Source organism: Struthio camelus, chromosome 1, assembly GCF_040807025.1.
Source record: "Struthio camelus isolate bStrCam1 chromosome 1, bStrCam1.hap1, whole genome shotgun sequence".
In the NCBI taxonomy this organism is placed as follows: Eukaryota; Metazoa; Chordata; class Aves; order Struthioniformes; family Struthionidae; genus Struthio; species Struthio camelus.
Genome location: NC_090942.1, coordinates 225,076,517 through 225,351,122, shown reverse-complemented (window position 1 = coordinate 225,351,122; position 274,606 = coordinate 225,076,517). Strand labels below are relative to the sequence as shown.

Below are 274,606 nucleotides of genomic sequence, written 5' to 3'. Positions count from 1 at the left end.
CCCCGGCCGCGCCGGGGAGGAACCGGGGCCCTGAGGGCGACACACGGCAAACGGACGGTCAAACCCGCGCTCCCGGCAGACCCTGGGCCGCGCTGCCGGCGCGGCGCGGCGCCAGGCCCGAGCCCCCTCGCCAAATCTCGCCCCGCACCTCCGCCTCCACGCAGCGACGGCCCCCGCGGGCAGGAACCGCCCGACGCCCGCGGCCGCCCGAAGGGACGCGCTCACCTCACCGGGGCCCCCAGATCCCCGACTCCGGGCGACCTCGGCCCTCACCTGCCGCCGTCCCAGCGAAAACTCCGTCCCCGCGCGCCGCCATGCTGCTCCTCGCCGCCGCGCATGCGCCGCCCGCCGCGCATGCGCCGATTGCGAACGGGGCGCGGCAGCGCCGGGGGCCCGGCTCTCGAGCACCGCGCATGCGCCGGCTCCGCCCCGAGCGGGAGGGGAGGGGAGGGGCGAGGAGGGGAGTGGGAGGGACGGAGGGAAGGGGAGGGGGCGAGAGGGGGAGCGGGAGGGGGGCCAGGCGGGGAACGGCGCCCCCGCGTGTTCCCGGCGCGGGGCTGCAGCCCGCCGCCCCCGCCGCGGCCCCGCGGGGCTCGCGCTCAGCGGCGGGCGCCTCGGGGCTGCTCGGTCCGTGCCCGAGAGCCCGGCGGGGATCAGCGAGCGGGCTCCGGTGCTGCACCGGTGTGAGGGCACCGCGGAGCAGCGCCGAGGCGGCACTGCCCGTCCCCGCGACAACAGGAAGGAAGCACCAGTACGGAAAAGCACTCTGCGCTGCGGGTCTGTGAGCACGGGGAAGGGGCGAGGAGCGCGGCCCCTTCGCTTACCCGTTACCCAAACACGGCGGAGTAGGGGCGAACACGGCGACCGGCACTGCGCGGGTGCGCGCCGGCTGGCTGCAGTATTCTCCGTACGCCGGCGAGGGCAGCGGCGGCTGCAGAACTGGCGTGTCGACACCGGAGGGCAGCAGGGAGCACAGGGAAACCAGTGCGCAGGCGGGCGCCTTACCGGTGCAGTACTGGTTCGTCGACACGCGAGGGCAGCAGGGAGCACGGCGGGATCACCGCGCATGCGCTCGCTCCCTGGCTGCAGTACTGCGCTGTCGACACCCGAGGGCAGCAGGGAGCACGGCGGGATCACCGCGCATGCGCTCGCTCCCTGGGTGCAGTACTGCGTTGTCGACACGCGAGGGCAGCAGGGAGCACGGCGGGATCACCGCGCATGCGCTCGCTCCCTGGCTGCAGTACTGCGCTGTCGACACGCGAGGGCAGCAGGGAGCACGGCGGGATCAACGCGCATGCGCTCGCTCCCTGGCTGCAGTACTGCGCTGTCGACACCCGGGGGCAGCAGGGAGCACGGCGGGATCACCGCGCATGCGCTCGCTCCCTCGCTGCAGTACTGCGTTGTCGACACGCGAGGGCAGCAGGGAGCACGGCGGGATCACCGCGCATGCGCTCGCTCCCTGGCTGCAGTACTGCGCTGTCGACACCCGGGGGCAGCAGGGAGCACGGTGGGATCACCGCGCATGCGCTCGCTCCCTGGCTGCAGTACTGCGCTGTCGACACGCGAGGGCAGCAGGGAGCACGGCGGGATCACCGCGCATGCGCTCGCTCCCTGGCTGCAGTACTGCGCTGTCGACACCCGAGGGCAGCAGGGAGCACGGCGGGATCACCGCGCATGCGCTCGCTCCCTCGCTGCAGTACTGCGCTGTCGACACCCGAGGGCAGCAGGGCGCACAGGGAAGCCCGGTTCGCCCTCGCTGGCTGCAGTACTGCGTTGTCATCGCCCGAGGACTGCAGGGGACGCGTCAGGGGCAGTGCTCATGCGTTTTTTCGCTTGGCTGCAGTACTGGGCTGTAATCAGGCTATGGCAGCAGCGAGCAGTGCGGCGGCACTGCGCAGGCGTGAGCCGTCTTGCTGCAGCGGTGGACTTTCATCTCCTGAGGGCAGCTCTGCGCAGCTCTGCTCCAGTTCGCAGTCGTTTCTCGGCTGTCTGCAGTATTGGGGTGTCACCACCCGAGGGCAGCACTGAGCACAGTGCAGCACTGTGCCTGCGTTAATCGCCGGGCTGCAGTACTGTTCGTCGTCACCTGGGGGCAGCAGGGAGCAGAGCGGGGCTGCTGCGCCCGCCTGAGCTGACCGGATGCAGTAATGGGGTGTCACCGCCCGAGGGCAGCAAGGAGTTCGTCGGCCTCAGTGCGCATGCGCGACCCCGCTGGCTGCAGTGTAAGACTGCCCCCGCCCCAGGGCAGCAGTGAGCAGCTCAACGCAGTGCGCATGCGTCAGCCTGCTGGCGGCTACGTACCGCTCCCTGCACCCCGGCCCATCGCTTTGTGCCTTCCCGACGCTTTGGCACCCTCCCCGCTGGACACCTCTGTCCTGCAGAAGGAGACGATGGTGGGGACCTCACAAGCACACCGTGTCTCGGCGGCGGTGCAGCACCGGGGCACAGCAGCGCCGAGGGACGGCAGCAGCACCTGGGGCCCAGCGCCCCACGTAGGGCCAGGGTGCCCCATTGAGCAGGCAGAGCAGGCCTCGGGTGGCAGGTGAGGTCCCCAACTAAGGCTTGCCTCGTCCCATCTCGTTAGGGAAAACAACACCATATCCCTTGTTCCAGCTGTGCTCCTGACTCCTTTCCAGTAACTCCCATTGTGGTCTGCTGTTACCAGAAAGTTACACAGATATGCTGCTATAAGAATTGCAGCCTTCTCACTCGGGCTGTATGGGAAGGATCCTTTATTTCACACAAAGCTTTAAAGCTTTAACCTTTCTTTTGTCAGCTATTTTCCCAATTACAGTACCTGTATAACAATCCTGGGTGTTAGAGAAGGGAACTGTAGCCAACTTGGCTTCAGTTTAGCATAAGTGCCTAAAGTAGGTGAAGTCTGCAGGCCGCAGGACTGAACTGTAACCTGAAGAGCACTGCCTCCCAGCACTGTAACCTGCTGACCACACAACTGCAAAATCTGCTAGAATCAGCCCTCAAGGATACCGAACAGAGTGACCAGAATGAACAGAGGTAACGGCTGACCTTTGGATAAGATATGGTACTGTGGAGCAGGAACATTGCAACCGTCTAGCAACTGGCCTGGGGATGTAGATGTCAACAAATCAGAGAGAAAGAGACCACTGACTCAGTAAAGAAGACTGGAAGAGACTTTCACTGGCACGTGGGGAAATAAGACTGTAAAAATTATAATTACTTAAGAATTCTTTTGTTCTGGGTCCCTCCCCAGAGGCACCCTGCTTGAGCTGTTACTCTGTCGTACTGTCATTTAAATAAATAAATAATTTAGCTGTTGTACGTGCGTAGGACTCTGCTCCTCGGAAACCTAGGGTCGAACTATTTCTAGAACACCAGACCCTCTCACCCCAAGCACAAGTAACAACAAATCTGCATGCAAGACCCCTCCACAGCCCCCAGCAACCCCCAACATCCCACTCAACAACCTCCCCAGGTAACTCTGCTCACTCCCCTTTGCCCCTTAAAGCCCCCATCCTTCCTCTCATCCTGCCCACTCCTCCCATGCCCTGCCGGGTACCCCATTAAGAGCAGATATGACACTTGAACAGAGCTGACTGGGAATCCAGAAGCTGCTGTTGCTTTCAATGCACTTTTTTTTTTAAAACTCTTTTCCGTCCCAGGCCAGAGCAAGCGCTCCCAGCAGCGATGACTGACCCCGGCCAAAGGTAGCCACAGTGAGTCCTTAGCAAGCATGCCAGGCCAGGAGAAACCACCCTGTGCAGAGAAGCAAGGAAGTAAACTCTGCTCCCCTCTGACAGCCCCATGCTCATCCAACAAAACACTACTGTGTGACAGTGCTAGGGGACCATGGCCCTCATGGAGCTCAGTTGGGCAGAGAAAGCAAAGCAGAAAAAAAGTAGTCCATAGCATCCCCCGTCTTCAGCTCAGAGAGACTGGACTACAGCAGAAGCAGTGCAACTCAGGATGCACCCAGGGATGGCACAAAAGCAGATTCCAGATAGCAAAGCACTGCAAATCCAGTAGACATTTACAGGTGACTGGAAACAACAACTGAATTGGTAAGTTTCATATCCTGCAGGTATGTAAAGATGTACACCCCTTCCAGAATCTCAGCTTTGCAAAGCCACTACCTCTACTCTTTCTCTGTAAAACTACTGCTATGAAGAACCCATACCCTGTACGCCTTCAGACCCTCCTCCCATTCCCTTCCCTCCATATTTGCCCCAGACTAGCCCTTGCCATGCTCACCTCTCATCCTCATCTCTCCCAGCACGCTGGGCTGTCTCTCCTTTGACATGCCCTGGCTCAGCCTGGAGACCACATGCCAAAAGGCCACTTGCAGGACTGCATGCTTACAACTCCAGAGGTATGTCTCCATCCCCAAAAGAGAGGGTGCACGCAGCAGCCCTGACTGGGTAGAAACTTTGGGTTCAGCCATGGTATTTTACCATTCCTTGTCCATTACCTCCTCTCAAACCCTCATATACACACACTCAACCCCAATTCTCTCAGCTTTTAATAGTTTAAGTACCAGTGGTGCTCAACTAGCATTTCCTCTGTTTTGAGCCTTCCTTGCTCTTTCCTTTCTTATTTGCTACCCCTCTTAGGCCCCTGCTATACTTACATGCTTCCTTTGAAAAACATCACTGAAATGAACAAATTGGGTCACACTGCTTCTCTTCAAGTTGTTGGTCCTCAAAGGCTTACCCTGCAAAAGTGGCTTAGGGGCCCTAATCATGTGGCTTTTTCATAGAACTGTACTCTTTTCCTGCTCCTCAAGGATACATCAAGAAAATCAATGCTGTATGTTGCCTTCAAGTCATTCTTTGCAGAATGCTGGTTAGATGAGTCTTAAAGTATCCCTTGGGCTTCTAGCATTGAGTCTGTCTTGGGACTCCCATTCAGCAGCCTCAGCAATTTGTATACTGCAATAGCATTAGAAATCTCCCTTTTTAATTTTCTAGTTCATACCCTGAGGAATTCTCCTCCAGTAGTTTTCTACAGGGCTTTCCCCCAAACAAAAAACATCCCTGAACTAATTTTGTTGTCCTGTATAAAATATGTACAGATATAACCATGTGCCTCTTGAAAAATATCACCTGCTTTGTTCCAAGCCCAGTCCCCTCCCCATGGCACCTGCAGCTCCCCTGCAACTCCCCAGGCACATAAGAAGAGATCAAGTGTTAGTGATGAGGCTTAGTCATGATTTCATGTAGCATGTCCTCCCCCCCCCCCCATTCATATATCATCATCATCCCAGGAAACAAGCAAGGGCTACAGCTAGCAGGGTTTGAGCTGCTAGCAAGGAGAATCAGAGGAACATGAAATTTGCCAGATCTTAACTAGATATTACCTTGTTTCAAACATTCTCTTCTGCTTCTTAGTTATGCTTGACTGAACAGTTTTGATTGCTTTTGACGGCTCTTTACCTCCAAATCAGCATTGTGCAGGCTCGTGTCCCTTTTGAACACAGCACTGCTCCTCATTTCATCTCTAAGGGCTACTGCTTCCACCACAGAGCTACTTTTGGGATACTTTATTTACACCAACACAAACAGCAGTACAAAAATAAAAGACAGATGAGGAATGCAACTCTTTGTCTTAACTGTCCCTCCTAATCCCCTCTCCTCATCCCACCTTTACAGAAGCTTTGGAAACATGTTGCTGCTCTTGGACCTAGAAGTGAATGTGAATGTCTCACCACAGTGCAGCAGCATGGTTCAGTCCTGTTTCGGTTCCTGTCAGTGGCTGGTCAGGATGTTGCTGAAGCTCAAGGAGACAGGCTCTGGGTTGAGGTGTGTCCCAAAGGAGAAGCAGTTCCCACCACCACCAATAAGCAACAACTCTTTCTCATTCGGCAGAAAGACGCTACTATGATTATGCAGCATTAACGGCCACTCCAGATGCTCCTGAAAAAGGACAGAGAAATTTGAGTCCTACATTAAGAAAGAGAAGCCTGTGTGGTCCAGGGGACACCAGCCAATCACATACTGGAGAGGTGCACAGAGGCCAAGATGGGGAACTGGATGTAGTGGAATAGGATGTTTGGACAAAGTGCTCAAAGTCCAGAAAGTGCATGAGAGCTAGTGGTTTGTCTAAATGTTTCAGAAGTCCAACATCTTATGGTGGGACTTTTTATCAGAGAGCAAAGGGAAGTGGAGTAACCAGTCAGACACCTGTTAAATCTGTTTCAGTTACTGCTTCTAGTCCAGCTGGGTCACACTTAGGGAATAATCCTTGAACACACAGGCCTTCAATAATTTGCACCGTTGTTGGATCTCTCAGGATTAAACGCCTATCTCATATACTGCTGTAGAGATATTCTATATGATACTTTAATCATTAAAGAGTTAATAAGAGCCACATCTAAGGCCCACTATCCCAGCCACAAATGTGGGCAAAAATAGGTATCTAGAGAAATGCATAAGAACAAGGAAACCATCATATATTCCTCTAGTATTCTCCAGCTACATAATAACGTACAGTTCAGAGATTTCAAACCAGGGAGAATGTCTTTGCATTCCCTAGGCCTTAACATTTTTTTTTCCCCTCCCAAAAACATGCCCAGTCACTTTCTGAATCCATGTAAACCTTGGCATTCATGTCCTCCGGTAAGGAATTCCACAATTCATATGATGAAGCACTTTTTTCAAATGTGCTACCATGCCAGCTGCTTTTGAGGTCTCCTAGTTCTTATACCAAAGAAGCAAACAGTCATCCCCTATTCACTTTTTCTGTGACACTCATAATTTCATAGATTTCCATCGTGCCTCTTTTCCAGTTATGTTATGTCTCATGGTACAATGGAAATTGTTCATATATCCTAATGTTGTTTCCCATGAGGCCACTTACATTTACTTAACAGCCTAGTATTTAGTTGCCCTGATCATTCAGCTACTTGAAACAATGCATCTTCTGCCCAAGAAGATTTGCTCTTTTTCTTTTGTGTCTCTATAAATAAGCTTCAGCAATGCCGAGTCTTTCATTTGTTATTTATAACAAACAAGCCTGATCTGGGAAGAAAAAAAAGTACCTCAGTGTGCGGGTATGTTCAAAGCCTACAGACTATTCCCTTCCACGTTGAAGAAAAAATTGATCCTGCTGCAGGCTATAGATCTTTAGTCAGGCCTACTTAATGGCATGGCAGAATGACTCTGGATACTATCGAAAGATTACAAAAAGTTAACAGCATTTTTTTCCATGTCAACTCCACAGGAATCTAGAAGGTTTTATTCCAGTATCAAGGACACGGAGACTGTCTCATCAATTTGAGTACTTCCTGTTCATCAGTTAAAGTGTGCTAGGATCAGAATCATAGAAATTTAGCAGATTGAATGCACATGGAGAAGTCTGGCTCTTGCTTTTATATAAGAAACATCAGTGGGAATTGGTCTACAGAAGTCACTGAAGAGACAGCTAGAAAATATACATTTATAGATCTGAAGTCCAAGAAGCATCTGATACATGGCCTGTGTATCTGACAATCAGAAGAGAAGCTCTTTCGTGATGACCCCTGATATTCAAAAGCTCAGGAAAGTGAAACTTGGAGAAACATACTCCTTGTAGGCAATGGAGACTGTAATAGTAACAGAACTGCTAGGATGGCAGTTCAGTAATTGTTGGGGTCACTCGAACCCGAAGAGGGCAGGGCACAGAGGTTTCCCTTCTAACAGCGTGAGATAGAAGGCAATTTTCATGAGGGTACCCTAGTCTCTGGTCTTGGAGAAAGGTCCAGAAATGGCGATTATCAGATATATCTGCCAGTGCTGACTCTGTTCTATGGCTATTTCAAGCTCAGATAAAGTTGCCAGCCAATGGTTTTCACAGAATCACAGAACGGCCGAGATCGGAAGGGACCTCTGGAGATTGTCCAACCCCCCTGCTCAAGCAGGGTCATCTAGAACAGGTTGCCCAGGACCGTGTCCAGATGGCTTTTGAATATCTCTGAGGATGGAGACTCCACAGCCTCTTTGGGCAACATGTTCCAGTGCACAGTCACTCTCATAGTAAAGAAGTTTTTCCTTATATTCAGATGGAGCCTCCTATGTTTCAGTTTGTGCCCTTGCCCTTGTCCTGTCACTGGGCACCACGGAGAAGAGTCTGGCTCTGTCTTCTTTACAGCCTCCATTCAGGTATTTATATGCATTGATAAGATCCCTGCCCAAGCCTTTTCTTCTCTAGGCTAAACAATCCCAGCTCTCTCAGCCTTTTCTCATAGCAGAGATGCTCTAGTCCCTTAGTCATCTTTACTGGCCCTTCTCTGGGCTCTTGTACTGCAGAGCCCATGGACATAGTATTCCAGATGTGGCCTCACCAGTGTGAAATACAGGGGAATCACAGAATCACAGAATCGTTTAGGTTGGAAGGGACCTCTGGAGATCATCTCGTCCAACCTCCCTGTTCAAGCAGGGTCACCTAGAGCATATTGCCCAGGATCACATCCAGACGGGTTCTGAATATCTCCAGCGAAGGAGAATCCACTACCTCTCTGGGCAACCTGTTCCAATGCTCTGTCACCCTCACAGTGAAGAAGTTTTTTCTCAGCTTCAGATGGAACTTCCTGTGGTTCAGTTTCTGCCCGTTGCCTCTTGTCCTGTCGCTGGGCACCACGGAGAAGAGGCTGGCCTCATCCTCTTGACACTCCCCCTTCAGATACTTGTACACATTGATGAGATCCCCTCTCAGTCTTCTCTTCTCCAGGCTGAACAGGCCCAGCTCCCTCAGCCTTTCTTCAGAGGAGAGGTGCTCCAGCCCTCTAATCATCTTGGTAGCCCTCCGCTGGACTCTCTCCAGTAGCGCCATGTCTCTCTTGTACTGGGGAGCCCAGAACTGGACACAGTACTCCAGGGGAGGCCTCCCCAGGGCTGAGGACAGGGGCAGGATCACCTCCTTTGACCTGCTGGCAACACCCTGCCTAATGCAGCCCAGGATCCCATTGGCCTTCTTGGCCACAAGGGCACACTGCTGGCTCATGTTTAACTTGTTGTCCACCAGCACTCCCAGGTCCTTCTCGGCAGAGCTACTTTCCAGCAGGTCAACCCCCAGCCTGTACTGGTGCATGGGATTATTCCTTCCTAGGTGCAGGACCTTGCACTTGCCTTTGTTGAACTGCAGCAGGTTCCTCTCCGCCCAGCTCTCCAGCCTGTCCACGTCCCTCTGAATGGCAGCACAGTCTTCCGGTGTGTTAGCCTCTCCCCCCAGTTTTGGGTCATCAGCAAACTTGCTGCGGGTGCACTCTGTCCCTTCCTCCAGGTCATGGATGAATATATTGAACAAGACTGGACCCAGGACTCACCCCTGGGGGACACCACTAGCCACAGGCCTCCAACTTGACTCTGCACCACTGACCACAACCCTCTGAGCTCGGCCATCCAGCCAGTTCTCAATCCACCTCACTGTCCACTCATCCAACCCACACTTCCTGAGTTTCCCTACGAGGATGTGATGGGAGACAGTGTCAAAAGCCTTGCTGAAGGCCAGGGAGACACCATCCACTGCTCTCCCCTCGTCTACCCAGCCAGTCATTCCATCAGAGAAGGCTATCAGGTTGGTGAAGCATGATTTCCCTTTGCTGAATCCATGCTGACTCCTCCTGATCACCTTCTTGTCCTCCACATGCTTAGTGATGACCTCCAGGAGGAGCTGCTCCATCACCTTTCCAGGGATGGAGGTGAGGCTGACAGGCCTGTAGTTTCCTGGCTCCTCCTTCCGGCCCTTTTGGAAGACTGGGGTGACATGGGCTTTCTTCCAGTCCTCAGGCACCTCTCCTGTTCTCCAGGACCTTTCCAAGGTGATGGAGAGTGGCCTAGCGATAACATCCGCCAGCTCCCTCAGCACTCGTGGGTGCATCCCATCGGGGCCCATGGATTTATGGATGTCCAGTTTGGACAAAAGATCTCTAACCTGATCCTCCTCAACCAAGGGAGAGTCTTCCTTTCTCCAGACTCTCTCTCTTGTCCCCAGGGTCTGGAATCCCTGAGGACTGGCCTTAGCAGTGAAGACGGAAGCAAAGAAGGCATTCAATAACTCTGCCTTCTCTGCATCCTTTGTCACCAGGGCACCTGCCCCATTCAGCAGCGGGCCCACATTTTCCCTAGTCTCCCTTTTGCTATTGATGTATTTGAAGAAGGCCTTCTTGTTGTCCTTGACATCCCTTGCCAGATTGAATTCCAACTGGGCCTTGGCCTTCCTTGTCGCAGCCCTGCACACTCTGACAACGTCCCTGTATTCCTCCCAAGTCGCCTGTCCCCTTTTCCACATTCTGTAGACTTCCTTCTTCTGTTGGAGTTTTGCCAGGAGTTCCTTGCTCATCCATGCAGGTCTCCTGCCCGCTTTGCTCGACTTCTTACTCAGGGGGATGCACTGCTCTTGAGCCTGGAGGAAGTGACGCTTGAATATTAACCAGCTTTCTTGGACCCCTCTTCCTTCTAGGGCCCTACCCCATGAGATTCCCCTAAGTAGGTCCCTCAAGAGGCCAAAGTCAGCTCTCCTGAAGTCCAGCGTTGCAATCCTACTCATTGCCCTGCTCCCTCCTCGTAGGATCCTCAACTCCACCATCTCATGGTCACTGCAGCCAAGGCTGCCCCCAACCTTCACCTCTCCAACCAGACCTTCTTTGTTCGTTAGTACAAGGTCTAGCATTGCACCTCTCCTCGTTGGCGTCTCCACCACCTGGGTCAAGAAATTATCATCAATGCTTTGCAGGAACCTCTTTGATTGTTTGTGCCTAGCTGTGCTGTCTTCCCAACAGATGTCAGGGTGGTTGAAGTCTCCCATGAGAACCAAGGTCTGTGATCGTGAGGCTACTTCCAGCTGTCGGTAGAAGGCCTCATCGACGACTTCCTCCTGATCAGGGGGCCTGTAGTAGACCCCCACAACAGTGTCAACCATGTTACCCTGCCCTTTAATCCTTACCCATAGGCTCTCAACTTGCTCTTCATCCACCCCGAGGCAGAGCGCCATACATTCTAGTTGCTCCCTCACATAAAGAGCAACTCCACCACCTCGCCTTCCTGGCCTGTCTTTCCTAAAAAGCACGTAGCCATCCATGACAGCATCCCAGTCACGTGAACTATCCCACCATGTCTCTGTAACCGCAATGAGATCATGGCCCTGTGACCGCACACAGATCTCTAACTCTTCCTGCTTATTCCCCATGCTGCGCACATTGGTATACAGGCATTTCAGAGAGCCAGTCAAGCATGCAAGCTTCCCAGGAGAGGTGCAAGAGGAGCCTCCATAGCCATGTTCCATGCTGTCTCCCCTGGTTGTATGCACCCGCTGGAGGCATCCTGACTTGAGCGGTGTTTTAGTGACTCCCCTGCCACTATACCACTCCCCTTCCCCCATCTTGCCTAGTTTAAAGCCCTCCGTACCAGGCTGGCCAATCTGTTGGCAAAGACACGCGTGCCTCGCTTGGTAAGGTGGATCCCATCGCTCCCCACCAGGAGGGAAGAATTCCCCATCAGGAGGGAAGGGAGGGAAGGATCACCTCCCTCAACCTGCTGGCAACACTCTTCATAATACAGCCCACAATACAGTTAGCCTTCTTTGCCAGGAGGGCACATTGCTGGCTTATGTCCAACTTACAGAAAAAGACCTGGGCAGCCTGGTCAACAGCAACGTTTTGGTGCTATCATCTTCTAACACATGCACTAGAGCAGTATACTAGTAGTATCATGTAATGCACAGAAAGTCATTGGCATCTCCAGTCTTCCAAAACTTGTAATCAATTCACATACACCGAACAGTACGATCAATACTTCATTACAGTACTGGCAGGTTCTAAAGCCGAAAGAGTTCTGCCTAAGTCAAAGCAGGTAATTCACGAGCAAAGGCAGCTACCAATCCATCTGCATCCATTTACTCAATTTAAATAAAGTTAGTTTTATTCTTTTATATAGAAGGGCATTACCACAGTACCCATCCTCACAGCTATCCAAGAGTAGCCTATTGTAGCTAAAGGACATTAACTCCTCCTAACTTCTGCTACAGAGAGTATGAAGAAACAGAACTGCTTTTAAGCATGCTTTATGCCCTCAGGAGAATTTGGCAAGGTCAGCCTGAGGCACACAGTATCTATTATAAAAAACAGATCATTCATAAACTCCAACTTTCACCAAGAATAGGATCCACATGTACAGATAACGCCCCAAAATTAGAAATTTATGCAAAAGGCAAATAAAAACATTTCAAGCAACAGAAGCTTTGCCTAGGCAGTAGTATCCTAGATGAGGGCTATTCACACAACAGACAGATTCAGATTTAGACTAAGTTTTGCCCCAACCATGCAAAAATCCTGCTACGTGACATCCCCTGTATGATTGCTCTTTTTAGAACCACAGAAGAGAATCACAGAATAGTTGGGGATGGAAGGGACCACTGGATATCCTCTAGTCCAACCCCCCTCCTCAAAGCAGGGGTCAACTAGAGCAGGTTGCTCAGGACCTTGCCCAGGCAGGTTTTGACTATCTCCAAGGATGGAGACTCCACAACCTCTCTGAGCTACTTGTTTCAGTGTTCAATCACTCTTACAGCAAGAGAGTTTTAAGTGGAATTTCCTTTATTTCCTTGCTATAATCTTGCTGTTCTTCAGGCATCAGCTACAACACACAGCAGTTTCCACCATGAAGTACTGAGTAGATTATACTGCAGATTGTCATAAAGATTAACTGATGCTCTGGTTGGATTGATTCTCTTCATCCACAGACATTCTGAAATTGCTATGCTTATGTTCTGCTCCCCTTCCCTCAAATAGAGCACCTCTCTGCCCTCCAGTTTTTGTATTCTTGGACTCTCCCTCTGTTAAAACAATATTAGGTTCTCTGGGCAGGTCAAAGCACTTCAAAATTAGATTTTACCTCAAAACAGAAGTCATAAATGACCCCTTTGCATTCTCTATTCCCTTTCAGGGAATAGCCCAGAAGTTGCCACTTTCCTTCCCACAACATCATTTACCCCAAAAAGAACACTATTTCTGTACTTACCACACTAATTGTATAGTCCATGCAGAGACCAGTCATTAAGTCAATGATAGTGATGCCTGGCACAGAGGAAGAGTGAAACCACACTCCACCAACAAGTAGGAGTTTTTCATCATACACATGTGCTGTATGTGAATACCTTCAAGTTCAAAATGAGATTGAACTCTGTTAGTAAGGAGACGTAGTTAGAGGCAGGCCAAGAGTTCACTTGCTGAATGCCCTCCACTTACCTTGGGATGAGGGGAGGGTGCGTCTCTACTGTCTGCCACTGAAAGCCATGTTCAATCTCTCTCAGAAAGAAAACTGAACCTAAGGGCTGCTCAGCTGCTCCCAGACCTCCTGCAATAAGCACTCCTCCTCTCCAGCTACAGGCACTGTGAGAGTGACGGCTTTCTGGTACTGGGCCCTCAACAGGAATCTAAAAACAGAAGTCCAAGGCTTAAGTTTGCAAAGATAAGGATCATCTTCCTGTCCAGGCTCTTAAATCACCTCTTCCTGTTTCATCTCCTGTGGCATATAATGTTCTTTCTTGCCACAGGACAGGGACAATTGGTAAGGAGGACATATTGAGTAAGCATGATAGGAATGGAGGCCTCTCCCCCCCCCAAACAAAAAACAAACAAACAACAATAACAAACATGAACAAACCATGGGTGATTCCTCTAAGGAGGCTGGAAGCCTCCAGGAAGGCTAGGTAAAACTGTTTCCATCTGGGCTATTTTCAATACTTCTCTGGTCCTCAGTATGTTCAGTATCTGTCAGTCATTAGAGGGTTTTATTTTTGCACATTTATTCAAAGTACCTTTACTTTCATTCTTGCATGCTGCTCTTTGTTCAAGACATCCAACTGAAAACCACAAGTTCAAATACATGGACTAACGTAATGACTAGCAAAGCAGATTAGTGGTTCAAACCCAAGCAAGACAAAACGCTGAACTGTAGGACTAACGTGCAGAACAAAAACCTTTAGTGCAAGCAGGAAAGATTAAAAAAAAAAAAAAAAAGATGAGAGGTTTAAAGGAAAATGAAAGTGAACAAGCTGTGGAGAAAGTTTCAGAGGCCGTTTCATCCATCCCTTTCTCCTAAGGCAATTCAACTCCATTACCACCTAGAAAGATGGTTGTCTAATAGTTGCTGAATGAATCCAATGACAGGAATTTCTGGCTTCTCTAGGCAATCTATTGTGGTACTCACTATCTTCACAATTAAAAGCCTTTCTTAGTATCTAACTGAAGTTGCCCTTTTCATAGGCTTCTTGTCCTATCCAAAATAAATATGGAGAATCATTTTTTTGTCCTATTTGAAGATTTATTTCTATATTGAATCTTCTCCAAATCCTCTCTAGATCTGTTTTTATGTTGAATCTCCAGTCTCAACAGCTCCAACTCCTTCAGTCTTCTCCTCTAAGTTATACTTTCTGTTCGTTCTTGCTGCACACCTCTCTAGAGCTGCATTGCAACTGGTATACACCTATCAATGTGTATAAATGACTGATGGGAGAGAGTAAAGAAGATGGAGCCAGACTCTTCTCAGTGATATCCAGTGACAGGATAAATTGAAATACACAAAATTCGACTAAAACACAAGGTTTTTCATTTGTTTGTTTACGGTGAGGGTAGCCAAACACTGAAACAGATTGCCCAGAGAGGGTTGTGGAGTCTCTGTCTTTGGAGACATCCAAAATCTGATTGGACAATGTCCTCAGCAACCTGCTCTAGCTGACCTTGCTTTGAGCAGGAGAGTTAGACTAGGTGATCTCCAGGTGTCCCTTCCAACTTCAACTATTACTGATTCTGTGAAGACTGTATTCCAGTAAAAATCAAGGCAGCTAGAAGTTAGCTAGAACCCTAATCACCATCAAGTGCCACCATACACTGCTAATGCCATCCAATTTAATATGGTAATACGTGTGATTTAGTTGGGATTCCAATACTGCAGCACACACTATGGAGTGAGGCAAGTTCTACTCTCCAGGGCCTCCTGGATTTCTTACCGCAGTGCAGGAAAGTTCTTCAGTATGCAGGAAATACCAGTCCCCTAGCACAGGCTGCATAGCTGAACGGCCCCCATATAGAAACAGGTACTTCTCACCTACAGAAAAATACAACCAAGTGAACATAAAAGTTTGGATTTGTCATGTCACAAAAACAAAAGCTTTTTTTTTTTGCATTTAAGGGAAGCTGACCAGAGATATAAATCAATGCATTCAGTCAGAAGTTTTATGTACTGTCTCTATTAAGACATCCTGCAACCTGATAAGCATTTCCAAACTCCAGCAATACAGGCAAGAAATTGTTTCATAGATATAAAAGATTTAGATAGAAGAGTAACGATTGTAACACACAGAACGCTAAAAAAAAGTTTTATTCACAAGCTATATTTTTCATATTTGTGATTATTCAGAAGACCCCCCAACATCAACTAATGTTATATATTGACTGAATGTTTAAGGACTGAATGGAAATCTCACGCTACAGTTGCATTAGATTTCCTTTTCTTTTAAGCATCTATTTATTATTACAGAGTCTCACTCACTAGTAGCAATAGCTTAAAGCCGTCACTGTGTGAATGAAGTTGGGATTATTTTATCCCCTATATGTACCATTTCAGTTGCACTAAGTCTCCTCTGGGCATTTTAGTACTCATTCATTCAGAACTGTGATATCATTGTTTTCCCAGGTAAATATATCGTTAGCAAACTCCCACTACTGGCTTCGTTTTCCAGATCATTAAAGACAATGCCGAAGAGCAAAAGCTTTAGAACAAACGTTTGGGAGATGTTGGGGAGCGCACTCCACTGAAAACTGCCTGCTTATTCTTAGTACAGGTCTTCTACTTAGCTACACGTTTTTCCATGCAAGGCTCTGTCCCTTTAACCTGCAGCTGCATAGCTTTTATAACCTTTGATGAAGAACCTCGTTGAACTTTTTGGAAACCTAGGACAATTGTGCTAACTGGATCTCCCTTTTGCTACAGGGAGCAAATGCTATATACCAGAGGACGAGTACATGAACACATTGCTGCCTGTATCCTTTATAATAGTTTTGCCCAGTTCAGACCTCAAGCATACTGACTGTCAGCTCCCTGCATCTCCTCGAGGATCCTTTACAACAGAGAAAACTGGTATCACCCTGAACACCTTCTGGTCCTTGGTAGTTTCAGTTCTAAGGGAGAATCTACACATCAGAGTTAGTACTTCAGCTATTCAATCCCTCAGCTTGCATTACAGTTATTATATGTTATTATATTATAGGGGTGAGTCCTGGGTCCAGTCTTGTTCAATGAATTCATTGATGGCCTGGAGGAAGGGACAGAGCGCACCCGCAGCAAGTTGGCTGATGATACTAAACTGGGAGGAGTGGCTGACACACCAGAAGACTGTGCTGCCATTCAGAGGGACGTGGACAGGCTGGAGAGGTGGGCGGAGAGGAACCTGCTGCAGTTCAACCAAGGCAAGTGCAGGGTCCTGCCCCTAGGGAGGAATAAGCCCATGCAGGCACCAGTACAGGCTGGGGGTTGACCTGCTGGAAAGCAGCTCTACAGAGAAGGACCTGGGAGTGTTGGTGGACAACAAGTGAAGCATGAGTCAGCAATGTGCCCTTGTGGCCAAGAAGGCCAATGGTCTCCTGGGGTGCATTAGGCAGAGTGTTGCCAGCAGGTCGAGGGAGGTGATCCTGCCCCTGTCCTCAGCCCTGGGGAGGCCTCACCTGGGGTACTGTGTCCAATTCTGGGCCCCCCAGCACAAGAGAGACATGGCGCTACTGGAGAGAGTCCAGCGGAGGGCTACAAAGAGGATGAGGGGACTGGAGCATCTCTCCTCTGAAGAAAGGCTGAGAGAGCTAGGCCTGTTCAGCCTGGAGAAGAGAAGACTGAGAGGGGATCTCATCAATGTGTACAAGTATCTGGAGGGAGGGTGTCGAGAGGATGGGGCCAGACTCTTCTCCGTGGTGCCCAGCGACAGGACAAGAGGCAATGGGCACAAACTGAAACACAGGAAGTTCCATCTGAACCTGAGGAAAAACTTCTTTGCTGTGAGGGTGACAGAGCCCTGGCACAGGTTGCCCAGAGAGGCAGTGGAGTCTCCTTTGCTGGAGATCTTCAAAACCCGCCTGGACGCGATCCTGGGCAATGTGCTCTAGGGGACCCTGCTTGAGCAGGGAGGTTGGACTAGCTGATCTCCAGAGGTCCCTTCCAACCTCAACCATTCTGTGATTCTGTAATATCTTCAGATCTCACAATTTGTCACTTCCTTTAGTACCATAAAGCCTTCTACCAGTGTTTCAGAATACTTCAGCATAAGATAGGCTCCTGCATAGGGCATTCCATGAACTTACTTGAGAATAACACTTTTAATGTTAACCAGAAACAGCTGAAAATGTGAATCCTCATTTGTGGGTGGGTATGCTTATGAGAGCTGAGCCATCCAAATTGCAGTTGCAAGCATACACTGCAGCATTTTCCAAAGCACATTATGATCTTTTCAGCACTATCCAGCTGTTTATTTTTTGATTCCAGTCCTACATCTAAAAAGCATAACAAGCTTGCAGCTCATGTGTAATAAAACTCATTATTATAAAGGCATCTCCTGCATAGTTGTTGTAATGATTGCACCATGTATTAATGGCATACATAATTGACTTGACCCTGCTCAATTGTTGGGTCAACTGCTCAGCTGAGTAAACTCAACTGAGGCTTCTCAGTCTCTCCATTTTGTCAGATTTAGTAGATTCGGTCACTTTTGGCCTCGACTAACGAAAAAGGCACAATAAGAACTGGGTAGATACTATAATATAAAATACATTCAAATGAATTTTCAGTTTAATTTCTTTAAGCAGGCGTGGAGGAACGCCACCGGAACAAAGTCTCTAGAAAGTGTAATACATTCATTTGGATTCCCTACAACGAGAGGATATCTCATCTCTTCCCAAAATGTTCATCCAAAAGCTACTGTTTAAGACAATGGAATACAGTATACCCACATTAAATGTATAGCATGCACTACATAAAAAGTAATACTAGATAATGACAATTTTCCTTTTAAACCTCAAAATGTATAGACAAACTAGATATATATATTATTCCTGCATTTTTATACCTCCACATACCCTACAGCCATTTCCACTCTTTCCAGGCTTTTTACCTCTGAACATTACTTCAGTTGCAGTGTGTCTCCAACGCAAAGCAGCTGGTTCAGCAACAGGCTGCAGGTCTACAAGCTCCACTGTAATGCCATCTGAGTCCAAGGCATTACAGCTTTCAGGGAACTTTAGCCACAACATTCCCAAAGCTGCACTTGACGGGGATGTTCGTCCTCCTACCACCAGGGCCAGGTTGTTCGAGAGACATGACACAGTATGGTATAACCGCCCACCTGCAGAAATATAAGACATCATGGTTCAGACTGATCTTTCTCCCATGAAATTCAGAACCTTCGGGTCTCTGACTGCCAGTCTAATTGCACAGTGACATCACTTTCCACTAGACATTGCTTCATTACAAGCATAGAAATCTGCCTTACACTTGCCATCAGTACAGGAACTCACCCCATCTTTTACCATGATTTTCTTTTTTCACACCGCCAGCTTTCCAGCAGCCTTCATGCTTAATTAGGACGTGGAAATTTCTCATACGACAGTGTTGTCCATCTTCCTCCCCAAAACCTCCAGTTGTGAGAATGATATCGGGTTTTATAAGAGCAGAGTGGTGACCATAACGTCTCAGGCCAGCAACTTCAGAGTGTATTCCACACACCGATGCAGTGATACTTCCAGCCACTTTGACAGGACCATCACCATAAGGAACTGCAGGCCAGAAGGAACCAGAGAATGTTAAGTTTCACACAAGCAAGAATAGAGGACTACATTTAAATGGACTGAGTATACAATAAAACAACTCTGTTTAGCTTTCCAAAGGAGCTGGATTTCTAAGTTTCTCACTGGAATTTTGAGTCCGCCTTCACAAAAGCATTGAAATAAAGTTCTGAAGCAAAAAGAATAACGTGCTAATGTCTGATGGTCCTATTACAAGAGAATATTTTTAGTCACATCTTCTAAAAGCTATACCCCTTAATATGACACACAACATGATGTCGTGGTGCCCAGCGACAGGACAAGAGGCAATGGGCACAAACTGAAACACAGGAAGTTCCATCTGATCACGAGGAAGAGCTTCTTTGCTGTGAGGGTGACAGAGCCCTGGCACAGGTTGCCCAGAGAGGTAGTGGAGTCTCCTTTGCTGGAGATCTTCAAAACCCGCCTGGACGCGATCCTGGGCAATGTGCTCTAGGGGACCCTGCTGGAGCAGGGAGGTTGGACTAGCTGATCTCCAGAGGTCCAGATCTCGACACCCTCCCTCCAGATACTTGTACACATTGATGAGATCGCCTCTCAGTCTTCTCTTTTCCAAGCTAAACAGGCCTAGCTCTCTCAGCCTTTCTTCAGAGGAGAGATGCTCCAGTCCCCTCATCCTCTTTGTAGCCCTCCGCTGGACTCTCTCCAGCAGTGCCATAATGGACTATGGACTGCAGAACCATCATTAAAAGGATGGAGGAATCTACTCAGATGGTAGCATCCTGTGTGTTCCTTCCTGGGGTTTACTGTCTCCTAAAACTCTCTCAGAGAAGCCTGCATGAGATAAACAAATGAATACTACGATAGCTAGTCAGTATTCACCTGTCATGTTCGATAACAAAGGAGTCCAGGAAGACTTCATCCCCTTTGCTGCAGTCAAGACAAAATAATGAGAACATTTCAGATGCCATTCCTGTAGCAAGCCAAAAGAAAAAATTTAGAATCTTAGAACAAATGGTGGAAAACATAAGAATGACCACAGCGATCAAATCAAAGGTGAGTCTAGTCTAGCACTGTTTGCAACAATGGCCAAAATCAGAAGCCTGAAGAAGAATCGGAGAACAGTGCAAATGCACAGTAATACCTCCCCCTCTCTCAGCCCTCAAAAATTAAAAGTTCAGGATTTTTTAAGCAAGAAGCTGTATCTTTGTATTAACAGCCCTGCTGTTCCATGACTGCTCTTCCATGAACCTGTCCCATTTGTCTCTTGAACTGACATAAACTTTTAGCAACTGTGATATATTGCAGCAAGGAGTTCCATAGCTTATATTGCATGAAGAACATCCCTCTTTTTTTTTTGAACCTGCTTCCTTTCATGCTTCCCAATTCCGATCTTAGAAAAGGGTGCAGGCCATGCAGCAGAGGAATTAAGATTTCTTAAGGGTCCTGGAACGTAAGTGATCTCAAAGAAGCCCACAACGCTCCACGGAGCAACATGATCTCTGCTGGTCCTGTAACACCTAAATATGATTTCCAGGTGGTCTTTAGAATCACTCAGAGGCAGGAGCAGAGTCCTGTACAGGAAGGAAGTCAGCAGCAATACTAGAGTCCACCCTGGCTTTTGTGGACATTAGGGAATAGAGTATGTTTATTCCCATGGGATGGAAAATATTCAGTCAATTATGTTACTAGAAGACAGAAACATGAATTAAAACGCACAAGAAACCACAATATTATGTTGCTTGGCATTATTGCCCCATCTTCTACCTGAAGTAAAGCATATATTTTGAGAAGTGATATCCAAAATTAACGTAAGCACTGAAAATGGAAGAATCCACTATGTCCCTAGCCAAGCTATTCTAAAACTTAGTCACCCTCAGCAGTAAAACGTATTGCATGTTTCTATCCAGCTTGTTTCCAGTAAGACCTTGATCTTATTTTCTCTCTATCTGGAAGGCTAATTCCAGAGTCCTCTGCTGTCATTTGTCTTATTCCTATGCACATTTGCGAACTTGGACTTTGTTAACCTCCTCTGTAAGCAAAATGAAGAGTCTTTACTGTCTCACTGTACGGGTGATTGCCCTGATTTACAATAATTCTTGTAGACATGTCTATACCCTTTTGCAAATTTGTCAGCACCCTTCAGTCAACGTTTTTGGTATTCATGTAGCAGAGCAGATCCTTCACGGTGGCAAAATAAATACAGCACATTAAATTGTTTTTGAAACTGCAGGCTGTTAAATTTCTAGATAGAGCTATAAACATTGAATCACAAGATCCAAAGGGAAACTTCTAAGTGGGAGCCTATAGGATCTTCAGGGTCTTATCTTTTCTTCTAGACTGTTGATAGCTGCAAGTTTTGCCAACACAAAAGCAGCAAAAAGTCATAACTAAATTTCCAGTCATCAATATAACAATGGCTGAAGTGAGTCAGATCAAAGATATCTGAAGTCAGTAACCTGTCTCCAACAATGACAAAAAGCAAACGCCTAGGGAAAAGCTAGAGAGCAGGGCAGGAAGTATGCTTCCAAGCATTTGCAGGTCAAGAACCTTGACCTAGGTGTGGCTTTTATGTATACAATAATCTTCAATGGATTTCTCTTTCATTAAGAGAATTGCCACTTGAAACCATGCAAACTTGCAGCACCTGAAACATCCTTCATAGCATAGCAAACTAGCTGGTAGTAAGACTAGTCTCCCTGAGAGAACACTCACTGAGGAAGGAGAAAAAAAGATCTGCTAACAGAGGTGGGAGTCTTCTTTCATTGCTACTTGCCCCAGCTTCATAACGCAGAGCTCACAGGAAGCTGCGTAACTGACCGATTCAAGATCCTTTCTGCCAATATGCAACATGTATGGCTCCAACAGCTCTTGTACAAAACTACGACCATAAGAAGTTGCAGGCCTTTTATGCTGTCAGAGCCAGCTCACCAGCAGAATAAAGGAGAGTTACCTCATATTCATCAAAAGGCTCTAGAGCCTGCACTCTTCGCTGCTCGTCTTCAGGAGTACAGAAGGTAAAAAACTCATTCATATCCATGACGCTGCACTCAGTCCAGCCCTAAAACAAAAATCTCCCCAGATTATCACTTCTGGAAGGATAGAGACTCACTTTTCACAAAAAAACAGTGGCCCTACATGAAGCATTTGCATAAGCCTTTAAGGCTCTCTGGCTGCAACAGTGGCAGTCCAGACTCTGGGGTGAGGATAGATCTCTCACCTGTGAAGCTCTGAAGAACTCAGAGCTACATTTATTATTTTAAAAGTCTCAGAGGAAACCATCTGACCTTAACCCATACCAGAAAGTAGGTTGCAAGTTGGTAGAGGGTTGTTCAAACGACTGGTCACGCTATTAGAGAAGGCAGTGTCTCAGCCCCGGCCCTGTTTGTTTCAACACATAAGCGGTCCAGCTCGTGACTGCCAAGATATTTAAAGTTACTCTTTCCCAGGTGAATCAGGTTTCATGCATGCGCTAGAGCTGCAGGCACTTACCTTTTGAAGAAAGCGCCTCCGCTGTGCCTCATGGTCAGGGTACTGCGCTAAAGATTGAAGTGTAGAATTCAGTTGGCTAAAATGCTGCTGCATGACACGTCCAAAGGGGTCCTCGGGGTGCATCTGCTCATACAGCACAAAACATGCCTGAGAAAAATGCTCTGCTGCCCACTGTATCAAGGCATCTGACCTGTGTATAAGAAATAAAATAACTGTAGGCCCAGCTACCACATGGACAGATGTAAAGCATCTTCCTCCAACACCAGAAAGCATGCTATTAAGTCATCCTGACAGAAATATATGCAAAACAATATAGTGTTGGGGACCTGTGAACATCTCCCCCAGCTTTCGAGAGAATTCAGAGAATAAAAAGACAAAAGACTAAAAAAAAAAAAAAAACCCTCAACCAACCAACCAAACAAAAAAAACAACCTAACCAACCAACCCCCAAACAAAAACACAAACAAACCACCCCCCACTATCCTGAGATTTTTTTTTTCTTTATAGGATGCGATGTGGAAATCAATTACCCCTTCACAAGTATGTTGTAAAGAGCTGCTTAGGACTTCCACAGTATTCATGAGGCTTTAGTTATAAAAAGGCAGGTCTCCCAGCCCTAGATGACTTCCATACAATGAAGCTTGTTCTCATGTTACCACCTAGACAACAGAGGATAACCCAACTGACCTGCTATTTTCCATGTAGGTGAGCACCACTTCTGCTAAGAAAAGGGTGGGGACTTCACTGTCCAATCCTGCTTCTTCCAGTGCTTTCTGCAGTTTAGACAGCTCTGACAAATCCACTCCCAGTAATTTATAATCCTCTCCAGAAAAGGTAGTGGCTCCTGGGTGAAAAAATGGTACAATCTTACTACAGTGTTGACGCTACACCAAGAGCAAGACTGACAAACAGAAGAATCAGCCCCACAGGCAATTCTTCACAAGGCTGTGCCCATCCTTTCCTCAACTCAATTTCTTTGAATAAGAAAATGCTCATCACTAAATGAACCATAAAGGGATAGGACCAAGAAGGATCAGTTAGAGACCCATTAAATTTAAAACTCAAATTCCATTATTCCTAATGGAAATTTCACCTATAGATTTTTCAGAGAATTATTTACTATAACAACAATACTTTACTATATTTCTTTTAATAACAATTTCATAACACCACTATAATTCAGAATAGAATCTTCAGAGTTCTCACTTTTAGTTCTCTCAGCTCAGGCAAAGGAAAGTACTATTGCTTTGATAGCATTTGAATGATTTCCTTCACCACAAAAACATTCTCAAGTCCTTAATTTTCTTTAAAACAGATTTCTGTAAATGGTATTGGATCCTGAATCCACTCTCTGTGAACACCAGGATTAGTCGTATAGGTCACCGTTCTCAGAAATAAGCTCCAACTTATGCCATGATAGTGTTTGCAAATCATACTTCTGTACTCCACAAGAATAAATCATAAACTATATTCTGGATGACCTGTTTCAACCAAAAAACAAATCAAACAAATAAGGTTGGAAAGCACCTTTAGAAATAACCTACTCTATGTCTCCACATCAGTGCGATTCTATCAGACCTGAGAACTGTTACCCTACACTGTCCTCAAAACGTCCACTATGAGAGGCTAATGGAAGAGACCGCAAAAGGTCACCTAGTCCAACCCCTTGCTCACAGCAGGGTCATCTGTATCCAGTTGCTCAAGGCTTTGTCCACTCAAGCTCTGACCACCTCCAAGGTTGGAGGTTCTGCTGCCTTTTTGGACAACCTGCTCATGTTTTTAAACTATCCGCATGGTGGAAGAAAAAGTTTTGTACATATAATTGGCATTTCCTTTCTTGCAACTTGCAGCCATTGCCCCTTGGCCGTTTGCTGCACGCCTCCAAGAAGAATATGGCTCCACCTTCTCCACACACTCCCATTAAGGAGTTGAGGATTGCAGTAACACCCCCCCACAACCTTCTTAAGGCTGAACAAACCTAGATAGACCTCTCACCCTTCCCTTGTATGTCATGCACTCCAACCCCTAAATCATTCTTGTGACCTTTCACTGAATATGCTGCAGTCTGTCACTGTCTTTCTTGTACTAGGAAGCCCAAAACGGGACACAGTACTTCAAAAACAGTCACCAAAAGAAATTAAGCTTAGTTTGATATAATCTGATCCTGACAAACCTATGCTGGCAGCTACACATCCTCTTGTTTTCTATCAAATGCTTACAAATGGTTTGCATTCCAAGTTTTTTCAGAAGCTGAAGCTGTCTTGCGAACAAATCTAGTTCCTCTGCTCATCACGTCCCACTTTTTAAAAGCTGAAGCTCTCTTTGCTTTTTCCAAACATTTGGTACCTAAAACACCCTCCACAAACAGCATACCTATCCTTTCTCCTTCAGCATCTCCCACCAGTGCCGACAACTCTTTTATTCCTTTGATCAGAGTAGCTTTTTGGCAGACCACATTTGGAAAATCCACCTCATATACCACAGTGTGACTCAGAAGACCCATGTCCTTCAAACGGAAGTATAAAGAGTCAAAGCCAGCACCTAAAGACAGGATCTGCAGAGAAAGTACAAGAAAAAAATTACGTTCAACTCCAGCAACCGTCTAAGCGTCCGTGAAGAATATTCAAGTTCAAGGACATCATCTTTAAACTGACAGCATCAGGCAGTCTCCTTAAAGAGGTGAAAAGGATTTTGTATACATATTGTCCCCTTCCTGATACTTCTGTCTGACAAATGACAGATTCTCTGTACTCTTCCGGAAAAGGGTCACAACACATTCATTAAAAAATATGATAATACAGAGCCAAGATGTCAAGAAGATTTTCCATACATATAGTGGAAACAGCCTGTGCACCCAGACAAAGAAAATGCACCTGTGTCCTAGGATGGCTTTGGGTCTTGAGCAGGAAGTCTTGAACGCAGTGATCCACAGCTCGGGTCCGGACATAATAACCCCTGTGGAATGAAATTCAGCTGTAATATAATCACTCTCCAAGAACCCTGTTTCTCTAACACAGACATCCTCTTAAAATATAACGAATATAGATCTCCTGTATTTAATAAGTGCAGTAACCATCAAACTACAGATGTCCTGGACAAAACATTTGTAACTATCTTAACTAGACCTGTTCCATTCTGCATAGGTAAACATGCACTAGATGAAAAAGTATGAATCCAAACAGTTAGGATGCCCTGCCTCCATCCCTGCAATATGAGGGGACAACATCTGAGTCCCTGCTCTAAATCAGATGCCAGAACTATATTAAATTAAGTCCTTTACTTAGGGGGTGATGTGCTAAGGAAGTGGCTATTGGGTATAACAAAATGAGTAAGTGTGTGTAAAGGCAGTGAAAGGGGAACAAAAGAGGGAAGACAAGGAAAGTTAGGAAGGGAATTTAATTCTCCATTTTTTACATGTCAATGGAGCTAGGAGTAAGTCCTAACTCCTGGATAGCGTTTAGCGTTTGCCTACTTTGTGTGGGTTGGTGACTCTTTTCCTTGGAATTCTCTTATAGTTAGTTCCAGCATGCCCCTACCAGGCTTACCAGCTCCTATCAGTCCCTTTAATAGGCATGTTACTGTCCCCAAACCTCAGACACTAAAGGTTTCACTAGATATTCTAGAAGATGTCCAAAAGCTCTGGATTACAGCGCTGACAATGGCAATGCACACCTTTTTCTATGCATTTAGTTTGACATGCCAATGCCATGTGATAAGTAGACACAAGTTTGGCTTCCAGACCTGATCAGCAACACTTACATTCAGAGGACTGCAAGCTTCTGCTTGAATATCACTAATTTTTTTCTTGAGTGAAACTTCTTTGACAATTACTTCAAGGTAATTTTGACTGCATTAAACAATTAACAATCAATCATATTAACCTAAAATCCACGACCTAAAAAAAAAAAACCAAACCCTCATATGTAAAAGCATTCATGCTTGTGTCCTGCAGATCTCCAGAAGACCTATACTCACACCATTAATTCAAAGATAATCTCTTTTTCCCAGTCACCAAATATGTTACTAAAATTGAAAGGTATTTTGGAAACAGGAAAACTGCAGATGCACTAACACTCTTTGTATATTGGCTTTCAAACCTTGTCTAAAGTAGTTTTCAACAGCACTGAATGTCTAAGCTGGGAATCAGTCTGATGACATTTTATCAGGGCAAAGCTTATTATTTTGCCACTGAACCATGTAGAGTTAGAACAAAAATTTTAAGCTGTAATATTATTGATAGTGCTTTTTAGATAGCCACTCTCTCATTACGTATGCTTTCTTCAAGATGCATTTAAAAAGCTGCTCCTTAAAAAAGTGACAGTTCCAGGGGAGCCTGGGGAAGCACTAAGACTCTTCTGCAATCCGAGATGAAGGAGGCTGCGAGCCCCGCACGTGCCCAGACATGACCTGCCGGCGTCGAGCACGGGGGACTGCAGCCTCAGAACCAAAGAAGCCGCGCAGTGCCCTCTTCTCACCGGTGGACGAGCGGGGCTCGCCGCCGCCGCCGCCGCCCCACCAGGAGCTCCAGGAACCGGTCCCGGACGTAGCCCCGCGCCGCCGCCGAGCACTTGCTGACGGCGCTGCTGCCGCCGGTGCCCTGAACCTGCCGGGACAAGGAGACAGCGCTGGCACAAACCCGCAGAGCCGGCCCGCCTGACCGACACCGCCGAGACCGAGAAGCACCCGGGGCCTACCCGGCGCGAGAACGGCGGGAGCCATACGGGGGGACGCGCAGCACCAGGCGGAGCCCAGGGCCTCCCGGTGACGAGGAGTCCCGCCTCCGCCCCGCCCCGCCCCACTGCACTCCACTCCCTTCGCCCCGGAGCCCCGTCCCGTGACCCCACCCGGGCCCTGCCACACCGCCTGCGCAAAGACATCCCGCAGGTCCCCCAACCAGAAAGGGCAGCAGCTGGGCCGGGGTTCACTCACGGCGACATCGCGTGGGGCGCCCGGCCGCCCGCGGCCCATCCCGCGCGCGCGCCGGCAGTGATTGCACTCGAGCAGCGGACACGCGACCACTTCCGGGGCGGGCCCGTCCAATCAGAACGCCCTGCTCGCTCGAGAACATAGACACTCCCTCCACAGCGCACAGACCGACCACTCTGCGCGCTCCGTTGTCGATGATACCTCGAGGGCGGGGCCAAAACGCCAGGGGTGGGGAGACGGGATTGGAGCGCGCCTCGTGGCGGGCCCGCCCCGCCCCTGCCCGCCCCCGCGATCCCGGTCCGCCCCTCGGTCCCGCCCCCAGAAAGCGGTCTGGCTCGGCCGGCCCCTCCCCCGGGATCCCGGCCCGGGACCCCCGCCGGGATCGCTGCCCCGGGATCGCGCCCCGGCCGCCTCACCGCCCCGCGCTGCCGCCGCGGCGCTCGCCGGACCCGCGAGCGCAGTCCGGTACCTGGGCCGGCTGGCGCGGGAGGCCGGGAGCGCGCAGCCATGGCAACGGGCAGCCTCCGCGCGGTAAGGGCGGGGCAGGGGCCGCAGCGCCGCGCCGCGGGCACCGCTCGCTGCCGGGCTGCGGGCCAGTCCGCAGCTGCGCCGAGCGGAGCTCCCCGGCGGGGAGCGGAGATTTCTATGGAGGGCGCGGAGCATCCCGGCGGGGCGGGGAGATTTCCGTGGAGGGCGCGGAGCTCCCCGTGCAGGGCGCGGAGCATCCCGGCAGGGCGCGGAGCATCCCGGCGGGGCGCGGAGATTTCCGTGGAGGACGCGGCGCTCCCCGTGCAGGGCGCGGAGCATCCCGGCGGGGCGCGGAGATTTCCGTGGAGGACGCGGCGCTCCCCGTGCAAGGCGCGGAGCATCCCGGCGGGGCGCGGAGATTTCCGTGGAGGACGCGGCGCTCCCCGTGCAAGGCGCGGAGCATCCCGGCGGGGCTCGGAGATTTCCGTGGAGGGCGCGGCGCTCCCTGGAGGGGAGCAGAACTCTCTGTGTAGGGTGTGGAGCTACCTGGCAGGGTTCAGAGCTCCCTGTGGCAGGGTGCAGAGTCAGTTCTGCCCATATCCTGTTCCTGGTGCTGCAGATTAGAGTAGAGCTGACACTGGGGACAGTATGTGTTTTGGGACACAGCTTCTTGGAGGTTCACAAGCTAGCAATGGAGCAATGGCATGGGAATTTCTGTGGTAGAGCAGGTGATTGTTTCATGTCGTTTCTCTTGAAGAAACAGCCTGAGCTATGTCATGTCATTTTGTGAGCGCTATGTTTGCTTCCTATTCAGTTTCTCTACAGATCTTGCACTCTACAAATCAATATATTATGTATTAAATAGGTTAGAATCTCAAAATATCACTTTCATAGGGAATGGTCAACATCCACATTTCTAACTGGTACCCATGCGGCTCAGTCTTCAGCCCAATGCTAGCATTTTATCAACAAGCACAGGATTTTTTTTTCTCTGAGGTGTATTTTACTCCAGAGTTGCCTTTCAGGTGATTCCTAACATCTCTGCAGTAGCTAGTCCTAGCTGTTGTGGCTATAGTGGAGGATACAGTACATTATGGTAGTTCCTATATTCCTGTTTGTATTCTAGATGTGTGCATAGTTTCTGTAGAGAAGAAAGCTTCCTTTTCCTCCAGGTTCCCTTTTGCCAGCTGTTCATCATTTGTCGATCTTATCACATCTGTGGGATCTGGAGATGATGCTGGGATTTAGTTACAGTTAATACTTACTGGGGATACAAGCTCATTCTGCTGGCACTTCAGTTCCTGCAGTATTTCCAATTCTATCAGCATCCTGAGAGTGCCAATGGAAGGAAACATTTGGCAACAAGTGGGGATGATCGCTGCGTCTAGCTGTCCAAGGAAGTCCTTTCCAGTTCTAGGTTTCTATATCCATAGCACTCTCCTGTGCAAACTCTGTGAGAAGACACTGAAACATGAACTGGGCATCTTGGATTTAGCACAAGACAGACCCACATTGTTTTGATGGAAAGAGGAACAGGAGGTTAGTTTCCCCTCCCTAGTACAAGGCACCACATTGCTCCATGAGGAAAGATTCTATATCAAATTTCCTTAGTGAAGGAAGAGAGGATGGTGTGCATCCATTCTTGGGCCTACATGTCCAGTTCCTAGCTGTCACAGGCATAAAGTCCTGTAATCACTCATACTTCTGTCAAGCTCTGGTTTAGAAGCAGCTAGGATTTTTGTCTCTGTGTCTTTCTTTCTTTGGAAGGCTGTTTTGGAGCCTGATTGCTGTAATGGTTAGGAATCTTCTCCAGATTCCTTGTTGCATGTATTAATGGCCAGTTTGTGAATCAAGAATAAAGGGACATAATTAGTCTTAATCTGAAAATGTTCCTTTACTTTTCAGGCACTCACTCCAAATGTATGAACAGACAGTGGTTTTATCCCCTGTTGGTCTGTGTTTTGCCAGACTAAGCCTAGCTAAGCATGTTCTTCTCGTGGGAAACAGAAAGCATTTACATGCATTTCTGAGAGGGAGTGGATGCTGCGTGCAGAGGGTATGTTGTTATGAAACTGGCACTTCTCTCTGGTTTGGCCATCTTCACAGGCTGACGTGGGGGAGGGGGCTGCCTCTTCCCTGATGTGCACAGGCAACCTTCCCCTGGCTGGACTCTCCTCCCACTCTTCTGAGGATTCCCCTGGGGCTCTGCATGACATTCAAAGCTTGTGAGGAATGCACAACTCACCCCAAATAACAGAAAACACATAGCGGAGCAGGATAGGCAGCTAAGGGCCCCATACTGCTCCCACTCCCAACTGGGCGGGCGGTCTGGGGAGAGGGGGGTACATAATGAAAAGCATTTGCTGCAGCAGCTATCTATAGTCTTTTGTGTTTGGGAGCAGGCAAGAGAAGGCGTGGTCCTGCCTGCCTAACCTCAGAGTTGACGTCAGAGAACCCCAAATGCATAACAGGGAGTGCTCAAGAGAGAGAAGTGCAGCAAGGCTACCCAGCATGGAAGGTGTGAGACACCAGCACCACTCAGTGAGAGAAGGAATAAAATGGGAGGTGTTTCCCACAAAAGGGTACACTGTATCCACAGTATCAAGACTATGGCTTCAATTGAAGGTGAGCCAAATATGTTTGGTTCTTTCTATGGGCTGACTCAGCAACAGAAAATTTGTGCTCCTGATCTACACCTTAACCGCGTAGAAGCATTTCACAGGTATCAATTGCACTACAGTCGCCATATCAGTTTGCATTTGGGAAATGGTTTTAGGAATGACAGAAAGGTTACACATCTGTCTTGTGCTATGCAAAAGAACTGTGCCTTCATGATAAGAAGCTGGTCAAAATACTTGATTCCTATTGCTCCCAGCAACTGCAACAGTGGAGGGCTGGACTTCTTTGCCCAGTCAACTGTTACTGGACCTGAATCTGCCAATCTAGCACAACGTGGTGAGAATTGCATCCTGGGGAACATACTGCATGAATCTCAGATCCCAGTCATTTTATTGTATTGTGATACCACAGAGAGGCCTCAGTAACAGGTCAAGGCCTTATCAGGCTAAGGCCATTGTGTAGGTATGGCAAAACTACCTCTGGGTAGACAACACAACTTTAAGTCTTACACGCACATACAACTCTGAGTGTACAAGCTAAATACTTCATAAAATACAAGCGGCTCAACAAAAAGATTGTGATTGACAGGGCAAGTCACAATCATAGGAACCAATTTCCTAGTCATTGCTGAGTATCTTGAGTCTATCACTAAACACCTCAAAAAAATTCTTCTGGGTAAGGGAAGATACTGTGATTTTCTGATTCTTTAGTGTTCAGTGGGATTTTTTCTCCTCTTCTTCAAAAAAGAATGATAGAAAGGATGTTTAGAAGATAGATACTAAAGGCAGCATTGCTGGAAGCGGAGAGAAGAAGTAATGGTCCTCTGTCTTGTGCCAGAGGTTAGGAAGTAAAGGAAACAGTTGAGAGGGCTTTTAAAAGATAAGTGGCTTGTTGTATTGCCTTGTAGAAATGGGGGAACTGAGATGGGGATATGGCTAAAGTACTAGCCTTGAGAGATAATATATGCATCAGCATTATGAATATACTTAGACTTGTGAATTAACAGGGAAAATGAAAAAGCACTGGCTGAGAAGATATGAGAACAAAGAATGCTGAGGTGGGATTTTGTTTTGTTTTTTCGTTTTGCACAGATCTTGAGCCAATGGGTCTTAAGGAATTAAAAGTGCATTGGTATTTATAGTATGAAAATGGAATGTCTTGTGAAATTGTTGGACGCTTAATTCAGCATCAGCCCTCGGCAAAATAGTGGAAGGGTTGATGTGGCACACAAATCTTTAAGAAATAGTAATAATTGGCCTTGATTTTACAAGCAATGTATATTTCTGAGCAAGATTCTGATATATTTTTTGGTAATACCAGTGGAGGTATACTGATGTCCTAGGAGGTTTGCTTCACTGTTTTATCCCCATGTAACACTGTCGGGTTTTTTTTAAATTTCCTTATTAATAAATCAGAACTTCATTAAATGATGTTGTCCATTCTGTATTGAAGGAGAAGAGCTTGATCTTAGGCAGTGCTATGATTACCTCTTTTTTAAAAACTACTAAAAGTTTGTAAGATGTCTTGAAATCTTCTCCTTGAAGGAGGATGCTCATGTGCTTCACATCTAGAGATACCAGTCTCTACTCTGGCTTTCAACTGCCTGGTGGGGAACACTCCTTATCTCCTTACTCTTCACAGAGTTCCTGGTCTACCCACTGCCCTCTCCATTTTAAGTAACATTCCCAAACCTATCTGCTGCATTTACATTCAGGGATTCTCTGGACATTTTATGAATAAGTATAGATTGTGGCAAAACACCCATGGTACTTCTGATAAACTAATATGGCATTTTATGCTGTATTCCACTTTGCTCCTACTATTTAAAGACATTATCACACCTTCTGCATCTGCGTTATCTTTCTGAGCAGCTCAGGCTTTAATATTAAGAGAGGCCTCACACAGTCTCTTTGTTTTCAAATGGTTGTAAAGGTATCTGATCTGGTTGTACAAGAGGGCTTGCAAAAAATGGAGTTCAATCTGGATTTGGACCGTATTTAAATTTTGTCGGGGTCCCAGGTATGCCTTCTGTATTCCTCTGGCAGGTGACATTATTTCTTATCAATCTCCTGAGTTTCAGGGAGCACTAGCATTACATTGCCATGTTTGCCAGCAGACATGGTGTTGATTTCCCAGAACTAGAACTCTCCATCCACATGGTGTTAAACCAGAATCACATACACCAATTTCTTCTTAAGAGACTTAGAATTCCTCAACTTTGCATTTTCTCTGCTTCACCCTGCTATTATCTCTGCTCCCAGGAACTTATATCCTAACGTAGACCTCTACCCAGTCTCCAGGGAGTCTTTGGTCCCATGAATTTGGCCTTGTTTATAGCATCTGAGTCAGGATGTCATTGCAATGGGGCCCCACACATGGATAGTAAGGGAGGAAACAATATAAATTATGTTGGGCCCTGCTTTCTTGTGGCGAGATCTCTATTTGCTAGAAACTTCTGGCCTTTGTTCTGGGCTGGGAACGGGTTTCATAATGCGGAGGGAGGCACTTTCTATTCTGAGTGGAGAAAGCAGTACCAGGGAAGGTTTTAATTATCTCTCATCAGTGCAGAGCAGCCAGGCTGCTGTATAGTTGCAGGAGTGGATGAACAGTGCTGTCCCAGTCCAGTCTATTGCAGCAAGAAGGGCTGCAGGAGTGGGGCGTGTTCTCACCGTGTGTGAAGGAGTCCTTGCTGGAGGATGAGACTGGTTCATGATAAGATCCAGAATGGAGCTTTTCCCAAGAGGAAAGGAGTCCCTCTGCAAGGCTTATAGCAATAGAATAAAGCAAAAACCAAATAGAAATGAAGGGGAAGCACAACAGGCTTTTCTTACCTTTATCCCATCTCAGTCCTGCTGAGGCAATGTTATACTGTGGAGCATGGCACTTGGCTTGTCCTTCTAGCCTGTCTTAAGGACTAACATAGAGCTTGGGCTACAGTTGTTAATAACCCGGCAGGGAAATCTGCAAGCATGTGGAAAATGTACTTGTCTTCATTTTTACACTTTGCCTTGCCATCATCCTTCCGTTTTCCTCTAGGTATTCTGGTACACTCCAGTGCTTTGGGGAGCTGTTACAAATATTATTTTCTCAGCATTTTTCAAATGCTTTGGGAAAGGGTTCTTGTTTATGTGCTATGCATACTTTTCATTTCCCCTATCTTGCTGAGGCTTGGTGATGCCGCACCTGGAGTACTGTGTCCAGTTCTGGGCTCCACAGTACGACAGAGACATAGAGCTCTTGGAGCGAGTCCAGCAGAGGGCTACTAAGATGATGAAGGGACTGGAGCATCTCTCATATGAAGAGAGGCTGAGAGAGCTGGGCCTGTTCAGCCTGGAGAAGAGAAGACTTAGGGGGGATCTTATCAATGTGTATAAATACCTGATTGGGTGTAAAGAAGACAGAGTCAGACTCTTCTCAGTGGTGCCTGGTGACAGGATAAGGGCAATGGGCAGAAAGTGAAACACAGGAAGGTCTGTCCGAACATCAGGAAAAACTTATTTCCTGTGAGGGTAACAGAGCACTGGCACAGGTTGCCCAGAGAGGTTGTGGCGTCTCCTTCTCTGGAGATATTCAAAAGCTGTCTGCACAGGGTCCTGGGCAAGCTGCTGTAGGTGATCCTGCTTGAGTCAGGGGGACTGCTTGAGCAGTCCTGCTTGAGCGCAGCCAACAGAGGCAGCGAACAGACGCAGCAGTTTGTGCAGCAGGGCGCAAGAAGACACCCCTCCATTTTGCACAGTGGTGTATCCTTCCCCAGGGCATGGTCATGACACGCCACAGAGCACGTTCCCCAGTGGCTGCTGGAGGTGCTGCATCGGCTGTGTCTGAGGCTTCAACCCAGACAGACCCTCAGACAGCAGATGCAGCTCTGCAGGTGTCAGGCTGCAGGGAGTGCCTGGGGCCTCTCCGTGAGGCCTGGGCTGACAGTCAGCTCTCCTGCATGAGGTGTGCTGTGGTTGACCAGTTGCGTCACCAGATAAAGGAGTTACGGGAGGAAGTTAGTAGGCTGCATAGCATCCGAGAGGATGAGCAGGAGATTGACAGGGCGTTCTCGGAGACTGTGCAGCTCCAGGAGCCCCCACCCTCCACTGCAGCGAAGTTGTCGGAGGGCTCTGTACCGTGTGTAAAGGTGCATCCTAACGCTGTTGAAGAGGGCTGGAAGCTGGTGACCTCTCGTAGAAGGAGAAAGGCTCTTGCTCCTCCTCAAGACTTACTCTTGAAGAACAAGTTTAGCGCCCTCCAAGCCGAGGAGGAGCTGGGCATGGCTCCAAGGGAGGTAACTGGCCTGGCAGACCCTGTGCTGTGCAGGAACCCCCGGAAGAAGTGGCAAGTGATTGTTGTGGGTGACTGCCTGCTGCAGGGGACAGAGGCACCTCTCTGCCGACCTGACCTCTTGTCCAGAGAGGTTTGCTGCCTGCCGGGGGCTCGAATAAGAGATGTCATGGAAAGACTGCCAAGGCTTGTCCATGCATCAGACTACTACCCTCTGCTGATCTTCCATGTGGGCGCTAACAACACAAAAGACAAACTGGAAACCATCAAACGGGACTTCAGAGCCCTGGAAATGGTGGTTAAAGGTCTGGGAGCCCAGGTCATTTTCTCCTCAATCTTGCCTGTGAGGGGAAAGGACGGGAGGAGGAGTAGACGAGTTTTCCAAGTTAACAGCTGGCTGCACCGCTGGTGTTGGCAACAGGGCTTTGGTTTCTATGACCATGGGACCCTGTTTGAAGATCAACAGCTGATGGGGAGCGATGGGATCCACCTTACCAGTGGGGCACGCGCGTCTTTGCCAACAGATTGGCCAGCCTGGTAAGGAGGGCTTTAAACTAGGCAAGATGGGGGAAGGGGAGTGGTATAGTGGCAGGGGAGTCACCAAAACACCGCTCAAGTCAGGATGCCTCCAGCGGGTGCATACAACCAGGGGAGACAGCATGGAACATGGCTATGGAGGCTCCTCTTGCACCTCTCCTGGGAAGCTTGCATGCTTGACTGGCTCTCTGAAATGCCTGTATACCAATGCGCGCAGCATGGGGAATAAGCAGGAAGAGTTAGAGATCTGTGTGCGGTCGCAGGGCCATGATCTCATTGCGGTTACAGAGACATGGTGGGATAGTTCACATGACTGGGATGCTGTCATGGATGGCTATGTGCTTTTTAGGAAAGACAGGCCAGGAAGGCGAGGTGGTGGAGTTGCTCTTTATGTGAGGGAGCAACTAGAATGTATGGAGCTCTGCCTCGGGGTGGATGAAGAGCAAGTTGAGAGCCTATGGGTAAGGATTAAAGGGCAGGGTAACATGGCTGACACTGTTGTGGGGGTCTACTACAGGCCCCCTGATCAGGAGGAAGTCGTCGATGAGGCCTTCTACCGACAGCTGGAAGTAGCCTCACGATCACAGGCCCTGGTTCTCATGGGAGACTTCAACCACCCTGACATCTGTTGGGAAGACAGCACAGCTAGGCACAAACAGTCAAAGAGGTTCCTGCAAAGCATTGATGATAATTTCTTGACCCAGGTGATGGAGATGCCAACGAGGAGAGGTGCAATGCTAGACCTTGTACTAACGAACAAAGAAGGTCTGGTTGGAGAGGTGAAGGTTGGGGGCAGCCTTGGCTGCAGTGACCATGAGATGGTGGAGTTGAGGCTCCTACGAGGAGGGAGCAGGGCAATGAGTAGGATTGCAACGCTGGACTTGAGGAGAGCTGACTTTGGCCTCTTGAGGGACCTACTTAGGGGAATCTCATGGGGTAGGGCCCTAGAAGGAAGAGGGGTCCAAGAAAGCTGGTTAATAGTCCAGCGTCACCTCCTCCAGGCTCAAGAGCAGTGCATCCCCCTGAGTAAGAAGTCGAGCAAAGAGGGCAGGAGACCTGCATGGATGAGCAAGGAACTCCTGGCAAAACTCCAACAGAAGAAGGAAGTCTACAGAATGTGGAAAAGGGGACAGGCCGCTTGGGAGGAATACAGGGACGTTGTCAGAGCGTGCAGGGATGCGACAAGGAAGGCTAAGGCATTCAATCTGGCAAGGGATGTCAAGGACAACAAGAAGGGCTTCTTCAAATACATCAATAGCAAAAGGGAGACTAGGGAAAATGTGGGCCCGCTGCTGAATGGGGTGGGTGCCCTGGTAACAAAGGATATAGAGAAGGCAGAGTTATTGAATGCTGCCTTTGCTTCAGTCTTCACTGCTAAGGCCAGTCCTCAGGGATTCCAGACCCTGGGGACAAGAGAGAGAGTCTGGAGAAAGGAAGACTCTCTCTTGGTTGAGGAGGATCAGGTTAGAGATCTTTTGTCCAAACTTGACATCCATAAATCCATGGGCCCCGATGGGATGCACCCACGAGTGCTGAGGGAGCTGGCGGATGTTATCGCTAGGCCACTCTCCATCACCTTGGAAAGGTCCTGGAGAACAGGAGAGGTGCCTGAGGACTGGAAGAAAGCCCATGTCACCCCAGTCTTCCAAAAGGGCCGGAAGGAGGAGCCAGGAAACTACAGGCCTGTCAGCCTCACCTCCATCCCTGGAAAGGTGATGGAGCAGCTCCTCCTGGAGGTCATCACTAAGCATGTGGAGGACAAGAAGGTGATCAGGAGTAGTCAGCATGGATCCACCAAAGGGAAATCATGCTTCACCAACCTGATAGCCTTCTCTGATGGAATGACTGGCTGGGTAGACGAGGGCAGAGCAGTGGATGGTGTCTCCCTGGCCTTCAGCAAGGCTTTTGACACTGTCTCCCATCCCATCCGTAGATGAGTGGACGGTGAGGTGGACTGAGAACTGGCTGGATGGCCGAGCTCAGAGGGTTGTGGTCAGTGGTGCAGAGTCTAGTTGGAGGCCTGTAGCTAGCGGTGTCCCCCAGGGGTGAGTCCTGGGTCCAGTCTTGTTCAAGGTATTCATCCATGACCTGGAGGAAGGGACAGAGTGCACCCTCAGGAAGTTGGCTGATGATACTAAACTGGGAGGAGTGGCTGACACACCAGAAGACTGTGCTGCCATTCAGAGGGACGTGGACAGGCTGGAGAGGTGGGCGGAGAGGAACCTGCTGCAGTTCAACCAAGGCAAGTGCAGGGTCCTGCCCCTAGGGAGGAATAAGCCCATGCAGGCACCAGTACAGGCTGGGGGTTGACCTGCTGGAAAGCAGCTCTACAGAGAAGGACCTGGGAGTGTTGGTGGACAACAAGTGAAGCATGAGTCAGCAGTGTGCCCTTGTGGCCAAGAAGGCCAATGGTCTCCTGGGGTGCATTAGGCAGAGTGTTGCCAGCAGGTTGAGGGAGGTGATCCTGCCCCTGTCCTCAGCCCTGGGGAGGCCTCACCTGGGGTACTGTGTCCAATTCTGGGCCCCCCAGCACAAGAGAGACATGGCCCTACTGGAGAGAGTCCAGCGGAGGGCTACCAAGAAGATGAGGGGACTGGAGCATCTCTCCTCTGAAGAAAGGCTGAGAGAGCTAGGCCTGTTTAGCTTGGAGAAGAGAAGACTGAGAGGGGATCTCATCAATGTGTACAAGTATCTGGAGGGAGGGTGTCGAGAGGATGGGGCCAGACTCTTCTCCGTGGTGCCCAGCGACAGGACAAGAGGCAATGGGCACAAACTGAAACACAGGAAGTTCCATCTGATCACGAGGAAGAGCGTCTTTGCTGTGAGGGTGACAGAGCCCTGGCACAGGTTGCCCAGAGAGGCAGTGGAGTCTCCTTTGCTGGAGATCTTCAAAACCCGCCTGGACGCGATCCTGGGCAATGTGCTCCAGGGGACCCTGCTTGAGCAGGGAGGTTGGACTAGGTGATCTCCAGAGGTTCCTTCCAACCTCAGCCATTCTGTGATGCTGTGATATTTCTCCATCTTGTTACCCTTATCTCTTAGTGACTCTTGTTATCTTTGCTAGATCCTGTTTCTGTCTTGTTTTTGCTTTCCCATTGCAAGCACAAATCTAAATCCCACATCCCTATTGCAACAGCTGCTGCTTCCTTTCCCTCCCCCTGAGCTTGACATTTGCTTCCATCTTCTCTGTTTGCATCTCACCATCCCCTGTTACTGATTTTAACATCACCTAGCCTTCTCCTGCTGTTTTTGAAATGCCTTCTCTAAAAACCACATGTGCCCATGCCGTTCTCATGGCTTCCCTATCTATCTTCTGACTCTTTCAGATACTTGAATCCCATTGTCTGACGTTGGTCAAGATTTGAATTCCTGATGGATCTTGTTGTCTGAACTGGGGTAGAGCTGGGCTGCTGCTTTTCCATTGCTGCCTCTTCCCCTATACTGCTTCCTTCCTGCTTTCTCTCTTCTGAGCAGTGCACTGTTCAACTTTTCTCTTCTGCGTTGCTCTCACCAGGTCGACTCTGCCAGTCTTTCTCTCTTCTTTCAATGTCTGTCTCCTTCCCTTCCTTTTTTCACAGTCATCCTTTACACTTCTCCACTGCCTGATTCTCCTCATGCTCTGCTGTCCTCTGTCCTTGATTCATCTTCCCCTTCTCTTCCATTGCAAGCTCAATGTGGAAGGTACTCAGCCCTTCCACACTCCACAGACCTCTTTCACCCCCTGCTCTGCTGTTGTCAAGCTCCCATAAACAGTCTGGATTTTGCCATTTCACTGCTTTCCCTTCAACTCCTGTTTTGCCATTTCCTAGTTTAAAATGGGAAGGTTCAAAGTTTTACTTACTCCTCACCTACTTTTTTTCTGTTATTATCCCAGCTAACACTTTTGAGGAGTTCAGGTGCAGCATTTCAAAGATTGTATGTGACTCCATCATTTGCTCTAGAATGGGAGATGACGTTTGTAGGTGGTATTTTTACAATGAACAGTGAGTTTGGGGCATAGTGGGAGCTGGACTTCAGCCTCTGAGACTACAGAATACAGTGTGAGTGAGACATAAAACCTGTGATGCACAAAGTAAGTGCTGTCAGACATGTTAGTTTTCTGTAAATAACACTTAAACCTTATATTTTGTTTCTTTATTTAAGAAATAATTTTCAATAATAAGCATAAAGCTGAAAAGCTGTAGTTGTGTGGAATGTAGGTCAGGGTCAATGTTTCTCAAAATTACAAGCTTCTAAAAGCTACATATTGTTCATTCTGTCTACATTACTGCAACAGAGGATGCTAAAGCCTTTGTGAGTCCCAGTGTTTTGTAGGTGATGTGAGTTTGGATATGTTGTCTCTCTAAGTGTGGATCTGGACACCAGATGGGAAAAAAACAGGGTAAGTACCAAGAAGTCTTTCTCCTTTAACAGAAAGGAAACCAGAAAACATTACTTCTCATATTCTGTGTGTCCTTTTTCAGTGTTAGAGGTGATTGGTGTAGCAAACATGCATCTAGAACAGGAGAGAAAAGTGCTGAAAACTTCAGTCTAGCCTCAGTTGTCTTCTGATGTGTATGGAAGAAAGAAGTAGAGGGTACCAGGACCAGCTGAGCTCAGGGAGTGTCAGCTTGCACAGCATACTTTGGGACATAAAAGCATTAGCAAGCTGTTTTCCTGAGCGTCTAAGCCCTGAGAGAGATGACTCAAACAGAAGTGTATCCCAAATGGACAGTGACAGCCATCCACCACACTACCCTCTTACTACTCGCCCATTTTCTGAGTAGGTGTATTCTCCCCTCACCCCACTTTAGATCAAGAGCCTCACCTTTGTAACGGTGGTACATAATAATATGGAAGTCCGCTGCACTTGTCAGCATTAATGAGAAGGGCAGTAGGAGAGTTCCTAAGTGACCTGCCTCCTAGTAGATCCATCTCTGAGCATATAGGAATTAATCCTGCTCTGAAACAAGTTAAGAAACAACTTTTGGAGAGTTGCTTTTCTAAGAAAAAAAGAAATCCTAAACAGTTAAAATTCACAGTGGAATTATAACGAGGAATTAGGACACAAGAATAGAGACCTAAGGAGTTTAAGAGAATAGCCTCTTGTGAAGGGAAGGACTCAGGAAAATTAGAAGGTGACTTGCTATAGGCGTCTATGATGCAGCTCAAAAGCACCTCAAGGGGCAATAGCAGGGAGCTCTGTGTTAAAGGTAGCAGTAATTTGCTGGCTAACATGCATTTTTCTGTCTCTAACAAATGTTTCTGTAAACTGCTGCCAAGAAGCTTTCTTATTACCTGCAGTGTCCCTACAGTTTAGCTAAGTTTCCTTCAGGGATGATCAGGATATACCCACAAAATTAAAACTTGCTCTCCCTCTGAACAGTACCAGCACAAAGCCTCCAGATCAAGGATAGACTGATTATGCTTCACGTTTTGGGCTGACATCTTCATTCATGAGATGTGCATTTCACACCCTTATACACATACACAAGGTGGGCACTTCTTAAGCTGATACTGACAAAAAGAATGAAAGAGAAGCTATTATTGTGAGAACGTTTATGACCAAATCCTCAGTAATTTGGTTATTCCAAAAATTAATAGAATGAAACTATGTTTCACTTTCCTCTCTCATAAAAACAAGAAAAGATGTTCTATTTAATGTACAAAGCAGACAGTGGCATTCTAGGGAAGTACTATGACATGCTTCCTCATTTCATGTGTTTTTCTAGGTACATGTTGTCAGAGAGAGGATACTAGACTGAACGGCTCTCTGGTCTAGTTAGCATGATTATTCTAATGTATGTGTGTGTGTGTGTGTATTTACACACATATGTATACGTATATACAAACACACAGCTATACATGCACATACACATCACCTTCTGTATACCCTCTTAGCTTTGTCAGTACTTTTTCTAAGGTATTTGTTCTCTTTTGGATGCTGTTGGGGAACATGACAGCTATTTTGAGGGTATTGTTGGTTTACTGGAGGAGTTTTTGTCTACTATTTTAGGACTGAATAGATAGATATAAGAGCTTACAACACTCCGTTTGCCAGCTCTCCCTTTTGTATAACACAAACACATAAGCTCCTGAAAAATGCTGTGAAGTTTTTTTCTATAAGACATCTCATCTTCCAGCCGAGAAGCAAAAAGTTGTGTTGATGTCACAAAAAGATGCCTAGTATGTTAACATAGGCCTAGACTGTTGAAGTAATACTGATTACTTTGAGGAAAAAAAAGATCCCCTGAAAGTTAAGTTTTAGCCATTTCTTGGACAAATAGTTTGTTTTAATGAAATAAGTGCAGCTTCACTGAGTTACACTTGTGGTAAGACACTTCTGCAGTGTTGAGGACAATATTCAAACTGCCAATGGAATTACGGGGATGCGTAGTCATCTACCAGAGTCACAAAAATCTGGGTTTTTCTGATTCCTCCAGTATTGCTGACCTTGTTCACGTGATTATACTTTGAATACTATTTCAGGTTTGTCTGATGCATGACAAATGGAGAATGTTTAAGTTGTTTAAGACCATGCTTTGTCTCCAGAAGCATCAGGGAACAAAAGATCTCGTTAGTGAGCTTTTTTAGACTCATGGGTGCAGATCAATGTGTCCTGTTATTTTAAAAAAATGTTTATTATTACTAGACTACTGTTTATCATTGTCTAATGTTTTCGCCTTTTATCTCACACATACAAAAGAGAAATTTGACCAACTCTTCCCTCTTGGCATCATTAACAGTTTTACTCTCTCCATATAACCGGCTGCCCTGTTGCAGGATTGCTTTTGTTCCTAGTTTACTTCAAAAACAGAAGTGGGCCATTTTTATTATCTTTAGCCCTGTTGGAGATATTTTCTTCTTTCTTTTTCCCTTGACTTCAATTTTACACGATCTAGGGATTACGACACGTAGAAATTACCTATTTCCCCTTCCCCATTGCCTCCTTTTCTATTTGCCAGATACAGATTTGATTTATGCCAAAGGCAGACATGTTCCCTGTCTCAAGGCTTTTTTGTGCCGCTGATATAAACCCGAACATTCTTATCCTTTAAAACCTCCAATCTTGGAAACTTGTTGACCCTTTGCTTAATTATGCCTTGCAATTGTAAGACCTACAGTCTGATTTCATCTATAACAGTGGGTTTTATCTTCAGAACAGTAGGATTAAAATTAATCCAGAACACAGTTACTAATATTCATAAATCATAAAACCACAGAGAGCTTACTGTGAACTAGACTGACATCTTGTAGAATATATACCGTAGAACCTCCCTGAATTATCTTTTCTTTGACTTATTAGCATACATTTGGCAAAAACCCAAAACAAAGCAAAACCACATACACATTTTGATTCAGGAGTTACCCATGATCAGGAATTCACAACCTCATTTACTAAGCTGTTCATATATGGTTAATTACTTGGGTTGTTAAAAGTTTGTATCCTGCTTTTGAACTGAATTGATCCATTTCATAACATTCCATCCAGGAAAACTTTGCAGTCATGAGCAAGCTAACAAACCTGTAATTGTCCAAAATACTTTTTAAAAATCTCTTCCTCAATATTCGTTTTGCATTTGGTATTTACCAAATATATCACCCCTAATTTGGTAAGACCAATTAAAAATTGCTTCCATTGTCAGTTGCTGCGTTTCATATGCCCGTTCCATTCTGGGATGCAGAGTAGATACAAGAACCAAATTAACATGAAATTCTAATTGTTTCCATCTGAGAAGTGATCACTTCCATGTCCTTATTTATATTAGCAATTCGACTTCTGATACCATGCTTTTCAGGTTTTATTAATGGTAGAAAGTTTAGTGCTTTCTTAGAAAGTTCTTAGAAAGTTCTTAGAAATCTTAGAAAGTTTAGTGCTGTATCAGAATGGTCCTTAATCTCTAGGCTGTTCTCACTGCACTGTGGCTTCACTTTCTCTCTCCTTTTATTTGTATATCTAAAGAATCTTCTACTATTTAATTCCCTTTGCAGTGTCTAACATGACTGGACTTCAGGCAGTTCACTTTACTCTGCAATCTTTTCAACCTTCAAACCGTAGAAATTGGTCTCTTTCTTCCATTCCTAAGGATTCTTGATTTCTCTCTACTATCTTTTTCAAGTAGTTATTCATCCGGGGAAGTCTGGTGCCTTAGCCAATGCAAGCATGATATTGGGCCTTAGTTCAACAGGAAAAAAACCTATGCTTGAAATTTTAAACTGTAACAGTATGAAACAGGATTCAGAGTGCTAAAATACTGTAACATTGCATTAAAGAGTGCTGGAGCTTGAAAGGGAATACCAAGAGACACCTTAGTCAACAAGCTAGAAACCAGCAAGAATGCGAAAACCTGCAATGTTTCAGAGGGTGGTATTGGCTGTAAGATGGTTTACTATGTAGCAACTGATGAGAAAATGTAATTTTATTCGTAAATGCTGTGGGGATATTTTGGTGAATCTGGATGTGGGATGAAGGTTCATCCAGAGGCAGCTGGAAATCAAAAACAAGTGAGGTGGCAAATTTGGGTGATGAGGTTTACGTGGGAAGCTCTTTCTGTTACCTATCCCCTGGAGTAACAGAGAGCTTGTCTGTGATTTCTGAGAGAGCTCTTCATGCATGAGTACCAGTTCAAGCTAGTATTACTGTCTTGCAGTACTGTGGGGTGGAAATTGAAACACATATGCTGTAGATCTTTGGGGTTTCAAATCTATCCAAGTTGTCTATATACTCTACTTTATATTGATCCATTGGCTCAGGAGAGTCATTTCCGTTTTGGTGGGTTGGTTGACCCATATTCAGTTTTGTTCTCAATATTCAGTTATCACAATAGAGCCAAAAAAGCCCAACTGGAAAATACACCACATAAATATAGCAAGAGTTCATCTTAGACTGCAGAGTAAAAGTTGCAAGAAAGTTAACAGAGAGAAAAAAAGGTGATCCTGTCTGCCTTCATCTCCAGGATACCTTTGCAGCTGCTCTGTGATGTCTCATTTGCAGCATATTCATTGAAATGCCAGACAACTTTGTGGGCCATATTATGACTGTCAAGTACAGATGCTACACTCCAAGTACTACATTATATCTGGATATTTTTTCTGTTTTTATTCTAGAAATAATATCTTCAATTTCCTGCTTTCACTCACAGCAAAAATGATCAACAGCATTTTTAAAGGCCAGTGGGAATGGCTGTTACCTCTGCTATTTAAAGTCCGTAATAAATTTCAGTAGCTTCCTTTTTTTACTCACAATTTTCTTGCAGGAAGCCTTTGAATCTTGGTGCTATCAACTTATTTTCAGACGACATAATACATATGCTCAACCTTTTTTTTTGGATTTATATTATTCATGTAACAACTGTTTAAAAACACTTTATATGTATATATGTTGTGTGTGTGTGTGTGTATTAAAGAATATGGTCATCAGTGTTTCACCAGCTGTCTGTGGCCTGTTTAGATACAGTCGCAACGCTGATAACAGATCCAGTGACAGGGAACTTGTTTTTAAAAAAGATATATTTTTGGGACCAGACCACGCCATAGCTACATTGAATTCCAAGGCAGAGTACAATGGAACATGATGAGAAATGATGAATTAAGTGAGGTGAAATGTCAGTTACTTCTTATTTGGAGGGCACAGAAGCAGTCAGCTACTATCATGGTGGTCCTGTGCTTGAATGATGTCAGTCGCCTGACAGAGAACAACTGACTAGTTCAGAGTATAACAGCGGAGCTATATTTCAGTTTTTGTACAGCATTTGACTGAACACTGCAAGACATTTTCATTAAAAAGTAGGAAGGAGTCAGAAGGAATATGTGAAGCTCAGTGCAGTTTCAATATTTTCAGTGGTTTTAAAGTAAATATAAAGTCAGTGCTAGTAAAGTTTGCAGATGATACTAGTATTAGCAGAGAGATAAGCAGGTAAGTAATAAACAACGGACTAGTAAACTGAATCTTCTCAAACAAAGTACTTGTAAACAGAGCCAAATGCAAAGCGTACCCATGATTATGAGACTGCCCAGGAAAATAAGGGCCAAAATGGTTTACAGTGGTAGTAGACAAACAAGCTAAAACTCAGTACTGTAGCAAAAAGAGCTAAAGCTACCTTTGGATTCATGAAGGGGAAAGGAATGACTAGGGAAGATATATACAAAGACACTAATACTGGAATCTATAGCTTATTCTGGTGTTAATGTTATCTCAAGAGTTGTTAAAGGATTGAAGAAGATAAAGCAAATAGCCGCAGAAGTGATCTGAACCTCTGAAGAAGACACCTTTCAGCTAGAAACCTGGCAGACATGAGGCCTCAAGCATGACTTAGAATGAGGTCTTTTTCTAGAGATCATTCAAAAACAAACTAAAAACTTTTCAATTTAAAGGACAAGTATTCAGAGGTGTATCCCTATGGCCTACTGAAGCCCCATTCACTAACCACCTTTCACTTCCTTGGGAGTGGAAGGTTGACGTGACTCCGGATGCCGCAGGCAGTGTTGCAGGGCACTGGGGGCTGTTCCTTGCAGAGGAGTCATGGCACATCACCTATTTGTTCTTAACTTGCCATTTCTGTTCTTTTACCTATGCGTGGGCAATTACTGCACAAAAAGCGATAGACAAATGTGGGAAGGGAAGGGTTGGATGGATCAAACTTGCAGGCCCCAAATAGCTTGGTTTTAGAAAGCAAAGTCTTAACTTAAGAGAAAACCATGGAAGAATGTGTATTTATGAGTGCCCAAGTACTTTACATCGGGAAAGGGCAAGCCTAGGTATTAACAGTTACATAATCTGGTAAAGTCAGGCAGGACAGCAGTGACCGGAATTTCAAAGACATCACTAGTTGTAATTGGAATTTGGGAAAATTTAACAGGAAGAGTAATTAGCAATTGGAATATAATAACCCAGGGAAGATTTTTCATCTGTCTGTGTCTTCAGGAGTCAATGCCTTTTTGAGATGCTTGATTTAACCACATACACACAGTTGGGCTCATTGCAGGATGAGCTGAAGGTGGTTCTCTGCCTTGTGCTTTCCTGGCAATCAGACTGACCAACCTGACAGTTCCCTCTAGTCTCAGAGACTGACAAAGTAAAGCCCAGATGTGGAAATAAACCATAAGAACTTGTGCCACAGGGAAGTGCTGTGTCAGAAAAGGGGGTGGTGCTTCAGTTTGGCTCAAGAAAAAGAGAAAAAAATGTTGCTGCCTCTTCCACCAAAGGAAGGATATGTTCTTTCCAGAAGAAACTCTGCTAGTCTGGGAAAACTCTGCTTGTCCAGGAAAAACTTTGCTGCAGGAGAGTGTGTATTAGTATATGCAGCCATGCACAGAAATTCCTGAATGAAGCAGGTCACAAAACCCCTAAAAGCACATAAAGTTCATCAAGTCCCCCATTTCTTTCTGCCTTAAACTTGCTTTCAAGCCTTGCTAGACACCCACACCTCTCAGTGTTTGTAGTTTTATTACTGCTCCTCCAGCCCTCTCACAGGGCTGCATACAATTTACACCTCTTCTGAATGCTCCTGTACTACAGGCTCCTTTAGGGCTGAGCTCCCATAGGCCTTCTTCCCACAGAGCCTCCTGCAGGCTCACCTGTTCTTCTGTCATCCTGCCCTGAACTGTGCTGGTCCTCCCTTTTCACCTTTCTGCAGAAGCCTTTTACTTGGCAAAATGTCTTCCTCTGCCACATCCCTCTGGCAACTGTCTCCATTTCCTTCTTTATATCAGGTCATCACTGCCATCGTCTTGGGTCTCAGACAGTCTCTCCAAACAACTGGCAAAACCATTGCAGAGTACCTAAATTAACTCTTTTCATCCGTGTTTGTTGTGGATGAAGTGTGAGGGTTTCCTACACTAGAACTGTGTTTTAGAGGGGGGCTCAACAGAGGGTATGTCTCAGATTGAAATATCCATAGAAGAGACTATGGAACAGACAAAATGAACTTGTATCTGAGAACTGGAAAACTGCAACATTGATGTCAGTTGTTTTAAAGGGTTCCAGGAGAGACTGTTGATGTTCAAGACAGGTAAGCTGGATATCTGTAGCTGACAGATTAGCAGAAACTAAAATAAAGAATATAATTAATGGATTCATGGATAAATGCGATAAGTTGGGAAGAACACAATTTTTGTCAAACAAAGTTTCTCCTTACAAACCCACTGATTTCTGGAGGGATGGAGAGTGACAGCCAGTATGTGGGTAGATAAGATTGTGTTGAGACAGCTTTCTTGGGCTTCTGAAAGGCTTTCAACATGGTCTCTCATCAAAGGTTCTTAATATCACCGGGCAGTGATGGGATAAGTAGGAAAGTAACTGAATGGAAAAATAGTTAGTTAAAAGACTGGAAACAGAGAAAGGGAGTAAATGATCAGGTCTTTCCATGGAGGGAGCTTGCCAGTGCAGATCAACAGGCTCTGTGCTGGGGCATTTGTGTTCGGTATATTTATGTGCAGGCTGTAACGCAGAGTGAGCCGTGATGCAGCATTTTTGGCTGATCCTAAGTGTTCAGGGTGGTGTGGATGAGGGCTTTGTGAAGGAAAACAGAAGAGCCTTAGGAGTTTGAACTCTAGATGATAAAATGGTAGAGGAAATTCAATAGAGATAAATGTAAAGCAGAGCCTAAGAGAAAACAGTCCCAGCTTCACATAACAAAGTATGGGATCTGGCTTGATTACCTCATACAGAATGAGAGCTTTGACTTAATTAACAGTCCTGTGAAAATATCAGCTCAGTGCTCAGCAGAAGTCAAAATATGAAAAGTTTAGAGTTAGGGAAAGAAGCCAAAAACCCCAGACTGAACAGCACTATGGCACTGTACAAACCCTTGATTGGCATGCATCTTGAATATTGTGTGCACTTAGGGTCACCCTCTCTCCGAAAGGTTACAGGAATGTACTTGTAGAAGCCTTTCTTGTTGCCCTTCGTGTTTCTTGCCAAGCTTCAATTCCAGGTGGGCTTCGGCTTTTCTGACCCCATCACTGCATGCATGGACAGTGTCTCTATATTCTTCCTGGATCACCTGTCCCTTCTTCTGCCTCTTGTATGCCTCAAAATGTGTATATTCTTTTTAGATCTTTAAAAATCAGTAAGGTGATTCATAAGCCAAATTTTCTTTCTCCCTCTTTCCTTCAGCTAGGCCAGATATGGTCCCTAAGGGCTGTGTAAAGCAGAATCAGCCAGGTGGTTGTTCATAGCCTGATTCTGCTGTTGGAGGAGAAGGGCAGCTGTGATTCAGCCTAGAGGTCTGAGCATCTTTTTAAAGTAAATGATAGGCTTTTTGGACTGTGAATGATTTGGATACATTAGAATGCTTGAGTCTAATGGATGCAGTAGTAATTTTTGACTTTTATAATTAATTAAAACATGATAAGTTTATGATAAGTTTAGCATAAAGGTGCCTTGGTCTGTATCTGGGACTCATAAGCAATGCTACAATACAAATAACTAATATTCATAATATGAGAAAATTAAGATTGTGTAATGCATAAATTTCCACTAGATGGAGCTGTAGCATACCGGTTCATATGTATGTGTGTGTGCGTGTGTGTACGCACGGGTACAGGTATGCGCGTGTTTGTGTGTCTTCCTCTAGTTTAACTTCCTATGTCTATTTGTAGCAAGTATATTTGGTGCAGCTCAAATGTCATATGTGCATGTGGCATATTTAGCAAGGACTATTTTTGCCAATTTGGCTGATGGCATGTACAGGAGTGTATAGCATTTGTGTGGTATCCTGTTGCATACAGATGTGCACCAGTTGTGGATGATAAACTTCTCTTGTCTGTCCCTGACTTAAGGCAAGAGGAGGTTTGATCATCTGCATTTTTCTTTTTCTCCCCTTCCAAGGGGAATGACCAGATCTTACATGTTTGTTTCAGAACCTGCTTCTCTGTGACACACAAGAGCTTGAACCCAAGGTCCTGGAGACCTCAGGTGTAGATGAGTGATTCCTGGAGAGTAACCTCATCCCTGCAGACTCCTCCCGATTTCCTGCTGCTAGGCAGAAGAGTCCAATGGAGTTGACAGCGTGTGGGTGAGACTTGACTCTGCTGATCTCAGAGCCTTTCCTTCCTGAACAAACATTTTCCATTCTGAAATAATCACCTCACTATATATAGAAAGCACCAGCGACCTCCAAAGCAAAAGTCTTGTTCCTTAGGAAAGGATATTCCTCAAATTGTTTTCTTCCTTTTACAAAACACCAGTGAGCCCCTTGCCATCAGTTTTGTGTCTTCTGTCTGTGAAGAGTGTTGATCAAGGCGCATGTTCTGCTCACAACAAAATAATCCGGATTCCCCATGCTGCTCCTGTGCTCCCCACCCCCATGCCATGGATTTGAGACTATGTCTGTAATCACAATCCACAGTATTTCGGAAACCACCTCCCCATCTCACTTCCTCCCAGCTGATTTTCAAGGGAACAGAAGGAGACTTGTTTGCTACCAGGGAGGAAGTTCAGGCCTTAGTGAGCAGCTAAGAGGCACCTATGAGAACGAGGCGCTTTAGTCTGTATTCTCGCAGAGGCCGCTGCCAAGTGAGGTCACCCTGCTGCAGAAACGTGGATGAAGAGATTCCAGAAGAGGAGGATGGAAGAAGCCAGGACAGGAAGTAGAGCAGTCAGTAGCACGGTGCTCAGCTCAGTCAACTCCCCTCTCTGGAAATGTTGATTTCAGTTTCTCTTGGCTCACGGACTAAAATGTGTTAGATGGTTTCCTTCTTATTCCCTTTTCTCATCATAAAAATCATTCCATGGTTTGACACAGTTCAGCCATGTCTTTTGAGAGAATTTAATGGGAGCAAGCAGTACATAGTTTCAGAGGGCAGCTCAGAGGCTAGGACTGGGCCATACTGTCTGTGACTTTTCTGAGTCATATAGCTTAGAGAACCACAAGGAGAGACTCCACTTTCGAGTCCTGTATCTTTTGCTGAGCTAGCATATCTGTCTAGAAAGATGGACAATCTTGACTGCCAGGAATCCTTTATGAACTTATATTAGTTATTCTAGTGATTAATTCCTCTCTCTGTTGAACAGATGCTCTTTACTTTCAGTTTGTACAACGTCAGTTCCACTCTATTGCTCCTGTCCTGCCTTTGTTTGCTCGACTGCAACATAATATTTACAATTAAACATTTTCTCTCCTTACAGATCGTTAGAGATCAGCTAATTTTTTAATCATCTGAAGTTTTCCATGTTGAAATATGTTCTCTGCATCTTGACTCATTCTTATGACTCTTTTCTGACTGCTCTGAGTTTTGTACAGGCCTTATAAATATTGAACATTCGACTCATATCACTAAAGCTGCAGTAAAGTAATTTCCCTATTGTTCTATGTGCTTCTGTTCAGCCAGTCCTTACTTCCTTGTAGATTATTACAGATACTGAACAGCATTGGGCTATAAAGAGATCCGTGCAAGACCTCATTAGAAGAACTCCTGCTGGAGGAGGTTTTCTCATTTGCAGTTAACTATTTGATATAATATGAACCCAGAGTATACTGTTTAACGCTGCTTTGATCTGCATGTCATGAAGATGTGGGCAAAAACATTAAAGTGATCAGTTATGTCTACATATGCATTTATCAACCAAATTGCACTATCAACAGAACTAATACCAAGCAAACTGATTTTTTTGTTATCATTTCCAATAACCAAAGTCTCTCTGGCTCAGTGGTGCAACAGTTTTTGCAGACAATGGCACATCAGAAAGTATTTTGGCAGCATTACCTTGAGACACATTAGTTTTCCCAGCCTAAATGATCAAAATGTAATCTAAAAGTGGGTCACATTAAAGCATCCTGACTATAACTTAAACTCGTGCTTCTGGATTTGGAATGACATTCCCTATGTGTCTGCCACCATGACATGGTGAACGGACGGACATGTTTTTGATGCACTTTCCAACAAACAGAAAAATTGGGCCTACTTCTGCACTGGTTTATTCATGACAAGCAGTTCCTATACAATACAGCAAAACTATTATAGGAGTTGTTGCAGATTATCCCTGTTCATCCAGTTAGCAGGAATAATCAGCTGTACAGATATAGACTGAGAAACAACTGTATACACAGTAGTTCTCCAGAAAAGATATTGGGCTTATAGTGAACTGTAGGCTGAATGCAATCAACTGTGGGCATACTGTTGCAAAAACATCAAACAAGATGCTGTAAACAGGACTACATCTTGCAAGATGCATGAAGTAACATTTCTGGCTCTACTTTGCTGTGATAAGATCCTTAGCTGCAGTACTGCATCCAATCTTAGTGCCCTTCAAAAAACAGGGAAGAATCTGAGGAAGTCCAGAGGAGATGATTAGAGGCTGAGAAAATATATTATTGAAAAATTAAATGCTCTAGGGTAGTTCAGCTTAAAGAAGAGAAGAATGATGAGATATGATAACAGTCTTGGTTTGTAAAAGACAGTTGCAAAGAGAATAATCTATTTCCAGTGTTTGTGATGGGTAGGACAAGAAATAATGGACTTAAATTATAGCAAAGAAAATTTATCATTGAATAGATTGACTGGCAGGCTTATGAAGTCTCTGTTATGAAAGGGCTTTAAGAACTAGTTACAGTTAGGCACACATCTGCTGAGCATGACGGACTTCTGCGTTCAGCTGAACCCTCTCTGACATATGAGAATGAAGCAGTTTGACAACCCTAAATTTTTCTTCCTACTGTCTAAAATCTGTCTGTGCAATGCTGTTTACAAAGCACCTGTGAAGAATAATCACTATTGTCTCACTTGCAGTCTTTTCCTCCCATGCTCTTTGATGTATCTCCCCACTTGTCTTCACTTATTATTTTGTCTTCTGGGCATGAATTGTCTTGTTGCTGCACTTGAAGCCTTAACCTTTAGATCGTGCTATAACTTAAATAATACCAAATGAGCCATCTGAGAAGTCCTATGTTGAATTACAAGAGAGCTGCTAGTTGGAAATGCAAAGAGCTAGCAGAATTGAGGACAAGTTCAGGTGGACTGGGACAGATAAAACAATGAGCAGTGGGACTCAGAGCCTGCAAGATGCATGATATAAGTTCAAGACAAGGAGGTAGAATAGGGCTACATTTTAAGCCCAGTTATTTCACGAGTTTTTCTGTGCAAGGGAATTTCTCTAAAAGAGGAGGCAAAATTGACAACCAACTGCTCAGGGCCTTTAGGACTGGATAAAGCCCTGGAAAGTAGACTATGGGAATCATATCTAAGATACCATGAGAAAGATGGGAAACAAGGGAAGGTAATGGCTGGGCATCTTTGCTGCAAGCATCATACAGCATGTGTGATGCTGAGACCACTGCTCAAGCCAGCTGCTTCCAGAAGGACTGCCAAAGCTTCACCAAATTTCCAAGATTATGAATATTCTTGTAAACAAATTAACAGAAATCGTGAACTCTCCCTGCTGTATCCTAAAACTATCCATCACAGGCAGCCCAGGGATGGGGTGCTCCAGGCTGCTCATGACCATAACCTCTGGCATGGAAATGTAACAGGGAGCTGCAAGTACTTTATGTGGTAGGAGCTTTGCGTCCATCCAGCCAAGCAGGAGACACAGAAGAACTCACCTACTGTAAGGTCCAAAGCCAGCTAGCTGCATTACATCCTGCATCAGGATGCTAGCAGCATTTCCCTTTAACCAGGTGTTGAATATAGAGCTGCAAAGCTGAGGTACCAGCTCTGTTTGCCAGCTGGGATGACCTTGTGACTCTCTATATTTCATGGAATTTAAGGGCATTCCAAATGGCAGAGGCAGACTTGGGCTCTCACCTGAAAAAACTTATTCTTGTCTTAGGGACAGCTGCCCCCCCACCCCCCGCCCCCATCTCCTAGCAGGTGCCTGATTTATTTTATTTTTAACTTCCATTCTCAATGCAGGAAGCCTTTGCTTGCTGTGAACATCCGGGAATCAGGGCCTAAGCACATCCTAGAAGGATTTCCTGTTTGGGAGTTCTGAGCCAGACCCCATCCTGCAAGAGTAGGATGCTTCTGAACAACTGACTCAGTCCTACTGGGCTATCTGCCAGATTGCTCCTATCCAGTTCAGGAACAAGATGCCATCTAATAGGAAAGTGCTAAGCTGCCAGACCACTCCCCACCTGCTAGTGAAGAGGGTGGAAACATGCAAAGTTCAATCTGGGATGAAGATGTGCATGGCTCCAGGATCAGGGTCATTGCTGAAACGAGTTTGCCATGTGGCACCACCCCCTAACTTAGTTTGATCTCTGAAGTTACCCAAAGCACTCATTAATCCAAATAATGCACCTTCAAAGGTGCATTATCACCTTCAGAAATGAGTGCACCTTCAAATTTGACTCAAAAGGCATGAGAAAGCTGGGAGCCTTGCAGTCCTGTCCCCACTTTAACCACTACTGGTCACCTTCAGTCCGGGATAGTTGAATAACATATTGCCACTCCTTTTTCTGTGTCTTAGTTGCTCTTCCAGGACATAGCTAGACTTCCATTCTCTCATCTGGCCAACTTGAGAGATACTTGCATGTCAGAGCCATTGTCCAATATCTTTCTAAAAGGCCAAGTACATGTTATGGGTCTATTCTCCTTCCCTTGCCAAGGGGTTCCAAGAATATCTAGTAAATCAGATTTTACTCAGAGATCAAAAGCGATCAGCTAATTTCCATCCCTAACTACAGACAGTATTAGTGTACAAATTGCAGGTATGAGAGGTTTAATGATCTGGAGTTGTGCTATGGGGCTGAAGAATAATAAGTGTCACAGATACTGAAGAAAGGAAGACTGAAGTGAAGAATACGGGCGAATGCAGATTTCTTACAGTTGCATACAGGAGTATTTTACAGGAGTAATTCAGAGTAGATTTTAAAGGGAAGTAATAATTTGAAGACATGACAATAAATGGCAAATATGATAAAAGGCAACAAGTTTACCAAATCATGTCAGACTAATACACTAAAGAGCTTTCTTTTTAAGTGGTTTTTTTTTTTTTTTCGTGCAAGGAAAAGAGGTAGTGTATTTGGGAAGAGATTCTGAGAGAACATGCTCCACAAGCTCTCCAGGTACAGAGATGATGCTGACAAGCTGATAGTTCTTTGAGTTCCTCCTTACCTTTCTTAAAGGTGGGTGTAATGTTAGCCTTTTTCCAGTCATCAAAGACCTCTCCAATAGGTACAGTTTTTCATATATGATAGCTAGCAGCCTCACAATCACATCCGCTGGCTCTTTCAGGATCTTCAGTGCCATGGATTTGCTTAATGTAGCACAAGGTAAAAGTTAATGCATTTGCACCCAGACCAATAAAGACATTACCACAAATACCAAGGTATTAGAAACCAATGGATGGTATATACCAAGATCACTTTGTGGATCTCAGTATTAGCAATGTATAGCCAGAAGCTGGAAATGCCTTAGTTAGAAACCACAGAAAACAAAGAGGACCTGTGTGTGAGTTACATGTAAGATGATGCAACTATGAAAAAGCAAATGTCATCCCTCAGTATAGTGAGCAAGCGAAAGGAAGCCTTCCCTTAAGTGCTTTCCTGTAAGGCACAAATGGCACATCCTCAAAATACTGTGAGAATTTTGATCTCCTATGTTGAAGACAGATCAATTTAAATTAGAATACATAAATGTGGAAGAGCAACTAGAATAATAACAGCAGTGGCTAGCTGATCATGAGACGAGTAAGAGCATGTGGTATGCTTAATTTAGAAGAGAGGCCGAATGAAGAGCTTGCTGCTCTTTTTGAAAACATCTGGAAGGGAGTAAGATCTAAAAGAAAAACAATCTTAAAACAAAAATAAAGAGGAATAAACACATGATGGCTAAATCAAGACTGAAAATCTCCTTGTTAAAACTGAGGGGTTTTAGGACATCCAGAAGACCATAAAGACGGTTATTGGGAGTTGTCTCAAGACTCCCTTTAGCCCAGGGCCCATCTCCAACAGCAGCTACAACTGGATGCACCATATCGCCTAAGCACACCTCCAACCCAACCCAACCCAACCCAACCCTTTGTGACTTCCTGGGCTGGAGATGGTTCCTCTATATTCTGGAACTCTCAAAGGTTTTCTCTTCTGTAATCCAGGCACCCCTTGAGCTGATGTAAACTTTGAGCATCCGCAGCAGTCTATGGCAAGGAGTTCCTCGGATCCACCCCCCCCCCCCCCGCCATGTGATGAAGCACCTTCTTCTGTATGTTTTGAACTTGGCTTCTGTTCACCTCATCTGATGCCTCCCTTACTCTTATACTGGAAGAAGCAGTGAACAAAATCAGTCCCTGCTCACCCTCCACACACCACTCATGATTTCTTTGTCCTTTTTCACATTCCTGTGAAACTGTCTCCTTTCCAGAATGGAGACTCGATTTTCCTTGCTTTGAAGCTGATCTGGACCTTTGATCATCCTTGCTGCCCCCCTCTGAACCTTTTCCAGCTTTCCTGTAATCTTCTGGAGATAGGAGTAGAGGGAGAAATGGATTTGTTAGAACATAGAGCTTGGTGAGTTTATAAGAAGAGTTATAACATATGCTGTTCAGGGTCCAAAAGGATTTGATTTCCCCGGAGTACTTTTAAGTCAGTAAAAGTAATCCAGAGTTACTTTTTATTTCTGAATCCAACTCAGCCTCTGTGGTATTCAGGAAGGGGTTGAGACAAGCAAATCTTGGAGGGTTCCCTCTCTGTTAAACTGGTCTGTTGGTTGAAGCTCATGGGTTCTCTTTGAATTAATTGTTACTGATGGAGGGCACCTAGGCAACTTCCTGATGAAGCAGACCAAGCTGTGGCCTTCAGAATACATGATCATAGCAAAAGACTGTCACAGCCAGGAATCAATGACTGTGTCTCTACTGAGAAATAAAAGAGGGTCAAGGACTGATTATTGGCCCCTACACTGAATGGCCCCCAACAGACACACCAAAACTGCTGTGGTCTGGCTCCTCTGGTATAGAGCGTTTGGAGAAAATCAGCTGGCCAAGCTCAGCCAGGGAGCCAGCCACTAATGCAGCAGTCTAGACAGCCATGGGCCAATGTCTGATACTCTTGTCCTGTTTTGTTTCCTAGTATACATTGGTGGGCCCCAATCACTTGCATGGCTGGCACTGCAGATGAGTACCTTCCAGCCCAGGCAGCAGAAGCCCTGATGTGAATCAAGGCATTGGCAGGTCACAGGAGCTTGAACCCTGGGCTCTGCACTTGAGAGAGGAGCTCTGGCAGAGAGCAGAGTGGGCTGTGCCTCTGCAACCACATCTCCGCACCCCTCCAATGCTACCCCAGACCTCCCTCCATCTCCTCCTGCCCAGCCCTCTCCTTGCCCGGTCCCGTCCCACCAACACCCTGCCCCTTGCTCCTGTCTCTCCCTTCTCTCTTCCCCCGCGCTCCTGGCGCCCACTGTCTCCTCCCCATCCCTTTCTACCCCGGCCCAGCCCTTCCCCCCGCTTCCCCAGCCCTCTCCCCGCCGCTGCTCCCTGGCCCCTTCGTGCCCCGCGCCTCGCCGCGCGGTCCACCGCCCCGGACCCACACTCGGACTCGGACCCCAGCCCGGGGCCGCCCCGGGGCCGCGCTCCGACGGCGCGCTCCGGTGGCGGGGCGGGGATGGGGGCGGCGGGGGGAGCGGGGGGCTGAGGGCGGCGCTGGGTCGGGTTTCAGCAGGAGCCTCCGCGCCGAGCCAGCGCCGACCCGCCGCCGAGCACTCCGCGGGGCGGCCGCGGCACCGGGGCGGCCGCGGCACCGGGGCGGCCGCGGCATTGGGGGGCCGCGGCACCGGGAAGCCGGGACACCGGGGCGGCCGCGGCACCGGAGGTCACCAGAGGCCGCCGGGGTACCGGAGCGCCCAGGGCTACCGGAGCGGCTGCGGCACCGGAGCGCCGGGATACCGGAGCACTGGGGTGCCGGAGCGGCTGCGGGCGGCTGCGGGACATCTCGTCGGGGCCGGATCCTGCGGGTTTTGAGCGCCGCCGGCGCGGGACGCACGGTGTAAGTGCCAGCGCCGGGGACCGGCCCGCTCCCGCTGCCCCGCCACTCCCGCCCGGTGCCCCGCACGGCCGCACGGCGGGCCGGGCCGGGCCGAGCCCGAGCCCGGGCCCGGGCGCTTTGTTCTGCCTCCGCTGCGCAGACAATGGGCCGGGGGGGGGGGCACGCCCGCGGCGGCGCAGCACTACGGACCCGCGGCCCGACCGGCCTCGCCCGCGGCAGGAGCTGGGACCGGGTGAGCGGGACGGTGCGGGCGCGGGACCCTCTCCGGGGGTGCCGCCGCCAGGGCAGAGCCGCCGCCGAGGGAGCGGTGCTCAGCGGGGCCGTAGAGGCGGCAGGCGGGGGTTGCGGGCCCGAGTGGAGCTCGGTGGGGGCTGGCACTGCTCCGGCAGGGGGCCGGGGCTGTGCGGGGCCCGCGGGAGGGCCCGGGGGCAGAGCTGTGCACAGGGTGAGGGAGCATCGACGTCCAGGGGGCCCCGACGTCTGCGGAGCCCTGAGGGACAGGGAGTTCCAAGAGCCGGAGTTCTCCAACTGCTGGGGTGTCTGGATGGCTGAGGAGCTCCAAAAGACAGGGTGCCTGGAGGCCCGGAGGGGCCTGATGGCCAGGGAGTCCCAACAGCCTGGAGTCCTGAGGGACAGGGAGCCCTGACAGACAGGGAGCAGGGCCACCTCTGTGATGGGCATCCAGCGTGGCAGCAGTTGGCTCTGCACTGAGGTGCTTGTGGGCCAGTACTCTGGGAGCTAGATAATGAATTAAGAGCTTTTATTAGTGCTTCTTTTGTGGGGGAAGTATTTTCAGAGACAGGGCAGCCTGCAGGAAGCCCTGGTGTGGCACAGAAATGGGATGCAGTGGAGCTTGACCATGTCGCCATGAAAGGATGGCTTTCGCTGCTCAGGGCTGATATTGGAGGGAAATGAGACTGTGTGGCTAGGCTAGGAGGGAGCAGAAGGGGATGTGATTTTGGTGCTGGTCCTGGAGAGCCAGGCAGGTGATAGTAGGAGGACCAGGAGGCAGGGAGATGATTGTAGGTCTGGGCAGACTGAGTAGAGGTTGACAGTGAGTGATAGAGCTGCACTGAGGGCAGGACTGGGCTGCGTCTGGCTCTGAGGGCAGACAATCTGAAACTCTTGAGAAAGAGGAAATCTCTGTGAATGTAGAAGAGAAGAGCATATTCCAGGACAGTAACTGCTGCTCAACAAAGTTGAAATGGGCTTCTGCATTCTTCCTGACCTGGACTGGAGTCTCAAAAACATCATTACATGAGTCATGGCCTCTCACGTGAGGCTCTGGGTATGGCATCAGCGGCAACTGTAGCTTTGGTGAAGCTTTTGTGTAGCAAGGACTCTGACATCTGGCTGTGGCATGCACAGTCAGTGCCATCTTTCCAGCTTCTCTGTTGGGGCCAGTGTGGGCCTGCTTCCCCTTCCTCATGGCAGACATGAAATGGGAGGTTGGGAGGTGCCATTGCCAGGCAGGCATGGAGGCATGCAGTGGTCCTTCCATAATTCCTTATCTTATTTACTAAATGTGATTTCTCTCCTAATCATAGGCCTGGCTCTCCTGGAGCCCTAGCATATCAGCCCCAGGCTAGGAGACACTTCTGTGTGTGTCAGGCCACTCCATTTTATCCACCTTTCCTATCAACCTCCTTGCTGTGGCTCTGGACCCCAACCTCATCTCCAGTCAGATTCTCATGCTAACAATTTTCTGCAGAGGCTTCTGCTGCCATTTGTTACTAGGAAACTCAGTGCCCAGTGGTGGGAGGGACAGAGAGGGAGCAGGGCAGTCTGTCTCACATTACACGGGCTGGGCCTGGACCAGCCGCGCCAGCCCCTAGCACTGAGCTATCTGCTAATTGGAAGCAGCTGTTCGGATTTGGTGACTCTGCATCTACTGAGGTCACTGCTGTCTTCCCTGCCGACTCAAGCCCGCAAAGCTCATAGGAACAGAGGGCTGCTAGCACCATGGATGGCCTTCTGTCCATCCTGGACGGGCGCAATCTGGCAGTCTGGCAGTCAAATCTCTTACCCATGAGGTAGCTAGGCTCTGAACCTACCCACTTGCAGCCAGGGAGGATGGAAAGGGAGAAGTTTATGCAGACTTACCACCAGTTCCCCAGCCCAAAGGGAATGTTCCCCAGTGTCTGTTCCCCAGTTGCTCCAGTGGTCTCAGCTGCTCTTCATGCTCCCCAGATTCACTTTACCAACTTTTTTTTCTTCCCATAAGCAGCCCACAACACCCTACTGCACTGCCTTCAGCTTCCCAAAAAGCTCACCACTAATCAAACAATTTTTTTTTCTCATATCTATGCGCTGATCTGTGGCAAGCACTACCCAAGACCTTTCAGCTTCGTGTTGTCCCCTGAGCCATTGAGACTGCCACAGGAAGTCTTGTTCCTTTACTGTTTTTTGGATCCTCCTTTTCCTTTTGACTGCACTCCTTTCCCTGGGTTTTGGTCTACTCACCTGGCAAGGCTTAAAACCCTCTGCACTGTATCTTCCTGTACCTGAGCAGGTGGATCACAGTTAGGATGGTTTTCATCACAGAAACAGACTTGAACCCCACTTCCCCAGCACTGCATGCTTTTGTGGAAGTTGAACTAAGTACAGTAGAGAGAGAGAGTGGAGAGCGGGGCCTGTCCAGGACCACTGAGTTAGTGCAAATCCCCAGCTAGCAGCCCACAGAGATATGAATATCTTCTTTTGACTTCTGCTCCTGAGAGATAATGAGGATTCAGGTGTGCTAGCTAGGTGTAGGAACAGTGTGTGGATTTACATACCTTAGACCTCAGGCACTGGCTGTGTACATGTTTCTAGTTTCTATAGCTCACTGAAGTAAATAAACATTTCTTTACATGTAGGAAATGCTTCTTTAGGATTGTTCTTCCTGTCACTAACCTGGGATTTCCACTGGCAAATGTCCACCCTAAACAGCTGTTCTGAGTGGGAAGCAGGACCCAGAAATAATCATTCTGTGCTCTCTGGAAAGAGTTAATACTGCTGTAGGCCTCTTTAGACCAAGGGCTGCCATTCTTAGTCCCCAAACTAGGCAATGGAAGCCACCTCCAACCCCCAAGACAAGGAGGTTCCTGCCATCCCATGTTTGACATGAACGGCTCCTGAGTGTGGTTATGGGACCAGCAGCAAATGCTTTCAAGAGAGTCCAAGTGTGAGCTCATGCTGCCGCCATCCCTGCAGACCACTAAGCCTCGTTTACCGGGGGCTGAAAGCAGCGCTGGGACTGGTGTGCTTTGCAAGCTCCTTGGCTGCTGACTTGCTCTGGCTACTCATGGGGAGGGCGAGCAGAGCCCTGGGGGCTGGCAGCTTTTGGGCCCTGGGAGAGTGTCCAGCGTGTCCAGTGGTGGTGTTGCTGCAGGGAGCTGCTCCTCCCTGCTCGTCCCTCCCCCACTGCTGCAGTGAAAAGAAGCTACGGCAGGGGGAAATGGAGTGAAGGAGCCAGAATGAGCAAGGAGCAGTGAGAAGGAGACAAAGGAGGAGAGTGAGCAGTGGAGGGTGTGGGACCAGGAAGGAGCCAGAGCAGCTGGCAGTTCAGAGTGAGTTGCTGCGTTCCTGCTGTACTGCCACCACCCTCCATGGTACCGCTTGGGGCATCCACAGATCTCTGTGCCAGGCCGAACAATGAGCCCTAGGAGGATGGGATTTTAGCCTGGGCATTCCCAACTGTGGGTACATCTTTGGCAACAGAGCCATTATGATTTATGGGCCGCTGGATGGAAGCCTGCTCTAGTTCTGCTGCCCCCTCCCAGGAACACTAGATTTGCACTTCATGTTTTTGGCAGCTAAATCCCTGTGGTCCTGAAAGGCATGCTACTGGGGGGTTTCAATGGGTGTCACTTGTTGGGCTCTCTCCCAGTCTGAGACCATTTTTTTTTCAGGGTGGAGAGGTGCTAGGCTACTACTTGTTCAAAGATCTCTGCAGTCTTGCAGACAGCCGCTCTCAGCCTTGCAGGAAACATTCATCTATTAGAGCCATGGGAAGCCTCTGCTCTAGGGCAGCTGGCTCCAGTGCTGCCAGCAGTGGTTAAAATGTGAGGGCTGGTGGTTAAGAAGAACGCTTGGCCTATGTGAGTAGTGTATCAGCCAGTAATCTCAGCACACTGTTTTAGGTGTGCGCTGCTCATCCTACTTTAGGTGCTGTCCCAGGCCTTCCTTACGGGCACACTCTGCTCTAACTCCCTTTCACCTTGGGTCCTTGTGAGGGATAGGTGATGCAGTGCAATCAAGCAACGGGTACCTGGCAGGCCTTCCATCCCCATGTGTTTTTTTTTCTGTCCTTCCTTTGCTGCTCCCTTTTAACCAGCCTCCTCTGATCTGCATTCCTTGCAGGATTAAAGAACACACTGCAAAGGAGACTGAGCCACCCGCTGTTCTGCAAGTCACTAGCAATGCAGCAGATGAAGGGATCAGCCATGCTTCTGCTGGAGCTGCTAATTCTCGGGGGCCTGAGAACAGGGAAGGGCTCTGCTGTCCTGGGCACCTTGGATCTACAAATAGACGAGGAGCAGCCAGCCGGCACCATCATTGGGGACATCAGTGCTGGCCTACCTCCTGGCACCAGCGCCTACATGTATTTTATCTCAGCACAGGAGGGCAGTGGTGTTACCACTGACTTGGGGATAGATGAGAACACAGGTATCATCAAAACAGCCCGTGTCCTGGACCGAGAAACCCGAGACCGATACAGCTTCATTGCTGTTACCCCAGAGGGCATCACGGTAGAAGTGAACATCCAAGTTAATGACATCAATGACCATGCCCCAGCCTTTCCCAAGCAACACAGCACTTTCCAGATCCCAGAGCATACACCTATAGGCAGTAGGTTCCCCTTGGACCCAGCCTTCGATGCTGACAGTGGCCTGCTCAATACCCAAGGCTACGTGATTAAAGGAGAGAACGTAGGGCAGGCCTTCCGCCTGGAAACACGCCGAGGACCCAATGGGGTCCTGTACTTGGACCTGGTGGTCAGCAACATCTTGGATCGGGAGAACCGTTCATCGTACTCCCTACTGCTCGAAGCCTATGATGGTGGCTCTCCTCCCCGGAGCACCCAGATGACACTGGATGTGTCTATCCAGGACATCAATGACAATGCCCCTACCTTCAACCAGAGCCGCTATCACACTCTCATCTCGGAGAATCTGAAGCCCGGCAGCAGCATCCTGCAGGTCTTTGCCTCTGATGCAGATGAAGGTGACAACGGGGACGTGGTTTATGAGATCAACCGGCGGCAGAGTGATCCTGACCAGTACTTCACCATCGACTCCCGGACCGGAGTCATCAAGCTCAACAAGGGTCTGGATTACGAAGTAAGGAAGGTGCATGAGCTGGTGGTGCAGGCACGGGATAAGGCTGTCCATCCTGAGGTTACCACTGCCTTTGTCACCATTCATGTGCGTGACTACAATGACAACCAGCCTACCATGACCATCATCTTCCTGAGCGAAGATGGCTCCCCTCAGATCTCTGAGGGAGCCCAACCAGGCCAGTATGTGGCACGCATCTCTGTTTCAGACCCAGACTATGGCGAGTACTCCAATGTCAATGTCACCCTGGAGGGAGGGGATGGCAAGTTTGCCCTCACTACCAAGGACAACATCATCTACCTGATCTGTGTAGACCAGCTTCTGGATCGGGAAGAAAGAGACTCCTATGATTTGCGGGTGACAGCCACTGACTCAGGAACACCCCCACTCCGGGCAGAATCAGCCTTTGTGCTGCAAGTGATGGATATCAATGACAATCCTCCACTCTTTGACCAGCAGGAATACAAACAGAGCATCCCCGAGGTTGTGTATCCAGGCAGCTTTGTCCTGCAGGTGACAGCTCGTGACAAGGACCAGGGTCCCAATGGGGAAGTGCATTACAGTATCGTGCATGGCCGTGACACCCACTCCAGCTGGTTTGCCATTGACCCAGCCACAGGTATCATCACCACTGCTGCCCCACTGGATTATGAGAAGGATCCTCAGCCCCAGCTGACAGTGCTGGCCATGGATAGGGGAAGCCCTGCCCTCTCTTCCTCAGCTGTGGTGCGTGTGGCACTGCAGGATGTCAATGACAATGAGCCAGTGTTCAAGAGTAACTTCTACAATGTGTCCCTGAAGGAGAACACCCCTGTTGGGACCTGCTTCTTACAGGTGGGTACAACTGCCAGATGAGCTCAGGGAGGGCTATGCTGTGGGAGTGTTGGGGTAGGGAAGCTGCCACTGAAGGACATGTTTAGGGTGCGGTTGCCAGGGCTTAGCTGGGCAATGACTGCAGCAGGAATGCCAGAATAGAGCTCCCCCCTTCCCAGTCAGTGCAAATGGGAGATGGGGCAGAGCACTGTTGCCCACTCTTTGCATGTGAGCACCAGCACATGGTGGTGAGCACTGGGTGATATTAAGTATCTGAAGTGGGGGGTGGGGGGGTGTCAAGAGGATGAGGCCAGTCTCTTCTCCGTGGTGCCCAGCAACAGGACAAGAGGCAATGGGCACAAACTGTACCACAGGAAGTTCCATCTGAACCTGAGAAAAAACTTCTTTCCTGTGAGGGTGATTGGAACAGGTTGCCCAGAGAGGTGTGGAGTCTCCTTCTCTGGAGATATTCAAAACCCGTCTGGATGTGATCCTGGGCAATATGCTCTAGGTGACCCTGCTTGAGCAGGGAGGTTGGACTAGCTGATCTCCAGAGGTCCCTTCCAACCTAAACCATTCTGTGATTCTGTGATATCAATGCTACTACAGGCTCACCTCAAGGCACACCTCCTTTGTGCCAAGCAGTGTGTTGACCTCAGCTGAGACTGGGGTCCACTGTGCTAGGCATTGCTCGCACAAGTGCGGAGCTGCCTTGCAGGCCAGGATACTAGAAATGAGGCTCAAGTGAACAGAGTTGGATTACTAGGCAGTAACTGCTAGCCAGGCTGCTAACTTCTCCCCCTCCCTGTAAGATCATTAGCTTAAGTTCATCAGTGTTTGTAAGGCTGGTTATAAGGTAGGAACATTAGCATTAATTATGCATGATTGGTATTGTTATATTACCTTGGCAGCAGCAGTTTTGCGATATTATGTGCTGCATGAGCCTTCACACAGTGAGAGAGAATAGGTGAGGCCTGGAGAGGTGCTGCCCCTCTGGCAGGCTCGGTGGACCTCCCAGCTGTGCCAGGAATGCTACGTGTGGTGTACTTCATTTGCTTTTGCTCAGCCATAGCATGAGCGCTGGTTGCTGCAGACAGGTGCTGCAGCCTGTCCGAGACTGACTGAGGAGATGTGGCACATGGGGCTGGCAGCGGGACAGTGGCATGGAAGCAGAGTAGGGCACTGCCAACCAAGGCAGTGTTCAGCACGTTGGCCAGGGCAAGCACCTGTGAAGCTGGGGCAAATCTTTGCTGGAGTCATAGGGCGCTAGGCTGGTCGGCCAGGGCTGTGGGGGACTGAGGGGGCAGGTGATGAGCGGTGGCCATGGGGCCAGGAGGAGGGAGTGGGGAAAGAGGAGCTCTGAGGCCTGTGAGATGGGGCAGAAGGAGCCCCTGCCCCATGGGCCCAGCAGCCAGGCCAGGGGAAGGGGCCCCCAAATGGGCTGGGAGGAGAAAGTGGAGGAGAGGAGAAGAGTTGGTTGATGAATGTGCTGCTGGGGCACTGCTGGGCTGTGGGGTTGTGAGGTGGGAAGCATGGGGAAGGGCAGGTATGCAGTGGGTGAGTGTGGGGAGATGGAGGGTGTGGGATGGATGAATGCAGAGGTTGGGGGAGGAATGAGGGTGTGGGGCAAGCAAATGCAGGGGATGAGGGAATGGGGGTGTGGAGGGGTGAATGCAGGGGATGGGGGGAATGGGGGTGTGGAGTGGGTGAATGCAGAGGATGGGGGAAATGGGGGTGTGGGGTGGGTGAATGCAGGGGATGGGGGAAATGGGGGTGTGGGGTGGGTGAATGCAGGGGATGGAGGGTGCGTGTTGGGGGAATGCAGGGAATGGGGGTGGAGGGTGTGGGGGGAAAAAGGCAGGTGTACAACAGGAAAGGGGTGTGGAGCAGGGGCAAGTTTCGGGTGGGGCAGATATGTGATGGGGTAGGGTGGGTCAGAGTGGGAGACAGGGAGGAAGATTTGGGTGAGGGAAGGGCACATCTGCACAGGGCAACACTCCCAGTCTCCCAGATGGATGCGTACTGGTTTGAGGACAGGGACAACGCCGGGGCTGGGGACAGAGCTGGGGATGGCGTCGGGGACAGGATTAGGGTGGAGGAGCCGTGTGCCCCAGGTGAGCACGAGGCCCAGGCGTTGGTGGGGCCATCTCAGCTTCAGAGCCCCCGAAGGGAGGCCTCTCTCTCACTCTCCATGCCTTCCTGTTCGGTGCCGTTTGCTGTGTGGGGAGGCGTTCTGGAAATGCAATCGGAGATGGCGGCTCAGCTCCTGGCTGCGGAGCGGTGGGGACAGGCGGGAGGGAGCGCAGGGACCTGCAGAGGGGCCGGGGCACTGTGGGGGCTGCGGGGATGGTGCGGAGAGGCAGGGCCGGCGCATGGCTGAGTGGCCGCGTGGAGGGCCGGTGCAGTGCAGGGGGCCAGCCCCGGCTCCGCGCCGCGCAGGGGGAGGCACTGGCTGAGCGGCCTGCAGCGGCTGAACGTTTGGCCGGATTTCGATGGTCTTGGCTCAGCCCTCATGTTTCATTTGGAAACGGCGCGTCTGGGCTGAGCGCAGGTAACTCCCGCGTGGCCTCGGCACAAAGCAAACAGCTCACACATCTGCTGCTGCTTCCTCTGAGCCGGGAAACGTGAGAGGATGGGAAAGGAGGCAGGCCAGGCTGCCGGCTCGGCACTGAGCTGCCGCAGGAGCAAGCCAGGCCAAGGAGTTGGGTAGAGCTGGGGCAGGGAGCTGGCCACCCCTCAGGACCTCTGGCTGCAGTTTCCCTCTTGCCCCAAACGAGGGCTTAGGAGATGCTGGGGTGCCTGGTGGCCACCAGCCAGCACCACGTCCTGGGGTTCACCCGTGTCAGATGTGCTGCCCCCATGCCCCGTGTGTGTGTACTTATGCCTGCCTGACCCAGTCTGTCTGTGGCTTCCAGGCATCAGAACACATCCTGCCTTGGGAGGTCAAGCACTGGATTTGGGCCAGATCCCCATATTGCTCACGAGAGCCCAGGCCATGGGCAGCACTGCCAGCACGACATGCAGGAGACAGGGCAGCCTCCGAGCTCACAGAATGAGTTTGATACTTCATCAGACTACTGTGTTTCTAAGCAACAAACCTTGAGAGGGCCAGGTCTGTTTTCCGATGACGACATCTGCTATGGGCAGGACAGAAAGATGGGGGAATTGGGGAGCCCATGTGAGTGACTGGGGGGACTTGAAGCATGGCTGCAAGTCTCCCACTCCCTCCTGTCCCCTCTGCCAGATTGGTCTTTTGTGTATATGAACAGAGCTGAGCAGAGCAGGTTGCTGGCCAGAGCCCCTGAGCACTATAAGGAAAAAAAATCTCTTAACATCTTTATTTTTTACTTGTGTTTATCATGGGCCAGGTCCCACAGTAGCAGATTCTGAACAAGCACAAAGCAGAGAAAATAGCAAACTCACAGTTCAAGAGGGGAACACCAGCAGAGAAGGAGCTGAAGTGGACACCACATCAGCAGAAAGCAGAGCAAGGGATAGTTGCTAGTTGGTTGTTTCCTCACTCTTTGTTTCTCTTTGTGGCCGTGGGTTGATGATGTAGAAGCTTTAGGGCTCCTTGTACCACGTTCAAATGCTATGGTTACATGATGTGAAGCACAGTTCTAGTATAAATTCACCCTGCTGGCTCAGATTTGTTTTAAACATTATATTGGATTGATTTTGTACCAGAAAGCGGTGTGCATGGTCAGATATTGTCTTTCTGGGGCTTTCTAACTTTTCAAACTAAATTGAGTATTGTCTGGCCTCTGGCAGCCAGCATAAAGCATGGCGCTGTGTAAACTCCATATTGTCAGAACTGGCAGATTTGACAGAAATGTGAATGTGATGAGATGGTATTGGTTCTTACATAGCGCCAATATTAATGATCTTGGAACCAGGGCTTCTATATCTGCATTGCACCCATACACATAAACATAATTGCTGGGGAAGAAGAACATCAGCAATCAAAAACTGACCAGGAACATGCCAAATGTATATCCTTATCTTGCAATTTTGAGGGCAAATCTCGTGAGTTTTGAAGTTTGAGTACTGATTTGTGATTCTGTGGGGCTGGCTGTGCTGCATGCACCTTACCTGAGCAGCCTCTTGGGCGGTGCACCGCATAGCGAAGCGCTCTAGACAAGACTAGGCCACGCATACTGTAGCACCGCAAGAGAGTCGTGAGGGGATAATCCTGATGCATGGGGTGGTGCAACTGGAGGGGGCAGCTGTGAGAGGACATGAGGAGTAGCTATGCATGGAGACTGCAACAGCAAGAGGAACAATAATGCTCACTGGCTTTGCAGCTGAAGAGAGTGGCTGGAGGTGGGGAGGGCATTGCTACATGCATTTGTTTTCTTGGGACAAGGGATTTAGCATTAACCTATTTTCAGACCTTTATACAACATAAAACAGGCCTCCCCCTCCTCAGAAATGAGAAGAAAAGCTTCCCAAGACAGGATGAGGAGATGCCTGTGAGCTTGCTGGAAGGGAGGGAGTGCATCATGCTTCAGGGAGGGCAGGCTGTAATGCGGGGGAGCCTGGGGGTACGTGGGGAGCAGGGACATGGGGGAGATGCTGGTACATGGGGAGATTGTGGGGGAGGTGAGTGCTGCTGTTACCGCCAGAAGAGCTGCATTTGTTCCAAATTCCTGTGAAAGTTATTTCCTCGCGCTGCCAGCAGCCTCCTCCTGGGCTTGGCACAGCAGCCAGCGCCATGATTAATTCAAGTAGCATTTCCCCTGGAGCTGCAGCAGCTTTTCCACTGCAGCCGAGAGGCCCCAGCCCCTCGCGCTCCTCTCCCCCCATGCTCTGCTCCTCCCCCAGCCCCAGCCCCCTTGCACTCTCCCTCCTTCCTCTGTGCTGAGCCCCAGCCCCCTCACAGCTGCCCCTCTTCCCGCACCTCTCCTTCGTGTCCCATGCCCCTGATAACGACCCTTCCTCCTCCAAAGCCTTGCTCACACCCTCACTCCTCCCGGCCCCCCTGCCCCACACCTGAGTGCACTGCCTCCCAAAGTGCCAGTCCCTCGCCCCTCTCCTCCCCGAGCCCCAGCTTGCCAGCGGGCTCCCCCTCCCCTTCCCTCAGTTTCTGCTCCCTCTTCTTCTCTTCATACCCCTTGGCTCCTGCTGGTTGCTGTCCTCTGCCCCCAGAGACCCTCGCCATTTTGCCCCCGGGACAGCTCTTGCTGGCGGTGCTCTCCCTTGCCTGCCCCTGGAGGCACTCCAGCCTCTCCCTGCTCCCCATCCCTGCCTGGTGTTCCCTGGTGGCCCTGCCTGGCCCCCCCATCTCCAGATGCCCTGAGCCCCCAGCCTCAGATGCACACCTTGCCCTGCTGCATCTCGTCTGACTGTGCAGACCCACTCCGCGAGTGCCTGAGCTGTGCGTGGCTGCAGCCCAGCCCAGCCCCCTGGTTGGAGTCCCTGCTGGCATCGGCGCCCCCTGCAAACCCTGGCCAGACCCTGTGGTTTCCCACCCTGCACCCTTGCTGCCTCACTCGAGGGCCCCTCTGCGCACTCTTGCATTGTGGAGGCTGGGCCTCCCCGCCCTGCTCAGCTCCAAACTCCTCCGCGCTCTGCTGGGGCTCCTGGTACCCTCTAGCTCCCTGCTGAAGCTCCTGTTTCACCTCCCTGCAGCCCCACCAGCAAGGACAAGGAGGTGCCGGGGTGTGTGTTTTGCTCCTCGCCTCTCTGTGCCTCACCACCCCTGCCTCAGGAGTGCCAGGGCTCCCGGGTGGGTGGTAGGGTGGTGCTTGCCCAGCCTCCTCCAGGACCCTGCACGGTCCTAACTCCCTGCTAATGTCTGTGTTTAGACTACTTACCCTCCTCCTCACACCTGAGGGCTTTGCCCCATCCCAGAGCAGTACTGCAGGCCCCATGCTACCCCTGTTCTCAGCACCTCTCTGTGCGTGGCCGTGACACCCTGCACCGGTCTGTGCCCAGGCTGCAAGCCTGTGTCCATGTGCACAGCGGCCAGGGCTGCAGTGAGCCAGTGCTGCGCGTGGTGCCCGTAGCTGTGCAGATGGCTCCCCCACAGCGGTGCTCCCTGCCGCCTCGGGGCCTGACCCTCGCCTCGGCCGCGCGTGCGGGACAATCTCCGGGGCTGAATGCTGACCTCACACGCTCCCCCGAGGCCTGAGCAGGCTGGAGGCTGAGACATAGTCCGGGAGCCAGAGACGGCTCCTGAAATAGCAGCTGTGGCCGCTCCCTGGCCGCTTTTAGATGGTCAGCAGCTGTGCCAGGGCTGGGGAGGGCAGGACGCCTGGCATATACTCAGGCAAAGGGAGCCGTGCGTGGGATCATTGACCACACTGGCGCCAGCCTCCCCTCCTCTCCCACCAAGAGCCGTCACTCCGAGGGGGCGGGAGCCCAGAGCCAGATGTTTGCCAAAGCCGCAGCGTAACATGTGCGTAGCAGAGATCCAGCCGGGGCAGGGCTCCAGATGAGCTCCCTGCCTGCCAACTGCTCTCGCTGGAGATGGAAAGGATAGCTAGGGAATGGAGGCCCAAGCTGCTGAGAAGCACTCCATCGCTCTCCAACACCATGGACTGTGTAGAGGGAATGCATAGGCCAGCAATGGGGCCGAGAGGGCAATGGTTGGGAGGCTCTGGTGTAGCCCTCCGGTTGGGTCTGTGGGAAGGAGAAGTCTTGACTCCTATAGGTGATGCAGCTGAGAACCCCAGTGTGGGGCTGTGCTGCTCTGTCTGTCTGCCCTGGGAGAATGTAAAAGCCTTGGGGCCCTTCCCTCCTCCCTCTTGCCCTGCCAGGGGACTGGGAGCAGGGGGCAAAATGACAAGGTCTCAAGGCCTTGATGCCTGCCTTTGTCCTCCCACTTCTTCCTGCAGTGAGGAAGGGCACGCCTGCCCAGCGCCTGCCCTCCGTCTTTCACAGTAGTCAGGGCTCCTTGGGATTTTTGCTGGGTCATCTTTCTCCCTAACCCCAAGCCACTTTGCTGCTCTTCTTTGCTTCTGCTCTACTCTGGCCACAGCAGTCCCGTGAGGCGCCCTCAGGCCCAGCTGCAGTGGCTTCATGGTGCACAAGGAAGGTCCCCTGCCAAACCTCAGTGCTGCAGGGAGGAAGGGGCAGGTAGCAGACACTGCTGCGCAATGGTGCCAGACCTGCACACAGGGCTGGGTGTGCAGAGTGGCTCTCCCAGAAGGATTAGAGCTGAAGAGCAGGCTGGGAGGCTCAGCAGGGCCTTTGGCTGGAGGTCAGTGTCAGTTTCAGCATCAGCCAACATAAGCCTGAATGTGTTGGTGAGCGTGGTGCAGCCCCTGTGAGCCTCATGCTCCTATGCATGTCCTGGGCAGGGAGCACAGTACGTGCTCTGGCCGACCACCACACCTGCTCTGATGGTGAGACTCAGAGAACCCAGAAGATATCAGTGAGGAGTCCTTTCTGCCTCCACAGGAGCAAGTCACCTTCCCTTTTGCCAGCTCTTAGGCCTCAGATCCTGCCTGTTCTGCCCAGAGGGATACAGCAGTCGAGTCACAGTGGAACACACGAATACTGACTATAAAAATCATTTACATAGTGGAAACTGTGAGGAGGGAAAAACTTGATTTTGGCCAGAGCATATGGGGCCAATTGTAATGTTCTATGTGAAGAACAATAGCACCATTACTGAGGTGTCTTTGGGAATGGAGTAGGATGGTCTAATGGTTACCCTGTTCTCTAGGTCTTGGGAGACTTACTTCAGTCCCCCTGTAGTGCAGCTTTTTTCCCTCTTGGTGCCCCTCTGCCTGGCTGGGGTAGTAGTCCTGGGGCACAGGCTGGAGAGTGCAGGAAGTTCTTGCTGATGTCTCACAATGCATTACAGTCCCTCCTGGGCCTGTCTGGTGCTCTGTTCTGGCACTGGGTGCTCCAGTATCCCTACTGAGATGCCAACTCTAGGGACTGACTCCTTCACTGGGAATATGGAGGCAGATCTCCTCCCAAGGGAGCCAAGTTTGGTCTGGGAAGAAGGCTATCTGGAATGGAAATGGGGACTCTGCCATGCTGGGAGGCTGCATGGAGAGTAAGGAGAAATGCTGCCCCTTCCTTGCAAACCTAGCTAGTTCTCAGTAATTGATATCTTGCTGGAAATATGTCTTGACATTCCCTGGGGACTTGTGCTCATTCCAGGGATGCACTTTGCCTGTTCTACTGTCCATTTGCTCTTTCCCCACGCACCTATGTATTGCCCCTGTTATCCTCTGCACATTTTGTTGCCTGCAGCAGCACCCCACCAGCAAGCACAGGACTGGTTTGTGAGGGAGCGCAAGACAGGAGTCGAGGGTGACTCCAGCATGGGTGGGTCTGCGCTCTCCCTTACCAGGGTGCAGTCCCACTGCACTCAAGCAGGGCTGGGAGGGACAGTGACAGGCTCCATTGACAGCCCCAGATAGGATGAGGGGATGAATCAGGTCCAGGATCCATCCAGGGAGTCCATTCAAGGACAGCAGGAGACAAGACCAGAGACGAGGCTACAGAATAGGTCCAAGGTCCATCCAACAGACAGGACTGTAGACAAGCTACCTACAGTGTAGGTCCAAGGTACATCAGGACAAGTGAGTCAGCAAGCCAGGACAGCAGAGGACAGGGCTGGACCAGGCGCATTTACAATGTAGCTTAGGCGAGGACTGGAGGCCCAGGCGTGGACTGAAATGTAGCTCCTGGACCCATGGGCAGCTGGTGTAGTTGGAGGCCTGCAGGCTCTAAGCCACAGTTAATTGGCAATGAGTTGACCCCGCTGTAGGGACTGGTGCCAGTAAGAGATACTTATGTTGCTATATAAAGGAGGATCAAGGTGTGAATTTGAGCGTTGGACCCTTGGTTATCTATGCTCTAGCTCCTGTCTTGGCTCTGGCTGGCTGGCTTTGGAAGGGCCAGCCCATAGCAATGCCAACATAGCCATTCAAGGCCACATGGCCTCAGGGCCAGGGAACAGTCTCTGCCTGGTTCTATTCAGTAGCAGACACAACTGTAGTGTTTTTTAGCTCATTTCTGAGGATTGCAGTTTGCAGAATGTGGAGCTGAAATTCCATGTTCTGAGTCAATTTGTGATACTTTATATAGGTCCTGAGGAGGATGGTCCCAGTATGAGCTTTGGGCACACATCACCTTTGCTACTGGCTCCTGCAGGGAGATATTAGGATATTAGGGAGGGACCTGATACCACTGGCATCATTGGTACGGAAACCAACTTTAGCATCAAAGTTGGCATCAGCAGCATTTTCTTCAATGAAGGCAGGAGCAGATAGTCCCTGAGTGCGTTCTCATTGTTTGGCAGAGATCATGCATGGTTTTCTGGACACATTGCTAGAGCAGGCTACAGACCTGGCACCAAAGCATTTCGCCCTGACATGTCCTTGAAGGCAAGTTCCCCTCATCCCTTGGCTATCAGGCATTGGTGCTCCTGAGACACTGCGAATGGTGGAATTTTCTGTGTGGACATCTCCATCTTGACTAGAGCAGTGTCTCAAACAGCCCACACCCATTTCTCTCTGTTCTGGTCTACAGGGGACCCAGGACGTTTGCTTCAGAAGCAGATGCTTGCACTGTGGTCACAGTAGTGTGGTTGTCTAAAGTTGGACATAGTGAATCTCATCCCATGTATCTGAATGTTTCTTTTTGAAGATCAGAGCCTAAGCCTCTCTTTGTACCATATTCTTTTAGGCCTCAAGTGCTCCCATGTGCTTCTGCACTGCTCCTCAGACTTGAAGAGTAGTGCCCATGGTAAAATGGGGTGAAGCTTCAGTTTCAGGAATGAATCCATCCTGCATGTCAGGACTATTCCCACCGCCCAGGCAGCCACAGCTAAGCTTCCAACTTGGCTAGCCCAAGCTCTAGTGCAAATGTGCTAGCTGGACAGAGCATGCAACAGCTTGCAAGACCCAAGGCTAGCCCAGTCACCCATTGGTGTTACTCACTGTCTTTGAGAGGCCACATGCAACGCTTTGAAGGCAGTTAGTGCTGCCACTCCAGCAGTGATTTGATACTGAGAAGGAGGTTAGAAATAATGTGATTGTTTTTAAAGATAGCAAGTTCTCCCTCGGGAAGAGTCACCTTAAAAGGTAGAAGCTGCTCCACATGGGCAGTCAAACATGGAGCACTCACTCGAATCACACAGGTTGGACTCCATCTTCCTTAACCTTCACTGTACTGCAGCACTTGCATCTTGCCCCTCAGCATAGTACTAGTTTCATCACATCTGGCACAGGAATGTCATGGTGCTCTTTTCCACGCATGCCCTGCATGGGACTGTGATGTTGGCCTAAGGCTCACCGTTGTTTGTCACAGCAGCTACATCAACATGGACCACCGGTGAGCTCCTCAGCCATCCTGGCTGAAGAGCCTTAAGAGCCTTCCAGCTGGAAATCAGAGTAAGGTCTGGAGCATCACAAACTGGTTTTAGTTTCAGGCTGGATATTCCCTCAGAAGGAGGAAACCTCCGGAGTTGTGATCCTCTACACAAATAGGACTGTACTTTCAAGCTTCCTGACCTTTTGTTGTGCAGTCTATTTTATCTCAGGCTCAAACTCTCTCTCTCTTTTTTTTTGCAAAGAATTGCTCTGGCCACTTCACAGTGCATCTCCATCTCTTGTCAGCTGGCCTTTGCACCTTTTCTCCAAATGTCAGACTATCTCAGGGGATGGGTGGCAGTGCCCTGCTTTGGGAATATTGCAGTATCAAGAGATTTCGAAGCAACAGCATGGAATTAGTCACTGATTTTTTTCATTCTGATTTTTCATTCTGATTTTTTTTTTTAGTCGTAGTGCTCTTAATATAGCAATAGTGAGGGCAGATCCCAGGTTTGAGTAAGCTGTATTCCAGACTGTTTTACTGGCCTGTCTCATGACTCTTATCGCCCAGGCTGGCCATCTACTGTGGACTCTTAAAAGTGCAGCAAAATCCTGAGAGCAGTGACTTGCCCTTCGGTGCTTCTTCAAGATAAGGTTGTTGCTCTAGCCTTCATTATCAGTGTTTTTGCTGTTTTTGTATCAGCTTACTTCCCACTCACCAGCTGTCAGCATTTGAGTGCCTTTGTCCCCTCTTCCCCATCCTGCTCTGGGACGTGGGTGCAACACTGAATAACAAATGTCTCCGTTGGACATCTTGGCTTCAAAGTCTGCAATGAAAAGCATCTTTTGCCCTAGGGATGCTGTTAGTTTCTGGCCTTGAGCTCCACCTCCTGTCCTCTAGTCTCCAGCTGGATCTCCATGCTGTCTAATTCCTGCACTAGGATGCTGATATCTGGCTCAGGCTGGCCCTTGGTATCAAAGGGGTATATCCTCCCTGCCTCTTCTCCCTCTTTGTCCTCTTGTTTCACTTGTTCAGCAAGCATAATCATAATCCCCCTCTATCAGCTTTTCCTTCACAGCCCTGCTCTTGCTTAATGCTGCTGCACATTGTGCTGTTGAAGGTGCTCTCTCTTGTATTCTCTTCTTATTTCCGTTGTCTGATATAAGGAGGAAACAGGAAACAAAAATCAGGTGTGTAACCTATTTCCAAATAAGCCTTAAAATTGTCAAACTATCTTGTTAGGACTCAAGTGTGAACTAGGATCGAAACATTAGCTAACTAAGGCCATGGCATCCTGCTGACCACTGCTGTCCCGTGCCTTAGATGCACCGTCTTGGCAGAAGAGCCTTAGTAGTATCTGCTACAGAGCAATACAAGGCTTGCATTGTCTGTCCCAAACTAACACCCTCTTGAAAGAGGCAAATGGCGGAGGGTGTCAGGGCCCTGAGGGCACTAATAGATCTTAATGGCCTTGATCAGCCTCACTTGGAACCCCCACCCATCCCCCTCTACCCGTAGGTCCAAGGGCTCCATTTAAGCTCAGGCCTGGGCCCCCAGTCCTGGCTTGAGTGATGTTGTCAGTGTACCCATCTCCAGCCCTATCTCTGGCTATGCCTCCTGGATGGACTGCAAACCTGTGCTCTGGGTAGCTTGCCTCCTGGATGGACCCCCATCAGATGTATGTCGCAGCCTTTTCTCCGGTCCTGTCTCTAGCCCTGTATCCTTTTGCTCCTAACTGGATTCTCTGAATGGACCCAGGGCCTGGTTCATGCCTTGCCTTGTCTGGGACTGTCCATGGATTCTGTTACCAGCACCTGGCTTTGCCTGCCACGTTCAGACCCTGTGGGACTGCAGCTCTCAGTGAGGGTACTGCCTGAGTGCATGTCACCTGTCTTCCCTTATGGAGCAGCCAGACCTTGCTGTTCCCTGACAGAAGGGTGGTTGTGGCCCTTGCCAGCCCTGCAACCTACATCTGACAGCTCCTAACCCAGCAGAGTCTGGTCACCCTGGCAAACCAATTCTGCGTCTTTGCCTCATATAAATTTATTCCAAGCCGAATATATTGGGTGTCCTATGGCCTCCTTGGGAAGGAGGTTCCTGCTTGGAGCAGGCAAAAAGGAAGTTCAGGAGGTGCTGGAGATAGGCTCAGGCTGAGCCTAAGGGATCAGTGAAACCAAGGCAGTGCTGTAGGGGAGAAGCAGCCTGCAGGTGATATTAAGAGGATGGAGAATGAGCAGAGAGGCATATGTAAACCCTGTGACACTGGGGAGTTTGGGGGAATGTGATATATTGAATCACTCATTTGCAAAGGCCATAGTTACGTGTCTGGGAGGTGTAGATTCTGTTGGAAAGACCTCTTGGTTGTCAGTGCCTGTTGCTGTTCTCCACAGCACCCCAATGTGCTGTGACTCTTGATGTGGCATATGGACAGAAATGGGGGTAATTGCTGACCCCCATTGGAGGGATATGCTCTTTGGGGGTGCAAGGGTGCTGTGTGCTTTTGGTTTGATGCAAGGCTCCTTCCCTCTTGTAGGGATGCAGATATGAGGAAAACCCAACTAGTTCTGCAGCCCTCTCCCTGCAGGATTAACAAGGATTCAGGGACTTTTTTGCTGGAACCCTCTTAAATGCCTTGCATTTGCCCAGCCCCCATGGACACAGGGAAGGAGCCCATGGCTTCAGAGGAGGAATTGTGAACTGGTCTGTGTAACAGAAGAGAGCTAGGGAAGCATCTCTTGCTGTGACAGGCTGGAGCAAATCCTGGTCTGCTGTTGAGTGTTCAACAGTTGTAAGCCCTGTGATAGGAACCCTATGCTCTTCAAGATAAGGAACTGTATAGCACAGGCCTATGGTGAGCGCTGGACAAGGAACTGAAGAGTAGCTGTAGTACATCTGCACAAAGTTCCATATAGCCCAGTAACCTGCCTGTAACAGTAGCCAATAGCCTGTGCTGGGGAAAAGGGTGCAACAGCTGGATCACTGAGTCAGAGTAATTCAGGACAGAGGGACCTCAGGGGGTCTCTAGTCCAACCTCTTTACTCAAAGCAGGGGCAGCTCTGGGGTCAGACTAGGCTGCTCATGACTTTATCCAGTTGTGTTGTGAAAACCACCAAGGATGGAGGTTTCTCCGTCTCTGTGGGCAACCTGCTCCAGTGCTGTTCTCATGGGGAGAAACTTTTGCTGGTACCCAACCTGAACCTCTCCTGTTTCAACCTGTACCTACTGTCTCTCTTTCTCCTGCCATGCAGTGCTGCGAAGGGCCTGACTCTGCCTCCTGTCACCTCCATGTAGGTATTGGCAGGCTGCTCTTAGGTCTGAAGTCTTTCCTGCAGGATGAACAAGCCCCAGTCCTTCAGCCTGGCCTCACAAGGCAAGCGCTGCAGGCCCTGACTGTGGCGGTGGCCTCCCTTGAACTCAGTCCAGTTTCTTGAAGCCTGTTCTGTACTGGGGGCCCCAAACCAGTTGCAGTGTCTAGATGTGGCTTAACAAGTGCTGAGCGTGTGTGTGTGGCTAATAATCCCTTCTCTCGATCGCCTGGCTGTGCGTCTGTTCAAATAGCCCAGGATGCTGTTGGGGCTCTTGTTGCTGCCAGGGGGTCCTGTGGCTCATGTCCCACTCGCTGCCCACCGAGACCTCCAGGACCTTTTTCCTGGAGCTGTTTTCCCCAGCCTGTGTCATTGCTGAGGGATCTTCCTTCTCAGGGGCAGGACTTGGCATTTGTTCTTGCTGAATTTTGTGGTGTTCCTGTTGGCCCATTCCTCTAGCCTGTCCAGGGCCTGCTGGATGGAGTTCTGCCCTCGAGCATGACAGCTGCTCTCCCCTGCTGCAGTTTGGTGTTGTCTGTAAACTGTGAGTGTGCACTCTGTGCCTGCATTGAGTCACTGACAAAGGTGTTGCACAGGAGAGGTCCCAGGACAGACCCTTGTGGTGAGCCACTTGTCACCAGGCTTCAGGCAGAGCACAGCCCAAGAACCACTGCCCTCGGACCCCAACAATCCAACACGTTTTGTACCCACCTGGTGATCTACCCGTCCAGACTGTGACACCCTGACATGGATATGAGGATGTTGTGGGAGATGGTGTCAAAAACCTCGTGAAAGTTGAGGAGAATGACATCCACTGCTCTCCCTTCCTCCACAAACCCAGTGACTTTATCCCGAAGGCAATCAGGCTGATCAGGCATGATTTACCCTTGCTCAGTCCTTGCTGTCTGGTCCCATTCCCTTCTCTTCCATGTGGCCAAAAACATCCTCCAAGGGACTTGCTTCATGATTTTCCCAGGGACCAAAGTGAGGCTGACAAGCAGGTAGCTCCTCAGATCATCCTTTTGGCCTGTTTTTGAAGGTGGGGGTGTAACAATTGTTCTCTTCCTGTTGTCAGGGATCTCCCCTGATCTCCATAACCCTTTGAAGAGCAGCCCTACAAGTTTGGTTCTGTCAGCACCCGTGGGTGTAGCTTGTTGAGTTCCATGGACTCATATGGGGCAAGGTTTCTGAAGTAATCCCTAACTCAATCCTCATTCCCAGCCGGTAGCTTTCTTCCTTGAACTCTTTCACTAAGCACAGAGGGCTGGGAGGTCTTGTTGGCAAAGGCTGAGGCAAAGAAGGCATTGAGTGTCTCAGCCTTACCTGTCTCTGTTGTCACTAAATCACCCATCCCATTCGGCAAAGGTCTCACATTTTTCTTATTCAGCCTTTTACTACCAGTGTGGTGGTAGAAGCTCTTCTTATCGCCCTTGATTTTTTTTTTTTTTTTTCTCCTTGCAAGCCCCAACCTCACTTGAGCTTTGGCTTTCCTGATACCATCCCTATATCCCTGGATAATGTTTCTAAATTCCTCCTTTGTAGATCCTCCCTGCTTCCACCTTCTATATGCTGCCATTTTGCACTGGGGCTTAGCCATAAGGTCTCTGCTTAGCCAAGGTGGTCTCCCGACCTCCTACATCTCCTTGTTTTTCTGAGTACTGAGATTGACTGTTCTTGTCCTTGGAAGATGCTGTCTGGAAGGTCTACTGGTTTTCCTGAGCAACTTTGGCCTTCAGAGCTGCCTTCCATAGGATTCTACCTGCCAGTTCCCTATATAAGCTGAAGTCTGCTTGCTTCAACTCTAGCATCTGCTACTCTCCTTCCTTACTCCCTTCAGGATTCTGAACTCCACTACTTCATGGTCATGACAGCCAAGTTACTACTACAGCCTCAATCAATTCTTCCTTTTTAGTGAACAGCAGATCTAGCTGTGTGTCACCCCTGGTTGGCCCATCCAGTGTCTGTATCAAGAAGTTATCCCTGACAACCTCTAGAATTCTCCTTGACTGCTTGCATGCCACCGTGTTGCCCTTTAGTAGATGTTAGGGAGGTTAAAGTTCTTTGTGAGAATGCAAGTTTGTGATCCAGAGACTTCCCTCTGGTACTGCTACCTCCTTGACATGCTGTCCCAGCTTCAGCTCAGAGACTTCCTGGGCCAGCATCGATGCCCTTGTGTTTTAAGTCTTTGGTGGACTTTTTTTTGTGTATGTGGTTGTGGGTAGTTGCTCTCTGAACTTGCACAACTTGGTATCACAGCACCCTGAAGTGAGGAATTCCAGAGCTGAATGTGTTTTATTGAACCCTGCACTGCTGGAAGCAACCATCTGCAGCTAGTCCTGAACCAGGCCCTGCTGGCACACCACCACAGGTTGTGGCCATGCTGCACTGCCTTGCTAGCTGCTTTTCAATGGGAACAGCAGAAGCGGGGAGAGATCAAGAGCGCCTTGAGCCCCGGCTGTACTCTCTGGGCCCCGTCAGATCCTGGCTCTGCACATCCCTGGCAGGACTGTGGGGCACTACTGTAAGGCCAGAGGGGTATCCTGGACAGGGGTTGGAGGAGGGGGCTGGCAATGCAGAGAGATGATGGGGGGGAAGTGTGACAGCAGAAAGTTGCCAGTCCTAGAGTCCATGGGAGCATCTGTATGGGGCTTGGCACATGGTGGGGCTGCATGGGGCACAAGAGGTGGGTAGGGACTGGATGTGCTGTGGGACATGGGAGAGGGCTTGGGGCCTGGATATGGCCATGGCTAGGAGGGTGTGCGGCACTGGGGGACATTGGTGTCCCCTTGGGCTGAGCGGGCTCTGTACAAGGCTGAGAGAAGGCTGGGCTATCCCAGGAGGGTTCCATAGACAGAGAATGAGAGGGAAAGGCATGGAGTGAGAATAACAGAAATAATGCTTTGTGTACTGTGCACAACTGTAGCAGGGTCCAGAGAAATACCATGGTGGCAGCCAAGTGCTCTGTACTGCTCAGAGACCCTGGCTCCATTCTGGGCTAGAGCAGAATGCTCAGCAGGACCTGGGGTCTCAATCTCCCTCTATCTTAAAGACCAAGAAGCTGACTGCTGTCAGAACCATCTCCTGTATACAATAGCAGGATGCATTTATGCAATTGCTATCTCATGGCAAAGGATTTCCCATTGCAACCTTATTCTCTCAATACAGCATTGTAAAGGGGATTTCCTTGTACAGGGTTTACATAAATTAAAATAAACAGAATTCCTTCTGCTGTTAATTCTGATGTGCAGTGTCTTGAGTCCTCTCCTGGCTGCAGGAGAATGGGTCCTACAAGCTAGAACAGGAAGGCTGCGGGCAGGAAAACTCTCTCCCTGTGTGCAACTGGTTGCCTGATCTACCCATCAATATTGATACATGGAGTGTTTCTGAGAACAACCACCCTTTAGTCTTACAAGGGCAGAACTAGACTCAGGGGTAGTAGCAGTAGTTAGAAATAGATCTTTAACTGAGAATGTAATGAACCACAAACAATTCACTGTGGCTTCCTTTTTGCTTCTGATCTGGCTGGGACAGGAGATGGTCAAAGAATGGGAACACCTGGACTCTCGATGTCAGAGCTCCGTAGGTCACCAGGCTCCTTCTCCAACAGAGCACCTATGGAGTCCTAATGTAGGGGGAAAGTGCTGGGCTCTGGCATCACTGCTGTCCCATGAGGCTGCACCAGACCACTTTCATCCAATGTGGAGAGTCTTCCTGCCCTCCCTCCTTCCCATAGCTACAGTGAAGGGGGAGAAAAGCCTCTCCTCCCCCTCCCATGGGAACAGCAGCAACTGCTTCTTGCCTCCCAGAGTGGCCCGACAGGGTCAGACATCCTTGCACAGGCACAGAGGTAGTAGGCTCTGTGCTTTCACCTGCAGATACTCTTGCTTCCTTGCACCAGACCACACATGTTCATGAACACCATCTATTCCTAGCACATGGGCTTGCAGCTGCATGTGCTATAGTCTTGGGCAGAAACACTGCACATGCTTTGCCTCGGCACATTGTGCCTGATGTATCTGTGGTGACCCTGTGAGCTTATGCAGTTGTCTTATACAGGAGGTGACCCCACAGCTTCGTCTGCATCTCATATCTGCGTGCTGACCCTATGAGTTCATGCAGATGTCTTGTATCCACTGGTGATGCACAAATATCTTGGACAAAAGTGCAATAATCCTCTGAGTTTGTGGCGGGGTCTCGTATTGGTGTGGTGGTCTTGCAGCCTGCTTCTTCTCTCCTTGCTCCTCCTGCATACTCCTCCTGGGAACAGCCAGTCTTGGTCCTGTAGTGGTAGGATATTCAAAGACATCAGAGGTGGGGGAGCTGTAGGGGCTTCATTCAGGCTCAGAGCTCTGACTGTTGCTCCCACATGTTTCAATGGCAGGCTTCTCACCATCCTGAATGGAGTGTTTCCTGGGCTGTCCCATAGACATCCTGACCCCATTTCCCTCTTATTTCTCAAACGAAAGTCATGAGCCTCAAAAGCAAATTATGGTAAAATCAGCTGTTGCTCCCAGGTTTGGGGTAGGTGCTAAATACAGGGCCCAGGGATGCCCTGGATTAGCTCTTGGCAACGTCCTGGAAACAAATTCCAGCCTTTGTTTAAAAATTTCCAGAGGTGGTGAATTCACCTTGGTGAGCCACTGTGGTAGTTAATTATCCTTGCAGCTAAAAATGTGTACCACGTCCCAGACTCTGTTCTGCTGTAGTCTGTGGCTGTGGGCTCCTGCTATGCACACCTGCTGGGCTGAGGAATCTACCATCCCTAGCGGTTGATAAAAATGCTGCATTGCCACTCAGAGAAGTTCCCAGATGCACGAGCCCTAGCTGCCACAGGGATCAGCACTGCCTTTGAGAACTGTGTCGGACCCTGCTGAGTGTGGGCTGGCCACGGAGGTGGCAGCTGGCCCTGGTTCCCGTAGAGTGCCTGCCCAGGGCATCAGCTGGCTGCAGGCACTGTCTGCCTGCAGGCAAGGGAACTTGGGCTGCTGGGCACTAGGTACAGCCACGATTCCTCTCTGCAGAGTGATAGAGACACTAGGCAAACTGTCTGGCAGCCCTATGCTTAGCTAATGCATTTAGCCGCACTTTCAGGTCTTCTGTTGTTTCTGTGGTTTTTCTCTGAACACCCTAGCATCACCTTTCCAAGTGAGAGCAGGATCTGACACAAATGGTTGCACCAGTGCTGGTAAAGCAGGGACATGACCTCTCTCAGACACCCTGTGGGCTTGTACACACAGAGTTTGTGTTAGACCATTGGTCCATGGTTGCAGCTATGCTGCCAGTTGCACATTTTTAAAATCCAGTTAATCACTGTCATGTTGATTTTATGTCATTCTGGAAGGGCAATTTCAGCTTTGCAGCAGAGTGTTAGGTCCAGTACGCTCCCTGCTTCTTGAGAGGGCAGCACAACTGGATGGGGAGCCCGTGAATGGGGGACCTCTCTGAGCATGTCTTGCCTGGTTCTGCAGCTAGATCTGGGTACTGGCAAGCAGCCGGTGGGGTGGTGTTGCACTGCTTAGTAGTGAGAGCTCATCTGTTTCTCTCTGTTCCCAAAGCTTGACCTGGCCCCTGTGGGCAGAAAGCTGGATTTCCAGATAGCTGCCACTGTGCGTACCTTTCTTAGCGCGGTGACCATCAGGATGGTTGGAGTGGGGAATCAGGGCTGCTCTGGGAACACCAGAGCCCTTGGCCAGAGGAGCCAAAGGAAAATGTCTTATTCTGCTCTAGAGCTTGCTGTTGTACGTGGCATTAAAGCAGCTGACGTGGACTTTAGAGCACTTTGAGATTCATAAGCAGTTCATTTTGAAGGAAAGGGGTTATTAATTTGCCACACAGTGCCTGTTTCAGCTGCTGTGGCAGCTCATCAGTGTCAGGAGCATTTCTGTTTGCGATGCCTGTGAACATTATCAGTTAAAACCCTGGCACAATAAGCAGCGTGCAGCTCAGCTGCAGTGGTTTAGGTACGTTACCCCAGTACGATACCCAACACGGAGCCAGAATACAGGTAACCTGGCCTTTCCAGTCACCTCTAAAGAGGCCATGTCTGGATTTGGTGTCCAGTTCAGGGGTCAGAAGAGAGGTATAAGAATAATTTCAAGTCTAGAAACTTGTCCTCCTATGAGACTGAGCAGAGCAACCTCCCCCTTTGGCTTCCCTGAAGAAAGGGTTGCAGCACCCATCACCACAGTCCAAATACCAACAGGCAGGAGACTCCCAGAAATACCAACCCCCTTCAATCTGACAAAGTGAGGAGTAGATCTGGAGGCAGCTGCTAAGGTCAGGCAAATGCAAGCTAGAAATAAGATACAGATTTTTAAGAAGGAGGAAATGAACTGTGGAAGCAGCTCATGGAGGAATTTATCAGATTCAGAAGCAGATAATGCCACCTTTTCATGTCCCCCTCCCTTTCCAAATTGGTTCTAAGCAATTATTTCAATTCCAGCTACCTAACTTTTTCCCCCCTTGTTTCAGGAATGCCAGCAAGGTCAGATTTATACTCTCAAATGAGCAGCTCCAACTGCCATCAGTCCTTATCATCAGATCCCTCACTTAATGCCCTCCTGTTGCTCTGCTGACAGCATCAGCTTGATATCAGGGTCTCTGAGTGGATTTTCTGCTCTGAACCATTCAGGTTTATAGTAGTCCCAGCCATACTCAAGGCCTACGTGCCACGCATCACTTGTATTCTTGATACAGCCAGATACTCAGCCTCTGCTGCACATACTAACTCACCCCACGCAGCTGCCGTGGCCCAGCCTGCTGTACGGACTTAGCATCTGCTGCACGCACTCACCCACACCAGGCGCTGCTGTTGTGCAGCCAGCCCCATGAGCCCCCTGAAGCCAGCCAAACCCTGCTGTGATCCCCCCCGAGCTCTAGCTGCCTTGAGCCAGGAGCTCCTGGCCCTTCCAAGCTGCTGCCGCTGCTGAGACCTGGGGCAGGAGGAAACAGGATACACCAAGGGACTCTGCAGTAGGAGGGAGGAGGTTGAAAACAGAGGGGAGACAGGTGGAGCCTATTTCTCCAAGTACTTTGTGGTACTCATGTTTGGGCTGCTCTCATGGCACCTGTGGCTCTGAGTGCTCTGCAGCTGGAACAGGGAAAGGGGATCCTCTTTCATGGTGCTTCTTCCAGCAGCTGCTGTGCAGTCAGGGAGTGAGTCTTTTGTACAGGAAAGTGGTGCTTGTTGGTGTGCTCCTAGCTTCTCCCTTCTTGCATTGCCTTGCAAGGGTATAACAGGCAGCAGGGCAGGAGAGCTGGTAAGGAGATGTTGTAGGTACTGCTTCTCCTTTCTGGGGACTGTGGATTGCCAGGCGGGAGAGATGGCAAGGGGGTATCTCAGGTACTGCCTTACCTCCCTGGGATGCAGAGCGTAAGAAAGAAAATCTGGTGGGGAGGTGATCTCACCTGTACCTGATTCATTTATCCTTCTCCTTCTCCGGCTCAGCCATGCTCTGTACTGTCTCCTGTTGTTCCTGTCTCTCAGGATCTGGTGCATGGCTCAGGTTAGGGGCCCTGCCCGGAGGAAAGTGCTGTTTGCAGCCCCCAGCTGGGCCCTTTCCTTGGCGCGCATGCAACGTTCCTGTGCTTCTCGCTCACGGGAGCCGAGGCCCCAGCGCTGCTGCTGGGAGGAGCTGTGGCTGACGAGGCCTGAACTCCGCTTCACCCGGGCCTGGCCCAGCTGCCTCCCTCCTGGCTCCGTCCTACAGCTTTGTTCTCATTGCAGAGCTCCCAGCTGGTGGATGAGCCATGGACAGTGATGCTGGGGTTGTGGGGAAGGAACTGTTTTCTGCTGACCTGAGCTGCAAGGAGCTGGGCCCTTGCAAGCAGGGAACAGTTTGCATCCTTCTGCTTATCCACAACAGCTATTCATGTGTCCCCAGGGACTGGTGGGCCCTGGCTGTCATGGGCAGTGCCACCCTTGTCATCATCCTTAGAGCCCAGGCCCATGGGGTACAGAGCTTGGAGAACAGGACAGAGCCTGGACTGTAGGGAAAAGGAGCTGTTTTGCTCCCCTCATTGTCTTAGGAGTCCGTGTAGGAGAGAAAGGGCTGAGGGCCAAGGCCAGCTGTTGTGAAAGCATGGGTTGCCCTTAGCTGAACAAGCTAAGTTCAGCGGGGACACTTGGCTGCTATGTCTTTGGCATCTGTGTACGGCTTGGCCTTTCTGCCCTCTGTTGTGGCCTTTGCTGGGGCAGCTCCGTAGGCCTGGGTTGTGGATGCTACCCCAGGGGTGCAAGAAGGGAGGTATCACTGAAACAAGGCACCACTGGTGGTACAGAGACCTGTGGTGGTGCTGTACATAGCAAGTGTGGCGCAGCGCTTGTGAGTTTGCAATGCTGTGCTCACACAACCCTGTGCTCCCTCCTGGGGACCGGAGCCAGCATAGGTTGATCCTGGGGTGCCCCATGGCTGCCTGCAGCACTGCCCAGGGCACTGCCTGCAGCCAGTGAGCCCCCAGGAGGCCCTGTCTTTGTACAGAGAGTACTGCGGAGGAAGTGATGATTTATTCAGGACGAGGATTGCAGAGCTAGAGTGGTAACTATCAGTCTGCTTTATTGTGGCCAGCTCTGAGGGCTGTGCAGCAGTTGTGGGCCACAGAGCAGAGGGCAGCACTGGGCTGTGGAGGGGATGGTGGTCCGGATTTGTCTGCTCAGGCTGGTGGTCTCCATCCAGATGCCACGGGAGGTGTTGCTGGCCCTGCTCATGTAGTGCCTCCTCCCACCCAGGTGACAGCCACAGATGCAGACAGCGGCCCGTTTGGCTCCCTCTCCTACTCCATCGGTTCTGGCATTGGCAGCGTTGTCCCCACGCAGTTCAGCATTGATGAGAACACAGGGCAGCTGTGCACTGTGCAGCCTCTGGACCGTGATGAGGGCACATCTGCCTACGACTTCACTATCACTGCTGTTGACGGGGTGAGTGCTGGCGAGGCCGCAGGGATGTGATGCTACCAACTCAGCCCTATGCAGGGAGTACGATTGTCCTTGTCCCTGCTCTTTGTCCCGTGTCTGATCTGGTCCTTCCCCAGGGCGGTCTGAACTCCATGGTGTATGTGAAGGTTTTCCTGGAGGATGTAAACGACAACCGGCCAGTGTTTTACCCACTGGAGTATGCTGTCAGCATCAGCACACAGAGCATGCCGGGGACAGCTGTGCTGCGTGTCACTGCCCATGACAAGGACGACGGGCTGCATGGGAAAGTGGCCTACCACATTGTCCTGGGGAACACACCTCCTCTGTTCTCCCTCAACAAGGACACGGGTGAGAGCTCAGGGGGCAGCCAGAGCAAAGGGATGTGGGCAGGTGTAAAAGCCAGCCTGAGGGTTACTGCATGGCCACCTCAGCTGTGCAGTTTGCCCCCAGAGTATGTCTATTCCTCTCCCTGACATGTTGCCTCTGCCCCAGCTTCTCTAGTCCCTGTCTGCCCCTTTCCAGACTCACTCTCTGTTCTCTTGTTTCTGCTTCCTGCCCTGTTCTTCATTCGTCCCCCTCCCATCCCTTCCCTCGTTCCCCATCCCTGACTCACTGTACTTTTCTTCCTGCACGCTGCTTGCTTTGTCCCACCTGGCTGTATCCTGCTTGGCTCCTTCTCCCTGCCCAGCTCCCTCCTCTCCCCTGCTTGGTTCCCACTCCTTCCCCAGAGCTCTGTCATACTTGGTCCCACCTTTCTCCCTGGCTTCCCCTGCTCTGCTCTGCCTTGGCTACCAAAGCCAGAGTGGTTTCTGTGGGGTGGGTAAGTCCATGCTGGCATGTGGCACTAGCAGCTCTCGGCAGGACAAGCAGGGTGGTCTGTGCTCAGCACAGACATCAGGCCTTCCCCACACTGGTCCACAAGCTCCCAGAATGAGGCTGGGACAAGGCAGGCCTACTGGCCAACCTAGTGCAGGGCCACCTCCTTTGTAGGGCCTGTCCTGTTAGGTCCTTCTGTCCTACGCTCCCTCCAGGAGCCACCCCACACCCCATATCGCACCAGCTGCTGCTGCACCCCAACCCTCACCCTGCGCCCTGAGCTGGAATTCCCATGCTCTCCCTGCCCTCTCCCTAGAACTGCCCTCTAATTTGTCTCCCTGAGCCCTTACCACTGCTTAGCTCAGGATTGGGCCTCAGGGTGAGGAGGGAGGGTTTGAGGAGCCTTTCCCAGAAGGGTTCTCCTTCTTTGCTCCAGTTCTTCCATGGTAAGTTCCACCTCTGTTTGCTGCCCCTTTAAGTCTTTCTTTTCAGGCCTGTGATTTGGCAAAGCATTGGGGCTGTTCCCTTGATGGAAGGTGACAGGCAGTGGGTGTAGGCATAGTGCTCTCTGAACTGCTTTCTTCCCTAGGTGTCATCTCCCTCTCATGGTCCCTGAGCGGCAAAGCCAACACCCTGGTGCAACTAGTGATCTCTGCACGAGATGGTGGAGGCCTGCAGGCACAGCCAAATGCCCGGGTGAACATCAGCATCGTGGAGGGCACGGTCTCACCCCCTGTCTTTGAGCAGGCTCAGTACTTCTTCACAGTGTCTGAGGACATGCTGCCGGGTGCCAGTGTGGGGGCTGTCCGGGCCCAGAACCCTCCAGGTATGGGCTTGTCCCTTTTGTACACAATCATTTTCCCTGTTTCGGCATCATCTTGAAGGTCCAGTATTGCATCTCCCTAAAGAGCAACCCCCCTTTTGGGAGCCCCACAAGCACTAAGAGGCACACATCTGAATGTGCACCCAAATGATTGTTGCCCAGCTTCCATTGCATACTTGTACACACGTGCTCATGCCCATGCATGCACACAAGGATATGAATGGGTATGTATGTACACACCTGTGTGCACACTTGTGCGTATGCACACATAGACACAGTGCTACTCTACACCCAGCAGCCCAACCCTGCCGTTGTCTGTAGTGGGCTGAGGAGGTACGCAAATCACTCCCCCTGTCTTCATTTCCATGCCCACAGGTCATGCTGAGGACATCTTTTATTCCATCTCTTCGGGGGATCCGCATGGCTATTTTTCCATCGACTCTGGGTCAGGACAGCTCTGCACCAGCCTGCCTCTTGATCATGAATCTCAGGCAGTCCTCATTCTGGATGTCCAGGCCCGAAGTGGTTCACCCCCTGCCTATAGTAACACACGTGTGAAAATCTCTGTGTCAGATGTGAATGACAACGTGCCAGTGTTCCCAGCTCCCTCTGACTCTATTCTGCTGCCAGAGGCCACAGAACCTGGGACCACGGTGTATACTTTGCAGGCTGAGGACCGGGACAGCGGTGCCAATGGTCAGGTGCATTTCGAGCTGGTATCAGGAGGCAATGGCATCTTCAGTGTGGAGCGCTCATCAGGGGCAGTGCGACTGATTGGGGCACTGCAGTATGAAGCCAGCGCTGCCTATGGGTTGGCCATTGTGGCCCGGGATGGAGGCATTCCCCAGCTCAGCTCCACGTTCACGCTGCTGGTGCATGTGCAGGCTGAGCATGACAACGGGCCCATCTTTGACACACTCACCTACCGTGTGGAGGTGCGGGAAGGTGTGCCTGTCTCCACCCGCTTCCTGCAAGTGCGGGCCCTGGCACGTGATGCGGAAGCCACAACCCTTACCTACCACTTGCGTGCAGATGGGGATGCTGCCAGCTTTGGCATTATGCCTGAGAGTGGTTGGCTGTATGTCAAAAGCGCGCTGGACCGGGAGATGCGGGACCTGTATGTGCTCACAGTACTGGCCTCAGCAGGAGGTAGTGGTGCAGGGGGAGAAGCCCGGAAAACAGGCACCAGCACTGTACGGATCAGCATCACTGATGAGAATGACAACAGCCCCCGACTGAGTGAGGATCGCTACTTCTTCACCATTCCCGAGAATCAGGCTCCTGGTAGCAGTGTGGGGAGGGTGATGGCGAGTGACCGGGATGCCGGGCAGAACAGTCGGCTCACCTACCGCCTGCTCCAGCATGATCCCAACTTCCTTATCCACACACAGACAGGTGAGAGACCTGCTGGCTTCCTAGGCTGGGGCCAGCAGGGGAGACATAGGGCTGGTCCAAAGTGATGCAATCCAGGCCGGCACTGCAACAGAATATTCATATGCCAGTGTCCTGGTCCTGGGTTCTCCAGCAATGTACCTGAGTATGGGCCCATTTCTAAAGGGGTCTCTGGGCTGATCTTGTCCCTACTTCTCCCTCACAGGAGAGCTCAGCACCAAACATAGCCTGGACCGGGAGCAGCAGTCCAGCTATCAGCTGTTGGTGATCGTGCAGGATGGGGGAGCACCACCCCGCAGTGCCACAGGAACAATCTATGTCACTGTGCTGGATGAGAATGATAATGCCCCTGCTTTCCTTCATGTGGCCAGTGGTCAGGAGCTGCCTGTGCAGGTAGGGGCAGCAGGCCATAAACCTGGGGAGACAGGGGCGTGAGAGCCCAGTGGGGGAGGGGGTGCTGCAGGAAGAAGGGGAGTGGGCAGGGGGTCCCAGGAGCATTCTGAGGTGGGGGCAAAGCCAGCATGAGTTGCATCCATGCAGCAGCCAGGGCAGTCTGGCAAATCTGAGGAAGATGTGGTAAGAAGGGCGTGTTCTTGGGTGGGAAATGTAGACATCCCTATGCAGGGAGCAGGTGAGGACTGCAAAGGGAGAAAGATAGGAGTGACTGGCAGGCGGAAGCGGTTGGCTCACACATGCCTGCAAGGAGGGAAGGTGAAAGGGAGCCCCAAATCTGACCCAGCGGAGCCAAAGTAAAGCACCTGCAAGCAGGGAGGCACGAGGTGCTGTTATCTTCTGGATCTGAGGACTTTCAGTTTAGCCACTTGACTTTCTGGGAGGACAAGGAAGGGCTGCCCAACTGAGTTTTGCACTCACAAAGGTTTCCTGAAAATCAGAGACTCAGGATGTGCTATGGGCCCCAGCCCAGCTTTTTCCCCTCTGAGCACTGGCTGATGGCAGCAGTCACGCAGGCACAGAGTGTGCTGCAGCCCTAGTTACGTCTGTGCTGCTAAATACAAGTGGGCAGGGACCTACCTCCCACCTCCCTCAGGTGCCCGCATCTGCTCTCCTGTGGGCTGGCCCCTCTGCAGCGGCTGCTTGGTGAGGGCTCCCTGGAGCCAGCCAGGTGGTGCTGGCAGGGTGCCAACAACAGAGCAGGTGAGCAGTGGAGGCCTTGTTCTCGTTGCCTCTGGGGATAAAGCTGCAACTGAAGGGATGGAGCATTACGGCACTTCAGACAGCATGCCTAAAGCCACTTGCACTGTGCTGGCTTTAAAACTTCATAGTGACAGTAGTCTTTCTCTTGGCTCAGGTCCTGCTTGAGCTGCACCCCAGAGGCAGGTCAGAGCAGGCAGAATGGTGCTGGCAGGTCACTGCTGCACCAGGGAAGCCATCAGCACAGGATGCTAGGGACACTGCAGCTCCAGTCAGGCCTACTCTGTTCATTGCTCTTCCCCTTGCAGTTCCAGGTCACAGCTGTCCCTTGTGTAGCCTTTTTCTTACATGTTCAGCTGGCACTCTCTCCTTGCAAAACTGTCTGGCATGGCTTGGCCTGGATGGGGCACCTCTCAGGGCTTGGCAGAAGAAGGCAGACTTGGTCTTGTCCTCTCTCTGAACAACACTCTGGCCTCTGAGTTACTCCTGCAGGCCAGGAACCAGGCAGCCATGTGAAAAGCCTCTGCAGAATGCCACTACTCAGACTGGGTGTCTGCAGCATGTCCTCAGGGACACCCCCAACACACCTGCACAGCAGGCTCTGCAATCGATTCCAATGTATGAGGGGTTGTGAAATGTTGAGGATGCTCTGCTGGACCTGGGCGGGGGAGGGCTCTTCTCATACAAAGGTACCACAAAAGAATATGCATATTCAGGGAGACAGGGCAAGGCTGGGACAGATTTAGAGTCTTGAAGTCAAATAAATGCTACAACAGTCCAAGCAGAACAAATATCTGAACACTTTGGTTTGAAGCTCTCCTGCTAGAAACACTGGCGGAGAAGGGTGAAGCCCATGGAGAAGTCATTGTTAATCATCATCTAGGTATAAAAGAAAGGTTCAGAGGGAAAAGGAAAAACTAAATGTAAATGCAAAGCTCAGTAATGTATGGCAGACATGCTCAGTGAATTATTCATATCAACATTCATTAGACAAAGCAGAGAGAAGTTGCTGTACTAGACCTTTCTTTACGTGTAAACTAAAGGGGTGTCTCCCACTTAATGCTGTGACATGAGCTTGCTCATTGGCAACGAGCTGTCAGGAGCAAGTGGTGTTTGCACAAGAGTTGCAGTGGGCATAGATCCTCCCAGGGATTAATAACTAGGAAAAGGAGAGGGAGCAAAGGGAAGTTAAAAATGGTCTGTTTTCACAGAGGCGGGATGTTGCTGGTGGGGTTGCAGGACCAACATTGGTATCCTTGCTATTCAGTGTTTTCATATATCCTTCAGAAAAGGTGATGGTTTGCTGATGATACTGGTCTATTCAGAGTAACGAAGATGAGGGCTGCCTGTGGAGAACTGCAGAAGGATCCTGTGTTACCGTTTAACTAGTAAAGAGGATGGGCGATGAAATTCGTTGTTGCTAACTGGGGCGTGATATATATACGACAAAAAGTGATCTGAATTTCATTTACACAGTAGTGGGCTCTGAATTGGCTACTGAAGTTTAAGGAGAAGATTGGGGGTATCACTGTGACTTTTGGGAAAATATTTTTGGGAAAATATCAGGTCAGGGCTTGGCAGCAGTCAAAAAGGCAAATAAAATGATAGGTATTATTAGAAAAGGAACAGAGAATGAAAGAGAACATTATTACCTTCCATCTCAAATTCTGCACATACTCTGCCCTGCCTTCATTCCACTAAATCAGCTATAGTGCTAGAAAAGGTTCAGAGAAGGGTGTTAATATGAGCTACAGTAGATAACGGTTTCCATGCAGGAAGAAATTACTTGAACGTTCTTTGGCATGGAAGAGACTGCAGGACAACAGAGGTGTGCAGTAAGTGGCACAGGAAAAATCACAGGAGAATTAGAAGTTGCTCTTCTCACAGTACAAGAGCTAAGCAGCTTCATAGGAAATGACCAGCCTGCAGGTTTAAAATAAACAAAGACAGTACTTTTTCATGCGGAACATAATTAAATTGTGAAATCATTGCCAAAAGTTGCATGGGTTCAAAATTAGATGAATTCATGGAAAGAAAAAAAAAAATCCATCAAAGACTGCTGGACAAAAATATAATCTGTGGCTCAGGAAGTGACTTAGCCACAGGCTGCTGGAAGCTGGGAAGGTTTCACGGGAGGATTACTCTCTACATGTCCTATTTCTTTGCGTCTTCTCTATATGCCCGCTGCTGGCAAAGCTGTGCCACTGGGTGAGATGGCATTTTGATCTTTAGACCGAGCTGGTACTTACTTGCACAACCTTCCTGGAGGGCAGACACCTGACCTGGACAAGCCTGCCTGGTAGCCGTCTTACAAAAGCTGAGTTTTTTGCAGAGGCAAGACCACTTCTACTGCTGTGTGTGCATCAGAAATGGCATTTATACACGAAGCCCATGTGGCTGCTGCTCATGTGACACCTGCACCAAGTCACTACTTTCATGCAACGGAGCTTGAGTCTTTGCAGGAGAGGAGCGTGGCCGTGCATGTGAAGCAGGAGCCCCTTGTGTCCTGGTGAGGGGCGATTAGGGACAGCTGGGGAGGACAGATCCTGCCCCAGCCTTTTATAGGAGAGAGGTTGGAAGGAGCTTAGGAGGCCCCTTAGGAGGCATGGCCCCAGTTGGAGGTGTCTACGCAAACACTCATTTTCATAAAGCAGCCAAGCTATATTTAGAAGGTCCTCTGCCTCCATCACTGCTGTGAAAGGCTGTTCCAGATTTCTTGATCTGGTAGTTAGAAACCGTCTCTTAATTTCCAGCCTAAACTAATTTCTGACCACTTCATACTCATTTGTTCTTGTGCCAATACTGTGTTTTTGCTTAAATAGCTCTTCTCCCTCCTTGGAATTTCCCTCCCCTTCCCCAGTGTTTATAGAGTGCAGTCACATCACTGCTTGGCCTGGCTAAACAAGTCCAGCTCCTCTGGTCTCCTCTCCCGAGCACCACCAGCGTGGAGCTCACGCCAGCAACTTGTGCAATGCATTAACACTTGCCTGCTCTCAGGAGCTTGCAGCGTCTTTCCCTGGATTCTTGCTTGGATTCTGATGTCTTTTTCATGCATGCATCAAAGTGGTAGCCCACAGCAAGAGCCTAGCACAGCTGGATCTGTGAGGATGGTTTGTGCTGTAGGATGTGAATTTGAGGTCTGTGACAGTGTGCGTGGTGGGTAAGGGATCATAGAAGCTGTGCCAGCTGAGCGACCTGCTCTGTTGGTGAGGTGTGGGTAAGTGCAAGGAGTCTGTGCTGAGGTAGGGACTGGTCTGCCAGAAGCTATGGTTTATTTGCCGAGGGTACCCCCAAAAGCTGACAGCTGATGAGGGGTAGTAGTGGGGATACATCTGTTTCCATAAACATCCAGGAAAAGTGCTTGCGTGCAAAGCTGTCATATTGGTCTCTGTCAGGAAGCTGGTAACTCACCTCAGAATGTGGGCTTAGGTGAGCATGTGCATAATTAATGTATTGATTGTCCTATGATGCATTAACATAAATTGGTAATCTTGACTGACTGCAGCTAGTCAGTCAGCAGTGCTAACTGGAAGCAAAGGAGTGAAAGGAAAAGCCCTAAGAATTAGGGTGTCCAGGCCCAGAAAGAGCTGTCACTGCATTTGCAGTTTGCAGACCTCCAGTGGGTTGATTGGTGAGAACGGAGGAAGTCACCCACTGTTGCCAGTGTCTAGCCCCTGAGTGTGTCAGCACAAACATTTGTATTTGCATCTGAAGGGGTCTGACAGAGGTAGAGAGAACCAGGACTCCTGCGGAGCCCTGAATTTTCCCTGGCTATGGTTAAAGGAGGTAGAGGCTTTGAATGTAACACGTGCAAAGTAGTGTTGTCCCGTCACCACACAGCCCACTGCTGCAGCCTGTGCCAGTGCTGCTGAGCTGGTTATTAAACAAGGCAGCATGGGAGGAGGGCTGACGAGGCAGGGACTCATTTTGCCAGCTTTGCTGCCAACTCCTCTGTGTTGTCTAGCCCTAGGCACAGCCTGAGAGTCTTGGCTGGGGAGAATCTGTGCCTTGGGTGAGTGGTGTAGAACCATGCAGATCCCGCACTGTGCTTGGGAGTCTGTGGGGGAAAGTTTGGGGATGTCCAGTGCCATTCAGCTGCTCCCTGTGCTGTACTGCAGGTGCTGGAAGAGAAGCCATCAGGACTTCTAGTTGCCTCCCTGCAGGCCAAAGACCCAGATGAGGGTGAGAATGGGACCATCATCTACTCGCTGACAGGTATGAGCTGCAGAAATGGCTACCTAAAGCTGCGTTCTGCCGTGCAGCTGTGACCCTTGTGGGCAGATGGGTGCTTGCTGCACAAACCGTGCTGTGCCACACTCCCTCCTCCATTGCGACCTGCCCTCTGCCTTCCATCCTCCCTTTGTCTCACTGCAGCATTTCACCTTCTCTCTGCAGGAGCCTGGGCCGAGCGTTTCACATTGCACGTGGCCACTGGAGAGCTGCGTACTGCCACAGTGTTACGCCGACTTGATCGTGCTGAGTATATCTTCACTGTGACAGCCAGTGACCGGGGCACGGTGCCTCGCAGTACATCGGCCGTTGTCCGCATTCAGGTATCCAGCACTCCAGCTCCCCTCATCCCTGTGCATCTGCCCTTCACTCACCTCTCAGAGGGTACTGTCCAGAGGGTACTTGGCAGCCTTCCTCCCCACCTTTTCACCCCCAGCACCCTTGTCCCAGGGCACCCTCTGCTTTTACTCAGCTCCATCACCTGGGTGGAGAACCCAGGGAAGGGATGGGTCTGACTGCCACCATGAGATTTCCCATTTGTAAACCGGTCACCATCAGCATTGACAGTAAACAGTTCTGTCTTTCCTGGACTGGGACGGCCAGCACTGTCCTAGATAGATTGTTTCAGAAAAGGCCTTAGAGGTTCCTTGTACAGAGACATTAATTCTTCCCAGCTTCCACTGGAAATAATGCTCCATACACGTGAGGTTATCTTCATGTCTGCATAACTCTGCATAACTCTGGTGCTCTGTATTGGCTCTGGTGTCTGCTGTACTGGCTCACACAGCCAAGTCCTTATTCTGTTGTTTCTTAGTAATGAGCTTCATCTTACAGCAGAGACTTCAGTTTCTCTCTAACCAATGCACCTTCACGGTATGCTGTTTTGCATTCTCCTGTCCCTGTCCCTGTCCCTGCGGTATCCTTTTCCCAAGGCCACTCAGTTCTCCTCTTTTGATGTTCTGCTGCTTTACTGTGCTGGCAGTGCCTCTAACACTATCAGCAAGCTCATAGCGTACGCGGCCTTCTTTTGCTCTTGCACCTGCCAGTAGGAAACGTCTATGCCAAGAGCTGTCTCTTCTCATCTTGGAGGTCTGCTTGTGACCTTCCTTGAGCCAGTATAGTCTTTTTCTTATGACACGGCAATTCCCGTACTGCTCCTTTCATGGGTTTAATGAGTAATCTCCCGTTTGCTACTGCGTCAGAGTTCAGCTAAAACCCAGGCAAGTTAGGCCTGCTGCATTTCCTTTGTGCTTGAGGAGAGAAGTACTGTGTTAGCCTGGCACATCTGCCTTTAGTCATCCCACAATATGTTTTATTCTTTTTCCTTTATATGTCATGTCTGTAAGTGTTCTTGTCTTCAACATTGTTCTACAGCCTTCAAAGTACTGAGGCCAGGCTGACAGGCTGGTTGTCCCTGAAGTGCTCCTTCACATCCCCATAATGTAGCTACTTGCTTGGCAGTCTGATACCTCTCTGGGTTGACGGTTTTACTGTGTTTTCTTTCTCCATCTCCCTGGCCCGGTTCACTGACACATTTTCCCTTCAAATGACACTATTGCTTTTTGCGCATTTCCAGTCCCATCAGCAGCTGCCCCTCACCCCTGATTTAACTTCAATATCTTTAATAAAAATGGTAATAGTATTTATTTATCTTTGGGTCATACTGAATTATCTTTCTTCTCCACATCTCCCGTCTGGATGAGCCTTTCCTCCCTTCTTACCCTCTCTTGCTTATGTTTTGCAGAATTGTTTCTGCTGGTGTCTGTTTCCTTTGCAGGGTCTAACCCAGCCAGCAGCGCTCTCTCTGTTCTTACAAACCATAGCCCCCCCCCCCCCCCCCAGGTGAAGATTCTTTTTCATCCTGTCAAACCTGTACTTATTCTCAGTATGTCTTTCAGGTTCTTATTCATCTGTTAGGCTGCAAGGCCGGTGACCTTGCCTCCCTCCACCTGCTCTTTGCAGGCCACATGTCCAGCTGGCTCTCCAGCTGGCTCTCCAGTGTGTCCTCCTGTCATGTGGTACCCTCTCACTGCTCTCTCTCCTCACAGGTGCTGCCATCTTCCCGGGTGCTACCACGGCCTGATGCCACTGTGCTGACCCTGCACCCCCTCGAGGGGGTCAAGCCAGGGTCTGTGATCGGCTCAGTGGCCCCCCCAGATGCCCCTGTGCGGGGACAGCTGACCTACACGGTGGTAGGAGGTGGTGGGGATGGCACCTTTGTGGTCGACAGTGTGACAGGGGAGATCTATGCAGCCAGGGAACTGGACTATGAAGCTGGGGCACGGCACACGCTGCAGGTGAGCGCTGAGGACATGCAGTATGGTTATCCCTCCAGCCGGCTGGTGCTGGTACAGATCCACGTGCAGGACTGCAATGACCAGGCACCCACGTTTCCTGAAGACCCCATTACCATCGTGGTGCCTGAGAACACCCAGGCTGGCTCGTCCATCTTCACCTTCCAGGCACTGGACGGGGATGGCGTGGGTCCCAACAGCCAGGTGCGCTATGCCCTGCTGCGCCAGGAGCCACCCGGGGCCCCCTTCCAGCTTGACAGCCGCTCAGGGCTGCTGACCCTACGCGAGGGCCTTGACCGGGAGGCTGCTGCCTCCTTCCTCTTGGTGGTGGAGGCCATGGACCAGGCCCGCAATGTCAGTCAGCGCCGCTCGGCAGCTGTGACAGCCCGCGTGTTTGTGACTGATGAGAACGACAACACGCCTGTGTTCCTCTCGCCTGCTGCTGTCAGCATCATGGAGGACCAGCCGACTGGGTTTGTGGCTCTGCATGTGGTGGCCCAGGATGACGATTTGGGAGAGAACGGGCGTGTGAGCTACTCGTTGCGAGCAGGCAACAGTGACGGCCGCTTCCACCTCAATCCCAGCACTGGTGAGGGGTGCAGGGCAGGGGGACGGAGGGTGGGCGGCAGGGACACTGGGCATGTGGGACCAAGGAGGGTGCAGGGATACGTGGGGATGTGGCACAGCGCACGGGAGGAGACCATGGCCTGGGGAACACGATCACCCAAAGGTAAGAGAGCCTCGCAGGGTGCGGGGAGCCCTGAGCATAGCACCTGGCTGGCATGGTCCTGCCATTTTCTCTCAAGATGAGGCTGTCCCTGCCTCACCCCAGTGCCTGTGGCTTTGCAACTCTTCTGTCCTGGGAGTATTCTGCCCCTATGGGGTGTAGGTCCCAGCTCACCCCTCTCCCTGTGTCTGCAGGTGCACTCTCCATCGTGCGGGCTCTGAACCGGGAGGAGATGGGGCAGCACAACCTGACCGTGGTGGCCACAGACCACGGCTTCCCACGCCGCTCGGCCACACAGCTGCTCTCTGTGCTGGTCCTGGATGTCAACGACGAGGCTCCCATTTTTGAGAGGCCCGAGTACGAGGCACATGTCATGGAGAACTTGCCAGCTGGCAGCCCTGTGCTGCAGGTGCTGGCCACGGACCAGGACCTGGGTGAGGATGCAGGGCAAGGGTGAGCTGCCCAGTTTGGCCAGGGGCCCTTTTGGGGATGCAGCACCCAGGACAGGGTACACTCTGCTCCCCCCTTCCCCACTTCAGAGAGCCTGGGGAACCGGGGCGGGGGGGGGAGGGAATCATCACCTAGGCTGGAGGAGGAAAGAGAGGGGCTGATCCCTGGGGGAAACTGAGAATCAGGACAGGGACTGTGATTCCCTCTGCTCCTCGAGACAGTGGCCTGTTCCTTGTGCTGTTTCAAGGAGGTTTCTTGCCCCATCTTCCCTTCCAGAAACTGTGTTGTGTTGGGGCCTCCCCCCACCCCGCACTGCACATCTCTGCCCCCCGCTTTGCTAGGGGGTGAGATTGTCCTCTCCCACAATGTGTATCACCCCCGAGTGGGAAGCCTAGAAGGAGGGAGATGCAGGGCTCAGCCTAGTGAGAGGCTCTTGGGGGTGCTGCTGGGCTGCCCTCAAATGTACTCGTCCCTGCAGGTGCCAATGGGCAGGTGTCCTATGGGGGTCTCTCTGGAGGGCCATTCTCCATCCACCCACAGACGGGGCTTATTGTTACCACACAAGCACTGGACCGTGAGGAGCAGGAGCAGCATGTGGTGATGGGTACGGCTGTGCTGGTGCATGGGAGGGGTGCAGCAGGCATGGCGGGAGGGGGCAGGTAAGGAGCACGGAGGAGGTAGACGGGTGCTCTCTGCTGCTGGGGTAGGGCAGTATTGTGGGGGGAGAGGCCAGGTCAGGGGAAGTGACAGCATTTGTGGGGCATGCTTGGTTGTTGGGTGGGTGCAGCAGATGGGAAAGCCTGATCCCATGCCTGATGGCCCCTGCAGTTGTCTGGGCATGAGCATGTGGCAGCCTTGGCAATAGCTCTCAGCTAGTGGGGTACCCTGCAGTTCTCTTGCTGTGTCTCTGCAGTCTATGCCCGGGACGGTGGCCTGCCTCCCAACCTCTCCAAGGCAACTGTGCGGATCACAGTAGGGGATGAGAATGACCATGCACCGCACCTGGAGAGTGAGTCCTGCTCCCTTGAGGTTCCTGAGAACCAGAGCTGTGTGGCACTCTACACCCTGCGGGCCACCGATCCTGATGGAGGCGAGAACGGGCGCTTGGAGTACCACGTGGCAGGTGAGGAGCACAAGAACACAGGGAGCTCTGCAACTTCATCCATGGTTGTCAGTGAGGGCTATGCTCCCTGGGGCACCAGCGGCTCTGGGAAGCATCAGCTTCCTGTTCTGCCTCAGCTCTTTCCTGTTCCAAACCACAGGTGGCTGCTCCCTCCTCTCAGCCCTGTAGTTCCTTTGCTCCAATAAAGAGCACCCCAAGGTGTGGACAGGCTGCACTCGATGCTTACCCAGTCTCAGGCTGGTTCCCCAGGCTCAGGCTAGCTCCATACTCCTCTCTTGCCTGCTCTGGCCTGCTAAATTTACAGATTGCAAAGTGAGGTCTCTCTGCTGCTATCATGCCATGCCTTATCTGTGGGCTCCCTGTAGAAGCAGCCCTGACCTGTGAGCTGGTGGAATCAGTTCCTACACAAACCACTGGACCAAGGAGGTTTAATCCCTCTGGGGTCTTATATGGAACAGCTTACACCACCTTCCATGCCAGTTTGTGCTGGGATGAGCTTTGTGCTGTCCTCCCAAGGCAGCATAGGGCAGGTCTCTCCCTCTGCCCACCCCAAGTCATATTATACTTTCTTGCTGCTCCCTCTCTTTTGTCTAGATGGAGACCCTGGGCAGGATTTCAGCCTAGACCCTGTCTCTGGCATCCTCTCCACTGCACGTGCCCTCGACCGGGAACAAGTTGCTTCCTACAGCCTCACAGTGGTGGTGCAAGACCATGGCACGCCACCACGCAGTGCCACCATGTCAGTGAGCGTGCGGGTGCTGGACCTAAATGACAATGCACCTAGTTTTGCTCAGGCCACCTACACAGTGGAGGTGTCAGAGGACCTGCCCGTTGGCACCCTGGTGCTGCAGCTGGTCGCTCAGGATCCTGATGAGGGCACAAACGGGCAAGTCTCCTACTACCTGGGTAATGAGTCGCTGGGCATGTTCCAGGTGGAGCCACAGAGTGGGCGCATCACAAGTGCCCATGCCCTGGACCGGGAACGCCACCCCAGTTACAGCTTCCTGGCCAGGGCTGTGGACTCAGCACCATGGGAGCCCAAGAGCGCAGCCGTGCGTGTCACAGTCACAGTACGGGATGTCAATGACCATGCCCCTGCCTTCCTGCACAGCCCACTCACTGTCAACCTGTCCCGTCACACACCGCTCAAGCAGGTTGTGGCCACCATGAGGGCAGAGGACAGGGACGCAGGTGCCAATGCCTCCATCCTGTATCGCCTTGCCACCCCCAATCCTGCCTTTGCCATCAACTCCTACACGGGGGATATCCAACTGCTGCAGCCCCTTGGCTCGCTCAGCCAACGCCAGCGGACGCTCTTCATCCTGGCCACAGACCTGGGGCAGCCGGCACTCTCCTCCACTGGTGTGGTGGTGATCCACTTGCAGGAAGAGCCCTACCGAGGGCTGCGCTTTCCCCGGAGCACCAGCGAAGTGGCTCTGCCAGAGAACGCTGCCCCAGGTATCAGCTGGGCAGAGTGATCAGCAGGCTCTGGGATGAGACAGGATAGGGTGGCGGGGGAGAGTGGGTGCTGGGCAGCACAGTTGTGGGGAACTCAGGGAGCACTGCATGGTCTCAGGGGGCCCCATCATACCTTGGGGATACCCAGGGGACAACAGAGCCTGACGGTCCAAGATGTTGAGGGTGGTAATCCCTGGGGATTTGCTTTGGGGTGTTCAGGTCACTGTAGATGATCACAGGTGCATGGTGGTTCCTGAAAGGTCTCCAGGGTTCACAGACCGTAGCAGAGCTGTGAACAGACCCCAGGAGTCCTGGCTCCCAGCCCAAAGTTTTCCATGGGATCTCACTTCCCCTGGTGGCAGTGTCCCTGGGCAGAGCCATGTCCTCGTGGTACAGCACAAGCTGCCCACCCACCGCCCCACCTCTCTCTGCTGACTCTCCCGAGGCTCTGCCACCCCTTCACTCTGCTCCCTCCCTTCCAGGCACAGCAGTGGTGAGCATCCAAGCTATGCACACAGGGGGCTCGTCTGGGCGCATCACATACAGCATCGTCAGTGGCAACGAGAAGAATGCTTTCCTTATCCAGCCCAGTTCAGGTACAGCACCGGGACCACTTGGGGAAGCAGTTGGGGGGGGGGGGGGAGTCACTTGTGATCCGCCGATGCCCGCTAAGCTATCACAAAGCGCAGAGCGCAGGGACACAGTGTATACCTCTATACCAAACAATTAAATAGCCCTAGGACTTGGACCTGGGCATTGTCCTGTCATCATCGAGAGGTTGTGAGCAAAGCTCTAAGCACAGTTTTGTTCCCTGCTAACTAGACCTCTCATCAGAAATTCCGGGGCCAGTTCAGGAGTTAGCAGAGGCCAGGTATCATTGCCAAGAGGCAATCTGGGTGCAGCCCTTGCCTTAGATGGCAAGTTCAGCTGTACAACACATCCCATACTGTGGCCTCAGAGTCAGGCACCTGGACTGCCCACCTTCTCATGTGGCAACCATGACAACTTTCTCTGTACAATCCCAAAGGTGACAATAAATGAGGAACTGCTGTCCAGGGGGCATTTCAAAGGAAGCCCTCCCTCTGCGCCAAACTGCTCCCTGAGCAGTGATTGGATGTTGGTGCTTGTGAGCGTCTGATAACCCTGGGAAGACCACTGAGGCAGATCATAGGGTGCTGCCCAGTGATCCTGGACAAGCTGGGGTCACGTGCACCATGAGCTTCAAAAGGAAGCCTTTGAAGGGCTGTGCATCCCTTGACTTCAGGGAAGGCCAGGCTGAGGGTAGGGTGAGGAGTGCCTTGCTGTGAGACTGGTGCTTGTCCTGTAGTTCGGCAGGGACTGGGATATGAAAAAAGTCAGTCCTCAGAACTCAGCGGTCAAGCTGGAATTTTCCTGTGAAAACCTTGTTCTCCTGTGGCCTGCCAGGCAGCTGGGGCTGGGACAGGGTCCCAGGCTATTAGAGCTCATTCAAGTCAGGGCACCTGTGCCCTCTTCAGCCCATGGCCACTGTGCCGGCCCTGCGAGCAATCCATGGCACCGCACGCAACCCTTTGGCTCCCTGATTAACCACTGGCCACTGCAAGTGGCCCATGGGCACAGTGATAAACACTTAGATGTGCACATGTTCCCACAGGAAGCCACAGTCATCATGGCAGCCCACAGCCACCACCCATTCCCTCAGCTTCCGCACAGGCATCCTCAGCACCATGGTGTCACTGCGAGCCACTTGCAGCCCCATGCTGCTGCCACAAGTGAGCCTCAGCATGGGCATTGGGAGCACGGGGGAGAGGCCAGCTGAGGACACCACATCCTGGGGAGGAGATTCCAGCCCCCTGTTGCGACACAGCCCCACTGGGCCCTCAGGAGCCTGACCCACAGCTGCAGACATCCTGCTACAGCCATGAGCAACCCCACAGGGTCTGCCCCACGAGACTGCCTGCATCCCATAGGGCCTAATGCTACCTCAGATTAAGCAATGTCCATGCCCTGACCGTGACTCCTCCATCACCCAGCACCTACTAGCACCTCAACAGAGCCGCCCCTATGGCTGAACTGAACTCAGGAGCCTGCTGATACTCTGCAGTTCCTGAAACCAGAGCCAAATGGCAGCGCAGACAGGCTCACGGGGCACTTTGACCCAGGTCTTGCCCCAGACTGAGCTGTGGAGGGCTGCTATTCCCAGGGCTGATACCTGCCTGCTTTCGATCCCAGGGATTTCTACCCGTGAAGGACCAGCCTTCACACACCACCAGAGGAATGTGTCTGCCTCAAGCTGCTGTTCAGAAGTGAGCGTTTGGTAGCTGTGGAGCTGGCCTGGAGCTGATAGGTCCATGAAGTGCAGGAAGGGCTGACCGGGTAGCACCTTGGCCAATCTTTTCTGGTCCCTGAGCTAGCAGCCACCATGCTCCCACGTGCAGCCAGGCCTCTTGGCTGATGCCTGAATGGCTGCAGTCATGACCCAGGGGTGAAGGCAGCCCCAAGCAATGCCCCGGCTGCCCACAGGGCCACCAGAGCTATGCCTTGTCCCCTGTGCCTGGTTCAGAGGTGGGCTGTGTGACAATAGCAGCTGTTTGGGGGCCCCTGAGCAGACATAGTCCAAAGAGGCTGTTGCAAACACTGTAACCACTGCAGCAGATCAGAGCTAAATCCCTGTGCAGACGACACAGCCAAGACAGACCTGGCAGAGCCCCTCTCCTCTCCCCTTCTTTTCTACTCTGGTCTGCAGTAAGGCCCTGTGCACCAGGATCTTGCATGGGAGGATGAGAGCCGGTGAGGGGAGTCATGCTTGTCTCTGTTGTCCTGGGTAGCATGAGCAGGACTCTGCCACATTGCAGGGCTGTGGCACTGATCTGTGTGGCACGCTGTGAGGCTCTGCTGCAGGGAGGCCTGACCTGGTCACAGAATGGCATCCCCCATGTCCTCGCTGTGATCCCTGTCCCTTCATGTCCTTCCACCCTGTCTCTGCTCAGACTGTGCCTGCCAACAGTTCCCAAGACACCCTGGCCATGTCCTGGCTGCGCCTTGGTTGCTGTGGCAATGTCACTTCATCTCAGTGAGGAGACATTTCCCTCTGGCGGAGTGCCCAGAATACAAGGTTATTCCTTTAAAATGTGTCCTTCCTTGAGTCCCATTTGTCCGTCTGTGAGACACTGCCCTGCTTTCTCCCAAGGTGAAGGGCTGCGTGCTGCGACTGGGTATGGTTCACTGAAGCACTGCAGCAAGGGGGCTGGCACAGCATGGCATGGCACAGAGCAGCTCTCTTGCCCTGCGCCAGCTGCTGGGCAGTGTCACAGTGGGCCCTGTCCCTTTGGCCCTGCTCTGACAGTGGGCCAGTTTGTGACTGTGCTAAGCTGTCTCCAGGCTTGTCTCCTCTCCAGAGAGGACTAGCGGTGGTGCCCACAGGAGCTGTGTGAGAGCTTATCATGGGAAAGGAGCCCTCACCCACTGTGTTGCAGACTGAAGTGTCTGCTGTGGGCAAGGCAAGAGCAGGGAAAGTCTTGGGAGCATCTTCAGCCTCATGCCATTTTGCCTCAGGCTCTGCTGCTCCTGTCCCAGGTAGGAACAGCCCTTCAAAGGGAGGACTGTGTTGACTGCTTTCCTTGTATGTGCTCTGGGCCAAGCCGGCTCTGGAATCAAGGCCTTCTCCAGCAGCCAAATGGTACCAGAGGCACAAGGGACTACAGCCGGCTCCCAGCCCTCAGGTTGCAGGAGGTGAGGACACAGCTGTTCTCCAGAGGAGCTATAATCTGCATTTTTCCATTCCTAGCTGTATGGCCTGGTTTCAGCTGTATTTATCTGCACTTATGTTATCAGGCAAAGCTGGCAGCAGAGCTCTTATGCAGGATCCAAGCTTGTCTGAGGCCACAAAGCTGTTCCACATGCCCAGTACTTGCATCCCTGTTGGCTGACTAGTTCACCTAGCGGTTGCATGTAGAGGCTGAAATGGACTTGAGACTCTGCAGGACCCCCCAAGATAGAGATTTAGCAACAAGAGCACGGTGCCTCCTCATTATGTTTGGATGCATCGCTGTGGGAACGCTGCCAATCATTTTGGTGTACCTTTTTGGATGAGAAAGCAAGACCTTCTTATTATGAGATGCCAGGCACAGGAGGATAACAATAAGATGAATAGCTATCTGTCCGCAGGCTACTAGCAGGCCACAGTGTCTCTACAGGGATTTGACCAAGCCTAGACTAGTAGCTCCAGTTAGATGACTGGCTTGGAGCTTGATAACCTTACTTGGGAATATGGGATTTGACGTGGGACAGTTCTTTTTTAAACTGGCTATACCTCAGATGATGTCTCCAGTGGGAGAACTACTACATACTTTATGTAAGGGGAAGCTGACCGTTCTGGGCAATGCATTGGCTAGTTTGGACAGGACATGAGTCATTCACAAGGCACTAGCATGCAGAACTAAGAATCAAGAGGTCTGTGAGTTCCCCTGGGGTACCCAGGCAAACACTCCCCTTGGGCCTGGGAAAGGGAGTGACTTGTGGTGGTGAGCAGAGCCTGATTCTGAGCAATCTGCTGAGCCTGCATCGGCAGACTAGCTCTTAGCTGCTTTCTGCACATCTCTGTTTTGAACTGCAGGATTTATCATCCAGGGCAGCTTGTTGGGGCTGATCAGAAGGCTATCAACTTGGAAAGAGTTTGGAGGAGCTCAGTATATTTTTCTGTGTATTTGGGAATGGACGGATGAGTGGAGGGATGGACTGAGTGCAGGGGGACAAAAGAGATGAGGGATGGATGTGGTGGTGCATTGCTCACCCCCTCTTCCCCTCCCCCCCCCAAAACATCCTGCTGTTTCCCCGCTCCCAGGTGCCATCTCAGTTCAGGACTCCAGCAGCCTGGATTTCGAGGCCAGCCCCCGGCTGCGCCTTGTGGTTCAGGCAGAGACAACAGCTTCCTTCGGCTTTATGGCCATAAACCTTAACCTGCAAGACGTGAATGACAACCTGCCACGCTTCCAGCTGCAGAACTACGTGGCCTTCATCTGGGAGTCACAGAGCTATGACTCCCCAGTCATCCAGGTAGCACTGGGGGCATAAACAGGGACACCTGGGCCCTCAGCCTGCCCCTTATGAGGTGAAGAGGCGGGGGCTGTGCTGAGGGCCAGGGCTGGGATCTATGGATCTGTAGGTCTAGCCTGCAGTGCTCTGATTTGCGATGCTCCACAACTACTGCTGAATGTGGCTTTGCAGGTCCTGGCAGATGATTTGGATCAGGGGGCGAATGGGCAGGTGACTTATGCCATCAACCAGTCCCTGCCAATGACAGGCTTGTACCACATCGATCCTCAGACCGGCACTATCACTACAGCTGCCATCCTGGACAGGGAGATCTGGTCCCAGACCCGGTGAGTGGGGCCAGACCAACTTGTGCCACAGATATGAGGGGGTCATAGCTATTGAGCAGCATCCCCAAGGCTGCAGAGGATCCTCTGATACTTGCTGCCACCCAAAGCTGTTTCCACCCTATCTGTAAAATGCTTTTGCCAAACAGCAGCGAAAACTAGGGCTTAGTGGAAACATGGGTAGCAAATGGACCCGAGGGCATGACAGATGGCCGTGAGATGAGCCAGTGCTCTGTTCAGCCCAATCTCAGCAAATATGAGACGGTTACGGGGGGGGGCAGTGGACTGCTTTGAATGGCTGCATCCATTCCCTTTCCTGCCTCCTTAATCCAGACCATATATACACAAGTCTCTTCCCACTCCCACACATGGCACCTTCCTACCCTATCATACCTTCCAGGAGCTGCGCACTGTCTTGCAAGTCTTCCTGCATTCAGCCCAGGTCCTCTGGACCCTTCACCACATGCTCTAGGCATCCTGCAGCCATTCCAGCCACATGCATTTAAGATAAGAGCACACACTACATACAGTGAATTCAGGTCCTTCCCCACCCTCTTACACATGCATGGTCCAGATACAGGGCACAACTGCCGCCACTCCACCCCAGGTTATGTTCCCTCCCTCCGCCAAACACTGATGTCTGTACAACTCTTTGCCCTCTTCCCAGGCATGGGGAGGCTTAGGGCAATTATTTCACTCACATGCCCATCACCTTTCCACACATACAGAGCCTCCATGCGCTCCCTAACACCCAGATATGCTCCAAATGCAGTGACCCATCTCCCTGCATCCTCCAAGACGCTCTGTCTGCAGTGCCACACACCCATTCAATACTGCTGCCCCTTGCACAGACTGTAAATGCTATGGGTGTGTCCACAGCCTGCCTCACAAATGCTCCCAACCACACAAGGGTTGTCCCATGTGCATGCACCAGGGGCTGTGCATGCAACCAATACCCACCACATGATCCAGACATGGTGCCCACATCCACTGCCCACTTGCATGTGCCAGGTGCTGGGCACAAACCCACTGCCCTCCAAACATGCTCCAGATGTGCATCTATCTGCTGCCTCTCCACCCTCCCCATGTTGTGCACACATCCATCACTGCCCTACACATGCACTCCAGATGCTGTGCACACATCCATTCCCCCAAACATTATAGATGTTGTGCACACATCTGCTACCACGTGTACACACTTCAGATTCTGCACATGCATGCAATGCCCCCCCCCCCGCAACGTTCCAGATGCTGCGCGTGCATGCATTGCTCCTCACGCTTGCGGACACTCGTCTGTGAACCTTGCGGGCAGATGCCGAGTCCTGCCTGTGCTGATGCTGTGCCCTTGTGCTTGCCCACAGTTTGGTGATAACGGCGATGGACAGAGGGATGCCTCCTCTTGTGGGCTCTGCCACACTGACTGTTGTGGTGATGGACATCAACGACAACAGCCCCACCATCCCCTTGCCCTGGGAGGTGCGGGTTCCAGAGAGTAAGTGCATCTCAGCCCCATGAAATGACGTGGGCTGCATAGTGGAGGAGTGGAGGCCCAACAGAGGCCTATGGGGGGAGGGGGGAGAAACCCCCCAAAGAGGCCTAGCCCTTCCCTTACCAGGGCCTGGCTCATGCTGACCTTACTGGCTGAACTCCCCCTGCCCTTAGGCATTGACCCGTCTGGGGTGGCCTGGGGCTGGGGATGCACAGCCCCTGTGCTGCAGCCATGTCCTGAGGAAGCTTGCTGCAGTTCCCACTCATCTTCAGCTGCTGTCTGTGCTATAGCAGCTCTATCTGCACATGCCTGCTCTCTGCCCACAGCTTACATGTCCTTTCCCCATAATGTCCTCAACCTGCCCTAAGTAGCCCCTGGGAGCCGTCCCTTCACCCCTAACATCTCCCTGTTGTCCTCAGTGCTGCCATCTCTGGGTTGAACTGGTTTCCCCCCGGGGTGAGCCTTGCCTTGTCCTCTTCAAAGAGACAGGGCACTTGCTAATGCCTTGCTTCTTCCTAGACACGCTACTGGGCACCCAGATAGCCCAGCTGACAGGGAATGATGTGGACTCAGGCCCCACGCTCTCCTATACACTTGTGCTGGATGGTGATGCCATGGGCACCTTCAGTGTGCTGCGGTACGGGGGACACATCGCCCTGACAGGACCACTGGACTATGAACAGCGCAGCCACTACACCCTCACCCTGCGTGCCTCTGACACCCGCCACGAGACCGAGGCCAACCTGACCATCGTTGTGGAGGATGTGAACGACAACGCACCAACTTTCAGCCAGGGCTTCTACCAGGTACTGTGCACACATGCACCTGAGCATGCATATGCCAGGCAGTGCAGGCTTTCCTTGCCCAAACCCTTCTGATACTCCTGCAGCACTGCCTGGCATGGCCCACCTGGCCTTACGAGGGCTGCCCGAGCAAAGGTCCCCATGGAGATGGGTCTGAGCCCCTGTCTTCTAGGGCCTCACACCCCCACATCCTACTGCCCCTCATACTGTCTCTGCAGCGCGGACAGGAGGCTGAGGCCAGGCACACAGCACTGCTATCAGCAGCTGCAGGCCTGCACAGCTGCATGCAGACCATCCTTGGAGGAACAATGGGAAAGCCAGAATCAGTGGGAGATGTGTCATGACCTGGACAAGTGTTTCTGGCCTGGGTCCCCCCAGGCCTGTCACTGGGCAAAAGCCAACCAGTGCAATGGGATGCATCTCTGGAGCAGAGATACAGGAAACTGGGAAGCAGGTCTACTTCTGCATTTGGTCTCAGCAAGAAACACTGTTGGCTATCGCTTCCCATTTTGGTGGCCACAGTTTTAAAAAGGATGTTGAAAGCTGTTCAGAAATGAAGCCACTGAAGCACTTGAGGGGTGGGAGAAGACTGAGCAGTGGACTATTGTCTGTTTGCAAGTACTCTCTATCTATCTGGCACACCAAAAAGATAAAGGGTGTTTTGATTTGTGTAAATTACCTTTTGTGGAGAAAATAGCAACTATTAGAGTTCTTTAGTCTAGTAGAGAAAGGTAAAGGATCAGTAACTGGAAGCTGAAGCTGGTCAGAAGTCACACCTGCGAGGCTGGGTGCTGTGCGTGTGGGGCAGGCCCCCTTAGTGTTCCAGGGAGTGCTGACCATGGCTCCATCTTCCTCCAGGTGACGTTGCCAGAACACACACCTGCTGGCAGCACCATTCTCACCATCAGCGCCACCGACCCGGACTCGGGCAGCAATGGGGATGTCACCTACCACTTGGCCATGCCCAGCCCTGACGTCGCCATCGACCCCAGCAACGGTGCGTGGGGTGGGCTGCTGTGCAGGGCCCATGCTATGGGTTGCTCTGATGGTACCTGTGGAGGGAGGTGCTCCTGTGCTGGCCTGGGGTGCAGCTCCTCACTATGCAGCTATCTAGGGCAGCTGGTGAGGCAAACATGGTGGTGGCCAATGAGCCTCCCCACTGCAGCATCCTGGATGCCCATCCCTCCAGCCAATATCCCTGATACCTTGCATAGCTCCCTGCTGGCCCCGTACTGACCCTGGCTCTGTGCCCTCACAGGGACCCTGTTCACCATCCGGCAGATGGAGTTCGATGCCAGCCAGCCCACTTTGGACCTGGTAGTGGAGGCCCGCGACTGTGGCTCACCCAGCCTCTCAGCCTGGGCCACGGTGCAGCTCCAGGTGCTGGATGTAAATGACCACAGCCCCAGCTTCCAGGCGCCACGCTACAACACCAGCATCCCTGAGGACCTGCGCCCAGGAACCACAGTGCTGATGCTGGAGGCAGGCGACGCGGACCTCTCCCGGGAAAATGCTGGCTTTGACTACACCATTGTCAGTGGCAACGGTGGCAATGCTTTCCAGGTGGAGAGCCGGGTGGCCTGGGCTGGGGGGCATCTCCGCACACAGGGTGCCTTGGTGCTTGTGGAGCCCTTGGACTTTGAGGCCATCCCACTCTACAACCTCACCGTGGCGGCCTCCGACCGGGGCCTGCCACAGCGCAGTGCCACAGTGCCTGTGCTCATCACTGTGCAGGACATCAACGACAACCCGCCTGTGTTTGCCCGAGCTGAGTACCGCACAGCAGTGAGTGAGAGCGCACCCCCTGGCACAGAGCTGCTGCGTGTGGTGGCTCAGGATGCTGATTCGGGGCCCCGCGGCCGCGTGCGCTACACCATCAGCTCAGGCGACCAGCATGGGATCTTCCAACTTCATGAGAGCACGGGGGCCCTGTGCCTGGCACGGCCCCTGGATCGAGAGGCCCAGGCGCTGCATGCCCTTGTGGTGCAGGCCACAGATGGGCCGGGGGAGCACTTTGCATTGGTGCCTGTAGCCATTGAGGTGAAGGATGTCAACGATAACAAGCCCTACTTCCCAGTGGAGGTGCTGAGCGCCAGCATGCGGGAGAACCTGCCACCTGGCACGCTGGTCACCACCCTCCGTGCTGTCGATGCGGACACCGGCATCTTTGGGGAGCTGCGGTATGCAGTGCTGGAGCAGCCGGTGGGGGACCCTGGCGTGGCAGAGGGCTGGGATGCGTTCGCCATCAACAGCAGCTCTGGGGAGCTGCGCTCACGCCTCACCTTTGACTATGAACGGGCCAAGGCCTTCCAGCTCCTGGTCAGGGCCACCGATGCTGGCAATGCCTCTGCCACTGTGACTGTGCGGGTGCTGGTGACAGGGGAGGATGAGTATGACCCCATCTTCCTCAGCCCCTCCTTCAGCTTTGAGGTCCCTGAGGGTGCCCGCAAAGGACAGAGCATCGGACGGGTGCTGGCAACGGACGAGGATGAGGGGGCCGATGGTGTCGTGCTGTACTCCCTTGCAAAGCCCTCACCTTACTTTGCTGTCAACCAAACCACAGGCACCATCTACCTGCGCATGGACAGCCAACCCCAGGCCGGGGCTGGGCGTGCCAAGAGGGAGCCACGTGAGATGAGCCTGGAGGTGCAGGCACGCAGCCCCCTGCCCGCCTCCCGCTCGGCCTCCACGCAGGTCACCATCGACGTCACGCACACATCCTTTGGCCTGGCCCCAGACCTCAACCTGCTGCTGGTGGTGGCCGTGGCAGCTTCGCTAGGCGTTGTGGTGGTGCTGGCTGCCGTGGCCATCGTGCTGGCACTGGTCCGCTCCCGCCACCGCCGGGGGCACAAGAAGCCAGAAGGGGATGGGCAGCTGGGCCGCACACAGAGCAGTTCCCTGCAGAAGCTCGGCCGTGAGGAGCCGACGCTGCCCGGGGGCGAGCACATTTACCACCAGGCCCTGCCGGGGTACGGGGGTGAGCCAGCAGGGCCCTACACGCGGGGTGGCTCCCTGGACCCCTCGCACTCCAGCGGCCGAGGCTCTGCTGAGGCTGCTGAGGATGATGAGATCCGGATGATTAATGAGTACCCGCGTGTGGCCAGCATCACAGCCTCCATGCAGGAGCACATCTCCGCCCGTGGCCCTGACTCCGGCATCCAGCAAGATGCTGACCAGCTCTCTGACATCTCCTGCGAGCCGGCCGCCCTGGAAAGCGCCCAGTGGTTCAAGAGCAAGAAGGGCTCAGGGCTGCTGCTGCCAGGGCAGCCCCCGCAGCTGTATCGCGAGGACGGGGGAGGCAGCGCCTTCCTGGGCGTGCGCTGCGGCCTCAGCGTCTCCTCCCAGCCCCAGGACTACGCCTTCCCCGAGGACGGCAAGCCCTCCGTGGAGGGCTCGCTCACCGCTATCGTGGCCAGCGACGAGGAACTCCGCGGCAGCTACAACTGGGATTACCTGCTGAACTGGTGCCCCCAGTTCCAGCCGCTGGCCAGCGTCTTCACAGAGATTGCCCGCCTCAAGGATGAGAGCTCCCTGCGCAAGCCCTTCCCAGCCAAGCCCAAGGCAGAGCCCAAGCCCCGCATCGACCCCCCGCCCCTCATCACCTCGGTGGCCCACCCAGGTGCCAAGTCCGTGCCTCCCAAGCCGCCGGCGGGCAGGACCTTCCCGCACCCATCCTCCCTGCGCCGCTCGCCCATCAGCCACGAAGGCTCCATCTCGTCCTCCGCCATGTCTCCCAGCTTCTCCCCCTCGCTGTCCCCGCTGGCTGCTCGCTCCCCTGTGGTCTCGCCCTTCGGCATCTCGCAGGGGCCCTCTGCCTCCACCATCAGTGCCGAGCACTCGCTGGAGCCCCCTGAGGAGGCTGAGCTCAGGATTTAGCCCTGGGCCCCGTGGACTCCCCCGCCCCTGCGGCCATGGGGCTGGGAGCAGGGCCACAGCCAGGGCTGCTCTGCACAGGTGCTGAGCCCGCTGTCCCAGCACCTTGCCTGGCCCAGGGCCCCCATGGGCCATGGGTTCCCTGGCCTCTGGGGCTGTTGGTTCCCATCGCTCCCTGAGGGCTGGCAGATACAGTGCTAGTTTTGATGCCCTGTGGACTGCTGATCCTAGCACCAGCACCCCAAGGCCGTGGTTCCTTGTACTGTTCATGGTGCCCCAGATCAGCAACAGGTGTGACTTTCCTTCATGGTACTCTGCTCCGAGGAGCTGGGAGCAGCTGGGTGCTCCAGCCTGGCCGACTGCAGACCTTCCTCCTCTCTGGCCCCTGCCCCAGCAGGCAGCAGCCTGGGTGCAGCAGGAGGCTGGGCCGTCCCTGCTGAGCCAGGACCTGGCCCCTTCCCGCAGGGCCTGCGGGCCGGGGAGCCATCCCAGGGCAGGGCAGGGCTACGCTGCCCAGCCAGCACAGCCGCAGCAGCCTGCCCTGCTGCCTGTGGGGCCGTGGATGACGGATCCCGCTTCCTTACGTGGGGCATCCCAACACAGCTGGGGGGTGAGGAAAGGGCCATGTCAACTGTCTGCTTCCCTGTCCACAACTGGGAGAGCAGGGAAGAATCCTCTGGGATCCTCCAAGCCCTTCCACCTCCCACCACTGCACATGCCCCCTGTAAGGGATCTCCCTCCCAGGGCTGCCAGGAAGCCCTGTTCCTCAGGACCCCGCACAGAAGCCCCTTTCCCAGAGAAGCCATGCCCATCAGCCAGGAGCCCATCCCAGCTGCAAGCTGGCTGGGGGCACTGGGGCGATGCAGCTCAGGCAGGCTGGGGTTGTCAAGGAGATGCTTCCTGGGTGGGGTGGGGATGTTGGGGCAATGCTGCCCAGGCAGGCTGGGGATATTGGGGCAATGCAGCCCGGGCAGGCTGGGGATGTTGAGGAGATGCTTCCTGGGTGGGCTGGGGATGTTGGGGAGATGCTGCCTGGGTGCATGGGCTGACTGGGGATGTCAGGGGCAGTGCTGCCCGAGTGTGCAGGCTGGCTGGGGTGTCGGGCTGATGCTGTACAACAGGGCTGGGAGGAGCAGCAGCACAAGGGCTGTATCAGCCAGCCCCAAGCCAGCCTGGCTCCTGGGAAGGCAGCGAGGTGGCTGCTCATCAAAACCAGCCAGCAACCCAGGCGTTGCCACCCACCCTGGCTCTGTCTGCCCCAGACTTGACAGCCAGACTCCGCCACAGGGGAGCAAGCGGCAGGGTGCCTCCAAAAGCCATGTGGCCTCAGGCTGCCACGGTGGGGGCAGCATGGTATCTGGCAGCCACAGCATAAGATGGTGGATGACAAGCCTCCCCCCAGGGCCTTGCAGTGTGATGGGTGCATGAGGACTGGCTGGGACATCCCCAAAATGTAGAGGGTGCCATAGCCCCTGCCCGCAGGCTCCAGGCTGCTGCCTGGGGCTGCTCCACACTGCTCCTTCCCTCTGGGTTGTGAGCATGGGACGGAGCCGCATGTCCCTGGGGCTGGTCCCCATCCCCATGCTAGTGCCGCTCACACAGGCAGCCTCGCACTGGCGCTGCACTGTCTGGGGCTAGCTGGCCCTGCAGCTGGCAAGTACACGTGGTGGAGCTGCACTCATGCATGGCACCACGCCAGGGGGGCCGTCCGGTGCCTGCAGCTGCTGCCTGCAGCTGGGAGGCTTGTGGCCACCGGGACCTGCATGAAGCTGTGGTGCAGGAGCACCACGGCAGCATGTGGTAGCACTGGGGGGCACCGAACTGTCTGAGAAGGGGGGGTTGGGGCTATTCAAGCTGTTTGGGAATTTCCTTCATAGTACACCCTGCTTCCTCCTAGCTTCAGCTGAAATCTGTCAGCACCATAGCTGTCATCCCATCCCCAAATGTTTTATCACAGCAACCAAGACCCACCACTTTTGCCCACTCCCCTCTGTTATTTCCAGCTCAGAGCCATCTGTCACTGCCACCCCATCTCTATCAGCATTTCAGCCCCAAACCTCTCCATGTGCATGCCACAGCCCCCAGCCTAGCCCGTGCCACAGGCATCCCCGTGCCATCGGCATCCCCATGCCGCCAGCGTCCCCTCACCACAGCTGTCCCCACGCCATGGCTGTCCCCTCACCGTCACTGTCTCCATGCTGCTGGTGCATTGCTGTGCCCTGGTCCCGCGGTGCCGGTGGCCACGGGAGCTGCCGGGGCGCAAGGCAGCACTGCGGGATGGGGTCCGCAGGAGCAACGGTGGCGCCGGGGGGCCGTGGCGAGACCGCGCCTGCTGGGGCGCAGCGGAGGGCTGGGGCTGTGCACGGGTGGCCGAGCGGGCCCTGGGCAGGGCGACCGGCCCCTTTCCTGGCCGAGCCCCCACGGGCTGGGCAGCCACGCGGCTCTGCTCCGTACACTTGGGGCAGGGCACCGAAGGGCTGTCCCCATGAGCCCCGTGGGGGGTCGGACGTGTGGGGGCCATGCTCTGGGCCGGTGGACACAGCCACGGGCTGCCCAGCCCAGCCGGGAGCCAAGCCTCCAGTTATTTATTTTTACACATTGTACTACGATTCCTGTTTTCTACTTTGTTTGTACCTTTTGTATCGTGTCTCGCTGAGCTGCATGTATTGGGCGCTGCTCGTCGGCCTGCACGCCGGGCCGTGCCAGCACGGCCTGGACCCAAGTGCCAACTTCTCAAAGAAATGCCTTAATAAACCACACTTGTTTGTACAGAGGTGGGCATCGTCATTGTTGCTGGACGCGCGTGCCGTGCCAACACTGTGGCCTGCCGGTGCTGGGGGAGGCGCTGCTGGAGCAGGGGGCTGGCTCAGGCCCTGTGGGGCTCGCTGGACCGTGATGTGCTCTGCTCGCAGGCCCCCAGGTGGGGTCCACACCTGCACTTGGCTCTGGGCACTTGCCTGGGCAGCAACACAGCCGGCTGACACACGAGATGCAGGTATTTCAGCCTCGAGCACGGTGAAGGACGTGAAGAGCCTGAGCACAGCGTGGCTGGCCCAGCCCAGATACCCCAACTCCTCTGGCAGTGCACGGAGGAGCTGCACGGGGTAGCTGCAGGGGCTGCGCTGCACACACATTGCTGCGCTGCATGTGCATTGCCCTGCATGGCCCTGGCTCGGCCTCTGCCCAGCCACATTTGTGACTGCACCAAACAGGCTGCCCCTGTTCGAGGCGGCTGAATCTGGCAGCCAACAAAGCTGAGGTTGCCCCCACTCTGTGCCCCAGGTCTGCCAGTAGGGTAGCTGAGTGTGTATTCCCAGTGGGCACATACACAAACACACACGTGCAATCCACACACACACATCACAGAATGGCTGAGGTTGGAAGGGACCTCTGGAGATCATCTAGTCCAACCTCCCTGCTCAAGCAGGGTTATCTAGGGCCAGCTGCCCAGAACTCTGTGCAGATAGCTTTTGAATATCTCCAGAGAAGGAGACGCCACAACCTCTCTGGGCAACCTGTGCCAGTGCTCTGTTACCCTCACAAGGAAATAAGTCTTTCCTCATGTTCAGCCAGACCTTCCTGTGTTTCAGTTTGTGCCCGATGCTTCTCTTCCTATCGCTGGGCACCACTGAGAACAGTCTGGCCCCATCCTTTTGACACTCCCCCTTCAGATACTTCTATATGTTGATAAGATCCCTCCTGAGCCTTCTCTTCTCCAGACTGAACAGGCCCAGCTCCCTCAGCCTTTCTTCAGAGGAGAGATGCTCCAGTCCCCTCATCCTCTTTGTAGCCCTCCGCTGGACTCTCTCCAGTAGGGCCATGTCTCTCTTGTGCTGGGGGGCCCAGAATTGGACACAGTACCCCAGGTGAGGCCTCCCCAGGGCTGAGGACAGGGGCAGGATCACCTCCCTCAACCTGCTGGCAACACTCTGCCTAATGCACCCCAGGAGACCATTGGCCTTCTTGGCCACAAGGGCACACTGCTGACTCATGCTTCACTTGTTGTCCACCAACACTCCCAGGTCCTTCTCTGTAGAGCTGCTTTCCAGCAGGTCAACCCCCAGCCTGTACTGGTGCCTGCATGGGCTTATTCCTCCCTAGGGGCAGGACCCTGCACTTGCCTTGGTTGAACTGCAGCAGGTTCCTCTCCGCCCACCTCTCCAGCCTGTCCACGTCCCTCTGAATGGCAGCACAGTCTTCTGGTGTGTCAGCCACTCCTCCCAGTTTAGTATCATCAGCCAACTTCCTGAGGGTGCACTCTGTCCCTTCCTCCAGGTCATGGATGAATACCTTGAACAAGACTGGACCCAGGACTCACCCCTGGGGGACACCGCTAGCTACAGGCCTCCAACTAGACTCTGCACCACTGACCACAACCCTCTGAGCTCGGCCATCCAGCCAGTTCTCAGTCCACCTCACCGTCCACTCATCTACGGATGGGATGGGAGACAGTGTCAAAAGCCTTGCTGAAGGCCAGGGAGACACCATCCACTGCTCTGCCCTCGTCTACCCAGCCAGTCATTCCATCAGAGAAGGCTATCAGGTTGGTGAAGCATGATTTCCCTTTGGTGGATCCATGCTGACTACTCCTGATCACCTTCTTGTCCTCCACATGCTTAGTGATGACCTCCAGGAGGAGCTGCTCCATCACCTTTCCAGGGATGGAGGTGAGGCTGACAGGCCTGTAGTTTCCTGGCTCCTCCTTCCGGCCCTTTTGGAAGACTGGGGTGACATGGGCTTTCTTCCAGTCCTCAGGCACCTCTCCTGTTCTCCAGGACCTTTCCAAGGTGATGGAGAGTGGCCTAGCGATAACATCCGCCAGCTCCCTCAGCACTCGTGGGTGCATCCCATCGGGGCCCATGGATTTATGGATGTCAAGTTTGGACAAAAGATCTCTAACCTGATCCTCCTCAACCAAGAGAGAGTCTTCCTTTCTCCAGACTCTCTCTCTTGTCCCCAGGGTCTGGAATCCCTGAGGACTGGCCTTAGCAGTGAAGACTGAAGCAAAGGCAGCATTCAATAACTCTGCCTTCTCTATATCCTTTGTTACCAGGGCACCCACCCCATTCAGCAGCGGGCCCACATTTTCCCTAGTCTCCCTTTTGCTATTGATGTATTTGAAGAAGCCCTTCTTGTTGTCCTTGACATCCCTTGCCAGATTGAATTCCAAATGGGCCTTAGCCTTCCTTGTCGCATCCCTGCACACTTTGACAACATCCCTGTATTCCTCCCAAGTGGCCTGTCCCCTTTTCCACATTCTGTAGACTTCCTTCTTCTGTTGGAGTTTTGCCAGGAGTTCCTTGCTCATCCATGCAGGTCTCCTGCCCTCTTTGCTCGACTTCTTACTCAGGGGGATGTACCGATCTTGAGCCTGGAGGAGGTGATACTTGAATATTAACCAGCTCTCCTGGATCCCCCTTCCTTCTAGGGCCCTACCCCATGAGATTCCCCTAAGTAGGTCCCCGAAGAGGCCAAAGTTAGCGCTCCTGAAGTCCAGCGTTGCAATCCTACTCATTGCCCTGCTCCCTCCTCGTAGGAGCCTGAACTCCACCATCTCATGGTCACTGCAGCCAAGGCTGCCCCCAACCTTCACATCTCCAACTAGACCTTCTTTGTTCGTTAGTACAAGGTCTAGCATTGCACCTCTCCTCGTTGGCGTCTCCATCACCTGGGTCAAGAAATTATCATCAATGCTTTGCAGGAACCTCTTTGACTGTTTGTGCCTAGCTGTGCTCTCTTTCCAGCAGATGTCAGGGTGGTTGAAGTCTCCCATGAGAACCAAGGTCTGTGATCGTGAGGCTACTTCCAGCTGTCTGTAGAAGGCCTCATCGACAACTTCCTCCTGATCAGGGGGCCTGTAGTAAACCCCCACAACAGTGTCAGCCACGTTAGCCTGCCCTTTAATCCTTACCCATAGGCTCTCAACTTGCTCTTCATCCACTCCGAGGCAGAGCTCCAAATATGCATGTGTGTCAGGGAGTGAGTCAATGGGAGGATTTGGCTACTGAAGGGACCCGGCCAGCTGCTGGCAGGACTGTGGAGTCTGGGGGGGGTTGACTGAAACACCTCTGTGTGTGTGCATGTGGGTGCATGGCAGCCGGAGAGGAGAGGCTCCACAGGCCATTTACTGGGTAGACTGGGTATCACTGAGGCATCTATAGCATGTCTGTGCTTGTGCTGTTGTATAATGGGCAGGGGGGGTGTCTCAGTTCTGGGTCCAGTCTTGTTCAACTTATCGATGGCCTGGATGAAGGAGCAGAATGCACCCTCAGGAAGTTGGCTGATGATACTAAACTGGGAGGAGTGGCTGACACACCAGAAGGCTGTGCTGCCATTCAGAGGGACGTGGACAGGCTGGAGAGGTGGGCGGAGAGGAACCTGCTGCAGTTCAACCAAGGCAAGTGCAGGGTCCTGCCCCTAGGGAGGAATAAGCCCATGCAGGCACCAGTACAGGCTGGGGGTTGACCTGCTGGAAAGCAGCTCTACAGAGAAGGACCTGGGAGTGTTGGTGGACAACAAGTGAAGCATGAGTCAGCAATGTGCCCTTGTGGCCAAGAAGGCCAATGGTCTCCTGGGGTGCATTAGGCAGAGTGTTGCCAGCAGGTCGAGGGAGGTGATCCTGCCCCTGTCCTCAGCCCTGGGGAGGCCTCACCTGGGGTACTGTGTCCAATTCTGGGCCCCCCAGCACAAGAGAGACATGGCCCTACTGGAGAGAGTCCAGCGGAGGGCTACAAAGAGGATGAGGGGACTGGAGCATCTCTCCTCTGAAGAAAGGCTGAGGGAGCTGGGCCTGTTTAGCTTGGAGAAGAGAAGACTGAGAGGGGATCTCATCAATGTGTACAAGTATCTGGAGGGAGGGTGTCGAGAGGATGGGGCCAGCCTCTTCTCCGTGGTGCCCAGCGACAGGACAAGAGGCAACGGGCACAAACTGAACCACAGGAAGTTCCACCTGAAGCTGAGAATAAACTTCTTCCCTGTGAGGGTGACAGAGCCCTGGCACAGGTTGCCCAGAGAGGTAGTGGAGTCTCCTTTGCTGGAGATCTTCAAAACCCATCTGGATGTGATCCTGGGCAGTGTGCTCTAGGTGACCCTGCTTGAGCAGGGAGGTTGGACTAGCTGATCTCCAGAGGTCCCTTCCAACCTAAACCATTATGTGATTCTGTGATTCTGTGATTCCTGGCTCCCAAGGTGCTGAACCTACTTGCTGGCAAATCCAGGATGGTGCTTGCTAGTGATGGCACAGTGACCTGAGCACCCTCACTTCCACCGGTGCTGGCACCCCTGGCTCGCCAGTCCCTGCAACTTGTGGTCCTGCTCCCATTGCTGGCACTACCACACACACGCACACAGCATACAGTCCCCTCACCATGGAAAATAGTTAGAAATAGAGTTTAGTAGAAGACAGGAGAGACCGTGGTGATCAGGGCCGGATGTGGCCAGGCAAGCATACTGACCAACACCCTGCTTACAGGTGACCAGCCTCTGTCATCCCTTCATCCCTCTCTTTTCCCTTTCTTGTTCCTCTCCAAGCCACTTTGATCCCTGCCGTAGTTCCTCCCCTGAATATCCTGTAATAAATCTTGTGCAATCCCCAAATGGTCTGCACTGCATCCCACAGTGTGTCCCACACCCCAAAGCAGTAGCCCCTCGGTCTGCAGGATGCTCTGAGCTGCTTGCATTGACTCATTTTGAAGGTGCCACTGGTGGACCACAGGCTGCTGGCTCTCCTGGGACAGCTGGGGGGGGGGGGCAGGGAAGGGTGTCAAGGGCCCCCTGCCCACCACTGTTCCTCTGTGCTCCTTTATAATGTGACCTGACATTGTCTGTCTCCTGCTTGGCCCAGCGCCAGCTGCGTGTCTGGCGCTCCACAGCTGAGACCAAGAGGGTTCTTGGCCAGCGGAAAGGACCTCACTGACACCATTCTCCTCCACCGGCACAGCCTGAGCCTGGGCAGTCCTGGCTGCCTCAAGGAGGTGGGTAGGTCCTGGGGCACACTTGCAGGAGCAGCACCCGAGAAAGCCCAGGGCGTGCAGGGTGCCAGGGAGCTGGGCCAGGAGGTCCCGCTCCACCCAGGATACCCTGACGGCTTCACTAGATGCTCCAGCTCTCTGCTCCCTGCCTGCTGCAAACCAGCCCAGCAGACTAACAGCAGATGCTTGTTAGAGTAATTAGCTCTGTCAGAGCACCCTAATCTTTGCTGGCCAGACAGATCCAGGAAATAATCTCCTGCAAATCTCATCCCACTTAAAATCCTGCCCAAAGCTGTAACCAGCTGGACAGCTGGGTGGGCTGCAGCTCTCCAGCAGCACACCCTGCCCAGCACCCTGGCCAACGCGCGTCGTGGCTGAGCAGCAGTAAGTCCCCTTGGCCCGCAGCTGCAGCCACTGGGCCGACGCCATATGGAGACGGGGCCTGGCTGGGGCGTGGGATGGTGGGGGTGTGGGAGTGGGGGTCTGGGACACCGCATACACGGCGAGGTGGCGGCAGGCCGGGGTGAGAGCTGGGACGCGGCGAGGATCTGGCAGCTGGGTGTGGGGCTGGGGAGCAGTGAGCGCTGTGTGTCTGGGGTTGCAGCGCGGCCAGGCAGGGCATGGGTGTAGGGATGGCATGCTGCCCAGCAGCTGCTCGGGCCCCACACACCTCCCCACACATCCTGAGCGCCTCTGTCCCTTTCCTTTAGGGCAGTGGGAAGGGACAGCCCACAGGACCAGCTCCAGCTGGGCAGAGCCCTGCTTTGGACCACCCGTGTGCATTAGGACAGGGCGACTTCCAGCCCCGACAGACAGCTGCCGCCACATAGCTCAGGAGCCCTCCCATGGCACAGTGAAAAGCTCTTTGCACCAAGGTGGAGGGACAAGGCTCGGATGGGGGCTGGGGGATGCCAGGTTGTTCCTCTGAAGCCTCTCAGCAGCACTGGGTCTCGCCCCCTACAAGGCTGCCCTGCACCTCCCATGCTCTGCACACCCAGCCCCTCCCCTGCATTCCCAGCTGCCGTCTCCCCGCATAGCTCCCCTGCGAGCACCCCTGGCCCTGCAGAGCTCAACTGCGCAGCTTCAGGCGGGCAACCAGCTCCAGCTGCTGCAAACCACACAGCGCCGCATGCATGGAAACTCTGCGTGGCCCACATGTGCTTCCAATTGCGGGGACCAGAAATGCCCTGGGGCTCTGCTCAGGCACTCACGCTATGAGTAGCACCCGAATGGGAGTGCTGGCATCCCACAAGAAAGGGGAACGGGATGGGGGGGGGGGGTCCTAGAGGACAGCAGAGTTGGCCTTGGTGCAGGGGAGAGGGAGCCAATGGAATGCACCTTGGAGACTGGACAGGGGCTTGGGGAGCCCAGGGAGTATGGGCTGAAGTCCCAGGGTCAGCGAGACGCCGATAGTGGCTCTATAAACAGGGAAGATGCCAGGTGTGCCCCACCGGGTCTCCTGGCTGCCTCCCTGCACCCACAGGGAGCAGGGCTGAAGGTCTGCAACAGGCGCTGCCTGCCTGAGCACACGCCACCATCACCTCACACTGCTCCAGCCCTGGCCTTTCCCAGCAAGGATCTCCACCTACTCAGCAATCCAAGCATCAGCCCACTTCTCCAGCAATGCCCTGTGCTGCTTCTGAGGCTCCTCTGGGCCCCTCTCCCCCAGCAGCTGCTGCACTGGATGTGGCTCTGGTGTTGGAGAGATGGCAGCCTGGCTAGGCAGGTGGTTTTCCCATTCTCCTTCTCTTCCTGACTTGGACTCTGCTCTGCAGAAGTAGGAAAACAACTGGGAGCTCCTGAAGCCACAGTATGCAGCACATCTGCTAAAGCCACCAGGGCTGGGACAAGGACTACACAGGCTGAGCCAAACTGGCCTAGGGGCCTCCCCCGCCTGCCCAGCCACCTTCAAAACACCCCCTCCCAGTATCGCCCTTGGGCTCACCTGCCCAGAGATGCAACAATCTTTCGGGTGCCTGAGGCACTGCTGCCACAGCTCACCCTCGTGACAGGAAATGCTCCTTAAACCTTCCACAACACCAAGAGCTGTGAGTATCGTGACGCCACATTCGTGATATTATTAGGAGGGCTCCTATTGTGGGACAAGCACAGGTAGCTGAGAGCTGCCGCTCAGTGGCTTTAGAGCCAAAGGGCTGCCTGTGACGGTGCCAGCCAGGCTGCCGGCTGCACAGTCACCCTGCGGCACAGCACAAAGACGACTCCGGGTGCACGGCCTGTCGCTGCCTTGCCCCCCGCTCCCACAGCGCTCCCAGCTCGCTGGGCCTCCTGGCTCCCCGGCCCCCGTGCAACCCAAGCGTGCCGCGCTCCCCACTCCCCGACGACCCTGCGCCCCGGCTTCCCCCACGCAGCCCCAGGCGGTTGCAGCATGAAGGCCCATGGGGGAGGCCACCGCAGCCCCAGACGTGCGGGTGCCTCGCAGCTCCTGCAAGTCCGGGGGTGACACCAGCTCCCAGCGCAGGGGGTGGCCGTGCTCCGGCTCGGCTGCAGCCTGCGAGGGGCTGCCCAGCACCGGGGGAGGCCCGGGGGAGCAGCCCCGAGGGGAGCAGCCCACCGGGCCCGGCAGGGCCCTGCAGCCCCCACCGCCTGCCCCCGGGCCCCACCCGGGGCCGCGGACTCGCCTCCTCCTCCGACCCCGATCGCCGCCCCGGCGCCGGTAGCTGCCGCTGCCCCTCCTCCGGCCCGGCCGCCGCTGTAGCGGCAGCGGGAGGCTCGGGAGGGCCGGGGCGGCGGCGGGCGGGCGCCGTGCCCGGGCTGCGGCTACTGCCGACCAGCCAGGCCGGGCCGGGGCCGGGGCCGGGGCCGGGGCCGGGGCCGGGGCGGATCCTGCCCGCGCCGCGGAGCTCGGCGCCCGGGCAGGCCGCAGACCGCAGGCCCCAGGCCCCGGCCGCCGCCCCCCCGCCCTCCACGTGACCGCGGCGGCAGGCTCGTCACGTGACGGGACTCCTGCTCCCCCGCACGTGACCGGGGCGCTGCGGCGGCGGGATGGCGCGGGGGTAACGGGGCGGCGGGGGGCGCGGGGCGCGCTGTCCGGCTCGGCGGCCGGGGGCGGCCCGGGGGGGCGGGGCCCCGGGGGGGCAGACGGGGCGGCCCGGGGCGGCCCGGGGGGGCGGGGCCCCGGGGGGGCAGACGGGGCGGCCCGGCCCGGCCCGGCCCGGGGTAGCGGGGCCCCGGGGGGGGGCAGACGGGGTGGCCCGGCCCGGCCCGGGGTAGCGGGGCCCCGGGGGGGGGCAGACGGGGCGGCCCGGCCCGGGGTAGCGGGGCCCCGGGGGGGCAGACGGGGTGGCCCGGCCCGGCCCGGGGTAGCGGGGCCCCGGGGGGGGGCAGACGGGGCGGCCCGGCCCGGCCCAGGGTAGCGGGGCCCCGGGGGGGCAGACGGGGCGGCCCGGCCCGGCCCGGGGTAGCGGGGCCCCGGGGGGGGGGGGCAGACGGGGCGGCCTGGCCCGGCCTGGCCCGGGGTAGTGGGGCCCCGGGGGGCAGATGGGGCGGCCCGGCCCGGCCCGGGGTAGCGGGGCCCCGGGGGCAGACGGGGCGGCCCGGCCCGGGGTAGCGGGGCCCCGGGGGGGGGCAGACGGGGCGGCCTGGCCTGGCCCAGGGTAGCGGGGCCCCGGGGGGGCAGACGGGGCGACCTGGCCCAGCCCGGGGTATCAGGACCCCTGGGGGCCTGGCGGCCACCCTGTCCATCCCAGGGCTGTGGGCCAGTGCCTGCTCTGTGTGATGTGTGCTCTCCCCTGACCACCCGGCGTGCAGGTGCGGGGCGATCCCGGCCATGCTGGTCCTGTGTGCAGCCGCCTGGAGCTGCGCCACGGGCCTGGCCCTGGAGCAGGATCAGCTGTTCCGGTAGGTGCTGTGGGCGGGCGGGACAGGACAGTGCTGCTTGTCCACGACTCACAGCCTCCACGCAGGATTCCCCCCGGCTGGGCCCCCGCTGGCCGCGTCAGCCCTGGCCACGAAGTGCAGCTGACCTTCGCCCTCCGGCAGCAAGGCACGGAGCGCCTCGCCCAGGTTGTCGACGCCGTCTCGGACCCCCGCTCACCACGCTATGGTACTGGCTACGCACCTGCACTCTGCCATCCCACCAGGCCTCGTGCACAGGGCACTCATGGCCCTCTTTGTGCCCCACAGGCAGGTACTTGTCCCTGGAGCAGGTGCGGGACCTCATCCAGCCATCCCCAGCCACACTCATGTCTGTGCTGAAGTGGCTGCAGGGCCATGGCGTGGGGAGCTGCAGGAGCGTTAGCACCCTTGATTTCCTGGAGTGCCGCATGCCTGTGAGGTGAGCATGCTGGGCCCTGCTGTGGCAGCCGTGCCATTGCCATGAGGAGCTAGCTTCACATGTCCCTGGTCCTAGTTGCTGGGGGAGCTGCAGCCTGGTGCTCTTGAGTGCTGAACACAAGCTATCTGTATGCGTTAGGTGCTTGGCCCAGGTAAACACCTCCTCTTTCCTCTTTTGGAGCCACTCAGTGCCTGCTGGGGCACTGGGGAGAGGGTTGCAGGTGACCCTGCAGCACTAGTGCTCTGATTCAATTTTGTGGAGTCCAGCCCTGATGGGAATTGGTCGAGTGTTGAAGATGCTCTTTGCTTTACAAGGTCTTCTGTGCTGGTGGGAGCTCATCCCTGAATCCTCCCAGCAGCAAACAGGAGTAAAAAGGGTGTGGAAGGCAGTACAGAGCATGGGCATGTTGCTGGCACAGCAGCCAGGCTTGGACATGCCTGCGCAGACTCTGCGCCCACAGCCCTGACATCCCAGATGCCCCACACTGTGTTGCAGCACGGCTGAGCAACTCCTACCAGGGGCCGAGTTCCACCGCTACGTGAAAGGCCGACGCAGCGTTGTGCGCTCCCCGCTCCCCTACACTATCCCCAAGGAGCTGGCTGAGCACATTGACTTTGGTATGACAGGGCTGTCCAGAACAAGCGAGCTGTCAGCCTTGGGTGCGGGTGGGAGGTTAAGACTGACCAGCTGGGACTGGCCTGTCTCAGTGCCCCAGAGGAAGGTGTGGCAGGACTGCAGACTCTCCAGCCATGGTACTGGCTGTGTCTACACCCATCTGAGGAGCTTTGTCTCTGCATAGGATTTAGACAGTGTCCACAGTAAGTGTTTCTTACTGGTGCTCTCAGGCCTGGATGATCAGGTGAGAATCTAGGTACAGCCTGAACAAAGTTTCTGTGGACGTGCAGCTGCTTCTGAGATGGGAAAACTCCCACATGTGAGGAAACCTGGGGTCCCATGGCCATTCCACAAGGAGAGCGAAGGGTGTCAAACTGGTGATAATGGCCTAGCAGTGGGGAGATTGAGATGTGTAGCCAGGCAACGCCTATGAGGATTGTTGAGGAACCCAAAGGAAGCAGCCCCCTGCCTTCTGCCCAGTTCTGGGTGAGTTGCTGCAGGAGATGCGCTCACCCAAGCCCTGCTGCAGGCCAACTCTCTTTAGTGTGAAGGCCCAGTGAGGATGGTGAAGGGGAAGCAGAGGGGCTATAATACTACCTGGCCAAAGCTTTGGGCCCTAATGCCTGCTTCTTGTCCTGTTTGCTTCCATGCCAGTGGGAGGTCTGCACCGGTTCCCTGCAGAGAGGAAGGTGATCAGCAGAGCCTGGACCAAGAAGGACAAGGAGTCAAGGCAGCACCACAGAGGAGGAAGAGTGGCTTTCCATCTGGGCGTGACACCCTTCATCATTCGTAAAAGATACAACATGACGGGAGGAGACATTGGGTTACTGCCAAACAACAGCCAGGCCTGTGCCCAGGTAACTGGTTACAGCTCTGATCCAGGCCCAAGGCTCATAGGCCATGGGAATTCTGCACATTGGTGCTTCTCCAGCACTTTTGCTCTGGGACAGCTGTGGGCAGAGTCCTCAGCAGCTGATGGGAGTGCAGGGTCAGCCAGCAATTCACAGACCCACACTGGGCCAGCTTTCCAAGTCAGGAGAACAAATTCTCACTGTCTGCTCCTTGTCCCCCCAGTTTCTGGAGCAGTATTTCCACCAGGCGGACGTGGCTGAGTTTATGCAGCTCTTTGGCAGCAGCTTTGGCCATCGCTCTCAGGTTGACCAGGTGGTTGGGCACCAGGGCTGGGGCAAGGCTGGGCTGGAGGCCAGTCTGGATGTGGAATACCTCATGAGCACAGGAGCCAACATCTCCACGTGGGTCTTCAGCAATGCAGGTACTGATACCTCCTCTGGTGTTGGTCTGGTTTGCTCTGCCCTGTGATCTTTTCCGTGCTCCCCTTCCTTGCCATTGTAGCACTACCACATCTGCCTCCTGTTTAGGGAGTCACTTGCTCTCTGTCAGGAGCATGAAAAAGGATGTACTGAGTCTGTCTCTGATAAGAGACAGAGGTAAATGGCTGGAGATGTGTTCACAAATGGCAAGCTGGCTATGGTGTCTCCCCAGAATACTTTCCCAGCTGCTCAGGACATGTACCTTGTAGGCTTCCAAAGATGAAGGTGATGCCATTTTCTAATAGGTATTAGAAGATTTATCTTCCGTTGATTGGTATAGTTGCTTTTTGAACCCATGCAAATTTTCAGCATCTAGAGTATCCTGCAGCAAAGTTCCACAGCTTGATTACATAGTATAAAGCAGTGATCCCACTCTGCTGCCTTTTCATGGAGAGAGATCACAGCAAGTGTCTCTTTTTTTTTTTCTTGCCCTCTTTCTATGTGTTTGAAGCTGATCTCTTTCCCCTGAATCTGCCAGTATAGATAAAGGAGACTAAGGCGATGTGAGGAAACTACACTGTAAACCAGACTGCACAGTAATGGCTACAGTGCTGGGGGACAAAGGGTGATGTGTCGCACATCAGAAATTGGCTGACCAGGAGACAGAGCACGTTTAGGACTACCATCTCCTTCATAGTGGAAGGCAAGCAGTGCACACACAGCTTCCACCTCCTGGATGTGGAAAGGGGACAGAGAAGGTGCAAAATGACAGCAACATCTGCAGGCAGGCAGAAATCAAATGGCTGTGAAAAATCAAATGGGTTAGGCAGGACCCCAGACAATGTGGAGACATGTCACAGAGACCCAGCCAAGCCACAAGGATGGGCAGCATGAGGGCAAACAGCAACTCAGTGTGAAAACAGGCAAAGAGCTGCCCTTTGAAGGGAACATATTCAACTCCCCCTCAGCAAGGGGCAGGGACAGGGACAGGACAGCCATCCCTGTGGGCAGTGCACTGGAGAGCTCTGCTCACGGTGGGTGCAGAGGCCACAGTCTTCGGGGCCTCAGGAAGGGGTCGCAAACGCTGCACTGCTTCCTGGACGACAAGGGTAGTTACAGCCCTGCAACGGATGCTTGGTGATGGTGAACGACAGTAAATCCCCTGCTCTGAGGTTCAGGGTGACCCTTTCACCAGGGCCTCTGGTGGAGCTGGAGCCCAGTGCCATCCACTGTGGCACAGAATCACAGAACGGTTGAGGCTGGAAGGAACCTCTGGAGATCATCTAGTCCAACCTCCGATCAAGTGGAGTCATCTAGAGCAGGCTATCTAGGACCGTGTCCAAACGGCTTCTGAATATCTCCAGCGAAGGAGACTCCACAACCTCTCTGGGCAACCTGTGCCAGTGCTCAATCACCCTCACAGGAAAGAATTTTTTCCTGATTGTTCAGACGGACTTTCCTGTGTTTCAGTTTGTGCCCATTGCCTCTCTTATTGCTAGGCACCACTAAGAAGAGTCTGGCTCCGTCTTTTTTACACCCCCGTCAGGTATTTATACACACTGATCAGACCCCCCCTCAGTCTTCTCTTCTCTAGGCTGAACAGGCCCAGCTCCCTCAGCCTTTCCTAATAGCAGAGATGCTCCAGTCCCTTCATCATCTTAGTAGCCCTTCGCTGGACTCACTCCAGGAGCTCCATGTCTCTCTTGAACTGTGGAGCCCAGAACCGGATGCTACTCCAGGTGTGAGGCAATCCTTGAGATGAGCCATGCTGCCAGCTAGAGCCCATGGGAAAGCTACAAATGAGCTGTGCTATGGATCCACTTGCTGCAGGAAGAGACAGGAGCTGTCAGGACCTCCAGCTCCTTCTGTGGTGCTGCTAGGGCATGCCATCCGCTCTCTGCTACCCCCAATCACGCTCTTCCCAAGACTCCATGTCCCAGGAGGAGCTGAACCTGTCACCCTTATCTGTCTCTGCAGGGAGGCATGAGAGCCAGGAGCCTTTCCTGGCCTGGCTGCTGCTGCTCAGCAACATGTCATCGCTGCCCTGGGTGCACTCCGTGAGCTATGGGGATGATGAGGACAGCCTGTCACTAGCCTACCTGCAGCGCGTGAATGTGGAGTTCATGAAGGCAGCTGCTCGGGGCCTGACTATACTCTTTGCATCAGGTGCGTGCTGTTGTCGGCATGGTGCAGGTGTGTCTGAGGGCCCCAGACAGTGGGGAACCTCTGGGCTGGATGATGAACAAGTACAAAGCAAGAAGGCGAACTTGGCCCCAGAAAATTATCCTCTGGAATAAGCAGGAGCAGGGCACGCTGTTATGCTGCTGCTAGCCCAGGTTGACCCAACCCTGGGCTGCTCCTGATATTTCTGCCACAGCGGAGAGCCTCTGGGCTCTGCCTCCCAGCCAAGGTCCCCTGTGTGGGAATCCCAGCCTGGCAGAGTGTAGAGAGCCCTTCCTCCAGGTCACTCCTGGAAGCATTTAGTGGAAGAGGGACAGCTCAGACACTGCCAAATAACCCCTGTCTCTACTGGCAGGTGATGATGGTGCTGGCTGCAGAAGGGTGTCCAGTGGGAACCACACTTTCCGGCCCAGCTTTCCAGCCTCAAGGTAACTGGTGGGAGGTGGACCTGGGCCCCTGTGGAGGCGTCAGGCTCTGCACAGACCTGGCTGCTGCAGGTAGTCCGTACCTGTAGCTGGCTGGAAGCTGCTGCTTGCACTTCAACCCCCGGCCCATGGCTGGGCTGCTCCCTTGAGCTGGTTTTGACCCAGGAAGGGCTACTCCTGAGGGCCAGCAGCGCTGCCAGGACTGGAGGAGGCTCATGGACTTCAGAGACCTCAGGGAGCCTGCACAGCTATGCAGGGGTGGGGAATAGGGGAGGAGGCTGTGGTGTGTGTGTGGGCGAAGCAGAGGCTGAAGGTGGTCACACACACTCCTGTCCCCACAGCCCCTATGTGACCACTGTAGGGGGCACGTCCTTCAAGAATCCCTTCCTGGTGACTGCAGAAGTGACAGACTACATTAGTGGAGGGGGCTTCAGCAATGTTTTCCCCATGCCTGATTACCAGGTGAGGCAGCATTTGCTCTGCTGAACCCAGGGGCTTAACTGCCTGGGATCACCAGGTTGCATGGGACAGGGCAGGAGCTGATGCTGGGGCGGTGGTTGGCATAAGCAGCTCCAGAGCTAGGCTGGGGGGGTCGAGGAAGTGGGGGTGCTGGTGAACAAGGGCAGGACCGGGGTCTTGCTGCAAGCATCACGCTCTTCCTCTTGATGCTTCCTTCCAGGCTGCTGCAGTGAAGCGTTTCCTGCACTCAGCCTCAAAGCTGCCTCCCAGTTCCTACTACAACAGCAGTGGCCGTGCCTACCCTGACCTGTCTGCTCTCTCCGACAACTACTGGGTGGTGATAAACCGCATCCCGCTGCCCTGGGTGTCAGGCACGTCGGTAAGGAGTGCACCCCTGTGCTGGTCCGTGCTGGCTGTGCTGCCCTGGCTCTGATGCACTCGCATTTTCCATAGGCATCCACACCAGTGGTGGGCGGCATGGTGGCACTCATAAATGACCGGCGCCTGCAGCAAGGGCTCTCACCACTGGGCTTCCTGAATCCTGTGCTCTACCAGCTGCAGGAGAAGGGGCACAATGATGCATTTTATGATGTGAGTTAGGCAGAGGGTCGGGGCTCCCCTCCTAGGTGCCCTGGTGCAGCTGGGCTGGTGCGGGGTTGTTTGGTGTGGGACTCCTGGGTCTCCTGTTTCTGAGGCTGTGCCTGGGGCAGGACAGGGACCCCCATCCTGCTGAGGGAGGGAGGGAGTGTCACACTGCTTTCCTGGGGGATGTGGGCATGGGGGACCCTACTGCTCTGCAGGGTTGTATTCTGGAGGGCAACTGCATTGCCTTCCTGTGGGGTGTGTTGGGGGGTCCTGTTCCTCTCCCAGGGGGGCTGGTCCCAGGCCCTCTAGGGGTGCGGCCCAGAGGTCCCCATGCCCTCCCAGGTTGTGAGTAGCAGGGTGGCTCCCTGGTCCCTCCTGGCAGTGTGGGTCGTGGAGGTTCCTGTGCCTTCCTTGATGTGGGTCACAGGGGTCCCTGTGCACTCCTGGGATGCATCGCAGGGGTCCCCCTGCCCTCCCAGGGTGTGGGTTGTGAGGGGTCCCCCTGCCTTCTAGGATGCGAGCTGTGAGGGGTCCCCCTGCCCCCCCAGGACGTGGCTCATGGGGGTCTTCTGCCCTCCCAGGTCGTGGGTCGTGGGGGTCCCTCTGCCCTCTGGGGTGTGGGGTACAGAGGATCCCCCTGTCCTCCCAGGACGTGGGTCACAGGGGTGACCTCTGCCCTCTGGGGTGTGGGTCGAGGAGGTCCCTGTGTCCTCCAGGATGTGAGTCACAGGGGGTCCCTCTGCCCTCTGGGGTGTGGGTTGAGGAGGTCCCTGTGTCCTCGAGGATGTGGCTCACAGGGGTCCCTCTGCCCTCTGGGGTGTGGGTCGAGGGGGTCCCTGTGTCCTCGAGGATGTGGCTCACAGGGGTCCCTCTGCCCTCTGGGGTGTGGGTCGAGGGGGTCCCTGTGTCCTCGAGGATGTGGCTCACAGGGGTCCCTCTGCCCTCTGGGGTGTGGGTCGAGGGGGTCCCTGTGTCCTCCAGGATGTGAGTCACGGGGGTCCCTCTGCCCTCTGGGGTGTGGGTTGAGGAGGTCCCTGTGTCCTCGAGGATGTGGATCACGGAGGTCCCTCTGCCCTCTGGGGTGTGGGTCGAGGGGGTCCCTGTGTCCTCCAGGATGTGGCTCACGGGGGTCCCTCTGCCCTCTGGGGTGTGGGTCGAGGGGGTCCCTGTGTCCTCCAGGATGTGGCTCACGGGGGTCCCTCTGCCCTCTGGGGTGTGGGTCGAGGAGGTCCCTGTGTCCTCCAGGATGTGGCTCACGGGGGTCCCTCTGCCCTCTGGGGTGTGGGTCGAGGAGGTCCCTGTGTCCTCCAGGATGTGAGTCACGGGGGTCCCTCTGCCCTCTGGGGTGTGGGTCGAGGAGGTCCCTGTGTCCTCGAGGATGTGGATCACGGGGGTCCCTGTGTCCTCCGGGGTGTGGGTCGAGGGGGTCCCTGTGTCCTCCAGGATGTGAGTCACGGGGGTCCCTCTGCCCTCTGGGGTGTGGGTCGAGGAGGTCCCTGTGTCCTCGAGGATGTGGCTCACAGGGGTCCCTCTGCCCTCTGGGGTGTGGGTCGAGGGGGTCCCTGTGTCCTCCAGGATGTGAGTCACGGGGGTCCCTCTGCCCTCTGGGGTGTGGGTTGAGGAGGTCCCTGTGTCCTCGAGGATGTGGATCACGGAGGTCCCTCTGCCCTCTGGGGTGTGGGTCGAGGGGGTCCCTGTGTCCTCCAGGATGTGGCTCACGGGGGTCCCTCTGCCCTCTGGGGTGTGGGTCGAGGAGGTCCCTGTGTCCTCGAGGATGTGAGTCACGGGGGTCCCTCTGCCCTCTGGGGTGTGGGTCGAGGAGGTCCCTGTGTCCTCGAGGATGTGGATCACGGGGGTCCCTCTGCCCTCTGGGGTGTGGGTCGAGGGGGTCCCTGTGTCCTCCAGGATGTGAGTCACGGGGGTCCCTCTGCCCTCTGGGGTGTGGGTTGAGGAGGTCCCTGTGTCCTCGAGGATGTGGGTCACGGGGGTCCCTCTGCCCTCTGGGGTGTGGGTCGAGGGGGTCCCTGTGTCCTCGAGGATGTGGCTCACGGGGGTCCCTCTGCCCTCTGGGGTGTGGGTCGAGGGGGTCCCTCTGCCCTCTGGGGTGTGGGTCGAGGGGGTCCCTGTGTCCTCGAGGATGTGGCTCACGGGGGTCCCTCTGCCCTCTGGGGTGTGGGTCGAGGGGGTCCCTGTGTCCACCAGGGCGTGGGTCACGGAGGTCCCCCTGCCCTCTGGGGCGCGGGCCCCCCGGGCCCGGCGCGGACGGCCGTGCTGAGGCCCTGTCCCGTCCCCGCAGGTGACGCAGGGCTGCCACCTCTCCTGCCTGGACGGCACCGTGCAGGGACAGGGCTTCTGCGCCGGCCCCGCCTGGGACCCGGTCACCGGCTGGGGCACCCCCAACTTCCCGCGCCTCCTGCGCGCCCTGCTGGCGCCCTGACCGGGCCCCGGCGCGGGCCGCCCGCGCCCGTTCGTCCCGGGAAGCCGCGGCGGCGGCACCAATAAAGCCCGGCCCGGCGCGGCGCGGCCCGCGTCCGCCTCCGTCTGTGCTGCGCGGCGCCGCCGGGGGAGGCGGGGGCGGGTTTGGGGCCGCGGCGGCCAATGGCGGGCGGCGCGCGGCGGGCTGGCGGGCGGCGCGCGGCGGGCTGGCGGGCGGCGGGGCCAATGGGCGCGGCGCGGCGGCGCAGGCGCGGGCCGGGCGGGGCGGGGCGGGGCGGCGGCGCCTGGAGTCGCGGCGCGGCGGGCGGATGAGCGGCAGCGCCGAGCCCGACCCCGCGCCCGCGGCGCCCGCCGCCCCGGCGCCGCCCGCGCCCGCCCCCGCGCCCGCCGCCGACAACAAGCCCAGCCCGGCCGCCGGCGGCAGCGGCGTCCCCGGGGCGCCCCCGGGCGCGGCGGGCGGCGCGGCGCGGGGGGCCGAGGGCGGCGCGGCGGCCGGGAGGGGCCCCGGTGAGCTTGCGGCGGGCCGGGCCGGGGGGCGGAGCGGGGCCGGGGTTGGAGTCTGCAGCGGGGGGCGCCCTGGGGTGCGGGGCCTTGTGAGCACGGGGTGTCCCGGGGCTGGGGCTGGTGTGCACCGGGGCCCCCTGGGGTGCGGGGTCCTATGTGCTGGGATCCGCTCCGGTGTGGGGCTCATGAGCGTGGGGGGGTGTGGGGACAGGGCCCCATGTGCTGGGATCCCCTCTGGTGTGGGGCCTGGGAGCAATGGGTGGGTGTGGGGACAGGACCCTATGTGCTGGGTGCCCCCCCTGGTGTGGGACCTGGGAGCAATGGGTGGGTGTGGGGACAGGGCCCCATGTGCTGGGTGCCCCCCCTGGTATGGGGCCCATGAACATGGGGGGGGATATGGGGTACAGGGCCCTATGTGCTGGGATCCCCTCCAGGTGTGGGGCCTGGGAGCAATGGGTGGGTGTGGGGACAGGACCCTATGTGCTGGGTGCCCCCCCTGGTGTGGGACCTGGGAGCAATGGGTGGGTGTGGGGACAGGGCCCTATGTGCTGGGTGCCCCCCCTGGTGTGGGGCCCATGAACATGGGGGGGGATATGGGGTACAGGGCCCCATGTGCTGGGATCCCCTCCAGGTGTGGGGCCTGGGAGCAATGGGTGGGTGTGGGGACAGGGCCCTATGTGCTGGGGGCCCCCGCTGGTGTGGGGCCCATGAGCATGGGGGGGATATGGGGGACAGGGCCCTATGTGCTGGCATCCCCGCCTGGTGTGGGGCCCATGAGCATGGTGGGGATATGGGGTACAGGGCCCTATGTGCTGGGATCCCCTCCAGTTGTGGGGCTCATGAGCATGGCGGGTGTGGGGGACAGGGCCCCTTGTGCTGGGATCCCCCCGGTGTGTGGCCCATGAGCATGGTGGGGTGTGGGGGACAGGGCCCCATGTGCTGGGATCTCCTCTGGTGTGGGGCTTATGAGCATGGGGGGGGTGTATGTGCTGGGATCCCCGCCTGGTGTGGGGCCCATGAGCATAGGGGGGATATGGGGTACAGGGCCCTAGGTGCTGGGATCCCCTCCAGTTGTGGGGTTCATGAGCATGGTGGGGTGTGGGGGACAGGGCCCCATGTGCTGGGATCCCCCCCGGTGTGGGGCCCATGAGCATGGGGGAGGTATGGGGGACAGGGCCCCATGTGCTGGGATCCCTTCCAGTTATGGGGCTCATGAGCATGGGGGGGATATGGGGTACAGGGCCCTAGGTGCTGGGATCCCCTCCAGTTGTGGGGCTCATGAACATGGCGGGGGTATGGGGGACAGGGCCCCATGTGCTGGGATCCCCCCCGGTGTGGGGCCCATGAGCATGGGTGGGTATGGGGGACAGGGCCCCATGTGCTGGGATCCCCTCCAGTTGTGGGGCCCATGAGCATGGGGGGGGGTGTGGGGGACAGGGCCCCATGTGCTGGGATCCCCTCCAGGTGTGGGGCTCATGAGCATGGGGGGTGTGGGGTACAGGGCCCTATGTGCTGAGATCCCCTCCAGTTGTGGGGCCCATGAGCATGGGAGGGTGTGGGGGACAGGGCCCTATGTACTGGGATCCCGTCCAGGTGTGGGGCTCATGAACATGGCGGGGGTATGGGGGACAGGGCCCCATGTGCTGGGATCCCCTCCAGGTGTGGGGCCCATGAGCATGGTGGGGTGTGGGGGACAGGGCCCTAGGTGCTGGGATTCCCTGCCATTGTGGGGTTCATGAGCATGGGGGGGTGTGCGGGACAGGGCCCCATGTGCTGGGTGTCCCCCCCTGGTATGGGGCCCATGAACATGGCGGGGTGTGGGGGACAGGGCCCCATGTGCTGGGATCCCCTCCGGTGTGGGGCTTACGAGCATGGGGGGGGTGTAAGTGCTGGGATCCCCTCTGGTGTGGGGCCTGGGAGCAATGGGTGGGTGTGGGGACAGGGCCCTATGTGCTGGGTGCCTCCCCTGGTGTGGGGCCCATGAGCATGGGGGGGGTATGGGGGACAGGGCCCTATGTGCTGGGATCCCCTCCAGGTGTGGGGTTCATGAGCATGGCGGGTGTGCGGGACAGGGCCCCTTGTGCTGGGATCCCCCTGGTGTGTGGCCCATGAGCATGGCGGGGTGTGGGGGACAGAGCACCATGTGCTGGGATCCCCTCCAGGTGTGGGGCTTATGAGCATGGCGGGGTGTATGTGCTGGGATCCCCGCCTGGTGTGGGGCCCATGAGCATGGGGGCGGGTATGGGGGATAGGGCCCTAGGTGCTGGGATCCCCTGCCATTGTGGGGTTCATGAGCATGGTGGGGTGTGGGGGACAGGGCCCCATGTGCTGGGTGCCCCCCCCGGTGTGGGGCGCATGAACATGGCAGGGTGTGGGGTACAGGGCCCCATGTGCTGGGATCCCCTCCGGTGTGGGGCCCATGAGCATGGTGGGGTGTGGGGGACAGGGCCCTAGGTGCTGGGATCTCCTCCAGTTGTGGGGCCCATGAGCATGGCGGGGGTATGGGGGACAGGGCCCATGTGCTGGGATCCCCCCGGTGTGTGGCCCATGAGCATGGGGGGGATATGGGGGACAGGGCCCCATGTGCTGGGATCCCCTCTGGTGTGGGGCTTATGAGCATGGCGGGGTGTATGTGCTGGGATCCCCTCTGGTGTGGGGCCCATGAGCATGGGGGCGGGATATGGGGTACAGGGCCCTAGGTGCTGGGATCCCCTCCAGTTGTGGGGTTCATGAGCATGGTGGGGTGTGGGGGACAGGGCCCCATGTGCTGGGATCCCCCCCGGTGTGGGGCCCATGAGCATGGGGGGGGTATGGGGGACAGGGCCCCATGTGCTGGGATCCCCTCCAGTTGTGGGGCTCATGAGCATGGTGGGGTGTGGGGGACAGGGCCCCATGTGCTGGGATCCCCTCTGGTGTGGGGCCTGGGAGCAATGGGTGGGTGTGGGGACAGGACCCTATGTGCTGGGTGTCCCCCCCTGGTGTGGGGCCCATGAGCATGGTGGGGTGTGGGGGACAGGGCCCTATGTGCTGGGATCCCCTCCAGGTGTGGGGCTCATGAGCATGGTGGGGTGTGGGGTACAGGGCCCCATGTGCTGGGATCCCCTCTGGTGTGGGGCCCATGAGCATGGTGGGGTGTGGGGTACAGGGCCCTATGTGCTGAGATCCCCTCCAGTTGTGGGGCCCATGAGCATGGGAGGGTGTGGGGGATAGGGCCCTATGTGCCGGGATCCCCTCCGGTGTGGGGCCCATGAGCATGGGGGGGATATGGGGGACAGGGCCCCATGTGCTGGGATCCCCTCCAGTTGTGGGGCACATGAGCGTGTCCATCTGCATGATTACTGGGTGCCTGTGGGGCACAGGGCCCTGTAGGTGATTGGGGTCCTGGGAAGCAGGTGGCCATGAAAGACCGGGCAGGGCTGAGGGCTGCAGCTGGGGACAGCTGCCCACTGAATGCCCTGTGCCTGCAGTACCCGTCTCTGCTGCAGTGGCTGCAGCTCCCTCCGAAGGGGCTATGTCCAATGGGGTCTACGTGCCTCCTAACGCGGCCAATGGGGACGTGAAGCCGGTGGTTTCCACAACGCCGCTGGTGGACTTTCTCATGCAGTTGGAGGATTACACACCTACGGTAATGGGATGGACTGGTAGGCAGCCTGAGTGCTGGTGACAAGGGATGCCTTTGCTCCCTGCAAGCCACAAAAAGGAAACAGTTACTGTAACTTTTCTCTTCTGCAGATCCCAGATGCTGTCACAGGCTATTACCTGAACAGAGCAGGATTTGAAGCCTCTGATCCACGCATGTAAGTGGCAGCTGGTATAGCAGGGAACGTACAAGGATCGTGTACAGGTTCTGATAGCTTGGGACCCCAAGAAATAATTATTTTAACCTCAGTCATGTTCAGTGCTTTCTGTCTTAAGTTATCCTTTGCCTTTCTCTGCTGGACAGCATTCGTTTGATCTCTCTGGCTGCACAGAAGTTTATTTCTGACATTGCCAATGATGCGCTGCAGCACTGCAAGATGAAGGGAACAGCCTCTGGCAGCTCCCGCAACAAGAGCAAGGTGAGAAAAGGATGGAACTGCTGCTCTGATGGGGGAAGATGCTGCAGCCCCAGGGGAGAACAAGTTAAACTTGCTGTCACTGAATGCAGGGATGTGTGTTGTGGAAAGTCGTCTTAAATCTATTGTGCTGCTGAAAGGCTCTTGAACAACTGCCTGACACCCTTGCTGATAGACAAAGGCTCTGCCAGGGGAAAAGGGATACTCGTGAGAAAATGAAATGGGCAGTAGAGTTCAAGGAGTATGCCTTGGCTTCACAGGAACGTTTGAGTAGCTGCACTTGATTGGACTAGGGGCCATGTAGTCCTGCATCCTCTTGATGCTTAACGAAAAATATAAACAGGCAGCAAGTGTGTAGAAACAGTTTCTGGGAATTCTCCCAGTCACCATCTATTTGCGGTTCAGGAGCTTTATGACAGAAATGTAATTTATAGCTTTGAGCAACACTCAGTGCGGTTCTGTGCTTGTTGCGCAGCTGAGGGTAGAGAGCAAATGAAATGCTCAGTACTTAAGGACTGGTTAATGCCCAAGATGCTGATCTGCAGCTTTTTCTGGGAATTGTGGGTGTACGGATCACCACAGCTTCTAGAGGGAAAAAAAACCCCACAAGGTTTCTGAGGAATGTCCAGCAGTTCAGATTGTCCTTGCTGTAACTGACCATACTCCCTGTCCCTGCAGGATAAGAAGTACACGCTGACTATGGAGGACCTGACACCAGCACTTGCAGAATACGGCATCAATGTGAAAAAGCCACATTACTTCACATAAAGACTGAGGGATGTCGCTGGGAACTTTTGTTGGGTTGTTTCTGTGCCTTTTTTTTTTTTTTTTTTGGTGCAGAGGCAGCTTGTCTCCAGCCCATGTGCTAATAATGCCTTGTCTGCCATGAGTAAAATAGCATGTCAGCTGGCTTACAAGGGCCTCTGTTTTTGCTACATAAGTGAAAAGTTGGTCCTCTGCCTTTGAAAGTCCAGTGCAGAGAGGAGTTTGGTGTAGGGCTCACAACCAGTGGATTCTAGTTACAGCTTTCAGTAGTTCTGGGCAGCTCAGCCCTGCCCCAAGTAGCTGAAGGAAAGCAGGCAAAGTGGGATTAGAACTGCCCAGCCTTCTTCAGATCTTCCTCCCAAACATACCTGCTGTTTTTCCAGAGGAATGCTCTGGTCCTTGCACAGCTACTACTGGAGATGTAAGTTGGGCCCTTCTCTCAAAAGATAATGGTGCTATGAGCCCCAGCTGCTTTCCTTGCTCCCACTTACTGGAGGAGTTTTGGTACAGGCAAAGGATCAGAGCCTGGGCTCTGAGTTTTGAGCAGGCCTCACATCAGCCTTGCCCCTTTACAGGACAACATTCTGTGCAAGTACACAGCCCTCCACCAGCAGCCAGCTTTCATAACAAATGTTTATTTCAGATGCTGGCGGCTTTTCCACATGGCCTGGATGGAAACAATAAAAAGTGAAGCGCGAAGCTGGGGTGGTGCTGGGCGCAAACAGGCAAGCCTCACCCCACTGCCCCTAAGTAGGGAAGAGCACCAGGACTGGGATTTGTCTAACATGAGACTGTTGAGTGGGTGAGCTGCTCTGGGCCTGGGGATGAGGAGAGAAAGGTGGCTCCACAGCCCAGCTCCAGCCTCATGCAGAGCCCAGCCATGCTCAGTGTCCTGGGCCAGGCTTCCTGCTCAGTCTGTGCCCATAGCTGCCAGGGAGGATGGAGGTGCTGCTGTAGATTTGGCACTACAGTGCCTGAAGCCTGCAGAGCAGCTCCAAAGAAGGCAGCATTATCTGTACCGTGTGTCCGTGGCTGGCTCAGGGTGAGGGGGCATTCCCTGCTCCCCCTTGGCTCTGGGGTTAAGAAGGCACTTGGGGGTGGTGGGGAGGGAAGCATGGCAGCAGCAGGTGGCTGGGAGGCACCTCCCTCTCTACTTTTCCTGCATCTTCTCCAGGATGGGCACGATCATGTCAAACTTTGGACGCTTGGCTGGGTCCTCATTCATGCAGATCTTCATCAGTTTGCAGATGTGTGGAGATATGCCAGGTGGGATAGTTGGACGTAGTCCCTCTAGTGCCACCTGGGAGCAAAGGAAAAGTTGAGCAGTATCAGAAATCTGGAGCAGCCCTCTCTAGGTGAAAGGCGCAGCAGATACAGCTGGAAGGTGTAGGTGCGCTATCCTTCGTTGGGCCCTGCCTCCCCTCCCTGCAGGCTGCTGCAAACCCAATTATGTCCTGGCTGATCTGGTTTGAATGGTGTGTTTTCCCCAGCCTGCTCCTCACCTTCATGCCTATCTCCATATTGGACAAGTCTGCAAATGGCACCTCACGGGTCACCAGCTCCCACAGCAGTACTGCAAAGCTCCACATGTCAGCTGAGCGCCTGTTAATTTCCTCTGGCTTCTTCTGCAAGGCTGTAAGGGATCCAGCATGGGGAACTGAATTGGGCTGAGGACAAGGAAGGGGGCAAGGAGCAGGACAGCCCTGGCTGCCTGCAGCTCACCTTCTGGTGCTACCCAGGCTGGCGCATACATTCTCCCTGGGCACTGGAAGGAGAATTTCACATCAGCCATGCTGATCCGTGCTGTCATGTCCTCATCGATCTGGGGAAGAGAGGGGTGGTCACAGGGGAGCCTGTCCTATACCAGACTGCAAGAGGAAGGGCTGGGCCAAACAGCACTGACACTCACCATGATACTGCGGCTGTTGAGGTGGTGGCGCGGAATGAGGGGCTCTAATGTATGCAGGAAGGCCATGCCCCGTGCAATGTCTAAGGCAAATTTCACTGCCTGCATCTGGTCCACCACGAAATCTACAGGGAGGGAAATGGCATGAGGATAGTGAGAAGGGGGTGCCATGTCACTTGTAGGAAGCGTGTTGTACTAGTGTTTGTACTATGGGTGTGGTGAAGGCATGGGGCCTGGAGCCCAAGCTCACCCCAGGGCCAGTGAGGATTGCAGCCAGAGAGCCTCCCCCTCCCCCAAATCATGGAAAAATAAGTTCCCATGGGTGGGAGACACCAGCCTCTGCCCCCAGCTCCGTCATCCCCACCAGCACTCACTTGTCCCCTCATGTAACACATTGTAGAGGGAGCCATAGGGCATCCAGTGGCTGATGATGATGGGGTGGGGTGCAGGAGGGGACTGGCAGGCACCCAGCACTGGTAGCACGTTGGGATGTGAGAAGATCCTGCAAGAGAAGTGACAGCCCTGAGAACAGTGAGTGCTGCCTACGCCTCCTGCCCAGCACATTGCACAACCTGTGGTGTACTACCCTCCCAGGGCATCCTCCTGTCCCTTCCAGACACTGCTTTCTGGGGCACTAGCACCTAACCCAGCAGACCTAGCTGGCTCCTGCCCATCTTACACCTGCTCTGGAGATATCTCCACCCTCAAGAACCATGGCTGCCCTGGGACAGGATGCTAGTGCTCACCGGAGCTTTGGGTATTCCTCATTGAAGTCTCGGCTCTTCCGAGTTGTCCAGTCCCGAATTTTCAGCATTTTGATGACAATGTCGTTGCCTTGCCAGCGCCCTTTCCACAACTGTAGGGAGATGGGTGGAGTTAGTCACTGTGGAAGGGTGGTGGAGTGCCCAAGCATCTCTTAGCCACAGCTGTGTGGAACAGCTGTGACAAAGCATAAGAGCAAACCATGGCATTTCAGTCCTGGGCAGGTGCCTGATCTGTGTTAACTGGCCCCGCACTTGGACATGGAAACCCACCAAGCAGTTGTGCCTTAGTTCTGCACTCTGCAGCCAGCCAGGTGCTGAGTAGAGAGCAGGGGTCTGCAGGAGTGCAGCTACCTTGTCTCATGGAGGCAAGCAGGCCTACACACCTCTCCTGACTGGTTCTCGTTGAGTTTTTGGCCCAAGCTCAGCTGTTTGAAGTCTATTCCAGCAAGTTTGTTGAGCGTCCCATTTCCTGTAACAAGAGGAAGAGATGGAAAGAGCCTATGGGAGCTCCTTGGTTGCATGGGACCTTGCTCCTAACGTCCCCAGAGAGCACAGAGGGAGGGAGTGCCAGTGGGGCACCCCACTCTTACCAGGAGCCACCTGCACTGAGGCGCTTCCCAACCCTCACCAGAAGTCTGCCCTGCCACAGAGGAGAGCTGTGCTCTTCCCCTCTGGGCAATGTACCCCGTCAGTAAAGGCTCTGTCCTTACGGGGACGTGTACGGGTTGTGCCCTTCCAGAAGGTATCCTTGTAGGGGATCTTGGTCAGGCTCTGGCCCAGCTTCTCAGCACGCTCTGGAAAGGGACAAAGAGTTTGACAGTGCAAGTACAGAAAACTCGCTGATGCTGAGCACAGGGGCTGCAGCAGGAGCTGAAGACAAGCAGTGAGGTCAGAGTAGGAACATCCTACCTTTCAAGACTTCTCGCAGTGGTGTCTTGGCTTTGTCAATGGGTGTCTCACCATATTTGTTAGCAATGCTGACCAAGGCCCCATTGCTCACAAGATCCTGAGGGAGGAGAATGTGAGGATTTTCACAGAGCTTGCTGTCTTCTTCTCAGCTGCTTCATATCGCACTCAGCCTCCTGCCTTGCCCTCCCTCCATCCCCCCACCCCCATATTCCCCTCAGCCACTCCCTCTCCCAGGACTCCTGTCTGTGTCCAAGGGTTTCCGCTCACCTCTGCCACCTGGTCATGTCCCCAGAAGCAGGCATAGTGCAGAGGAGTGTTCCCATGTTCATTCACTGCATTGATGTCCGCTTTGAACTGGATCAGCTGGAGGCAGGACAATCCTCATAAATCTAGAGCAGGTTCCCTTCCACCCCCCCAACACCTTGCCCTGGGAGAGGACAGGAGTACCAACACCAGCACACGTGCTGCCTTGCTCCTGGCAAGGTTTGCTGCTGGGAGGGCGCTCATGCTGGATATGGAGCTTTTGTGGGAGTGGGGCTGGAGGGGTGCTCAGAGGCCTCTAGGCAGGATGCAGTAAGCACATGATAAGGGAGCGGGCAGGTATCAGCAGGGAGCAGGGAAGTGAATGAGTTCTGGGAGGAGCAGAGCAGATCACTGTCCAGAGTCCTGCTCAGTTTGGTATGGGGCTGGGATGCCTGAAGGGCTGTGAGCATGAGGCAAGGTGTTAGCTGAGCGAGGCAGGTCAGTGCTGATACCTTCTGCACAATGTCGCGGTGGCCATGGCTGGCAGCGAGGTGCAGTGGGGTGTCGTCACCTCGGTTCATGACATTAATGCGTGCTCCTCGCATGATGAGCATGTCGACCACGTTGGAGCGGCCCTCACGGCAGGCCCAGTGCAGGGGGCTGAAGCCATGGTCATCCCTGGAAAGACGGGCAGTGACAGCTCTGCTGAGTTGCCTTAACCTCCCACCCAGACTGAGGATCAGCACTGGCACCGCTGCCAGCACCGGGCAGCAGCAGTGGGAGCTGGACCTTGGTGCTGCATCCTCCCACCAGGCCCAGGTGGGGCGGGAGAGGCAGAGCGTGGGGTTGCTGACAGCACTGCGGCAAGGCAGATAGCCAGTTCAGGGCCAGGAGCACCCGACTTGAGTCACCTAGAGAATCCGCCTGCAGTTTGTGGAGACGAACAGGACAGGCTGAACATTCTCCAGCTCTCTCCCATCCCCATGAGGGCCCCGGAGGCCCTGGCCAAATCCCATCTTCTCCAGGGCTGAATCACAGAGGTGCTGGCAAGAGCTCGGCTCCCCTCCCCCAGTCCTGCTCACAGCCACTGCCTGGCCAAGTAAGGGAGGAGGAGACCAGCCAGGCCTTAAAAGGAGATTATGGCCTGGGAGGCGGGAGGGCTGCACTGCATCCCTGCTCTCTTTTCAGGTCCTGATCCCAGGCACGGCAGACGTGCCTGTGCCCCCTTCGGTGCCTCTCATCTGCCCCACAATCTTCCTGCACCATCCCTGCACTCAGGCAGGACAGTCAGTCCACAGGCCAGGCATAGCCCAGGACTCAAAGGCCCCAGTGAGTCCCAGCTGGCCCCCCAGTCCCTCAGGTATGCCTGCCCATGGGTACTGAGATGTCTGCCCTAAACCCTGCGCCTGGCTGGGCTCTTTCGCTCCAGAAAGGCCTGTGGACAGTAAATTGAACTGTGAGAGCCCATGGGAGTTCGTGGAGCAGAAGGAGCTCCTGCGAGGGGAAGGAGATATCTGGGGTACTGAGCACATGTGCAGGGAACAGGTCAGCCAGGTGTGAGTGCCCTGCTCAGCTATTGGCCCTGGGGCCAGTCCCTAGCTCGTGCTTTAGACCCTGGCTCTGCTTCAGCCGCGTGGTAGCTGTTGTGCTCCCGGCTCAGTACAAGGAAGAAGCAGAGTCACTCGAACACACAAGGCAACTTGGCGATGGGGAAGTTGCCACCGGCATCCCCCAGCCCGACTCCAAGTCTGAGATGCATCTCCATGCTTGGGAGCAACGGAGTTTGAGGAAGGAGGCCAGCCTCTGCGCTGGCCAGCCAAAGGGATGTGCAGCCCTCATGCCTCAGTGATGCTGTAACTTCCTGCTCTGGCTGGGAGGAGCTGAATCCCACCCCCTTCCCAGGACAGAGAGCAGAGCGGAAACGGGCTGAGGCGCTGGGCCAGCGCCCTCGCCCCGTGGCAGAGCCACGCCAGAGATAGCACTGCTAGGGCCAGGGCCAGGGCCAGGGCTGGGCTGGTCCTGCTCACCCCTGGTTGAGGTCGTTCTCGGTGTTGTCCAGCCAGAGGCGCACGGCCACAGCGTTGCCCTCTCGGCACTGCGTGAAGATGTCATCCATCGTGGCTCTGTGGAGAGGAACGTGTTGGATGATGTAGGGCCTGGCTGTGGAAGAAGGCACATGCAAACCAGGGCTCCCTACCTCTGTCCCCCTTCCCCGCACCTGGCCCCAGGACCTGGACAGCCTCCCACAGGCCCTTTGCTTCTGGCAGTTCCTCAGCTGAAGCATCTCTCTGGGGAGACCCGGGACAAGAGCCTCACATCTCCTTTCCTTGGCAGCACTCGGGAAAGTCTGCTGGCGACTGATGAAGGTTGGGGACAGGGCTGGACTCACGCAGCCAGAAATGGAAGTTCATGACTGACTAAAAATATCATGGATGCCTGCCTCAGCTCGCAGGAAGTGGGTTCAGTATCCACAACCTTATCTGTGGGCCCAGCCGGCCCCAAGCATCCCACTTCTCCTGGGATGGGAGTAAGCTTGAGGGGTAGAGTTAGAGAAGGTCCAGCACCACCCTGCATGGGACTCGATGGCTTCACAGCCTCCCCTGTGGCCCAGGCTGGGCTGAACTTGGCATAGGATCAAACTAAAGAAACTGGGACCCCACAGATCCACAAGCTTCCCCTCTCTCAGCTCTAACCACTAGACACCCATCCTCAAGCTAGGCAAAGAGCCCGCATGTTCTGGCTTCACTTTCAATCCCTTAACAACACTGTCCTCACTGAGACTTGCAGCTCCCCAGCTCTGTGGGGCTGTGCCTGGCAGGTACCCTGCTGCCTGGGGGTCTGGGGTATCAAGCAGGGACACTGGGCTGCTCTCAGTGAATCCCACAGTGCTGGCTGTAGGGTCAAACCCAGCACAACGTCCAGGGCTCTGCCCCAGAGGTAACCCATGAGCACTTAAACCTGGTATTCTCGGGGTTCTCCGCAGGGCTTGACACTTGCCCAACTGCAGCACTGCTGCCCCCAGACCCTCACCCAGTCTGCACAGCTGGGACAGACTCTGTCATGCTTCCTGACCCCTGCACAGGCAGCCAGCATCCAGGCAAAACAACCCCTCTGCACATACTGTGGGCCCCAGGCAGCCTGCTAAGCGGGGCATGGGCCATGGCCCAGACCCCAGAAAAGGCTGCACAGGTGTCAGAACAGGGTCTGAAATTTCCAGGACAGCCCTCAGCTGCAGGGGCAGTGCCAGCCTCACTCCTGGCTCAACCAGCGCAGAGCAGTGAGCCATGAGTGCTTTGCCCTGACGTCCCTCGGGTCCTGCCAGGCCCAGAGCCCAGGGCTGCCTCAAGCTGATGGCAGAGCCCCCAAGCTGGATTATACACCCACCCAGCTGGGGATCGGGCCCCAGTGACACCCTGTCCCTATCCCAGCCCTGTGGGATTTGCATCCTGCTGTCACTTCCACTTCTCCAAGAGCCACTTCCCCTCTGTGGTCCAGCAGAGCAAGACGTGGCTGACGTGCTCCTGTCTGTTGCCACACTGGCCCCTGTGTCAGCCCTGGCTGGGGCTGCCAGGCCTCCCCCGCCTCAGCCCTGCCAGAGCCAAGAGACTCTCCAGTGCTTCCCAGTGCCAAGCAGCCATGGTGGCCCTGCTGAGTCCCTCATGGCCCCTTTCCTAGTCATGCCCCACTGAAGCTGTTGCCCCACAGTGCAGAGACTGACACAGACCCACAGCAGTCCCTCCTGCTCCCCAGGCACTCCTGACCCAAGGCCTTTCCCTGGGCCCAGGACCAGCCACGAGGGCCCAGATCTTCTCCACAGTCCCTCTGCCCTCACTGGCTGCTTCCAGTGCAGCCTCAGCCCCATCCTGCCCCACGTGCCACAGGCTCAGCCCAGCTACGGGCCCCAACCTGCCCCAGCTGCACTAACCCCAAGCCAGCTACCATTCCTGGCACAGCTACCTTAGACTAGCCTTGCTGTCCCCTGCCCGTCCTGCCCCCCAGCCCCCCGCCCCTAATCCTGGCCCTAAACTCCTGCCATCCTGCCCCCAGCCCCTGCCCCTGCCCATCCTGCCCACCAGTCCTAGTCCCAGCCCCTCGTCCCTGCTGCTTTTGCCCCATCAGCCCCAGCCCTTAGCCCCTGCCCATTCTGACGCCCAGCCCCAGCATCCCCCCATCCTGTCCCCTACCCCCTGCCTGCCCTAGCCCTGCGCACCCAGCAGCATATCCTACCCTGGACCAATGCTGACCCCAGACTCTATCTGTGCTAGCACAGCCCAACCTCGACTCCGTCCCATCTGCCCTACCCTGGACTGACCACAATCCCATCCCTTGTCCACTGTAACCCAGCCCACCTCCAACACCAACCCCTGTCCATCCTGACCTGGACCAGTTCCAGCTCCATCCCCTGCCCTTCCCAGTCCAGACCAATGCAGACCTGTCCTACCACAGCCACGTCCTGTCCTAACCCAGACCGACACCGACCCAAATCCAGATGCCAGCGCAGACAGACCCTGACCCCAATGCGGACCTCAACCCGGACCAACCCCAACCCGGACCTCAACCCAACCTGGACCTCGACCCGGACCAATCTCGACTCCAACATGGACCTCAACTCGGAACGACCCTGACACTAACCCAGACCTCAACTCACATCAACCCTGACCCCAACCCAGACCTCAACCCAGACAGACCTCAACCCCAACATCAGCACGGACCTCAACTCGGACCAACCCAGACCTCAACTCAGACCCCAACCCAGCCCGGCCCCGACCCCAACCCGGACCTCAACCCAGACCATCCCCGACCCTGACCTCGCCCCCGACCCCGGCGCGGACCGACCCTGACCCTGACCCCAACCCGGACTGACCCCAACGCAGACAAACCCCGCAGACAGCCGGGATCAGCCCAGCCCAACCCGGACCGGCCCTGACCACAGCCCATCCCAGCCCGGCCCACCCCCAGCTCCGCCCGAGCCCAAACCGAACCGACCCCGGCCCCGGCCCCGGCCCCGGCCCGGCCGGGCTCTGTCCAGGCCAGGCCAGCCCCAGCCGCAGCCGCAGCCCCAACCCCGGCCCCGGCCCCGGCCCCGGCCCCGGCCCCGCTACGACGCGGGCGGCCCCGGCCCCGCTCCCGGCCCGGCCCGGCCCGGCCCCGCTGCCCCGGCCCGGCCCGGCCGCCCTTACCGGTCGCGGCGGCGGCGCTGGGCGGCGGCTCGGCGGCGCGGGGAGCGCGGGCTCCGCCCCGGCCGCGCCGCCCCACGGCACCCCCTGCCGGCCGGCCGCGGCGCCGCCCCGAACACGGCAGGGCCGCGCACAGCGGGCACCGTGCGCTGCGGCCGGGCCGGGCCGGGCCGGGGTGCCGGGGTGCCGGGGTGCCGGAGTGCCCCGGGGTGCCGGAGTGCCCCGGGGTGCCGGGGCCCCGCACCCGCTCCCCGCTCCCCCCGCAGCCCTCGGGCCCCGGGGTCCCGTGCGGGGCGGGGCGCGGCGGGGCGGGCCGGGGCGGGGTGCCGGCACCGCCCCGGCAGGCGGCTGCTCGGCCTCCCGGGCGCAGGGGGCGCGGCGGCTGCTGGGGCCGCTCTAGCCTCCCGCGTGCTCTCGGTGGTCCTGCGCTGACGGCGCGGCGGGCGCACGAGAGCACGGGGGCCGCCGGGGCCGCTCTAGCCTCCCGCGTGCTCTCGGTGGTCCTGCGCTGACGGCGCGGCGGGCGCACGAGAGCACGGGGGCCGCCGGGGCCGCTCTAGCCTCCCGCGTGCTCTCGGTGGTCCTGCGCTGACGGCGCGGCGGGTGTACGAGAGCACGGGGGCCGCCGGGGCCGCTCTAGCCTCCCGCGTGCTCTCGGTGGTCCTGCGCTGACGGCGCGGCGGGCGCACGTGGGCGCGGCGGCGGGGCCGGTCTGAGCCGCCGGGGCCGGAGCCGGAGCCCGGTCTGAGCCGCGGGTGCCGGCGCGGGCCGGTCCCGGTCCCGGTCGCCGCCGGGCCATGTTCGCGGAGGAGGAGTGGAAGGACGGGGCCGGCGGCGCCGCTCTGGGCCCGGCTGTGCCGCGGCCCGGCGGCCCCGCGGCGTCGCGCCGGCCGGTAAGGGGCCCTCGCGCGGTGCCGCCCGACGGGGCGGGCGTCGGGCCGGGGCCGCGGCGCGCTCACCCCCCGCTGCCCTCCGCAGGCCCCGGCGGGAGCAGCGCGGCGGCGGCTCCTGGCCACCCTGCGGCGCCTGCAGGCGGCGGCCGGTCCCGAGCGGGGCGGCCGGGCCGCGCCGAGGCGGGCCGCGAAGCGCCGGTCCCAGGCTGAGGGGCCCCCGAGCGGCCCCGATGAGCCCCGGGCAGCGTCTGAGCAGGAGCCAGAGCCGGAGCAGGCTGGGCAGCGCCCCAGCGAAGGTACCGTCCCACGCCCCGAGCCGGTGGTTGGCGGGAGCCGGCTGGTCTGGGGTTTCTCGCAGGAATCGGGCGGCTTTGGCTGCCAGCAGAAGCACCTGCCCCCTGTGGCAGGGGGCTTCCTGGTGGGACCAGGCACTAGGCTAACAGTCATAGGGTATAACCTGAGCAAGACTGGGGAGCTGCTTGCCACAGCACTGACTTTACTCTCTGCCTTTCAGATGTGCCTGCTGAGCTGCCTGGGGATGAACCCATGCTGAGCGTGGAGCGTGTGAAGCTGGAGACGGGGCTGTCAGCTGAGGGGCCAGCACAGAGGTTGAGCAGGAAGCAGTGGAGGAACAGACAAAAGAATAAAAGGCGTCAGAAGAATAAGTTCAAATTGGGGCCTGGACCTGGTGGGGACAAGCGTCTGGATGTGGAGGCAAGTGCAGAGCCAGGCACTTTGGAGTTGCCCACTGTAGAAACGCCGCCTTCAGAGCGGTCTGAGGCCCTGCGTGCACGGATGGAGGAGCGGCTCCTCTCTGCCCGGTTCCGTTACATCAACCAGCAGCTCTACACTTCCAGCAGCCAGGAAGCGGCACAGCTCTTCCAGAATGACCCTGAAGCTTTCCAAATCTACCACCGTGGCTTTGCTCAACAAGTAGGGCGCTGGCCCGAGAATCCCGTGCATCGTATTGTTCGTTATCTGCGGCAGCGGTGAGTGTGGGGCTGAACTGGGGGGCTCTGGAGACCCTAGTCCAAGGCAGTCTCCAAGCTGTGGGGACAAACTGATGCTGTGGGGCAAGGGAAAAGCAGTGTTCTCAGTCTGCTCTCTGCTTCTCTCCAGGCCAGCCTCACTGGTAGTGGCAGATTTTGGATGTGGTGACTGCAAGATTGCCAACAGCATCAGAAACAAGGTTCACTCTTTCGATCTGGTAGCCCTCAGCCCGCTTGTCACTGTGTGTGACATGGCCAAGGTAGGGAGGCCACAATTGTGCATGTGATATGGCAGAGGTTACTTTAGGGAGGCAAGGTACACACCCTGCAAAGCAAGCACGTGCCCAGAGCCAGAGAGGTGCAATAAAGGAGCTGAATGACATGGCTGACCTGCATGTGAGGGACAGCAGTTGTGCAGTCCATGCTTCCTGGGGACTGCAATGCATAGGCAAAGTGTGCACCCACAGATATTCACAGGGGAGAGAAGGGGGGGAAAAAGGAAAGCCTCTGGGGTGGAAGATGATCCCATTCTTGAGAAGAGGGAGCATGTGTGTGTTCTGAAAAGTGGGGCACCTCTGTTTGTGGGCTCTCCACAAAAGATGCTGGTTGAATCCAAGAGCCTAGGGAAAGGAGCCTCCTAAAGTGCAGGGAAGCACTGCCCCAAACCTGTGGCTAACCTCCTTGTGTGTGTGTGGGGGGGTGTCTCTGGTGTTTCACAGGTGCCCTTGGCAGCTGAATCAGTGGATGTTGCAGTATTCTGCCTAGCGTTGATGGGTACCAACCTGCAGGAGATCCTAGAAGAGGCGAATCGTGTGCTGAAGCAGGGGTAGGCAGTGATGTGCTGGTACTTGGGGCTGGGTACAAGGGTAAAGGAGATAGAGAAGGGGTTGCTGTGAAGAGCCCTGGAGGCAAGGGCCTGGCCTTGGATGTAGCCAGTGGGGACAAGAGGCCCTGGGTAGGTGTACCTGGACAGAGACAGGCCAGGGCTGTGTCTGTGCGCCACCACTTCCGGGTGCGGTGTTTCCATAGGGGCACCCTAATGATGGCTGAGGTTGCCAGCCGCTTTGAAGACCTCCGAGCCTTTGTGAATGCTATGAGTCATCTGGGCTTCAAGTCTGTCTCCAAGGTGTGTCCTCGGAACGGGCCCTGCATGGATCTGCCCAGGACCCCAACGGGGTCCAGGCAGGCCTTAGTGAACTGAGTGTGCTGGGGAGCCCTAGAGAACAAGCCTAGCCGTGTCTGGCAATGGCTGACCTGCGGTCCCTTCTGTGCACCAGCAATGCAGGATAGCATGCCCTAGCAGTTGGCCTGGTGCTGGGGTTTGGGGAGAGGGGCCTGGTGGTGGCAACAGGAGAGGTGCAGTGGGTGAGGGTGGGACCAGGGAGGGCTGGTAGGTCATGTGCCTGCCCCAGGGGTCTCTTTGCTGCATGGCAAGCTGCAAGGGTGCTGCTGGAGTCCAGAGATAGTAAAGGGTGTGTGGGGCAGGCAGGGGACACACTACTGGGGCAGAGGTGTGGGGTGGTGCCAAGGACCCAGACTGTGGGGGGCATGCAGGGAATGTGCTGCTAGGGCAGGGATGTGGAGATGGTGTAAGAAACCTGGGGAATGTGGGGCCCCCAGGGGACATACAACTGAGGCCTGGGGAGGGGTGTGGGGCCGGGGCAGGCAGCGAACACAAGGCTAGGGCTGAGGCAGGAGTGTGGGGATGGTGTGGGGCTGGGGACTGAAAGGGACACAGGGTTGGGCAAGGTTGTGGGGCCTGCAGGGATCACAGGGCCAGGGCAGGGGTGCGGGGATGGTGTCAGGTCAAGGGCCAGCAGGGAACACAGGCCTGGGGCAAGGGTGGGAGTGTGGGGATGGTGGCCAGCAGGTGACATAGGGCCAAGGCAGGGGCGTGGGGCTGCAGGAGCCACGGGGCTGGGGTGTGGGGACGGTGGCTGGCAGGGGACACGGGGCTGGGGCCGGGGTGTGGGGACGGTGGCCGGCAGGGGATGCAGGGCAGGGGATTGGGGACGGTGGCCGGCAGCGGACACGGGACTGGGCTGCAATGGCGGGGCGTGGGAGAGGGTCCGGAACGGCGGCGGCGCCCGGCTCACGGCGGTGTTTCTTGCAGGACGTGTCGAGCCCGTTCTTCTTCCTGCTGGAGTTCTCCAAGACGGGCCCGCCCCGCCGCCGCCCCGGACCCGGCCTCCGCCTCCGGGCCTGCCTCTACAAGCGGCGCTGAGTGGCAGCAGCGCGCAAGCGCGGAGTGCCGCGCACGCGCAACTCCCAATAAAGCCTTTTGTCCCCGCCCGCCTCGCGGAGCCTCCGGGAAGAGGGTCGCGGGTGCGCATGTGCGGGCGGCCGGGGCGCGCATGCGCGCGGGGCGGTGGGGCTCCCCGCGGCGTGCCCCGGCGGGGCGCAGGCGCGGGGCGGGGAGTGGCGGCGCCTGCGCAGTGCGCGCGGGGCCTGCGCGGTGGCGACGGCGACGGCGACGTTTCCTGCCGGGGGATGTCGGGGCCGGGCGGCCCGGGCCCCGGCGGGGGGAAGCTGGACATCAACCGCGCCGGCGTGGCCGAGCTCGAGGGCGCGCTCAGCGGCATCGGCCGCCGCCGCGCCCGCGGCATCGTGCGCAAGAGAGAGGTGCGGGCGGGGGCGGCCGGGCCCCGGGGGCGGCGGGTGCGCGGGGCTGTCGCGGGAGGCGCCGCCGCCGCCGCGGGGGCTGCCGGGCCGTGCGGGCCCGGGGGCGGCGGTGTCCGGGGACAGGGGGCGCCAGGCCGCCCCGGCCGCGCCCCGGGGAAGCGGTGCCGGTGCCGGCGGCGAGGCGGCCCGTGCCCGGTGTGCTGCCCGCCGGGCCGCCCCCGCCGCCTGCGGCCCCCGCGCCCCGGAGGGTCTGCAGGGCCCGGCGGGGGTGCCGCGGAGGGAGGGCAGCGCCGCTGCCGTCGGTGTCCTCAGCCCTGCCCGGGGTGGCAGGCCCGGAAAGGCGGCAGCGAGCCCGGCTGCGGGCGAGGGACACCTCTGCTGCGCAGCGGGCGCCCGGCGAGGCGGCTCCTGCGCGGGGCCTTTTGTTCACGCCCCGCGTGAGCAGGTCGTGCCAAGGTCTGCGAGCTGTCACTGAAGGAGCAAGGGCAGGAACCTCCCTGGACGGGAGCCTCCCAGCGCAGGCCAGGTCGGAGTTCTCCTGGGGGAGCGCTTCCCTTCAGCCTGGCCGGCCCCAACCTGTAGGTTCCCTGGGAAATTAAAGATCTGGGATTTGGGGGCTGGTGGCAGATGATGTTGCTTGCTAAGGGCAGAAAAACATGAATTCGTGCATGGAATTAGCAGGTGCAGGAAAGGGTAGGAGCCCATCTGGTGTGGTCACAGTGGGTTAGAAATCCTGCCGTTCCCCTGTGATGTGACTGTTGGAAATGACAGAGTAGGAGAAAAGCCTGAGTGTACTAGTCACTCACAGTATGACTGTGAGCTGCTAGTGTGACACAGCTAAGAAAAAGGTAAATGTGATCTCAGGCTGTGTCTGTCATTGTGCTTTTGGCAGAGACAGGGAGATTAATGTCATCTTAATGCCTTTAATGCCATAAAGAAGCAGCAAGACCTTAGCTGACATGCAGCCTCTTTGTTCAAGTAGGAGTCGGCAGAGAAGAGAGACAGGAGAGATCAGGGAAATGGAAGACAAGAAGAGCTTGACTTTTTTTGGCCTGGAAAAGAGGAGGCTGAGAGGGGCAGGGTCACCGGCTATAAATACAGCTGGAATGTAAACAACATGGAGGCAGAAGAGTAAGAGCCATTTGAACTAAAGGATAGTGTTGGTTTTAAAACAGGTGAGAATGAACTTACAGAAATAAAATTCAGTATTAGAGCAGTAGCCTGGGTGAAAAGCACTTATTGGGAGTAAGTAGCAGAATTGACTTTCGACGATGCATAAGACATTTGAAAAGATGATAGGAACCTTGACTCGGCCCTGACGTCTGTGTTACTTGGGAAGGGAGAATGCTTTCCCTCAGCATCCTGTTCCCTTTGTAATAGTCTGACTGTCCCCACTGCTTCTGGGTCCTTGTACATAGACAGATTCATGGCAGAAGCTGCTTGGAGTCAATATAGGGCGTAGGTAGGATCTGCTGAAAGTTGTGGTCTGGGTGTCTGTGGGGCTGACCATTAATGCTTGAGCTGGTGTTTTGCAGGATAATGGGTGCCTTGCGTGCGTGTGTGTGTGTGTGCATGCGTGCGCGTGCATGGCAGGAAGTGGGGGCTGGTTTCTTTCCTTTGAACTGCAGACAAGGGAGATGAGCTGTGTGGACCAGTGATGGCTCCCAGTCTTGGGACTAGCTGGCTGAAAGCCACAGTTCTCCTTTCTGAGCTTTTAGCTTTTCCTTTGAGACCACTGCTCCCTTTGGTAGCAACAGCTCTAGTGTTATTGCTCTTTCCTTACAGGCATATGTAGCTAGGCATTGTAGTTGTCACTCAAGGCAGGGAAGGTCTGTAGAAACATTTATGGAGGATTATGAGGGAAAAGCTGTTTTAGGCAAAAGGTGTTCCTTAACTTTGATGGGAGCCGTAGTGAGGACTTGAGATGCAAAGAAATCGCCCTGCTATGACACCTCCAACACACACACACTGCCAAATACTAAAGTGAGCCTGTGGCTGCAAATGTAATGTAGGCTGGTAGGTCTCAGATCACCTGTCAGGAAACAGTGTATCTGAAGAGGGTGTGAGCAGGCTTGGTCCTGCCTGGAGGCTGGTCCCTGGGTCATGCAGCTCCATATTGAATCTTGCTTCTCCTCCAACAGGAACTGAAAGGCTTCAACTCACTTGACGATCTTCTTCATGTCAAAGGCATCACCACCCGCATCTTGGAGCTAAACAGTCAGCGGATGACTTGCAGAAGGAGGCCAAGCAGTGAGGAAGCTGCAAGGGTGAGCCTTGGTCTGCAGACAACTTTTAGCATTTAAGTTCCTCTAAAGTTCCAGAACTGGATGTGGAGAGAAATTCTTCCCCTAAATTGACAGCTGAGGAGGCTGGAAAGCCCATTTCTCTTGCCAAGTTCTCTACCCTGTTGTCTGCCTTGTCTGAGGAGAGCAGTGGCCAGCATGTTGCCTGCTCGGGCTGGCACGCATCCGGTTTGGCTCTGGGGACTCCTTCAGGAAGTGCATCTTCCTGCTGCTGGTGCCTATGGGGCTGAGTAAATTCAAGCATCTAGGGGAAGTTCCACCCTGCTCAGCTCTTGAGCAGGCTGTGTATGCAGAGGAAGGTGGTTACTGAGAGAGAGAGGTGTTATCCTGCCTGAGAGATATCGATGGCTGTTCAGGGTAGCCCAGTGCTGCCTCGGTACAATGGTCCCATTGTTTGTCATCAGCCAAGACCCAGATCTGATCCCCCAGCTCTGGATGCTAGAAGAGGTGCTTCAGAAACCTGGGCTTGATGCTCCTTCCCAAAAAAGTGTATCCAGATGGAGCTGTTGTATCATGCCTTCTCTTCTGACCACTTCCTCTCTGCCCAAGGGTCTAATCCTGTTTCAAATCCACCTGCAGAGTGGATCCTGTTTCAAATCCCTGCAGAACAGGGTCCAGTCCAATTGGATGGTGTGAAGAGATGAGCAATCTACCTCTGATCTGGGGAATCTGTCCAGGGTTAGACACTTGCATCTACGGGGTCCTGGTTTTGAATGTAAATAAATCCAGTCCTGACTGCACTAATTGTTGCAGTACTTGATAGGAGCCCTTTAGAGTACCCTAGGTGTATTTCGGTGCTGTGACCAAATCGTCTCTCCATTTCTTTTCCTTTCCTCCTACAAGGTATTTTTTCCAGCTTTTCAACCATTTGGGGGAGAGGGCTTAGCAATATCTTCAATTTTTCAGCATTCTCTTAAAAATGTGAATTGAGCATTGTCATTGTGCAGGGTAGCACAGGGAGTAGTATTGATTTCTTTCTTACCCTTCTTCTCTGTTCAGACTTTTGAGCCTGAAGCTTGTGCTGAGTGCAACCTCTCAACCCTTTTCAGTTATTGCTTTGCAGGGTACACAGTCCCTGATGCCTTGCTGGACCTGCTTTGCTTGTTCTTAGATGGAGAACGTTGCCTCTGGCAATAGTGAAATGCATTTCGTTTGAGTGAGCCCAGCTTACCAAGTGATGCAGATCAACTGTGTGACTGTCCTGTCCTTGTCCTACCTGAATGTCAACCTCAAAATTTAATCAGGAAAGATCTTATTCACTTCCAGATTGTGAATAAAACAAGTGTTATCTAGTAGAGTTTTTATAATGGGTCTGCACTAGGCCCCTCACTAGAAAACCTGCAATTCCCCAATAACAGGTATGTTTTGAAATCTGTTCACTGGCCCTTTGCTGATTCAACACATCTCCTCCAACAACCCTTTTGAGGCTGTGTGTGTGTGTTCGTCACATCTGTGTAATTGCGTTTGTTAGCCAAGCGTAAGGAGTAAAATCTTGAAGGAATAAAATCAGCTTTATTTGAAAAGACCTATTTTCATAAAGCCTCATCAGCTGGAACAAAGAATGTTCCTGTCAGTAAACTTTTACCAGTTGATTCCTGCACCAGCTTTTCTATTAGCGGTTGTTAGACTACGTAAAGACTTAGTTTGCCCTTGCCTTCCATAGTCTGGGCATGTTTGGGCACAACTTTCGTACTTTCCTAGTCTTTACAATTTCTCCTATGTTCCAATATTTATTAAAAATTAATAGGTGTGGGCTAGTGGTCTACTCTTACTGTTTTTTAGTACTTTTTGGTACAAATTATTCTGGCCTGCTGATTAAGAGTGTTTTACTGGTATATCGGAAAATACTTCCTCACCCTCATATGATACAAGGGTATTGTTCTTTTTCTTCTAAGTAGTTACTGCATGCTTCTGCTTTTTTGCATTGTTATTCACAGTGCTACATTCTTTGGGGAATAAGGGTACAGGTGGCATTAGGAGGGGACATGGTACTTGCTCCCCCTCCAGTAAACGTTGCTTCTGGTCAGGTTGGCTAGAAGGGCCAGGACCTTTATGAAGTGCCTTCATGCTGTGGTGCAAGCAGCAATGCAGCATGGGCTAGTCCTCCTTATTGGTGCCAGGACCTCTCCCAGGTACTGCAGCCCACCCTGATGCCCACGTATAGCAGCTCTGCTCCTTGCTTTGCTGAACATAGGGAAGAGTGCTGTTCCCAGCTCCAGGTAAAGTAAGGAAATAGCTCAGTGTGGAGATGGAGAAGTAGAGCACAACCAGATGTGGACTGATGAGCAGTGCTGGTGCTAGGGAGTTTGGTACTGTTCAGTGGCTCCGATGCTCCTGTGGTGTTTCCTGCTCAGCTGCAGAGTTGCTGAATGCTGCATCGCTTGATCACGTGGCAGCTGTGCCTCCCTGGGGGCTGGGAAATGTCCTGTCTCCAGAGCTTTCGTGGCTATAGCTGCCCCATGCCCCACAGAGTGCCTTGGCTCAGTGGTCTGCTCCTCTCTTTCCATCTTTGGCTCTGCTTAGCTCATCACTCCCTCTTTGGGACTACAGAGGGGAGCCCTCATGCTCCTCAGACCATTGCTCTGCCTGGCAGCCCCCTTGGCTCACCATTGTGTCCCCTAGCTTGAGACCACAGGGTGTTCTGAGAGCTGGGGGGCAGAGCTGCAGCAGGCAGATCTGACCCTGCCTCTCCCTGTATTATAGGTGCTGGCTGAGGAGGAGGATGTATCGGCCACTTGGGAGCCAGAGCGCTCTGGGAAAGGGAGCCCGGGATCAGGACCAGAGGCTGATGGCTCCCGTGAGCAAGGGGCCCAGGAGCCAGTCAGCTCCAGAGCCTGTGGGGACCAGCAGGAGGAGGAGGAAGAGGAGGAAGAGGAGGGGAGCTGCTACAGCGAGGAAGGGGAGGATGGCAGCGATGTATACTTCTATTACACCATTGGTGAGCGCTGGATAGACTACCTGCAGCGGACAGAAGAGGGTGGACTCCTCCGCCACGTGCGGCCCAAGGTAACCTCTCTAGGATTGCTGTCCTGGGCAAGGGCTTTGCTCCTGAACAGCAGTGCTCCCCATGTGGTTGGTGGTTTCCCCAGCAGGAGCTGGGACTGGCATGATGCCTCTGGTCCCGTTGCATCTAGTGGCCTTGGAGCTTACTGGCACCCAGTCCTTGCTGTGGCAGAGGTGCCAGTGCAGGCTGTTGGCTGTTACAGAGCTTTCAAACCCAGCTATGTTGGGTGTGTGTTGGGGTGCCATTGCCAGTGGAGACCCCCAGGGCGCTGTGGGAGTTGGCTGGGCTTGTGGGGCACTGTGGCCAGCCAGGGCAGCTCGTGGCTGGCCACTGTACCTGGATGCTGCCTGGGCCAGGATTCTGCAGTGTGAACTGCACTTCACAGTCACTGTTAGCCTCAGTGAGTGTTAGTGCCAGGAGGATGGAAGCACTTGTCCCCATGCATCCAAATGGCTGCTGGCAGTTCCCAAACGTTCCCATCTGCACTGGATCTGCCCTGCTCTGCCTTGGGGTCTATGGGCTGTAGTGCAGAACCTGATCGGGGCATCAGGAGTCTCTGCTGAAGGGATCAGGCTGAGACCATGGGGAGGTTTCTGCAGCATGTGGGTGTTGTGGTGAGAAGCTCTGGCCAGCCCTGAGCATGAGGCTGCAGCCGGTGCCAGGGAGCAGTCACTGGAGGAGAACAGATTCCAGCTTCTTACCTGGGCTGGGGATCACCTTCACCCGTGATCACCTTCTTGTGACTGACACACAGTAGCTAGTAGCCACCCCACTGTAGTCACAGTTGCTGTTAACCTTGTGCTTCTTGCATGGGGCTTGGGGGCTGTCATTCTCTTTGATACAGCCACGTCAGGGCACAGTCTGCCATGCATCCCAGCAGAGCCGGGAAGTGTAGCATGGCGTGGTGCTGAGCAGCTCCAGGGCCTGCCTGGCTTTAGGGCTCATTTTTCAGGAGACTTCAGTGTGCCACGTTCCCTGCTCAAGCTGCAGAGCTGCCTGTTCCATGTCGGGTTGTGCTTAGAGAAGGGCCAAGCCAGTGTATCGGTAGGTTTTCTCAGCCACTGCTTTTGTCCCTGCTTTCCCCCCTCAAGTCTGATACTCCCCTCAGAAGGGCCAAGTTCCACTTCTTCCCCAAGAAGTTACATCTTGTGCCAGCTCTAGAGCTCAGGTGGCTCCCCTCTGTGGGTCCTCAGTATAAGCATGGGCTTGGAAGAGTCCCTGGGCTTGGATTCCTACTCTCTCACTTCTGGCGGAAAATACGTGACCCAGGACATGTGCAGAGGGCTCTGCTCCACCCTGCTTTACCTTGCCCTTCCCCTTGCAGATGAAGCGGAAGTCAGAGAATGGCCTGGATGGCAGGGCCCTCTCCCCTGGCAAGAAGCTGTGCAAAGGCTCTGAGTACAGTAGGTAAGATGAGGGCTCTGCATAGTGAGCTACAAATTGATCTGGCTCTGGGGAATGGGAGGCCTCCTCTTACCGATCTCATCCCTCTGCCTTCTAGGCAACCTGCTGTAATGCTAGCTGGGGTAAGGGGACTGCATTTGTAGCTGTGGTCCTCGTGGGAGTGATGGGCCAAGAGGTTAGCTGGGGGAAGCTTTGTGATTTGTGGCTTATATGGACCTTGATTCTGAGAATTGTTGGTGTGGCATGGTCTGTAGTGGCACTGACATATCTCACCTTTGCTCTGGTCTCTCCTTGGCTATGGCCCAGGACCCTGGGTCCCTGCATGCCCAGCCCCACCACCACCTTCGGGGACCTGCGCAACGCTAAACCAGGCCAGGCCCGGCGCCGGCGCATCCCCTCTGTGGCCCCCCCACCCGAGCTGCAGGACTGGCTTCGCACCTTCCAGGTAGGCACGTGAGCTTTGCCAGAGAGTTCGTCTTGGAGGGCACTGAAAAGTTTTGTGTTTGAAAGACAGGCACAAGGGAAGTGAAGCCCTAGGCAGTCTGGCTGCCTGCGACCCATCATGGGCGGGAGGTGGGGTCCCACAGTGGATTTTAGCAAGTTTCTGCCTCGGCTAAAGAAGCACAGAAATGGTATTAGCCCATCTCTGATTCCCATTGGGCAGAATGCCCTCTGTCCTGGGGTGGTGTTGCCTTGTCCACCATCGCACAGCACCTGTGTCCCATCCCATGTGGCTGGTGAGCACCATCTGTTTGTATCTGCAACTCCTCTTTGTCTTGGGGTCTAGGTAGGGGAGCCCTGGCCTTCTCCAGGGGTTTGGCTAGCCTGTCTTGCTCTTCTGTAGCACAGTTGACCCTGGACTAGTTGGTGTCTCTGCTGGGGTTTCTCTGCTGGGGTTTGGGGGGCATAGGTACCATGCAGAGTGGCAGAGGAGGCTATGAGGGCCTGCCATGTGTGCAGGCATGGTGACTGATGTGCCCCTGTCCTCAGCGGTGGAGTGGCCCAGAGAAGCTGCTTGCTCTGGATGAGCTCATCGATCGCTGCGAGCCCTCCCAAATCAAGTACATGATGCAAGTCATTGAGCCACAGTTCCAGAGAGACTTCATTTCCCTGCTGCCCAAAGAGGTGAGTTAGGGCAAGGGACATGCTGGCTCTGGTGCTGCTCGCTAATTACCAGCCATGGGAGCCCACTGTTACCTTGTGACTTGGCTTCCCTTCCTGCAGCTGGCACTCTATGTCCTCTCATTCCTGGAGCCTCGGGACTTGCTCCGTGCTGCCCAGACCTGCCGCTACTGGAGGGTCTTGGCTGAAGATAACCTGCTTTGGAGAGAGAAATGCCGTGAAGAAGGTAAAGGTCCTCCTCCATGTGGTATGTGGCATGTTGTGGCTGGGATCTGCAGTGGCATAGCCCACAGCTCCCACTGCTGCGCAGCATCTTAGCTTCCTCCCTAGAATAAGTGCATGGACCACCTCTGTATTGTGACGGAGTCTGCATCCTGCTATGTCTTCCTCCCACAGGCATAGAGGAGCCCTTGAACCTGCGGAAGCGGCGCCTGCTGAGCCCTGGCTTCATGTACAGCCCCTGGAAATTCGCGTTCATGCGGCAGCACAAAATTGACATGAATTGGCGCAGTGGGGAGCTCAAAGCCCCCAAGGTGGGTTCCTTCAGAAGCCTTTGCAGAGCAGCACAGACCCTAGAGATATGACGTGTAGGAAGCCAGTCCAGGAAGGAAGTAGCAGGGAAATACCCGTGGTCGATAGGGTGGAAACAGCACTAAGAAGCTTAAAAGTGCCTTGGAAAAGTTTCCCATGTTCAGCCAGTCTTCATTAGTCACAGGCCAGAGACATTCACCCAGAATTATTTGAACTTTAGCTTTCTTCAAGCTGGAGGTCCTGCCAACTCCCTGCAACTCCAGTCCCTTTCTGCAGCAAGCGTATCCACAGCACAGCTCATTTGGAACTTTCCCATGGGCTGTAGCTGGCAGCACAGCTGATCTCAGGCATTGCCGCAGTGGATGGCACTGAGCTTCAGCTCTGCCAGAGTCCCTAGTGAAAGGGTCACCCTGAACCCCAGGGCAGGGAATTTAGTTTCATACACCAGCTCTGAGCATCTGTTGCAGGGCTGTAACCACCCTTGTCATCCAGACAGCAGTGGAGCCTTTCTGAAGGTCAGCCAGGCCTTGGCCCTAGTACATCCTATAACAGCAGCTCCTGGAAGAGTTGGGTGTTTGTTCTGCCTCTGCCTGACTAGGGTCCCTTCCTGCCCTTTGTCCCGCTCCATGAGGTGGGGAGAGTAGAGCTCCAGCCTCCCATTCTGACTTGCAGCCTCTCAGCCTAACAGTCTCCGTATTGCTGCTTTCCAAGTCCAGAGGTTTTTCCCTAGGCCCCTGGAGTTCCCAGGCCGTTTTCCGAGTCCCTGACTCTGCAGCACCTTGGGTGAGCTGCGGTGGCGGCCAGTGCTGTACAGTCGCTGCGGGGCTGCACCGCCGAGCAGCAGGTTGGCACAGGGTGACCCCTTCCTGAGGCCCCGAAGACTGTGGCCTCTGCCCCCACCGTGAGCAGAGCTCTCCAGTGCACTGCCCACAGGGATGGCTGTCCTGTCCCTGTCCCTTGCTGAGGGGGAGTTGAATATGTTCCCTTCATAGGGAAGAGCTTCCCTTCAAAGGGCAGCTCTTTGCCTGTTTTCACACTGAGTTGCTGTTTGCCCTCATGCTGCCCATCCTTGTGGCTTGGCCGGGTCTCTGTGACATGTCTCCACATTGCCTGGGGTCCTGCCTAACCCATCTGATCTCTGTCTGCCTGCTGATGTTGCTCAGTCATTTCCCACCTTCTCTGCCCCCCATTTCACATTGCTAACTGTGTTGAGAAGGTGGATGCTAATGCAGAGCTGTGTGTGCACTGCTTGCCTTCCACCATGAGGAAAAAGGAGCTGGTAGTCCTAAATGTGATCTTTCTCCTGGGAGCCAGTTTCTGACCTGGGACAGGACGTCAGCCCTGAGCTCAAAAGCTTGTGCAGCCTTAATCGCCACCAGTCCGTTCTTTGGAATTCCCTTGTGGCTCGTTCTCCCCTAGCAGTAACCTCCAGATGCTCCCTTTGGCCCTTCCATAGCTGCTGCCCAGCTGAGAAGTGGCAAGGAGGTGGCAGTCACTGCAAGGAGCGATCTGTTCTTCCTCCTTCCCACCCCCCAGAGCCACTGCTACCCCATGCTCCTGCAGTCGCTACAGCAACCAGCAGGATGGGGTTGGCATTTTCACGGCTTCTTAAGCTCTAAGTGATTCAAAGTCCTCTCCTCAGAGGCTCCTGCCAGAGCTGCTTGTGCAACACTTTTCTCAGAGTCTGTTTTGAGGTGTCCTTGGGGAGGCTAAGGTAGGGCTACCCCAGAGGGAAGCTTGTATTTCCAGGGTTATCCCCTGGCTGTGTCCTGGTGGTTTTTCAACATCAGGGGCTCCGAGCAGCCAAGAGCTCCCTTCTTACTTATGCTGTTCTCTGCACAGGTGCTGAAGGGACATGATGACCATGTCATTACCTGCCTGCAGTTCTGTGGCAACCGCATAGTCAGTGGCTCAGACGACAATACGCTCAAAGTGTGGTCAGCTGTCACTGGAGAGGTGAGCTGTTGTCCCGAGTTATGTTGTAGGGCTGCTGCACCGGCACACTGAGAGCTGTGCTGCTCCTCTGCATTGCTGCAGGGATGGGTAGAGGTGTGACAGGGGTCATGGCCTTTTTGGTGGATTTGTCTTGCCTCTGGCAAAGTGTAGTTGAGGAAAGGATTTGACAATTCTCGTAACTGCAGGAGTATGGGAAGAGCTGTCTTAAGCTCGAGGCCAGGGCTGGTGCAGTAACAAGTGAATGGGAGCTGGTCATATGTGTGCTTCCACTGGAAGTCAGCAAATGTGGATCACCATCCTGCAGATCCAGAAAGGACAAGAAACTCTACTGGTTTTAGAATAGCAAGCGACCGTTACGAGAATGCTCTGTCACGGGTTCCTGAGTTTTGCAGGGGCAGGGATTGCTGACGTGAAAAGCCTTGCCAGTCCCCTGTCCAGAGAAAGTCCTATACTGCTTTTCCTCTTGCTGTGCTGTTTAGCCATTCTCAAACCAGCATCTCATCGCGTTGTTCTTGGCAGTGCGTGCAGACACTGGTTGGCCACACAGGGGGTGTCTGGTCCTCCCAGATGAGGGACAGCATTGTCATCAGCGGCTCTACAGACCGGACGCTCAAAGTGTGGAATGCAGACACAGGCGAATGCGTGCACACGCTATATGGGCATACGTCCACAGTGCGCTGCATGCATTTGCATGGGAACAGGTATGGGTGCGGAGGTCTTGGGGGCCTGGGCTGGTGGGTGGTGTGGGGTATGGGGCAGGTGAAGGTGCAGAGGTGTTCAGGGCTTGGGCTGACCTGTACCTGAAAGATGCTGTGTGGGAAGAAGCATCCATGGGGAGAATAAGCTGGGACTACCCAGAGGAAGGCTGGTATATACAGGTTTGACTCAGCCGAGTGAGGTCTGGAGTTGACACAATCAGGCCCCAAGTGCACCCTTGCCCATAGGGTTGTGAGTGGCTCACGGGACGCCACGCTGCGCCTCTGGGACATCGAGACTGGGCAATGTCTGCATGTGCTGATGGGCCATGTGGCCGCTGTGCGCTGTGTGCAGTACGATGGGCACAAGGTGGTGAGCGGTGCATATGACTACACAGTGAAAGTGTGGGACCCTGAGAGCGAGAGCTGCACTCATACGCTGCAGGGACACACAAACCGCGTCTACTCCTTGCAGGTAAGATCCTGGCTACCCCTTCCCTCCCACTCATAGGCTGCGGGAACACAAAAGCCATGTCTGTTCCTGCGAGTGAGAGGCTGTCTCCACCCCCTACTCCACCCCGTGCACATGCTGCAGGGAAACACAGGCCATGTCTGTTCCCTGCAGGTGAGACACTGTCTTCCCTCTCCCTTCCTCCTGGCCCCTTGCACACACCTGCACTGCAGGAACACACAAACCTTGTGTGTTCCCTGGAAGGAAGACAAATGCATGTGCACTCTGACTAGCCAGATGCTACATGAGCACATCGCTTAATCTACTCTGCCCTAAATCCCTGATACGATCCTGCCAAAGAACACTCCTCCCCTTGCTGGGCAGGCTGTGCTGACCTGCATCTTTCTGGGCAGTTTGATGGAACACACATTGTGAGTGGCTCTCTGGACACATCGATTCGAGTATGGGATGTAGAGAGTGGAAATTGCCTACACACTCTTATGGGACATCAGTCACTCACTAGTGGTATGGAGTTACGTGACAACATCCTGGTATCTGGCAATGCTGACTCCACAGTCAAGATCTGGGACATCAAGACGGGCCAGTGCCTGCAAACGCTGCAAGGTGAGCGCGGGGGGATGGAACAACTCCCCTCACAGAGGGTGTGGGAGAAGGGTAATGTTGTTTCTAGCTGCCAGACAGGGCAGTGGGCACGACAGATGGTGCCCAGGTGTGGTAAAACCAGGCCTTGGGTGTTGCTGAAGAGCCTGGGATTGGAAATGGGAGCATAGGATGGCTAACAGATATCCTCTGCCTCTAGGGCCCAGCAAGCACCAGAGTGCCGTGACCTGCCTACAGTTCAGCTCCAAGTTTGTGGTAACCAGCTCAGATGATGGCACCGTCAAGCTCTGGGACCTCAAGACGGGCGAGTTTGTGCGCAACCTGGTTGCATTAGAGAGTGGGGGCAGTGGAGGTGTAGTGTGGCGCATCCGTGCCTCCAACACCAAGCTCGTGTGTGCGGTGGGCAGCCGCAATGGCACAGAGGAGACCAAGCTGCTGGTGCTGGACTTCGATGTGGACCTGAAATGAACCTGGCCAGTCCAGGCTGGGACGGAGGATCCCGCGGGCTGGGCATAGCAGCTGGTCTTGGTGGGGCTGGCCCCGGAGCAGGCACTAGCCCCCCGCGGGCTGTAAATACTGTATGCAGCTGTCTGGGCCTTATTTATATATGTGTGAACTCCCTATGGGGAGCCTGCGCCCGGCTAGGGCACTGTACAGAGGAAGCAGCATGTTTTATACACACTAATATATCAATTTATTTCTGTACTTGGGGCCTGCTTCTCCACCCCTACTGTTCTGTGAGACCTTCCTGCCTGGAGCTTGTTGGTAGCTGCAGGCTATTCTGTTTGAAGCAGAGAGGGAATGGGCTTTCCCTTAGTCACTGACCCCAGAGACCAGCTTTCTTCCCGGACATACATGCCCTTGTCTGGGGGGGGGGCATTCTGCCTAGAGCCCCACACCCTGTGGACTCCAGCTTCTTTCTTTCAGGCATGGTAGCCGGCTGACAATGTGCACGCGGCGCTGCGCACACAGCGTTGGGGAGATCTTGCAGGGCAGTACCACGTGTAGTACAGCCCGGTGGCTGACCAGGTGTGCAGGCTCACGAAGCTGTCCTACGAAGACGTGGCAGCGATACTGTGTCTGGGAGGGAGCAGTGCTGTGAGCTGCCAAAGGTTTTTCCTTTCACACTGCTCTGATCCAGGCACGGGGAAGCATACAGGGCTGGGCAGAGTAAGTGTCTTGCAGTACAGCTGTACTGCACGTCCCACAGTGCATTGTGCACCTCCAGGCCTGTCAGGAACAGACATGTCTCAGGGGGTGCAGTGGGAGGCAACAGGCTGGGCAGCACCTGGAAGTGAGCGGCAGGGAGATGAGACACAGCCTGAGCTCTGCTGCAGTGGTGCATATGCTGGCAATAGGGAGGACAGCACTACCTGCTGGTCCAGCTGGTACTGGTCCATCTCTTGCTTCTCTGCCAGGGCTATCTCCTGGAGCAGTGCCAATGGGAGGCAGTGTGGGTGCTGCAATGCAGAGAGGTGGTAAAGCAGCACAGGCTGCCCTCCCGTTGCATCCAGGTAGCTGCACAGCAGCTGGCAGCAACTATGTAGTGTTTCCAGCCACTTGCTTAGGACCCAGTGCAGGAGCATAGCGCAGCCACAGCTGTGGCAGACATCCTTGTTGCAGTGCTTGTAGGTTAGCAGTACACCGGGATGACTGGCAGATCCCCCCCTTCAGGTGCTCCTGCACACAGCTGAGGTCCTTTGCCACTTGGTGCAGTAGAGCCACGAAACTTCCACACTCCTCTAGCAGGAAGTAATGTAAAGGTCTGGGTTTGGACTGGGATTGTCCTTATGGGAGACTACTTCTGCCTCCTACCTCCCATCCTTGGGTCTGTAGATCCTGCTGCAGCCCTACTATCAGTGCCAGGCCCTGTTCTGCTAACTGCTTCAGGGCCTCCTGCTGCTGGACTGGCTGGGAGCTGACAGGGCTGCCAGACCTGCTGGGAACGAAGATGGGAGAGCATAGCACGGCTCTGGACTGCTAGCAGCTCTCTGCAAGCCCTGGACCATGCCGCAGGAGGCTGGCTCTGGTGGGCTGGGATGCTGCTGGATGCATCTCTGGATCGCCAAAGCCACCTCATCCTCGGACAGACCTGGAGGCAGACAGGCACAGGCTTGTGGGCCCTGTGTTTTCCCTTCAGCCTGAAGATGGATGTCCCACACCATCACTCTGCTGCAAAGGGGTGCTGTTGCTAGGAAGGTGTACATTTTCCCAGCCTTCCCTTTGCCCAAATATGTGTGCTGCCCAGCTTCTCTGGTAAGTGCATGTTCTTACCTGTGCTGCAGCAGCCCCGGAGAAGGGTAAGGAGGCTCTCAATCCCAGGGCCCAGCAGGAGTTGGGAGTGCAGTGTCCAGGTACTGCTGAGCCAGGCTGTGTACAGCTGCTGCCTCTCCTCTGTCCAGAACGTGACCTCCATAAAGAATTGACCCTGAAACAAGGAGAGGCTGTCACTTGCTCAGCTGGTTTGTAACATCGTAGGCCCAGTCTTCCCAGCTCCTGATGGGAGCTCCTGAAGGTGCAGTTGAAGCTAGGTGATGATGGAGCTGGAAGTGCGGCAGCAGTTATGCTATTGGATCTTAGCAGCGGGGAGGGAATTCCCTTGCTGCCAAAGTGCTGAGCCTTGCTCCTTCTCAGGGCTCTGTGGCACTGCCCTGCCTGTCAGCACCTTCAGGGCCTCTTCTGGGTTGGAAAGTATATGCATGTAAGCCAGCAAAGAGATCACTCTCAGTCCTGGGGAGAGAGCAGTCATGCGACCACATCAGGGCTGCCTGCAGCAGGCATGGGGTCACAGCAGGGGAGCAGCATCACTGTCAGTGCCCTGGACTCACCATTGGTAGCGTGCGGCCTGCAGGTGCTGGCTGTAGCGCTGGCAGTGCAGCAGCACAGTGTGCAGCACCAGAAGTGCCAAGCTGTGCCTCTGCGGCCCTGACCACGCATGCTGGCTCAGTGCCTTGGTGTAGGTATGCAACAGGAGTGCCTTCAGATCTAGGGGTGTCTCGCAGAAGAAGGTGACCACATGGCTGCTGCAGCGGCCTGTGGGATGTGGGCTCTTAGTCCTGCCTCTCCCCTGCCCTTGGGGCCTCAGGCAGGGATGGTACGCAGAGGCAGGACTGTGAAGGTACCATGGCCTCCAGGGTGACTGGGCCTCCAGGGCTCTATGATGTTACCTCCCTCTACTCATCTGCAGCAGCATAGCATTAAGGCCTAGGGTGGTGTCCAGGCCTGCAGGTCCCTTTCCACCATACCCAGGAGAAGGAGTGACACCTCTGTCCCTCAACCTCTAGTCCGGTTGGAGCTACGCCAAGCCACCTGGACTTTACAGACTGCTGTAGAAAGGCATTGCTATCAATAGAACACGGGCATCCAGCCACACACCCAATATAGCATGCAGGTTGCAGGCTGCAGCAATGAGCCAGAGCCAGAATTTGGCATGGATTACACAGTCCTCTTTGGTGCTTGATAGCTGTGATACAGTGTCCTTGTCTGCAAAGAGGAGAGCCATGGTCTGCAGCAGAGTGGGGAGACAGCTGCTGGTGGGAGTGGCCTGGAAGCACAGGAATGGCTGTGCTGCTGCAGGTAAGATGCATGTGCATGCAGTGCAGCTGGGATGGTGCAAGGGGACAACTTTTGCACTGGCCGCAGCTGGGGGTCTGTGGGGCCTGGCACTGGGGCAGTGTGTATGCTGGGGAAGGGGCTGGGCATATGTGAGGGCAATAGGTGGGGAAGTAGTGCAGAACAGGGCTACAGGGGTCACATGGACTTGCGGCATGTGCTGTCAGTGATGCACCAGCACTGCTGGGAGCAGGTGGGGAGGGCATGGGTAAGGCATAGGGCCAACCTGCAGGAAGGGGAGTGCAGCCTAGGGCAGAGGGGCCTTACTGTCAGGGCCTGCCAGGGCCTGGCCAAGCTCAGCCAGGAGCTCGGGAGGCCAGCGCTCCTGCAAGTGGCAGTTGTTCAGCGCCAGCCGGTGGCCCATCCTCATGCAGGTGTGCAGGGCTGCACTGATCTGGTGCATGCAGCCCGGGCAGCCCAAAGAGATGACAGTGACCTCCTGCAAAGAGCAGACTGAGACCCCCTTGGACAGGGCCAAGGTACCCTCCCAAACCTGAGTAGGGGCTGGCCACCCCCGCAGATGTCAAGCCAGTGCCCTGATGGTTTTGCTCCTGCTGAGTGCTCACTGCGTGGTGCTGCTGTGCAGCCAGCTCCTGGATCCAGTGCAGTGGGTGGGTGGTGGCACTGCAGCACTGCAGGGCAGCGTGAGGAGGAGCAACGGCACACTGCTCTGGCTGTTGCGGTAGAGCTTGGCCAGGTTGCTACTGGTGTCCGCACAAGGCCAACCCAGGAGGCATGTAGTGAGGTCCTCTAGCACACGGCACAGCTTTTCTGGGCAGAATGCGTGCCACAGGATTGCATGCTGGAAGAGGGTCAGGTGTGTGTGCCCAGGCCATGGGGCCCGGCCCACCACAGTGGAGGGCAGGCAGAAGTACTCCTGCCACTAGGCAGCCTGTGCCCTCAGGGATGCGTGCAGGCCCTGGAAGGGTGGCAGGTGCTCCAGCAGCCCGTGCTCCTGCCACGCTGCCTCTCTCACCCAGCTGGGCCTGGACACCTTGCTCAGCTGCAGCAGCTGCTCTGCCACAGGCTCCCGCAGCCCCCAGCAGAACATGAGCCACTCCAGGCTGCTGACCTGGCCACTCAGCTGGAGGGGGACCAGCGCTCCCAGGAAGCTGAGAAGCTGCCTGTTCCTCTCCTGCAAGCAGAATAGAGCATACTCTAGAAACTGCTGTGTGACGGCCCTGCTGAACTCTGCCAGCTGGTCACCCAGGGGCTGCTGCCTGCTTACTTCCATGTGCTTTACAGAGAGCAGGACCGTATGGATAACGCTCAGGGAAGCCTTTGCAGAACAGTGATAGAAGGGATGCAAGCAGCAGAGCTGCTGTAGTGTGTGGGACAGCCCTGCGCCCGGGTGGGCCACCTGCTGGTACTGGGTCTGCAGGTCAATGTGATGCTTCTACAGGGTGACCAGATAGCTGTGCTTGGTACATAGAGCTGAGAGCTGCACGTTCAACATTTGCATCATGGGCAGGAAATTCTCCTCCTACAGCAACAGACGTGATGACTGGGAGGCTAGCTCCAGCAGCTCCTCCTGCAATAGCGGAGCACAGGCTGGGCAAGGGCAGCAGGAGCCAGCAGCTTTGGGACTGGGGCTGTGTTTGGCCTCAGGGAAGGGAGAGAAGAGGATGATGACTGGGTCACAGCACTGACTTAAGTGGGGCGGGGAGGCAAGAACTTGGTGGAGCAGTTGCTGGGGAGGGGGCATGCAAGCACCGGAGCAGTGCTGACCGATGCTGCTGCCCACAGCCCTGTGCCTAGGCTGCAGGGCAATGGCTCACCTCTGTGTCCGCCAGCTCTAAGATACTGATTTGTATCATTTGTGTGCGAGCTTTGGCATCATGCCGCTCAATGTGCAGGATGTCCTGTAGCAGCAGGGCTTCGAAAGCCTCCTAGTTGAGGCTCAGGTCAATTATCTTTAGACGCTTGAGCATGGCGTGACAGATTTCTACAAGAAAGCAGGGCAGGTGAGCTGAGTATGTGGCTGCTGTCTACCAGGGCCCCGTCTATAAGGTGAAGGTGTATAGGGCTCTGCAGTGACACTACCTTGTCACACAGTGTGGCTTCTTGTCTCTTTTCTATCCTCAAAGCCAGCTGGCATGTGACTTTCTACCAGGTGATCCATTAACATGCTGGGCATAAGTTGACTTTTTTGTCTGGGGGAGAGGGGCTGTGCCATGTGGGCCTTGTATGGAGCCTGAGGAGGTGAGAGCTGAAGCCTCCAGAGGAGCTGAAGCTGGGATCAGGGTGGCACTAGCAGAACAGCAACATTTCCCAAACTGGCTCAGGGCCTGCATGTTGGCCATGAGCTCTCAAACACTCACAGCAGGAAAGAACGGATGTTCTGACAGCCCTTGGTTCACAATGAGGCTGAGGTGTGCAAAAAGCCAAGCAGCTAAATATGGGTGGACAGCACTATCCTGTCACTACAGACAAGCCACTGGCTCAGCCATAAAGAAATACAATGGACGTGGGTGACCTGCAAGTCATCCCAGATATAGTGCCTCTTCCTTTCCTGCTCTATAAAATGGATTTCTGATGACAGTAAGTTTTCAGACTGCTCACCACTAAGAGCAAAGCTCTCATCATCAGTATGCAGAAGCATGACAGTTTTAAAAACTCTGCCTTTTTAATTGCTGTAGGAGCACTCCCACTGTCTGAATCACAGACTGCTGTTCTGAGCAGGAGAATAGCCTTTGAGACACTCCAGAAGGACGATTTCAAACTCAACAGCAATGTCCTGTCAAAGAGCTGAATTTCATTTATCTGAGTGGTTGGACCAGAAAGTTTTCCCATCTTCCTGAAGAACTCCATTTGCTGCCCATCTTTTTATGTTCAAGTAGCAGCCTACAGGTGTGTGCACTGTCTCATCCTCCACGCAAACTATGACGGTAAAACTGCTTCACCCAGCGTTTCTCCATGCCTCCACAGTAGTAGCTACTGGTGAGCTATGAAGAGAGCCATGGATGGCCACCTGGTTGCTGGCAGACATGGAGCAAGCTTACCTGGACCTCCTCTTGTTTCAGATGTGTCTGTATAGCCAGTCATCTGTATCTTTAGGCAAAGCACTACTGGCCAGAAAATTTACCCAACACTATCCAGAGAGGCAGTCACCTGCCTCCCATTATGCTATTTCATATAGCTACTATGCAATCATAAAAGGCCAGCGCTTGCCCCTTCTGCTCTGTTCCTTCCAGCCACAGATCCCTAATTTTATAGGGTCAATGAAAGCGAGGGACAGGAGAAAAGTTTTACATAGCCAGTAAACCCCAAAGGGGCCTCTCAGCATTTCACACAGATGCCTTAGTATCTGGGGATGCAGAAAGTGCCAGAAAAAGAGAAGACTGGCGCTAAGGAAAAAGAAACAAATCAGCAAACTGACTCAAAAAAATTTAATTGGTAGAATGGCATTGTGCGGGTCATAGGGTGAGGGCACTTGTTGGTGGGGGAGGGCAGAAACCACTTGTTGGCTGAGCTGGAAATACGAAAATACAGTAATCCTAGCTAAGCATAGCCAGGGCTTTACCTGGGTCACTCTACTGGCAGTAAAAGGGAGTGTGGATTCTCCCCCACCAAAGGAGCCTCTGGAGACACTTCAGGGGCTGACTTGTGAGTCTATGATGATGCCTGTGCAGGTCCAGCTTTGAGCCCTGTGCAAGAACGACCAAGGCCAGACATGTGAAAAAGCTGTATCTCATTTTCCTAGGAGGAGATAGCTTGTCCGGTGAAGGAGGCTAACAGCATAGTGGGGAACTGAAGAAAATCCACCACAAGACTCTCTCTGTGACTTCTGCAGATGATACAAAATTGGGAGGAGTGACTGATACACTAGAGAGCTGTGCTGCCATTCAGAGGGACCTGGACAGGCTGGAGAGATGGGCGGAGAGGAACCTCCTGAAGTTCAACCAAGGCAAGTGCAGAGTCCTGTCCCTGGGGAAGAATAACCCCATGCAGGCACCAGTACAGGTTGGGGACCAAGTGGCTGGAAAGCAGCTCTGTGGAGAAGGACCTAGGGTGGTCCTGGTGGACAAGTTAACCACGCCAGCAACGTGCCCTTGTGGCCAAGAAGGCCAGTGGTATCCTGGGGTGCATCAGGCAGAGCATTGCCAGCAGGTGGAGGGAGGTGATCCTCCCCCTCTCCTCAGCCCTGGTGAGGCCACATCTGGAGTGCTGGGTCCAGTTCTGGGCTCCCCATTACAAGAGAGACATGGAGCTACCAGAGTGAGTCTGGTGAAGGGCTACTAAGCTGCTTAAGGGACTGGAGCATCTCTCATACAAGTAGAGGCTGAGAGAGCTGGAACTGTTCAGCCTGGAGAAGGCTGGGGGGTGGGGGGAAGGGAATCTTATTGGTGTGTACAAATATCCGATCGGAGTAAAGAATCTGGAACCAGACTCTTCTCAGTGGTATCCAGTGAAAGGACAAGAGGCAATGGGCACAAATTGAAATACAAGAAATTCTATTTAAACACAAGAAACACTTTTTCACTGTGAGGGTGGTCAAGCACTGGAACAAGTTGCCCAGAGAGGTTGTGGAGTCTCCATCCTTGGAGCCATTCAAAACCCAGCTGGACACAGTCTTGGGCAACCTGCTGTAGTTGACCCTGCTTTGAGCAGGGGGTTGGACTAGACAGTCTTCAGAGGTTCCGTCCAATCCCAGCTATTCTGTGGTTCCGTTTTTCTGTGACTGCGATTCAGCAATGAGCTGGCAGATTGGAACGAAGAAGGGACAAACGAGGTGATCTCACAGACCTGTCAGATCTCCTCATGCTGTGAGCCACCATAGCCAAATGTTCAAGCAGCGCATGGTGCTGAGACAAAGGGATGTGTTGCTAGGGTGACTGACCCTGAACATCACAGGCACCCTCTAGATACAGGGATGCAGATGGCATGAGAACACATAGAACTAAAGCAACTGTTGCTGGCACAACACTGGGCTCCAGTGGTCCAGCACTGCCTCCAGAAACATCAAGGCCAGGCAGTCTCAGAGCTGAAGTGGAAGGGGGAGGCGGATGTTTTCTATGCTCTGTGACTCTCCATGGAGACCAGCTGTGGAAAGTCTCAAGTGCTGACACTAGGAAGTCTGACAGTGGTTGCACACTCAGGCTGCCAGGCCTACCCTTCCGGGTGGCAATCCTGCCTAAACCCAGCTGCAAAGCACAAGCCATAAGCCAAAGGTCAATGACAGACAAGTTAGCACAAACAAAGCTTAGCTGCTTAAAAAAATAGAAGACTGTGTGTGCGTGCGTGCGTGTGTGTGCATGTGTGTGTGTGTGTGTATGTTTTTGCATTATATATAGGCTTTAAAAGATATGAAAAGAGGCCCTTCATAGGGGTAAAAAAAGAGTAGAAGATGGTTATAAAAAGCTACTAGTACAGGAAAGCTTACTGTAGCAAAAAGGGTATGCCCCATGTCTTTTAAGACGCTATGAAATGCAAAGTGAGAAGAGCATTTGGAGCATGCATTTTAGTCTGCAGTCAGTAGTGTCTGCCTGCAGACACACAGTGAAGATGTACAGACAGTATTTGTTGGCTCCACTCCAAATTCAGACACCCAAATTTAGGGGTCTACCTGAAGTATACAGACAAATATTACAGTCAATAGTGCCTCTAAAAAGTGATTTTGATTACCCTAAAGTAAGCATCTGAATAACTGCCCAACATGGAAGGTGCATTGCCTAGGTATTCAGGCTCAACGGGCTGGGCAGGCCCAGCAGAGCTGTGGTTCAGGGACAGCAGACTAGCTCTGACACCAGCCCGGCTGCAGCTTTACAGCGCAGTCGGGCTCTGCTTGCCCTGGCGAGAGCCCTCAGTAACACAGGTGCTAGCGGGGAGGCAGGCACCGGCCTCCTGAACACTGATCACTCTGGCCTGGGACGGTTGGGACCGAGAGTCGGCGCTCTGCATGCGTTCACGCGGCACAAGCCATGTGAGGCCACGTTGTCACTTGCTCCTGAGGTGCTGAGGAAGGCAGGGCAACAATCCTAAAAAACACTTACATGGAAAGGGGAAAACAAGATGTAGATGCCTGTCAAATTTGATACTAGGGAGTAACAATCCAGTTAAAAATCCACCCAAGGAAGGTCCAGACAGTTTCTATGAACAGACCCACCCCCCCCATCAGGTAGAAAAGGGAGGACTGCAGTGCCACAGTCCAGAACAACAACCACGCTGCCCTCGGACATGGGCAGCCCCATGAGAAGGCTACTGGTGAGAGGAGCAGCGTAGGGTTGTGGCAGGGGAAGACTGGAGTGAGCCAGGTGCTTCAGCAGGTGGACTTTTACTCAAATTTACCTATCACAAGATTACACATATATACAACATAGTGTTTTGTTCTCACAGACAAGCAATCGCCACAGTTTGGGTGACGGTTAGCATCTCAACAAGTGAGATACGGACCTCTCTGTTTCCCATCGTTTGAGGACTGGGTCAGCTGTACACACTGTACGACAGAGGACTTGCCAGTCCAGTGTGTGTGGGAGGCAGCCTTGAGCCAAAATCCAGAGCAGAAGGGGTGACCAGCTATCACAGGATATATGCTGAGCCAATAAAAGCTAGGAGATGAGACGTGCTGTGATCTGGGCAACAGGAAAGAAATAGAACAGAAATCCTAGCCAAGAAACCAGGAAGTCCAGCCCTTGGGTAGGCTCCCAAGTTCAGAATCACCATACTAAGCAGTCACCAGCTCTGCCAGGAGGGTCCTTATAGGCTTGGGAGTTCCCGTTGCACTAACCAACACCAGGTCTGAAAAACTCAAGTAGCTGTGCAAGCTGCAGTGCCCACAGATGTATCATCAGCTGCTAAACACTGCCCCCACCCAGCTCTTTGCAGTAACAAGCAGCGGTTTGGCAGTGATTTGCCAAACAAATCTGCCCAAATGCCTTTAAGATAAATTATTTTCCACAAATAACGTAAATCAGTGGGACTCCTATTCAAAATTGTTCTGGATCATTTTACCTGTTCAAAGACAGCTGCAAAACAGCAGTGATGAAGGAACAGACTTCAAGAAAAGAATGTTAGTTCTCTTCGTAAACATACGCTACCTCCTTGAAAGCCTAGTCAGAAGGAGCAGGAGTCTGCCATTGTTCTTAGCTGGATTTTCTGTGGCAACACTTATGGGTAAAACCCGTCCTTCCCAGTGGAGGATGCTACAGTTTGCCAGAGATCTGGGCAATGGTTCTGACTCCTCTTTTTATAAGATACATAACCAAGGAGCAACCCTCTTCAGCAACTCCTGGAAAGAACACTTAGTTTTCCAGATGATGAGTGTTCCATCAAACTGGTAAGCTACACTGCTTGTGTCAGAGTCTTGGTCTTCTATATACTACCTAGCAGTGAAACATCTCCAATATTGCAACAACTAGTAAATATGACTGTAAAAGGTCATACTCTCAGACAAAAATGATATGAGATGTGTTGTGCTGGGCAACACCAAGTGGAGAGAAGAGAGGACCTGTGCCAATAGTCAGGTCCCTGACTACAAAGTAATGCATCAGCACTGGCGGTACACTAAGCACCAGATGCAACACAGCTGAGATCTTGGTAACAAGTGTCTTGACAGGGGGCTCCAGCACAATGTAAGGCCATGGGCAGTGGCAGCAGGGTCACAGCCCTGGGCACAGCGGACGTGCCACAGGCAGGAACAGCATGGGAGACATAGCTCAGCTTGTCGGAAGCACTGCAGTTGCGGAGGGCTCAGACTGCTGGAGGTTCATCCCCCAAGGAAGAAAGCAACAAGGGAACATGCTGCACAACAGGGCTGACAACAATCCTGCCACGTGACTGTCAGCCTTATGAGGCAAACCAGAAGCCCTCTGGAAGAGGAACTTCTGCAGTCTAGACCTCTGCTCTGTGCAAACTTGGAGCTTGTAAAGATGATAGATACTTGGAGGTTTTTTTTCTTTTTTTTTCCTGTGTCACTGCCAGATGTTGAGCTGCCAGGTTACAGCAAACATTCTTGCATTAGCATGCATTGCATTGATGATAACTTCTTGACACAGGTGGTGGAGACGCCAGCAAGGAGAGATGTGCTGCTAGACCTTGTACTAACAAACAAAGAAGGTCTAGTTGGAGATGTGAAGGTTGGGGGCAGCCTTGGCTGCAGTGACCATGAGATGGTGGAGTTCAGGATCCTGTGAGGAGGATGCAGGGCAATAAATAAGCTCGCAAACCTGGACTTCAGGAGAGCTAACATTGGCCTCTTCAGGGCCCTACTTGGAGAAATCTCATGGGGTAAGGCCCTAAAAGGAAGGGGGGTCCAGAAGAGCTGGTTAATATTCAAGTATCACCTCCTCCAGGCTCAAGAGCAGTGCATCCCCCTGAGTAAGAAGTCGAGCAAAGTGGGCAGGAGACCTGCATGGATGAGCAAGGAACTCCTGGCAAAACTCCAACAGAAGAAGGAAGTCTACAGAATGTGGAAAAGGGGACAGGCCACTTGGGAGGAATACAGGGACGTTGTCAGAGCGTGCAGGGATGCGACAAGGAAGGCTAAGGCACATTTGGAATTCAATCTGGCAAGGGATGTCAAGGACAACAAGAAGGGCTTCTTCCAATACATCCATAGCAAAAGGAAGACTAGGGAAAATGTGGGCCCGCTGCTGAATGGGGCGGGTGGCTTCGTGACAAAGAGAGAAGACAGAGTTACTGAATGCCTTCTTTGCTTCAGTCTTCACTGCTAAGGCCAGTCCTGAGGAATTCCAGACCCTGGGGACAAGAGAGAGAGTCTGGAGAAAGGAAGACTCTCCCTTGGTCGAGGAAGATCGAGTTAGAGATCATTTTTGCAAACTTGACATCCATAAATCCATGGGCCCCGATGCACTGAGGGAGCTGGCAGACATTATTGCTAGGCCACTCTCCATCACCTTGGAAAGGTCCTGGAGAACAGGAGAGGTGCCTGAGGACTGGAAGAAAGCCCATGTCACCCCAGTCTTCCAAAAGGGCCGGAAGGAGGAGCCAGGAAACTACAGGCCTGTCAGCCTCCCCTCTATCCCGGGAAAGGTGATGGAACAGCTCCTCCTGGAGGTCATCACTAAGCATGTGGAGGACAAGAAGGTGATCAGGAGTAGTCAGCATGGATTCACCAAAGGGAAATCATGCTTCACCAACCTGATAGTCTTCTCTGATGGAATGACTGGCTGGGTAGACGAGGGCAGAGCAGTGGATGGTGTCTCCCTGGCCTTCAGCAAGGCTTTTGACACTGTCTCCCATCCCATCCGTAGAGGAGTGGACAGTGAGGTGGACTGAGAACTGGCTGGATGGCCGAGCTCAGAGGGTTGTGGTCAGTGGTGCAGAGTCTAGTTGGAGGCCTGTAGCTAGCGGTGTCCCCCAGGGGTGAGTCCTGGGTCCAGTCTTGTTCAAGGTATTCATCCATGACCTGGAGGAAGGGACAGAGTGCACCCTCAGCAAGTTTGCTGATGATACTAAACTGGGAGGAGTGGCTGACACACCAGAAGACTGTGCTGCCATTCAGAGGGACGTGGACAGGCTGGAGAGGTGGGCGGAGAGGAACCTCCTGAAGTTCAACCAAGGCAAGTGCAGGGTCCTGCCCCTAGGGAGGAATAAGCCCATGCAGGCACCAGTACAGGCATCATCTACAAAGATGATTAGGGGACTGGAGCATCTCTCCTATGAGGAAAGGCTGGGGGAGCTGAGCCTGTTCAGCCTGGAGAAGAGAAGACTGAGAGGCGATCTCATCAATGTGTACAAGTATGTGGAGGGAGGGTGTCCAAAGGATGGGGCCAGACTCCTCCATGGTGTCTGGCAACAGGACAAGAGACAACGGGCACAAACTGAAACACAGGAAGGTCCATCTGAACATGAGGAAAAACTTCTCTGTGATTAGTCTCCAAGTAAATGGCTACACACTCCATCCTTTTACATACACAGACAGGCGTGCCAAGACATTCTGTATGTAATCTGATTAGGAGCCATAAAGTGGTTTAAAATAAGGGCATGCGTGTGAGGAAAATGACATAACTGCCATTAAAGACATCAATGTTTCTTTTAGACTCAGCAACTCAGAACCACACTCCTGCCATAGGTGTGTTAAGGCTGCAGCCTCTAAGGACAACAGGATGAGTCATTCTGCAAACATCTGCTTGCAATATGTAGGAGAAAACTCTCATAATGGCAGGGCTCAGTTTGGGAGATGAATACTGGAGCCACTAGGTAGCGAGAAATAAACCATCACTGGAATGCCTGGAACATTTTCATCCATAAATTCTAGCGTAAAAGGCGCTAGAGACAAATCCTTGTTTTGAGCAAGGCTATCCAACTGCTGGGCTGCTGTGGGACCAGTGACTCTGATCTGATTATGTTCCACGCTAGCAAGCAGAGCACAGTCATAGCCAGCAAAAAGCATAACTGATTCTGCAAAAAGGTTGCTTTAGGTTAGTTTCCCATAGTTGAGGAAAGCCTGCTTTAAACTTGATTAGGAGGAAATTTTCAGATAGGAGAAAAAAATAATTTTTTTTCAGTTTCTCAGGTTGTGGAACTGTAGATTTTTAGCAAACAAGGGAGGATAAGAAATTGAGAAGAATGTTAAGCATTTGCTAGAAAGTGCGACTTTAAAATCAGCAGACCTAAATAACTTGTGTTGCACCGAGGAGTTTTTGTTAAACCATGTTCTGAGAGAGACTGAAAGCACAAACGCTGTCCCACTCAGCATGTAGGTGCAACAGGTCAGATGAAAGAGCCAGATTGCCAAGTACCCTGTCTCCTCCCGTGGACAAGCAGATACCAAGAGTATAGGAATGGGGCAAGCATCTTTTCCAGACCAAGGACTCACAGCCTGCTTAGTCGGTCCAGACCTTTGATCAGCCTGGTTACTGCATTCTGAACCTTCTCCAGTTTGCGAAGAGGGACCGTAACTGCACAGTCAAGATGTCGTATGCCATGGAGTTCAGCCATGACATAACAGTGTTCTGGTTCGTCCTCCACTGGTTCCTTATTTTGTAGCGCTTAATTTGCTTTTTGACCACTCCCTCATTATTGAGCTGCGATTTGCACAGAAATAGCTATTATCCACTGAAGATCTAACTCCTGAATGACAGTGGTCAGCTTAGAGCTCATCATTTCACATATAAAGTTAGGATTTATATCCTAACTGGGTACCCCCTTTTTGTTTATTTACCCTGAGTTGATTCTGCCCCTGTATCACATAGGGCGGTGATGTTCTGTTGCACCTCCTCAGAGCTGCTCTCATATTTACTGCATTGATTAACTCAGTGCCAGGAACAGACTTTCTTGCCTCATTCTTTCCAACTTTGTCAGACCGCTTATGCACATGCTGAACAGTAGTGGCCTCAATGGGGGTCTCTGCGGGACTCCACTGGTGATCTCCTTCCACTGAGAAAAAACGACCATTCTCTCCTTCTATACTTTGCTTAGTCATTTATCAACAAAGAGCCTGCTCTCTTTTTCCATACTTGCTGTGTTTCCTTAGCAGCCTTTGGTGAGGGACCTTGCTAAAGCTAAGCAGACTGTCTGCCAGGTCATCCTGTGCACAAGCGGTGCAGCTGCTTCAGGGATGCCTCTTGGCTCCCCACCAGCAGCAGGGGGTGAAGGGGAGCCCCTTGGCTCAGCAGATCCGTCTGGGTGCCCTCCCTTGGGAGTGCAGCACTCAGCACAGAGCAGAGACCTGGGGCAGCCCCAGGAAGGAGAACCTGCCAAGGCTCACCACAGACTCCCTACCTTCTTCCAGGGCGCTGAGCAGCAGCGCAGTGCTCATGTAGAGCAGGATGGGGCAGCGGGGGGCAGGGGGGCAGCACCTACTCACTCTTACACTGCTCTGGAGCAAGGCTGCCCTCAGCACCTGGCAGCAATCTTTTCTGCAGGAGCTGCAGGACAGCAGGGGAGGTGAGCCCCTTCTCAAAGTCTAGCAGCAAGACCATCGTGCCCGCAAAAGCAGAGACATGGCACTGTGGTGCTGAACGGGAGTCTTGCACTCTGCCTTGACCAACTGTGTGCCTCCCCGCCCCGTGCTGCTCACCTGTGCATAGCCTCCCTCTCCCCACAGCTTGCCGCTCCTCCCGACGCATGCCTGAACAGCCTCTCCACATTGTCTATGGCCTCCCAGACTCCTGACATGCGTTGGCTGCTCAGCCTCTTCTTGCCCTACCCAGAGGTCAGAATTCCCACCAAACCTGAGGATCACGGATGCAGAATGCAGGTGCCACTGTGGGGAAGCCTGCTTTCGCTTACAGAGTTAGAGGCCTGTTCCTCGCCATTAACACAGTACTCACAGCATGCCGTGGCCATGGCACACCTGGATTTACGATCTGAGGATGACCTTGCCAGACACCCCCCCTGCCAGAACGCTCTAACCTGGGGGGGCTAGTATGCTTGATGGCCAGCTTGACTCATGATTCCCAGGCCTCCTGCCTGTTGGGATCTGTCACCGTCAGGCAAGCTGAACAAGGCATTTCTACAGTAGAGACCTACCATTGCAGGGTCACCTGTGCAAGGACTCTGCACCCTTGGATACCTTTTTCATGTCTGAGCCTCAATGTATGCCCTGGGCAGTCTGCAAAAGGCATACTGCATCAGGCTGCATACTAGTGGAGTCAGTTTCTAAGCATGGGAGAGGAAGCAAGTCTCAGTTGGCTTTTTGGACTGGGTTCACACCCCTGCCCTTACCATTGCTAACAGCAGCCAGGAGATTCTGCTCCAGCGTGGGGTTTGTAGCTGACAGCACTTGAAAATTTTTCTCAAGTGACTCAGTACTGCTCCTTGGCTTCTTGGCATTGAGGAGAAGGTCTGGGCTGATGGAGGACTTAACTGGAAATAGAGATAGGACTGTGTCTACTCAGAACCATCATGGGGCTTCTGAGAGCTTTCTGGAGAAGCAGGAAGGATAATGTCATCTGCTTTCCCAAGTTTTCCCTTCCCTAGAGCCCTGCGTAGCAAAGAAACTTTTAAAGGAACTCTCTACTGTCCAAACTGTGGTGTCTGGAGGAAAATGTGATCACAGAAGCCTGCCAGGATTCTGCATGTGGGGACATGTTATCCCTGTTGCCCCAAAGCAAGCTGGGCTCTCCTCAGCCCTCTTTTAAGGGGACTGGACTCCTCACACAGTCCCAGCCCTATCTTCTTACCCCTGTCATGTATCCTTGCCTACTCTTTGCCCTGTGGTGAGCCAGGTGAGGGTCTGCTGGTCAGGGTCAAGGAGCAGAGGTCCGACAGGCGAGCGATGACGCGTGTCTGCGTGGAGCATCAGAGCCATCTGGTGACTGTCTGTGCTCTGCCACTTGCAGGCCTGGTCCCAGGCACGCTGCTCCCTTGCTGAGCTCAACAGGATCAGAAGATCAAAATCATGTCGTACGGGCAGCAAAACTGGATTGCAGGAGGCTTGACTGGGGCATGACAACTCTTTTTCTAGCAGCCTTTGCACATTGTTGGGCTCTAGGGGACTGTGGCAGCCAGCACGCAGGTCCTGCCATTTCTTTAGTAGCTCTTGACACCGCAGTGGGGGGGAAGGCACCCAGGTAGGATAATGCAGCTGCATAAAGGAGAGCATCTCCCTGTATTGTACTAAATCTCTGCTCCAGGAGCTGTTAAGAGACAAGAGAAAGTCAGGAGGCAGTTGCCCCTTCTTACATCCATGGAAGCCCCCACACGGAGACCATCCTCTCCACCCCACCTGGGAGACCTTTCAGACACAGAAAGCAGATGAGCCAAGAGAGAAGACCAAGGAGAGAGAGGGGGAACAGAACACACAAATGGCAAAACTACATCTTCCTGCAGAGCTACTGGCAGTGTCTGCTAATGCAGGAGGGGTGCAGCAAGGCTGCCCTGAGCCTTACCTCAGCACCTGCTGTGTAGTTGGCCATGTGCTCTGCTGTGAAGGCCTCCAGCACACCAGCTGTCTCTTTCTCCTGAAAGCTGTGGGTCAGCTCATGAAGGAGCATCTCCCTATATGCCATGCTTCAGCTTCATGCTTTAGCCATGGCTGAGCTTCCTGAGCCTCTCAGCCTGCAGGCACTGGTCATCCAGCTACCCCTTCTCAGTCTGGATTTGGAGCTAGTAGTGCTGCAGCTGCAGGACTGTGGGCTGCCAGATGGACAGAGCCTGGCGGTACCTGTACACAGCACAGATCCGCTGGCACAGAGCAGCAGCTGCAATGCTGACGTGGTGCAATGAGGTGGCACAGAGGCTGCCACTTGACACGGCAGTGTCAAACAGTGTCAAACAGCTCATTGGAGATCTCATCCTTTGGGTAGAAAAGCAGCTCCGGCAGGGCAGAGAGGAGGAATGACCCCAGGCTTAAGGAAGTCCTGTAACATGACACTATACAGTCACTAATAACAAGGATGCTAGCTGGATAAGCACAATACCATCAAGGTCAGACTCTAACATCCCCGTGGGCTTGCACACAGCCTTGGGCTCCTCTAGGCCCATCAGGTGAGAAAACCCAAAAAATCAAGCCCTGAAAGCCCAGCTGGGGAAAGATGCCCCCAGTTGCCCATCAGCCGTGTGATGAGGGCACCTGAGCAGTACTACAGTGCCTGTCTCCTGGACAAGGTGTGCATCCTGAGGCAGAAGCACCTTTTGGGATGAGACCCTCCATGGCTACCTATTGGATTGCCCAGGTCTTCCCAGTCTTTCAGCCATGGTCTGATGGGGTGTGAGATATGGGGACCCTGTGAGCCAGAGATATTATACGTGTACTGAAAAGTACAGGAGCATTTTGATAGAAAAGGCAGGGAGCAGGAGGGAGAGAGAAAGAGAGATTTTTGTTAGACCTCAGGAAAGTCATTGGGTAGATATCTTCATGGAAGCAGGTCCATTTGGCTCAGAGGCTGAAATAGTCAAGGTTCTGGGGCGCATACTCTAGAATAATCAGAAAAGCACTGTGCTGCTAGGTGTGGGCTAGAATTGTGTTTATTTTACTCCAGATTTGCTTCTCAGGCCTTACATTAAGCCTTGATAAATGCATATTTTCTATTTTCTGTAAAGCTTTTCTGGTATTGAGGGACAGGATGGATCCACTTGAAAAGAGCAAGCTGGAAGCTCCCCCAGAGCCATCCACCTGGTGTGCCCCAGGCACTCCCCGGTGTGCTCTGGGAGTCGGAGGAGTGCACTGTGCAGATGTGCAGGGGCGGGGGGTGTGCGAGGCTGGGCTGCCCCAGTGCTCATCTGGCACCCGAGCGAGTCATTCCCTGTTTCAAAGGTTCAGACCACAACAGAGGAAGCAGACAGGCAGTGGTGTTGCATGAGCAGAATGATACTGGGTGGAGGGACAGGCATAGCGCCCATCTAGGAGCAGAAAGGTGAAGGGGGCATGGAGGGAAACGGACTGGGAGACAAACAGGGAGGCCATCCCAAGCAAAGCATTGCCCTGGCTAAGAAAGGATGGTGAAATCATGGAAAAAAATTTAAAGGCATGCCTGGGGATTTGTATCTGATATGGCAGAAGAAGAAAAGCCTGTGGAACAACACACAGCATGTTCTGGCCTTGGAAGGAGACATGTGGCCAAAGGGGCAGCCTGGGACATATGGCAATGAAGACTCGGCCAGCACTGCAGGCAGCAGCCAGGCTGGGACAAAGCTTAGATGGGGTAGGATCCTGCCAGAGATCCAAGGCAGTGCCCAGCTGAAAGGTCTGAGAAAAGGGGCACAAGTCACAGCTATTAGGAGAGGGAAGAAAGGTCGAAATGTTAGTTTGGGCCATAAGGTACAATGGCTATACGAGGCTAGGCAACAGAACGCACTGGGATAAAAGGCTGCTGGAAAAATAGCAGAGGGGCTGTTGTCACACGACACGGCTTCAGTGGGAATTATTTCCAGCATATGCAACAGCTTGAGCCTTTAAATGTGACAGAAGGCAAATCCAAGGTAATAATGCCAAATCAGAATTGCGCTGCAGGTCCTTTCCTCTCTCAAGGAAGGAGAGAGCCCCCTTACTGTATTTACAGTTTGTATCTAACCCTAGGGAACAGGGGAGAGAATAACTTTGAGCGCCATCCAAGTCATTCTTTATAAAAGAACCATGTGTTAATAAACTAGCAGCATGTACGTAGTCTGCACAAAATGTTAGTAAAGACAGACTGCTGCATAGTGCCAAATGCTGCTTCTAGCATGCTATTTGCAATGTAAGTTTATGACTACTTGAAAGAAAAGATAAGCAAAACTAAACGAATTGCCTGAGTTCTCTCGCTATTGGTCAAAAGTTATTCCACTAGCTTCTCCCAAACCCTGATCAACCGAGAGCGATACCACAACACAAAGAAATTATGGTTACTCTCACAGTTGTATAATATGTCTGAAGAATCTATAAGAGCTCTAGGGATAAATAGGAGTCAAAAAGCCAGAAAGTTTTCTGCAACTTTGAGATAAAAGATAAGTTAAACTAATACTTGATCATTACGAATTAAGAAAATGCATCAAAGTTTACTTAATCATGGCCAGAACTAGCAACTGACGTCAAACATATTTTAAGTTTATGTTCTCTTATTTTTGTTTTTCCTTTATAACTGTTTCCAGTCTCTGCAACATAAAATCCAATCATTTGTTGTGCTAGAAGAAAACATGCTGTTTTCATTTAAGCTCATGTTTTGTTTAGAGCAGATCCAGACCAAACTGACAGCAGTAAGTATCCTACTTTTTTAAAATCAGTAACCTAAATAAACTAGTGCTGCAGCAACTGGGCCCCTCTGCAGCAGTGACTCCTGGCAGCACTGGCTGCCCTGCACTGGCATCTCTCTTGCAGCTGGAAGGGAAAGCACTGGCTAGGCAGCATCTGGGCACTACGCAAGGCACTGCACAGGTCACAGCGGGCCCCCAGCATGCCCTGGAGCTGAATCCTTCACAGCAGTGGCCACCTCTGCAGTGACCAGCTGGCTGAGCCCATCCAAGCCCTCCAAGAAAGGGAGAAAGAGTCCTTTCCCTGACCACTTGGCTTACTGCTACATAGTGAGATGCCAACCTCCAACTGGCTGTGATTCCAATCCAAGACAAAGATGTGGCTCCAAAGGCTGGGATGTGTTCATTCTCAGTTGCAGGATTTTATCTGTGGCTGATATTATCTAGTGCAAGGTAAAAGGGGAAGAAGCTTTCTCTATATAGAGTGCTGAGGCATCCAAGAGGAAACAAATCCCATGTTGTCACAACATTCAGCAGTTTCAGACCTGGCTAGATCTCAGCTTTCAATAGAAGCCTGCTTGATAATCACCTGTGATAGCTGAGGACTAATCTAATCGCCTTTATGAGCTGCAGAGTGGAGCTCTCATAACGCCATCAGCCTCAGAGCATAGGCCAGGGACCCTGGAAGGTGGCTTGAGGGAAGGTTCTGGGAACAGCTTGCAGGTGGGAGAGGACATAGCTGCAGAGGGTCTGTGGGGCAAGTCTGGGGCCAGTGTGTGGCTGGTGGCCTTAGCACCCGCTCCTGCCTTGCCTTCTCCCGTGCCCAGAGCTGTGAATGGCAGTCAGCCTGAACAACCCCAGTTTTGATGCCAGTATCAGGAGACATCCCCAGAAGAGGTGCTGCATATGGGTCGGCGACACACACGGGGTCCCACCTCTGTGTGCCGGGCTGGGAGAGCCACGTCCAAGCCCACTCTGCTCGGCACCTCAAACCAGGGAGCCAGCCTGAGTCCCTCTGCACATCATGCCAGAGCTCCACACCTTGACTTCTCAGCCAGCCTGTTCTCCCATGGCCGAGATCAGCTCCAGAAATGGCAGCAGAAGGGTATTCTGAGCTATAGCCTGAATTTAAATGTTATTCTTTTTATGTTCAGTTTGTAATTTTCTTAACAGCTCATAACCAAGGACGTAACCTTTTGCCTTCCTAGGCAAAAAAGGAATAAAATTGTTAAAGACTTTGAAGCTTTCCAGTGCTAAGAGTGATAGCAGCCAGCCCTAGACAGCACCAGACACACATTTTCACTGCAAACAATAAATCCAGGTTGGAGATCCTCAGAAGCTGGTGTGCATTTCCCACCAAGAGCTGCATGAAGTCAGAGACTGAAGTCTTCCCTAGTGGGGACTAAGCATCATCCCTTGACACAGGGTTGGCAGCCAGCAGAGTCCAGCAGCTCAGGAAAGGGTTCTACCTTGTACCTCACTTTTGCTGCTGTTTGGGCCTTTGCCCCTTATTTAACTGCTTTAAGAAGGCTGGGTATCAGTTCAAAGTGGGAAAGCATCCATTTTGAAAAACAGCACATTTCGTTACTGCTAACTAATGTCATGAGAGGGAGTTCAAAAAATAACAGACAGCATGGACCTAAGGATGGCAGAACATGTGGGCTGTGGTGCTTTATCTGCAGCCGCTGCAGCTATTGCCCATCTCAGGCTGAAGACTCAGCAGGCTACGCTCCAGTACATAAACAAGTACAGCCTTTCAGAAGCCATACTGGTTAATACTTCCTGGGGGGCCACAGAGACGGACAGAAGTGTTGAAATCTAGAGACTCTTGAAACCGCAGGGCTCACGTCTGTAAGGAAGTTAGCCTTGGAGCTACTTCAAAGGGTACTCAGATCTGACCTGCAGTTTGAAGCACCAGGGAAAACCCTGCAAACCTGTAACAGGAGAACCACCTCCAAATTCTCCTGAGAGGAATTTTGGTTTCTACACTTAGCAGCACTCACAATGGGAATAGCCAGATGCTCTTGCTATGCTCCAGACAGTTTGGCGAGACACTTGGCAGAGGCTGCAGACTAGAGGTGAAGGTGAGGCTATGAGCTGAGGAGACAGGCCCTCTCCCCTCACCTGGCAGAAGGCCTTCTGGCCCAGAAGCTGCCTGGTGCTCTCCCAGGCGGGCTCCTTCTTGAACATCTGGCAGAGGACATCCGTCACTTGGATGATGGGCTCTGGGGGCATGTGGTAGCTGCGCAGCTCCTCAGTTTGATTAATTGTCAGCTCAGCCAGCGCAGCCTGGTAGTCCGTGGTCATCTGAGGAAAAGGAAGTCTGTGTGTGCATACCATCCTGTGTAATGCCCCACAAGCTGGCATCCAGACTGTGTGCCTGTGCCTTCACCCAGCAAGACCTAGTGAGTTCCTGCAGCTTCATCTTTGCCCACAGGGCCTATTGTTCCAGCAGCAAAGACAAGCTGCCATGGATACCTGCTTCAGAGCAGCCCCTCTTTTGTTCGTTAGTATGCTGTTCTCCTGCGTCAGGACCTCAATGCGGGCCTTGTGGTCCTGACCGTCCTGCTCCTCCTGCATTCAAATTGCTTTCTTGTGCTCTGCAATTGCCTGTACCACCCCATGCTCTGTATGGAGAAAGTGCAGCAGATGATGCCTCATTGCAGCCCTGCCTCGCGCTCAGCCCAGACCAGCAGAAAGCTCAGTCTGTGCACTGAAAGAATGTCTGATACACCCTAGCTTCACACAATAAATTCAGAGAGCCTGAATTTGCTGAGTCCCTGCACAATTCACTAATTCCCTCACAAGAACAATTAATTATGGTAAACAGTTCAATGCTGTACAATGAGGCTGAAAAGTTTTGTACCATGGCATAATACCACTACTTGAAAAACAGGTTTGTTTTTTTTTCTTAAGGTCTCTCTTTGGGCTACGGGCTTTGAACAAGCAGGATTCAGTGACTGTATATAGGTTAATGAGGAATTAGATGGTTTAGAGCATTAAAAAAACATTTTCCTCTGGTTTCTGTTTTTTTCTTTTCCCTACTTGTACAGATATGGTTTATGTGTGTACACTATTGCTGCCACAACCAGCCTGGCTCTACAGAGCTCATTTACGGTGGAACTTCACATGCCAGGAGTAACATTAGAGAAGAATGCATAAATGAACACATCATAATTTTTGTCATGGTAAATATGAAATGCAAACAAACTAGTACACTAATGACACTGGAACCAGCAGGGAGGGCCAATAGGTCTTGCAGAGCCCCCAGTCATGTACCTGCCCCTGCCAGAGCTGATACCAGGGCACTGGGACCTCAAAAGCTGTCCAGCATTGCACCAACGACCTAGCTGACTACTAAGAAGAGCACTTACCTTTGTCACCATCCTGCAGCACTCTCTGGGGACACTGGGGCCAGCACGGGATCCCAGAGTGACGCTGTGGACCTGCATCCCACAGCAGGGCACGCCATAGCTCCACTCTGGGCACTGGGGTCAGCCCCGATCTCCAGGAAAAGTGTTCCTGTTGATTTCTTGCCCCATAACACCTTTAAGCAGCATCCTGGAGCACTGAAGCCAGCACTGATTGTCAAAGAAAGCGTCTTCCCGTAGGCACTTCCTAGCGCTGCCCTGACATTGTAATGAGCACCCCAGGGTGACTATCCTGGTTATTCACCCTCCATGCAGCACCGCACACAAGGAGCCTACTGATGGGAGAGTGAGGATAGCAGCAGGGCCCCTGCTCAAGAATAGCTTTCCTCCTTGATCTTGCTCCGATCCTCCTGCACTTGTGTGATGTGCTGGCTACGTGCCTCCTGCTTCTGACTCACTTCCTTCATCTTAGCTAAAGCTAAGGTCTAGAGCTAGGTCTTCCCGTCCTGGAAGCTGACTATCATATTCCCACAGGCTTGCAGAATGGGGTGATCAGCTGTCAGAGCCTCTTCTATGTGCACCATTTCCCTTTGCCCCTCAGCCATCTTTTCCATTGCCAAGTAATAATTGAACTATTGGGAGACAAAGAGTAGATAGAACTCATGTAGAAAGAGACATTTTTCAAAACAAACCCTTCCAAAGAGCAGCTGTACTGTGTCAGATGAAGAACTCATTTAACTCAATATTCTGAAAACGTTGTTGAATAGGTGCTTAGAAAAGAGCACAGGAGCAAAGCAGCTCTCTGTCATTCCTTGCCAAGTCCTTGCAACTTGAGGCCTACCAACTTCCTGAATTACAGATTATATCTATATCTTTGTGTTTAATACTACATTGTATAATTTTCATTCTTGAACTGTCTGAACTTGTTACCTAAGCTCATTTATACTTTAAACCTCCACATACATCTTTTCCAAGCAGAAGAGTTCTAGTATATTTAGTCATTCCTCTCATGAAGACATCCCAGAAGTATTATCATGGTTGCTGTCCATCTTTATTTTGTCATTCCTCTTATGAAGACATCCCAGAAGTATTATCATGGTTGCTGTCCATCTTTATTTCGTCATTCCTCTTATGAAGACATCCCAGAAGTATTATCATGGTTGCTGTCCATCTCTAACCATTGTCTAGTTCTGCAATATCCTTTCAAAGAAAGGGCATCAGGACTTCCAGCAGCATTCAAGATGCAGATGTGCAGTGGATTTTTACTGTAGTGCAACAGTATTTTCCATTTTGTTCTCTGTTCCATTCCGTTTTTTGCAGTGTCCCAACTGCCTTTTTGTGCGCCACTGAACACTGAACTGATATCTTCAAAAGTTCTCCACAATGACTCCCAGATCCCTTTCATTACTAGTAAAGCTAATTTAGAGCCTGTCACTAATAGGCGCAGTTACAGTAGGTTTTTGTAGTTTGTAGTTACAGTAGGTTTTTTTTTTTTCCCGGTATGCAATACTTTGTATTTAATAAAAGTGAACTCCATCTCTCATTACGTTGCCCAGTTATTTAGCATCATAAGAGCTGCTTTGACAATTAGCTGTCATTTCCACTTCCTTGAATAAGTATGCATTGCCAGAAAACTTTTGACCTCACTTCTACACCTCATTTATGAACATGGTGAACAGTGCAAATCCTTAAAGACCTCAAAAGTTCCTAACACAAGAGAGCTTCTCTTTAATCTTTTGACAGTGCAGTATCTTTAAGAGCTTTCAGCAAGAGCCATCATCAAAAAGCTATTGAAAGTCAAGTATATTAAATCCTTCAGGCCTTCTTTATTCACAAGACTTTCCAAAAACACTGGCAGATTTGCAGACCATGACTTCCCTCTGAAATAGCCATGGTGCCACTACCCCATTTTAATGTATTTACTTGTGTATCCACTTGCAGAGAATTTGTATATAAATTTTAAGGTTGGCCTGAATAGAGAATGAACGGGAATGTCAGGGTGTGGAAGAATCAGAAGGAATAAATGGCAGGAGAAGGGCTGTAAGAATGTGATGCGTTGACAGTACCTCCACTAGCAGGTTAGCAAGATCCCAGCACATACCTAAATGCTTTTTCTCAGGATATCCAGAACGAGGGACAAAGGACAGTAAGTAAACCCTGCTGAATCTCAGAGGTGGGATAGGATGGAGAGACTGGTCTCTGTCAGCTCCAATGGAGGACTAAAAAGGCATTTCCAGCACGTGGCCACCAGCCTAAGAAGAAACCAGGAGACATGAGGAGGACTCAATAGCTGGCATTCCCCATCCTCTGTGTGCAAGGAAACCTGGGCACACATACAAGCAACTTGGTGCCTGATGGCTGGTCAGACAGCTGGGATAAACACTTCCTTGTGCTGGTGCCAAGTATTGTTTCTATTAACACTATATCTGAGCTAATGGCAGCTCAGAGCTCCTCTTGACAAATTACATGTATGTTAGCTAACATATCACTGAATCACAGAATCATAGAATAGTTGGAGTTGGAAGGCATCTCTGGAGATCCAGTCCAGTTCCCCTACTCAAGTTGGATCACTTAGAGCAGCCTACCCAGGACTGTGTCCAGTCAGGTTTTGAATATTTCCAAGGATGGAGACTCCTCTTTGGGCAACCTGTTCCGGTGTTCATCCACCGATACATCAAAATCATACCTTTTTCACACGGTGGAAAAATTCTTAGAGGATTGTGGGTTTAATTGGATTTTTTGTTTTTTCCCCAGCTTAACTGGTGAAGGCCAACTGATCCACTGAATTGCCACTGGCAGTTCTTTTAAAGTCTTTATATGTGTGAGTGTTCCTGTGAGCTGCATTCCTGCTAAATCTAAGGTAAGCTAGACAATAGGGTATTTTAGCTTTCTTCCTAGCATGAGCTTATCTACACTAAGATGTTTCCTGGTACTTTCTGGTACCAGTGCCAGTCTCCAGCTGGACATGCTTATTTCAGGATAAGAATATAATTTTCTGTTTTTGCATATACCACTTTGGAAAATGCAAAATTACCATTTTGCAGCTGGCCAGAAACTAAATAATAGTGACCACAATGTTCAATGTGACATAGCAGCACTAAACTCTGGATAGAGTTCAGAAAAATGAGACAGGGAAAAATAAAGGAAGCATAGCCCTTGCAGACTCTGCCATGCAACTTCAGTGACAGTACCACAGAAAGTGAAGTATCTGAACAAAAAGGCAATCAAGAAGAGAGAACTAAATGGCAAGTGCAGGAAACTATTCCAGTCAATCTCTCAAAAGCACAATATGCAATTACAGCTAATGGTGAGGCTAGGATACCAAGTGGATCAAAAGTGTGAGATTAAGGGTCTGCATGAGCCTTCAGACAAATAAATGAACAGAGCTAAGAGGAACATTTCTGAAGTTAGAAGGTATCGCTGTCATGGAGTTCAGATGGCATCCAGGAACTATTTGGACAAGACCACACTGACTTAGGTTTGCATGCTTTGAGCAAGAGAAGCAGAAGAAAATCTATTTGAAAGTTGTCTGCTTGTTACTGACGGTTTTCAGCAAACCAGCTCATCCTCCAGATAGGTAAACCCTTTGAAACCTGTCCCCTGAGGTAGGCTGTCATTACAGCAGAGCTCAAAGCATTCTGGGGGCAGCTGCCAGGCCAGGAGGCATTACATTACATGACCTTTAGCGATGTCCTGTAAGATCTCAAACTACTTTGTGGGCTGGCTGCCTCATAGCCTGAAAATGCACATTCTGAAGGTCAAGAGCAACACACAGAATGCTTTAACCCGGGCAGGGGAAGAGAATGTTGAGGGCTACTGCTCTCAGCTGATTCTGTGAGACAGATAATGAACTGTCTCAAGAGTTAGAGAAGGCCAAAGCCCTTCTGGACTTTTGTAGACACTATGCAGTCCCTCTTCCTTGAGCTTTGTCAAGTATTCCTCTGTTGTCCAGCCTTCTTCCTTTGCAGGATGCTGTTACAAGGGAGGGAGGTCTTGGAAGGGGACAGGGAACAGATTGGGACAGGCTAGAAGGAATGTCATACTCTACTTCCTCCTTCTCTAAAATCACCTGATTAGGGCCAAGTTAGTTCCCAAGTTAGCAGTGAGGCAACAAGTAGTTTTCCAAATGACAGGGCTGGGAGATCTGTGAGGTTAGCAACTCTGAGTGGCTGGATCGTCTGCAGTGTGTGAGTGTTCAGAGACCTCCTCTTATTTCTCCACCTACACTTCAGCTCGGCCAGATTTACAGGGACCATGGTTCTTGGAGAATAGAAGTACCGGAAAAAAGCTATTTTTCAACTCTTTGTAAGCTTTATACTCTTCTTTCCTTTATTCCTCTAGGATTTCCCAAACAGGACGATGTCTCTGCAGCTGCAATCTATGAACAAATAACAGCAAAAATTCTTCTGAAGAGCACAGTCTGATGTTCTCACCCGGGACAAGCCATGCTCAGAAAAAAGGCACAAGAATCTCTCCAATAGCAAAACCTTTCACACTAGATTTTCTCATATTGCAGTCCTTTACAAGATGATGTTTTTGCTAGTGATGTGTCTGGAAAACCCATCCTTCAAAGGCATTACTTCCCCACAGAAAAGACAATTTTTAAATTATAGATTTATTCCTAGCCACAGTTAACGACAGAAATACCAAGCAGCCAAATAAAACCTGCTTCCTAACAAAGGCACAAAAAGTTAAATATACCAGTACTAATCTAAGCCGGCTGACTGTGTACTTTGCCATCTAATTATACACCATTTGTTTAAGAGGGAAGACACCACATCATATAGAGAGATGGTGCTTATAAACTGAAGGTTATAGCTAGGACAGTTTAAAATAGCCCTACTGAACATGTGCTTGGCTAAAGGCATCAGGGCGGTTGGGGCACAGGTGCCACGTAGACAAAAAATATGAAATGCATCAGTCACATGTATATAAGCTCCGTGTAGGCGTGCCTGCACACGCACAGCTTAAAAAAAAACAATCTCACCTCTGCCTCTAGAAAGTGATCATTAAAATATGAAAATAGAAAAGCAAAACTGTGATCGGAGAAGACTGGATCAACATCAGTTCTATGAGTTCTAATAATAGCTATGTGTCACTAGATTCAGAATTTTTGATACGTCAGTAAATTATAATTAATTTAGACTACAAATGGCTCTGCCTGATCAGAGCTGATATAGAACCTAAGGTAGTTCAGAGCAGAAGAGCGCTGTCATAGGCAGGAGTTGAGAGAGGGGTGAGTAGTCCATATTTCCCTACTGTGGAAGGCAATTTCACGGTGTGGAATGGGGGCAGACAAGGTACAAAATGACCAAGCAACATCAGCAGGCAGACAGAGATCAGATGGGTTAGGCAGGACCCCAGGCAATGTGGAGACATGTCACAGAGACCCGGCCAAGCCACAAGGATGGGCAGCATGAGGGCAAACAGCAACTCAGTGTGAAAACAGGCAAAGAGCTGCCCTTTGAAGGGAACATATTCAACTCCCCCTCAGCAAGGGACAGGGACAGGACAGCCATCCCTGTGGGCAGTGCACTGGAGAGCTCTGCTCACGGTGGGGGCAGAGGCCACAGTCTTCGGGGCCTCAGGAAGGGGTCACCCTGTGCCAACCTGCTGCTCGGCGGTGCAGCCCCGCAGCGACTGTACAGCACTGGCCGCCACCGCAGCTCACCCAAGGTGCTGCAGAGTCAGGGACTCGGAAAACGGCCTGGGAACTCCAGGGGCCTAGGGAAAAACCTCTGGACTTGGAAAGCAGCAATACGGAGACTGTTAGGCTGAGAGGCTGCAAGTCAGAATGGGAGGCTGGAGCTCTGCAGGGACCTTGGTGGGGGAGGACAGAACTAACTCTCAACTACTAGAATATTTTGGGGCCACATGCAAAGAGTCCAAACTAGGCCAGCTGACAGCTGGACGCTCTCCCCTCTCCTCACAGCACGGCCTGACAAGACCCTCACCACGCTCTCCAGGTTTTCCTCCTCTGGGCTGAGCTGACGGAAGCACTGCCTGATGGCCTCGTTCAGCATCCGCACGTGCTCCACTTTCTTCCGCAGCTCTGCCATCTGGTCCTGATACTGCTCCAGCTTCATGGAGCGAAAGCAACATCCTGCAGTCTGAGCAGCATTGTCTCAACCTGCTGCCAAACTGCACCTCACATCAATCTGCACAACTCCACTGAAGGCTCTGGTCCCAGCTCCCCAACCTCTTTTCTATTCATCTTGCAGTACACAGCGCTAATCCAGTTAATTGATTGATCACATCTGTTTTCCCCTTGTGAAAAAAATGGGGCAACCTGAAGGACTGTCATAGCAAAAGCAGTACAGTGCTTCCATTCATCTTCACAGTGATCTCTTCCCCTCTCCATTATGTCCATTGCATACAAGCAGCAGTCATTTCCCACATGCGCAGGAAATCTCCCAGGAAGTTTCAGGCTTACTATGTACATGCAGTATTTCAATTCTGCACGTTCGAGAGGCTCCTCATATGCTGTGTGAGCACCCTGACACTACAAGAGGAGGAAGGAAGACAGCCATGCACAGAAAGTAGCTGCAGAGAGACTGACTGTGGCAGCAAAACTTGCATGGTTTTCTAGGTAATCTGAAAAAACTAATTGCTCTCCCTCAGCCCAGAGGGGAAATATATTTCCTCGTGTTTTATATTCAGGGACATGTATGTTTCCTTCCCCACTTAGTGAGTGGATTCCACCATGAGAAAAGATTAAACGTCTTAACTTCACTCAGAGAAGCCACTTGAAAGCAGTTACATCTCTGTGTTGGCTTAGAAGGGAGTTGCTTTACAAATAGTTGAGAACCATATGCCTGAGGAAAAACGCTGAAGATACTGGGAGACTGTGCACATGAGACACCAACTTTGAAAAAAAACAATCTCAACCCTGGCTACACTTGAGGGAAAACAGGTGATATACTATTAAGTCAAAACTTAGAGACAGGCTGGCCAAGGCAGACTTGGAGATTCTAGCCTGAAGAACAGGAGAGTCACTGTGAATTCAAAAATTGGACTGGGGAATTCTCTTTGCTATTAGTCTGAGCAGAATTCTTGGTAAATTAACCTAGACTTCCTGTCTGATCTGCTGCTGAAAAGTTAATCTTCCTGTGGAAGGTCCTATGATGCCTATAATAGCAAATTTCCTATGTTAAATTCGAGAGAATGCTTTACTGAAGTGTGTTCAGAGGTTGTGACATCTGGATCTAGTCCAGAAGCTAACAATTTATGCTATTTCAGAGCTAAGGAGAAGCTAGAAGTTCAGAAGCACCCATTCACCACATGCCATGCCTGAATAAGTTATTAGCTCTGACACCTGCTGCTCTCAAAACCTTGCTGACAACAGCTATGAAATGATGAGCGAAAGAGGGGAACAGTGTGGCTAGAACTGAGTAGATCTGCTACTACTGCTACTACTACCTGCTACTGATAAAGTCTAACACTGATAAGATCAGGTGAATGGGACATCCTGGCCTCCCCAAGACAAGCTGTTGCTGGTTCCCTAACAAACAGACTGACTGCTGGCAGCCCATGCACAGTAGAGCTACAGCGTAGGGAGATATGCTGGGTACTGGGTGCACTCTACAGCAAATGGGACCAGTCATACCTTCTGGGAACACATGGCTACCATAAAGATGCTGGCACCAACATTCTGGTAGAGCTGTACTACATCTGTCAGTTTAGAGATGAGGAGTTGGCTGTGGTCGGTTGTCTCACTCAGGAACAGAGAAAGGATCTCTTTGGTAATGGAGATTAGCAAGGGCCCTGGCAGTGCAGAGAACAGGCATCAGTGCATGGTTACACAGATTAAAAGGAAAACCAGGAAACTGCACTCACTACAAAGGGCTGCTGGCACCAACTCCTGGGGGATCCCCACTCAAGCCCTCTTGCCTCTTCCCTTGCGAATAGTCTGCATTTAAGTGTCTTTACTCCTCCCAGTCCTTGTGGGACCTGCTGCTCATCCCCCATGATTTTCTCTCCCTCCAGTCTCTACTTTGCCAGTGCCTCACACAAGGCCCATAAGTCAACCTTGCAGGGTTCCCAGCCTGGCAGATCAGGAAGTTTGTCAGCTTTGCCAACATACCCAGATGCTGCAGCCAGGATTCAGCTTGCTGCAATCTGTTTTGCAGGCCCTCACAGTGCACCCTCTGCTCACGAGACGCAGAGTCTGCAGCAGGGTTTGCCGACTATGCACCATCTTGTAAATGTCATCTCACACCTGCCCAGAAATCAAACACAGCAGGACTGAAATCAGTCATTCCAGTCGTCATTCAAGGGTGGGAGAGAGGAACGAAAAGGGTCCTAAGGGAAATCCCACTTCCTCCTTACATCAACCCCATGCTGCTGAAGAGACCCAAAGGGATAGGGTTCTTTCTCCTATGTCTGGGGAAAGAAAAGGAGTATAGAAGATGATGGAGTAGCTTGCTAAACACCTCTTTTCTTAAAAATATTAAGAACATTGGATGCAGAGCTCAGAGGACTACAGCACCAAATCTCAACCTTAAATGTATGATTCCTTACATCAGAGGAAAGGAGAAGCCTAGGATCTTCATAGTAGTCAGGACAGGGACCACAGGGAAGAATGTAAAGGTCACCCCAGGGCTCCAACCCTCACTTACTAACTCAAGTATGGATGAACAGAGGGCAAAGAATCTCCTGAGCAGGCTTTGGGCATGGCTATTCTCTTGCATTAGTTTCAGTTCCAGTTCAGGAAAGGTGTAGCACGTGGAGTCATCCTGGGGCAGCCAGTGCACAGATCGCAGCTCCTGCAGGAGTCTGGAGAAGGACAGAAACTATCACAAGTCTGCTCATGCCTGGGCACTCTCTCAAGCATTTCAGGAAAGGGAAAAGAGCATAAAGCCCTGAAATAGCACTTGAGAAATGGTTGCTTGCACAGCATCCCATGGCTAACTGAATAGGGCATGAGCGCTGGGACCCTGTCCCCCCACTCCAGAATAACTGATCCAGGAGAGAAACAGGACCACAGAAGGTAAATACAAGGGAGAAGGCTGCACCCCTTAAGACCAAAAGCAGCAAGAGGCATAACAAGAAAGTTCCTCAGGGAGGAACACAGGTGAGTCCGAAAGCAGTGAATTCACTCATAAGGATGTGAGCCCCCAGCTCTCATCTGGAATCCCAAGGGATGAGAACACAGGGACTTAGACAGGAGTCTGCCATCAGCTGGGCTCCAGGCACAGCAATGCTACAGCTCTCAATCAGAATCCAGACAAAGGCGGGGTGAGACCTGAGCGCATATGCACATACACTCACCTGGAAATGTGGAGCAGGGCTGCTGCAAAGTGGGGAACAGCCAGAAGCAGATGGCTCTTTAGGGCTTTTCGATGCTTCTGATGGCCCTTCATGTTCTTCCACCAGCTAGTAGTGACAGACAGTGTAAAACTTATTGCTGTGCCCTGGCGATACAGTAACAGGAAGAGGAAGCAGCCCAGGAGGCAAGATGAGGAGCCCATCCCATGCAGCAACTAAATGTCACTGGCCCACTGCAGGGGGTCCTTCTCATTCATTTGCCAGCTCATCCCAAGCTCTATCCCCTTTTCCTGCCACAGAGGTCCAGGCATCCTCCTGCAGATACTCTGTGGAGAGCAGGATTTTTCTGTAATTTCCATTTGGTGTCAAAGAGAGAACTTCACACGCATCACTTACCTAGCAAAGACTTTACGCTCAAGGCAGTGCTGGAGGAGGGGAAAGCAACAGAGCAACTGCCACAGCATTGCTTCTCGGTGCCACTCTGCTAGTGTCATGGTCTTGACTGCATCCTCAGGGTGCATGTGCAGCGCTCCAAATGATGAGAAGACATAGTGCTGAGGTTCTGCCTTGTGCTGGGAAACCACTACCAGGTCATAGGGTCTGCAGGGTAAGACACAGACGCAGGACACAATGGTCAACAGCACTGCTGTTCCTGTTCTTGTGTTGGCAGCTAGCTAGAGAAAAGATTTAAACAGCTTCTTGTTAGTGGGTATGTATAAGAGTAAGTTTAAGGATGCAGGCCCCTGAATTGCTTGTGGGAATGTGCGTAGGAGGTGAGTTTCAGAGTGCATGTATAAAATTCACAGATGCTCTACTCAGAAAGAACTGCTCTGATCAGCTAGTCTGATCTCCTGCACAGAGGTGTTCGTAGTATTTTCCAAGGAATTTAAGGTTAAAACATTTGTTTTAATTTAAAAAAAACAAAAGAAGATAAATTAGAAATAGTAGTAGTGAGCCAGACCTTGAACTACATCTAAACGTGCCTCGGATTATTCTCTTGACACACAGATCAAATGGCAAGGAACAGACAGCATCCACAGTATTAAACTCTCTTGCTCATCACAGGAGGGTGGCCATACTGAAATTGCCTATGGGGCTGGCTTCCTGGTCTGTTTATTCATAAACGATTCCGCAGAGTTGTTTGGGAGAGTGCCACTTGGCATAGACCAAACTCTACCAGGGACAATGTAAAGTTAGGTAACGTAGACAGCCATATTCCTGTGCCTGCTAATAGTCTCTGGTATTGTTTAGTGTGTGAGAACACATGTAGTATCAAAGTCTGTTTAGCCCAGCACCTATCTCCAGTGCTAATTAACAGGGCGTGCCTAGATAAGAGTATAAGAACCGGACAAGCACACACTTCTCCCAAATATTCTCCTGGCCCTCACTGGTTTGTGATTCACTGATTTCTTGAGTCAGAGATCCTGCGTCTATGTTTAGTAGCCCTTGATGGATTATAATTTCGTGGATTTAGGTACCTGCTTTTTGAAATCGTGCAAATTTTCAGCACCCACCACATCCTCTGGCAGGGAGCTCTAGACTGTCATCACATTGCATGGAGGACTTTCTTCTCTACTTTGAGCCTACTCCCTTCAGCTTCATTTGATGACCCTTATTCTTGTGTTAGAAGAGAGGGTACACAAGCGATCCCTACCCACCCTCTGCAGGTCACTCACGTTATATCATCTGTCTCTTGTGGACCCCTTCAGTCGCCCTGTCCAGCTGCAGAGAGGCAGCTGCTCAGTCATCTCTTGCATTGATGCATTGCAGACCCCTGAACCTTCCCATTGCTCTTCTCTGTTCCTGTTTGAGATGGGGAACTGGAACCGCAAGCAGCGTTCATAATGTGGGTGAACCAAGGACTGACACACCGGCATGACGATGTTCTCTGCTTTGACCCCTCTTCCTTTCCTAATAATTCCTAACATTTGATTAGCATTTTTTTCATTACTGAGCTAACATTTTTACGGACCTGTCTAATCACAACTCAACAATTTCAGTTCTGAGCAGAAAGGTTCACCTCAGAGCCCAACATCTTAACTGAAAAGTTAAAACTGTTTTTCTCCACGTGCCTCACCTTTTATTATCCACAATTAATTGTATTGTCCAGGTTACTGGCCAGTTACTCAGTGCCATTAAGGCCCTTACGAAACTCTCTGCAGTCTCCCAATCCTTTTTAAAATATGCTGGACACAGTGCCATCAGCAAATCTTGCCCCCTTTCCAGGTCACAGAGGAATGCACCAGTCCACACAGGCCATAACAGACCTCTGTGGCTCTTCACTGGTGACCTCCCTTGACTTGTCAAAGCTAACCATTTATGTCTGCCCTCCATTTCTAATCTTTAACCATGCAAAGAACTTGCTCTGTTGTTCCATATCATCTCAGTTTCTTTGAGATTCTTGTCACTGAATCTTGAAATTCAGATCTTTCTTCAACTGTACTCATTAATTCTATTATTTGGGTGACAAACCACTAGTTACCGGAACTGTCTCCTGAGGGCAACATTTAGGTAGACACAGTCAATTTTTCCCAAATCTCTGTTTCTCATGAAAGTCTCACAGGCTTGGAGGCCAGTCAGGGGCAGCTGGGATGAAGTATCATCTTCTTCCACGCCCTGCAGAACAGATCCTGTAGTCTTTTTGCCTGTGTCTGAAAGTGGCCTGAAATGAAAAATGAGAGGACCATGGGAAAATACCATGCACACGTTTAAAAAAAGCTACCCTGTGACAGGAGATCAAAAGAAGGCAGCAGCACAGACACTCACTCCTCTTAAGGACAGAAAAAGTCCTTTAACTCTGTCACAGAGCAGAGAAACAGGCTCACAGGACTGGAAGAGATTGGAACACCTGGGAAAAATATTTTCTTCCCAATTTTTTGGACGCGACTCCAAATGACTACTTAGATTAAGCCCCTTCTCCCATAGCTGCAGGCATCTGTGCAATAGCTTTTTAGTTAGAGTCACTGAACATCTGCTTCATGTGCTCCTACTCTCTATGGGCTATAGACTGCTCCAGAACTTTTAGGTCGAAAAGCAAAAACCCCAAGATGCAACTACAGTTACTGCACAAGGAGATCGGGAAGCTATAGCAGTGGATTTGTTAAAATAAATATCCACATAATCCCAGCACTTAGATCAGCCCATAGTAAGGAAAAATGGAGGAAAAAAGTCCTCAGTGACCTCTGCCAATCTCATCTGGAGAAATTTCTGTCCTGATCCTATATCTGATGTTATCTTGAGTGCATCAACAGCAATTAACGTTAATCAAGGTCCTGGAATACCTGAGCAGGAGAGCATCTATGTCTTACTCCTTCTGTAGCCAGTTACCAATGCTTCAGATGAAAGTACAATAAATCTGTAAGCCAAACTGGACATAAAGGATGAAGAAGCCCTTCCTGGCCTCAAGAGTCAAAAAGTGAAAGCCCAGGAGTGTGAGACTATGCTCGGATCACGCAGGCAAACCATCTCAATCAATAAATAACTCCTTTCTGTTTGGTATGCTGGCCAACTCAGACATCCGTGGCTCACATCACAGGTTTAAACTCCATATGGAAGAATAGCAGATCCTGTACTTAAATCTTTCATAAACTAAGGAACTTAAATTGGTTTAAGATGTAGTTTTATCACTCTCATTTGCCTGTGTGGAAAACTATTCCTTCTTGGAGCAAAAGGAGAAGTCTTTCATCTCTTTTTTAAAAGAAGCTCTTCATTACTGTGATCATTCTAATAATCCCTCTTGACAACTGTTTCAATTTAGTTTCACCTTTCTGAACAAAGGAAGCAGGCTATAAGCAGTATTTAGGAATTATCCTACCAGTGCTTTCCACAACGGTATTAGTCCTCCTCTACCTCCACTGATGATACCTCATGTAATGGTTCTTAGGATTCCATTTTTTCCTCTAGACGCATCATAAACATCTGCTCTGTCACACTCCCACCAACCAGAGCTCCCAGAACTGTCCTTTTCATCAATTCCAATAAATATGTTCCCTGGTTTACATAATTCCCATGTCCATGTTTTGTGTGTGTGTGTGTGTGTGTGTGTGTGTGTGTGTGTGTGTGTGTGTGCTATTACAGTTCATCTTATTTCTGCTAGTCCACCTGTCCAAATCATCTAATATATAATGACCTGCTCCTTCCCAGTACTGACAGCACCACCTTTGTCTTCTCTGCAGATTTCAGGAGTCTGTGCCTCATTCTTCTGCTAGGTCCCTGCTGAATTTAATCCACCCAGTTAAAATGGATTGATCCTAAAAGGATTATCTAAATAATCTCTGCCAGATCTGGACTACTGTGTTCAAAAGCCACCAGTGGACCTTATTGCCATCTCTATTTCAATTTTTATACATTTGGTGTCCACACCCTGCGGGAGCAATAAGGCAGAGAATTTCATCAAGTTATCTGAAAGGCTATTCCTTAAATATCCCATTGCACTGAACTGTTATCTAGCGATGTCAGTCTGAGCACAGCAACACTCACAGGGAGAAAAGCTAGAGAAGGTGAGAGGTCAGAGCTGTGGATAAGCCCTCCATGGCATGGAAACTATTTTTGATTCCAACCCATACAAGCAAACCAGAGACTGGAAAAACATAATGGCCTCATGCCTCAGTGGGCACATTGGAGTGTCATAGGCACGTCCATACCATGTCCTGCCAATTAGAGGCAGGAGGTCCAGCCCTCTCCTCCAGCGTGCGTACTGCTGAATCAGCTCCAGCAGACCCACATACCTCTGCAGCTCCTGCGAGGACACTGGATCCAGTGATGATGTTACTGCTTGATCTTTTTTTCCCTCTCCAGGACAAACAGGCCAAGATGTCCTGTGAAGACTGGCCCTGAGCCACTGAGCATGAGCCTGGCTGAAGGTTCTGACTCCCTGAATCCTACACCCAGTATCAGGTGAACCGTAGGAAACACTTCACCTATAGCCCCTAAGGTATCCAGATCAGAGACCAAGGCTTGGCTGTTGTGATATCGCTTGCAGAGGCTCTTCAGCAAGGGCAGCAGCTCCTTGCGGCCACACAGCTCCTTCTGGAAGGGTTCGAGCAGCTGCAAAACATAAAGCAGATGCAACCAGGACTTTTGACTGCCTCTCTTCAGCACCATCCTAAACACAACTATCACTTCAGCTACAAGAGCATCCAAAAGCAGGGGGTCAGGCCTCCCCGACTCCTGGAGCTTGGCCTTTGAGGCACTGGCAGAGAGCCTGGGCCCAGCCACATTTCACTGATGGCGAGCAGATGGTCTTTTGAGCACCTGCAAAAGAGAAGTAACCAAAGGCACAAAGAAGAAAGCAAGAGTGCAGCCCAAAGCAAGGACACAGACCTGCCCAGATGGGTGAGGCTGAAGGGCCAGCTAGCCTCATTCTCTCGCGAGCAGCCAGTAGCGAACGCTCAGAGGAGAGGATAAGAAATAGGGCAAGTACAGTTCAGCCTGCTCCCTGGCCTCTCTCTTCTACACAAACACTCGTCCTCACCTTCAAGCAATGACAAGCTTAGGGACTTCCTAGACCATCACTTTTAGTGGTCACCAATCAATCTATCTCCTACAAGTTAGTCAAATCCCTTTTTTAAAGCTTTATCTTTTTAGCCTCAACATCTTGCAGCCATGAATTCTTCAAGACAATAATACAGAGCATGGAAAAAGCACTTCTAAAATTACTGTGATAAGGGAGGTATTCCACACCGCTGATCGTTTTCCCTGGTGCTACTAGCTCTTTGTGGATATGGGAAGGGCTGGGCAGGGCCTGGGGGCACCCACAGGCCTCCGCAGCCCCAGTGGGGACCCCCATGCAGGCGCCCCCTGCCCGGGCCAGGAGCGCCGTTTCAGCTCAGGCCTTGGCCCTTGCCGGAGCCATGTTGTAGGTATCGCTGTGCCCTGCGCTGTCCCATTGGATCCTGACTCACTGACTAGATAAACCCAGACCAGCCTTGTTACCTCGGGAGGGACATGGGACACAGCCCGGTTGCTGATGGACATGGGACATGGCCTGGCTGCTGATGTACACAGGACATGGCATGGCCACCAACGGACATAGGAGGGACACGGGACACAGTCCACCCCGCTGATGGACACGGAACACGGCCTGGTCACCAACGGACATAGGAGGGACACGGGACACAGTCCACCCTGCCAGGACACGGGACATGGCCTGGCTGCCGATGGACATGGGACGCGGCCTCGCTGCCAAGGGACATAGGAGGGACATGGGACACAGCCTGCCCCGTCAGGACACAGGACACGGCCTGGCCACCAATGGACACAGGAGGGACGCGGGACGTGGCCTGGCCACCAAGGGACACAGGAGGGACACGGCCTGGCCGCCAAGGGACACAGGAGGGACACGGGACGTGGCCTGGCCGCCAAGGGACATAGGAGGGACACGGGACACGGCCTGGCCGCCAAGGGACACAGGAGGGACACGGGACGTGGCCTGGCCGCCAAGGGACATAGGAGGGATATGGGACACGGCCTGGCCGCCGAGGGACACAGGAGGGTCACGGGACACGGCCTGGCCGCCGAGGGACACAGGAGGGACACGGGACGTGGCCTGGCCGCCGAGGGACATAGGAGGGACACGGGACACGGCCTGGCCGCCGAGGGACACAGGAGGGACACGGGACACGGCCTGGCCGCCGAGGGACACAGGAGGGATATGGGACACGGCCTGGCCGCCAAGGGACACAGGAGGGACACGGGACACGGCCTGGCCGCCGAGGGACACAGGAGGGATATGGGACACGGCCTGGCCGCCAAGGGACACAGGAGGGACACGGGACACGGCCTGGCCGCCGAGGGACACAGGAGGGATATGGGACACGGCCTGGCCGCCAAGGGACACAGGAGGGACACGGGACACGGCCTGGCCGCCGAGGGACACAGGAGGGACACGGGACGTGGCCTGGCCGCCGAGGGACACAGGAGGGGTATGGGACACGGCCTGGCCGCCAAGGGACACAGGAGGGACACGGGACACGGCCTGGCCGCCGAGGGACACAGGAGGGATATGGGACACGGCCTGGCCGCCAAGGGACACAGGAGGGACACGGGACACGGCCTGGCCGCCGAGGGACACAGGAGGGACACGGGACACGGCCTGGCCGCCGAGGGACACAGGAGGGATATGGGACACGGCCTGGCCGCCAAGGGACACAGGAGGGATATGGGACACGGCCTGGCCGCCGAGGGACACAGGAGGGACACGGGACGTGGCCTGGCCGCCGAGGGACACAGGAGGGACACGGGACACGGCCTGGCCGCCAAGGGACACAGGAGGGACACGGGACACGGCCTGGCCGCCGAGGGACACAGGAGGGACACGGGACATGGCCTGGCCGCCAAGGGACACAGGAGGGATATGGGACACGGCCTGGCCGCCGAGGGACACAGGAGGGATATGGGACACGGCCTGGCCGCCGAGGGACACAGGAGGGACACGGGACGTGGCCTGGCCGCCGAGGGACACAGGAGGGACACGGGACACGGCCTGGCCGCCGAGGGACACAGGAGGGATATGGGACACGGCCTGGCCGCCGAGGGACACAGGAGGGACACGGGACACGGCCTGGCCGCCGAGGGACACTGGAGGGACACGGGACACGGCCTGGCCGCCGAGGGACACAGGAGGGGTATGGGACACGGCCTGGCCGCCAAGGGACACAGGAGGGACACGGGACACGGCCTGGCCGCCGAGGGACACAGGAGGGACACGGGACACGGCCTGGCCGCCGAGGGACACAGGAGGGATATGGGACACGGCCTGGCCGCCAAGGGACACAGGAGGGACACGGGACACGGCCTGGCCGCCGAGGGACACAGGAGGGATATGGGACACGGCCTGGCCGCCAAGGGACACAGGAGGGATATGGGACACGGCCTGGCCGCCGAGGGACACAGGAGGGATATGGGACACGGCCTGGCCGCCGAGGGACACTGGAGGGACACGGGACACGGCCTGGCCGCCGAGGGACACAGGAGGGGTATGGGACACGGCCTGGCCGCCAAGGGACACAGGAGGGACACGGGACACGGCCTGGCCGCCGAGGGACACAGGAGGGACACGGGACACGGCCTGGCCGCCGAGGGACACAGGAGGGACACGGGACGTGGCCTGGCCGCCAAGGGACACAGGAGGGATATGGGACACGGCCTGGCCGCCAAGGGACACAGGAGGGACACGGGACACGGCCTGGCCGCCGAGGGACACAGGAGGGATATGGGACACGGCCTGGCCGCCAAGGGACACAGGAGGGATATGGGACACGGCCTGGCCGCCGAGGGACACAGGAGGGATATGGGACACGGCCTGGCCGCCGAGGGACACAGGAGGGACACGGGACGTGGCCTGGCCGCCGAGGGACACAGGAGGGACACGGGACACGGCCTGGCCGCCGAGGGACACAGGAGGGATATGGGACACGGCCTGGCCGCCGAGGGACACAGGAGGGACACGGGACACGGCCTGGCCGCCAAGGGACACTGGAGGGACACGGGACACGGCCTGGCCGCCGAGGGACACAGGAGGGACACGGGACACGGCCTGGCCGCCAAGGGACACAGGAGGGACACGGGACACGGCCTGGCTGCTGACGAAGGCGGCCAGGGACACCGTCCCCGGGGGACAGACTCTCGGGGCCCAGCGCGGCCCAGCCCGGCGCACCTCAGCCCCCGCCGGCCGCCGTCGCCGGGGAGCCGCACGGGGAGGCCCCGCCCCGACCCATGAGCTCCTCCCCGCGCCCCGCCCCGCCCCTGCCAGCTCCGCCTCGCGCCTAACCCCGCCCCTGGGCCACAGGCTCCGCCCTGTGCCCCGCCCCGGCCCGGCAGCCTCTGCCCTGCACCTGTCCCCGCCCCCGCAGGCCCCGCCCCACCCCAGCGCCCACGGGCTCCGCCCCTGGCCCCACCCCCACAGGCTCCGCCCTGCGCCTGGCCCTGCCCCACCCCCACCCTAGCGCCCACGGGCTCCGCCCCCGCAGACCCCACCCCGCAGGCTCTGCCCCGCCCCTTGCCCCACCCCGCGGGCTCCGCCCTGCGCCTGGCCCCGCCCCTTCTTCGACACCACGGGCCGAGGCGGGGACAGAGGAGGGGGCCGGGCGCGCAGCCCCCGCCCCGCCCCTGCGGCAGGGACCGTCCCCCCCGCCGGGCGCAGCGCGCCAGCGCTCGAGGTCTGCTCGCCCCGCCGCACGCCCACAGCCCGACATTCGCGATGACTCTTTTATTAGGACCGGGAAACACCTTCCCAGCAGTAGAAAAGCTCCAACTCTGCAGCACCAAAGGAGCTTTGTTGTTAAGACAAAAGAGTTCAGCTAAGAGCCCTCTTGGCCAGAACCGCAGCACTAGTTTTCTCCCTTACTGCCTTCAGTGCCAGCCGTCGGTCTCAGCCCCAGCGCCACCAGACACTGAACGGATGTGGCCGATGTCAGGAGGCTGTTCGTAATGCAGATGCATTAGAGGATGTGGACCTGCAAGGTCTGGTGTTGGTGCAGAGAGGATTCTACCGCTCCAGACTAGCAGTAGCAACAGCGTGTGGAGGCCCAGATCTCACTGCACTGCCCACAAGTTACTTCTCACACTGGTAACACAGGGCCCAGATCCAGCCTGCAACCATCCATCCCACCACTGCTGTGAGAAGGCAGGGCCCAGGAGTTACAGCTGTGCTATGTGCCAGCATCTGAGGCTCCTTCTGTGGCTCCACCAATGCCAGAAGCCACCTGCAAGTCAGGCTGGGCATCAGGGCCCCCAGTACCTGGGAGGGCAGGCGGTGCCACTGATACTTCCTTGGCAGAATTTGCAGACGTCTGGGCTGCACTGGCCTCGTAGTCCGAGGCACGGCGCTGCACAATGGAGGGCATAAGCGCCACATAGGCACTCATGAGGCGGTGGTTGGAGTGGACCAGTTTTCCAGCACAGCTGTCCAGGCACATCTCCTGCAGGATGGCGAGGTGTCAGCACGGCAGGCGGGCTCCTCATCAGGGGCACGCGCTGCCTCTCCCCACAGCCCCTCCAGCCCATCCAGTGCTGTGACGCGAGCAGGAAACCAGCACTGCAAGACCTGCGGTGCTCCAGCCGCCCGAGAAAGGCCCAACGCTGGGCTCACCTCATGCTTGGTGAGCACGCGGTAGTTCAGGTTGGAGACGCAGCGCCGGAAGCAGAGTTCAGTCATCCGGTTGTAGACCAGCAGGAAGTCCCGCAGCTGGAAGAGCAACAGCGCTGGTGCACGCTCACCCTGCTCAGGGTCTGCCAGTGTCCCAGGCCCCCACCAACCCCCTGAGCATCTCGGGGTCCCCGCCCAGCACTCGAGCGCCCCGGGGTCCCCACCAACCCCCTGAGCATCTCGGGGTCCCCACCCAGCCCCCGAGCGCCCCGGGGTCCCCACCAACCCCCTGAGCATCTCGGGGTCCCCACCGAGCCCCCGAGCGCCCCGGGGTCCCCACCAACCCCCTGAGCATCTCGGGGTCCCCGCCCAGCACCCGAGCACCCCGGGGTCCCCACCAACACCCTGAGCATCTCGGGGTCCCCGCCCAGCACTCGAGCGCCCCGGGGTCCCCACCAACCCCCTGAGCATCTCGGGGTCCCCGCCCAGCACTCGAGCGCCCCGGGGTCCCCACCAACCCCCTGAGCATCTCGGGGTCCCCACCCAGCACCCGAGAACCCCGGGGTCCCCACCAACACCCTGAGCATCTCGGGGTCCCCGCCCAGCACTCGAGCGCCCCGGGGTCCCCACCAACCCCCTGAGCATCTCGTGGCCCCACCGAGCCCCCCAGCGCCCTGGGCCTTGCCACTCCCCGGGCCCCCGGCCGAGCTCCTGCAGCCCCGCAGCGCCCCAGGCCCCACCCGGCCCCGGCCCCGGCCCCGGCCCCGGCCCCGGCCCCCCTCACGCTGCGGAGCTGCTGCTGCTCCCCGCTCTGCTCCATGCCCGCACAGGCACTTCCGGCCAGGAGCAATGACACAACTTCCGGTCGCGCCTGTCACCTCCGGTGTTTTCGGAAGCGCCGTTCCTCTTGGGGCCGCCGCTTCCGGGGATCAGGCCATTTCCGGCCCTGTTCCGCCCGGCGCTGTTCCCGGTCGCCCCCTGGTGACGCCACTTCCGCCCTGCCTCCCGGCGTCCCCTGCCCGGGGTGTGACGTCGGTTCCGGTGTGTGCCGGGGCCGAGGCGGATCGGGGCTCCGGCGCCTCCGGGGCGGGGGGACCCGGCAGCGGCCGGGGCGGCGCAGGTGGGCGGCGGGGCCTGGGGCCTGGGCCTGGGGCCTGGGGCCTGGGGCCTGGGGCCTGGGGCCTGGGGCCTGGGGCCTGGGGGAGCCGGGGGCCGGGACCTGGGGGCGGGGGGCGCTGTGTGCTCGTGGACAGGGGGTGCGGGGGGGGGAGTGGGGGGAGCGGGGGGCGCTGTGTGCCCGTGGACAGGGGGTGGGGGAGTGGGGGGAGCGGGGGGCGCTGTGTGCCCGTGGACAGGGGGTGCGGGTGGGGGAGTGGGGGGCGCTGTGTGCCCGTGGACGGGGGGTGCGGGTGGGGGAGTGGGGGGAGCGGGGGGCGCTGTGTGCCCGTGGACAGGGGGTGGGGGAGCGGGGGGCGCTGGGTGCCCGTGGACAGGGGGAGCGGGGGGCGCTGGGTGCCTGTGGACAGGGGGTGCGGGTGGGGGAGCGGGGGGAGCGGGGGGAGCTGTGTGCCCGTGGACAGGGGGAGCGGGTGGGGGAGCGGGGGGAGCGGGGGGCGCTGTGTGCCCGTGGACAGGGGGAGCGGGTGGGGGAGTGGGGGGAGCGGGGGGCGCTGTGTGCCCGTGGACAGGGGCTGCGGGGTGGGGGAGTGGGGGGAGCGGGGGGCGCTGTGTGCCCGTGGACAGGGGCTGCGGGGTGGGGGAGTGGGGGGAGCGGGGGGTGCTGGGTGCCCGTGGACAGGGGCTGCGGGTGGGGGAGTGGGGGGAGCGGGGGGCGCTGTGTGCCCGTGGACAGGGGCTGCGGGGTGGGGGAGTGGGGGGAGCGGGGGGTGCTGGGTGCCCGTGGACAGGGGCTGCGGGGTGGGAGAGTGGGGGGAGCGGGGGGTGCTGTGTGCCCGTGGACAGGGGGTGCGGGTGGGGGAGCGGGGGGTGCTGTATGCCCGTGGACAGGGGCTGCGGGGTGGGGGAGTGGGGGGAGCGGGGGGTGCTGTGTGCCCGTGGACAGGGGCTGCGGGGTGGGAGAGTGGGGGGAGCGGGGGGTGCTGTGTGCCCGTGGACAGGGGGTGCGGGGTGGGAGAGTGGGGGGAGCGGGGGGTGCTGGGTGCCCGTGGACAGGGGCTGCGGGGTGGGGGAGTGGGGGGAGCGGGGGGTGCTGGGTGCCCGTGGACAGGGGCTGCGGGGTGGGAGAGTGGGGGGAGCGGGGGGTGCTGTGTGCCCGTGGACAGGGGGTGCGGGTGGGGGAGCGGGGGGTGCTGTGTGCCCGTGGACAGGGGCTGCGGGGTGGGGGAGTGGGGGGAGCGGGGGGTGCTGTGTGCCCGTGGACAGGGGCTGCGGGGTGGGAGAGTGGGGGGAGCGGGGGGTGCTGTGTGCCCGTGGACAGGAGGTGCGGGTGGGGGAGCGGGGGGTGCTGTGTGCCCGTGGACAGGGGGAGCGGGGGGCGCTGTGTGCCCGTGGACAGGGGGTGGGGGAGCGGGGGGCGCTGGGTGCCCGTGGACAGGGGGAGCGGGGGGTGCTGTGTGCCCGTGGACAGGGGGTGCGGGTGGGGGAGCGGGGGGCGCTGTGTGCCCGTGGACAGGGGCTGCGGGGTGGGGGAGTGGGGGGAGCGGGGGGTGCTGTGTGCCCGTGGACAGGGGCTGCGGGGTGGGAGAGTGGGGGGAGCGGGGGGTGCTGTGTGCCCGTGGACAGGAGGTGCGGGTGGGGGAGCGGGGGGTGCTGTGTGCCCGTGGACAGGGGGAGCGGGGGGCGCTGTGTGCCCGTGGACAGGGGGTGGGGGAGCGGGGGGCGCTGGGTGCCCGTGGACAGGGGGAGCGGGGGGTGCTGTGTGCCCGTGGACAGGGGGTGCGGGTGGGGGAGTGGGGGGAGCGGGGGGTGCTGTGTGCCCGTGGACAGGGGGTGGGGGAGCGGGGGGTGCTGTGTGCCCGTGGACAGGGGGTGGGGGAGCGGGGGGCGCTGTGTGCCCGTGGACAGGGGGTGGGGGAGCGGGGGGAGCGGGGGGCGCTGTGTGCCCGTGGACAGGGGGAGCGGGGGGCGCTGGGTGCCTGTGGACAGGGGGTGCGGGTGGGGGAGCGGGGGGCGCTGGGTGCCTGTGGACAGGGGGTGCGGGTGGGGGAGTGGTGGGGTTGTGTGCACCGCTGGTGCGTGGGGCTCCGTGCTGGGAACTGCAGCGTGAAGGCATGGCAGATGCCTGCCTGAAACAGCAAGTGCCTCCAGGGCAATCAGGGCTGACCTCGGGGGCCGCTGTGCTAGCGGCACGGCTGAGGGCACCACAGCTGGGTGCTGCTGCGCGTTACATCTGTCCCTGCTGCCCACTGGGGCCAGGAGATGGTGCCCCGCTTCAGGAGGGGGCTGGGGATGTGTCTGTGGGGCCACGGCCACCCCATTCACCCAGGGGAGAGCCCAGTGCCAGGTGCTGTTGGGTGGTGTTGTCTTTCCCTGGCGCTGCAGCCCCTCCAGAACAGAGCGACTGCCTGCTCAAGGGAAGCCCACAGGGCTGGGAGTTTCCCAGGGCCCAGGCCATGTTGCAGGTAGAGGTTTGGCTCAGAGAGATCAGGGAGTACTGCTGGAGTTGCGTGTTCTGCCCTTCGTATCCTGCTCCCTGTACTTGCTAAGGCGTGTTCGTGTTGGGTTGCTGCTAGGGTCAGTGGTGACTCCCACTGTTTTTGATATGGGACCAGATCTATAGAGCTCTTGTCAAAGAGCAAGTGCCAGTGCTGGTGGGTCCCTGCGTGACTGGAACCATTGTGCTTACCTGGTGCTGCCTGGCCTCAGGCCCTGGCTGCCGCAGCGAGGGGTGGGTGCCACCCAGGTGGAGCGTCCTGCCTACAGCTGCAGGGCAATCAGGACTGCTGGGTCCGCTCTCTGCCTTTGCCTCTGCCGTTAGTTGACTGTGAGTTGTTTCTCTTCCCAAGCTGTAGTTTCCCTGCTCTGGAGCAGGCTCTGGAGCAGGAGCCATGGTCACTGTTTGAGGGCTGTTCTGAGCTACAACCTGAGGGCAGGTGCAGAGACCACTAGATATGAGCTATACGGTACAGCTTTCGCTGTGTAGCCATTTCACATGACAGCATGGTGGAGGAATGTGGTTGGAGGCTGTGTCCTCTGCATGCACGTTTCATCCATGCTGGAGCCCTTTCCTGTGGTGTCCAGTTCTTCTAGGTGTTGTTTCCCTGTCAGGCAGCAGGGAGCTAACGGAGCGTAAGGGCTCGGAGCGTAAGGGCTCGGCTCGGAGGTGTGCTCAGGTGCCTGGCGCTGCCTGCACTGGAATGTGCTCCGACCGGTCTGTGCACAGCACTCCCGAGAGAGCCCGTTGTTCCAGCAAGGTTTGTTCCTGGCTCGTGGCCCCCTCTGCCTGGGTCCTGCCCCCACCTCGTGGATGGGCTCTTTGCTGCCCAACCACTGCTCACTCCTCTGACGCGCAGCCCTGCCTGACTGTGGACGTGGCTCTTGGCTCTGTTTTCCTAGGCTCTGGGCCAGCAGCTGCTGTGCTGTGAGGTCCTGGTTGCCCTGGGGCAGCCAGACTCTGCCTCCCAAGCCCGGGGACAGGACTGGCTGCAAAAGAGTGGTGAGGGGAAGGGAAAGCACTGTCCTGTTTCTGAAATGTGAGAGTCGTGGACTGATGGAAGGGCAGAGGAAATGCTCCAAAACCCAATACACAATGGGCTGGTGGAATTGAATGCTACTGCTCCCGGATGCTGAGCGGGATCTGGGACTGTCTTCTGCAAGGCACACAGCCTTCTTCGGGAGCTTTTCTAGGAGCAGAGGAACTGCTGGCAGGGCCAGGGTGGCATGTTTGGAGGGGCCGCTGTCTTGGAGGAGCGCCTGCGCTCAGATAGGCACTAGCTGCTGTGGTGGGACCTGGGTGGACCCTGGGGACTGCTCAGTGTGCGCAGTTTCTAGTCCTGCTGTGAGTGTAACAGGGAACTGCTGCCTGGTGTCTGCTAGCTGCTGTTCAGTGCCGTGCAGCTCGGCCTTGTCTTTTGCCCTGCTGGATCCTGGGCTGAGAAGCCCCAGTGTTTTCCTATGTTGAAACCCCAGGACCCCTGTCCACCTGAGGGGTGGTGGCCGTCTCTGCCTGTTCCCGGGGTTCCTCCAGCTGCCAGCAGAGCATCTGTGTCCTTGCAGGCCCTGACGATGTCGGACGGGATCATGAGCAAGGCTGCCACCATGGAGATCCCCATCAGCAGCAACGGGGACACGGGCAGCCTGCCGGAGGATGACGGCTTGGAGCAGGTTTGCGGCTGGGGCCCATCAGCAGGGGTCAGGACAGTGACATGCTAGACAGCCCAGATGTTGCTCTTCTGGCTGCTGTGGGGCAGACAGGGCCTTAGCACTCTCCCAGCTCTGACCCAGTCTTTCCATTGGGTCTGTGTTTCTCTCTGAGGCTAAATGCCCTGTTTCTGTCCCAGCTCTGTGCACTCCTCTGTTCTAGGACTTGCAGCAGGTGATGGTGTCAGGGCCCAACCTCAATGAAACCAGCATTGTGTCTGGCGGCTATGGGGGCACTGCTGAAGGCATCATCCCCACCAGCGCCATCAAAGGTAGGTTGAGCCTCAACGCAGGTCTGCATAGATGGGGCTTGGGGAGCAGGGGAAAGATGAGTGCTGCTCCCCAGTTGGCAGAGGAGGTAGAAGGGAATATCTCCTCCGTGGGAGAGGAGAGCACAACTGCCCTTGGAGCTGTCCTCTCCTTCCCTATTGGGCTCCAGGAGCCTGCTGGGGAGGGAGGTGCTGCTTAAGCCTAAGGGAATCCTTCCCTGTGGGCCTCGGGAGCCTGGTCCCCAGCCCTGGGTGCAGCCCCATTGGCGGTGCTGGGTGGGGGAGCTGGCCCTCAGTGGTGCCTAGCAGAGGACCCCGTGCAAGGGTGCGTGGGTAGAAGCTCTGCTTCAAGCACAGCCACATCTGTCCTGGGCTGCTGCGTGGGCTCGGTGGAGTGTGTCCCCCTCTCCACAGCCCTGATGTGCGGTTCTGTCTAGGCCCAGCTGTTCGGTATAATGCCTCCTTCCCTGGACTGTTGCTCCTCCCGGCACAAGGTGGCTCCTTCCCCTTTTTGCGCGGTGGGCATGGGGCTTCCCTGATGGGCTGGTGCAGGTACCTGCACCCTAGCACAGCTGTGCTCCTCTGAGTGGGTTACGGGAGTGTCCCTGATAGAGCCTGTCTGCCAGGGAGCGGAGGGGCTGCCACCCCACTAACTGCATTCTTCTGGCTGCTTCACACACGTGGTAGCTGATAGGGGAGGCTGCAGAGCTGCTGTGGGAGGGCCTGGGCCACTGACACTCCTGGCTGTCTTACAGGTGTGGGGCCTCCAGCTGAGGAGGGTCTGACCCCAGTCAGAGAGGGACACCTGCCTGGGTGGGTGGCACTGGGGCAATGGGTTGCAGCTTGGAGAATGTGGGCTTTGCACTGGGCTGAGGCAGGTTGTTGGGCTCTTGGGTTGTTCCCTCTGGTGTGAGTGGAGTGGGGGCAGTTCTGATATCCCACCACTTCTCCAGGTCCTGGGTGAGTGGGGAGGTCAGGAGATGGGCCGGTGCTGGCTTAGGCTCACACCAGTTCTGCCATAATGACTAGCATAATGACCTGCAGAGGGAGGACAGGGCCAGGTAACCGTGGGCCCCAAGCTCCTCACTTATTTCTTCTTTCTGCTCAAACCAGTCCCAGGGTTGTGGATGCTCCTGACTGCAGGGCATGGCTGCAAGCGTTTCACCCTTCCCAGGAGTGGTGTCCATGGACAAGCCCCATGGCTCAGGCAGGGCCTTGCTGGTTCCTAAGCCCTCTGGGAAGCTCTGCCACAGGCACAGAGGACAGTGATTGCCCAGTGGGTCTGCAACAAGCACCGGTGGTGCTGTGCCGAGCCAGACTGAGATAGTCAAGGCACTCTGGGAGAGCCGCGTCTCTCACCCTGTCTCCCCTGTGGTCCCATTTCAAAAAAGTCTCTGTGTCTGAGCTCTTGGCCAAAGCAGGTCTTCCACAGCAAATCAGCCTGTTTGACTTCAGGCTGTTCTGTGCTGTGCTGGGCTTGAACAAGTGAATTTGCACAGGTGCAGGGGGCATGCATTTGCTCAGTCTACTGTGCTGAAGAGCGGCACAAGTGGATGGGAGAACAAGGTGTGTTCAGTGGTCGCCATCCCTGTGTCTTCACCGCTCCTGGCCTGAACTGCTCCCACTCCCGTCTCAGTGCTCTTGCTGGCTGGCCTGGCAATCCTAGCTGGGCTGATGGGACTGGGAGGGAGCAAGGAGAGGGACCTGGGTGGCATTGAGCTTCTGGTGTGGGAGCTGTCTGTCTGGTAGCCCGGCTGTGTCATCTGATTTCACATCACACTTTCATCTCTCATCTGCTCCCATTGCTCTTCCCTGCTGCCATCCTGCCTGAACACTCATCCTCTGCTGTTCCTGCTCCTTGTGCCATTCCTACCACCCCATCTCCTCTTGCCTCTCTCTGCTCAACACCTGCCAGTCCCTCCATTTCCAGGCTGTCTTGTCAAACCTCACTCACCCCGAGGACCATTCGTCTCCCCCAGTGCATCTGCCGCCAGCAGGATGGCCAACCAGGCCAGTGCTTCAGCAGGTACTGCGGCTGCCCCGGCCCCCTTGCTGATGCTCCATGGCCTCTTGAGACCTCTCTGCCTTGGACTTGGGCTCTATGGCCCTGGTTTATGGTGCCTGGTTTGTATTGGGGCTCCTCGGACCACCTATGCTTGCTGTGACCTGGCTGCAGCTCCAGCATAGCTTCCTGTATGCAGGCAGACAAGTCCACAAGGTTCCCACCACCTGCTCATAGGAAACATGCCTTCCCTAGCATATGCAGTAAGGATTTTGGTCCTGATGCTGCAGGGGAGAGGATGGCACTGCTAAAGCCCTGAATGTCTTGAGGGTGAGAGCTGAGTCAATGCCTGGCCATGGGAGATAATGCCTGCAGCAAGGAGCCCATCCATGTGCCTCCCCCCGTGGTGCTGCTGATTTCCCTGTCCCGTCTAGCTTGCTCAGTGTGGAGATGGGGTTGGGCAGCATTGCACTGAGAAATGCGCGAAACAGTCTAGCGCAGAAAGTGTTAGAGCCTCGCTCTGCTAGACTAGATGTGCCTGGGCTGGGAAGGGAGCAAAACAGGGGCCTGGACCTGTCAGCGCGCATACAGCCAGTACCTTCTCCCACACAAGCAGCAGCCATGGCTGCTGCTTGTCAGGGCCTTGTTTGGGACCTTTCTGGAAGAGCTCTAGGACCACATTCTCTCCTGAGTGCACAAAACATCAGGTCTTCTCACTTCTGAGCAGATTGGGAAGCTTGCAGCATTGGAAGAGTCTGGCTAGAGCCTTTTGTGTTGCCCACTTGCGCTCTTCTCTGCTGGCAGGGGTGAGCTGCTCCCTGCCCCAGGGTCTAAGTGGGAGCAGGATGGCCAGGATTGTGCTGAAGGCAGCCCAGGTAGCAACCTCACAGGCAATGCAGTGGACGAGGGCAGGGCTGTGCAGGGGGCGGATGGTGCCCTGGAGCATGAGGTTGTTTGGCTTGTACTTTGTCACGTCCTGATTTGGCCCTGTGGGGAATCCCACACCACCTGTAGTTCTAACCCTTGGGGAGCAGCCATGGTGGCCAGCTGTGAAGGGACCCCTGCTTTTGCGTGAGCAGCCTGGCTGGTGCCCTCGCAGGAGTAAGCTGGCTCACCTACTCACCTATTTTGAGCCTTACAGGCTCTGAGGATTGTGCTGCCCTGCTGAGCTGGTGACGCGTGTGGGGCTGTGTGTGTTCCAGGCTCTGGGCTGCACCAGCCCCATCCCAGCCCAGCCGTGGGAGGAGAGGAAGTTGTCCGTGGTATTGCTGTGGAGAAGTTCGACATTGTCAAGAAATGGGGCATTAACACATACAAGGTGAGCTGCTTTCTGGGACCCTGAGGACGGCCTGGCTCATTGCAGAGGGACCAGGCCTTGCAGCAGGGCAAGCTGGAGTTGCAGGTGGGCCAAGTCCCTGCGCAAGGGATTGAAGGAGCAGCTCTTCGCAGCAGGGCAAGAGATGGGGAATGCATCTCAGGATCTCATTGCAGATTTCCCAGGGACAGGTCTGCAGTTCCCTGCTGCCCTAGGTAGCAGGGAGTGCTTCCTTCCCATCAGCCAAGAACACAGGCCCTCCTGACGTCTCCTCTCTCCACCCCGCAGTGTACCAAACAGCTCATCTCAGAGAGGTTTGGCCGGGGCTCCCGCACAGTGGACCTGGAGCTGGAGACGCAAATCGAGCTGCTCCGGGAGACAAAGCGCAAGTATGAGTGTGTGCTGCAGCTTGCACGGGCTCTCACCAACCACTTCTACAGCCTGGTGCAGACACAGCATGCCCTGGGGGATGCCTTTGCGGACCTCAGCCAGAAGTCTCCTGAGCTGCAGGTATGCCCTCTGGGAAGATTGTGCCTGCCTTGTCTCTGCCTGTGCTGCAGTGTGCCTTCATCCTATGGGCAGGGTTAGCCCTGGGGTCTGCCCCACAGCCTGACCAGGTTCTCTGCTCAGCAGCACCCCCGCATGCATGAGGAAAGCAGGAGGGGGTTGAGGATAACTGCACTTGGTAGCCAGAGGGTAGGGGAGAGTGTGAATGACTGTCCCAGCACTTCTTTGGGTACGAGTGGGGCCAGGCTGATTCTGAGTGCATGGGAGGAGAGAGCAGGGACAGCAGGCCTTGCCCAAACACAGACCCTGATTCATCTTCCTCCTCCTCTCAGGAGGAGTTTGGTTACAATGCAGAAACGCAGAAACTGCTCTGCAAGAATGGAGAAACACTACTGGGGGCAGTCAACTTCTTTGTCTCCAGCATCAACACACTGGTGAACAAGACCATGGAGGACACGCTCATGACAGTCAAACAGTACGAGACAGCCAGGTGAGAGGTACCTGGGGCAGAACTGCAGCACAGGCCATGACTAGGGTTGGGTTGTTGGCAAGTGTCGAGGTTCTCTGGGGGGTGGGGGGGGGCGGTTGTGGAGGGGTCACAGTGTAGTTCTGACTCTGTCCCTGCGCAGGCTGGAGTATGACGCGTACCGCACGGACCTGGAGGAGCTGAGCATGGGCCCACGGGACGCCAGCACCCTGTGCCGGCTGGACGCAGCCCAGAGCCAGTTCCAGAGCCACAAGGACAAGTATGAAAAGCTGCGTGCTGATGTGGCCATCAAGCTGAAGTTCCTGGAGGAGAACAAGGTGAGAAGGCACGTGGGGCTGGGAAGGTGCCATGGGGTGTGTAACAGGGGTCTGCCGTTTGCTCGTTTCCCTTGGCTATGTTGCTGTGGGCTGAGCAGCCTTGCAGCCTTGTGGCTGAAGTATGTGTTTGAGTGGACAGCGCCTGTGAGGCAACTGGGAGCCCAGAGGGGAAGGGCAGGTAAGCTTCCTTCTCTGCCTGCCTTTCACTTGTGGCTTCTGCTGAGTGGCCTTCTCCCAGCTTTCAAGGTTAGCTGTCAGGAGCTGTTGGCAGCAGCTCTGATTGCCTCCTTGTGTGCTGGGCGGAGGCAGTGTCCCTGCTCCCTGCCGCTTCCCACCATCCCTGGGTGCCAGACAGCAGGGCCGAGTCCCTGCACGCTGACTCCTCCTGCTTCCCCCAGATCAAGGTGATGCACAAGCAGCTGCTGCTCTTTCACAACGCCATCTCTGCCTACTTTGCTGGGAACCAGCAGCAGTTGGAGCAGACCCTCAAGCAGTTCAACATCAAGCTGAAGACCCCAGGTGCTGAGAAGCCCTCCTGGCTGGAGGAACAGTGAGCCACCCCAGCCTGCCCCACCTTGTGCTCTGGACGGGGAAACCATGGACCTGAATTCTGACCTCTGACCGTTGGCGCAGGGCCAGACCGCGTACATGAGTGGTGAGCGGGGGACGCGGCCTCGGCCCTGCTGCAGCCCAGGAACCCACCTACAGGGCAAGGGGGGCCCTGGTTTGGGGGGAAATGGGAGGCTCTGAGCAGGTTCCTGGTGCTGCCTGGGGAGAGGAGCCTGGAAAGGCTGGGGTTCCCCCATCCTGCATCTCCTCTTTGGGGCAGAGTCCAACCCTGCCTATTTGCCCTCCCTTAGTACAGACCCCTCAGCGACACAGCCAGGAGCCCTCCCTATCTCCCCGGTACCTGAAGAGGTAGCAGACACCCTCCCTCTCTGGGGTGGGACACTCCAGACCCTGCCACACGCCTCTAGGGGATGGGGTGGGATGCTCCGCGGCTCTCCCACCTCACCTCCCCTTTGGGGAAGATGGGGTTTGATCCACATGTCCATGCCTGCTTCCCTTGCTGGGCTCTTTCCTGCTAGCCCATGATCTGACTCAGTGGGGGACTGAGCCAGGCCAGGAAAACCCCTGCCCTGTGGCAAAAATGTTTATTTTCAAATGAAGACGAGGCTACAGAGGGATGGCATCAGGACTCCTGGGTCCCGTCCCTGTTCCCCTGAGAGGGGGATGAGTTGTGGGTTCCAGCCTCGCTGTAGCTGGCAGCCAGGACTCCTGAGTTCCCTCCCCAGCTTTGGGTTTTCTCCATTTCCCTCCCTAGCTGATCTCTGGTGTTTCACAGGCAGCTGCAATTCAGCTGCTCTTGCACTCCGTCTGCCAACTAAGCTGGGGTGGTGGCTCCCCGCTCCAGCCTCACACTACACTCCCTTTGTGTGCGCAAGGCGAGGTGTGCCTGGCTGTCTCCCAGGCCCCAGTATTTCCATTTGCACTTCCCATGTCCTCTGGCCAGGGCAGTGCTCACCAGGTATGTGGGTGTCACTCGAGGCAGTGGCAAGTCTGCAGGGCTGGTCACTAGTTTACCGGAGAGGGGGCTCGGCACACTGCTGCTAGCGAGGTGTGGGGGGCTCATGGCTCGCTCTGGCCAGGATGTGGATCCTCCTTTCACCACCCCGACTGCTTGGGCCCTGAACGGTGGCCCTGCTTTTACCCAGCACCTGCAGGGACTCGACCCCTGGCATAGGAGCTGTGGGGACTCAAACCAAGGACCAAATGGTGGCTGTGTCCTGGGGCAGGTGCATGTGCATGTGTGTGTTGAGAGGGGTTAGGGTGTGCGTGCCATGCACAACAGGGCTTGGGGTCTGGCCAGCATCCCACATGTGTGAGAGCTTCGTCCTGCTCCAGCTGATCGTTGCCTCTAGCCCTGGCCACATGCAGCACTTGGGCACTTTCTCCTAAGACGAAACAGTTTGTTTTTCTTGCTAATTTAATCCCTGGTAATTTAATGTCTGGATCTGACCCCCTCCCTTCCCCGGTGAAGGTCTGACCCCCTCTTCCCTCCCCACTTCTGTAAAGATTCCAGAATAAAACGGTACAAATCACCTGCACGTGTGGAGCTGTGGGCATGGGTAGCCCTGGGTGTGGGCCGTGCCACCCTGAGGTGGAAAAGGGTTGCTGGGGGGTGAGACTGGCGGCTCCTGATGGCCTCATACCAATCCTGCTGCAGGCTGGAGGTCAGGCCTTTGTGGTTGCCCTTCATGGGGCTTGAGCCAGGAGGGTCTGGGTGAGGCAGAAGTAGTGATGCCCTGAATACAGAGGGACATCCCATGGTGCCACGCACTCTCCCAGCCCAGCTGCAAGGGGCTGTGCTTCCACTTCCCAGAGGTTTCAGGCAGCCAGAATAACGGGCAGTTGATCCCCTCTCAGGCTTGCTGCCTCTGCTCCTCTCGGTGCCCTGCATGCTCTACACGCTGAGCAGGCGGCCAGAGATTGAACAGTGACCTGCCTGGCTTGATCCTGCTTTTGTGCAGCCTTGCCCGGATTAGCTTCCATATATAAAAAGGTGTCAGGCAGCTCATTGCTTCTCCAGCCTAATTCTGCTCTGCAGTGAGAACGTAACTGTCTGGAGCCAGCAGAAGAAGGTAATGACACAAGGACTTCTGCCAGCTCTCTCCAAAACGGAGTGGGGCACAGCCTGTGAAATAAACCTGATGCCAGACCAAAACAGGCAGGTTGCGCTTCAAAAGGTACGTAGCAGCTGTACAAGGCCTTGCTGCAGGACGTCACGGATAATCAAGATTTACATGGATTGAAAAAGGAACAGGATGAATGCGCAGAAGAAAATCCACCCGGAGATATTACATATGAAGAGTATCTCTGGCTATGGAGGCTGGGAGAGGGCCCTGGAGGAGACTCGCATGCTTACCCTAAAGTCTTTTATAGCCATCTTCTGCTGTTCACTGTCAGAAACAGGGTCCTGGGGGGGGTGGGCCTCTGCTCTGATTCACCGCAGCCATTCTTATGTTCCCGAAGCAGCCGCAGGCGTTGGCATTTTGCTGCTATGGGTGATTCCACTGCCGAATGGGAAGTAGATAGGGGAGATATTGAGCAATGACCCCCAGGAGAGAGGGCTCTGAGATGGTATTCATTCCTCAGCGACTGGTGAGATGTGTGCTGCTCCCAGGCCCCCAAGGGCTCTCCAAGCGCTCCAAACGGGATACAGGAGAGTACAGCAGAGTGCCGAGGAGGGCAGAGGGGATTCTGCGGCCTCGGGCAGTTCCTAACAGCCGCTCTGGGGCTTTCACCCCTGACGAGCGACTTAGTCACGGATCAGACAGCTGCTAGGAGGGCATTTGAGCTGGACTTTGCTCCTGCAGGCAGATGGCTGATATATGCTTAGTTTATTTTAAAAAATAATCTGGCTAAGATGTAATTCCAGCCAAGTGCCTACATTCCCATAACAGGGGCCTCACGAGGGCAGGCCCAAGGTCTACAAAGTGCAGCAGCAGTAGTCCCTCGGAAGGAGGACAGGACGCAGGCTCGTGACCGGGGGTTCCTTCCAGCCGAGTCTCCTGGCTGTGGCGCAGCCCGAGGCGTTAGAGCTCCTTTCCTAGAGCCCTTGGGCTGCGGCCGCGTGTGAGCACGCGTCTGCCTCGGCTGAGTCCCACTGGGGATGGATGTGCCTGGGGCTGAGGCAGGTGGGTGGCAGCCCATGCTCAAGGGTGGCCCCGCGGTCCCCGTGGCCTAGGCTCTCCCTACTCTGCGTAGGCCCTTCCTGGGCCAGGAATCCCACGGTTTGGGGCCAGCAATGGGGGGTGAACGTGACACAGGCTGGCAGTGCCCCATGGCCACTCCACAGCGTGGAGCGCCCTGGGGATCCCCACGACCACCCCATGGCGCGGCCTGCTCCAGGTCTCCCTACAGCCACCCCACAGCTCAGACTGCCCGGGGCTCCTCGTGGCCACCCCACAGCGCGGAGCGCCCCAGCCCGGGGGCCAGTTCCCCACAGGACACAGGGGCCACGAGGATCCCCCTCTGCTCCTCCGCCTGCCCTATGGCACAGGGCTGGGGGTCTGCAGGAGCTGTATGCCCAGGCCGTGGGGCTGGGGGCTGTGTGGGTTTATCCATGGGGCAGGCTGCAGTGGGGCCAGGGGCTGCGGGGGGTGGCCGCGGGGCCGGCAGCGGTGGGGTGGGGGGGCTGGGGGCGGGGTCGCGGCGCAGGAGGGCGGGGCTGGGGTAGGAGGGGGCGGGGCTGTAAGGGGCGAGGGGGCGTGGCGGGGGCGGGCCGGCGGGGGCGGGAGGGGGCGGGACTTTCGTCGGGGGCGTGGCTACGTGGCGTTGTCGCTTCGGTAGGGCGGTGGGGACGTAGTGAGGGGCGTGTCGGTGGCGTGGAAGGGCGTGGCAGGGGCGTGGGCGTGGCGAGGGGGCGTGGGCGTGGCGAGGGGCGTGTCCGGAGCGGGCCTGGCCCGTTAGAGCGGTCGGCGCACGGGCTGTCCCCGCCCCCCCCACTGGGTATGGGCTCCCCGCGCGCCCGCCGCCGCCCTCCGCCCGCCTCCCCCGGGGCCGCCGCCGCCGCCCTCCGCCCCGCCGCTCCCGGGGCCGCCGCCGCCCTCCGCCAGCCTCCCCCGGGGCCGCCTCCCCCGGGGCCGCCCTCCGCCCTCCGCCCCGCCTCCCCCGGGGCCGCCGCCGCCGCCCTCCGCCCCGCCGCTCCCGGGGCCGCCGCCGCCCTCCGCCAGCCTCCCCCGGGGCCGCCTCCCCCGGGGCCGCCCTCCGCCCTCCGCCCTCCGCCCCGCCTCCCCCGGGGCCGCCGCCGCCGCCCTCCGTCCCGCCGCTCCCGGAGCCACCGCCCTCCGCCCCGCCGCCCTCCGTCCCGCCTCCCCCGGGGCCGCCGCCGCCGCCCTCCGCCCCGCCGCCCCCCCACCCTCCGTCCCGCCGCTCCCGGGGCCGCCGCCGCCCTCCGCCCGCCTCCCCCGGGGCCGCCGCCGCCGCCCTCCGCCCGCCGCTCCCGGAGCCACCGCCCTCCGCCCCGCCGCCCCCCCACCCTCCGCCCCGCCTCCCCCGGAGCCGCCACCGCCGCCCTCCGCCCCGCCGCCCCCCCACCCTCCGTCCCGCCGCTCCCGGGGCCGCCGGCGGGGGCGGGGGGCGGGGGGCGGGCGGCTGCGGGCGCTGCTCGGGCAGCCGCGGCCGGCGGTCGGTGCGGGCGCTGCGGGCCCCCCCGGTGCCGCTGGACCTGTCCCGGCTGCGGCAGCTCTTCGAGGAGCCGCGCGGCGCCGCCGGGGAGGCCCGGGGGGTCCCGCCGCCCCTCCCCGCCCCCCCGGCCCCCCGGCGGCGCCGACGCCCCCTGCCCCCGGGTCTCGCGGCTGGAGCCCAAGCGCGGCCGGGCCCTGGGCGTCTTCCTCAAGGGGGTCAAGCGGTGAGCGGGGCGGAGGGGCTGCCCCCCGAGGGGGGGTACGGGGGGGCTGCCCCCCAGCGAGGGGTACGGGGGGGGTGCTGCCCCCCAGCGGGAGGATATGGGGGGGCTACCCTGACCCCTGTGCAGGGGAGGAGCTGCCCCCCAGTGAGGGGATATGGGGGAGAACTGCCCCCCAAAGGGGGGCATGGGGGGAACTTCCCCCCCCGACGGGGGGTATGGGGAGGGCTGCCCCCCAGTGGAGGGGTACGAGGGGGGAGCTGCCCCCTGATGAGGGGGTATGGGGGGAACTACCCCAGCCCCCCAACAGGGAGAGCTGCCCCCCAGTGGGGGGATATGGGGAGAGCTGCCCCAAACAGGGGGATATGGGAGGAACTGCCCCCCACATAGGGGAGAGCTGACCCCTGACTCCCTCCCACATGGGGTGCTATGGGGGTGACTGTCCCCCGGCCCCCTCACGTGGGGGGTGTGGGGGTAACTGCCCCACCATGGGGTGTGGGGGGGCACCCACGGCCTGCGCCCTTGGCAGCAGGACCGGGGGTCCTGCCCCCCGGACCCCCCTGCGCCCCCTGCCAGGGCCGAGGACCCCCGCCGCCCTCGCCCCGTGCCTCCCCAGCTGCGCCCGGAGCTGCTGGGGCTCAAGGAGCAGTAATCTTCCCCCGGCGCGGCGCCCTGCGTGCCGCCATCCGCACCCTGCTGGAGGCTGCCGGGGGGCGTGGGGGGCATGGGGTGCCCCCCCGGCTCGCCCCCGCTCGCCCTGCCTGGAGGCGCTGGAGTGCCCGGAGCTGCGCACCATCCCGCACCTCGTCCTGCGGGCCGGCAGCCGCCTAGACGCGGGGGGCGAGCGAGTGCCGCGGGGGCTCCTGCCGGGCCACGGCCCCCCGCCCTGCCGCCGCGGCCCCCCGCCAGCCCCGCACGCTGCCGCAGGGCGGCTACGCGGCCTCTGTGCAGCCTCCGCGCAGCCTCGCTGCTGAAGCTGCCCGACCCCAAGGCCAACGAGCTGGCACCGACCTGCTGCACTCGGTGGCGGTGGGGGGGCAGGGGGCGGCGGGGGGGGCGGCAGGGTGGGCTCGCTCCTTGCCGCCCTTTGGGCCCCTTTCCCCACTTCGGAGAGGCCCCGGCGGTGCGGGTGCGGAGCAGGTTGGGGTCAGGGTCGGCACCCCCCCCCGGGGCCCCCAGGGCAGGGCCTGGCCCAGCACCGCGCTTCACCTTCCCCGGCCCCACAGCCCCCCCTGCCCAGGGGGTCCCCATGGACCCGCTGCCCAGGGGACGTCCCTGTAGCCTGGGGGGGGTCCCCACGACACGAGGGGGTCCCCGTGGTCTCCACTACCTGGGGGATCCACATGGTCCCCACAATCAAGAGGCCCCACGGCTCCTGCTGCCCAAGAGACGTCCCCATAGTCCCTCCTGCTTGAGGGGGTCCCCACTGCCCAAGGGACGTCCTTGTAGCCCAGGGGGGTCCCCGTGACCCGAGGGGGTCCCTACAGTCTCCACTGCCTGGGGGATCCCCATGGTCCCCACGGCTTGAGGGGCCCCATGGCCTCTGCTGCCCAGGGGGGTTTCCATGGTCCCTGCTGCTTGAGGGGGTTCCTGTGACCTGAGGGGGGACCCCATGGTCCCCACTGCCCGATGGGGTCCCCACTGCCCAAGGGGGGGATCTCCTTGGCTCCAATGGGTCCCCATGGTCCCCAGAGCCCAATGGGGTCCCCACTGCCCAAGAGGGGTCCCCATGGCTCCAGTGGGTCCCCATGGCCCCCACTGCCCGACAGGGTCCTGCCAGCTCCTGCAGCCCGAGGAGATCCCACAGCCTGAGGAGATCCCACGGCCCGAGGGGGTCCCACGGCTCGAGGGGGTCCTTCCTCTCCCTGTCCGGCGTGGGGCCGGCTCCCTCCTGGGCCGGGGCGTCCCAGGCACGAGGTCAGCCCGGCACGAGCTGTCCTGCCCGGGGCAGCGCTGATCCGTGGGGCGGCCGGGCGGGCACCCCCTGCGGGCCCCCCTGCTGCCCGGAGCCCACCCCGGTTGCCCATCGGCTGCTCCCGGCGCCCCCGCGCCCCTCGGAGCTGAGCATGCCGGGGCGGCCGGAGATGTCCCCGGGCCGGGGCAGGTCCTTCCCCTCGGCGCGGGACGGCGGGTGCGCCGTCCCCGGGCGCCTCCGGCCGGGCTTGGGGCGAGCCCCGCGCTGGCCTCGGCTCCGCGCGGCAAGCGGCAGCCCCCTGTCCCGCCGCCGTGCCCCGGCCCCACGGCAGGAGGCTGCCGGGGCGCGGAGGAGCCTGCTGGACCTCCCGAGCGAGCTGCGGTGGGGGGGGGGGCCGTGGGACCGGCCCCACGGCGGGGGTCACCGGGGCTGTGCGCAGCCCTGCCCCACAGCGGGGGTCACCGGGGCTGTGCGGGACCGGCCCCACGGCGGGGGTCACCGGGGCTGTGCGCAGCCCTGCCCCACGGCGGGGGTCACCGGGGCTGTGCGGGACCGGCCCCACGGCGGGGGTCACCGGGGCTGTGCGCAGCCCTGCCCCACGGCGGGGGTCACCGGGGCTGTGCGGGACCGGCCCCACGGCGGGGGTCACCGGGGCTGTGCGCAGCCCTGCCCCACGGCGGGGGTCACCGGGGCTGCGCGGGACCGGCCCCACGGCGGGGGTCACGGGGCTGTGCGGGACCGGCCCCACGGCGGGGGTCACCGGGGCTGTGCGCAGCCCTGCCCCACGGCGGGGGTCACCGGGGCTGCGCGGGACCGGCCCCACGGCGGGGGTCACCGGGGCTGTGTGCAGCCCTGCCCCACGGCGGGGGTCACCGGGGCTGCGCGGGACCGGCCCCACGGCAGGGGTCACCGGGGCTGTGCGCAGCCCTGCCCCACGGCGGGGGTCACCAGGGCTGCGCGGGACCGGCCCCACGGCAGGGGTCACCGGGGCTGTGCGGGACCGGCCCCACGGCGGGGGTCACCAGGGCTGCGCGGGACCGGCCCCACGGCGGGGGTCACCGGGGCTGTGCGCAGCCCTGCCCCACGGCGGGGGTCACCGGGGCTGTGCGGGACCGGCCCCACGGCGGGGGTCACCGGGGCTGTGCAGGACCGGCCCCACGGCGGGGGTCACCGGGGCTGCGCGGGACCGGCCCCACGGCGGGGGTCACCGGGGCTGTGCGGGACCGGCCCCACGGCAGGGGTCACCGGGGCTGTGCGCAGCCCTGCCCCACAGCGGGGGTCACCGGGGCTGTGCGGGACCGGCCCCACGGCGGGGGTCACCGGGGCTGTGCGCAGCCCTGCCCCACAGCAGGGGTCACCGGGGCTGCGCGGGACCGGCCCCACGGCAGGGGTCACCGGGGCTGTGCGCAGCCCTGCCCCACAGCGGGGGTCACCGGGGCTGCGCGGGACCGGCCCCACGGCGGGGGTCACCGGGGCTGCGCAGGACCGGCCCCACGGCAGGGGTCACCGGGGCTGTGCGCAGCCCGGCCCCACGGCGGGGGTCACCGGGGCTGTGCGGGACCGGCCCCACGGCAGGGGTCACCGGGGCTGTGCGCAGCCCTGCCCCACAGCGGGGGTCACCGGGGCTGTGCGGGACCGGCCCCACGGCGGGGGTCACCGGGGCTGTGCGCAGCCCTGCCCCACGGCAGGGGTCACCGGGGCTGCGCGGGACCGGCCCCACGGCGGGGGTCACCGGGGCTGCGCGCAGCCCTGCCCCACAGCGGGGGTCACCGGGGCTGCGCGGGACCGGCCCCACGGCGGGGGTCACCGGGGCTGTGCGGGACCGGCCCCACGGCGGGGGTCACCGGGGCTGTGCGCAGCCCTGCCCCACGGCGGGGGTCACCGGGGCTGTGTGGGACCGGCCCCATGGCAGGGGTCACCGGGGCTGCGCGCAGCCCTGCCCCACGGCGGGGGTCACCGGGGCTGTGCGCAGCCCTGCCCCACGGCGGCGGTCACCGGGGCTGTGCGGGACCGGCCCCACGGCGGGGGTCACCGGGGCTGTGCGCAGCCCTGCCCCACGGCGGGGGTCACCGGGGCTGTGCGGGACCGGCCCCACGGCAGGGGTCACCGGGGCTGTGCGCAGCCCTGCCCCACGGCGGGGGTCACCGGGGCTGCGCGGGACCGGCCCCACGGCAGGGGTCACCGGGGCTGTGCGCAGCCCTGCCCCACGGCGGCGGTCACCGGGGCTGCGCGGGACCGGCCCCACAGCAGGGGTCACCGGACCCCCGACCCCAGACCTCGGCCCCCAGCCCTGCGCCCGGCCCCAGGCCCCGGCCCCGGACCCCCGACCCCAGCCCCCGGCCCCCAGCCCCACGCCCGGCCCCCAGCCCCGGCACTGGACCCCCGACCCCAGACCCCGGGCCCCAGCCCCGCGCCCAGCCCCAGGCCCCGGCCCCGGCCCCGGACCCCCGACCCCAGACCTCGGCCCCCAGCCCTGCGCCCGGCCCCAGGCCCCGGCCCCGGACCCCCGACCCCAGCCCCCGGCCCCCAGCCCCACGCCCGGCCCCCAGCCCCGGCACTGGACCCCCGACCCCAGACCCCGGGCCCCAGCCCCGCGCCCAGCCCCAGGCCCCGGCCCCGGCCCCGGACCCCTGACCCCAGACCCCGGGCCCCAGCCCTGCGCCCGGCCCCAGGCCCCGGCCCCGGCCCCGGACCCCTGACCCCAGACCCCGGGCCCCAGCCTTGCGCCCGGCCCCAGGCCCCGGCCCCGGACCCCCGACCCCAGCCCCAGGCCCCGGCCCCGGACCCCCGACCCCAGCCCCCGGCCCCCAGCCCCGCGCCCGGCCCCCAGCCCCGGCACTGGACCCCCGACCCCAGCCCCCGGCCCCCAGCCCCACGCCCGGCCCCCAGCCCCGGCACTGGACCCCCGACCCCAGACCCCGGGCCCCAGCCCCGCGCCCAGCCCCAGGCCCCGGCCCCGGCCCCGGACCCCTGACCCCAGACCCCGGGCCCCAGCCTTGCGCCCGGCCCCAGGCCCCGGCCCCGGACCCCCGACCCCGGCCCCAGGCCCCGGCCCCAGACCCCCGACCCCCGGCCCTGACCCCCGCGGGAGCAGCCGCAGCGCCCGTGCCAGCAGCTGGAGCGGGGGCGGCAGAAGTGTCGCTCCGGCGCCCCACGCGGGACGCGGCCCCCCGCCACGCCGGCCCAGGCGCCCCTTCCCGCCGACGCCCCGCGCCCCGCTCCGAGCCCCGCTCGGGGGCAGCCCCCCGCCGCCGCCGGGCTCCGCCAGCCCTGTCCCGCGGCCGCGCCCCCCGCCCCTGCTGCAGTGCCCCCCGCCCCGGCGCTGCCGCCCCGGCCCAGCCCCCCCGTGGCCCCCAGCCCTGCCTTCCCGTGCCCCCCGCTCCCCTCCGCCGGGCCAGCCTCTTCCAGGGCACGGGGGTCCCCGCGCCCCCCGGGACCCCGGCACGGCTCGGCCCTGCTGGCCTTCCTGCAGTGCCTGGTGGATGGAGGGCACCTGGGGCCCCCCGAGCTGAGCTCCCCCTGGGAGTCCTGCCCCCCAAGCCGAGCCCCCTCCGGGAGCCCTGCCATGGGGCAGCCTGAGGACCGGGGCCCCCCCTGAGCTGAGCCCCCCCCCCATGGGAGCCCTGCCATGGGGCTGCCAGAGGACCAGGGCACCCCACTGCGGGCAGGTGCAGCGGGCTCTAGTTTTATCCTTCCCTCTCTGTCCCGTGCTTGCGGCTATTCTCCTAGTGCTAATAAAGGCTGAGGAATTCCTGGGGCCGCCCCGTCCCTCCCGGACCCCAATCCCGCCACCATGCCAGGCGCCAAGACGCAGTGCCCTCGGAGCGGGCAACCCGGCGGCAGATTCTGGCAGAGATGGGCTGGGGCTGCGTCCCCACTGGGCTGCCCCAGAGGAGTTTGAGCTGCGACCCTGCTCCATGCCATCGTCCTGCCCCGCTTGGCTCCGTGGCCCTGCTCCTCTCCATGGCCCTGCTCCTCTCCATGGCCCTGCTCCTCTCCGTGGCCCTGCTCCTCTCCATGGCCCTGCTCCTCTCCATGGCCCTGCTCCTCTCCATGGCCCTGCTCCTCTCCGTGGCCCTGCTCCTCTCCATGGCCCTGCTCCTCTCCGTGGCCCTGCTCCGCTCCGTGGCCCTGCTCCTCTCCGTGGCCCTGCTCCTCTCCATGGCCCTGCTCGGCTCCGTGGCCCTGCTCCTCTCCATGGCCCTGCTCCTCTCCGTGGCCCTGCTCCTCTCCATGGCCCTGCTCCTCTCCATGGCCCTGCTCCTCTCCATGGCCCTGCTCCTCTCCGTGGCCCTGCTCCTCTCCATGGCCCTGCTCCTCTCCGTGGCCCTGCTCCGCTCCGTGGCCCTGCTCCTCTCCGTGGCCCTGCTCCTCTCCATGGCCCTGCTCGGCTCCGTGGCCCTGCTCCTCTCCATGGCCCTGCTCCTCTCCATGGCCCTGCTCCTCTCCGTGGCCCTGCTCCGCTCCATGGCCCTGCTCGGCTCCGTGGCCCTGCTCCTCTCCGTGGCCCTGCTCCGCTCCGTGGCCCTGCTCCTCTCCGTGGCCCTGCTCCTCTCCATGGCCCTGCTCCTCTCCGTGGCCCTGCTCGGCTCCATGGCCCTGCTCCTCTCCGTGGCCCTGCTCGGCTCCATGGCCCTGCTCCTCTCCGTGGCCCTGCTCCTCTCCATGGCCCTGCTCCTCTCCGTGGCCCTGCTCCTCTCTGTGGCCCTGCTCCTCTCCGTGGCCCTGCTCCTCTCCATGGCCCTGCTCCGCTCCATGGCCCTGCTCCTCTCCGTGGCCCTGCTCGGCTCCGTGGCCCTGCTCCTCTCCGTGGCCCTGCTCCTCTCCATGGCCCTGCTCCTCTCCGTGGCCCTGCTCCTCTCCATGGCCCTGCTCCTCTCCGTGGCCCTGCTCCTCTCCGTGGCCCTGCTCGGCTCCGTGGCCCTGCTCCTCTCCGTGACCCTGCTCGGCTCCGTGGCCCTGCTCGGCTCCGTGGCCCTGCTCCTCTCTGTGGCCCTGCTCGGCTCCGTGGCCCTGCTCCTCTCCGTGGCCCTGCTCGGCTCCGTGGCCCTGCTCCTCTCTGTGGCCCTGCTCCTCTCCGTGGCCCTGCTCCTCTCCATGGCCCTGCTCCTCTCCGTGGCCCTGCTCGGCTCCGTGGCCCTGCTCCGCTCCGTGGCCCTGCTCGGCTCCATGGCCCTGCTCGGCTCCGTGGCCCTGCTCCTCTCCGTGGCCCTGCTCCACTCCATGGCCCTGCTCGGCTCCGTGGCCCTGCTCCTCTCCGTGGCCCTGCTCCTCTCCGTGGCCCTGCTCCTCTCCATGGCCCTGCTCGGCTCCGTGGCCCTGCTCCTCTCTGTGGCCCTGCTCCTCTCCGTGGCCCTGCTCCTCTCCATGGCCCTGCTCCTCTCCATGGCCCTGCTCGGCTCCGTGGCCCTGCTCCTCTCCGTGGCCCTGCTCCTCTCCATGGCCCTGCTCCTCTCCGTGGCCCTGCTCCTCTCTGTGGCCCTGCTCCTCTCCGTGGCCCTGCTCCGCTCCGTGGCCTTGCTCCTCTCCATGGCCCTGCTCCACTCCATGGCCCTGCTCCTCTCCGTGGCCCTGCTCGGCTCCGTGGCCCTGCTCCTCTCCGTGGCCCTGCTCGGCTCCGTGGCCCTGCTCCTCTCCGTGGCCCTGCTCCTCTCCGTGGCCCTGCTCGGCTCCGTGGCCCTGCTCCTCTCCGTGGCCCTGCTCCTCTCCGTGGCCCTGCTCGGCTCCGTGGCCCTGCTCCTCTCCGTGGCCCTGCTCCTCTCCGTGGCCCTGCTCGGCTCCGTGGCCCTGCTCCTCTCCATGGCCCTGCTCGGCTCCGTGGCCCTGCTCCTCTCTGTGGCCCTGCTCCTCTCCGTGGCCCTGCTCCTCTCCATGGCCCTGCTCCTCTCCGTGGCCCTGCTCCTCTCTGTGGCCCTGCTCCTCTCCGTGGCCCTGCTCCTCTCCGTGGCCCTGCTCCTCTCCATAGCCCTGCTCGGCTCCATAGCCCTGCTCGGCTCCGTGGCCCTGCTCCTCTCTGTGGCCCTGCTGCTCTCCGTGGCCCTGCTCCTCTCCATGGCCCTGCTCCTCTCCGTGGCCCTGCTCGGCTCCGTGGCCCTGCTCCTCTCCGTGGCCCTGCTCCTCTCCGTGGCCCTGCTCGGCTCCGTGCCCCTGCTCCGCTCCGTGGCCCTGCTCCTCTCCGTGGCCCTGCTCCTCTCCGTGGCCCTGCTCGGCTCCGTGGCCCTGTTCCTCTCCATGGCCCTGCTCCGCTCCGTGGCCCTGCTCCTCTCCGTGGCCCTGCTCCTCTCCGTGGCCCTGCTCGGCTCCGTGGCCCTGCTCCTCTCCGTGGCCCTGCTCCTCTCCATGGCCCTGCTCCTCTCCGTGGCCCTGCTCCTCTCCGTGGCCCTGCTCGGCTCCATGGCCCTGCTCCTCTCCGTGGCCCTGCTCCTCTCCATAGCCCTGCTCGGCTCCATAGCCCTGCTCGGCTCCGTGGCCCTGCTCCTCTCTGTGGCCCTGCTGCTCTCCGTGGCCCTGCTCCTCTCCGTGGCCCTGCTCCTCTCCGTGGCCCTGCTCGGCTCCATAGCCCTGCTCCTCTCCGTGGCCCTGCTCCTCTCCGTGGCCCTGCTCGGCTCCGTGCCCCTGCTCCGCTCCGTGGCCCTGCTCCTCTCCGTGGCCCTGCTCCTCTCCGTGGCCCTGCTCCTCTCCGTGGCCCTGCTCGGCTCCATGGCCCTGCTCCTCTCCGTGGCCCTGCTCCTCTCCATAGCCCTGCTCGGCTCCATAGCCCTGCTCGGCTCCGTGGCCCTGCTCCTCTCTGTGGCCCTGCTGCTCTCCGTGGCCCTGCTCCTCTCCGTGGCCCTGCTCCTCTCCGTGGCCCTGCTCGGCTCCATAGCCCTGCTCCTCTCCGTGGCCCTGCTCCTCTCCGTGGCCCTGCTCGGCTCCGTGCCCCTGCTCCGCTCCGTGGCCCTGCTCCTCTCCGTGGCCCTGCTCCTCTCCGTGGCCCTGCTCGGCTCCGTGGCCCTGTTCCTCTCCATGGCCCTGCTCCGCTCCGTGGCCCTGCTCCTCTCCGTGGCCCTGCTCCTCTCCGTGGCCCTGCTCGGCTCCGTGGCCCTGCTCCGCTCCGTGGCCCTGCTCCTCTCCGTGGCCCTGCTCCTCTCCGTGGCCCTGCTCCTCTCCGTGGCCCTGCTCGGCTCCGTGGCCCTGTTCCTCTCCATGGCCCTGCTCCGCTCCGTGGCCCTGCTCGGCTCCGTGCCCCTGCTCGGCTCCGTGGCCCTGCTCCTCTCCGTGCCCCTGCTCCTCTCCGTGGCCCTGCTCCTCTCCATGGCCCTGCTCAGCTCCATGGCCCTGCTCCTCTCCATAGCCCTGCTCCTCTCCGTGGCCCTGCTCCTCTCCGTGGCCCTGCTCGGCTCCATGGCCCTGCTCCTCTCCGTGGCCCTGCTCCTCTCCATAGCCCTGCTCGGCTCCATAGCCCTGCTCGGCTCCGTGGCCCTGCTCCTCTCTGTGGCCCTGCTGCTCTCCGTGGCCCTGCTCCTCTCCGTGGCCCTGCTCCTCTCCGTGGCCCTGCTCGGCTCCGTGGCCCTGCTCCTCTCCGTGGCCCTGCTCCTCTCCGTGGCCCTGCTCGGCTCCGTGCCCCTGCTCCGCTCCGTGGCCCTGCTCCTCTCCGTGGCCCTGCTCCTCTCCGTGGCCCTGCTCGGCTCCGTGGCCCTGTTCCTCTCCATGGCCCTGCTCCGCTCCGTGGCCCTGCTCCTCTCCGTGGCCCTGCTCCTCTCCGTGGCCCTGCTCGGCTCCATGGCCCTGCTCCTCTCCGTGGCCCTGTTCCTCTCTGTGGCCCTGTTCCTCTCCATGGCCCTGCTCCGCTCCGTGGCCCTGCTCGGCTCCGTGGCCCTGTTCCTCTCCATGGCCCTGCTCCTCTCCGTGGCCCTGCTCCTCTCCGTGGCCCTGCTCCTCTCCGTGGCCCTGCTCCTCTCTGTGGCCCTGCTCGGCTCCGTGGCCCTGTTCCTCTCCATGGCCCTGCTCCGCTCCGTGGCCCTGCTCGGCTCCGTGCCCCTGCTCGGCTCCGTGGCCCTGCTCCTCTCCATGGCCCTGCTCCTCTCCGTGGCCCTGCTCCTCTCCATGGCCCTGCTCAGCTCCATGGCCCTGCTCCTCTCCATGGCCCTGCTCCTCTCCGTGGCCCTGCTCCTCTCCGTGGCCCTGCTCGGTCCCATGGCCGAGACCGTGGCCCTCCCTCGAGGGACACTGCTGCTCCTTCCCACCTCCGCGTCCATCCCGCCCTGCTCCGCTCCATGCCCCTGCCGGCGGGGTGCTTGGATCCCCCTGGGGCTGCGATGCCAGCAGCGTTCCCTCCCCGGGGTGGCCACTCCGGGGCCACCCGGCCTGGCCCAGGGCCACGGCCCCGCTCAGCTGGCCCTGGCCGCTGGCGCCGCATGAGAGCCGTCTTTGTCCGCTGGCGGGGGCCGTCCGGGCCAGCGGTGTCAGGCTGTGCAGAGGGAGCGCGGCTCTGTCCCCCCGTCCCCTCCGGGATGGCTCCCGGGGCTTGGGACGGCCCCGTCTCAGCCCCCCTGCCCCTGCCGCCGGCCCGGCTCCGCCGCCGCCACGTCCTGCCGCATCCCTCCGCCACTGCCGCGTCCTGCTGCCGCAGTGGGGCAGCTGGGGCCAGCGCTGAGCACGGCGCCCCGACCCGGCTCTGCACTCTCCGGAGCCCTCGGCCACGCTCGGGGCTGCCCCGCGGCCCCCACGGGTCCGGCCATGCCGTCACGGAGGAGCTGGTGCCGCCGAGCCGGGGGGGTGCCCTGGGGCCCCGGTGCGGTGGGGCGCTCCCAAAGCCATGGGAAGAGCGACTCTGGCGAGGGGTCACTGCGGGAGGGGCGGAGGGACCCTGGCAGGGCTCTGGTCCAACGTCCTGCTCAGAGCAGGGGCAGCTCTGGGGTCAGACTAGGCTGCTCGTGACTTTGTCCAGTTGTGTTGTGAAAACCACCAAGGATGGAGGTTTCTCCGTCTCTGTGGGCAACCTGCTCCAGTGCTGTTCTCATGGGGAGAAACCTTTGCTGGTACCCAACCTGAACCTCTCCTGTTTCAACCTGTACCTACTGTCTCTCTTTCTCCCGCCATGCAGTGCTGCGAAGGGCCTGACTCTGCCTCCTGTCACCTCCATGTAGGTATTGGCAGGCTGCTCTTAGGTCTGAAGTCTTTCCTGCAGGATGAACAAGCCCCAGTCCTTCAGCCTGGCCTCACAAGGCAAGCGCTGCAGGCCCTGACTGTGGCAGTGGCCTCCCTTGAACTCCCTCCAGTGAGTGCAGGTCCCAGGATAGACCCTTGTGGTGAGCCGCTTGTCACCAGGCTCTAGGCAGAGCACAGCCCAAGGACCACTGCCCTCGGACCCCAACAATCCAACACGTTTTGTACCCACCTGGTTATCTACCCGTCCAGACTGTGACACCCTGACACAGGTATGAGGATATTGTGGGAGATGGTGTCAAAAACCTCGTGAAAGTCAAGAATGACATCCACTGCTCTCCCTTCCTCCACAAACCCAGTGACTTTATCCCGAAGGCAATCAGGCTGATCAGGCATGATTTACCCTTGCTCAGTCCCTGCTGTCTGGTCCCATCCCCGTCTCCTCCTCCCTGCGGTCCTCACTTGGTGGCTCTCCAGGCCTGCGCCCGTGGGGCGGCCGTGGCCCCGGCGCGGGAATGCGGCCCAGCCGGTTCCTGCTGCGCCTGGTCCAGCTCTGCGCCAGGGCCGCGGCACGGAGAAAACATCGCAGGGAAACGTCTCCCTGCCACCCGCTCCGGGCAGCTCCTGGGGGCCGTCCACCGGGCAGCCCGCGCCGGGGGCCAGCCGGGCCCCTGCCCTCGGCCGCCTGTCGGGGCCGCGCGTGCACACGAGCGCCCACGCGAGTCTGTGTGCACATCCCTGCACCCCACCCGCGTGCAACCTTCCTCCGTCCGCACACGCCCATCCGCCCACCTCCGTGCGCCCTTCCTGCTTCCTCCGCTGGGCTGGAGCATCCTGGCAGCCGCTGGGGCCCGGCCGGATCCTGCTGTGCTGCAGCCTGGGCAGCCCCCTCCCGCTGCAGTGCAGGCCATGAGTGCTCCCCCAGGCCAGGTGCCACGGGCTGCACGGCCCCCATGGCGAGGTGAGCCCGCTGCGCTGCATGCCAGGGCTGCGCCGTGTGTGGGGCCGGGGCGCGTGGGGCCGGGGCGCAGGTTGCGGCTGCTGGGCCCGGCCGAGGAGGGGCCCGGTGCTGGCAGCTGGTGAGGATGCGGCATCAGCGAGGGGCCTGGTGCTGTGGGGGCACCGCGCGCTCCCCAAGGCCCTGAGGATGAGCCAGGTGGGAGGTGGGGGGCAGCAGGGAAGAGGGGGTCACTGCACATGCATGCATGCACGCACGTGCACACACCCGCAGAGACGGAGACGGCTTGGCTGTGTAAAGCTGTGCAGGAGGGCACACAGGTGTTGAGCGCTCCGAAACACAGCTGGAGACAGACACACCACTGCGGGTGGAGGCACACATGAACATGAGTGCAGTGGGCACAGGCAGAGACACACCTGTGCAGGTGGGAGTGCACATGGACACGGGTGCAGCATGCACATGCGGAGACACACCTGCGTGGGTGGGAGTGCACATGGACACGAGTGCAGCATGCACATGCGGAGACACACCTGCATGGGTGGGAGTGCACATGGACACGGGTGCAGCGGGCACACGCAGAGACACACCTGTGCAGGTGGGAGTGCACATGGACACGGGTGCAGCATGCACATGCGGAGACACACCTGCGTGGGTGGGAGTGCACATGGACACGGGTGCAGCAGGCACACGCACAGACACACCTGCGCGGGTGGGAGTGCACATGGACACGAGTGCAGCGGGCACATGCACAGACACACCTGCGTGGGTGGGAGTGCACATGGACACGGGTGCAGCGGGCACACGCAGAGACACACCTGTGCAGGTGGGAGTGCACATGGACACGAGTGCAGCATGCACATGCGGAGACACACCTGCGTGGGTGGGAGTGCACATGGACACGGGTGCAGCGGGCACATGCACAGACACACCTGTGCAGGTGGGAGTGCACATGGACACGGGTGCAGTGGGCACACGCACAGACACACCTGCGCGGGTGGGAGTGCACATGGACACGGGTGCAGCGGGCACACGCACAGACACACCTGTGCAGGTGGGAGTGCACATGGACACGGGTGCAGCGGGCACACGCACAGACACACCTGTGCAGGTGGGAGTGCACATGGACACGAGTGCAGCGGGCACACGCACAGACACACCTGCGTGAGTGGGGAGCACGTACATGCCAGTGTCATGCACCCACAGACATACACACAGCTGTGGAGGGCGCACACACATGCACAGGCACCCACTGTTCTCAGCTGCACACACACACACACACACACACACACGCAGTGTGCATACCCACAGGTACACAGCGAGGTGCATGCACACACAGGCATGGGGGGGGGTCATATGGGTGCAGAGCTTTGCACCCAGTGATGCAGCACGGTCTCATACATCCGCACTGGGGCAGGAGCATGGCCACAAGTGTGGGGTGCGCTGGGGAACCCACCTTAGGGTGTGCGCGGGGGTGGGTGTACCCCCCCCCCGGTCGGGGTGCAGTGGGGCGGTGCACCGCACTGGGGCGTGCGTGGGGCAGTGGGCCTGCGCCGCCCTGGGGTGTGATGGGGGGGGGTGGCTCGTTCCTGCTGGGGTGCACTGCCCTAGGCGCGGGTGCCCCCCACTTTGGGGTGTGTTGGGGGGGAGACCGGCGTGGATGCGGTTGCCGTGGCGACAGCCGGGTACCCGGGGATGCAGGGGGCGCGCCCGGAGCCCCCCCCACTGCAGAGCCACAGCCCGGACCCGACCATTTCTGCCGAGGGGGGGGGATGTGAGTCCTGCTCACCTTGATCCCTTTACCCGCAGGGGATCCCCACGCACCCACCCGGGACGGGGAACACGTCGCAAAGCGACGTGTTCCCCGTCCCGGGTGGGTGCGTGGGGATCCCCTGAGGCCAGGGCTAAAGGGTGAGCGGCCGCCGCCCCCCCCCGCAGCCGATGGTGCGGCCCGGACGGGCAGATGCGGCTGCGGTCGGTGCCCAGCCCTGGCGCAGTCCCGCCGCGCCGGGCCGGGCCGGGCCGAGCCGAGCCGAGCCGAGCCGAGCCGGGGCGAGCCGAGCCGAGCCGAGCCGGGCCGGGCCGAGCCGGGCCGAGCCGAGCCGAGCCGGGCCGGGCCGGGCCGAGCCGAGCCGAGCCGGGGCGAGCCGAGCCGAGCCGGGGCGAGCCGAGCCGAGCCGGGCCGGGCCGAGCCGAGCCGAGCCGGGCCGGGGCGAGCCGAGCCGAGCCGAGCCGGGGCGAGCCGAGCCGGGCCGGGCCGAGCCGCGCCGAGCCGAGCCGGGCCGAGCCGAGCCGAGCCGAGCCGGGCCGGGCCGAGCCGAGCCGAGCCGAGCCGGGCCGAGCCGAGCCGGGGCGAGCCGAGCCGGGCCGGGCCGAGCCGAGCCGAGCCGAGCCGGGCCGGGCCGAGCCGAGCCGAGCCGGGCCGGGCCGGGCCGGGCCGGGCCGGGCCGCGGCTGCGATGCGCGCTGCCGCCCCGCCGGCCCTGGCTGCCTGCGGCGGCGGCTGAACCGAGCCGGGCTCGTGCGGGGCTGCGTTGCCGGTGAGTGCGCCGGGCCGAGCCGGGCCGTGCTGGGCGGCCTGGAGGCGACAGCGATGGGGAAGAGACGGGGCGGGGGCATGACACGGGTGGGGATGGGGTGCAGGCCGGGCTGACACGGGTGGGGATGGGGTGCAGGACCAGGTTTGCATGGGTGGGGATGGGGTGCAGGGCCTGGCTGACACAGGTGGGAATGGGGTGCAGGACCGAGCTGACACGGGTGGAGATGGGGTGCAAGACCAGGTTTGCACAGATGGAGGGAGAGGGGGGTGCAGGATTGGGCTGGCACGGGTGGGGGAGCTGGGCCCGGCTGGCACGGGTGAGGATGGGGTGCAGGAGTAGGTGGCACAGGTGGGGATGGGGGTGTAGGACCAGGCTGGCACAGGTGGGGATGGGGTGCAGGACCGGCTGAAACGAGTGGGGATGGGGAAGCAGGACCGGGTAACATGAGTGGGGATGGGGTGCAGGACTGGGCTGGCACAGGTGGATTTGAGGGTGCAGGACTGGGCTAGCACAGGTGGGGATGGGGTGCAGGGCCTGGCTGACATGGGTGGGAGTGGGGCAGACCCTGACTGACACGGGTGGGGATGGGGGTGCAGGACCAGCTGGCACGGGTAGGGGTGGGACAGGGCCTGGCTGACATGGGTGGGGGGGATGGGGGCAGGACCAACCGGACGGCATGGGTGGGAATAGGGTAGGGTGCAGTTGACGTGGGTGAGGATGGGGCAGACCAACTGACACGAGTGGGGGTGTAGGATGGGGTGACACGGGTGGGGGGTGCAGAACCAACTGTCACGGGTGGGATGTAGGATGGGGTGACACGGGTGGAGGTGCGGGACCAACTGACACGGGTGGGGTGTAGGACAGGGTGACATAGGTGAGGATGGGGTGCAGGACCATCTGACACGGGTGGGGTGTAGGACAGGGTGACATAGGTGAGGATGGGGTGCAGGACCAACTGACACGGGTGAGGATGGGGTGCAGGACCATCTGACACGGGTGGGGTGTAGGACAGGGTGACATAGGTGAGGATGGGGTGCGGGACCAGCTGACACGGGTGGGGAAGGGGTGCAGGATCAACTGTCACGGGTGGGAGGTAGGACGGGGTGACATGGGTGGGGGTGCGGGACCAACTGACACGGGTGGGGTGTAGGACGGGTGACACGGGTGGGGATGGGGGCAGGGCCAGTTGACACGGGTAGGGGTGGGGGCAGAGCCCGGTCCGGGCGCTCCGGTGCCCCCGGTCCCGGGCGCTGTGGTCGGCGCCGCCGGGGCCGTCGCAGGTCGCGCGGTGGCCGCGGGCGGGGCGGGGCGTGGGCGGGGCGGGGCGCTGGGGGCGGGGCCAGGCGCGGCCGGGCCGGGGCGCGGCCGGCGGGTCCGGGGGGGGGGGAGCCGTGACGTCAGGGTCTTGGCCTCGCACAATGGCCGTCGGGGCGGGGCCTGGCCGGGCGGGGCGGGGCCGTCGGGCTCTGGGGGCGGGGCAGGACGGGGGCGGGGCAGGCGGGGCCCGGGGGCGGGGCGAGGCCGTGACGTCGCGGTCCTGGCCCCACACAATGGCCGTCGGGGCGGGGCCGGCCGGGCCTGCAGCCGCGGGGCCGCCGCAGCGCCGTGAGCGGGGCCGGGCCGGGCCGGGCCGGGGCGGGCGACGCCGCCGGGGGGCAAAGGCAGCGCAGTGCGGGGCGGGGGGCGCAGTGCGGGGCGGGGGGCGCAGTGCGGGGCGGGGGGAGCAGTGCGCCGGGGGGGTGCAGTGCGCCGGGGGGCAGGGGCAGTGCGACGAGGGACGCAGTGCGCCCCGGGGCGGGGGGTGCAGTGCGCCCCGGGGCGGGGGGTGCAGTGCGCTGGGGGGCGGGGGCAGCGCGCCGGGGGGGTGCAGTGAGTCGGGGGGTTACCGTTTACCGTGGGGCAAATGCAGCGCACTGCGGGGCGGGTGCGGTGTGCTGGGGATGGGGTACAGTGCATCCTGAGTGCAGTGGGCTGTGGGGCGGCAGCAGCATGCAGTGGAGCCAGTGCAAGGTGCCTGTGTGCCGTGGCAGCGCCATGGGGTGGGGCGGATGGTGCTGCACCCCGTGGGGCAGGGGAGCCGTGGGGCACTGCCGCTCTTTGGGGCGCGCAGAGGGGCTGGACATGGGCCAGGGCTGCCGAGTGCAGTGGGGTGCACTCATGGCCAAGCCTCTGTGCTCACTGGGGTGAGGGTGGGCTGGCAATGGGGTGCTATGGGGCACGAGGGGTGGGTGCTGGGTATGTCATGGATCAGATGAGGGGCGTGCCAGGCATACTGTGGGGCTGGCAGGGGGGTGCTGGGCATGCTGTGGGTCAGGTGAGGAGGATGGTGGCGGTGCCGTGGGGCAGGGGGGGATGCTGTGGGTCAGGTGAGGTGGACGGTGGTGGTGCTGTGGGTCAGGTGAGGTGGACGGTGGCGGTGCCATGGGGCAGGCGGGGGGTGCTGTGGGTCAGGTGAGGTGGACGGTGGCGGTGCCGTGGGGCAGGCGGGGGGTGCTGTGGGTCAGGTGAGGTGGATGGTGGCGGTGCCGTGGGGCAGGCGGGGGGTGCTGTGGGTCAGGTGAGGTGGATGGTGGCGGTGCCGTGGGGCAGGGGGGGATGCTGTGGGTCAGGTGAGGTGGACGGTGGCAGTGCCGTGGGGCAGGCGGGGGGTGCTGTGGGTCAGGTGAGGTGGATGGTGGCGGTGCCGTGGGGCAGGGGGGGATGCTGTGGGTCAGGTGAGGTGGATGGTGGTGGTGCCGTGGGGCAGGCGGGGGATGCTGTGGGTCAGGTGAGGTGGACGGTGGCGGTGCCGTGGGGCAGGGGGGGATGCTGTGGGTCAGGTGAGGTGGACGGTGGCAGTGCTGTGGGGCAGGCGGGAGGTGCTGTGGGTCAGGTGAGGTGGATGGTGGCGGTGCCGTGGGGCAGGGGGGGTGCTGTGGGTCAGGTGAGGTGGACGGTGGCAGTGCCGTGGGGCAGGCGGGAGGTGCTGTGGGTCAGGTGAGGTGGATGGTGGCGGTGCCGTGGGGCAGGGGGGGTGCTGTGGGTCAGGTGAGGTGGACGGTGGCAGTGCCGTGGGGCAGGCGGGGGGTGCTGTGGGTCAGGTGAGCTGGACGGTGGTGGTGCCGTGGGGCGGGGGGTGCGTTGTGGGTCTGACCGCGTCCCCCCTGGCAGGCTGAGCGCCGTGGGGCCGCGGGGGCGCCGCCATGGCGAAGCGGGAGCCCAGCGCCAGCCCGGTGGTGCGGCAGATTGACAAGCAGTTCCTGGTGTGCAGCATCTGCCTCGACCGCTACCGCAACCCCAAGGTGCTGCCCTGCCTGCACACCTTCTGCGAGAGGTGAGAGCGCGCCCCACGGCGCCCCACTGCGTCCCTGCTGCTCCCCGCTGCATGCCCACTGTGCCCCACTGACACCCCCCCACTGCACACCTTCTGCGAGAGGTGAGAGCGCGCCCCACGGCACCCCACTGCGTCCCTGCTGCTCCCCGCTGCATGCTCACTGTGCCCCACTGACACCCCCCCACTGCACGCCTTCTGCGAGAGGTGAGAGCGCGCCCCACGGCGCCCCACTGCGTCCCTGCTGCTCCCTGCTGCATGCCCACTGTGCCCCACTGACACCCTCCCCCACTGCACACCTTCTGCGAGAGGTGAGAGCATGCCCCACGGTGCCCCACTGCATCCCTGCTGCTCCCCACTACATTCCTGCTGTGCCCCACTGACAACCCCCACCCCCGCCACTGCACACCTTCTGTGAGAAGTGAGAGCACGGCTCATGGTGCCCCGCTGTGCCCCACTACATCCTCACTGCATCCCCACTGACCCCCCCCCCCCACTGCACATCTTCTGTGGGAGGTGAGACTGTGGCTCGCGGCACCTCACTGCACCCCACTCCATCCTCACTGCATCCCTGCTGCTCCTCACTGCACCCCCACTGTGCCCCACTCACCCCACCCACATACCTTCTGTGAGAGGTTAGACCATGACTCGTGGTGATCCACTGCACCCCCCACTACATCCCCACTGTGCCCCACTGAACCCCCCCCCCCCCCCCCGCTGTACACCTTCTGCAAGAGGTGAGACCGTGGCTTGCAGCGCCCCGCTGTGCCTCACTGCATTCTCCTTGCACCTTCACTGCGCACCTCCTGTGAGAGCTAAGCCTGAGACCCACAGCAGCACACTGCATCCTCACTGTGCCCCACTGTACCCCACTACATCCACATTGCACCCCATGGCATCCCCGCTGCATCCCTGCAGCACCCTGCTGCCTCTCCCCAATGCCCAGCTGCACCCCTACTGCACCCCCTCTGCACCCACGTTGCACCCTGCCGCATCCCCACAGCATTCCTGCTGCACCCAACTGCATCCCTGCAGCGTCCCGCTGCACTGCGCTGCATGCCCACTGCATTCCTGCTGCATTCCTGCTGCGCCCTGCTGCATTCCTGTTGCGTCCCATGGCAGCCCTGCTGTGCCCCACAGCATCCACATTGCACCCAATGGCAGCCCTGCTGTGCCCCCTGTACCCACACCAGGCCTCACTGCCTGGTCCCACTGCCTGCCCCACTGCCTACCTTCTGTGGGAGGTAAGTCCTCAGGGCCCCACTGCACCTAGCTGTATCCTCACTGTGCCCTACTACACCCACCCGCTGCATGCCCACTGTGCCCCACTGACACCCCCCCACTGCACACCTTCTGCGAGAGGTGAGAGTGCGCCCCACTGCATCCCTGCTGCTCCCTGCTGCATGCAGGGACGCTGCATGTCCTCTGTACACACCTGCAGCAGGCAACCTTGGGATGCAGCACCCTGCTGCACCCCACTGCAGCCACATTGCACCTCACTGCATCCACACTGCATCCATGCTGTGCTGCACTGCCTCCACCCGCACACCTCTTGTGCCCCACTGCGTGCACACTGGCAGCCACCCCCAACACCTTTTGTAAGAGGGGAGCCAGAGCCTCACTGCAGCCCTCACTGCATCCTCCTGCACTCCTTCTGCAGCAGGTTAGCTGGAGCCCCACGGCACCCCCCTGACATCCGCCCCCCCCGAGGGGTGGTCTGAGGCTGCACTGCATCCCTCCACCCTCTGAGAGATGTGAGCCAGGGCCCCACTGCACCCTGCTGCATCCTCACTGCTCCCCATGGCATCCCCCCATCGTGTAATTTCTGTGAAAGGTGATTCAGGGCCCCACTGCATCCTCGCTGCACCCCAAATGCATCCCCGCCACCGGCTTCAAGAGGGGAGCTGGGACCACACTGCAGCCCCCCTCCCCCCGCCCCCCACGAGAGGGGTCGGGACGCTGCTGCCCCCCGGCTGCCCCCCGCGCGCCGGTGCGAGGGCCGCGCACCAGCCCCAACACCCCGCGCTGCCCCCCGCAAGGGGGCTGTGCCCCACAGCCCGCGGCCCCCCCGCCTTCACGCTGCGCCAGCCCCAGCGATGTGGCCATTCTGCCCCACAGTGGGGCCATGTGGGTCCTGGCCACGAGGCCGCGGTGCCCTGGGTGCCGTGTGGGGCCGGGTCCTGGCCGTGGGGCCATGGGGGGGCCGTGTGGGGCCGGGTCCCGGCCGTGGGGCCGCGGTGTGCAGGGGCCGTGTGGGGCTGGGTCCCAGCTGTGGGGCCGCAGGGGCCCTGGGGGCCGTGTGGGGCCGGGTCCCGGCCATGGGGCTGCGGAGGCCCTGGGGGCCATGTGGGGCCAGGTCTGGGCCGCGGGGGCCCTGGGGGCCGTGTGGGGCCGAGTCCGGGCCGTGGGGCCCTGGGGGCCGTGTGGGGCTGGGTCCCGGCCGTGGGGCCGTGGTGTGCCGGGGCCGTGTGGGGCTGAGTCCCAGCCGTGGGGCCGTGGGGGCCCTGGGGCTGTGTGGGGACAGGTCTGGGCCCCGGGGGCCGTGTGGGGCCGGTTCCAGGCCGTGGGGCTGCAGGGGCCGTGTGGGGCCGGGTCCCGGCCATGGGGCCACGGAGGCCCTGGGGGCCATGTGGGGCTGGGTCCTGGCTGTGGGGGCCCAGGGGCCGTGTGGGGCCGGGTCCCGGCCATGGGGCCGCGGGGGCCCGGGGGCCGTGTGGGGCTGGGTCCCGGCTGAGGGGCCACGGTGCGCGGGGGCCGTGTGGGGCTGGGTCCGGGCTGTGGGGCCGGGGCTGCATCTGGGGTGCCGTGGGGCTCAGTACTGACATTTGCCCTCTCTGTCCCCCACAGGGACCCTGCTGCCCCTGCCCCCCAGCACCCCCCAGCCTACCCTGTCCCTGCCCCACACCCAGCCCCCCATGTCGGCACAGCCCCGCCGCGGGGGCTGACGGCACCGCAGTGCTGCCCCGTCCGTCCGTCTGTCCGTCCATCCATACGTCCGTCCCCCTCTGCCTGTCCTGCCCCATCCGCATCCCCGTCCCCCTGCCCCTGCTCCTGCCCCCCAACACTCTGCGGTGCTGCCCCCGTCCGTCCATCCGTCCGTCCGTCCTGCTGTCCCCCTCTGCCTGTCCTGCCCTGTCCCCCTGCTCCTGCCCAACACTCCACGGTGCCGCCCCCGTCCGTCCGTCCATCCATCCGTCCTGCCGTCGCCCTCTGCCTGTCCAGCCCCGTCCCTCTGCTCCTGGCCCCCAACACTCCGTAGCGCTTCCCCCGTCCGTCCGTCCGTCCATCCATCCATCCCATGTCGCCCTCCAGCCATCCTGCCCCATCCCCGTCCCCCTGCCCCGTGCACCCCAATGCACCGCGGTGCCACCCTCATCCGTCCATCCCACATCGCCCTCTGCCCATCCTGCCCCGTCCCCATCCCGCTGCCCTCTGCACCCCCATGCACTGCAGTGCCACCTCCATCCATCCATCTGTCCCACCATTGCCCTCTGCCCATCCCGTTCCCCTGCCCTCGCACCTCGATGCACAACGGTGCCGCCCTTGTCCGTCCATCTGTCCATCCCGCTGTTGCTGCCCTTCGCTGCCTCCGCCATCCCCGTCCCCCTGCCCGTGCGCCCCAGCGCCCGTCCCCCTGCATGCCGCCCTGCCCCTGCCCCATCCCCATCCTGCACCGCAGTGAGTCCTGATCCTCTCATTGTCCCCGTTCTGCCCCAGGTGTCTCCAGAACTATATCCCGCCCCAGAGCCTGACCCTGTCCTGCCCCGTGTGCCGCCAGACCTCCATCCTGCCCGAGAAGGGCGTCGCGGCCCTGCAGAACAACTTCTTCATCACCAACCTCATGGAGGTGCTGCAGCGCGACCCCGAGAGCTCCGGCCCCCACCCCGGCCACGGGCTGGACCCCGTCAGCGCCGTCACCGGCCAGCCCCTCTCCTGCCCCAACCACGAGGGCAAGGTGGGTCCGGCCGCGGGGGCGGGCGGCCAGGCGCGCGCCGGGCTGGCCAGCGCCCCGGCAGGCGGGGGGCCCGGCGTGGGGCTGGGGCCGGCCCCTGAGCGCCCGGTGCTGCAGGTGATGGAGTTCTACTGCGAGTCGTGCGAGACGGCCATGTGCCACGAGTGCACCGAGGGGGAGCACCGGGAGCACGTGACGGTGCCGCTGCGCGACGTGGTGGAGCAGCACAAGGCGGCCCTGCAGCAGCAGCTCGACGCCATCAAGAGCAGGTAGCGGCAGCGAGGCCGGGGTCCGGCCCCCCCGCAGGGCACCCCCTGGAGCCGGGGCGCCGTGGGACGGGGGTCCTGCCCCGCGCTGACCGCCCGCTCCGCAGGCTCCCGCAGCTGGCGGCAGCCATCGGGCTGGTGACGGAGATCAGCAAGCAGCTGGTGGACCGCAAGAACGAGGCCGTGTCCGAGATCAGCAGCACCTTTGAGGAGCTGGAGAAGGCTCTGCACCAGCGAAAGGGCTTGTTGGTGCGGGACCTGGAGGCCACCTGTGGGGCCAAGCAGAAGGTAACGCGCCCCCGTGGGATCCCCCCCGCTCTCCCGATGGCGCCCGTGCAGGGGAAGACCGGCAGCTCGGCTGTGCCCCAGCCAGCAAAGCCAGCAGTGCCCAGCTCTTGCCAAAAAAGGCAAATGTGTCCCGGGCCGCGTAAACAGCACGTCCCAGCGGGGCTGGGATGGCGGAGGGCCCGTGCACGCGGCTGGGCACTGCGCCCACGGCGCTGCACTGCCAGACACCCGCTGGGGGCTGTGGCTGGGCAGCGGGTCCGGAGCAGGGCGGCAGCGGGTGCAGTTGGGCTGAGGAGAGGAGGGGACCCAGCCTGCACCACTGTCCCTGGCCTGCCCGGCAGGTGCTGCAGGTGCCCCATCCCGGCGGGTGCTGCAGGTGCCCCCATCCCGGTGGGTGCTGCTGGTGCCCCATCCCGGCGGGTGCTGCTGGTGCCCCATCCCAGCGGGTGCTGCAGGTGTCCTAACCCAGTGGGTGCTGCAGGTGCCCCCATCCCGGCGGGTGCTGCAGGTGCCCCATCCCGGCGGGTGCTGCAGGTGCCCCATCCCGGCGGGTGCTGCAGGTGCCCCATCCCTGCAGGTGCTGCAGGTGCCCCCATCCCGGTGGGTGCTGCTGGTGCCCCCATCCCAGCGGGTGCTGCTGGTGTCCTAACCCAGTGGGTGCTGCAGGTGCCCCCATCCCGGCGGGTGCTGCAGGTGCCCCATCCCGGCGGGTGCTGCAGGTGCCCCATCCTGGCAGGTGCTGCAGGTGCCCCAAACCGGTGGGTGCTGGCGGTGACCCTTCTCCCGTCTTGGCAGGTGCTGCAGGCGCAGCTGGATGCCCTGCGCCAGGGCCAGGAGAACATCCTGAGCAGCTGTGCCTTCACGGAGCAGGCGCTGCACCACGGCACGGAGACAGAGGTGCTGCTGGTGAAGAAGCAGATGAGCGAGCGGCTGAGCGAGCTGGCCAGCCAGGAGTTCCCCGAGCACCCGCACGAGAACGACCAGCTTGACTACGTGGTGGAGACCGACGGCGTCCGCAAATCCATACTCAACCTGGGCGTGCTCATCACCACCAGCGCCACGGCACACAAGACGGTGGCCACGGGCGAGGGGCTGCGGCACGCCGTGGTGGGACAGCCCTCCTCGCTCAGCGTCACCACCAAGGACAAGGACGGGGAGCTGGTGCGCAGTGGCAGCGCCAGCCTGCGCTTCCAGGTGACGGCGCCGGACGGCAGCGCTGCCGAGTCCGAGGTGCTGGACAACAAGAACGGCACCTACGAGCTGCTGTACACGCCGCGCGCCGAGGGCGACTTCCTGCTCTCCATCCTGCTCTACGGGCAGCCCATCCGTGGCAGCCCCTTCCGCGTCCGCGCCGTCAAAGCCTCTGACGTGCCTCCGTCCCCCGACGACGTCAAGCGCCGCGTGAAGTCGCCCAGCAGCGGGCACATCCGGCAGAAGGCCGTGCGGCGCCCGTCCAGCATGTACAGCAGCGGCAAGAAGAAGGAGAACCCCATCGAGGACGAGCTCATCTTCCGCGTGGGTGAGCTGGCGTGGGGCAGCTGTGGGGCGGGGGGGGCACAGTGCAGGGAGCCCCGTGGGATGGGGCCCCCAGCATCTCCCCGGTGTGGCCCTTCACCTGTGTCTGCCTGCAGGAAGCCGCGGTCGGGAGAAGGGGGAGTTCACCAACCTCCAGGGCATCTCCACCTCCAGCTCGGGCCGCATCGTGGTGGCCGACAGCAATAACCAGTGCGTGCAGGTAGGAGCTGGCTGGTCGCTGCCCCCCTGCCCCTGCGGGGGCTGGGTTTCGCCCTCCCCAGCCCTCCGCACTGCCGCTCACCCCGGCCCGTCGCCCCGCTCCCAGCCCTGCTCACCCCAGCCCTGCTCCGGCCTCCAGGTGTTTTCCAATGAGGGCCAATTTCGGCTGCGGTTTGGTGTGCGGGGCCGCTCCCCCGGCCAGCTCCAGCGCCCGACAGGTGTCACTGTGGACATGAACGGGGACATCATCATCGCAGACTACGACAACCGCTGGGTCAGCATCTTCTCCCCCGAGGGCAAGTTCAAGGTGAGGAGGGGGCACGACTGGGGTGGCCGGGGCTGAGGCTCCGGGCGCTGCCTGACGCCCATCTCCTGGCTGCAGACCAAGATTGGGGCCGGGCGGCTGATGGGCCCCAAGGGCGTAGCTGTGGACCGCAACGGTCACATCATCGTGGTGGACAACAAAGCCTGCTGCGTCTTCATCTTCCAGTCCAACGGCAAGCTAGTCACCAAGTTTGGGAGCCGTGGCACGGCTGAGCGGCAGTTTGCAGGTACACTCGATGGTAATACACCGACTGGCAAGTCCCCTGTTCCTTACTGCATGCCTTTGGCTTCCCGCTGGGCCGGGGCCGGGGCCGGGTGAGTACCGTGCACCTCGTTGTTTCCACCTGGAGCGCCGTGCTGCGCCAGGACGCCTGGGATCTGGGCTGCGCTGTGAGGGGTGCCACGCTGGCTTGGGCTCGGGGACCGTGCTGCTTCCCCAGCCTGCTGCACGACCGTCCGCCTAGGGCAGGACCGTCCACTGGGGGCACAACTGTCCACCTGGGGCACGACCGTCCGCCTAGGGCAGGACCGTCCACTGGCGGCACGACCGTCCACCTGGGGCAGGACCGTCCACCTGGGGCAGGACCGTCCACTGGGGGCACGACTGTCCAGCCAGGGCAGGACCGTCCGCCTAGGGCAGGACCGTCCACTGGCGGCACGACCGTCCACCTGGGGCAGGACCGTCCACTGGGGGCACGACTGTCCAGCCAGGGCAGGACCATCCACCTGGGGCAGGACCATCCACCTAGAGCACAACCGTCCACCTGGGGCACAACTGTCCGCCTAGGGCAGGGCCATCCACCCGGGGCACGACTGTCCACCCGGGGTGGGACAATCCACCCGAGGCAGGACCATCCACCCAGAGCACAACCGTCCACCCAGAGCACAACCGTCCACCCGGGGCAGGACCATCCACCCGGGGCAGGACTGTCCACCTGGGACATGACCATCCACCCGCTGCAGGACCATCTGCCCAGCGCGGGACAGCCCTCCGTGCCCCCCAGCCGGGCCCGGGTGCCCTCACCTCTGCACCTGGGGGCGGGCGGTCACGGTGTGCACTAATGCCCTCGTGCCTGGGCTCACCGGCTGCTGGTGTGACGCTAACCCGCACTAACTGGGCGCGCGGGGGTCGGGGCTGTCCGACGGGCACTGCTCGCCCTGGCGCGGGACACAACAGGCCATCCCCGTCCCTGTCCCTGTCCCCATCGCCACCCCCATCCCTGTCACCATCCCCATCTCCGTCCCTGTCCCTGTCCCTGTCCCCATCCCCATCCCTGTCACCATCCCCATCCCTGTCCATGTCCCCATCCCTGTCCCTGTCCCCACTGCCATTGCCATCCCTATCACCATCCCCGTCGGCCTCCCCGTCCGTGTCCCCGCACAGCTGCACTGCTTGGGGCTGGGAGCCCCCCGCCAGCCCCCAGCTCAGCACCTCTCTTCCCCAGGGCCCCACTTCGTGGCGGTTAACAACAAGAACGAGATCGTGGTGACCGACTTCCACAACCACTCCGTGAAGGTGAGCCTGGTGGGGGCGACCCCGCTCCCGGCATCAAGCAGCCAGGGCTGGGGGTCCGTGGGGTCCCCCGGGGGCTGCTCCCGTGCTGCGCTGCACCGTGCCATGCCGTATTGCGCCGTGCTGTGCAGTGCCATGTCGTGCTGTGCTGCGCCTCATCGTGCCATGCCGTGCTGTGCCGTGTCGTGCCGTGCTGCGCAGAGCCGTGTCGTGCCGCGCAGTGCTGTGCTGCGCCTCATCGTGCCATGCCGTGCTGTGCCGTGTCGTGCCGTGCTGCGCAGAGCCGTGTCGTGCCGCGCAGTGCCGTGCTGCGCCTCATCGTGCCATGCCGTGCTGTGCCGTGTCATGCCGTGCTGTGCCGTGTCATGCCGTGCTGCGCAGTGCCGTGCTGCGCAGTGCCGTGCCTGCTGCACCATGCCGCACTGTGCAGTGCCGTGCCGTGCCGCGCCGTGCCGTGCTGTGCTGCAGCCCAGTGACTGCTCCTCCCGCAGGTGTACAACGCGGACGGCGAGTTCCTCTTCAAGTTCGGGTCGCACGGCGAGGGGAACGGGCAGTTCAACGCCCCCACCGGGGTGGCCGTGGACGCCAACGGCAACATTATCGTGGCCGACTGGGGCAATAGCCGAATTCAGGTACGAGCACGGGCCTTCACGCTCCTGTGGTCCGGCAGCTGGGGTTGCACCAGCCCGGCGCATGGCCGGTGCATGGAGCCGGTCCTGGGCACAGGGGGATTTGTGGCACGGACCTCCTCTGGACATATGAAAAGGGCGGGATGGGCTGAGCGGGGAGGGAGCTGAGCAGGACAAGGGACAGGACGGAAACGGGGTCCGTGCACCCCGGGGGTGGCCGGTGTGGGGACGGGGTCCGTGCACCCTGGGATGCAGCTGGGAGGGGGATTGGGTCCGTGCACCCTGGGGGGATGGCCAGGACAGGGACGGGGGTCCGTGCACCCCAGGGGGCAGCCAGTGTGGGGACGGGGTCCGTGCGCCCCGGGAGGTGGTGAGGACGGGGACAGGGTCCGTGTGCCTGGTGGGGTGGCCGGAATGGGGATGGGGTCCATGTGCCCTGGGGGGGTGGCTGGGATGGGGATGAGGTCTGTGCGCCCTGGGGGGCAGCCGGGACGGGGATGGGGTCTGTGCGCCCTGGGGGGCAGCCGGGACGGGGATGGGGTGCATGCATCCCAGAGGGCGGCTGGGATGGGGATGGGGTCCCTACGCCCTGGGATGTGGCTGGGACAGGGATGGGGTCCATGGTGAAGGTGCTGTGCCAGGCGAGTGGCACCGAGGAGGCCACGGATCGGAGCGGGACCGAGGCATGGGGACCGCGGTCTCTCAGTCCCTGTCCCCGCAGGTCTTCGACAGCTCGGGCTCCTTCCTCTCCTACATCAACACGGCCGCCGACCCGCTGTACGGGCCGCAGGGCCTGGCGCTCACCTCGGATGGACACGTGGTGGTGGCCGACTCCGGCAATCACTGTTTCAAGGCCTATCGCTACCTGCAGTAGCCTCGGGCCCGGGCCGTGGCGTGGGGCAGCCCCGGTGCCGGACGGGTCCGCACGGCCTTGGCCCCGGCGCTGTGAGACTGTGGGGGCTGTAGAGCTGGCCGGCAGCTCTGACGTCCGGCGGTCACGGCTCCCCGGCCGGCAGCTCCGATGTCCCGCAGTCGCGGCTCCCCGGCCGGCAGCTCCGATGTCCGGTGGTCGCGGCTCCCCGGCCGGCAGCTCCGACGTCCGGTGGTCGCGGCTCCCCAGCCGGCAGCTCCGACGTCCGGTGGTCGCGGCTCCCCGGCCGGCAGCTCCGATGTCCGGCGGTCGCGGCTCCCCGGCCGGCAGCTCCGATGTCTGGCGGTCGCGGCTCCCCGGCCGGCAGCTCCGATGTCTGGCGGTCGCGGCTCTGGCATCCGGTGGTCGCGGCTCCCCGGCCAGCAGCTCTGATGTCCTGCGGTCGTGGCTCCTTGTGCCGTGGGGCAGGGCAGCCGGGAGGGACAGGTGCTGGGCTCGGGGGCTCTGCCTGCCGTGGGGCAGGGCTGGGCCACCATGGGGTGTGCCCCCCACCTGGGCCTTCGTTGCACTTTATCTCTGCGTGGGGGGCAGCCGGGCCCAGAGCTGGGGCGAGGATGGGTCCGGCTGGGGTGCGGGGGTCGGGGGGGCCGGGGACGTGCCCAGTGCTCTGCCCCACGGCGGCGGCAGCCCCACGTGCTGCCTCCTGCTGCAGCAGAGTCCGCCGTGCGGGGCAGATGGGGGGGGCGGCACCGCCGTGGGGCGCTGGAACCTGCCTGGCGTGTGGGGCCGGGTTGGGGGGCAGCCTGGCGCCCCGGCCGTGCGGAGGCCCCGCCGGCGCCGCTCGCGCTGCCCCCTTGCCCGGTCCGCGGCCCCAATCCCCCCAGCTTCGAGCCCAGCCGGGGCCCCAGCGCTCGTCCCTGTCCCGCGGCCGGGCCGCCCGCGCCGGCCGCCCTGCGCTAACAAACTCTATGTACAAAATAAAGTATTCTGGAGGTACCCGCGCCTGCAGCTCTTCCTGCGCCGCCGCGGCCGGGGCTGGACGCGCCGCCGGACCGGCTGGCGGAGGATGCGCTCGCGGCTTCCCCCGGCTCCGGTCCGCACCCCCTGCTTGGGAAGCGTCCCGCGCTGCAGCTACCCGTGCCCGCGACCCAGCCGAGGACCTCCACAGCTGTGGGACCTGCCCGCTCTGCTGCCCAACTCTGGTGCGATGCTGAGCCCCTGGCACGGTGCTGAGCCCTGGCGTGGTGCTGAGCCCCGGTGTGATGCTGAGCCATGGCGCCATGCTGAGCCCCGGCGCGATGCTGAGCCCCGGTGCGATGCGGAGCCCCGGCGCGATGCTGAGTCCTAGTGCGGTGCTGAGTCCATCAGGACTCCCAGGTCCTTCTCTGCAGATTTGCTTTCCAGCAGGTCAATCCCTAGCCTGTCCTGCTGCATGGGGTTATTCCTCCCTAGGTGCAGGACCCTGCACTTGCCTTGGTTGAACTTCAGGAGGTTTCACTCCGCCCACCTCTCCAGCCTGCCCAGGTCCCTCTGAATGGCAGCACAGTCTTCTGGTGTGTCAGTCACTCTCCCAGTTTAGTATCATCAGCCAACTTCCTGAGGGTGCACTCTGTGCCTTCCTCCAGGTCATGGATGAATACCTTGAACAAGACTGGACCCAGGACTCACCCCTGGGGGACACCACTAGCCACAGGCCTCCAACTAGACTCTGCACCACTGACCACAACCCTCTGAGCTCGGCCATCCAGCCAGTTCTCAATCCACCTCACCGTCCACTCATCCAACCCACACTTCCTGAGTTTCCCTACGAGGATGTGATGGGAGACAGTGTCAAAAGCCTTGCTGAAGGCCAGGGAGACACCATCCGCTGCTCTGCCCTCGTCTACCCAGCCAGTCATTCCATCAGAGAAGGCTATCAGATTGGTGAAGCATGATTTCCCTTTGGTGAATCCATGCTGACTACTCCTGATCACCTTCTTGTCCTCCAGATGCTTAGTGATGACCTCCAGGAGGAGCTGTTCCATCACCTTTCCCAGGATAGAGGGGAGGCTGACAGGCCTGTAGTTTCCTGGCTCCTCCTTCCGGCCCTTTTGGAAGACTGGGGTGACATGGGCTTTCTTCCAGTCCTCAGGCACCTCTCCTGTTCTCCAGGACCTTTCCAAGGTGATGGAGAGTGGCCTAGCAATAATGTCTGCCAGCTCCCTCAGTGCATCGGGGCCCATGGATTTATGGATGTCAAGTTTGCAAAAATGATCTCTAACTCGATCTTCCTTGACCAAGGGAGAGTCTTCCTTTCTCCAGACTCTCTCTCTTGTCCCCAGGGTCTGGAATCCCTGAGGACTGGCCTTAGCAGCAAAGACTGAAGCAAAGAAGGCATTCAATAACTCTGCCTTCTCTATATCCTTCGTCACCAGGGCACCCGCCCCATTCAGCAGCGGGCCCACATTTTCCCTAGTCTCCCTTTTGCTATGGATGTATTGGAAGAAGCCCTTCTTGTTGTCCTTGACATCCCTTGCCAGATTGAATTCCAACTGGGCCTTAGCCTTCCTTGTCGCATCCCTGCACACTCTGACAACATCCCTGTATTCCTCCCAAGTGGCCTGTCCCCTTTTCCACATTCTGTAGACTTCCTTCTTCTGTTGGAGTTTTGCCAGGAGTTCCTTGCTCATCCATGCAGGTCTCCTGCCCACTTTGCTCGACTTCTTACTCAGGGGGATGCACCGATCTTGAGCCTGGAGGAGGTGATACTTGAATATTAACCAGCTCTCCTGGACCCCCCTTCCTTTTAGGGCCTTACCCCATGAGATTTCTCCAAGTAGGGCCCTGAAGAGGCCAATGTTAGCTCTCCTGAAGTCCAGGTTTGCGAGCTTACTTATTGCCCTGCATCCTCCTCACAGGATCCTGAACTCCACCATCTCATGGTCACTGCAGCCAAGGCTGCCCCCAACCTTCACATCTCCAACTAGACCTTCTTTGTTCGTTAGTACAAGGTCTAGCATTGCACCTCTCCTCGTTGGTGTCTCCACCACCTGTGTCAAGAAATTATCATCAATGTTCTGCTGCGGGAACCTCCTCGACTGTTTGTGCCTAGCTGTGCTGTCTTTCCAGCAGATGTCCAGCGGGTGGTTGAAGTCTCCCATGAGAACCAAGGTCTGTGATCGTGAGGCTACTTCCAGCTGTCTGTAGAAGGCCTCATTGACTGCCTCTTCCTGATCAGGTGGCCTGTAGTACCCCCACAACAGTGTCAGCCATGTTAGCCCGCCCTTTAATCCTTACCCATAGGCTCTCAACTTGCTCTTCATCCACCCCGAGGCAGAGCTCCATACATTCTAGCTGCTCCCTCACATAAAGAGCAACTCCACCACCTCGCCTTCCTGACCCGTCTTTCCTAAAAAGCACATAGCCATCCATGACAGCATCCCAGTCACGTGAACTATCCCACCATGTCTCTGTAACCGCAATGAGATCATGGCCCTGTGACCGCACACAGATCTCTAACTCTTCCTGCTTATTCCCCATGCTGCGCGCATTGGTATACAGGCATTTCAGAGAGCCAGTCAAGCATGCAAGCTTCCCAGGAGAGGTGCAAGAGGAGCCTCCATAGCCATGTGCCGTGCCGTCTCCCCTGGTTGTTTGCACCCGCTGGAGGCATCCTGACTTGAGCGGTGTTTTACTGACTACCCTCTCACTATACCACTCCCCTTCCTTCATCTTGCCTAGTTTAAAGCCCTCCTTACCAGGCTGGCCAATCTGTTGGCAAAGATGTGCGTGCCCCGCTTGGTAAGGTGGATCCCATCTCTCCCCATCAGCTGTTGATCTTCAAACAGGGTCCCACGGTCATAGAAACCAAAGCCCTGTTGCCAACACCAGCAGTGCAGCCAGTTGTTAACTTGGAAAACTCGTCTACTCCTCCTCCCGTCCTTCTCCCTCACAGGCAGGATTGAGGAAAAAATGACCTGGGCTCCCAGACCTTTAACCACTATTTCCAGAGCTCTGAAGTCCTGTTTGATGGTTTTCAATTTGCCCTTGGTGTTATTAGTGTCCACATGGAAGATCAGCAGAGGGTAGTAGTCTGAAGGACAGGCATGGACAAGCCTTGGCAGTCTTTCTGTGATGCCTGAGCCCCAGGACAACACTGAGCCCCGGCATGATGCTGAGCCCTGGCACATTGCTGAGCCCTGGCATGATGCTGAGCCCCAGCACGATGCTGAGTCCTGTAGTGATGCTGAGCTCCAACACAATGATGAGCGGTGGCACAGTGCTGAGCCCGGCATAATGCTGAGCCCCAGCACGATGATGAGCCCTGTAGTGATGCTGAGCTTCAACACAATGCTGAGCCCCAGCACAGTGTTGAACCAGGTGCTGAGCCCCAGCATGATCACAGAATCACAGAATGGTTGAGATTTGGAAGGGACCTCTGAAGATCGTCTAGTACAACCCCCTTGCTCAAGCAGGGTCATCTAGAGTACATTGCCCAGGATCGCGGCCAGGCAGGTTTGGAATATCTCCAAGGAAGGAGACTCCACAACCTCTCTGGGTCACCTGTTCCAATGCTCTGTCACCCTCACAGGAAAGATTTTTTTTTCTGATATTCAGATGGACCTTCCTGTGTTTCAGGTTGTGCCTGTTGCCTTTTGTCCTGTCGCTGGGCACCACGGAGAAGAGTCTGGCCCCATCCTCTCAACACCCTCCCTTCAGATACTTGTACACATTGATGAGATCGCCTCTCAGTCTTCTCTTCTCCAGGAGGAACAGGCCCAGCTCTCTCAGCCTTTCCTCGTAGGAGACATGCTCCGGGCCTTTCCTCATCTCAGTAGCCCTTTGCTGGACTCGCTCCAGGAGCTCCACGATAGTCAGCCCCAGCACGGCGCTGAGACCCCAGCACATATCCAAGGCATGACCCAGCACTGCACGGCCCAGCACGTCCCAGCCCGGCCTGGCACAGCTCCTGGCACGGCTGCGCGAGCCAGCCGGGAGCGTCGGGGGCTGGAGGCACCGGTGGCCCCCCCCAGCCTTGGCTGGCACTGCGCGCCTCGTTCCTCCCCGGTGCCTGGGGCCAGGCAGGATCCCGCTGGCGTCTCAGCCCCCCACCGGGGAACAGACCCCTCGCTGTGGGGCGAGCACCCCATGTGGGGGCTGTGCTCGCCTCCCCCCGGAAGCCTGCACCCCATGGGACGGGCACCCCATGTGGGCATGTGCCCACCTTGTCCCCGGGGCAGGTAATCCATGGGGTCAGCTGTGGGGCTGGCTGCACTGGGCAGGGCTGGGTGCCCGTCCCTCTCCCTGTCCCCGTGCCCATCCTTGTCCCTCTCCCTGTGCCTGTGCCCATGCCCGTCCCCATCCCTGTCCCTGTCCACGTCCCTGTCACCGTCCCTGTCCTCATGCCCATCCCCTCCATGTCTCTGTCCTTCCCCAGCAGGCCTGGATGCCCATCCCTGTCCCATGCACGTCCCCGTCCCCGTGTCCGTACCTGTCCCTCTCCCGGTCCCTCCCCGGCAGGCCTGGATGCCCGCCCCCCTGCCAGTCCCCGTGCCCGTGCCCATCCCTGTCCCTGTCCCCCTGCCCGCCCCCCTGCCCGTCCCCGTCCCCGTCCCTCCCCGGCAGGCCTGGATGCCCGTCCCCCTCCCCCTGCCCGTCCCCCTGCCCGTCCCCTTGCCGGTGCCCGTCCCTCCCCGGCAGGGTTTCGTGCCCGTGCCCATGCCCGTGCCGGTCCCTATCCCTGTCCCTATCCCTGTCCCTGTCCCCGTCCCCGTCCCCCTCCCTCTCCGGCAGGGCTGGCGGCCAGAGCAAACAAGCGCTGTGGGGCCAAGCCAAAGCCCTTCCCAGCAATGGGGCTGGCTGGGGCAGTGCTGGGAAGGGGCTGGGCCGGTGCCAGCCTGAGCCTGCTGTCCCCCGGCCCCCCACACCGGGCACCCCACACATCGGGGTGTGAGACCGCGTCCTGCCCCAAGGGGGTCTGACCCCCGTCCCTGCCCCATCGGGATCTGATCCCTGTCCCTGCCCCATGGGGGTCTGACCCCCATCCCCACCTCTGCCCCATGGGGGTCTGACCCCCGTCCCTGCCCCAAGGGGGGGGTCTGACCCCCGTCCCTGCCCCATGGGGGTCTGACCCCCGTCCCCACCCCTGCCCCATGGGAATGGACATGGGGTGCAGACCCCAGCCCCCCAACAGCTCAGTGTGCTGGGTCGGGGCTCAGGCGTGGGGCAGGGTGGGAGCCCCGCTCCCCGGGCTGGGTGTGGGGCTGGGCTGACCCCGGGCCGTGCCCCGTCCCGCGTGCCCCCCGGCGGGGCGGGCAAAGGTTGTGGGGCGGTGCGGGTTGAGCAATGTGGCCGAGCGGGTTGTGCAACGGCCCCTCCTGCCCCATATAGGGCAGGCAGCGGCAGGCACCCCCCCAGCCCCACCATGCACGGCCCCACGGCAGCCCTCTGCCTGGCCTGGGCCCTGGCCCTGGGGTGCGCCCACCCCCTGTGAGTGTGGGGTGGCGTGGGAGGACGTGGGGCCGGCGGCGGGGGGGAACGTGGGGCAGGGAGGGTGTATGGGGCAGCTGTGGGTATGTGGGGCAGGAGGCTGTGGGGCAGGTGGGGTGTGTGGGGCAGGGGCTGCATGCAGGTGTGGGGCCTGTGCCCTGCCCCACGCGTGGCTCCACAGTGCTGCCTGTCCCCAGGACCCACGAGAAACCTGGGGCGGTCGGAGTGGGGCCCCCCCATGGGGCTGAGCCCCCCAGCAATGACACTGGTGAGAGCATATGGGAAGGGGGGGGGCACAGGGGTGTGGGGCATGGCAGTGCGTATGGGGCTCCCAGGGGTGGGGGGGCATGGCAGTGCGTGTGGGGCACCTGGTGCAGTGGGGTGCTGTGGGGCAACGTTGGGCACCATGGGGCAATGTGGGTCACCATGGGGTGCTGTGGGGCAATGCGGGGTGCAGTGAGGGGAGCAGCGTCGTGCTGTGTGGGGTGTGGCATGGCGCAGTGGGGTGCAGTGGGGCACTGTGGTGCACGAAGGGGTGCTGTGGGGCGCAGTGGGGCGCAATGGGATGCCACGGGGTGTGGTGGATCATGGCAGGGCGCTGTGGTGTGCATTGGGGAGCTGTGGGGCACAGTGGGGGCGCGGTGGGGTGTGACGGGGTGCTGTGGGGCATGGTGGGGTGCTGTGGGGTGCAGTGGGGTATGATGGGGCATGGTGGGGTGCGGCAGGACGCGATGGGATGCTGTGGGGCGCAGCGAGGCGCTGTGGGGTGCAGTGGGGGGTGCTGTGGGGCGCGGTGGGGCGCGGCAGGGTGCAGTGGGACGCAATGGGGTGCAGTGGGGGGTGCCGTGTGGCACAGTGCGGTGCAGTGAGGCGCAGTGGGGGAGGTGCAGTGGGGCATGGTGGGGCATGATGGTGTGCCGTGTGGGAGGGGGTGCCGTGGGGCGCAGTGGGGTGCAGTAGGGGGCCGTGGGGTGCAGTGGGTGGGTGCCATGGGGCACAGTGGGGGTGCAGTGGGGTACAGTGGGTGGGTGCCATGGGGCACAGTGGGGGTGCAGTGGGGCGTGGTGGGGCACTGTGAGGCACTGTGGGGTGCAGTAGGGGTGCCGTGAGGTGCCATGGGGCACAGTGGGGCGCAGTGGGTGGTTGCGATGGGGCGCAGTGGGGGAGCGGTGGGACGCAGTGGGGCGTGGTGGGGCGCAGTGGATGGGTGCTGTGGGGCACTGTGGGGCGCAGTAGGGGTGCCGTGAGGTGCCATGGGGCACAGTGTGCTGTGGTGGGGCGCAGTGTGGCGCTGTGGGGCGCAGTGTGGCGCAGCGTGGCATGGTGGGGTGCAGTGTGGTGCGGTGGGGTGCAGTGGGGGGTGCCGTGAGGTGCCATGGGGCACAGTGGGGCGCAGTGGGTGAGTGCAGTGGGGTGCAGTGGGGGCACTGTGGGGGCACGGTGGGGCGTAGTGCGGCACAGTGGGGCACGATGAGGTGCCGTGAGGTGCCATGGGGCACAGTGTGGTGCGGTGGGGTGCAGTGGGAGTGTGGTGGGGTGCAGTGTGGCATGGTGGGGTGCAGTGGGGCTCAGTGTGGTGCAGTGGAACACAGTGTGGCACGGTGGGGTGCAGTGAGGTGCTATGGGGCGCAGTGTGGCGCAGTGGGGCACAGTGGGGCACTGTGGGGTGCGGTGAGGTGCCGTGAGGTGCCATGGGGCACAGTGTGGTGCGGTGGGGCACAGTGGGGTGCAGTGTGGCACGGTGAGGTGCAGTGGGGGCTCAGTGGGGCACAGTGGGGCACAGTGGGGGTGCTGTGGGGCGCTGTGGGGGCATGGTGGAGTGCAGTGTGGCATGGTGGGGCACAGTGTGGCACAGTGGGGCGCAGTGTGGTGCAGTAGGACACAGTGTGGCACGGTGGGGTGCCGTGAGGTGCCATGGGGCACAGTGTGCTGCAGTGGGGGCACGGTGGGGTGCAGTGAGGTGCCATGGGGCACAGTGGGGCACAGTGGGGCACTGTGGGGCACTGTGGGGTGCAGTGGGGCGCAGTGTGGCGTGGTGGGATGCAGTGTGGCGCGGTGGGACGCAGTGTGGCGCGGTGGGGCGCAGTGGGGCGCGGTGGGGCGGGCGGCCATGTGACGGCGCTGACGGGGGGCACAGAGCTGCTGGAGCTGTGCGGGGACGAGAGCGGCCTGGACGCGGCGACGCTCAGCGCCAACGGCACCATGCTGCTCTTCCGAGGTGGGGACGGGGGGGACGGGGGGGACGGGGGGAGGTGGGGTGTTGGGGGGAGAAGGGGGCTGGGGGAGATGAGGGGGTGGGCAAATGTGGGGTGGGCCAGAACAGGGATCCTGGGGGGCAAGGGTGGGCCGTGGGGTGGGGGGGCCAGGGTGGCGGGGGCCATGGGGCAGGACGGGCTGGGCCAGGCCGGGCTGTGGGGCAGGTGGGAGCGGGGAGGGGCAAGGGGGGCCGTGGGGCAGGCCGGTGGGGGCCGTGGGAGCAGGGGGGCAAGGGGGGGCCGTGGTGCAGGCCGGTGGGGGCCGTGGGAGCAGGGGGGCAAAGGGGACCGTGGGGCAGGCCGGTGGGGGCCGTGGGAGCAGGGGGGCAAGCGGGGCCGTGGGGCAGGCCGGTGGGGGCCGTGGGAGCAGGGGGGGCAAGGGGGGACCGTGGGGCAGGCCGGTGGGGGCCGTGGGAGCAGGGGGGCAAGGGGGGACCGTGGGGCAGGCCGGTGGGGGCCGTGGGAGCAGGGGGGCAAGGGGGGGGCGTGGGGCAGGCCGGTGGGGGCCGTGGGAGCAGGGGGGCAAGGGGGGACCGTGGGGCAGGCCGGTGGGGGCCGTGGGAGCAGGGGGGCAAGGGGGGGGCGTGGGGCAGGCCGGTGGGGGCCGTGGGAGCAGGGGGGCAAGGGGGGGCCGTGGGGCAGGCCGGTGGGGGCCGTGGGAGCAGGGGGGCAAAGGGGGACCGTGGGGCAGGCCGGTGGGGGCCGTGGGAGCAGGGGGGCAAAGGGGGACCGTGGGGCAGCGCGCTCTCCCTGCGCAGGCGAGCGGGTCTGGGAACGGTCCCGGGGGGGCGCCCATTCCCGGCCCCTGGCCGCATCCTGGCCGGAGCTGGGGGGCCCCGTGGAGGCGGCGCTGCGCCTCCACCGCCGGCAGCACCCCCAGGAGCACGACAGCCTCTACCTCTTCCAGGCACGGCCGCCCCACGGCACCGTGGCGCGGGCGGGGGGCAGCCAGGCCAGGGCCTGCCCCACGGCGGGCAGCCCCGCAGCACTGGGCGCTGGGGGCGGCGAGGGGTCCCCTCTGCCCTGGCCCCGGGCCGGCCCCTGGGGCTGGTCCCGTGGGGCTGGATGGGAGCGGTGGTCCCGGGTTCTGGTCCCGTGGGTCCCACTGGGGCTGGCCTGGGTGGGTTTGTCCTATGGGGGTCACGCTGTGGGTCTGTCTGGGGCTGGCCCCATGGGGCTGGCCTGGGCTGGTGGTCTGGTGGGACTGGTCCCAGTGGGGCTGACCCAGGTGGGTGGTCCAGGGAGGCTGTCGCTGTGGGGCTGGCCCCATGGGACTGGTCCCAGTGGGGCTGACCGAGGTGGGTGGTCCAGGGGGACTGTCGCTGTGGGGCTGGCCCCATGGGACTGGTCCCTGTGGGGCCGGCCCCATGGGGCTGGTCCCAGTGGGGCTGACCGAGGTGGGTGGTCCAGGGGGACTGTCGCTGTGGGGCTGGCCCCATGGGGCTGGCCCAGGCGGGTGGTCTAGGGGGGCTGCTGCTGTCCCCATGGGGCTGGCCCCGCGTCTCGCCCCAGGGGTCTGCACCCGTGGGTCTCACGCCATGGGGCACATTGCAGGGCGAGCAGGTCTGGGCCTACGCCGGGGGGCAGCTGCGGGACGGCTTCCCCCGGCGGGTGGGGGACGAGTTCCCGGGCGTCCCCGGCGGGGTGGACGCCGCCGTGGAGTGCCACCCCGAGGAGTGCCGGGGCGAGAGCGTCCTCTTCTTCAAGGGTGAGCGGGACGCCGTGGGGCGGGGGACACCGTGGGGTGCAGAGGGCCGGTGGGGGGCTGAGCAGCAGAAGCGCTGGGAGACGCGACGCGGTGCGGTGCAGTGCAGTGCCGTGCTGCGCTGTGCCACGCCAGCCGTGGGCTGTGCTGCGCCGTGCGGTGCCGTGGGCTGTGCTGTGGGGTGTGCTGTGGGGTGTGCTGTGGGGTGTGCTGCACCACGCCAGCTGTGGGCTGTGCTGCGCCGTGCAGTGCCGTGGGCTGTGCTGTGGGGTGTGCTGTGGGGTGTGCTGCACCACGCCAGCTGTGGGCTGTGCTGCGCCGTGCGGTGCCATGGGGTGTGCTGTGGGGTGTGCTGTGGGGTGTGCTGCACCATGCTAGCCGTGGGCTGTGCTGTGCTGAGCTGTGCTGAGCTGCGTGGTGCTGTGCAGTGCCAAGCTGTGCCATGCCGTGCCGCGCCGTGCTGAGCTGTGCTGAGCTGAGCTGTGCTGCGTGGTGCTGTGCTGTGTGGTGCCGAGCCCTGCCATGCTGTGCAGTGCCGTGCCGTGCCGTGCTGTGCTGAGCTGAGCTGTGCCGTGGGCTGTGCTGAGCTGTGCTGTGCCGTGCAGTGCTGAGCTGTGCTATGCTGTGCTGTGCGGTGTGGTGCTGAGCTGTGCTGAGCTGTGCTGTCCTGAGCTGTGGGGTGTGCTGTGCCATGCTAGCTGTGGGCTGTGCTGTGCTGCGCCGTGCTGAACCGTGCCATGCTGTGCTGTGCTGTGCAGTGCCATGCTGAACCGTGCCATGCTGTGCTGTGCCATGCTGTGCTGTGCCGTGCTGAACCGTGCCATGCTGTGCTGTGCTGTGCTGAACCGTGCCATGCTGTGCCGTGCTGTGCGGTGCCATGCTGAACCATGCCATGCTGTGCTGTGCTGTGCTGAACCGTGCCATGCTGTGCCGTGCTGTGCGGTGCCATGCTGAACCATGCCATGCTGTGCTGTGCTGTGCCGTGCCATGCTGAACCGTGCCATGCTGTGCTGTGCCATGCTGTGCTGTGCTGAACCGTGCCATGCTGTGCTGTGCTGTGCTGAACCGTGCCATGCTGTGCTGTGCCATGCTGTGCTGTGCTGAACCATGCCATGCTGTGCTGTGCTGTGCCGTGCCATGCTGAACCGTGCCATGCTGTGCTGTGCCATGCTGTGCTGTGCTGAACCGTGCCATGCTGTGCTGTGCCATGCTGTGCTGTGCTGAACCATGCCATGCTGTGCTGTGCTGTGCCGTGCCATGCTGAACCGTGCCATGCTGTACTGTGCCGTGCTGTGCAGTGCTGTGGGCTGCGCTGTGCCATGATGTGCCGTGCTGCACCATGCTAGCCATGGGCTGTGCTGAGCTGTGCTGAGTTGAGCTGTGCTGCACCATGCACGAGCTGTGCTGTGCTGAGCTGTGCCATGCTGTGCTGTGCCGTAGGCTGTGCTGAGCTGAGCTGTGCTGCACCATGCTAACCGTGGGCTGTGCTGTGCCATGCCATGCCATGCCATGCCGTGCTGTGCTGTGCCATGCTATGCCGTGCTGTGCTGTGCTGTGCTGCACTGTGCTGTGCTGTGCTGCGCCACGCTAGCTGTGCCACACTAGCCGTGGGCTGTGCTGTGCCGTGCTCTGCGGTGCAGTGCGGTGCAGTGCCGTGCTGTGCTGTGCTGTGCTGTGCTGCTCCACACTAGCCGTGGGCTGTGCTGTGCCGTGCTCTGCGGTGCAGTGCTATGCTGTGCTGTGCTGTGCTGTGCTGTGCTGCTCCACACTAGCCATGGGCTGTGCTGTGCCGTGCTCTGCGGTGCTGTGCCGTGCTGTGCTGCTCCACACTAGCCGTGGGCTGTGCCGTGCCGTGCTGAGCCGTGCCAGCCGTGCCGTCCGTGTGCGCAGGGGACACGGTGTACTCCTTCGACCTGGAGCTGCGGGTGACCAAGCAGCGCTCGTGGCCGGGGCTGGGGCCCTGCACGGCGGCCCTGCGCTGGCTGGAGCGATACTACTGCCTCCAGGGCACCAGCTTCCAGCGCTTCGACCCCGTCACCGGCGAGGTGCCCCCCGGCTACCCCCGCGACATCCGCGACTACTTCATACCCTGCCCCGGCCGGGGTAAGGGCCTGCGCGCCGTCCTGGGGACCTGCACCCAGGGACCTGCACCCTGGAGACCCACATCCTGGGGACGCACATCTTGGGGACCTGCACCTAGGGGACCCACGTCCTGGGGACCCACATCCCGGGGACATACATCTTGGGGACCTGCACTTAGGGGACTTGCACCCAGGGGACCCACGTCCTGGGGACCCACACCCTGGGGACCTGCACCCAGGTGACCCACGTCCTGGGGATCTGTGCCCTGGGGACCCACATCCTGGGCACCTGCACCCAGGTGACCCACGTCCTGGGGACCTGCACCCTGGGGGTGCATCTCAGGGGGACACATCCTCGAGACCTGCACCTGGGATGGGGGCCAGGCAGTGCCACGGCCAGGGTCCATGGGGCTGGGTAATGCCGCGACCTTGCTGTGGGGCTGGGGAACCGGTCCCACATCGCCCACCCCGGGACCGCGCACCCCGAGGACCCCTCCGAGGGACTCGCCCTGGGGACCCGTCCCAGGGACCCATCCCAAGGCCCCTGAGCCCCACAGCCCCGACCCTCTGAGCCGCTGGCCAGCCCCCCGGCCCCGGCCCCGGCCCCCGGCGCCCCGCCTGCCCAGCGCTGCGGCTCTCCGGCCAGGCCACGGGCACCGGGGCCCCGGGAACGAGTCGCGGGCGGCCGCCGGCAACCGCTGCAGCGGGCTCCCCTTCGACGCCTTCTCCTCCGACGACACCGGCCGCGTCTACGCCTTCCGCGGTGAGCGGGGCGGCCGCGGGGCCGTGGGCCGGGCAGCGCCGTGGGGCTGCGGAGCTGGCGGCGGTGGGGTGGGCACTGCTGCTGGGCAGTGCTTTGGGGCTGGGGGCCATGGCAGTGCCCGCGGGCGGTGCTGTGGGGTCTGGAGTGCACAGTGCCGTGGGGCCGCCGTGGGGCGCAGTGCATGGGGCTGGGCAGCGCTGCGGGGCTGCTGTGGGGCAGGAGGCCGGCCGGTGCTGCGGGTCCGGGTGCATGGGGCTGGGCAGCACCATGGGGCTGCTGTGGTTCGGGGTGTGTGGGGTTGGGCAGCACAGCAGGGCTGCCGTGGGGCTGGGGGCTGGATGATGTTGTGAGTCAGGGCGCGTGGGGCCGGGCAGTGTGGTGGGGCCGCCGTGGGTCGGGGTGCGCGGCGCTGACGTCCCCCGCAGGCGGGCAGTACTTCCGCCTGGACTCGGGCCGGGACGGCTGGCACGCCTGGCCCCTGGGCCACGCCTGGCCGGAGCTGCAGGGAGAGGTGGACGCGGCCTTCGCCTGGGACAAGAAGATGTACCTGATACAGGTCCGCCTGTGGGGGGCTGGCGCCGGGGGGCCCGGCCCCACGGGCCCTGCCGCCCCCAGCCTCTGCTGGGTCCTGGCCAACCCCGTCCCCGGCCGGCCCTCGGGAACTGCCGGTCACCGGGCGTCCCTGTGACATGGGGCAGCTTGGGGACATCCACCTCGAGACATGGGACAGCTCAGGGATGTCACTCTCAGGGACTGGGGCAGCTTGGGGACATCACTCTTGGAGACCCCAAGGAACTCAAGAGACATCACCCTTGGGCATGGGGACAACTTGGGAACGTCACTCTCGGGGACTGGGACAGCTTGGGGACATCACCCTTGGGGACGAGAGGAGCTTGGAGACATCACCCTTGGGCATGGGGACAGCTTGGGGACATCCACCCCGAGACATGGGGCAGGTCAGGGATGTCGCTCTTGAGGACATCACCCCCGACACACACAGCAGCCTGGGGACATTGACCTTAAGGACCAGGGTAGCTTGGGGACATCAAACCCTGGCGCCAAGGCAGCTTGAGGACGTCAACCCCAAGATATGGGGCACCTTGGGGCCATCGTCCTTGGGGACCAGGGCGGCTCAGGGACATCACCCCTGGGGACTGGGAGAGCTTGGGGACATCTGCCCTGTGACATGGGCAGCTCGGGGATGCAGCAGGATGGCAGAGCCCCCGCCGCAGCCTGTGCTACTTCTGGCCCCAGCAAAGTAGCCGCAGACCCTTTCCCACCCCACAGCATCCCCGGGCACCTCCTAAAACCTGTCCCCAGGGCCGTCTGGCCTGGCCGGGTGCTCCCGAAGGCCAGTCCCCGGCGAGCCCTGCCAGCCCACCGGCCACCCCTGGCTGTGCCCTGCCCGGCCCCGCACTTGTACCACGTCCATCCCGCGCTTCTCCCCCACCACGCCGTGCCGGGCCATCCCGCGCCCATCTCATCCCGCCCTCGCTGTGCCCTGCTCTCCACAGGGCTCGCAGGTCTCCATCTACCTCTCGGACCAGGGCTACAAGCGGGTGGAGGGGTACCCGCGGGCCCTGCACGACGAGCTGGGCGTCACCAGCGTGGACGCCGCCTTCACCTGCCCCCACTCCGAAAAGCTCTACGTCATCTCAGGTGGGCAGCAGCGGCCGGACGCCGGGGCCCCTCCCGCGTCCAGGACGGGAGCAGGCTGCGGGCACGCGCTCGGGGGCGGCTCGGGATGGCGGGTCCCCCCGCGTGGGGCTGGGGCCATGGGGGGCGGAGGGGGGGCCGGGGCTGAGGAGCAGCTCTGCCGGCAGGGAACAGCATCCAGCTGGTGGACCTGATGCAGACGCCGCGGCGCGCCGAGGTGGCGGTGCCCCTGCCCCACGCGCAGGTGGACAGTGCCCTGTGCACCAACGACGGGGTCTTCCTCTTCCACGGCCCCAACTACCACAAGTACGAGAGCGTGGCCGAGCTGACGGGGGCCAGCCAGCCCGCCCCCCCGCGCAACATCAGCACCGACTTCTTCCAGTGCCCCCAGTGACGGGGGCCGGCCCCGGACGCCCGGGTCCCTCGCGGCAGCCGGCAGGGAGCCGAGGCTTGGCCGGCCCCGGCCCGCCTGCCTCTGCGCAGACAATAAAGCCAGTGGGACCCCCGAGCCCCCAGCCCGCTCTGTCCGGGGGGGGCAGGGGGGCGGCATGGCGGGGATGCAGCTGCCCCAGGGCACCTGGGCTCTGTCCCCACCCCCAGGGCAGCAGGTGATGCACGGCCCCGGCACTGCACCTCCACTGCCCCTACACCGCGTCTGCCCTGCACAGCCCCAGCGCTGCACCTCCACTGCCCCTACACCGCGTCTGCCCTGCACAGCCCCAGCGCTGCACCTCCACTGCCCCTACACCGCGTCTGCCCTGCACAGCCCCAGCGCTGCACCTCCACTGCCCCTACACCGCGTCTGCCCTGCACGGCCCCGGCGCTGCACCTCCACTGCCCTTATACTGCGTCTGCCCTGCACGGCCCCAGCGCTGCACCTCCACTGCCCCTCCACCGCGTCTGCCCTGCACGGCCCCGGCGCTGCACCTCCACTGCCCCTACACCGCGTCTGCCCTGCACGGCCCCAGCGCTGCACCTCCACTGCCCCTCCACCGCGTCTGCCCTGCACGGCCCCAGCGCTGCACCTCCACTGCCCCTACACCGCGTCTGCCCTGCACGGCCCCAGCGCTGCACCTCCACTGCCCTTATACTGCGTCTGCCCTGCACGGCCCCAGCGCTGCACCTCCACTGCCCCTACACTGCGTCTGCCCTGCACGGCCCCAGCGCTGCACCTCCACTGCCCCTACACCGCGTCTGCCCTGCACGGCCCCAGCGCTGCACCTCCACTGCCCCTACACCGCGTCTGCCCTGCACGGCCCCAGCGCTGCACCTCCACTGCCCTTATACTGCGTCTGCCCTGCACGGCCCCAGCGCTGCACCTCCACTGCCCCTACACCGCGTCTCCCCTGCACGGCCCCAGCGCTGCACCTCCACTGCCCCTACACCGCGTCTGCCCTGCACGGCCCCAGCGCTGCACCTCCACTGCCCCTACACCGCGTCTGCCCTGCACGGCCCCAGCGCTGCACCTCCACTGCCCTTATACTGCGTCTGCCCTGCACGGCCCCAGCGCTGCACCTCCACTGCCCCTACACCGCGTCTGCCCTGCACGGCCCCAGCGCTGCACCTCCACTGCCCTTACACTGCGTCTGCCCTGCACGGCCCCAGCGCTGCACCTCCACTGCCCTTATACTGCGTCTGCCCTGCACGGCCCCAGCGCTGCACCTCCACTGCCCCTACACCGCGTCTGCCCTGCACGGCCCCGGCGCTGCACCTCCACTGCCCCTACACCGCGCCTGCCCTGCACGGCCCCGGCGCTGCACCTCCACTGCCCCTACACCGCGCCTGCCCTGCACAGCCCCAGCGCTGCACCTCCACTGCCCTTATACTGCGTCTGCCCTGCACGGCCCCAGCGCTGCACCTCCACTGCCCCTACACCGCGTCTGCCCTGCACGGCCCCAGCGCTGCACCTCCACTGCCCCTACACTGCGTCTGCCCTGCACGGCCCCAGCGCTGCACCTCCACTGCCCCTACACCGCGTCTGCCCTGCACGGCCCCAGCGCTGCACCTCCACTGCCCCTACACCGCGTCTGCCCTGCACGGCCCCAGCGCTGCACCTCCACTGCCCTTATACTGCGTCTGCCCTGCACGGCCCCAGCGCTGCACCTCCACTGCCCCTACACCGCGTCTCCCCTGCACGGCCCCAGCGCTGCACCTCCACTGCCCCTACACCGCGTCTGCCCTGCACGGCCCCAGCGCTGCACCTCCACTGCCCTTACACTGCGTCTGCCCTGCACGGCCCCGGCGCTGCACCTCCACTGCCCCTACACTGCGTCTGCCCTGCACGGCCCCGGCGCTGCACCTCCACTGCCCCTACACCGCGTCTGCCCTGCACGGCCCCAGCGCTGCACCTCCACTGCCCCTACACCGCGTCTCCCCTGCACGGCCCCGGCGCTGCACCTCCACTGCCCTTATACTGCGTCTGCCCTGCACGGCCCCGGCGCTGCACCTCCACTGCCCCTACACCGCGTCTGCCCTGCACGGCCCCGGCGCTGCACCTCCACTGCCCTTATACTGCGTCTGCCCTGCACGGCCCCAGCGCTGCACCTCCACTGCCCCTACACCGCGTCTCCCCTGCACGGCCCCAGCGCTGCACCTCCACTGCCCCTACACCGCGTCTCCCCTGCACGGCCCCAGCGCTGCACCTCCACTGCCCCTACACTGCGTCTCCCCTGCACGGCCCCAGCGCTGCACCTCCACTGCCCCTACACCGTGTCTGCCCTGCACGGCCCCAGCGCTGCACCTCCACTGCCCTTACACTGCGCCTGCCCTGCATGGCCCCAGGGCTGCACCTCCACTGCCCTAACACCATGTCTGCCCTGCACAGTCTTGCCCTGCACAGCCTTGGGACTGCACCTCTACTGACTTTACACTGTGTCTGTACTGTGTGGCTTTGCCCTGCATGACCCCTGTGCTGCACTGCCCTGCACTTCCATCTGTCTACACTGCATGGCCTTGCAAGGCACGGCCTCAGGGCTGCACCTCCATTGAGTCTGCCCTGCATAGCCTTGCCCTGCATGGCCCCAGGGCTGCACCTGCACTACCCTTTACACTGTGTCTGCCCTGCATGGCCTTGCACTGCACAGCCCCTGGGCTACACCTGCATTACCCTTACACTGCATGCACATTGCACGGCCTTGCACTGCATGGCCTCTGTGCTACATCTGCACCGCAATTATAGTGCATCTGCATCTGTAATGTGTTGTGCTTCGCCGTTTCCTGCTGTACTGCACTGTACCATGCTGTACTGTGCTGCACTGTAACGTGCCATGCTGAACCGTGCCCTGCTGTGCTGTGCCGAACCATACCAGTCCTTACTGTGCAGTGCTGTACTGTGCCACGCTATGCTGTAGCAGACGGCCCCGTGCCACGCTGTGCTGTACCGTGCTGTACCCTGCCTTGCCATGCTGCACAGCACCGTGCCCTTTCGAACTGCACTGTACTGCACCATGTCGTATCCCTTCTACACCACACTGCTCTGCACCGTATCGTTCTGTGCCGTGCTGCTCCGTGCCCTAACGTGCTGCACCACGCTGCACTGTTCCCTACCATTCTGCACCTTCCATGCTGTGCTATACCGCTCCATGCCGTGCTGTAACATGCCGTGCTGTGCCATGCCGCAATGTTTTCTGCCATACAATTCTGTCCTGTGGCATGGCGTGGTGCACTGCAGCACACTGCCCTGTGCTGTGCTGCTCCATGCCGTGGCATACTGCGCTGCCTTGTGCCGCGCTGCTCCATGCCGTGCCGTACTGCGCTGTCCTGTCCTGCTGCGTACCATACTGTGGTGTCCTGCGACGCACCAACCTATTCTGTGCCATTCTGTGCCATGCTGCACTGTGCTCTTCCACGCTGTACCATTCGGTGCTCTGCCGTTTGGTGCCCTGTCTGCCCTTGCTGCACTGTGCCATACTGTGCTCTGCTGTGCAGCTCTGTGGCACCCCATGCTGTGCCGTATGTTACAGCACTGTGTGTTACTGCCCCGTGCTGTGTCATGCGTTACTGCACCACCCCTTTCTGCTCTGTGCCGTTGCACTCTGGCCTGTGCTGTGCCATACCGTGTTTTGGCCACACCATGCCATTCAGTGCCAAGCTGTACCATACCACACTATAGCATGCTGTGCTGCTCCGCATCATTTGGCACCGTACCATGCTGTCCTGCCCTGTACTGTGCTATGCTGGACCAGGCTGCGCTGGTCTGCACCACTGTGGGCTGCACTGCGCTGTTCGGTGCTGTACTGTATCGTGCTGCACTGTTATGCGCCATAAAGTTCAGCGCTGTTCTGCACCGTGCTGTGCCATGCTGTACTGTGCCGCACCGTTACACACTGTGCCATTCAGCACTGTGCTGTGTCGTGCTGTGCCGTGCTGCACTGTTACGTACCGCACTGTCCAACGCTGCTCCGCACTGCGCTGTGCCGTGCTGTGCCGTGCTGCACTGTTACGTACCACGCCGTTCGATGACGCTCCGCACTGCACTGTGCCATGCCACGCTGTCACGTACCGTGCCATTCAGTGACGCTCTGCACCGCGCTGTGCCATGCCGTGCTGTCACGTACCGTGCCGTTCAGTGACGCCCTGCACCGCGCTGTGCCATGTCACGCTGTCACGTACCGTGCCGTTCGGTGACACTCCGCACTGTGCTGTGCCGTGCCGCGCTGTTACGTACCATGCCGTTCAGTGACGCTCCGCACCGCGCTGTGCCGTGCCGCGCTGTTACGTACCGTGCCGTTCGGTGACACTCTGCACCGTGCTGTGCCACACCGTGCTGTGCCGTGACACGCTGTCATGGTCCACATCCTTTGCAGGCGTGCTGTGCTGTTGCGCTGCACTGTGCTATGCTGTGCTGTACTGCACTGTTAGGCACCACACTGCTCAGCGCTCTTCCATGCCTTTCTCTGCCTTCCATGCCATGGCTGGGCTGTGATGCAACACAACGCTGCAGCCTTCTGCGCCGCTCCGTGCCGCGCTGTGCCGTGCTGGACCATTACACGCTGTGCTCTTCAGCTCCGCGCCCTTCTGAGCTGCACTGCGACGCCCGGCTCTACTGCATTGCTCTGCACCCTGTCATATGGCACTGCGCCGTGCTGTGCTGGGGCGCACCACACCGGTCTGCGCTGCCCCAGTCTGCGTTGCCCCGGTCTGTGCCGTGCCGTGCCACGGCGCACCACACCGGTCTGCGCCGCCCCGGGCCGTGCTGTGCCGCGCCGCGCTGTGCCGTGCCATGCCGGGGTGCACCACACCGGTCTGCACCGCCCCGGGCTGTGCCATGCCGTATTGCACTGTGCCGTGCTGGGGCGCACCGCACCAGTCTGCGCCATCCCGGTCCGTGCCATGCCGTGCCGTGCCAGGCTGTATGGCACTGTCCCAAGTCCTGCTGTGGTGCACTGCCTTGTGTCATCCTGGTCCAGTCCGGTGCCGGTCTGGTGAGTCCTGTTCTGGTCCAGTGCCCTCCCGGTCATATCCATGCCGGTGTTGGTGCCAGTGCCAGTCCGTCCCAGTCTGTTCTGTGCTGGTGCTGCTGTTGGTGCCAGTCCGTCCCGGTCCATTCTGTGCCAGTGTTGGTGCTGGTGCCGGTCCATCCCGGTCCGTTCTGTGCCGGTGTTGGCGCTGGTGCCGGTCCATCCCAGTCCGTTCTGTGCCGGTGTTGGCGCTGGTGCCGGTGTGGGTCTGTCTTGGTCCATTCTGTGCCAGTGTTGGTGCTGGTGCCGGTCCATCCCGGTCCGTTCTGTGCTGGTGTTGGCGCTGGTGCCGGTGTGGGTCTGTCCTGGTCCATTCTGTGCCGGTGTTGGTGCTGGTGCTGGTCTGTCCTGGTCCGTTCCGTGCTGGTGTTGGTGCCGGTGCAGGTCTGTCCTGGTCCATCCTGTGCCGGTGTTGGTGCTGGTGCCGGTCTGTCCTGGTCCGTTCCATGCTGGTGTTGGTGCCGGTGCGGGTCTGTCCTGGTCCATTCTGTGCTGGTGTTGGTGCTGGTGCCGGTCTGTCCTGGTCCGTTCCATGCTGGTGTTGGTGCCAGTGCGGGTCTGTCCTGGTCCATTCTGTGCCGGTGTTGGTGCTGGTGCCGGTCTGTCCTGGTCCGTTCCGTGCTGGTGTTGGTGCCGGTGCGGGTCTGTCCTGGTCCATTCTGTGCCGGTGCGGGTGGCATTCTGCTCCAGTCGGTGCTCATCGGGTCCATCACAGTCCAGTCCAGTCTGGTCCATCCTGGTTGGTGCCAGTTGGGCCTGTCCCACCCCGGTCCAGTCCAGTGGGTCTGTTCTGGTCGGGTCCAATCGGGTCCATTATGGTCCGGTGTGGTCTGATGCAGTCAGTGCTAGTCAGGTCCATTCCGGTTTGTTCCGGTCAGGTCGGGTCGGGTCTGTCCCAGTCTGGTCCGGTCCAGTCCAGTCAGTGCCAGTCGGGTCTGCTCCAGTCGGGTCTGATCCAGACCGTCCCAGTCAGGTTCAGTCCGGTCTGGTCCAGTCAGTGCCGGTCAGGTCCATCCCGCTCACATCTGGTCCAGCCCAGTCCAGTTGGTGCTGGTCCAGTCCAGTCGGGTCTAGTCCGGTCAGGTCCGGTCCAGTCCAGTCAGTGCCAGTCGGGTCTGCTCCAGTCAGGTCTGATCCAGACCGTCCCAGTCAGGTCCAGTCCGGTCTGGTCCAGCCAGTGCCAGTCAGGTCCATCCCACTCACGTCCAGTCCGGTCCAGTCCAGTTGGTGCTGGTCCAGTCCAGTCGGGTCTAGTCCGGTCAGGTCCGGTCCAGTCCAGTCAGTGCCAGTCGGGTCTGGTCCAGTCAGGTCTGATCCAGACCGTCCCAGTCAGGTCCAGTCCGGTCTGGTCCAGCCAGTGCCGGTCAGGTCCATCCCACTCACGTCCAGTCCGGTCCAGTCCAGTTGGTGCTGGTCCAGTCCATTCGGGTCTGGTCCGGTCTGTCCCGGTCAGGTCTGGTCAGACCGGGTCCGATCCATCCCAGTCGGGTCTGGTCCAGTCCAGTTAGTGTCGGTCAGGTCCACCCTGCTTAGGTTTGGTCTGGTCCGGTCCAGTCCATGCTGCTCTGGTCCAGTCGGGTCCGCTCCGGTCGGGTCCAATCCAGTCGATCCCGGTCGGGTCCGGTCCAGTCAGTGCTGGTCCAGTCTAGTTGGGTCTTGTCTGGTCCAGTCCAGTCAGGTCGGGTCTGGTCTGTCCCAGCCCGGTCTAGTCTGGTCCAGTCCAGTCAGTGCTGGTCCAGTCCAGTCTGGTCCGGTCCGGTCCAGTCCAGTTGGGTCGGGTCTGGTCTGTCCCAGCCTGGTCTAGTCTGGTCCAGTCCAGTCGGTACTGGTCCAATCCACCTGGTGCTGGTCCGATCCGGTCCAGTCGGGTCGGGTCTGGTCTGTCCCGGCCCGGTCCAGTCCGGTCTAGTCGGGTCCAGTCCAGTCCATCCCGTTCGGGTCTGGTCTGGTCGGGTCACAGAATCACAGAATGGCTGAGGTTGGAAGGGACCTCTGGAGATCAGCTAGTCCAACCTCCCTGCTCAAGCAGGGTCCCCTAGAGCACATTGCCCAGGATCGCGTCCAGGCGGGTTTTGAAGATCTCCAGCAAAGGAGACTCCACTACCTCTCTGGGCAACCTGTGCCAGGGCTCTGTCACCCTCACAGGAAAGAAGTTTTTTCTCAGCTTCAGGTGGAACTTCCTGTGGTTCAGTTTGTGCCCGTTGCCTCTTGTCCTGTCGCTGGGCACCACGGAGAAGAGGCTGGCCCCATCCTCTCGACACTCCCCTTTCAGATACTTATACACGCTGATGAGATCCCCTCTCAATCTTCTCTTCTCCAGGCTGAACAGGCCCAGCTCTTGCAATCTTTCTTCATGGGAGAGATGCTCCAGCCCTCTAATCATCTTGGTAGCCCTCCGCTGGACTCTCTCCAGTAGGGCCATGTCTCTCTTGTACTGGGGAGCCCAGAACTGGACACAGTACTCCAGGTGAGGCCTCACCAGGGCTGAGTAGAGGGGCAGGATCACCTCCCTCGAACTGCTGGCAACACTCTGCCTAATGCAGCCCAGGATCCCATTGGCCTTCTTGGCCACAAGGGCACATTGCTGACTCATGCTTCACTTGTTGTCCACCAACACTCCCAGGTCCTTCTCTGCAGAGCTGCTTTCCAGCAGGTCAACCCCCAGCCTGTACTGGTGCCTGCATGGGCTTATTCCTCCCTAGGGGCAGGACCCTGCACTTGCCTTGGTTGAACTGCAGCAGGTTCCTCTCCGCCCACCTCTCCAGCCTGTCCACGTCCCTCTGAATGGCAGCACAGTCTTCTGGTGTGTCAGCCTCTCCTCCCAGTTTAGTATCATCAGCCAACTTGCTGAGGGTGCACTCTGTCCCTTCCTCCAGGTCATGGATGAATACCTTGAACAAGACTGGACCCAGGACTCACCCCTGGGGGACACCGCTAGCTACAGGCCTCCAACTAGACTCTGCACCACTGACCACAACCCTCTGAGCTCAGCCATCCAGCTCTGCCATCCAGTTGGTGCCAGTCCGGTCCAGTTAGGTCCGGTTAGGTCCGGTCCGGTCCAGTCAGGTCGGGTCTGGTCTGTCCCGGCCCAGTCCAGTCTGGTCTGGTCCAGTTGGTGCTGGCCTGGACCGTCCCGGGCGGGTCCAGTCCAGTTGGTGCTGGCCGGTCTGGTCCAGTCAGGTCAGGTCTGGTCTGTCCTGGCCCAGTCTAGTCCGGTCCGGTCCAGTCGGTGCTGGCTCGGTCCGTCCCAGTCCGGTCCGGTTGGGTCTGGTCCAGTCGGTGCCGGTCCAGTCTGGTCCAGTCAGGTCTGGTCTGGTCTGTCCTGGCCCGGTCTAGTCTGGTCCGGTCCAGTCGGTGCTGGCCCGGTCCGTCCCCGTCCAGTCTGGTCGGGTCTGGTCCAGTTGGTGCCGGTTAGGTCCGGTCCAGTCCAATCAGTGCTGGTCCGGTCCAGTCCAGTCCAGTCGGTGCTGGCCCGGTCCGTCCCCGTCCAGTCTGGTCGGGTCTGGTCCAGTTGGTGCCGGTTAGGTCCGGTCCAGTCCAATCAGTGCTGGTCTGGTCCAGTCCAGTCCAGTCGGTGCTGGCCCGGTCCGTCCCAGTCCGGTCCGGTCGGGTCCAGTCCAGTCGGTGCCGGTCAGGTCTGGTCCGGTCAGGTCAGGTCCGGTCCAGTCGGTGCCAGTCCGGTCCAGTCAGGTCTGGTTCGGTCAGGTCCGGTCCAGTCGGTGCCGGTCTGGTCCAGTCAGGTCGGGTCTGGTCTGGTCCGGTCCGGTCCGGTCCAGCCCAGTCGGGCCCGGCCCGGTCCGTCCCAGTCCAGTCCAGTCGGGTCCGGTCGGCGCCCCGCCCCCCCGGAAGCGGAAGCGGAGGCCCCGCCCCCGCCCCCCGCCCCCCCTCCCCCGGTCCCCGCCGCGGAGCCGCCGCAGGTACCGGGCGGGCCGCAGCGGGCCGGGCCGGGCCGGGCCGCGGGGGCGGGGACGGGGGGGCTCCGCGGCGGCCCCAGCCCCAGCCCCGGCCCCGGGCGGCGGGCGGGCCCGGTCCGGCCCAGCGGCGCTCAGCCCGGGGAGCGGGGCGGGGGCTGCGGGCCGGGGGGGGCCGGGCTGGGGTCTTGGGGGGCCGGGGAGGGGGGCTGGGGGATCTGGGGGCCGGGCTGGGGTCTTGGGGGGCCGGGGCGGGGGGCTGGGGGATCTGGGGGCCGGGCTGGGGTCTTGGGGGGCCGGGGAGGGGGGCTGGGGGATCTGGGGGCCGGGCTGGGGTCTTGGGGGGCCGGGGAGGGGGGGCTGGGGGATCTGGGGGCCGGGCTGGGGTCTTGGGGGGCCGGGGAGGGGGGGCTGGGGGATCTGGGGGCCGGGCTGGGGTCTTGGGGGGCCGGGGAGGGGGGCTGGGGGATCTGGGGGCCGGGCTGGGGTCTTGGGGGGCCGGGGAGGGGGGGCTGGGGGATCTGGGGGCCAGGGAGGGGGTCTTGGGGGTCTGAGGGATCTGGGGGCAGGACAGGGGGGTCTAGAGGCTGAGGAGGGGGCTGGGCTGGGGGTCTGGGGGGTCTGAGGGCCAGGGAGAGGGTTGAGGGTCTTGGGGGTCTGGGGGCCAGGGAGGGGTTCTAGGGGGTCTGAGGGGTCTGGGGGCTGGACTGGGGGGTCTGGGAGAGCTGAGGAGGGGGCCAGGCTGGGGGTCTGAGGGCTGGGGAGGGAGCTGGTTTGGGGGCCTGGGGGGTCTGAGGGCTGGGGAGGGGGCTGGGTGGGGGGTCTGGGGGGTCTGAGGGCCGGGGAGGGGGCCGGGCTGGGGGGTCTGGGGGCCGGGGAAGGACCTGGGCTGGGGTCGGTGTTGCAGCGATGGGGACAGGGGTCTGGGGAGGGGCCCGGGCTGGGCCGGGGGTCTGGGGGCCAGGGAGGGGACAAAGGGCTGGGGAGGGAGCTGGGCAGGGGGCATGGGGCTTGGCCTACGAGGGCCATGGGGGCTGCAGGGGGGCGATGGCGGTGCCGGGACCCCCCCCATGGCAAAGCTGGGGGGCTCCACTGGGGCCCCGGGCTGACCCGGTGTGGTGTGGGGTCTGCAGCCTGAGCGGTGTCCGGGCCTGGCCCTATGGCTGGGGGGCAGCGGGGCTGGTTGGGGGGATGGCAGGGCAGGGCCTGGCTGGGGGGCAGCGGGGCAGGGCCAGGCCGGCTGGGGGTCATTGGGGCTGGGGGGGGGGCAGTGGGGCAGGGCTGGGCTGGGGGGGCAGTGGGGCAGGGCTGGGCCGGCTATGAGGCAGTGGGGCAGGGCCAGGCTGGCTGGGGGGTCATTGGGGCTGGGGGGAGGGCAGTGGGGCAGGGCTCGGCCGGGCTGGGGGGCAGTAGGACAGGGCCAGGCTTGGGGGTCAGTGGGGCAGGGCCGGGCTGGCTATGAGGCAGTGGGGCAGGGCAGGGCTGGGCTGGGGGTCATTGGGGCTGGGGGGGGGCAGTGGGGCAGGGCTCGGCCGGGCTGGGGGGCAGTAGGGCAGGGCCAGGCTTGGGGGTCAGTGGGGCAGGGCAGGGCTGGC

General features: G+C 57.2%; 12 protein-coding genes and 1 long non-coding RNA gene across 35 annotated transcripts; 9 read left to right on the top strand and 4 right to left on the bottom strand.

Annotated features, from left to right (window-relative positions):
* Positions 1–5,503: 5,503 nt before the first annotated feature.
* Positions 5,504–27,282, bottom strand: LCMT2 (leucine carboxyl methyltransferase 2). Of its 7 annotated transcripts, none has more exons than XM_068931003.1 (14): positions 27,176–27,282; positions 26,722–26,849; positions 25,120–25,201; positions 24,620–24,800; positions 22,934–23,090; positions 22,247–22,436; positions 21,708–21,815; positions 19,637–19,727; positions 18,509–18,766; positions 18,106–18,336; positions 14,959–15,056; positions 13,196–13,383; positions 12,969–13,104; positions 5,504–5,891 (listed from the first exon to the last, which is right to left on the bottom strand). In XM_068931003.1, the coding sequence occupies exons 1-14, from the start codon at positions 27,212–27,214 to the stop codon at positions 5,724–5,726; spliced, it is 2,055 nt and encodes a 684-aa protein (XP_068787104.1). In that variant the 5' UTR covers positions 27,215–27,282; the 3' UTR covers positions 5,504–5,723. The 7 variants fall into 7 exon arrangements, with proteins under 7 accessions (XP_068787104.1, XP_068787109.1, XP_068787103.1 ...); XM_068931008.1 differs by having other exon boundaries at positions 27,141–27,248; XM_068931002.1 differs by lacking the exon at positions 27,176–27,282 and adding an exon at positions 26,941–27,127.
* Positions 27,283–56,843: 29,561 nt separating this feature from the next.
* On the top strand, positions 56,844–114,353 carry DCHS1 (dachsous cadherin-related 1). Its single transcript, XM_068931001.1, has 21 exons — positions 56,844–56,964; positions 61,309–63,119; positions 85,410–85,598; positions 85,712–85,943; positions 87,001–87,237; positions 87,610–88,629; positions 88,832–89,019; positions 93,897–93,993; positions 94,174–94,331; positions 96,057–96,891; positions 97,224–97,463; positions 97,958–98,083; positions 98,393–98,602; positions 99,197–100,060; positions 100,543–100,656; positions 104,883–105,094; positions 105,266–105,420; positions 106,779–106,909; positions 107,426–107,712; positions 108,568–108,706; positions 108,968–114,353. The coding sequence occupies exons 2-21, from the start codon at positions 61,368–61,370 to the stop codon at positions 111,583–111,585; spliced, it is 9,804 nt and encodes a 3,267-aa protein (XP_068787102.1). The 5' UTR covers positions 56,844–56,964; positions 61,309–61,367; the 3' UTR covers positions 111,586–114,353.
* Positions 114,354–121,332: 6,979 nt separating this feature from the next.
* TPP1 (tripeptidyl peptidase 1) lies at positions 121,333–131,915 on the top strand. Of its 2 annotated transcripts, none has more exons than XM_068931000.1 (13): positions 121,333–121,600; positions 123,321–123,410; positions 123,476–123,615; positions 123,696–123,846; positions 124,342–124,463; positions 125,116–125,318; positions 125,536–125,734; positions 127,710–127,898; positions 128,269–128,341; positions 128,680–128,800; positions 129,018–129,176; positions 129,251–129,388; positions 131,679–131,915. In XM_068931000.1, the coding sequence occupies exons 2-13, from the start codon at positions 123,340–123,342 to the stop codon at positions 131,817–131,819; spliced, it is 1,707 nt and encodes a 568-aa protein (XP_068787101.1). In that variant the 5' UTR covers positions 121,333–121,600; positions 123,321–123,339; the 3' UTR covers positions 131,820–131,915. The 2 variants fall into 2 exon arrangements, with proteins under 2 accessions (XP_068787101.1, XP_068787100.1); XM_068930999.1 differs by lacking the exon at positions 121,333–121,600 and adding an exon at positions 122,453–122,566.
* Positions 131,916–132,126: 211 nt separating this feature from the next.
* On the top strand, positions 132,127–137,168 carry TAF10 (TATA-box binding protein associated factor 10). The gene is made up of 5 exons (XM_068930998.1): positions 132,127–132,325; positions 135,790–135,947; positions 136,055–136,119; positions 136,266–136,380; positions 137,056–137,168. The coding sequence occupies exons 1-5, from the start codon at positions 132,127–132,129 to the stop codon at positions 137,143–137,145; spliced, it is 627 nt and encodes a 208-aa protein (XP_068787099.1). The 3' UTR covers positions 137,146–137,168.
* Positions 137,169–137,757: 589 nt separating this feature from the next.
* On the bottom strand, positions 137,758–146,219 carry ILK (integrin linked kinase). 3 transcript variants are annotated; one of them, XM_068930994.1, is made up of 13 exons: positions 146,145–146,219; positions 142,992–143,087; positions 141,477–141,642; positions 140,989–141,084; positions 140,722–140,818; positions 140,523–140,606; positions 140,196–140,281; positions 139,795–139,904; positions 139,423–139,550; positions 139,052–139,173; positions 138,865–138,964; positions 138,645–138,775; positions 137,758–138,442 (listed from the first exon to the last, which is right to left on the bottom strand). In XM_068930994.1, exons 2-13 carry the CDS (start codon positions 143,078–143,080, stop codon positions 138,293–138,295), a joined length of 1,359 nt encoding a protein of 452 aa, XP_068787095.1. In that variant the 5' UTR covers positions 143,081–143,087; positions 146,145–146,219; the 3' UTR covers positions 137,758–138,292. The 3 variants fall into 3 exon arrangements, with proteins under 3 accessions (XP_068787095.1, XP_068787097.1, XP_068787098.1); XM_068930996.1 differs by having other exon boundaries at positions 142,992–143,124; positions 146,145–146,207; XM_068930997.1 differs by lacking the exon at positions 146,145–146,219 and adding an exon at positions 143,183–144,389.
* A 4,003-nt stretch (positions 146,220–150,222) lies between these two features.
* On the top strand, positions 150,223–163,437 carry LOC104148977 (F-box/WD repeat-containing protein 7). 2 transcript variants are annotated; one of them, XM_068930993.1, is made up of 13 exons: positions 150,223–150,348; positions 152,787–152,912; positions 155,652–155,954; positions 157,277–157,359; positions 157,663–157,801; positions 158,347–158,481; positions 158,581–158,704; positions 158,875–159,011; positions 160,852–160,965; positions 161,485–161,666; positions 161,910–162,135; positions 162,525–162,735; positions 162,932–163,437. In XM_068930993.1, exons 2-13 carry the CDS (start codon positions 152,871–152,873, stop codon positions 163,198–163,200), a joined length of 1,965 nt encoding a protein of 654 aa, XP_068787094.1. In that variant the 5' UTR covers positions 150,223–150,348; positions 152,787–152,870; the 3' UTR covers positions 163,201–163,437. The 2 variants fall into 2 exon arrangements, with proteins under 2 accessions (XP_068787094.1, XP_068787093.1); XM_068930992.1 differs by lacking the exon at positions 150,223–150,348 and adding an exon at positions 150,433–150,645.
* Positions 163,438–165,249: 1,812 nt separating this feature from the next.
* LOC138065699 (uncharacterized) lies at positions 165,250–170,732 on the top strand. Its single transcript, XR_011138806.1, has 3 exons — positions 165,250–166,308; positions 168,984–169,194; positions 170,048–170,732. It is a non-coding gene; the product is annotated as an uncharacterized lncRNA (long non-coding RNA).
* A 14,425-nt stretch (positions 170,733–185,157) lies between these two features.
* Positions 185,158–198,692, bottom strand: DNHD1 (dynein heavy chain domain 1). Its single transcript, XM_068930991.1, has 6 exons — positions 198,040–198,692; positions 195,954–196,157; positions 195,561–195,665; positions 194,909–195,065; positions 193,897–194,508; positions 185,158–185,226 (listed from the first exon to the last, which is right to left on the bottom strand). Exons 1-5 carry the CDS (start codon positions 198,255–198,257, stop codon positions 194,503–194,505), a joined length of 690 nt encoding a protein of 229 aa, XP_068787092.1. The 5' UTR covers positions 198,258–198,692; the 3' UTR covers positions 185,158–185,226; positions 193,897–194,502.
* Positions 198,693–204,750: 6,058 nt separating this feature from the next.
* On the bottom strand, positions 204,751–206,649 carry TIMM10B (translocase of inner mitochondrial membrane 10B). 2 transcript variants are annotated; one of them, XM_068930990.1, is made up of 4 exons: positions 206,429–206,649; positions 205,648–205,743; positions 205,297–205,477; positions 204,751–204,977 (listed from the first exon to the last, which is right to left on the bottom strand). In XM_068930990.1, the coding sequence occupies exons 1-4, from the start codon at positions 206,462–206,464 to the stop codon at positions 204,970–204,972; spliced, it is 321 nt and encodes a 106-aa protein (XP_068787091.1). In that variant the 5' UTR covers positions 206,465–206,649; the 3' UTR covers positions 204,751–204,969. The 2 variants fall into 2 exon arrangements, with proteins under 2 accessions (XP_068787091.1, XP_068787090.1); XM_068930989.1 differs by lacking the exon at positions 204,751–204,977 and having other exon boundaries at positions 205,060–205,477; positions 206,429–206,555.
* On the top strand, positions 206,646–217,962 carry ARFIP2 (ARF interacting protein 2). 6 transcript variants are annotated; one of them, XM_068930983.1, is made up of 10 exons: positions 206,646–206,764; positions 210,820–210,927; positions 211,127–211,235; positions 211,670–211,726; positions 213,148–213,258; positions 214,437–214,552; positions 214,838–215,059; positions 215,389–215,546; positions 215,686–215,860; positions 216,259–217,962. In XM_068930983.1, exons 2-10 carry the CDS (start codon positions 210,829–210,831, stop codon positions 216,412–216,414), a joined length of 1,203 nt encoding a protein of 400 aa, XP_068787084.1. In that variant the 5' UTR covers positions 206,646–206,764; positions 210,820–210,828; the 3' UTR covers positions 216,415–217,962. The 6 variants fall into 6 exon arrangements, with proteins under 6 accessions (XP_068787084.1, XP_068787086.1, XP_068787087.1 ...); XM_068930984.1 differs by having other exon boundaries at positions 206,681–206,764; positions 210,733–210,927; XM_068930985.1 differs by lacking the exon at positions 211,670–211,726.
* Positions 217,963–233,147: 15,185 nt separating this feature from the next.
* On the top strand, positions 233,148–249,019 carry TRIM3 (tripartite motif containing 3). Of its 7 annotated transcripts, none has more exons than XM_068930979.1 (12): positions 233,148–233,293; positions 238,977–239,139; positions 242,854–243,091; positions 243,206–243,357; positions 243,462–243,642; positions 244,438–245,161; positions 245,274–245,377; positions 245,516–245,683; positions 245,759–245,939; positions 247,146–247,216; positions 247,705–247,845; positions 248,564–249,019. In XM_068930979.1, the coding sequence occupies exons 2-12, from the start codon at positions 239,009–239,011 to the stop codon at positions 248,714–248,716; spliced, it is 2,244 nt and encodes a 747-aa protein (XP_068787080.1). In that variant the 5' UTR covers positions 233,148–233,293; positions 238,977–239,008; the 3' UTR covers positions 248,717–249,019. The 7 variants fall into 7 exon arrangements, with proteins under 7 accessions (XP_068787080.1, XP_068787081.1, XP_068787076.1 ...); XM_068930980.1 differs by having other exon boundaries at positions 245,759–245,927; positions 248,564–248,879; XM_068930981.1 differs by lacking the exon at positions 233,148–233,293 and adding an exon at positions 240,277–240,380 and having other exon boundaries at positions 239,002–239,139.
* A 5,980-nt stretch (positions 249,020–254,999) lies between these two features.
* On the top strand, positions 255,000–264,149 carry HPX (hemopexin). Its single transcript, XM_068930974.1, has 10 exons — positions 255,000–255,181; positions 255,379–255,449; positions 257,319–257,399; positions 258,195–258,343; positions 258,991–259,144; positions 261,032–261,244; positions 261,869–261,985; positions 262,411–262,541; positions 263,500–263,644; positions 263,809–264,149. The coding sequence occupies exons 1-10, from the start codon at positions 255,117–255,119 to the stop codon at positions 264,033–264,035; spliced, it is 1,353 nt and encodes a 450-aa protein (XP_068787075.1). The 5' UTR covers positions 255,000–255,116; the 3' UTR covers positions 264,036–264,149.
* A 7,383-nt stretch (positions 264,150–271,532) lies between these two features.
* On the top strand, positions 271,533–274,120 carry LOC138066384 (spidroin-2-like). The gene is made up of 3 exons (XM_068936252.1): positions 271,533–271,567; positions 271,977–273,017; positions 274,052–274,120. The coding sequence occupies exons 2-3, from the start codon at positions 271,980–271,982 to the stop codon at positions 274,118–274,120; spliced, it is 1,107 nt and encodes a 368-aa protein (XP_068792353.1). The 5' UTR covers positions 271,533–271,567; positions 271,977–271,979.
* Positions 274,121–274,606: the final 486 nt, after the last annotated feature.

Excerpts from the sequence above, each read along its gene's own strand:
- LCMT2 (XM_068931002.1), bottom strand. The coding sequence starts at position 27,123 with ATGTCTTTGCGCAGGCGGTGTGGCAGGGCCCGGGTGGGGTCACGGGAC. Across the intron at positions 26,850-26,940 it reads TCCCGCCGTTCTCGCGCCGG|GTTCAGGGCACCGGCGGCAG; the intron begins GTAGGCCCCGGG and ends TTGTCCCGGCAG. Across the intron at positions 25,202-26,721 it reads CGAGCCCCGCTCGTCCACCG|GGGTTATTATGTCCGGACCC; the intron begins GTGAGAAGAGGG and ends TTCATTCCACAG.
- TPP1 (XM_068930999.1), top strand. Across the intron at positions 127,899-128,268 it reads GACTATACTCTTTGCATCAG|GTGATGATGGTGCTGGCTGC; the intron begins GTGCGTGCTGTT and ends CTCTACTGGCAG. Across the intron at positions 128,342-128,679 it reads CCCAGCTTTCCAGCCTCAAG|CCCCTATGTGACCACTGTAG; the intron begins GTAACTGGTGGG and ends CTGTCCCCACAG.
- ARFIP2 (XM_068930983.1), top strand. The coding sequence starts at position 210,829 with ATGTCGGACGGGATCATGAGCAAGGCTGCCACCATGGAGATCCCCATC. Across the intron at positions 211,236-211,669 it reads CCCCACCAGCGCCATCAAAG|GCCCAGCTGTTCGGTATAAT; the intron begins GTAGGTTGAGCC and ends GGTTCTGTCTAG. Across the intron at positions 214,553-214,837 it reads GGGGCATTAACACATACAAG|TGTACCAAACAGCTCATCTC; the intron begins GTGAGCTGCTTT and ends TCCACCCCGCAG.
- DNHD1 (XM_068930991.1), bottom strand. The coding sequence starts at position 198,257 with ATGGTATTTTCCCATGGTCCTCTCATTTTTCATTTCAGGCCACTTTCA. Across the intron at positions 195,666-195,953 it reads GAGCGTAAAGTCTTTGCTAG|CTGGTGGAAGAACATGAAGG; the intron begins GTAAGTGATGCG and ends TGTCACTACTAG. Across the intron at positions 195,066-195,560 it reads GCCCTGCTCCACATTTCCAG|ACTCCTGCAGGAGCTGCGAT; the intron begins GTGAGTGTATGT and ends GTCCTTCTCCAG.
- TIMM10B (XM_068930989.1), bottom strand. The coding sequence starts at position 206,464 with ATGGAGCAGAGCGGGGAGCAGCAGCAGCTCCGCAGC. Across the intron at positions 205,744-206,428 it reads AGCAGCAGCAGCTCCGCAGC|CTGCGGGACTTCCTGCTGGT; the intron begins GTGAGGGGGGCC and ends TTGCTCTTCCAG. Across the intron at positions 205,478-205,647 it reads GCGTGCTCACCAAGCATGAG|GAGATGTGCCTGGACAGCTG; the intron begins GTGAGCCCAGCG and ends GCCATCCTGCAG.
- TAF10 (XM_068930998.1), top strand. The coding sequence starts at position 132,127 with ATGAGCGGCAGCGCCGAGCCCGACCCCGCGCCCGCGGCGCCCGCCGCC. Across the intron at positions 135,948-136,054 it reads TGGAGGATTACACACCTACG|ATCCCAGATGCTGTCACAGG; the intron begins GTAATGGGATGG and ends TCTCTTCTGCAG. Across the intron at positions 136,381-137,055 it reads GCTCCCGCAACAAGAGCAAG|GATAAGAAGTACACGCTGAC; the intron begins GTGAGAAAAGGA and ends CTGTCCCTGCAG.
- DCHS1 (XM_068931001.1), top strand. The coding sequence starts at position 61,368 with ATGCAGCAGATGAAGGGATCAGCCATGCTTCTGCTGGAGCTGCTAATT. Across the intron at positions 85,944-87,000 it reads CTCCCTCAACAAGGACACGG|GTGTCATCTCCCTCTCATGG; the intron begins GTGAGAGCTCAG and ends TTTCTTCCCTAG. Across the intron at positions 98,603-99,196 it reads CTTGGAGTACCACGTGGCAG|ATGGAGACCCTGGGCAGGAT; the intron begins GTGAGGAGCACA and ends TCTTTTGTCTAG.
- HPX (XM_068930974.1), top strand. The coding sequence starts at position 255,117 with ATGCACGGCCCCACGGCAGCCCTCTGCCTGGCCTGGGCCCTGGCCCTG. Across the intron at positions 257,400-258,194 it reads CACCATGCTGCTCTTCCGAG|GCGAGCGGGTCTGGGAACGG; the intron begins GTGGGGACGGGG and ends CTCCCTGCGCAG. Across the intron at positions 263,645-263,808 it reads AAAGCTCTACGTCATCTCAG|GGAACAGCATCCAGCTGGTG; the intron begins GTGGGCAGCAGC and ends CTCTGCCGGCAG.
- LOC104148977 (XM_068930992.1), top strand. The coding sequence starts at position 150,514 with ATGTCGGGGCCGGGCGGCCCGGGCCCCGGCGGGGGGAAGCTGGACATC. Across the intron at positions 155,955-157,276 it reads TCCGCCACGTGCGGCCCAAG|ATGAAGCGGAAGTCAGAGAA; the intron begins GTAACCTCTCTA and ends TTCCCCTTGCAG. Across the intron at positions 162,136-162,524 it reads ACCGCGTCTACTCCTTGCAG|TTTGATGGAACACACATTGT; the intron begins GTAAGATCCTGG and ends CTTTCTGGGCAG.
- TRIM3 (XM_068930975.1), top strand. The coding sequence starts at position 239,009 with ATGGCGAAGCGGGAGCCCAGCGCCAGCCCGGTGGTGCGGCAGATTGAC. Across the intron at positions 245,684-245,758 it reads CCCCCGAGGGCAAGTTCAAG|ACCAAGATTGGGGCCGGGCG; the intron begins GTGAGGAGGGGG and ends TCCTGGCTGCAG. Across the intron at positions 247,846-248,563 it reads GGGGCAATAGCCGAATTCAG|GTCTTCGACAGCTCGGGCTC; the intron begins GTACGAGCACGG and ends CTGTCCCCGCAG.
- LOC138066384 (XM_068936252.1), top strand. The coding sequence starts at position 271,980 with ATGGATGAATACCTTGAACAAGACTGGACCCAGGACTCACCCCTGGGG. Across the intron at positions 273,018-274,051 it reads CCGCCGCGGAGCCGCCGCAG|GGGGGCGATGGCGGTGCCGG; the intron begins GTACCGGGCGGG and ends TGGGGGCTGCAG.
- ILK (XM_068930994.1), bottom strand. The coding sequence starts at position 143,080 with ATGGATGACATCTTCACGCAGTGCCGAGAGGGCAACGCTGTGGCCGTG. Across the intron at positions 140,819-140,988 it reads GACATGACCAGGTGGCAGAG|GATCTTGTGAGCAATGGGGC; the intron begins GTGAGCGGAAAC and ends CTCCTCCCTCAG. Across the intron at positions 138,776-138,864 it reads AGCCTGGGTAGCACCAGAAG|CCTTGCAGAAGAAGCCAGAG; the intron begins GTGAGCTGCAGG and ends GATCCCTTACAG.